Raw genomic sequence first — 248805 nt, forward strand, 5'->3', positions numbered from 1 at the left:
TGCAATCGAATTTCAAGGATATATTAAAAAACCAAGGCATGCAATATTTCAATTTCGTATCGAGTATAACTGATATTTGCTCATGTTTTTACCAGTTGTGTTGTAGAGGTGATTTATTCAGTCTTATTTCCTTTTTAAAGCCTTAGTCAAAGTTCACAAGAATAGGTCACAGAATGCCAAGCCCGGTTATGTATCTGTTTTGTATATTATTTTTGTATATTGTTTGTATCCAATTATTTATCACTTCATGAGACAACCTGGAATCACTTATTCTCAGCTCAGCTTCTATTGAAAATTCTATTCATGTTTATTTCCTTTTTCATGATGATTGTACTGGCCGGGTTGCTCTTATAAGCTTTGCAATTTCGGTTATACGATTTTAAAATATGTGTAGCAGACATGCTACAACAGTTTGCAGATAATCACACGCTGCGTAAATGGAGATTTAGAGTAACGAATGGTCGTTTGGAGTAATTCGCTTCGCTAAGATTTCAAACCAAGGCGTGATTCGTCAAATTTTAATATATTATTTCTCAACTAATTGAAATGCTAAGCAACACAAATTTAGCACTGAATTCAAAGAAAAATTTTCACATTCTTAAGCTACTTTTTTATTCATTGAATTGTTAACATTGCCTGTGCAGATGTCTATGATTTATTTTATTTTATTTTGGTTTTTAAAGTTCAATACAGTTAAGCACATTTCACAAATGGTGTTTAACTGTGCAGCATGATGTAATATGTTTGTGTTATGTTTGTCTGGCATCGGTTGTTAAAGATGACTCATGAGAATAATTGTACAAAACATGAGAATAATTCTTATATGGTTTGCCTAGCTGTTCGAGTGATTAATAAACATAGACGACAATTAAAAAGGTCAAATATTTATGTTTATGCTTACCTCGGTGAACCTCTTACACAATCGCAGAAGAAAAAAAAACTTGTTTGTCTGTGAAATGGAAGAAAATTAAAAATTTTATAAATTTTATTGTTTGGTGGTCTCAAAGATACTTCTCTTATTAAAATATCAATTCGCCAAATGACTCAAATCATTTCACTTTCCTTGCAGTACTGTTAAACATCCCGCCATCTAAACTTTCCACATTTATGTTCTTAGCTTTTCATATGATAGGCTGATGTACGTAGGTCATAATTTCTCAAAATAATTCCAGCTAGCTTATCTTTTGAACTAGAAGGTAATACACAATTTTAGTTTCATTTACTAAGAAACAGACAACTTTACGAACAAAATATTATACAAAAATAGTGTAGACAAAGTGAACTTGACTTCAAGAAAGACAAATAATCCAGCAGCAATCCAGCAGGCTACTACATAACGGTTTAATCCGTTTCAGTCACACTCGTTATGCCTTAGCCGCTTTTCCATATAATTTGTATAAAAAGTAAAATAATTGGTGTCACTTCTTCAGATGTGCTTGTGTAAAGGATAAATATGCATCTGTTGACCTGAAAAGTCTCATCTAATAACTGGAATGAAAGTTTTAGTGAACTGTTTTTTTTTTAAATAAACAAATTGAAGAATCATTGAATTTTTCAATGGCAATAAACACTCATCAACCACACCCTTGTGCAAAACGCATCGACATGACGCTTTTAATATATTTTTTTCCTTGTACAGATACTCTCATCTGTCTGAGCGATAAGCAAAAAAAACACTCTATTTTGTTATTCGAAATTGCCCATTTCACTATCCGTTTTCCCTACTTAAGTGCCTATGCAACAGCCATGATATCGCAACCACACTTCACATTGCATCATTTGATTAACACGCTCTTGGGCATGAAATTCATTTCATTTTCACTCCCAAAACTTGACGACAGCTTCATTGCAAGGCACTTTCGCCAACATCGTTTGACACAGTTCAGCTTTAACTCTACAGGACGTGTCGTTTACACGTGTGATGACATCGTGCACGCGTTCGCATACAGCAGCTTCCATAGCCTTTGCAAGCTTTATAGTCTCGTTTCAACCATCTCCCCCCCCTTCCCAAAAAAAACCAATTCGTGGGAAAATTGGATACGCTAAGCAGGTATTTTTCCATTGCATATTAGCTGTGTTCTAACGTCTTCTTTCTGGATTAGCTATCGCTCATTGCACAAGATAGTGCCCGCGGACGGAAGTTACTTTTTCCTTATCGTTAACCATAACCGTTAACATACAGATTTCACTACACAGTCAAACAAAAAGATAGGTAACCCAGCGCCGGAAGCAGGATGGTGGAGTGGTGCAAGTGTTGTGAGCCATGTTTGCGAGACACATGAGTTTACGTTGGTCTGGCGTCATGTAGTTCCAATTCAATCTAGTAGATAAAATCTCTACAGATTCTCACACTGATTCTAGCTGAAAGAGTAACGGTGAATGACGAAAACTATGTGAAGGGAGGGGGGAAGCGTCATTCGCGAACTGAAGGCGCCATACAATTTGCTGGAAGCCAGGGAGCAGCAGGAAACTCGCGGCCCAAAATGTCCTAACAAAACATGAGCTTTCCAATTCAATACCAAAAATACCACAGGGCACTCTAAAGAGTAGGTTTAAAACGCTGGCACAAGTGGTCTCGTGTATGGCCTCAGTATGTCTGTACTTATTCTTTATCAAGAACAGAAAGCATGACCAGCTACGCTTGCACGTTAAAACAAGGAAGTTGGGTCGGCCTACGACGATGAGTGGAGCGACGGTGTAACATTTTGCAGATTTGGCTACACAAAAGAGATCATTGAAATTCACTGACTCACTTCCCAAAAAGATGGAAGGCGAAAGCACAGCGGAAATATTTCTCTCTCTCTTTCTCTCTCTCTTTCTCTCTCTCTCTCTCTCTCTCTCTCTCTCTCTCTATCTCTCTCTCTGTCATTTTGCCTCCATTTTTCATGGATGATCCCAAAGACGGATGATCTGCCGCGAATAGGCATAGATCTGCCACAAATAGAAGAATAAGCGGAATGACACGCTACACGCCGTCTCTCAGCCGCTGGACTTTTATGCCGGTTTGTGCATTCTTCCGGACGACATAATTTGCTTCATCTGGTAATCATTCGTCATCGGAATAATCTTGGAAAGAAAAAATTAGCCACTCTTTTATTAATCGTGCTCCGACCGGTGCACTCGCGCTTCCGGTTGGCTTGCGACTTGCGTTTCCGGTACTGTGTGAAATGTGGATTAAGATCATGTGACTCGGATTGAGTGTTACAGTGGGTTGTAAAGAAATTTTTTTCCTGGTTTGTTACATTAGCCTTTTTCCCCAGAAATGATTTATTGGTATTTGCTGCTTTATTGAGTAGTTTCAATAGTTTTCAGGCTGTGCAATGAATGGTTTTAAATTTATCGTGAAATACTTGTTGTTTGTTCGTTTGTGACAAAAGCACAATTTGCGATAATCGTAAAATGTGTTTGCGACAGACGCAGATATTGGTTTTAGAAAACCATTCGCAGTTTTTTTGGCAATAATCGCAGAATATGTTTGCGATAATCGCTGATATGTTTTATGACAATCGCATAATATTGTTGCAAAAACTGCAGAATGCTTTACCAGAATCGTATAATATTTTTGCGACAATTGCAGTTATTGTGTGCGACAATCACTGATTGATTCTCAAAGCCTCATAAATTCATTGAGCCAGTCCATAGCAGCCATCAACGCGACAATCACTGGTTATGTTTCCAGTTATTTGCAGCATGCAAAAAAATGGAGGATGCAAGCAAAAAACCGAGCAATACATCAAACAAGCGACGACGATTTTGCCAGCGTCAGTTTTCAGTGGGAACACCACCGCCGTCATGGTGGCGATCAACATGACAAAACGAATACTTTTTAATAAAGTAATAAAAAATAGTCCCCATTCAACAACGGATCGCGAGGAAAGGTGCCAGTATAATGCGTTACCATTGCTCACCATATTAAATATTCATAATAACAACAGCAGCCTGCAGCACACCATTGCAAGGAGGGAGACTAAACTGACTGAGCACACGGAATCGATTGGCATGGATTACAGCATTGTAAAATGCAATTGGGATTTTTTCTTAATGGTTGAATAAATCAGCTCAATCGCCAGTCCATAAAAATCAATGGTAACCACTAAACCAAAACACACTTCGGTTATGGATGGCTTACGGTTGACTAGCCCAAGGTATACGTCTAGGCTCGATAACGTGACCAAATCCTGAGGAAGGAGGGCTCGGGCTTGTAAAAAATACCGTTTTTAAATCGTTGTCGTAGGTAAATGCTGAACTAGGCGAAGCTATACACTAGCGGGTTGGGTTGGAAGGTCATTAAATTTCCACATTCTTTATTGCATCTCGTACTGCAGACGGCTGCAGGCGGCCGATATCAACAACAGGTGTCGACCAAATCTATCAATCGGTTGGGTTGGTTTGTTGGTTGCGTATTTATATTTTTCCCACTCATTTGGGAAAGTTTAGTCTTGATAGTGCTTGTAGGAGTAGATTTTGCTTTGTTTTCTCTAAAAAACCATTGCATCGATTCCATCTTATTTTTAGTGCATGGGATGATGCCACCGCTTTAACAAGATTTTACTCTTGATGTTTCTGTACAACTTTGTGGTTATATCGTCCCACTAGTGACTTTTGAATTGCATTGTGTCATTGTTTAATTCCTATTTCTCAACGAATTCACTAACCACTCTTGGGATCCATTTTTTATATTCCGTAATAATTCAGTTTGTTCGTAATCGGCCCTACGTTGTTTTATTTTTTTTTTAGCCTAACGGACCTAATACTAATACATCGACAATTCAAACGCAACGCTAACGCTTCACCCAGTGAAAATACGCACACAATATGCTGGATGAACGTAGCCCTAGCCGTCAAGACGCAACAATAACAACAAACGTGAACACAGTTCATTCCACCGAAGTTCTGTTTCAAACACGACCAAATGATTTAAGATTACTATGAAGTTTCCTCAACTTGTCTCAATTTTCTTGATGTAGAGTGAGCCAGAGCTTTATTTTACTAGTTTTCTTTGCTGTATTTTTGAAGGATAGAAAATAAGCAGCGCTATCAACATCTTTTGATAGTGGACAAAGAAAAACCTGACAATATAATTTTAAAGCATGTTACTTTTATCTTCCTTTGCTTCGTTCTGCGCTCTCAGACTTCCTGTGGCCAAAGGTTGGGTTAATAAACCTGCAATAAAGCGTTGGTATGGTGCTTTAATAATGTATATTCTAAGGACCGAGTAACTACACAGATTTTCATAACAACGGGAAACCGTAAACGTGATTGAATGATCTGCTTGCAAAAATAAAGTGTCTCGCAAGGTTTCTGATTTGTTGTCATCCTTAATCGAGTAACGAGTGTTTTGAAAAGAGCTGTAACAACTGAAACAAATATTATCATTACGTCAATTACCTAGTACCAATTGTCAGACAGTCCTTCTCTTAAGGATGGATTTTTGTCTGAATTTACTGAGCAAGGAAGCTCACAGCAGGAAAATTACTTTGATGAGCGCCTGGCACCACAAGTTGAAATAGAAATGTACTCAAAACAGGACACCGGAATCAACTCAAACATAATGGTAGGTCCTGCAAAATCAAAATTAATGTTGGGTGGTAAAGCATTTCAAAATTCAATTTCTGTCAGACAGGTTTGGTCTCTCTTTCTCAGAATGATAGGATAGTTATGAAACGGGGAACACTGGCGGAACAGGAAAATGACAGAAGATAATGCATTCCATAAGAAAGATTTGCTCCTATTGCTTTACGATTGGATTTCAAGAAAAAGTGTGTTGAGTTTGAAGCATCGTTTATATACTTCAGTTTTATTTTACCAGTTTACCATATAAATGTCATGGTTGAGATTAGTTAAAAAGCTAGTAAGTTTATGAAATTTAAAATCATAATAGATAGGCAGCCACTTTCCCAGAATCGATCGAAGAGGAACGATAGTTTCAGTTGCATAGATATAACGGTTGCTTTACTAGATTTTATGAGTATTCTGCTTAGTTATAGGTACTATTTGACAAAATGGTCATGAAACATTCAAGAAAACCACCATTTAATGTCATTTTGACAATCGCTACGAACGCTCCCGAATTTGGTCAAGTATGAGAAAGTGGCTGACGGCTTATCTTTCTATATTCTTGCCAAAAATCATTTCCATACTTAGGTTATTGATTAATACTGACTCTAAATTATCCAGAATATTTTATTTAAGACTCTTTTTCGATGACTTTAACTTTTAACATAAGATTATCCTTATGATGTATAAGGCATTCTTGAAATCTCCCTATACAAAACGAAGTAAGAGGTGACGCTCACGTTACGCTCACGTCACGCTCATAGGTGACGCTTGCTCACTATAGGATCTTCCTGAACGAAAAAGTTACTCACTATAGAACGGTTTTGCTAACCAACTATGGGTGCTTGGATGATTTTTATTTCTTTGCGGTGTTTCCATTCTCCGAGACAACAAGCAATGGTAGAGTGATTGAATCATTGATATATTCAGATCAAAAGACATCATTGTTTTATTCAATACAAAACTTCTACACCAACGTTTTCAAAGTGTTTATGTGAAGTTCATCGTAGCATGGATTGATCGACTTAATTTTTTATGGAAATAAAAAAATAAAACAAAAGAGAGAAACAGTTATGAGCAATGTGTAAAAAGACGTGACATACTAATAAAAATAATATCTTTTGAAAAAAGAGTATGTCAATAGTAAAAAAAAGTTTTTTTAGAATTATTCCTCATTTATATGCATCGAAATTTTTGATGATAAATATGGTATTGAAATTGTAGAATTTTGAGATGCTTCTGTCAATCTTTCACTGATTACCGTCGAAAATAACATTTTCTTCTTGAAAACAAACAGTCTAATCACGTAGTCTATGGAATCAAGCTGATTGTCAAGAAAGTCTATGAAGTCTTGAAAAGAAACAGTCTAATCAAGTAGGCTATGGAATCAAGCTGATTGTCAAGAAAATATAATTCATGTAAATTGACGACATTCAAGCATATTGTGAAATAATTGTTACAAGATTTCTTAACAAGATTAATTTTTAACAACAATTAAGTGTTGGAAAAGTTTCTAAGCAGTGGACGGGTAAGCATATACATCACATTGAGAGATAAGGCCTCACAAGTAGTTCAACGTTACTGTTCGATTTTTAGAATATGAGTGCTGAGCCATGTCCACAGGACTGGAGGGTAAGATATGCAACACCTCCCGAAGAAACACCTGATGCAAAAAAGAAACGTCTACAACGCAAACGACAGGCCGAGTGCCGTCATCGTCGAGGAACAATTGATGATACTGCCGGCCCGGAACCATCGGAAACGAGGACAAACGATCGTGACGAGGAGCCGTGTCCTCAGGACTGGAGGGTAAGATATGCAACTCCTCCCGAAGAAACACCCGCTGCAAAACAGAAACGTCTTCAACGTAAACGGCAGGCCGAGTACCGTCATCGTCGACGGACAGTTGGTGATACTACAGGTCCGGAACCATCGGAAACGAGGACACATGATCGTGAAGAGAATCCTTCCTCACATGAATTGCAGGTTGCTCCATCAGAAGATACGCATGCTGCTCGATCACATCTTCAGATTTATAGAGAGATAGTAAGTAATTCATATGTCAATCTTTTGCAACAGCTAAAAATAAGAAAACTTATTAATCTTCACCATAAGCATCAGACAGAATTCGTTCTCCCGCTTCGCCAACGATGGGAAGCCTTTCGACGGAAACGAATCCAAAACAAATACGGAGCACGAACACTAAATACTGGGCTCGGTTATCATGATAACTACAACTACCCAATACGTCATAAACTGAACGCTCGCACACCGTGCCCATATTGTGCGGCAGAAAAATGGGCTGGAGAGACTGGAACATTGTGCTGTAATGGTGGTCAGGTCATTTTGCCACCATTTCAAGAGCCTCCAACTGAGCTATCTGAACTGTTTGACGATGCAGAATTCATGCGAAATATTCGTGTATACAATAACGCATTCGCCTTTACGTCCATGGGAGCATCAATACGTGCAAATGATCATGTGCGTCAAGATCGCTCCGTCGCCAACGGTAGAGGTGTTTATACGTTCCGTATCCAGGGTACTCTGTGCCATCGAATCGGTGCACTTGACCAAGTCCCAGGTCATGCGCCAGCTTATGCACAACTTTATTTCAACGACACGCGTATAGAAGAGAATCAGAACAATGTTATTGAAGCACGAGTTGCTTTGAGCAATAAGCTGGATCGAATGAAAGTGGCAATTCTACAGCGTATGTTTGATGCCAATAACTCCTTGGCTCACCTGTTTCGTCACGCATATGAACGTAAAACGCTACAACAAAATGTCCAGCTACACATTCACGCCCGCTTGCCGGGCCTCGATCAGCGTCGCTACAACAGACCAACCGCCGATGAGGTCGGTGGCATATTCCTTTATGGAGAACAAGGACAGTCACGTGACATCGTTTTACAATGTCGTGCTTCTGGCGACCTCAGCCGTGTTTTCGAATCACATCAACTATATGACCCACTAGCCTATCCGCTCCTGCATCCATACGCAGAAGTTGGGTGGACATATAATATTTTAAAGAGAATGCGGCGTGATCGGGCACAACGACACACACGAACAGGTAGCCGCAACGATGATGAACCAGCCGACGGTGAAGGACAAATGGCAGTTGGAGAAAATACCAGATCACGGCAGATTACGCCTCGAGAATATGCCGCTTATCGGATGTGTACAAGGGCCGGACAAACATCCCTAATCCATCGTGCAGGACGCCTTATGCAACAGTACGCCGTTGATCAATGCTGTAAGATCGAAGAACAGCGGCTCAAGTTCCAACGTGAACATCAAGCACAGCTGCGTGCCGATGCATACGCTGGCATAATGGATTTTGCTGGTCCAATCGTCAATCCGTTACCGGAAGATCCGCTCGAACACGACCGAACACTTGGGCAAGCGGGCACACGCATTATTCTTGCCCCATCTTTCCCAGGAGGCGAGCGCTATATGCGCGCCCAATATCAAGATTCGATGGCCATTGTGAGAGCTATTGGAAAGCCAGATTTATTTATCACTGTCACTTGCAACCCGAAATGGGTAGAGGTATCGGAAGCTTTACTTCCACGACAACATGCCGCAGATCGACCAGATCTGACGGCCCGTGTGTTTCGACTGAAACTAAAATCTATCTTGGATGACCTTTCGGCTGGAGTTCTTGGTTTAGAGATTGCACGCATTCATGTTATTGAATACCAGAAGCGTGGCCTTCCCCATGCTCACTGTTTGCTGATGCTTGCTGAAGCGGACAAGCCACGATCGGCGGATGATTATGACCGTTTAGTCTCTGCCGAAATCCCGGATCCAGAAAACGAACAACTTTATCAAACAGTACGCATGTGCATGATGCATGGACCATGCGGTAGATCGAATCCGGATGCACCGTGTATGAAAGATGGTGTATGTTCGAAAAGGTTCCCGAAAAATTTCACCAATGAAACAAAACAAGCCGATGACGGTTATCCAGTATATAGACGACGCAACGATGGACGTACTGTAACAGTAAAGGGTGTACACCTGGACAATCGTTATGTTGTACCCTTCAATCCGTGGTTGTGTCATAAATACGATTGTCACATAAACGTCGAGGTATGTTCGTCGGTGGCCAGTGTTAAGTACCTTTACAAGTACGTGTATAAGGGACACGACCGAGTAGTAATTTCGCCATCTACATCATTGAACGAGATACAAGAATATCTTGATGCTCGGTACATATCAGCATCTCAGGCCATGGCAATCATCTTCGGTTTCGAGATGCAGGAAAAAACAGTCACTGTCGTCGTACTACCGATACACCTCGAGAACCAACAGGGAATCGTCTTTAATTCGAACGAAAACATCGAATCTGTCATCGAACGAGGCCACCACACAATGCTAACGCGCTTCTTTCAGCTGATGGCAAATGATCCTTCCGCGCGAAATCTCACATATCAAGAGCTACCGACGTACTTCCGATATGCCAAGCCAACTCAGCGACTTCCATGGCATGAAGGCTCAGGATGCCAGTGGATTCAACGCATTCGTGACGCAAGCATCGTGATTGGTCGTATGGTATACTGTCCGATGTCGCAGATGGAACGGTACTGCTTGCGGTTGATGCTGTGCTATCGCAAGGGCCCAACTTCATTTGAAGACCTTCGGACGGTTGACGGTATCGTTTATGCGTCTTACCATGAAGCAGCTACTATGGCTGGGCTACTACAAGATGAGCATGAATGGGATCGGGCAATGCAGGAAGCCTTTTCGTTCCATATGCCATCTCAACTGCGCCATCTGTTCGCAATCATCCTGTCGCAACAGCCACAAAATCCTCGCCGCCTGTGGGAGTCGTACGTGTTACATTTATGTGAGGATTTCCATTGGCAGCATCGAGAGCGTTATACAACGCAGGACTCTGATCAAAACATGCTGCTACGTACACAGGAGCAATTTTGTGCTCTGCGCGTCATCGACAGATATTTGCGTCAAATGACACCATCAAAAACGCTGACCAACTTTCCAGACATGCCACAATTGGCTGATTTTCAACATCTTCCGATGCACCTTCAATCCGATCAGCATAACGATGTAAATTCGCACATCGATGCAGAACGTTCGTATAGCTTCAATGTACTAGACGAAACGCTTGCATCGATAAATCTACTGAATTCCGAGCAAAGAGTGGTGTACGATATTGTCACTGCCGCGGTAGATCGTATCGGACCAGAGATAGAAGATTTTCCAGAAGAGCATCACAACCTTTTCTTTCTGGATGGTCCTGGTGGTACCGGAAAATCTTTCCTCTTAGAGAAAATTCTGGCGTATACGAGGCGGAAGTCAAAGATAGCACTGGCTCCAGCTGCGAGCGGTATCGCCGCGTTACTTCTGACTGGTGGTAGAACAGTGCACACAACTTTTAAGCTGCCACTGGTGCTGGACGAGTATAGCACCTGCAACATACCAACCCAATCGTCGCTTGCGGACCTAATGCGGCAAACCTCTCTTATCGTCTGGGACGAAGCTTCGATGAGCAGTCGCTTTGCTCTGGAAGCAGTAGATCGTAGCTTAAAAGACATTGTAGGTGTACATCGGCCGTTTGGTGGTAAGGTGGTACTGCTTTGTGGTGACTTCCGGCAGATTTTACCAATAGTTCCGAAAGGTACCGATGCACAGGTGGTTCAGCAATGTATAAAGAAAAGTCCATTGTGGAGGCTGTTTCGGGTTTTGCGGTTAAAAACCAACATGCGCGTTCGAACTGCGCCAACCGTACAGAATGCCAATGATCTACAACAATTTGCTGATTTTCTACTCTGCATCGGTGAGGGTCGCCATTCCACATATCCGGGAATGCACGCCTCTGTAGCAAAGCTTCCACACGATATGGTGTTACCCAACTCTTCCAGCATTGATGCCGACGTGAGGAAGTTGGTAAAGCGAGTTTATCCGAACTTACGGTGGCATTATCGAAAAGCAGAATATTTCACAGATCGAGCAATACTCTCACCAAAAAATTCTGATGTGACAGCTATCAACAACAGTGTGTTGGAACAATTACCTGGCCAGGTGCAGGAGTATCTTTCGGTAGACACGTTGGTCAACCCGGAAGAGCAAGAGGCGCTTCAGTTGCCACCAGAGTTTCTGCACTCTATTAATGTGAGCGGAATTCCAGTTCATTGTCTGCGGTTGAAGAAAAACACACCAGTACTGCTTCTGCGAAATCTTAACACCGAGAGAGGGCTATGCAATGGGACGCGTTTACAGATCATCGATATGAAACCACATTGCTTACATGCACGGATTTTAACTGGCAAACGGCGGGGAGACGATGTGTTGTTGCCACGTATCTTTTGTGATAGCAACGATGTAAACCTTCCGTTTCAAATTCGTCGCAAGCAATTCCCGGTCCAGGTTTGCTTCGCAATGACTATAAACAAGGCGCAAGGTCAATCCCTACACCACCTTGGTTTGTACCTACCCTCAGATGTGTTCGCACACGGACAGCTTTACGTTGCACTGTCGCGAGTGACATCAAGGAAGAACGTGGCGGTGCTGATAGTGAATCCCGATTATGATCTTGAGGGTGTCACAGTGAGAAACATTGTTTACCACGAGGTGATTGACTAATTAAAAAAGATTGATACACGAAAATAATTAATCTTAGTGCCCGTTATGTTTAAGGAAAGCCTGCTTTTAAGTCCAACAGGAACAATACAAATACTGGCATACTGGTAACATACATAACATCTTTCTTGCTTATTCACTTATTCAGTTAATAATATATTTAGTCGGAAATGAACTGTAACAGTTTGCGTATTCAGGAATTGTTACTTATCAAAATAAAACAGATAACAGATTTGATAACTCTGCATTTGCTATGTAACCCACTAACCGGGCCAAATTAACTAGTTATGATCAAAACAGAAAAAAACATCTAACGAGGATCAAATGCCTTGTGATTTGAATAATATTATTATATTGTATCCTTTATTGAATAAGATCGGACTGTAGCAACCAAAGGGATATAGTGGAGTTTATTACTCCCAACAAAAACTGCTATCCCATACATCGTAGTCGGGTTGTCATACACCGGTAGTGGGAACCAACACTTTTCCCAAACGGAACATAAATTGCTGACAGACGTAAACCATGAGGCAGATCTTTGAAAAGATATCCGAATACTTACCACGCATGTTAATCTCTTCATAGGTTTGATACAAATTGTAGTCAGAGAAGGTCTATTTGATATTTTGATATGTATTTTTTAAATTCCATTGGTCTTATGCGGCCTTCTCATAGATGAATATAGAATACGCCACTTATCAAACCTTTTTTTTTCATTTGAACGCGTAAGAGAATAATTAATACTTTTCACTTCGTTAATGGATATTACAATTTATTCAAAATAAGTTTTCATAGAACAGGTGCGGCGAATGCGGCCTCATAAGCACTACCTTAGGTAGCACAAAACAAATAAAACGCCTGACCGACAATTATTGCACGCATAATTAAGGTCGAACAGTTTGACGATCATGATAATGATGACACCAAAGCTCGCAAATTAAATGGAATGCTCATAGCTATACCTTCTTCCGGTGCCGGAATGTTATTGTTGATTGATTACTGATGCAAACACTATTTACTCGTGCATAGCATCGGGTTCAAAGAACATTTCCGCACGTATTAAGACGCTTCCGAGTACGATTGGTCGAGCAAATACTATTTGCATCATTAGATTCCCGATTGTGCATATCACTACGGTACACAAGAGCTGCTGTTTGGAGCATGGCATGCATAAAATTGTGCATTCACACATCTGCTGCTATTGCTTCTGATGCATCGGAGCATCATGACCGGGCATGATTGTCATCATCATCATCGTCAACATCTGCGCTTGGCTCAAGGTGTAGGTTTTGTTTGAACAGGAATACAATAATTTCCCCATGAATCGCTCCATTAGGCAGAGAGGATAAAGGTGAGTAGGAGAGAGTGTGAAGGGGGAAAGCGATTGTCTCGTTTTGTGTCGTCTCGTTAAACTGTGATTCCTGAAACGCCGCTCCAGAATTTACTGACTTTCTTCTTATCCTTTCCTCTCCCGCTCCTCGGAGTTTAGTGGCATTGTCGACGCATTAGCAACATTGAACAGGTAGCAATTCACCGGCGCCAAGCTGTGTGTGAATATGTGTGAATATGTGTGTCTACCATAGTGTTCGCATGCCCGTAAACCGTGATTGCGTTAGGCAAAATTTCCCTTAGCAAACGGGGACTGCCATAGCTATGCAGCTTATTTTTTCACCGAGTGGCAAAGTGAATTTGATAAAACATTAGGCATTGTGGAAAGGGCTTGTGTTACTGTACACAATCACACACAAGCAAGCAGCCCTGTTAAGAATGCCGACGTCAAGAATGTTGTCACCAATCGGCCGATGTCTCTCCGTTGCGTGAAGTACCAGCTATCCTAGAGGACCGAAATAATCATTGTGGCTGAAACAGTTTAATTCGTGACGATATCGGTGAGCTCGCATTCTGGTTTTGCTGCACTTCATTTACTTCATAGCAATGCACCATTTGCTCTATGAGCTGAATAACTACCTCTGCTTCGGCTGCCTAGCTGGCTCTTATTTAATCCATCGATACTATCTACTTCCAGACGCCTGTCAAGACGTACCAGGAAATGCTCCAAAACTCTATGCTGGATGATGATCCAAATTCCAACACAACACTCGCCAGCAGTAAACTGAGCGAAGAGCTATGAACCTGGAGAAACTGGGACGATAGGGACCACGGAACAAAGATGTGCAGGAGCTAGCGAAGCTGTAGAGTAATTATGAATTGAGTGGGTACAATATCAAAAAATCAATTGGTAGTTTAACATGAGACGGATTTCCCGCCCGCGGAGCTGCTGTCTCGTGAGCATTATGGATTAATTATGCACTGTATGCAGTGATTCTGGAACGTGCTTGACATTTCACACTGATTTAGTTAGCAATAAGATGATCCGAGAGTGAAATGCATAAGCAAAAAAGCCAAAGGTGTGGTGTCCGTGTAGCTTCTTGTTGACAGTTGGCAGTCAGGGTATATATATTTTAATACCAGCTGCTAACGCAACTGTTATTTGTATCTACGTCAAAGGGGTTGTTGAGCTCGGACACGCCATTGAGGTGATTTAATCACCGTTCTCGAGCTGGGCTAGTAGTTTATAGTATGGACCGGTTAGTGCTGGTAATTAAAATGTTCAATCAGCAAGCTCATAGTCTACTTTTCAGTGTTAACTCAACGACAATTCAAGTGTATGTTTCATTTTTAGGACGCTCATTTGCATGGATGTTAAGAAAGGTTGCCTTCTTCCAATAGAGTTTATCAAGGTAAATTGTGAATCCTTTGGGAAACATAATTCAGTATGAATTTTTGAATTTCAAAATAGGAATGCAATTGGTTTTTTCCTGTCGAAAATGTGGTGATGATGTTTGTTTTTTTTTTAATTTTTGTTGTGAAATTCCGTACGTCGCTTGGACGGTGATAAGACCATTGAACCACAGTTATACTGTAGATTTTCTTCTACATCACTGGCATGTGCAGATGGATTTTGGTTGATTATTTGTCTTCACTATCAACGGGTTACTGTTTCTGAAAATTTTGCTCTTTCATCAATACAAAGTCAGCTTAAGCAGCTCGGGTTGATCATGCCTGTATGCCTAGTTCGGGTGATCATGCCTGTATGCCTGTGCTCGCCGGAAATTATGTTTCGCCGCAAATGGAGAATATGTCTCGTGGAGCATCGACGCATAGTAGAGTAAGTAAAAGGCGTGTTGTTTGAAATGTATAGCTCGTAGATCATTCGAGATTCTTGTTCCTCACAAAGCTATTGGTATGTGGAGTCCGTTCTGTTTTCCGTGTTCCTAGAACTGTCGGTTCATTTTATACTAGGAGCCAGTGGCAATTTTAACGGTAAGCAAAGACGATCTGCATATTGTTTTGATGTATTTTCCTTGATATTTGCTGGATGATAAGCGACAGAAAGAATACAAGTTGCTACTATTACGTACGTAAAAAAAATCTGAATTGTTGATTGCTGGTCTTATGCCAGTAAATTATGAAACTTACACTCAGGTGCGTTAGCTACAGTTATTTTAAGCGCTGAAACGTGTATCGACAACTTTTTCCCTAACCTTTTGTAGATCATGAAAAAGGGGTGCCAATTGTTTGCTCTCGCAATGAAATTCTTAAAGTAGATCTGACTACATAACCAGTGGCTAGAATTCGATACTACATTTGCAAACGAAATATATCGGCACATCGGTAATGAAATACGCCACACGCAGTAGTATCGTCCGCTGTCATTTTCCCAGCATAGTGGCAAATAGACTTTACGAAATTCGAAATTTTACAACGAACAAAGACAACAAAAACAAACTCGTTGTCCTGTGGAACCTCGATGCAATATTGTACCATATGAACGAAATGCACAAACTATGTGTTGTGTTACTAACAACATTAATTTCACGATATTAGTACAACAATGGTCAAAAGCTTTGAGGCATGCATGAAAAAACATGTAGAGCTTGTTCGTGTGATGGTCTAGGAAGGATAAGTGGTTCTTGAAAACTTCAAAAACATTTACTGTGTGCTAGTATGCACAAAGGTATCTGACTGCATACGTCAATGGTATTCTACACGCTGGATTAGGTTTGATGTTTCGTTCGATGGTTGATAGAGCGCTGCCCTAGGTCAAGGTCTATGAATTTGTTGCTCAAACAGTAGTTGCCAAAATATATAGACGGAATGTCAAAGTCAGGAAGATTTTAAGCCACATCGGCAAACTAAAACGGATGTAACATAATTTCGTTTTAACGTATTTTTTTGGGAAAACTTTAAGCACAGTTTATGAAACAAATATACAAATATGGTTCTGTTGCATTTTTGTAGATGCTGCTGCAACATTTTCATAGATTATTTAACGCCCTACATTGTAGAAGAAGGCATAAGCCAAAACTTCCACGCGCATACATCATTAATAAAGTAAACTCACTGTTGCATCACAATCTCAGCTAAAGCTAACTTCAACAATGCAATATACAGTTAGTTTTTATTTGAAAAGAGAATCAATAAGATCTGTTTTTTGTGATTAACTACATTTTCATCATAACCAAAACTATGGTGTACCAATTTGACATCGAGCTATCTTTTAGAACACCAATGACAGCCATTGAAGACTTTCGGCAGCTCCTAAAACCACTGATCTTCTACTCGAAGGCTACAGGAGTATAAATATGAACAGTCACGGGAGAGATTTTGCGATTGGAGTAACGATGTATTGTAAATACAAAACAATTTCGAAAACATTCATCATATTTTGACACGTCACAAAGGGCCTGAATTTCCCAATGGTTTGAAAATTTGTTGTGGTCCTTAAACTTACATTTTTCAAAGCTAGATACAGTATTTCCAACAGTATTAAGCAATTGAAGAATTAGTTCATACATCATTTGGTTTTCCGAAACCATTTTCAATCATACAATTTATCGCGCGGAAAATTTCAATTAATGTAGGATTGATAACATTGCACTTCTTGTTTTAGCTATTGAAACTAAAGATGCAAATAAGTTTCGCATTGGAGCTAGGCTCTACTTTATGCAGTGTGGATGTGTTTTGAGAATTATAGTTGTTGATTGATCCTCTAGGATTAGTAAGGAACAAGATTAAAATAACTTTAAAACATGAATAGACAAACCATGTACCGTTATGATTAAAATTACGGACAAGTTTAAATTTCGGACATTTGGCAAATATTCATTGAACATCTTTATACCCAATCCCTGGACATGCTGCTTTTTAATTTTATATAATTTTCGTGATTTATTTAATTAAATTAAAAATGTGTCAAACCCCCAATAGCCCCTGATGTCACAGTATTTTTCTGTCAGTCAATTCACTACCATATTCTATTGATATTCCATATTAATGAAAACATCGATATTAAACAACAACAGACAAAACTACACCATCAACAAAAAAAGCAATATAATTTAGGTTTTGTTTGATTGTTTTTATCATAACAGACTGATTGGTATCCAACATATTTCTACTTTTACGAAATGGTCGTCCAACCATCAGGGTTGTTTAATTGAAAAGTGACTCAACAGAATTTTATCAACAGAAGTAATAAGAGGGAATGCTTAAAGCGAAGGTCATTTATATTTATTGTTAATACTTCTATTTCTAAATGATTTTCATGACAGAGATGATGAAACATCGATTGTATTTAAAGCATCAGAGTTCAGCAAAACAACCAATGGAATACATAAAAATATCCTTAATAGTGTCATTTTGCCGCGCTTTCCCTTAACAATTATCGCCGTTCTCTACTTCCAAAGCATATGCCCGTGGTCGTGTGTGGTTCGTGGTAGTACTAATTGAATTATGGGCCACTGGGCGCTAGGCTGTACTTCAGTTTGCTAAAGTTGATCGGTATCGGTTAACGTTCGTCCTTTTGCTTCGATTTTAGTGTGGCTTTTATCGGTAACCGGTTTCGTGCTTACATTGTGCTCGATGATCACACCCGAGCACCAACAATTTTGTAGCATTGCTGAATTGAGAAGTGCTAATGGATCGTGAAATATCGAACGTCCCGAGCTGGAACCACCATTCGCTCCAGCACGACCATTCCGATTTGGTCTAACGAATGGGATCAGACCATTGACACAGGTACAGCACTTGAAGCAATGCCCAAGGGCAGTGGGAAATTGACTTTTAATCTAACCGCGTAGCAACTGGGTGTGCGCCACGCGATAGAGCGTGCGGGTCGCACTAGGCGATCCATTCCCACCGTCCAAAACCTACTCTTCTACCTACTGCGACGTAACTCAGCTTAGAGCAATTAATCGGAGATGCCCTCGAGCAGCATACGGAGCCACTTCCGGGAAGTCCAGCAGGCACACGGGCTGGTTCGCTGAAGATGATGATGATGATTCCGCCTCCACTTCACCACAGGAGGATGTCGATGGATCTCGTGGGTCGGTAAGCACGCAGGTATCGGTCAGCAGTCAGCTACTCCAAAGGGCACAATATAAATTTGACGAGATATCGTAAGTACATGGAAAGCGTGGATCGTAGTCGTCGTTTACTCCTGAAGCTCGCCTGTTTACTCACTCACCTGGTCGTGCCCAACTCCAACTTTTTTTTCGTTCTTGCTTCACTGCCGCTCAATAAACAACCCTGGTTGGTGCGGATATTACTAAACCTATTGGTAGCACAATCTACCACTTCCTGGCTGACTTTCTGCCCGACCGGTTCCTGTGGGGGCTGTGCCAGAAGCTGATACGCGAACCACGTGTGCTAGACTATCTGCACACGTTTTGTCGGACGTGCTTGGAGCAGGTTGCCGCGACGGTCACGCACGGTTCTGGCAGCGCGTCAATGAAAATGGCGGCTTCGGTTGGGACCGTAAGTTGTGAGCCTCATTGGTCAGTGAGTGTATGTGTGTGTATGTGTGGTTAAGTGTGTTCGGTTGTTGTACAACGCATATCAGTTTGCCGGCTGGTGTACGATAAGCAAAGATTTATTGAGGCCACATGTGGGGCACGTTTTGTGTTTGCTATGTATGCCTTCGGTCGCTCACTTGTCTGGTCGTGGAGAAGAGTGCAACGCTGATGTGTAGGTTTTTTGTTGTGCTGTTTGCAGCAACTAAACAAACACAATTGTGACTATTATTCTTTGAATTGAAGGATCGTTAGCTTTTTTGAACTAGTTACCTTAAAGTGTGCTGAACCCTCAACTCTTACATAAGGGTGTCGAAGTAGTAAAGCTGTATATTTGAAAACAAGTACAACTATAAGTATTGCTTGAGTTTTATTATAAATAAAGTTTTTAGTTTGTTCAAGTTGCACTTCGTATCAACAATAAAAGTCTCAGTTTTCTTCTCCCTCTTGTTCTTCTTCTTTGTCTCAACAACCGTTGCCGGTCAAGGCCTGCTTGTACCACGAAAGCGTTTGGATTTCAGTGACTAATTGTTATTCCCTATAGCTGGATAGTCAGTCCTACGTATGGCGGCACAATTCATTTGCGACTTGAACCCATGATAGCTGGTTTATCTACAGTGATGCGTAACTTATAAATTTGGATGTCTAAATATGTAAATATGATATTTATGCTTTATTTTAACTTTGGCATGTGTAGAATAAAATGCAAACACTTCAGTGAAATACAATTTTACGTTCATGAGTAAAGTATAAAACGTTCCGTCACGTTTGAACTAAGCTAATAAAACTGATTTTTTTTATTAAAACTACAAACAATACAACTATTTATCAAACAAGTTGGCGCTACAGATGTTTATGCCACTACTGATATGAAATGAAATATTAATCAATAAAAAAGAGAGAATTATATCTTTTAAACTATAACAACTGTTTGTGATCGCCAGTAAAGCCAGACAAGGTAAAGTATGCTCGTCATTGCCCTTGAACGGTAGCCCTTTTCTTTAATTGCATGCTGTTGCAGATGTTGTAAATCAAAAACACTTTTAAAGAAGTTAAGTATCAGAAAAAATCACTCCCTTCACTTTTACCTGCTACAAAATTGTAGTGAACAATGAAAAGAGAACGGAAAATATATCGTCATGTGCTTGGTTGAGTAACGATAGCCTTTTCATGTTTTTCAGTGGATTAGCACAAAATATGGAGAATAACTGCTCGTGTGAAACGCCACGATCTTCTTAAAGCCCATCCACGCAAAATGAAACGCTCACAATTTGCGTCACATTTAAAGCGACATCGTCTCGTTGTCATCGGGCAAAGATGACACACATTTCTGGTGAACATATTTCTAAGAGAAGCGCACCAAGCAGGTGTCATCGTTACCAGGCGCATCCTTCAAAAGTGTACGCATACATATAACACCACGGCAATGAATGGATGAACGATCGATGTGTGCTGCACGTCCCTCAATTTTGTGTCATCGGCAGCACTCAAAGACCTTCTCCATTTTTATGTTGGTTTTCTTTTCCTTTTTAAACAGTTCAGATACAAAGTTAAAGCTAGGGTAATACATGGTGACAGGGAAAAAGGCTGTCCCACCTGTAACCATCCAACGGAGCTGCCAGCGGAACCGGGCGGTATTGGCCAGCTACCGCAGCAATTTGTGGTGGTGAAGGAAATCGAGAACATCATTTCGCAGCGGGCTCTTCTCGGTATGGTTCGCACACAAATTTTGCACCATCATCAATCGCATTTGCTCGGTGCACGTTATGTTCTGACGAAGTTGCAGTAAGTCATACATGACGAGGAAGGACGAGAAGCGGGTATATCCCATGGTAAGATTGAAAGACAGCGACAGTGAAAGGGTGAGCGACTGAAGGGGTGGTTGAATATGGTAACCATACAGGCGGTGGAAACTCAACGGATTGGGTTCGAGAGTGGTGGGTTTAGTTTTAATTTAGCATGTGATGCATGATGTGGATTCCTACAAAATAAATTTATTATTCAATGCAGACTATGTGTTGTTGGAAAATAGTAATTTCTAGCGTTAAGGAACTTTTGGAGTTGTTGATCATCGTCGATCATTCTGTTAAAATGATGGTTGGAAAGCAAATTTTCTTCGGAATTTGATTTGTGAGTTCTACGTTCAAAGCAATATTTAGGTATGTGAGAACTGTTCCAAAAATGCACATAAATGTCCGAAAATAATCCCTGATCAATCGCGGAAAAGTTTTGGATATAATTTTGCGTGGGCTGAATATTTACCGATGTGTTCGAATTTCCAAAGTGTAAGAGAGAGTGTATTCGTTATGTTACCCTATTTTTTTTTTCTATGATTGCCACTCACGCGCTAATCATCATTTTCTACCGAACTCATTTCCACTTCATGAAACTCACTGTCATCAAGTTATCATTTGACATCCAAGCGTAAACATCAGCGCCAAGCGGCAAGCCTGTTTATTAATATTTAAGGAGTGTTTTCATGTTCATATCTAAAGGACGTTTGCATGGGTTTCACGTTGACCTTTGTTTGCTGATTTATAACTCTGGTAGATAACATTATCAACTTATTTAATTATCAGAGATTTCAACGAAAAATGCTTTGCCACTGGACGAAGAGATGGTCTGGATGAGAATCTAGTCCGTCCGGTATCAGAAAAATGGAGTGTGACGTAAAAATTATGTTCCCGCTTAGGTTGAGTATCACGTTTCTCGGAGAATGTTTATGATAGAAATGGATAATTTTTATTAAATATACACTTGAAACACACGTAATTAATGAAACATATGTTTTTTTTTTATCAGAAATAGTGAGTATTTATTTTTCGAACTGATTCAAAATTTTAGCAAAAAGGCAGTTTTGTTTCTATTCTTGGTAATTTTGAAAATTTTGTTTATTGCTTCTTTTCCGCGATTAAATAAGTTTTTTTACTTAAGCTATATTAATAGCCATAGATAAGGTTGATAAGTTTTGAATTTGTTCTTTCCTTTTTTGTAGATAACAATAATTTTTACCAATATTATTTATTCGAGATAAAGATGCTCACATAATCAATGGTACACGTGCATTTTTACATTTTGCACTAGTATCATCAAGGTTCAAGCAGCCAAAGGTGGATGGAGGAATGGATGCTAGAAAAAAAAAACATTTGTACTCGCCCTCTAAATATTGCGCAATATACTAAGCATATTGCGAATATTGCAATTGAGTTTCTTATTCTCAAAGTTTTCGTTCGATATGTTGATGCCGAGATCCGAGTAAAAGCAAAAGTCCTTAGAAACAACAATGCCTTCCACATTCACCGAATCAAATACGTTTGCCAAGATGGAATATGGTATGGATTTAACAGAAGCGTTCAATAAAAACACCTCTAATAATAACTAGCCACTTGAGCACCAAATGCATCTGAAAGTTATGTTTCCACTCTGATAAACTTCAGCTATTCGTTTATCGCACTGCCAATCACTTTATTCAAACAAGTTTTGATCAGCAAAAAAATAGTTATTTTAGCAAACAGTTTTCATACATTAATTTGGCCAAAGTTCGCCACCTATCGAATAAGCCACATATTTAATAAGTTACATCGAGGTTTTTCTGTTTCATTTTTATGGAAAAATGTACCACTTTAGTTTTGTTTTATTTTCTATACCACTAATCTTTCATCATCACTTCAATGTCAATCCAATTTGATTCAAACGGGGTCAGCGGTCAGCGAAACTAATCTCAACCGCAATACTGTCCCCTCAGGACCGCGCCTGCTTGTGCTCCACATGTCACTGTGCTTCCAGTCACGATGTTTGTCACCGTGTTTTTTGTGCGGCCAACTTCAGTTTTGTTCGCTAGCCGTCAGTTTGCATGTTATGAAACGTTATGGAATTAAGTTTCTCGCTGCTACAACACTCATCCGACCAAATCCCTTATGAAAATACTCGCATTTTAACACAGCGCCACCGAGCGCAACAGTGTTTTTACACGCCTTGCTCGAGTTAAAAACTAATTCTATTTCTCATGTTCATGTTCACGCCTCACTGGTTGGTACCCGTTAACTCCTCACCCCTGATGAAATTCAAAAACATCTACATTTCTGTTTCAATGTATGGCATTTGTTTTTAGCAACCGGCAACCGTATCCTGTCAAAGGTGTGCATTGAAGCTGTGCAACTTTTGCGAGGAAGCACACCGGCGGCAACCAAAGCTGATGAAAGTGCGGACCCGACGGACACCGCTCATCCCGAGGGAGGGCAACTCGGTGCTACGCTCGATTGCCACCAGGTGATCTGCGGTGAGTGTAGCAGGCTGCTGCACCGGGACTATTTGTGTGGATTGCCATCTGACAGACGCGTCCCGTTGAGGGCTATGTGCTTCAGTTGGTGAGTAGGTTGAACGGCTTGACCGTACGAATCAACAGCCGCTGTGAAACGCTGATCTACGCTAAATGAGCAGATTGATAACATTCGCCAGACAAAAATGGAGATGATCATGGCCCAGAAGTTGGATCTTGGAAAGTGCTGAAGAAAGAGAACAAGAAACCGGGGCTTCAGAAGTTAATTGCAAATTATTAATTAATTCAAGAGATCATTGTGGAAAAACCGGTTACACCGGACTTTCAACGACGTATTGGATTGCTGATACGATACACCAACCCGTATGGTGAAGCGGAGTAATGCAAAATGAAATTGTAATCTAACAATCCATTTCCTGAACCAGTTTAGTGGAGTTTTTCCGCTTTTAAATGTTTGTAGTAAGGAAAAAGCTGGGAAAATACTTTCAAATGTGCTTTTTTGTACAGAGATAATCCTGTGGTTTACTTCAAATTGTGAAAACCATTACGCGAAAGTTATTTTTCAGCATGATAAGGATACAATGGTGATGATGACAGCAAACGTTAATTTATGTTAGCTTAACTTGTATGTGGAATGAGATAAAAGTATAATTACAACTTCTTTACACTCATTATCAAGTTAGGTGCTGTTGATGAGCTTAATGATAATGGGAGTTATATTTGTGATTATTTGTTGCAACCATTTGAGAGCCATTTTTACAACGGATCTTACGATGTAACTTTGTATGGATTATTGGTGTTGTTTCCAGCTCAAATATAAGTATGTTTTCTGAAATATATTGTGTTTTCTTGTTTTTTATTAGTGAGAATGTTTAACATGTCTTTCCTGTAAAACCCAGGCATAAACAGGAAAACGTTCGCTGCAATGCACGGATAGTTGATAAAACACAGGCACGCTGGGTATAATTTAAGAAACCCCTGTAAAAAACCCAAACCCGGAAAACCAAACGAAAGCTCACATTTGACATACATCTGGTTGCCAAATGTGTCACAACTTTCACACCATATTTGTTATAAATAAAGCTCGAACTGATGGCAAACTCACCAATTTGCAGATTTCGCCGAAGGCTCTGCCCAATTTGATAACCACTTTTGGTTATCAGCTGTTCAGTCAGTTGACCGATCAGCATTACCCTTATCGAAGTAAAGTGCACGTTTGCACTAGTTCCACCCAACTTCTCCCACGGTGTCCGATTCCGCCTCGGTCATCAACTCGACGCGCAAGGTCGATCCAGTCCGCTATTCCGCTGACTTAGCAAGTGCTTCTTTCGAACTTTGCGTAAGTGTGAACGGGTTGACGTAACCGATACGCGACGAATGTGTATAAATTTTGATGTCGCGTTCCGTACGATTCCCTTCCTCGTTCCACACCCTTTCACTGCGCTCCGCGCATTGACTCACCGAAACGGTTTGAGAAGCGCGGCCGAACCTACCACACTATTTTAAGTTGATGAGCATTATATTGGCATTTTACTATCTGCGGTCGTAATGGTGTACAACCCTTATTATCATAACACTTCTGGGACAGACATGATTCATAATGGAAGTGGGTGTGTTATCATGCACTTTTATACAAATTTTCGAGTTTCTCCCTTTGCAAATATTGTGCATGCATTAGAATGAAAAAAAACACGCCTTTGTAACTTTATTTTCTACAATGTGGGATAAAAATGTGCACTTAATCTCAGACAATCGTTGAGAAGTGGATAAAAATGTGCACAAAAAAATGCACTGGAAAACTTAAAAACTGTTCTAGTTTGTGTCAAAACATTTGCCAAAGGTTTCTTAGGAATTGAAACTCCAAGCAAAATGGGAAATTGGGACATAATTGTTTTAAATTGTTTTTTTTTTTGCCGGCAGATTGACGTTCCGAAAACTCGAGAGCCGCAATCGAGTTCGTGAAATTTACTCTTCGTCAGCGTGCTGCTGAAGCGGTTCGAACAGAGCCAGAAGTCGTTTGGAACGCTCGATGGTACCATTACCGATACAATGCAATTCGTCGCCGACAAGGAAGCACCGAATGTGCGGGTGCCAACCAACGTCCCGATATTTGGCATCGTTATCACCCACAGAGTAGGCCCACAGAAGAGTGCCATCGAGCAATCGGCCGGTGATCTGGCTACCCTGGAGGCACACAAGCTGGTCTTGCAGGACTACGAAGGTCGTCGGTCGGGTCACGGTGGCATTACGGTGCAGACGGATCTCCGCTCTCGGGATGACGATGATCACTCGGTATCAATGACCATCGCTGACAATCGGGACGGGTCATATGGGCTGACGTTTGAACCGTCGCGTCCCGGTGTAATGCATTTGATGCTTTTCGTTGACGGAAAGTTGTTGGAGGTGTGTCTGATGTGTCGATTATGCTCGCCGGTGTTGCGTACAATTGATGTGACTTTCTTCGCTGCCCAGAACTGCCCAGTAGTGCTGTGAATCCACAAACTTCGACCACACTAGCAGCGGCACTGGTCGTGTTGCGGAAAAAAGCTACGAACACAACTCGGGAACGCTCACCAATGCTTATACCGCTTCACGCACACCAGGAGATTCATTTTTTTATAAACGCAACCGGCGGTTTGTAAACATTCATCATTTAGTGCTTGTTTATAATGCGACACTGGCTCGACTCATTCGTATGCAACACACTTGATGCAATAATTGTCTATCGTCAATTTTTCTTGTGTTGAAAGCTCGATATGTGGCAATTTAATATCGCAAAAGTTCGTGCCGCGAAATAGAAAGAATTATTGTAGAATAAATGTACCAATAGTGGTGTAATATGTGGGGGTACCCATGTGCTTGAATAGGTTTAAAGTATCAGGAAGTTAAATTCATGAATGATGTTTTATCTTCGCTATCTCCACCACTTTTGCCATAGAACACAAATTTACGCAATAATACATATTTTACTGACTTCGTTGTTCCTATAATGGTGGTATGGTTCCTATAGACACTGAAATGTTCCTATAGTGATGGTAAACAAGGATACCTAACACTGTAACTGGGTATAATATAAATGGAACTTTGTTTTGAAGCAGTTTCATATGAATAGCAAGGATTACTGGCATAATATTGATTTAATACATTTGATCGTACAAAATGCATAAATTTTAGTGTTGAATATATTGACTAAAGTACTGAATAACATCTGTCGTAAACCCATACCTGAAATAGTGTGCTTGATTCCAAGTCGATTTTTCACTCAACCAGATATGAGAATTTTGGATTTTTTGGTAAATTACTTACAGGAAACTCTTCTATGTTGCTCATTTTTTTGACAACAACACGATATGTTAAATATTTCGGAAAAAATCTCAAATGTCGAGTTTTTACTGATTGTATAACTATAACCACAATACGAAAATGGCTGTTTTGTCTACCTATAATGGCACTATGGTAAGAATCACTTAAAAATGTGAAAATATGGTCAAAGGCAATGAATTTCAGTTACTCAATAACATATAATAACAGGTATGTAATAATTGTGTGGTTATGTGGTTACAGCCTTTACAAAAATATGAGTTTCGTTACGAAATCCTTAGGTTTTGGAAAAATGTTGACACATCTAACAAAATTTTGGATATTTCTGTCACTATCACTAACGGAATAGTCCCTTTTTACATTTAAACCCTTTGTAAAAGACCAGAGAGCATTTCATACTCTCATAAATAACTTAATTAATTTTAAAATATCTTATGAAGCGCATTTTAGTGTAATACCACCACTATTGGTACTACCACCACTTTAGCTATGTTGACCTTACAAGTACTGTTTCCTAATCACTTTCGTTCAGTTTTTGAAATGCAATCCAATAGATTATTTGAACAAAGTCGAAAAAAAACATCCACTAACGGTCCTATCACGAATGGTTGCAGTGCTTCGAAAGTGCTATCAAGCGTGTTGCTTTGTTTATAGAGCTTAAAAATGGATTGAAAAATGAATACTGAGTAAATACGGTAAATCAATCGAGTGTATTGTACGGGTGAGGTGGGATCTTAATTGTTTGCATGGGGCGAGGATGTAGCAAATGATTATTGATTAAGTTGCTGTTGATATATTGACTGTGAACATTTTTAGTAGTTTTGTTTTACTCGAGTCATTGATTATCCACTGCAAATAAGTCTAACATGAAGTGCGCTAAATCATGAATTCAGACAACTGAACAGACGCATCTATAGTTGTCACACATAACTAGCAGAGTAAACAGACCATTTTAATATTTGTTTCTGAAAAATGAAGAAATTCAAAGAGAAAATTTGGATTGACAGGATGTAGGAAATTTACGAATGATTTGATTATGGTAGATTGAAACCATTTTAATTTTCACATTTTAAAACTTTTTTATCTGTAAAACCTGTTACTTTTCTTGGATTTTCGCCATTAAATGGTAAGACGCGAACAGTTTTTTTCAAAATGTATATGCCGTCCAAAGCAAAAAATGATTTCTCCAACCAGCTTAACACCACAAGTAAATAATTCAATTTGGTAAAATACATTTCATCAGTCTCTACGAAAAATCGAATAATTGATTGGTACACTAGGTATACTATACCTATAGAACTAGGTTGCTTGATATACGTTCGATAAATCGATCTGATAATGTTGTCAAATTGGTAATGGTAATGTTTGAAAAGCATTATGTCTAACATTTCCTGCATAGAATTTTATGTGATATTTTTATCCCCTTGGTCGATTTTTTCAATGCTAGGCAGTATCGCTAATGCAGAAAAGTATATTCTACCATCCAAAGAAACTGTCAGGATAAATAATAATTAGGATTCCACGGAACGACTAATTGATCACATATTTCATCCTCCCGCTTTTCCACCGATGGTAGCTGGTGAACTCGCCATAGTAGCTGGTGAAACTCATTTTAAGCGCTCCTTCACGTTGTTTTAATGTACCAAACATTATACATAGTGCGTAAAAGTGCAGGTATAACAGCGAGACACACAAGTTTACAGTATCCATAGGTAGGTTTAACTGTATACTGCCCATGCTGGTGCATTGTAAGCTGAATAATTCCAGCATGTAGGACAAGGTTCGTTTTCAGCACATGATTTGTGGCCCAATTAGAAAATGCAATTCGTCGAGATGGGACTGCAAAGATAGGCTTTTACCAGACCTACGAAAATAATGGAGCATGAACTTTAAAATAGTTTCCACGCTCATACCAGACCTTACATTCAGATGTGAAAAGTTACATGAATAGAGTGACCGTTATGTACCGAACTGACAGCCAAATAGAACGACCAGTATACTGAACTGCATAAAATCCAACTTCGATTGGGTGTTGAAGCTCGATGTAAGGCTTGTAAACCTCCTAAAAGCTTCCGGATGTAGAATGTTTTGCTCTGTTGTCAGCAATGCACGTCCGTAAGCGTTCCGATGACAGACGATGGTGTTGTGATTATGATATTGGCCCCATTGCACTCCTTGATTCCATCAACATCCTTGGTTCGTAGGGCAATCAGCAGAAGAGCTTTCGATGCAGTTGATTTATGTGCATCTGGATTCGGGCACGAAGAATGGATTACGGCAACACTATATCTGCTGCTGACGGGTCGGAAGTTGATTTCTGCAGATGCACTGCGGAATGCAATTTATTCGGCGGAAGTTGTCAATTGTCTGAACAGCCGTCTCTCCAGTAGGAAGTGGATTGGGAATGCATATTGAAAGAGTGCAGAAAACGGAAGACGTAGGTGAGGCTTGTATAATGATGAATGTCTTATTCAATTGTTGAACGTATTATGCTTCATAGGTGCATCAATTATTGACGAAGGAGATTGGAGGCAAATCACAGCTATAGCGGGCCTTGTGACAACCGTGCCAAAGAAGAAGGATAAGAAACGGACCATGAGATGATCATTGTTGATGCCGTCTTTGCTACATACAACTGTTGAGTCACAGCTACAGTACGATGCCAATGGCATAAATAGATCAAGCCTGCGCCAATGGCATAAACAGATGCTGAGTATGTAATATTCAAATCACCGATGATTGACCAGAGATAGATGGCCGTTGAGAAGGCGATAGATTACGCAATAGATCACGATTTCAAAAGCCAAGCCGATAAAGCCATTTTATCGCATGAGCAGGTGATTAATAAATACTTCACGTAAGGGGTTGGATTATCCACGCTGTATTGGGTTGGATTATGTATATGAACGGTAGCAATGCTGGAATCGCTGGTAGGAGAGTGTTTAAATATCGTTGTTTTTCTCATGTATAATTGTGTTATGTTATGTAAATAATTAATAAATAATTATCCTGGTCACGGCACCATATGGTCAGTCTAGAGTTGGATATTGCGGTATTTGTCTTCATATAAGTTTATTTTAACGATAAACTGAAAAACTAGACGGGTTGCGCGCGCGTCCAATCGCTGCCATTGCCGTTCGTGGAAGAAAGTTCTTGCTGTTCGGGCGATCACCTTTCACCTGTTGGCCTCTCACGCACACCAACCAAATTCTTCTTCTTCTTGTTTGGCTCAACAACCGATGCCGGTCAAGGCCTATTGAGGTGACTTATTGATTTCCCCCATAGCAGGATAGTTAGTCCTACGTATGGCGGCACGGTCTATTTGGGGCTTGAACCCATGCCGCCGCCAAATTATGGCACTCTTATTATAGCATTTCTCTGATTATTGCAGAACACTTTAATCACAGCATTTAGAATTTCCTCATCCGCAGATCCTAACTCTTATGTACAAATATCCTCCCCTTCTTATTTATTGTGTTAATATCTATGTCGCTAATGTTAAGAGCAGAGGATTTTTGTCATTAAGGATCCAACAAGAGCTTTGTTCAACAGAAATCTAATTTGGAAACTTGCAAAAGTTGGGCCGGACGGCTATTACAAAGAAAAACTCTTCGGTTGTGGAGTGTTCTTTAAGGGGGTGGGGTGTGCAGTTTAGGATGCTTGTTTATCTCTTGCGATACAAATTTTACATGAATGTCAGTTTTGTTTCATTCTAACTTGTTTGATTTCATTGTTTGTAACGAAGAGTGATTACATTGTTTTATAGATAAGAGCCGCTATACATTATGTACTTACTCATATGAGTTTTATTCTACTAAGAAAAAAAAAAGATATTGAAGAAAAAAATTAAATTTAACAACTTTCTTTGCAAAAAACATTACAACTTCTTCATTTGATTTGATTTGAAAAAAAAACTTATCATTTGATCTTTAAACCCTCAATCAATTAAACTATTTTTCCACACAGTCAATATCTTTCCTAAGGTTGTGCAAATTGATCAAGCTATACTTCCAGTTTAAATTCACGTTACTTTTAAGGACCATAATATATTTCTAATAGGATTGCATCATACCGATCAAACTTAAGATCGCTTTAGTCCTTGCGTGAAAGTAAACGTGAAATGTTGATTGTTTTACAGTATTGCATTAAATATCTATCCAAATTGAATTATCGTACTTCAAAAGGAAAGGAAATTCGATTCCCCAGCTATGAAGCTCGTAAAACACGTTGAAGTAATGAATTGAATACATTTCCTTATGATTCCTCGTTGAAAATTTTGTTTTTATCGTGATCAAAGCGGAGAATAACAAGCAAATGCATTTAATTTATTAAATTATTATTTTTTCTAATTTAGATAGTTGCGGAATTGAAGATCCTTTTTTTTGGCTTTCGATAAGCCATATTATGATAAAACTTCATTAAAATATTTCAAAACACCAAAATTTCACGTTCGATTTCACTGGGGCTCTAAAGCGGGCTTAACAAGGGCTTCAGCTGTAGCACACTGGTCATGATGCTTCATCGGTAGGCTTATAAAACAAAAAAAACGGTGCTCGCTGCAAGCACAAAGCATTAGCGACATGCGTTTTTAGGAAACGCGAATCATTTAGTACGCTCTTCGCCGAATTTGCAATTTCGTCTTCAATCACTTTTATGCGCCTCGTACACGCGTAGCGCACAGCGAATAGCAACCTTGTGCATGGGTGAGCTACGATCGTCAGAAATATGGTTTCCAAATATGGTGTGATTGGTTGGATTAGCAGCACCATAATGTTCTCGGGCTCACTGGGATAATTTTGTACCACCTTCTTCTACACACTCAGGCAGCCTCCCAGAGTGCTCTCCGATATAGTAGGTGGGATAGTGATGAAAAGCATGATAATGAAAATGTATTGATATTTAAAGATAAATATTTCACCCCGATGCCTAATGAATGCATAAACCAGCGGTCGGTTGGTTCGGTTTCGAAGGATTGATAGTACGCGAACCAAGCTATCAAATATGCTGCGCACCAAAGTGCTGAATTTGGCTGCTTCTATCGTGCTATAATTCCACGAATCGTACGATGAACGGTAATGTGGTCACGATGGTTCGATCCGCGTCGTATCCGGGAGTATGCGATGCCGCTAGGAGTTGGCTAATGAGTAAACCACGTTCGAGGGGCTTCCATGTGAAATAGGGGCCAAACTCGGTCAATAGCAGATGGTGCTATGATATGCATCTCGCTGAAAAGCACACCACAACAACGGATGAGTTTTATCATGAATAGAAACATTATCATTTTATAGCGGCAAATATTGCACCCTGCAACCGAGACAGGAGCGGTGTGTTCTAGTCCTCAAGCATTACCAGCAAAACTTGATCTCATTTATCGTGTATGCTAGAGTGTGCAGCTTGTGTGGAGGCTAACCTTATACGAAACAGGCGAATGCTTGCAACTATAGTGAGGAATCGTGAACGAGAGCAGATATGCCTGGAAGTACTGGACCTGGAAGTATTCGGGTTGGAAAGTAAGCCAGAACGAGAGGTCTTAAATAAGGATTTTTCAATTCTCTAACATTGCACCAGATATTGAATGCATGAGTATGTGTGCGTTCATGTGGTCATGGTTGTCTAAAACAAAACAAGAGATAAATATTGTCCATGGACTCGACGAAGTAGAGAGCGATCAACATAAAAAGAAGCAGAGAGTGTATGTTAGAGCGAGAGAGAGAGAGAGAGAGAGAGAGAGAGAGAGAGAGAGAGAGAGAGAGGGAGAGGGAGAGAGGGGATAATTGAACAAGCCAAATGTTAATCTATTGTGTGCTTGTTTGTTACTTATCCCAATACTCACTGGCCAATGTTTATGCTGCCGGATCAGTTTAAGCGATGAATGCAGCGTAAATTAGCAGGAAACGTACTCTCGACACTTCTCCTTGCTCCTGTTCCATTCACGAAAGCATCTTTTCGAATGCTAACAACCGTTGGTACAATTAGCCAGTTTTGGTGCGGGTTTGGTTGAGCAGGCCATAATTTGATATCCCAGCGCAGCATTCCTCCCGGTGGTCTGCTCTTCCCTTTATCCTTCTCGTAGTGCACTGCATGGTGGTATTCGATTTTACCGGATGCCGTTGTTTTCCAATATACAGAATAGCTTCTGGGTGTATGCTAGCGTGTGCTAATTATTTCCAGCGTTAGAAAATTCAGGGGGTGCGACCAAGCGTGCTTTGTTTGAAGTGATTGTTGGTTTATGAATGGTATTTGTTTGTGTTAAGTCTATGCTTGTTATGAGAAATCGATAACAGCTGCTGTTTATTTTATACCTTTGTAGTTGGTATGTTGTATTCTGTGTTTGTGAACATGAATGAGATGACATTGGTGCGAAAGGTGCGGTGCGAAAAAGTAAGAAAATTTCAATGGTTTGTCACGACGGCATAACACACCTTTTTTTCAGAGCGATGGGACAAAACAGTCCCACCGGCGGTTCTAGTGTTAAGTAGCCTACATTTTGAGTATTGAAGTCACTAATGAAAAAGCGAAGTGCAATAACTCATTTTAACTGTTTTTATGGTATGATTGATGCCTTGATCGAAAATGTGTGTACACACAAATCTTTGAAGAATAAAAGAAATTTGAGCACAATATGTAGTAAGGTAAATTTTTAAATATTTTGTCTAGCCTTGAGAAACTTGTACTAACTAGGGCTGCCTGGTGGTATAAACGACAAATACGTCGACTTCCTTGAGATTCTATCCGGCCGAAACCGATTTTAAGCCAGTAGCTTGTCCTTTTAGGCTGAGAAATGATTTTCTTTCTGCGAGGAACTTAGAAGTCTCCGAAGCCGTATGAATGTACAAGCATAAATGTACTGAAAGGTTGCTACCAAAAACAAAAACAAAAAAGTTACCAAACAACGCTTTTCTGCAAAACATGTTAAAACTCAATATTAAAAGGTAATATTTCGCTGCCGAACAAGATTCATAGTGTATACGCATAAACACACTTATGTTTTTCTTTTGTGTATGTGTAAATTCTCCATCAAAGACTGTTGCTGCTGAAATGTTATTATTGGTTGAAGTAAGCTCATTGCGTTATTAAATTCATTCTAAATAAACAGGGCCATAGTATCGTTAAAAAAAAGATTGTATGTAAAAAGTTAATCGTTTCCAAAGAATATTCGTTCCAAACACGATTTAATTTCACCGTTGTGCAGTTGACATTTTAAGATTGAAAAATATAATAAGGTAAAGCAACAACAAGCTAGCAAGCAATTCATCTGTTCACCGAGGTTTGGCTGCTTGGATGGACAAAATTGTAAGAAACACGCTTGAAAATGACCTGCAACATATGGCTTTCGTTTCACCATTTTCTCGAGACCTGAATACAATGAGCCGGTCGTCCGACACCGTTAACACCGACAGTGCTGAGGGCTTGTGACTAGATGAACCAGTGAACAACGGACAACCGGAACAACACTGCTCTCAATTCAATTGCTTGAATAACATAAACAAATAGCAAACACACAATCAACCATTTGTTTGTCTGTATGTGTTGAAGCCGGGAAGGATATTTTATCATTTCTACTGCGATCTGTACTGGCTTGGATGCATTTGGGAATTAAGGTTGCATCCACCATCCACAATAAAGCTCCCATCGTTATTTAACATTGCTTCCCGGAACCCGGCTCACCTTACCGGAACGGAAAGCAGACGGAAAATTATTTAAAAAGAGGGAAGGGAAGTTGAAGGAGAGTGGGTCTATGATCGTATTTCCATTGCAGCAAGCGCCCTGGGTGTTGCTGTTCTTTTGTTCGTATTTCAATTTGAATGGTGTTGTTGGTTCGCCATATCACCGTTATATTGATGTATTTGTTTGGCGGTGCAGTAAGCTGGAGATCTATCCAACCTATCTAATCCCAGTTTTGCTCGGAATCAGGAAATATTATGTTAAAATATTTAATCATCCGTAACAATTGCAATAAAAAGATAAATTTGTCAAATAAAATTCCTTTATAGGGAAGCTGAAGCTAGTTTGATAAGACATGCATCAAGAAAGTCTGCGGCACAATTGCATGAGGTGTAGTAAAAAAGCAGTACAGCTTCATGCCTTGTGGCAAACACTACGATGAAACAGTGGTAAACACTACGATGAAACGATGAAACAATTAATCCACTGCCACTTGGATTAAGCAATGCGAACGAGCAAGGGCGAAAGGTGAGATGTTGAAAGGTGCTCATAAAGTAGAAAAAAAAACAAGCTAAGCAAGTTATAAAGAATCAATTTGGACGATGAGGTAGGATAGAGGTGTGTAGTTTGGTGTGGAATGGTGCGATTGGGGAGAATAGTTTATTTTCCTGGCCGCTTTATCGTCATCGGGCATGGGTCGACCGATTCTAGCTTCATTAATGTCGGTTTGAAAGAACCACGAGATTCTCATTGTCGAAAGGGTAAGCAATTAGGTTTCATTCTGTGTTTTGCGAGAAATAAAACGATACCAGGACAAAAAGGCTAATGCGCATGCAAATTGAATACGTACCGTGGTTGGTGCTTTACGTTTGTTAATTTATTTTTCTTTTTTCGCCATAGTTTCAGTAAGTATTTTGTTTCACCGGTTTTACTGTGGATGGTGGTAGTAAGGAGTGCAGTGGAAAAGGGGTTTTGGTCGAGGGTATTTCATTTAACCGTGCCAGAACGGTATTACTGATGATGATTGGAAGGTGAAAATGTGCGGGAAGAGCGATCGGAATGTATTAAGTTTATTCAAATCAACAATTACGCAGTGGAATGCGGGATAGGTTACGGGTACGAGCCCAACCAAAGCCCAACGCTGATTATGCAATGTTTGCCATTCAATCAGATAATCATCGAACGATCCGGAGACTATCAATTTCGTTTGGAGCGTAATTATAAACCATCCTATGACCGTAGGTTTGCTTTTTGATTGGTGACAATGATCCAATCTGTAACCAAAGCTGTGCTAACAAGGATAGGAGGATGCGTCGTATTAACGAATGCCAGTTTTGCAAAACGTGATGCATCAAAAATTTCATGACGAATTATGTGAGCTAACCATAAACAAATTCCGCTTACTTTTTCAAACATAAAATGATTACAGACACTCAGAAAGTGTGGCTTTGAGTAAAGTAACTTTCTGTGCAAAACAGTATACCAGTATGCAACAGTGTACTTTAATAAAATTAGCCCTGAGAGGCTTTCTATTCAAGTTTATCTATTATCTAATATAAATTATTTCTTATTTTTTCTCCCTTTTTTCTCTCTCTTTCTTTTGCTCTCTTTCTCTCTTTCTCTCTCTCTATCTCTCTTTCTTTCTCTTTCTCTGTCTTTCTTTCTCTTTCTCTCTCTTTTTTTCTTTCTCTCTTGTTTTTTTCTCTCTCTTTCTTCCTCGTTCTTGCTTTCTGTCTCCCTGTCTCTTTTTTTCTCTCTCACTGTTGTTGTTAATTTTATGACCGAAATACAGCTCTTAAATGAATAAAAAAAGAAAAATATTAAATCAATAAAATAAAGCTTTCCCTGAAATAAAGAACCTGAAAATAAAGCTTTCTCTATCCTCTTAGTTTCGCAAGTTAAGCAAAAGCTTTTACAATATCCACGGTTACATTGTTTGTATTTTCTTGATTCAATGCAAGCCTTTATTAAATGTTTTGAGTTAAAAGTGCACCGCACCAAAAATATTTCAACAGTGAAGTGAGCCATACCTTACACATAGTTTTAGTCAAATTGTTTAGAACTATAGAAGATATAATTGAATTATACTATGATGGAGGTGAAGTACCATGCGTCTCCATATAAAGTAAAAATGTTTGTTAAGCAGTGTTGTATAATAAATTTTAAAGATCCCTGATCCTGATTTTTAGATACACGTAACAGTTACAAAAAACCCGAACTATATTTGTTTTTGATAAAATTGATAGAATAGATCTTTCGCATCAGATTGGTCAAGAAATGTTCGATTCGACGCAGCTGGGGGATGTTTGATCGTTTCGCTAACATGGGTGTAACATAAAAATTCTGCCACTACATCGCCTCAAAAAATCGTTTGAAGGCGGCATTGCCTCCCTCTGCAAAACAATTAAAATTGATTTCTCCTGTCTGATATGTACGTTCATGTACATGGTCACCGGACATTCATAAACGGGCCGTCTTTAGATGAACTTATTGGAATCTTATATTGCCAAGATATAATAAATGCCAAATCGGACTTATTCGACATTCACAAACTGTCACAAGTTTTAAATTTTTGACTTGAGGAGGTGTCATTGTTCGATCACCTACGGTTCTGAGCAAAGTTGCTACTTTATTTTTGTCATTCAGAATTACTATTATTGGAAATACAACTATCATTTCGTCAAAGCGGGTAAAACGTATTTTTTTACTTTTAACACCTGTATCGACTCTCTTTTGTTGACCACTCAGCTTTGAATACGACAGTGATGCAGTGATTCTGTTTAAAACGAATGAGAGAAGAAAGGAAAAACGAGAAGGACATTTGCTATGTCACTTCTTCTTCTTCTTCTTTTGGCTCAACAACCGTTGTCGGTCAAGGCCTGCCTGTACCACTTGTGGGGTTGGCTTTCAGTGACTTGATTACCCTCCCCCCCTCACCATAGCAGGATAGTCAGTACTACGTATGGCGGTACGGTCTAGTTGGGACTTGAACCAATGACGGGCATTTTGTGAATTCGTACGAGTTGACGACTGCAATGAGACCGGCTATGCCACTTATCGCAGTATAAAAAGAGGAAAAACAGTCACCAGAGAAATTGTCGCTCTCATTGCTCTCTTCCCTTGTGCTATGTGCTCATTTGAAAAATGTGACATCGGCCCAGCGGTCAAAGTGTTTAGAGTGGCTTGACCTATTGAGAAAATTGGTGTTTAGAAAAGGCGAAAGGTCCAAAATAGAGGAGAGTTGTTTTTTTTTTAAAGATTTTTGTTTTAGTAGCACATCTTCCAAACAATACAGTTCACTAGCGGAGACCGTACCATACCACATTGCACACAATTATATTGTGAAGGAGGTGAAGTACCATGCGTCTCCATTGCATTGGTTTTGGCAAGGCTCATCGGCTCATTCTTATTGAATTTGTCTATCATATCGAACTCTAAAAAACTATAATTCAGTTTATTGGTTAGCTTTAAATTTGATGCTGACATGAAACTCATTATGATCCTCGAACATTTTCACAAATTTTAAACTGTTTTGAACATGCGTTTATTAAAATAAAATAATAGTAATGTATTGTGTTTTGGATCTTATCCTTTCCGTAGAATAAGCTACGCACCGATTACAAACAGTCACAATGAACAGTTTTTGAAGGATTTTTAAACATTTTTAATGCAAAAGCAGTTGGATAGGTCCAATCAAATAATTTCATTTATTGGTAGTGACAATTGCATTTGCGACTGCAATCAAATTGACTCTTTAAAATGTTTGTGGAAAAAACTCAGGAACAAAGCTTTTCCAATTTTGTAGCTTGCAAGTCTTTACAAACAACTGCACTTTCCTTAAAAACTCAAGCTTTACTAAGTTAAATGCAGTTTAAAAAATGATGATTTACCATGCTAAAGCTAGCTTAAGAGATTAATTTGGTATACCAGATCCGATTTATGTTTTTACCTTTAAAAAAAAGGTCCAGTTTGACCAGTTGGTTTGATTTGACTTTGACCAGTTGGTTTGATTCATAGCTGACCAAAGTGACCAGTTGGTTTGATTCATATCTACACAACAAAGTGAAACGGAAATAAATAAATCCTAAAGGTAATAGTTTGCATTACTACTTATTCTCAAAGATTTGTTAAAACACAAAAATATTACCATGGGCTCCGTGGGGTATGATTGCAATTGACGCTTCTCTAATCAGCACGTACTTACAAACACAATTTGATTCACGCATACTCAGTGTTTGCTACCTTGGGAGAAGTTCGAATGCATCTATACTAGTGATGAGAATAGTTCCGAAAATCGAGGAACGGAACGAACCTGCCAATCTAGAGAGAAAGAACGGAACGCAACTCTTTTTTCAGTTGCTCAGTTTATATATGGTTAACTTCAAGGTATTCTTTGAATAATTTGTACTATATTTTTTGTGCAGTAATCACACAGTTTCAATTAAAACAAAGCTTAATAATAGTTTACTGAATGTGTAAAACTATTCTTCTACTAAAACATACCCGCTTAACTTAAGTAGCCTGCTATACAGTTCCTTTTCCATTAAAAGCTTAAGGAATTTTGTTTGTTTTTACTAAAATTAATCATTATTCCCTTTTTATATTTCTAAATAAAGAAGTAAATCAGAAATTTGTTGCAACGCGTATGATATTTTGATGCAAAATCATAAAGCTTACAAGTTTAATCGGCTTCTTAAATTTCGTCTGGATTAAACTACACTGATTCAGTTAATATTTCTTAATAGAAGCAGATAGCATCAAATAACATTCTTCTTCTTCTTCTTAGGCACAACAACCGATGTCGGTCAAGGCCTGCCTGTACCCACTTGTGGGCTTTTGCTTTCAGTGACTAATTGATTCCCCCCCATAGCAGGATAGTCAGTCCTACGTATGGCGGCGCGGTCTATTTGGGGATTGAACCCATGACGGGCATGTTGTTAACTTGTACGAGTTGACGACTGTACTACGAGACCGGCTCCAACATTGGTTTATTTAAAATACATAGACTGTTAAGTTGTTTCTGTTTCTGTTTCACGGGGCGATAAACGGCGTTAAAGAAATTATTGCGGTAGGATAAACATGTCATGCACCCTCAATATTTAGTTGCACAAAGAAGATCTAAAGTAAAAATTCAAACGAGTTCATTGGAGATGCATGCGCAATGAAGCAGCTTAGCACCAGACACATAGCAAGTCATTGACTACCACAATCCAGTCAAAATAACGCACCTATACTGATAACATCCATATGGCAGAAGAGAAACATTTCATTCATTGCGCTTACCGCTAGTGCAGGATTGTCTCTTTAAATTTTGGCGATTAGCTTCCCACCAATCACAAATCTCTGTCCTTTTTTGGCTTCATGGCTCAGGTGTTGTACCGTTATCTCTTTGACTGAGAGAGTATGGCTTGCGCTGTTATCACTCACATAGACAGAATGTGTGTGTGTGTGTCCATACTAGAAAGAAGCAAAAGAGAAGAGAACGCCGTTCTTTACCGGAACGAAAAGAACGCTGAGAGAAACAGGTTCAGATTTTACCTGCTTCCTTTGTACGTAGCAAATCGGCCCATCGTATGAAAGAGAGCAGATGATCGTGCGTTCCAGACTGGATCGAAAAGAACGCTGAGAGACAGGTTTAAATTGAACCGGCAAACCGGCTCATCAATACAAAGAGAGTAGAATGTCGTGCGTTCTAGGCCGGATCGCAATAAGCACTGAGAGCAACCGGCCCAGCACAGATCGACGAGAACGCTGAGAGCAGCCGGTTCAGATCGGATCGATAAGATCGTTGATAACAGTCGGTTCAGGTCGGATCGCAAAGAACGGTAGGAGCAACAGGTTCAGTTTGAACCTGCTTGGGTAAAAAATAAGGATCGCGGTCCGGATGCTCGCATGCTGGAACGGATCGCACCTGGCAGGTTCGGAACGCAACGCGCATCACTAATCTATACAATCCACAACAATGCAATTTGTGATACAACTTATGTTTTCTAATTCTTTTTTAATCTCATGCTTAAAGTGGGCTTTTCAAGCTACACTTATGAAACTATCAAAGAAAGGAAAGAAGGGAAATGACGTAGATAGAGGGAGCAACAGAGACGCAGAGAGAGTGAGAGAAAGAGATAGAGATAGATAGATAGAGAGAGAGAGAGAGAGAGAGAGATAGAAAGATAGGAAAGGAAAAAAGGGATTGTGGTGTGAATGTGGTATATTTTAAGTTTTCTCCTGCTCGGGCCACACTCATTTAAGCAGCAATTCTCATGAATTGTTTGTTGGTTTTATTGTCTGCATACGGTTGTGTCTGCATGTATTAACTGATATTAGAACGAGTGCATTTTCTTATTGCTGAACTGCCACAAACTAGACTGAAAAGCTCTCCGGGAAGTTAATTCCATATCTGTTCTTTGTCATTTTGGTTTTCCTTGGCATTTGCTTTTTTCACCTTCTGGGAGGTTGGTGTATGAATGGCAAAGTAAAGGGATTTAGCTGAAATATTGAAACATTGTCTTGGAAAAAGTGATGGCTTGCTCGGGCCCTCGTGATTCCGAAGATAAAGCACCTTTTGCCTTGGGGATTGCATTCAAAGTTTTTATATTCTCTGTCACTTTTAATGCTAAGGAATCCGGTGCATGACAGTGACAGCGATCGTTGATCACAAAACCAGATATAAATATGAACTGCAAATCTGTGCCCGCGAGCGTCGTACTAGTTTCACATTACGATTATTTCTCAACCGGGTAGGAATAATTCCCAAATGACAGTCCCTTCGCTTTGGGAAGGTATTGTTTCTTGCGCCTATTGTGCTGAAAGATGTAGCACAACGCGCACCGTGAGGATAGCAATTGTTCAATGGTATGGTTGTGTGCCTAAAATAACAAAAATATGCAGCGAAACAATACAAACTCCAGTCTTTGCTTTTGGATAGTGGCGCACGGTGATGGTGTGCGGAGACGCATAATGTACCTTCACAACCAGTTTCTTCCACAGGCAAAGTGATGCTTCAATAGTACCACATCTCATGCACAGGTTTGCGAAGGGCTCTATCATGTTGCTGCTTTTGCTACTTCTACTACTTTTTCCAGTGAAAAGGAGCAGAACCACTGTCCGGGAACGGAATCAGCAAAGCAATGTGAACTGCATTCCATTTATCTATGCTGGGGGCAGTTTTGTGCTGCATACAGTGTTCGTAAAAATATTAAAATATATGTACGTTATGCTCATCACGTTGCTGTGTCAAAGGACGAGTCACCTGGTTCCATTTACTATCCAGAAGGTACATAACAGCTTCCAGAGCAATAAGAAAGACGTCGTGTTATCCTTACCTTGAAATGTACACTCGTCATACTCGTCACACATCACCCCGGAGGTAAAACAACAGGTTGAGTATGATGAAGTTATTGCGCTTCCGTTTGTCCTCAACAATTTCGCAGTTCTATCATGCCGTACGGGTAAGTCAGAACAGTGTGAGGACAGTTTAGCATGCCGCTCGTGAATCATTCCCAAACATGAAAGTGGTGTACAGCATCACAATACTAACACATTCTCACAAACATTTTTGCCGATAAGATATAACCTATTTGTAACGGACACGTTATCCAGCGGACGCTCAGAAGATTGAATAGTCAGTTACTGAAAATCAACCCATAAACCCGAGAGACCAATGGGTGGGAAAAAAAGCACATCACTTTGCAGGGGGATATGTTCTTAAATTTCCAGTGCCACCGGTTCCCATGTGGCCATGAAACTCATATGTGGTTCTGATTTCTGGTACCCGTTTTCCCGATCAAAATGGAGCTGATCATCTTCCCGTTGAAACCTATAAACCGTTTTCCTGGAGTGCGTTATTCGTCTTGGGGCTTGAGTTTGCAAGTGGATTGAAGCTTTCACCCAGTAACCATCATGTACCGTGTGCTCTCACGAACAGGACTAGCTCTACTTACGAGCTGCTTAGAATGCAGCCGACATTCCAATCATGCCTCCCCTTTCTTGTTTGCAATCGGATGGGGTTAACTCATCCGTTCTATTTACCTGGAGCCTGAGGGAAGATGGTTCGGGAATCTCCCTCTATCCGTCATCAACAGCTAAGAGCTTTTCGTCAGTGGCTGGGTGTAGCAAACCCGCAGGCTTACGGAGGCGTGAGTGGCAGAAAACACTTCAAGTTTTACGGCTGGTGCGACTCACAATGCACAGTGTCACGATCCCGTTTGCTCGTCAATGGAGTCTCGTGTATTTTGCTGTCCGCGCTGTTGTGCCGGAGCCGGAGGAGCTGTGGCATGCCCGGAATGTCAGCTGATGCCATCTATATGGTAAAATATACAAATCGAACATGTGCTGTCTGGTCAGTCAGGTTTTTGCAATTGACTAAACATTACAGCCCGAGGTGAAACAATTCCTGTACAGGAAAGACTGTTATGGGAGGATTGGAACGCTGGTGCTGCTTCTGCTTCTAAACGAGAGCAAGCATAGCTGGGTAGGAACTATCGCAATCCATTCTTTTCTTTCGAGCAGCATTCGGGAGATAGGTAGTAAACATGATAAATATTAGACCATAGGCGTTCCGGCACAATTGCAAACACAAACAAAGTGGCATCAGTCACGCACAGAAACATCTGCAGCAACAGAGAGTTATGCCACATTCGGCTTGGGTTGAAAAGTGTTCTGGTTAGATAGTGCTCAAGTGGCTGAAAATCAAATTTCCAATAGACTGTTTTTTTCTATTTGAGAAAAACAAGTTGAAACACAAAATAAACCCTTAGCGAAGAGCAGTAAAAAGCAACATGCTCTAATATTTCCATTCTGATCCAAAATCGTACCAATTTTTGGGGTTTTTTTAGATTGCAACTGTGCAACAATGATCGTGTTTGGTGTAAAAAGCTGAGGTTACATCGCTCCAATAAGGCAGTTTGTTACTATTTCTAGCATTGGTTCCTATCTGGGTCTTTTTAATCCTTCTAGCGAGAAGCTAACTTGATCAAATGATATTTAGTAAATTTACTCTGCGAACGATACCCAGATGGTGGTTCGGTTGGTGTACAAGCTTGGAATATAATTCAAGGCTCCACCATAATGTGCTGTGTGCTGCGTGGCGATGAAACCGTTTGACACCCGTAGCGTTAGAGCACCCCTGACCATGAAAAAGTCACACAAGGCGAAAATGTGGAAAGCAAAAAAACACAACGAACCGGAGTAGAATGTTGTAGGGAAAAAAGCAATCCAACCAGCGAGGAGAAGAGACAAGCTGCGAAACCTACATATGTATTTGTTAAGCTTAAATTTCAAATATTAAATAAGAATAAGTATTATACAATTAAAATCTCTTTTTTATCGCTTCTGCTTCTAAATGATGATCTTAAGAGTGTTTTGTGTATTCGTCAAGCTAACAGAGCGCCTGATTGAGCAAAAGTTTACACCCATCGTGTCAAAAAAGACGTTCAAATTTGGTTATAAAAAACATGCTATGAGATCACTTGGACTACATACACTTTGATAATAGATTCCACTACTTGGTATCTATAATGCACCTTGGAATAAACGAAAACACTATCTTGTTTTGGAATGGATTGTCCCGGTGCTAGTTGGCACAAGACCGCCGGCAAATATGAGAATTGCCAATAAATTCAATATAATGAGCAAATATGTCAGTTGTAGTGATGAAACCCATTGCTGCATCAATCTCTGAAGGGACTGGGAGGAAAGGCAAACAAAAAAGAATACATGTATCTGTGTAACTGTTTTAGCATAAGCTTAAGGTTAGTTTCAGAAAAACAGTTAGAGTTTTCCTGAATTGTGAATGCAGCATGAAGGCGAGAGTGCTATAGCATGTACTGATATCGTACCATATAAAATGGCATAAAAAAGTGTATTAGTTTTTGCAACGATTTAGAAGATACCGCTGACTTAACGGAGTACTTTCCAAATTTTTTAGGTTCGCGGACCCCTTGGCTACATTTGCCGTTGCACACATCAATTCAGGGTATGCATTTTGTAGACTTAGTTCAACATTTTTGATCAAAAATATGTTTGTATCTTATTCTAGATATGCCTGTTTTATACTTAATCTTCATTGTGGGGAAAAAATGCACGATGTGTATAGAAATTAGCATTTCTTCTTCAAAATCAATTTCTTTCGCGGACCACATCTGGTAACACCACGGACCACAAGTGTTCCGCGGACCACAGGTTGGAGACCACTGATCTAATGAATGGCAGTAGTATATTATATATACATTCGCTAACGCAATTATGTATTGCTCGAACGAGTGCAAATGACTTTAGTGCAAGTGACGTGTGCTTGTTGGTAGGTATTCGCCTAAAAGACCTAGCTTTCCGCTCATTTTAATCATTAAGTGAAAAGTTTGGGGAATTTCTGTTGATATATTTATTGTTTGTGTCGGTCATCCGTACGCCTTGGTTGGAGTTATAATTATTTACATTTTCACTCCAGCGTGCGCTTTGCCAACAGTAAACTTTTTCCATATCGTTCCCAATTTCCGATGCGGGATTCATCCAAGAGTTTCACTGGAACCATTCATTTGGGCCCTTAAGCAGGGCGTTTTATTTTTTCACCGGACTGGTTCCATAGTCGGTACTTTCCAGGTTTTTACTTGGAAAAAATTGCATCGTGCTTCTTTACTGCTTTGGTCTGGCCTGAAAATTGGCGCTATGTCTGGTTGGTCATCTAAAAATGCAACAAAAGGGACGTGGGAAAATCATCGTGGGTTAGTTCATTCGCGTTCGAGCTCAAAGTAAATTTATGTTTGAAAGAATTGTTGCACGAACATTTTGGTTCCTTTCGGTGTAAGGAAATGAGTCAAGTCTACATTTCTAATTGTCCGTGTGTGTTTTGCTGTGCAGGTTTTGAACACAATTCTAATTATCGTCCTAGTTTGAGTTTGTGGTTGATCATAACTTGAATGAGTATTTTACTAGTTGTGTGTTTCAAGAGATTTGCAACATTAACTCTCATATTTTGTTTAACGTTTTCAGCACCAGGTCGGAACTAAATGGGTTGGCATGTTCGTTTGGAACAAATCTTGAGCTTTCCAAAAGAAGAGCATGTTTATGAAGATTTATGTTATTCAGGTAGGTGAAGAATATTGAATATTGAATATTTATTTTGCAGCTTGTTGAGCACTAACTGTTGATCATATAATACTACTTTGTTAACACAGTTTGGTTAAATGCGCGATGACGTTAAACCACTTTCAATAAGTTGCCATACTGTGATGATGCTTTGCTTCAGGATGATGTAAATGCAGCAATCCTTAACGGCCGTATCATCGGATTGCATAAATCAAATATACCACTAATGGTTTTGCAAAGCGTATTTAAACCAACACAACCCCGTTTCGTAATATACCGTCATAGGGTGGGTGTCGAGTGCCGACACTCGGTGAATATAGTTGCAGTTAAAGCGACGAACAGACCTGTTCCGAGCTGTCCCTTACTCGAAACGACGGTCACAATAATAAGAAACCTGGTCAGACCAAAACTATCTTTACAGTCGCACTGCATATAGCCTCTGGTAGTGTTCGGGTGTCCGGGTTTTTGGGAAAATATTGAAGCAAAACGATAGTGTCGGTTTGATAAACGTCGGAACAAAGGGTTTTTGTTGCTGCCTCCTCCCGTTGCCGCCGTCACAGCTTGAAGACTCTCCGGTGCTTTTCTTACTAAGGGAACGGCTCCAGTCAAAGGAAGAATTGTGTCGCCAATGCCATTTTACTGCCATTCTGTTCCACCTATTTTTCCTTAACCAAGACTCTTGGGCCTGTGTGAGGCCCATCCATAGTGGAGATGTGAATGATGAAAAGGGTAGGATGTTCAACCCACCGTGTCCCAGGGTGTTTCTAGGTTTCTAGGCATCATGCAGAGCAAAAAGAATAACAATTTTGATAACCTATTTTGCTAGGGTTGGATTTTATCATGGTGAAGGAAGTGATTGTACGGTGACGTATTTGTCCGGTTTTAGCTTGTGTATAGAGGTTGCATTCGGTGAAAGTTCAGTCCAAAAATCCTACTAGTTATATTGCTTATGGCAGTTTGTTCAAGCAATAGTGAGAGTGAGTGTGAATGAGATATACAGTGAATTCGTATGCAGGGTAAACTATAACACAGTGAAAGGTGTATTTGAACGAAAAGTCTCTAGAAATATAATTCCTCTTAGAAACAGCAACAATTATGTTCTTGGGAAGTTAATTGAGGATTTCAAATCAATTACAAAAACATGACAAAAACTGTATCCTTCTTCAAACGTCCAAACTAAACATTGCATAGCGCACATGAGAGCATTTGGAGTGGATCATGGAACTGCGCTTGGCGGTAGTATTAGAAAGTATGGATGTTAAAATACGCTTGGTACGGTAGATGAGAAACGCTTTCAGTTGCTTTGCCGTTTGCACGCTCACTGAATGGACGCAGCGAAAATTTTCCCGTTGTCGAAGAAACCAAATAACTCTCCAAATAACTTTCTCAAATTCATTAGAAAATTTATTTACCAGCACTGTAAATTGATGTTTGCAATGTTCAGGATTAATTGAAACAAGTTTCGGGCTGGTTTTCCGTAGCTGGATTTAGATTGTGTTTTCTCTGCAAATCTGCATTCCTGCAACAATGTGGGCGTTGAGGCCAGTTTTATTAAATTGTTTTTCGAACAGATGTTGTTTAGTTAACTCTGGCATTTGGTATTGGGGCCCTTTCCGTTGTAAGTTCGTGGGCTGAAATTTCAGCCTGTCAGCTGTTTTCATTGTATAGCAGTTTTCGAGCTGCTATCTAAGTGAGTATAATATACAAGTGGGCCTATCCCAAGGTGTATGAATTAAGAAGGCTGATTTTATCGGTTCTGTTTCTGAATGAAGATTTTAAGGGTGTTTTGAGTATTCGTCAAGTCTCAAGAAAGCTTGTTTGAACAAAAGTTTTCACCCAGTCTGTTAAAAAGTGATATTCAAATTTGGTTTTAAAAACATGCTATGAGTTCACCTGTACTACATACACTTTCATTCCAGATTCCACCACGTCATCTCTTTGATGCACCTTGGGGTAAATGTAAACAACACCGTGTTTTCGAGCAGGTACTCGAATCTAATTCTAGCTTTGAGGCTAGAATAATCTAGACTGAAAATTGCAGGCTAGTCTTTTGTGTGGTTTTGTATGAAGTGTTTACATGATTTCAGCCTCCAACTGTCAAACTCCATACAAAAAACTGACTAGAATCGTGAAGGGCCCTATTATTGGTACATTAGATGACCTGGTAGAACACTTTGCCTTGAAGAGACAAGAAATTTTGTTTGAAGTGAAGTTGTTCATCTGCTGCAACCTATAAGATATGCTTTCTGAAAAATTATTTTATAACATATTATTGCATACTATTTACTGTAAGCAATGCAAACTGTAATTCATAAAGTGAAATGGAACAGCTTGACCATGTTTCTGAACATTGTTCAATCGTCACTACAGTCGTCACCTTGTACGAATTAATAACATAATTTTCATAGGTTAAAGTTTTATAGCAAAGGTCCATTAAGAAAAGTCCCTAACAAGCAGCAAGACCGAACTATTAAGCTGCATGGTACCAAATCCCAAAGACCAAACTGATGGGGGCAAAATCAGCTGTCTTACCAATTAATAATCAGAATCTACGTACGAGTGACGTAAGTAGATAGGTGAACGCACTTTTGAAGTCGTCCCATAATTCACCTATCTTGAGTCAAAGGTCAGCAACGACAATAGCATGATAGCCTGACAATAGCCTGAGCTGCGCGCAAGGATGCCAACTGGTATTTATATAGCCTGAAAAATCAGTTCCCCTCAAAGAACCAGTCGCAACAGACTAAACTGGGACTTTATAGTACTTATATAGTGTCGGTACTCACATACGCCTCTGAGACATGGACACTGTCCAAATCTGACGAAAGCCTCTTAGCCGCGTTCGAGAGGAAGATGCTCCGAAAGATACATGGCCCCTTATGTATGAAAGGACAATGGAGGAGCCGCTATAATGACGAGATGTACGGCGACATCACTGTCGTGCAGCGTATCAAGCTCGCCAGGCTCCGGTGGGAAGGCCATGTTGTACGCATGGAAACGGACGACCCAACCCGTAAAGTCTTTCTAGGCCGTCCCGAAGGACAGAGGAGGCGTGGTAGGCCCATACTGAGGTGGCAGGCAATTTGAGTTTGGTTGAAGTATTTCAAAATGTAATCAATTTGAGTTATTTGACGTCTCTCTATTTGAAGTTCCAGTTTTGGTTAAAAAGCTCGTAGTTTTCAATTTGATTGTGGATCCTTATGATCCTTACTCATGTTTGGAAATGCTAGCATGTATCTCTTATCTCTCAAAAAGGCCACAAGAAATAAAGCTTCTTTTCCCGTATTATAAATCAATTTTTTGATTCAGCATTTTGTTCGGTTTTTATTTTTTCAAGTCTGCAATGTAAAAATATTGCCAAAAATCCTGTAATAACGTAAATCATCATTTTTATAATCACTTGTATCATTCAATTACATTCTCAAAATCTTGACTAACTGACTTTTTTTCAGATATTCTTCCAAACAAATAAATGTTTAAAAAAAACTTAAGACCTACATTTCGAGAGGGCGCTTTAATTTGAATAATTTTTGTTCGAGCGATATAATCAAGCATATAACCCTCAAGATGCAGTGCATAAAATCATTGCAATAAGTTGGCCACGTTGGCCACAAGCACCGACCAGGGGAAACAAAGGGGTGTTTCAAGAATGTTTCGCTGGCTGCAAGCACAGCGCACCACCCAATCAGCCAGTAGTGTATCATTTAATTCATTTAGCACCGGATGTAGCCTGAAATCGGCTACCGAAATAGTCTGTAATAACCAGGTGCGATGTGAAGAGCGAACTTTTGCACTGTTTTCGTTTGGTGGTGTGGTGCTTCAAATTTTCTCCAGCAATAGCGAGTGCATCCGGACAAGAAATTCGAAATGGTGTTGGCGCAGAAATTGGTTACCCAGTTTGCATTTGCAGTTTGATGCACGAGAAGATAAATAAAACCTAATACTCCAACCAACCAAAACGCATATTTTCCCGAGGAAGGAAGAGCATGATGGCCGTTATTAAAATACTGCTGAGCCAGCTTGAAATAGTGGCCGGTACTGCAAACGCCTTGAAGGAGTTAACAGTTCTTTTTCCGTCTGTTTGTTGTTGGGCAATCATTTGCACGGGCCGCGTTAGCAGATACAACGTGAATCGCAACAGTACACAGGTAATTGGTGTCAAAAGCCAAGAAGAAAGAATCCAACACACAAAAAAAAAACACACACCGTCGACAAACCGCCAGGAAACGAGGTGTAATTGGTTTTCCTACCGTAATTGCTCTACTTTATGAATGCTTTTTTTATGAATGCATTATGTACCATGAATCTGCCCCTGCAAAAGGACGTCATTTGCTAGCAGGAAAAAATAAGACAGGGTAGACGCATAGGTATCCTTGAAGCACAAACATTTCTACTCCGCTCCGTGTGCAAAGAGTCTTAAGCAGTTCATAATTTATTCATAAGCTTCAGTGAATTAGTCTCCCACGGACAGTAGATTCTGACAACGTCACGCCCGTCCCTTCCAACCGAATGCTCATCTAGTGTGTGAACTTTTTTGTCTCTGTCTTTGCTGCACTGTTTGTTTTTCTTACTATCTCTCGCCGAGGCAGCAGTGAGATGCAATGGCAGCTGGGACGCGAACTGTTCACGTGTTCTTTTGTTTACGAGTCATCAAACTATGCATCTACACAATTTAGCGAGGGGACTTGGGCCAAGACTTCAAGGTCCGAAGACTTTAAACAGATCGCTTCAGAAAAGTCGCTCTTGTTTTGAACTCTTCTTTGCTCTAGGCTGGAACACGTTGAAGTAGATGCAATTAAATTATTTTCCATTTTGGTTCATTGACGTCTATTTATTCATCTTTTTATTTCATTGTGCATAAATGAGAACATCTCAACAAACTTTTTCCCCACAATGCCTTCATCCGTTGTCTGACACTCTCACAAGGATGAAAATATTTCATCAAGAGCGTGCCCTTCGATCAATGTTCCAACAGGGAGCTCCAAGCTATGCTCAGCTCTTAGTAGCAAAGCAACACAACTGTCTCCCCTGGTGTACGATGTGTTCTATTCTCATGGGATATAAATTGTATGCTTCAAGTACAAGAACCAATTTATTTCAACGCTTTCAATTACACCCATTCTACCCAATTTACTCGCACTTTTCTTTTCCTGTTTCTGTTGTTACCCAGCGTTTCCCGGCAATTTTCTGTTTACGTCGTGGGAACAGATAACAACATTTTGTTTCGCAGAAGACACTGTTTAAGGTAATTATAGCCATTTCCGTTGGGAAATGAAATGAAATTCAACATTACAGATCTACAGAATAAATGTCACATGTTGGCTGCAACTATTTTGCTACGATGCTGAAAAGAGCGTTCAGTTCCACAAAATGAGGATCAGTTTGAGGGTTGATCAAGGGTACATGTATTATGGCGTTGGGTTTTCAATCGAGACTCATAAACTACATTGGCTGAAAAAATAATAGTCAATTTAGTGGAATTAATTTGAATCACAGCTGAGAATCAAAAATGAACGATCCGCGCTTTGTTTACACCTAGAACGAAAATATTTTTTTAATGCGTCGTGAACATTTACTACATAGCATATCCCGCTTAGCATATTTTGTGCAATACAAGGCAACTGCTCATCTACATTGAAAAATTCCTTCGAAAAGTTGTATTTTACTCTGTTTTTTTTTCTGGAGTTCAACCTAACCTAATAAGAAGTTGTAATTGACTTGGTTGAATGCACGGGTTAAGATTGTAACATAGCTTCAACGAAGAAAATATATGATGTATGAGGTAATTTTTAGAGAACAGTGTAAAAGAAAAAAAATCGACAGAAGTATGCATTTCTTGATATAATTTCATATGGTTTTGAATTTTCAATGTTCTGAAAATAGTGAGCGAGTATAAACAGCAATTTTAAGAATGAATCCTTTTAAACATATCCTCGATATTGCTCTAAGTCAAGACGGCAAAAACTTATCATTTAGAATCTTCAATATTTTTTTGAATATGTTCTATCTGGTGAACAAAACGGAAATAAAACCTCACTATTCTCAATTGGCCTCGTCTGGTGGTACAGTCGTCAACTTGAACGACTTAACAACATGCCCGTCATGGGTTCAAGCCCCGAATAGACCGCACCCTCATACGCAGGACTGACTATCCTGCTATGGTCACAATAAGTCACTGAAAGCCAAGCCTACTTCGCTAATGGGTACAGGCAGGCCTTGACCGGCAGCGGTTGTTGTGCCAAAAAGAAGAAGAAGAAGATTCTCAAAATACGATGAGTAAATCGATCCATTGTTTAATTTTCAAGACACAAGTGAATTCAAGCAGGAAACATGATCAGCGGGATTAAATTATACATTGAACGAGAAAATAACAATTGCATCATATCTGCTTAACAGAGCTTCTTGTAATACACATTATCAGCTATAGACAAATTGTAGCCATGGTAGGTCAGATTCGTTCGGACCGTCAGGATAGGGCGTCACACTTCCTACAAACCTCGTCTACAAATTTTCATTTCATGAGCATGGAAATGCTCCCCTGCCCAAGGTAAGGCCTCTAAGCTCCAACGTTTCCAGCAAGGGAAACCCGGTACGGGATTCCATGATCGCCTGAACGATCAATTGCCGGGCTCAATCAGTCCGCTTCGAACAGTTCGTTCCAGCTCGGTTCATGACAGTACAAACTACCCTTAAATCATGAAATCCTTGCAAATATTTCAAGTTGTGTCAGCTTACAACCATATCACGGTGATTAAGGCTATCGTTACTATGCCCTATTATCATTCTCTGTGCATAAGCTTCAAAAGGAATGTCTTGTGTATCCCTCTGCTGTTTCATATTACACTTCAAATGAACACTTTATGCAATTTGCTCTAGATTTCAGCTGTGTCGAAAAAATCAAAGAACCATTCCATATTTATCAGTGGTGTTAATGGACAGCCAAATGCTGTGGCTACAGCGGTGACTCATTATTGTCTAAATATTGTGAAATCATCATTTAAACCAATATTTATGAATGTGTCGCACTTGCGTGGACGATAATCATTCTTGTTTGGGCACATTTACAAACAGCAATGCACCGCAATCACAAATCATCGTATGTCAATTTTCCCTGTAAATTCAGTACCACACGCTGTATACAGAGGAATGGCAAGCACCTATCATGGCGGCATTTTCCATGGCAAACAGTCACCGAATCACCGAAAGCAACAGCATTTGGGAGCATACCGGTGTACGCTTAAATTTCGCGCTGCAGTGTACCGGGCGGCATAAATATGATCCCCTCCCCGGTGCCGATCGTCGTGATATATCGTGAGACGCGATGGAATGTAAAATCCGTCGTCTTTAAGTTAACGTACCGAGCAATGCACGTGCCCTGTCAGCTGCATCTTCAGGATCGCAGAGTTTCCGGATCCTTTGCAGCTGCCGGCTTTGGTAAGTATTACTGGTTTGATTCAATTCCTCTTGGACGTGGTAATACAAGCGCGGTAAAACACACCGTAAGGTGTGTGCGTGAGATGAAGCACTAACCCGCGATAAGATGTTGTTTTCTTTTGTGTCCTTGAGAGAGGACTTTCATTTAGCATTTTCTGCACCTCCCTGACTCTCATCGTGATTGTCATCTTGCATTTCATTGTAGGGGATTTCTCTCTACACCCAAACGTACACCCTTCGTCCCAAGGCTGAGGGCAAAGTTTTTCCTCTACAATGCTTAAGTCCCAGCTATTACTTTGCGCCGAAGAGTACACCGAAGACGAAGAGGCATTCCCCTTTTGCGAGCATACTTCTTGTAGAGAGCTTTACAAAGACGACCCTCAAGTCGATCTCGCACTTCACAAATATAAATACAATTCGCACAAAGGTACAACTGTGACGTTAACTTCGATATTACGACAACTTGGAGTGTTTGCAAGAGCTCACCTCCTGCTCTTGTGTGCAGGAAAACTTGTGCATAAAATCGGCGTCTTGAATTTCGGAATTTGCTTTGAAGAAGTAAAAAATATTAGCTAAGTTTAGTTTTTAGAAAGAAAAAATATTGTACCTAGGGTAAATGTACCAATAGTGGTGCAATTTGTAGAGGTAACGATGTGTTTTAATGGATTTAAAGTGTCAGGAAGGACAATTTATTAATATTTTAACACAAAGCAATTGAAATATGTTTTATCTTCGCAATCACAATCATTTTCATCAGGAAACACATCAAATTTACGAAAAAATACATATTTTTGTGACTGCTTCGTTGTACCTATAATGGTGGTATGGTTCCTATAGTCGTCGTATTGAGTTCCTATAGTGGTGGTAAACAAAGATGCCTTAAAAACAGTGTATAATATCCATTAAATTTAGTTTCGATGCTGTTTTCGTATGAATAGCAAGGACTACTGCCATAATATTGGTTTCTTGCGTAATTTGATCGTAAAACATGTATAAATTTGATCGGTGAAACTCTTGACTTAACTACTGCATAACACCTGTCCTCTACCCATACCCAGAAGAGTTTGCTTGATTGGAAGTCGATTTTTCACTCAGTAGAATAAGCGAATTTCGTACTTTGTTAGGTAAATTACTTACAGAAAACTCATCTTTGTTGCTTATTTTAGTGAAAACAGTACGAAATGTCAAAAATATTCTCGAAAAAATCTAAAACGACCTGTTTTTATTGATTTTATAACTATAACCACTATAGGAACATGCCTGTTTTGTGTACCTATAATGGCACTATGGTAAAAACACTTAAAAATGCACTTAAAAATATGGTCAAAAGCCAATAAATTTGAATAAAATAATATCATTTGATAACAATTATGTTAAAAAACTAATGATTGCGTTGTTATGTGGTCATTTATAACGTTAACAAAAATATAAGTATCGTGATGAAATCCTAAGGATTTTGGAAAAATGTTGACACATTTCACAAAATAATGGATTTTTCGGTCACTCAGTAACGGAATGGCCCCATTTAACTTTAAAACCCTTTGTAAAGGGCTAAAGAACATTTCACACTAACGTAAATAACTTAATTACTTTTAATTTGCCATATGAACCACATTTTAGTGCAATACCACCACTATTGGTACTAGCACCACTATAGGTACATTTACCCTAGTTGGTATCAAAAAACGGTGAAGGCAAAAGATACACATGGTAAGCAAAGGACACAATAAGCATCGATGGAATCTATGAAAAATTTCATCAACAAAGTTATTTGCGAGTCAAAAACAGCACATTACTACTGCGTCCTCGTAGTTCGAGTGCATTCTAGTAATTAGTCTGCTAAAGTCTACGCCGCATCGTAACTGCGTGACCGTAAAAGCTCATGTATGGAATAAGTTGACAAAATGGCTGCCAAAATCGACAAAAATTGATATAAACAAATTGCATGTGAAAAAATTATGAAGTAAAATGAGCTTGTGTCAGACAAAAAATCAAAAGGAACATTTGTATATTTTTAAAATAGAATATGTGTTACCAGTTCAAGAAAATTAGGCATAAGAATTCATAGCATTTATTTTTATAAGATATGCCTTTTTTAAATCAGGGACCAACAATATTTTTTTAAGTGAATAAAAATTAAGGTGGCTTAAAACAAGTCAACACACTAAGCAAAAGTTTATTATGATTAATACCATTAGTGCACTAAAGATTTTTTTAATTTTATTCCAATGCATATAACTGACCAAATATATCAGTATAATTTTTTTTATTTGGTAAAGCGACTGGCTCGTGGTACAGTCGTCAACTCGTACGACTTAACAACATGCCCATCATGCGATCAAGCCTTAAATGTATCGTACTGCCATATGTTGGAATGACTATCCTGCTATGGCAGTAAATAAGTCGCTGAAAACCGAGCACACTAGTTGTACAGTTAGGTGTTGACCAACGGTTGTTGAGCCAAAGAAGGAGAAGTGTGTGATCAAACACCACCATGCAATTATTTCCAAAGTACCCCTATTACTTAAATTACTTATTCTAAGCAGTTGAAAAAATCTCAATGGTGCATTGAAATTCAAATATAGTCAGTTATCAACAATCAACTCATGACCTTCTTTATCCTGGTATAATTTTCATTTTGAGATACAACTTGACCGACCACAGTTCGTGGTGGAGCCATATTGTCATACTGCATTCAATAAAAACGAACATCAGAAAACCATTCTCGAAGCTTTGTATCATCGTTTTAATATCGCAATGTTTCTATTGCCCTATAAATTCACCTCATTTCATAAATGAAGAGCTTTTTTGGTTCACTCAACCGCGAAAGAAATTTCTATCAAAATTTTCAGACTTATTTAAATTCTCAAAAATTGATTTTTGTTTCCTATTTTATTCCCTTAGTACTCTTATAGGATTGGCTATGAGCTTTAAACGTTTGATTGATTTTACCTTTCAAAGAAAATTCAATTTACCGAACAGTTGAGCAAAAAGGCCAGAACATGCTCCACCATAAAGAGAGTCTTAGTGGGTTTAAAATTGCGTGGTTTAAGATTCTACGAAACATGGCCAAACAACCGAATGATTAATGCACTACTTTTTGTCGTTCTTTTTTTAAATTTAAGAAATTTGTCCTTGAAATATGATTCAGAAATTATTTATTTATATTTTTCGTATTCAGAATGACAGTGTTGGTTCTATGTCAAACGACAGAAGAAAAAATACCTTTCACATATTATTATTAGAACAAATTGCTCAACGCCCTATCGTTTATGTTATTTGTTTTCTTTCTGTTTTTTTTTAACATTGATGTTCTTCGACTAATTGATTCAAAATGATTTTTCCTGGCCCAACTCTGGTCAACTGGCGTTGCACTTCGGTATGAAATGAAACTTCGATGGTGGCATGACAGCTGCCATTATGCAAATATTATGGCAATCATCGGAATTGGGAATGACAACATGGAACAATAGCAAAAACAGACAATCAACCAAATTGCTGATGCAACTGTTCAAATAATTTGAGAAAAGTGGTTTCGACTTTTGCCATCTCTGTTTTACCCAAACGCAATCAACCGGTACCGGTGGCCTTTTTCTATGCACCACCATCGTGGAACCCTTGTGATGATCGCTGATATGGGAACATACTCTCTTGCTAAGACAATGAAACAGGAAGAACAAGTTTTAGGTGAATAAAATATAATTTAAAAAATGAAACCACTACAAGACATGGAAAACATACCTCTATCTTAAAAGCTCTTCCCAAAAGAGCTCTTTCCAACAATAATAGCGCCCGGTAGGAGCCAATCGTGTGCAAAGGAGCGTTGAGTTTGTATGTGTGTGCGAGCATTTTTTTTCATCCTCTCCTTGCTGCTATTACCTTTTGAAGAGGAATGGATTTTGTGGCATCGTTTTGTATGCACTATGATTGCAAGATCTTGCACAAAGCCCATTCTGGTTTGGGAAGCGCGAGGGGAGCTTGGTGTAGAGGATTGCAAATCTATGGCGTAAAAGTTGCAGCCAGATTTTTTGCCTTTCACGCACAAAGTTAGCCGGCACCGCTAAAGAGAAAACGAGAAAGTGAACAATTCTTCGTGGTCGTTTTGTTCGTTGCTCATTTGCACTATTATTGAGGGACGGAAAAAGGCAAAAACTAACAAATGGGCAAACGTGCACAGTCGGCAAACATGGACCACGACCAGCCGTCCTGTCTCCATCGGTTGAAAGTTTGGTGACAAATATTTTCAAATAAAACAAACAATTAGCCGGGGCGAATGAAATTAGCGTACGACTTCTAAAAAAGTTAAATTAGCTCAACATTCATTAAACATGCTTGCGGATTGTTTGATAATTGTAGTTTGCTCCTCGTCGCAACCTAGAAACCTATTTTACCGTGTGGTGTATACCAGTAGAACGCACGTAGAGACACAGACGCCACCGTAACACAAAATCATATTGCACGAAAAGGAGAACACAGGCACTGACTTAAGTTTCCTCGTAGCAGGGACACATTTTCTTGAAGATTGCAGTTTCAGTACACATTATTACCTACCTACATACAAACGCACATACACAAATAACACCTGGCTTGCGATGTGCTGCACTGTGCAAGGACTAATATCATTTGCAGCCGGGACAGAGCTTACAGCTCTGCACACCTCCTTATGCTGTTCACGTTTTCGGTAAGGGAAATTGAATGCATTGGTGTACGAACAGCATAAGCTATTGCACCACTTCTCCACACATACTGAACAGCTGTACGTACCCGTGCGATAAATTGCTAGGGTTGCCCAAAAAGTGTGAGATGCATTAAGATTATATGAAAAGTCCTTTAATTCACACGAAACTACAAACTCAATAACAAGAAAGATTTTTGTTAAATTGTTTTATTAAAATTATAAAACTTTATATCACAACAAATGATTGTCTTGTTGTTGCAATCGCGACACCTTGATTTTATGAATTTCATTTGATTCAATTTCTCCTTACGAGCGATCGCTACGAGGATCATATTTCCAAACTTAACGGATAGTTTTTTCAAATTTAAAATGGGTTTGCTCTGTTATGTCGCGATGCTATGTTGCTATGATTACTGCATGCATGCATAACTATCTTCAACCAAGGATCAACTTTAAGAAGCGTAGGAAAATCTCGTATCCATGTTTCCCAGGATCATATAAATTCAAACCTAAAATACAGGCTCGTCACCAATATCAACCTAGTCATAAATTAAAAAAGCAGAAACCTTAGCCACTTGACAATGCAGGGCTATATTGTAAACATGCACCAGAAGATTCAAGTTTAAGGTACAGTTCTGCCCAAAAGAATATCCTTACGCCCGCAATCAATGCAACCAATTCGATCTCACCACGAGAAAGGCTATAAAAAAGGATCGCATTTCTATACATAGCACTTGACATTAAACAGGTCAGGCGTAGGCGCGTCAAAAATAAGGAATTGGGAAGAGCGTTAACAATATGGAGAAAAACGCATGAAAAGGAGGGAAAATATTCTTCCCACGTCAGAACGTTTAGCCAATAGTATAAAAAATCTAATTCTAAAAATGAATAAACACTTGCTATTTGGTACTCAAACTGAAATGTTGTGTGTGATCACTTATTTCTTCCTCGTCGTATTCAGTGGAAAGCCTGCACGTAGGCAACGGCCTTGTTCTATCTCTTGATCTGACCAAAAGGTATTGTAAAACGCCTTTAAATTTTTTTACAGCTATTGCGATTTAACAAGTACATAGAAACAAAAAAAATTAAAACAGAATACTTGAAGCATTTTGTGTTTCCTGTTCTACAATTTTCTGAATTTTAAAAACATCAAAATAGATTATAAAACAAGTATTTGTTAAGAAAAAAAAACATGCATAAATGCAATACGGCCGAAGCCGTTCTTACTGAATAAAAAACAATATGTATAAATCAAGAGGTTCGCCCAGTTATAATGTATTAGATTATGGCTTTTTTCAAGGATCTATGCTATTGGAATACATTATTGCTTAAGTTTTGAATATGTTATTATTTTATTTTATTTTAACGATTTGTTCACTTACTGTTAAGACTTTTTTAAATTTACTTCACAAAACTTTTAATTTATTGCTTGGAAAGCGCGTGTAATTACCTAGAAGCTGAACACAATTCACCTTTATGATAGCAATCATACTAAACAGCAACGCTGTAGGACCTCTCTGTCAAACCAACATGAATAAATCATCTTTTTTCAAATTGTTTGCGCATTAACGCAACGGTGAATATTATCTGATGGCGCAAAAACTCAGATGTAAAATCTGTTACGCTCACTAAGTTTATGATCATTTCACGTTTTTCTCAAAACTGTAAAAAAGTTTCATGAATCGTGTTCAAAGTTCCCTTTGGCGTAAACTGCAGTTGTAGTTGTAACCGCATAAATTAGTGATGCATTGATAACATGTCTCCCTTTCCCAGCCGTAACCACTAGAGTTAAGTGAAAAATTGCGCAAATGCTTGCCAGACAACAAATGAAACACGTGACAAAATCAGAGATTGAGCTCATGCACTGTACAGAGCTATCTCTGAGATATACCAATTAGTTACAGTTGGTGACTGCTAACTAAGAGGTTAAATTTGTGAGAAAAATGTACGTTTGCTATGTATTTGTCTTCGTTAGATACTGAATGTTTCATTTTTTGATATCTCTGTGTTTTTTTTAACCAAGAATCATTCCGGTAAGCGAACTTCCAGTAAAAAAAAACTCCAGTAAAACACATCCAGTTATCGGTTACCTATTGTACCTTTATTACTCATCTGCTAGGTGGTAACGCGTTGCATGATAATGTTTGAAATTTTAAAGTGCAAAACATAATAGCAGAATATTTAAAATATATAAATAAAAGCACTTCAAAAGAGATTTTTGTCGTTTCTAGCCGAACACACATTGATGTAAGTGAGTGAGAAAATGGTACTCCTCCAATCATCGATACATGGTTCCTGTGATTGTTCAGGAGGCACCTTGCCTAATCAATGAAGGGGCTGTAAGATGGCTGTAAGATGGCCTGCTATTTTGTTGGATGTTCGGTAAAAATGGTATACTGTCCGGAGATTACTATTCCGTGCACGTTTCACGATTTTGATAGCGGAAGCATGTCTAAACTGCGATGGCGTGGCGATGGCCTTCTCTAGACCCAGTGTAATAATGTGTTGAGCAAATGGGTAATCACGCGCTTTAGCATGCAATTGTTCATTTTACTTCACTTTTATTTCGATCGTTGGTGGTAGGCGTTATGAGTACTTTTGGAATTTTACAAATGCTTTGAATAACAATATAACTGCTTTAAAATAGATTAACCAATAAGCTTCCAAATTGTGAACTTTATCAATTGCAATTTTCCTCTACTAGATGCAAACGTTTATGCATTATCACTATGCTATTGGTTTAAATTTTTTGTCAGAAAAAAAAAGCATTAGAGGCAAAATCAACTAACAAACATATAACATATGATATACCATACCAAGTCATTGAAAGAAACTAATGAACTCGCTCGATCGATGTTTGAGAATATTGAACTTGACCGCTGATTTGTAAGACTTTGACAAAGCTCAGACCATATTCAGCAAACTTCTACGGCTATTTCATTTATGGGCCACGTAAAACAAGTCAATGATATTTTATGTATATACATGCACGCGTAAAATCAAACTGTTGCACCCGTTTTAATCGCTTAGATTAAAACGCATAAATTTTGAATAAATAATGAAATAAACAAATAAACTTGTACGTTGAATAAACGTTTAACTTTGTTCTGTACAACCTTAGAAGCTTTTTTAACACTCAACAAAATCAGGAAACCTGCAGGAAACGTTTCTTATAGCCAACGAAGAAGTAACACTTTCCGTTGAAGTTTAGCCGGTCGAGGATTTACCACTAACGAAGGATGATTGGTTGAATGAGAACACGGTTGCATGACCATCCAAGCGGACATGGTTGAGAAAGTTAAATCTGCCGAGCTGACGAACAAAAAAGTACCATGCCAGCGACTCCCGCCTCTTGATATCCCTATTTCTTTGGAGTTCTGAAGATTCTTTGAAAATTCTCTTAACCAAGTGTCCAGCAATGTCCGGTTTCGGGCACGAACAAAAACTTGTCGTTCCCGTTGTAGATTCTGGTCGGCGGTAAGTTGTCTGCAGTGCTTCACCGGAGTGCGGTATCTTTGGCATTAAAATGTATGCTAAGTTGTTGTTTATTGGTTTCTTGACTGGTTCTGCTATAGCTGCTTGAAGGCAAAAGATTACAATGATGCACCACAGAATATTGTAGACACAGTAATATGAATGATGCACAATTTCTTGGAACGTTCGTTCGACGTTCTTTGTGCTTACGGGCTAAAATTTACTTCCTTCAGGACAAAAATTCAACCCCACAAATTGAATGCTTCCTGTTTATTGAGTGAATTATAAAGTTAAAATAGTTGCAAGGTAGAGCTATTTTGTGAGGCATTTATAATCCATTGGTAGTTGATAAATGTTGTGTCAAACCGTATGAGGTTCAATTTAAGATTAACATTTATTAAAACTACAAAAAAAACTTTCAAAAATGTATGAAACAGCATCAAAAGTTAATGGTTTGCAAAAGGACTGTAAGCGTCATTTGATGAAATAATATATGAATTTGGAATTTGACTACCTGTTTTTAACGTACTCAATCAATGCACTTGTTTATTTTTTGTTCCAGGTAAATCCAGGTGAATTTCAATCATTTTTAAATTTCACATTTATACCACAGTACCTGCTACCTGTTATTTGTCGTAACATTTTTTTTTCATTCTTAGAAACATTAAAAAAATGCAACGTACCTGTGAGCAGATTTGTTTGTATTTATTAGTTTTTTTATTAAATCATTATTTTTACAACTTTCGTTATTCTCAAATGCAACTGTGACTTTTTCGATTGATCTTTGCTTTTTTGTCTACATGAGTTTTTGTTTCTTTTGTCTTTTCCTTTTTGTACCACAATATATATGAAAAACCTACAATCAAAACATGACTCACAAACCAATTATTAGTTGAGATTGCATCTTTTTCCTCCCAATAAAAACAATCGTGCAGTGTTTTAAATGCTTTGTTTAGTCGGTAAGTTTTAGTTGTCTACATGTCTTTCATTTTCTCTTTGTATTATTTTATGTTTCTTGTATAGTTCGTCTAAGACCTGTTGTCATGTTTGCTTTGTTTTGGACTCTGTTTTATCCACACGCCACGGCCAAAGCGGTCGTATGTACTACCGTGCTTTAGAACGTACTTGCTTGTTCATTTGTCTATCCATCATTCAAGCGCAAAGAAGGTATGGAAATAATCGATCAAAAATGCACCTATTTTCGTTTGTCAATTACCATTGGGGTATGTAAGTGTAGATGTCGTTTGATTTAATTTTGTGTTCTTTTTTTTTTGGTGAGAAAATAAACTTACCTGTTTTGGTATTTTATGTTAGAATTCTCTCCATCTCGTTTACATACATACACACACATACACAATTAAATGAGTCAGGTGTATTTGCGGTTCGATCAGGTATCGTACATATGGTTTGAAATTGTTGCTCTTGAAACGACTAACTACTTTCTTTTTAAAAATAAATATATTATTTTTATTTGATATAACGCCAAACCAACTAAAACTTTATTGCACGAGCCAAACCACCACCAAACTACTTGATAACCGTTACCAAAGTGCCGCGTCTTTTTTTCGCCATCGCGCCGCAAAACCGCTCGATCATCGTACTCCGCTTCGTCCGATCGCTCGCTCTCTCGGTTTTCGGTTCGCTCGTTCTCCTCTCGCAACTATCCGCAATATTTATTCTCACGGCCGCCCCTTTAGCCGCAGCTACACGTAGCCTTATCGAAAACGGATCGTAGCGGGCAAGGTCGCTACACTCTTTTTACCAACAAGAGGAGTCTTTCATGTTTCATTATTTCTCTTATTACAACGTATTGACGCCAAAAAAAAAACACACACACACACATAGAAATCATTGCTGGAAGAGTAATGCATAACAACTTGAAAATCAACAATGCGTTCATCTTTCAATAGCCAAAGTTGCCACACTCAAAAAGCACTATGAAAAAAGCTGTGTAAATCTGCCACTCCATCGAACCAACTCAACTGTATTGCAAATTAATCAAGTAAACACGATTGATTCTTGAAGCGTAGTGCGGAGGTCTCTTGTGAGTCCAATAATATTATAAAATTTAAAATAAAATGCATGCTCAAACGGAACATACATAATTAAAGAAAACTATATGGAAAAGAATTCTTTTATTCTTGTACCAAACATTATAAACCATCTTTTCGTTGTGTTATTTGTTCAACAAAACTCCACTGCAAAATTTGGATACATTTTCGCCTTCTACGCTCTTATGATTGCTAAGCGAAAGGAAAATGCTACAAACTGCACTCTACTAACGATAATTTATCACAACGATTGAAGTTGTGTCGAGCAGCACGTTCGTACAATAAACGCTTCTCAAATCCTGTCTTTCGATCAATTTTTAAAAAGCCCTGCTCCTCCTCCCGTCCCTTTCCCATCACTATCATCCTTATCGTTCATTTGATTTACCGCATCATCGTTTAAAGCGATAGAAATATTTGTCGTAAGTGATTGAAAACACAAGTTACTCATTGCCTTGCACAAGTGAGTTGCTTTATTTATCTTACCGTAAAATTGATCTATTTCCATGTATCCTCCCGATAAAAGATGGTTGTAATCAAGTTCCTGTGCAAAACACAATTGAATCCATAGTTGTAAAGTTTCTCAATAAACAGAGGAGGATGTTTGAAGAGACGTTGATTCGAAAACCAGCGCCGATATTAGTGAACGACCACATCGACCTCGCCAAGCGGTTAACTGAAGCATTATGCGACTAAACTTTTTTTGTCCATCCTTAAAACAAGGTCTTAAAATGGAAAGAACCAAAATCGACCCGTGTCCTATCGAAGTTTGAGCGAACTACGCTTTCGTGTTATAAGCGTGTGCAGTTGGTTTTGTCTTTGCTTTCATTCGTGCATTCGCAAAAGTTTTCATTCCGGTCAAACGAGCAAAATGTCTAGTAGTTTGGGGGGCTGGTGAGCACGTATTTGCTTTGTAACCCGTACCATTCCCCGGCTTTTGTTTCTTTCGTCGGAATTTTTGATTGAGATTCGAATTTTGTTCGTAAATTTTGTCACCTTACAGTCCACTTGCAGGTGAGGTTATTGTGCGCTTGTTGGTTTGTTTTATTATTTGTTTCTGAATTGTTTTTCTTGGGACTTTGTTTTGTGATTTTTTGGGTTACTGTTTTCCCATTAGTGACGAGTTCATCGTACGGATTAACAATAATGGAGAGTACGGTCTTTTACCTCGTCAAGGATTCTTGAGTCTTGTTCTATAGAGAAGAGTTTTCGTCGCTCACTATCGCATTGTTTGTTCGATTGCAATAAACTAAAAAAATCAAAGCAGCAAAACAATGGAAAGAACGTTAACGATTGGATGAGCTACATGGATGAGCTACATCGTACTATTACTGCGTAGGTTTCCTTTCACAGGATCATCGTCCATCTATCACGTTGGCGATGCGTTTATCAACAACGTAATATCGCTTCACATATTCTCTTTTTATATATAAAAAAATCGTTTAATCTTTTGACCCCATTAGCTGATAACCCCGTTCTTGAGTCATTTTCTGCCCTGGGACATTGTTTTTTTGCTAGTTTTTCCTTTGAAACAGAACTATCCAGAGTTTTTAAAGTGTCTCCCATCACACTAAACTGTTACGTGTCCAACACATCTTTATCCAACGCAACGTGTAGGTTGTAGATTCGATTTTTACATTTATTATTATAGTTTATTGGTTCATCATAACCAGAACAGTTACAGTGATGCCCCTTTCCTTACGCAATTATAGCGAGCATATGATGCTCTCGTTTTCTGAGCAATCCAACTCTACGTGTTGCACTGTTTGGCTGTTTGTAGCTTCACGGTACCATCTATTGGAAGCTAATAAAATCGATTTAAACTGCATCTGCCCCAAAACACTTCCATTTTCGTAACTTCTTCGCTTCTTGGGACCTGATGCAGTGCTGAAAAGTAGTGCTACAATCCCGCTTCGGGCACTTCAGAATTGTGTCCGCATCGATAAAAGGGTAAACGGGTATTTGAATGTGTGTATGGGTTTTAATGACTATTTTAAAAAGAATATCGGTTAGCTCACATACTGGCAAGAAACCCCTAAATCGGATTTCGTCAACGACGAATTTGTTTTATTTTATCTTCATGGGGGATTTACGGTTTTGAACTCATTTATGTATCTATAAGTCCGTGCGCATCATTCATCTTCGTCTGACGGTATGCCATTCTAAACTAAACGAGCGGGCAACAAACATTAACTTCAGGAACAAAAGACCTACACAACCTGATACACCTACAATGACTCTTAACTAACACCGTAATCTTCGATCTGCGCTTTGCTTGGTTCGTAAGTATTGAATAACTTATTGAAACGCGGACCACTTTGTGGTTAAAAAGCTATACTCATGGGGTTCATCATCCGACGTGTGGTGGAACGGTAGGGAACAGGGAAGACAGTTTAGGTGTTTGTCGTCGTGTGCTGTTCGTGGCAAGTTTGGAAGATTATTATCGGTTTTGGTGATTGTTTTTGCATTACCTGACTGCAAGGATCTTAGCGAGCCAGAGGTACTCCCATAACCTTTGTAGGCGTAGTTACGCAGATCGTCGAATGGCCCGCAGGCTGAGTCGATGTCGACGCGTCGCTTCGGGTCGTCCAGGAACACGTCACCTTGCCGACGACTGGACTGGTCGGACACGACGGCAATATCTGGACCTGTTGGTACGTTTGTGGAACGGACAGAACATAATAAAATCATTGTTAGCAAGCGTTGTTGGCCCACGTACATAAATGAGCTTCCCATTAGATTACAAACAAAAAATGATGCACATAAACAACACGTTACATTGAAGCAGCGAATAAAGATTGGGCGATACTGGAGAGGGCAATGCATGCTGGTGCTTGGCGCACAACCCCCAAAAAGGCACATGCAAACGAAACAAGCTACTTACGTACTGGCGATGCATTATGTTGAACGAGCTCTGGCAGCGGACCGATCGGGATCTTGAGTGTCTTCATGTCAAACGCGGTCATGTCGTTCTCGCCGCCACCTTCGTCGCAGTAGTTGATGATGTTCTCGCAGATGTCGTCCTTAGTGGCCGGCTTCTTGTTGAAGTTAGCCGAACGACGCTGGGAGTAGGAAAAATAAACAAACAGCAAAACTGTTGTGTGTGGAAAGGAAGAAGGGCGTGTCTTTAGAAAAGATCTCCAAAATAATGTTTAAAGCAAATCGGATCACGATTCCACTTACTAATGAGCAATAATAGGCAGGCTATTACGGCGGCCAAGGCACTGGTGCTGGATTTAAGCGCTTGTCGTTCCTTCAGGAACTCACAACTCTCGCCCCAGTACGAGTCCGGACAGATGCACTTGTACTTCAGGCGTGGCTCCTGGTTGATGCAAGTGCCCCCATTCAGACACGGATAGTCTAAACACTCGTTCCGATCGATGCAGGTTTCGCCTTCCGGTGAGATGATCATACCATCGCCACAGCTGTACCGAAAAATATTCAATTCAAACATAAGCTGTCAGTTATTTGACTAAAAAGGCCATGCTCTTTCACAGTAAACGGGGTCGAGGTACTAACGTGCACTCGTGCTTGTTCCACAGGTCGACACACTCGAACGGATCCGGACAGTACGCGTTCTGGCAAGGATTGTTGGAGGAACAGTAGTGGTCGATGTTCTTGGCCATCGTGGCCTGAGCCCACTGCGTACCGTTGGTGGCTGGCGGAAGTGGCAAGCTTTTACCGTCCAATCTGCAAAGGAAAGAGAAGAGATCATTATAAACCAGACATGTCAAATATACGGCCCGCGGGCCACATGCAGCCCACGAAGGCTCCTATTCCGGCTCGCAAAGAACTTTGGCAGTTATTTGAATGAAGCAGAAATAGATTGTAAATTATAAGATAAGAAAAACGGGTGTATAAATGTTGAATCACTGAAGAAGAAGGTTTCAATATATTTAAAAACCATGAAAAAAACCCTCAAAAAACCCCCCCGTTCAGGTAAGAACTGTATGAGGTCGAATGTATGCTGGTAGTCTCTTTTCCACAAAAAAATGGCCACATATCTAGCCAATATTGACTGATGAACTGATAAATTTTGATTTATCGTTATTAGTCATTAGCGTTGTCAAAATGCAGCATTTGTACTTCGTGTGTCATAGTGTCAAGGCAATATACGAGGTTTAAAGAACTGTCCAGGAAGTCTAAAAGCTAGCTGATATCCGAAGCAATTGAATATGAATTATTTAATTTCCGAGTACGCGCGACTGCCACCGAAATAAAGCATGAGTAAACTCATAAATTTCATGCACTGTTTAAGGGAGGCTACGAAAAAAACTATAAATAACATTCTAGGTGCAAAAATAAGTCCCAATTGATGTTTGCCGATTGGAAGCACTCTCATTCCACCGCCACCCAACAGCAGACCGCGAGAATATTTTGAACCGTAATCCGGCCCGCAACCCAAAACAACTTTGACATCACTGTTATAACCTAGTACCCAGAAAGCATTTGCTGTCATATCCGCTGGACTTACCTTATATCGTCGATGCAACTCTTCTGATAGTCCGATTTGACATCGTACGTCTTGACGCCGTTAAACTCTGGCTTTCCGCCCGCATACACACCCTCCTGCTTGTCCACTGACAGCCACTGATGTCCATCGAACGAGAAGCTTTGGTTGAAGTTGGCACCTTCACCCCCATCCAGTTCTACGATGGCCGCCGAACCGTACCGTTGAACCTTCACCACGTGCCACTGTCCGTCGTCCACCTCTACCGCCATCAACGCAACCTCCTGTTCCTCCACCTGGCCCGTGTTTAAGCTATACCGGAAGTGCACCTTGGCGCCCTTCAGCTCAATGATGCCGTACTCGCGCATATGCTGATCGCTGATGCGGAACAGCTCGCCGTACGTCTCGCGTGTACGGAACCGCAGCTGAATCTGCGTCGTGAACTTGTCTGGTTCGAAGCTGAGCGCGTATTTTACGTTGCTGTGCGTCTTGAACGTGGTTGGAGTGGTCGGCAAGCTGCAGGACGTGCCCGTCCAGCCGGGATTGCATTCACACTTGGCTTTGTTATAGCTACCGACACATTTGCCATGCTCGAGACACCGGGCGACCTGCGGATTCAGATCGCACACCTCCTGCGTGTACAAACAGCCGGGCGCACTACCCTTAGATAGTCCCGGGTGGGACAGGTCGTATAGAATTCCGTTGTGCTTAAACTCGCGAATGCACCCCTCGAAACCGACCCCAACCGGCATGTACTGCCAGCGGCTGTACGTGTAATCAAACTTGTCTCTAAACACACCGCCAATCTGGAGCGGCGTGTTGAGATTCAGATATTCGTTGAACTGCGGCACCTTGCCCAGCGCCTGGCAGGTGTGGTCGACAAAATCGACCAGGTTGCCTTCGTCGGCTTCGGTGATTTCGGCCGTCTTGCAGAAATCGACCACCATCTTCACTTTTTCCGTGTCCCAGAACAGATCGATCCGGTGCCATTCACCATCGCTGAGCGGATGTTTGGTCGCGATGCGTAACTCTAGCGTACCCGAGCCGAAGTCGATGAGAAACCGGGGATAGCCCTGCTCCAGCTCGAGTGCAATAAAGTCAGACAGCTGCTTCGAAGTGTCGTCCTCCTTGGGTGGTGTGATAGGCCCGTTGTAGAAAATTAAACCGTCCGGTTTCGTTGTGATGATCTCGACGCTAATGTGCGACTTGTCGAGGACGTGTCGAGCGGTGGGTACCAGGCCCAGCCACTGCCGCGGAAGCTACGTACGACCTGCTGACAGCGGGGCCCCGTGTAGCCTGGTGGACACGAGCATTTGATACCCGACTTGGAATTGGTGCAGCGACCACCGTTCAGACAGGGATGGGATTTGCAGGTCTGCTGCTGCTTGTACTCTCGCGAGCTGCATACACACTGCGCTGTGGAGTTGATCTGCACCCCAACCAAGGCAGTTTTGTTCGCATTCACTAGGCAGGGGTTCGTCTGGACCTCGATGATGCTGGTGCACGACCCGACACAATCCGCATTTTCCAGCAGACACTCGTCCACGTTTATCATCGTGATGTTGATTCCCACCTCCTGCTCGATTTCCTCTTTGTGCAGCAGTATTACGCCGTTCAGCTGCACCACCTTGTAGTAGTACGCCCCGTGCACGGCGAACTGCACATCGGTCAGCGGCACCGACCGGTCCTTCATCTGCACACTGAACACGTCCTCATTCTTCACGTCTACGTTCAGGAGCTCCGCCAGCTTGTCTCGAAACCGCTCCAGCTTGCTGCGGAAGATGTTCTGCGTGCGATAGTTCCAGATGCGTATAAAGTCCTCATCCGTAATGCCGGACAGCTGGATTGAGCCGGAGTTGACGATCGCCTCGTACGAGATGTGCTTCACCACTGACATGTTGGCGTACGATTCCTGAGCATGCTTGCGGTCGTAGATCTTGAAGCGCAGCTTGTAGCGTGTGCACCGCGCCGCATCGTCACCATGCCAGATGTGTCGTCTAGCTTGAAGCGTGGATTCTCGGCCTCATCCCTTTAGAACAACTTGTCCGAGGTGTCCCAATCGTCGAGATCGTTAACAAACACACACCCGATCGGTGTGTCCGGCGCCTGACCTTGGTAGTTGTACACGATCACCTCCTTGCAGCCGGGCTGCATGATGTTATCGTTCAGATCACCGATCGTGATCGTCAGCGTGCTGGTGCCGGTTTGCGGTGGTGTACCCGAGTCCTTGATAACGATCGGAATGGTATACTGCTTGCGGTACTCACGATCGAACGAGCCGAGCGATGAAATGATCGCCATACCGTCACCCTTGTTACTCTGTTCCACCTTGAAGGACGTCCGAATCACATCGTCTGCGTCCGGGTCCATGCGGAACTGGAACGGCGCCCCGTTGCCCTTCAGTCGGTCATCCTTGTCAACGGCGGAGATTTCGATAATCTTCGACGGCGGTGAGTTTTCGAGCAGAATGGGCCGATAATCTTCCGCAAATACCGGCGCATTATCGTTGATGTCCTTCACCAACACGGTCAAGATGGCGAAGGCCGTGCTCGGCGGTACACCGTCATCGGTAGCCAGAATCTCGAGCAAATGTTTCGCCATCTTCTCCCGATCCAGTTGACGCTGGATCGTCACCGTACCTTCCTGGTCGATGGCAAACTGGCGCTTCCGGTCCGTAGCACGGTTAATGATGTAGGTAATTTTGCTTTTACCTCCCTTGTCGATGTCAACTGCCTTGAAGGTGCCTAAGTTTTTGCCCACGTCCGCGTTCTCGTACACCGCCGCCTCAATGTGTGGCTTCTTGAAGCGAGGCGTATTATCGTTAATATCTTTCATCTTCACAATCACCCATGAATGGTCAACGTGGTACTTGTCGTTCTCGTCGATCCCATTGCTATCGATCACTTGTATTCGAAAGCGAAAGCCATTTATCTGCATCGGATCCTCGAAGTCTAGCGGCTGAACCACCTTCAAACTCTCCGTACCGTCCGCGTTCTTTACCATCGCGAACTTATCCGCCCCGTAACCGCTGCTTTCAATGATTTTATACTGGAAATTATTTATCTCATCACCATCATTTACCGTTACGGTCAATATCGGTGCCTGGGACAGCACACTACCGTCGGTTTCCTCCACCTCGACGAACCACTCGTCTTTGGTGAACCGAGGCGGCATATCATTCAGATCCTTTACCTTGATGGAAGCTGTCCCCGTACCCTTCAAACCTCCGCCATCGGTGGCCACAATCTGCAGCGAGTAGTCGAGCGTCTTCTCCCGGTCTGAGACAGTATACCGTGTAACTAGACAGTATAACTGAGACAGTATACCGCCGTCGTGATGAGTCCCGTGTCCGGATTGATGTCGAAGATCGGCAAACCAGTATCCTCTTCGATCGCGTTCTTCTCGATCGAGTAAATCACCTTCGCGTTAGTGCCTTCGTTGATATCGTCATAATACTCGGCCTTTATTGTGATCACGTACATACCGATGGTGCCATTTTCAGTCACGTTTCCATAAGCAATGCCGTTCGGGAACTGGGGCACATCGTCGTTGATGTCTTTCAGGTTGATCTGCACCTCCGTAAAGCCCACCAAACCTTCGCCTCCTTCGTCCTGCGCAAAGACGGTAAACTTCCAAGACGCTCGTCCGTGTGGTGGATCTCGGTTCAGGGGCTGAACATTCGGGAGGAAAGGTATGAAATGAGAACAATAGGCAAGAGAGGAAGAAAAAAGTTATTAGTTTCCATTATCACGGATCTGAACGCTTGGGTTGCATCATTTAATTGGTGGTTAAGGAATGAAATTCTGTTTGACTTTATAAAGTCTAACAAGACTCTGGACATTGCTGTCGGTTTTGTTTGTTGCGGCAAGAGAAAGTTTCCAATTTTTTTTGATTTAATTAAAATACTGTATTTACTTGAGGTTAAACTAGTGTCCGGTGTACCGAGCTCAATAGAGTGTACTTTTGGTCCCACACGAATTATTTCGAGACTCGGCCCATGGCACAAGTTGGAAGTTATTTTGAACTGTAGCAGACCACAATCTAGTTTTGCTATGGAAAAGTTTCTCCATTGCTCCAAGGCTTCATTGCACAGCAGAGGCACATTAAGTCTTGCATACTTTTGAGTTTCTGTACCGGAAATTACCGGTGATAGAAAACTGCTGCAAAGACGCTCAACGATCAAACAATTCCAAAACAAAACGGTCATCTTACCTCTGTCCAGGTTTTGGATGGCTAACGGGTTGTGCCGTGAACGTTTGCCCCGCTTCGGTCGAATCTTATGAACCGTGTGAACCTCAAATTCTTCTTCCCTTTTATTTAAATGTTGCAACAGTTTTAATTTTTTTTTCATTTTTTCAAGGTTAGCTGCAGTGATTTTGTTGTGTTTGTCAGTACAACGTGGTGGTGCTTCCAATATACACTTCCGAGTCCACAATGTTGACCTACCTCAAGCACAAATATTTCCCCCGTGGCCTTGTTGATGTCAAAGTTGCTGTCCGAAGGATTTTGGATGTCAATACCGGGCCCGGCAGAAAGTAGATGATGTTATTTGGCCGCTCCACATCGGCATCCGAGGCAGTAACCTGTTCCAGGCGAGGAAAAAGACATCAAATGAGAGGAAATAAGTGGCCAGTGGATGAAAAAAAAACACCAATATTAAGAAAAGTAAACAAAAGGGAACGCTTGTTTCTACGAACTACCGAAATCGCTCAACAAAGGAAGATTGACTCAAGGAAATTCAGGAATTGCAATGTAGCAAGGCGTGCGATAGCCTTTCTCGATAGGTTTGCTGTGTGCCCTGCCAAGCTCAGTCAGCACCGTAGCAAACGTGAACGGGAAATATGAAAGCTTCGTGACCGGATGATTGGCATGACCATTTGCTCGTTCATATCGGTGAGATCGGACGGAAAACATCAACGTACACCTGGTGTGTTTGGGAGGGTCGCTTGGGCTTGGCACGGCCCAGGACAGCTAATTCAATTCCATCGGCTGTCAGTTGGAAAATTAGCTTTTCATTTATTGCAGCAAATTGCACCTTTGGTTGGAGGTGAAATCGTTCAATATATTTTCCTCTAACACACCAGTCCAACGTGACGTTCAAGTCCAGCTCGAACCTGGAAGGTGTATAGTAGCTCGAGGCAGCTATGACTTCAGCTACTCCATGAATGTTGTTTCAGCCATTCTGATTGAATTGTTGCGATTACACCAAGTCTGACTTGGTCGTTGAAGTTCGTGATTGATTGCTGTTTGTTTTATTGCATTTAATACAAACAAGACGAAGATAGGCATAGGTAATGGAAAATAATGCTGTGTTGATCGTCCTGTAAACTTGACAAAGGCTAGACAATTATCATGGGCTTGGCTCATACGCAGTGTATTAAAATCAATTCTAAGAGTTGATGGTGAATGGTGAATAATATTATCGTTAAGGTAGGATTTCTCTTCAATCATTTGCAACGATCATAATTATTCTCCACGTGCTAGACCCAAGGAATGCTTGATTTATCGGGACTTACGAAACGTACCATCCGTTAATAACTTTAATGTGGCTCGTCAGGAGTGTTGAGCCGGCCTGGATTAAGGGGTCATTACATTATCCCGTGTTGGATTTTGGGTTAATATTAATATTTCGAATATGAATTCAAATAGGAAAACACGTAGGAATTAGAAGGAACTAAACTATAGGATATAGATAAAACTAATTTACTAATTAGGACTGCATGAAATGAACTGCTCGAACTACACGAATGAAATTTGTAATGAATTATGTAATGAACTATGGGACAAACGAATACACAGTTGCAAACAGACCGGCGATTAAGGAGCACACTTTTCATTTTCATCAAATTTACTCAAGTTAATATCACAATCCAGCACATTAGTGAATATGTTTCACACCCCGTTTACCTACGATGCACCGGAACACTGCATGTGCGAAGGTTGAGTGGTTGTACGTGGTGTATTTGCTTGTAAAACAAACCTCAATGCGTTTACCGATGCAACTACACCATTCCACTGACGGGGGCACAAGAGGACGCACGGAAGATAGTGACTAATCGGTTGGATGCATCGCGGTAGGATAAAACCTGCCGATCACTTAAAAGCAAAGTTCCATTACGCCGTCTGAGCAGCACATTGTGAATATCATCATCGCGTTAGTGCATTTGCACTGCAAAGAACTTTACATTGGACCAATCGCAAAAAAGTCTCATTTCAAAAAGCTACTTTAGCGTACTGTATGCATTGCACAAGCGGTTCAACAGCAACGAAAGCAAACCAAATTTCCCCCTCCGAACACGACAAGAAACGTGCTAATCGTTCTTTTTATGTTAATCCTCCGTTTGATTTCTGCTATGGGGCGAACAGGAAAGACATAAGACAGGGAAAGTTCAATGTTGTGCCGCTATATTCCGTTTTTGCTGTGTGTTGCTGCGACGAGAGGAACACAAGAGGGCCAAGCATTAAAGTGGCATACAATAGCCGAGAAAATTGGTGTCGAGTAAATAGAATAGAGTTTCCATCAGCAAGGAGCTGTACGCCTGTGTCCTCATGGCAAGTGCAAAGGAAACAAGAAAAAGCAACTGAAAAGCAGCCAGCACGACACAACCAGTTCGCCGGTGGTTATGTAAATTTTAATGAAATTTCATTCTCCTTGATAGCTGCTGTTGTGGGCAGCCGTACCGACCCCTGGACATGCCGTGGTAGTTGTGCTACCACTGGACAATGTCCAGGGGACGACAGTGTGTCACGCACACTGTCGTACGCACACTAAGCGCGGGCCGCTTAGTGTGTGTGGTGCGCTCGGACAAGCAAGTGTTGCGAGCAGCCGGTCGAGCAGGGCTCCCGGCAGGGCACGGTACGGCTGGCGCGCGGCCGAATATTTTAGTGTGCATTGTGCTTATGAATTTATATTTATTATGTGTACTGTTATATCAGTGTTTTTAATAAAGTACCTGATGCAAGCCAAAGACACAACAGCTGCAAAACTTTTTGTCTTCTCCTAGTTTCGGTTTCTGCGTGGCGATATTTTCCTTCCTCAATCTTCTTGTATTTTTCTTAGCCTTTGTGCCGGATTTTCCATTCCAAAAGTTATCCTGTGTTGTTATGTTGTCGGTGTCGGTGCAGCTTAGGGTGGACGAGCCGAAATAGGCCAAATTCATGCAAACAGCTACATCACCGTCATGTTCACTCGATCCTATTTCAGGTGCACAAATTGTGTGTGTGTGTTTGTGTGTATGATGTTCAGATTTGAAACGCTGGAAGTGCAGTTCTGGATACGCATCTGTGCCAAGGACACGAATGTGGAGGTCACATTAAATGAACTTTCGGACAAGGCGTGCGAGTAAGGGCAAAATACCGACGCTAACCGGAAGCAACGTGCTACTGTTATGTATTTATATTCATTAAAAAGTTTTCTTCTAGGATTTCACACTCATTTTAGACAGTATTAAAAGCGAACTGGCCTTGCGTATCCCCTACGCAAAGACAGATGGGGCAAACTCTCAATCAGAAGCCAGTTGGCGATGCGTAAATTTTCGATGATAGCCCGTTATTAGACGGAAAGCATTTCACAGGATTTAACCGACGCGGCAACTGGATGTAGCTGGCTGGCCAGATATGCAAAGCCCCTGCGGTATAAAATGGCGATCTGGTTTTGCGAAATCGCTTATTAACAACTGGCTTTGCTGCTTATTGGAGGAAGTGTTAAGTTTTGATTTGGAAGTGAGGCGCTTTAACACGTTGACTGCCACGTCATCTAGATTTGAGTGACAGCGATGCTTCACAGAGGGCCTCATCGTCCAGTTGCGGGTGACAACAAAAGCGAATTCCAATGTACGATACACACTAATACCATAGCGTGCATGCGAAGGACGGTACGCTCCGTACAATTAGTATTCAATTAGTTTTATTAACTCCTGATAATAATCGACTAGTTTTCCTTATGAGCGCAAAAGGAAATCGTTTTCTCTGTATATTTCTCTTGCTCTTAACATACATGTATGTTCTTCTCTTCTGATCGCAGAAATACTCTTCGATTGACACGTATCGCTAGAATCGAGCGAGGCGCTGGACAATAACACATTTAAGCAAGCGGCGTGCGCTCTAAAGCGATTCATGTGGCCCTACGGGACATTTTGCTCAAAACCGCTTGGCAGTCAACGTGTTAAATGTGTAACCAAAGTGAACCATCAATCATCACCAGACACGCTAGGATGTGTGAAGGATTGAGCTAACAGTGGCGTAGTGTAAAAATCCCCACTAAGTCACACACACTCACACAAACACAAGTGCAATCAGGTTGAAGGGAGTTACTAAAACAAGAGAGAGATAGAGAGAGAGAGAAATAGAGAGAGAAAGAGAGGGAGAGAGAAAATGAGAGAGAGAGAGAGTGAGAGAGATAGTGAGAGAGAGAGAGAGTGAGAGAGAGAGAGTGAGAGAGAGAGAGTGAGAGAGAGAGATAGAGAGAGAGAGAGAGAGAGAACAGTTACGGACAACAGGACAAACCAGACAGTAAGGTGGGGGATTCGGTCCCATGTTGACGTCATTACCATCGTCATCGTTTTCCCCGAGCGGGAAAGCTGCATACAATCCAAGTCACGTTGTAAAGGAATCATATGTGGCCACCAGCGACACGGCACGATGCTCGGTAACTAAGATTATGCTTTCGCCTCACTGAAAGTGCCTTTTCTTCAGTGCAGGGAAGCGAGAAAGAATTTTTCGAATCGAATTCGAAGACATAGTTAGTATGCTAAAGGAGAATAGTTGTTATTTGTTTGACATTCGGTATCGGTTCAGGCGGCCATTGTCTCTTGTTGCCTCCATTGAAGTGGAAAGAATAATTACGACAATAATTTCCAAGCAAAAGGTGCAATTTTAATAAAAGGTCAAATCAATGATCAAACTCTCGTTTCAGTACCATCTCTGTACCAAGCCAACACTGACGACGATTCGAAAACACGAAAGTGGAGATTAGTTTCTAAATGCCTCTTAACATAAATAAACTAAATTTTGTTTGCTTTAATCTTAAAAAAGCTACACCCATTGGCTTTGAGCGATACGAACTACCAACAGTATATTTATTTCCATCAGTCTCCTGATCAGTACCACCGTTTTTTTCACCGTCGCCACAAGGTCACCAGAAGCTTTGTAACCGCTCAGTAAACTATCTCATAAATTACATACATGTTTTTTTTTCAAAGACATGCTCTTCCAACGAGTGAGTGCGTCTCCGCACTGAGCTTGTGCAATGGCATACAACTTCATACGAGGTACATCCCTGTGTCCATCGGAAGCGTTTGCGTTTTGGCCCGGTGGATGTGTGAGGCTGGTGTCATAAAGCATGCCCCGTTTTAAGACCAAGTACCACCGACCAAGAGAAGCAATGTAACGGTCAGGGCCATAATTGAACGTTGGAAAGCAATAAAATTGATAAGTGTCTTCTATCGTACGGAGGTCATGTATTTAACTTAACCCCAGGAAAGTGCTTTAAAACGGTCACTACCATCACACATGCACGTCCGTGCGACTTTCAAGACATTCTAAACCTTTACGAAGCTAATGACAAATACAAATTATCTTCTGATGGTCTCCTGGTCTTTGGGCGGATGGGGATAGTATTAACTACCTACCGATGATCACCGGGCTCTACTCCCAGTGGGACACACTAGACCATGTACGCATCTTTGGTGAGCTTTTGGGCAAGACATGTGCCCTGTTTCTGCTAAGAGGACACCTTTTATTTTGATCATAGTGCACGTTTTGTCGAGAGATGCTTACGAGCGGGCGAGGAGGAAAAAAGACGAGATCTATCAGTATTTAGTGTAACATCGTTTCGTTTCGAGCACTTGGGAAGTAATTTCTAGAGTGACGACTACCAAGGTTATTAGCGAACTTTGGGCACGGGAATTTACTTTTTCTGTTTCCGCTTGCAAAACCATCCTGATTGCTCAACTTTCCTGGCACAAAGGTTACAGTGTTTGGCAACATGTTACATCGGTACGTATCTGTTTTCTAAAAAAATCATCATCCTCATGCTAGACTAGCTCGACGTTTGGTTTACTGATATTGAATATTATACTTCCCCCTTTTCGATTTTTTGTGTGGTAGTCTAACCGATCGAGGTGTACCTTGGGAAATAACTTGGTCTGAGAATCTCACTTATTTAATTCTCCACAAGCTATTCACGGTCAAATGTCAACCGAGGTAAGACGAAGCTGCATTTAGCTGCTGGTGCGAGACATCCACCGAGTAGTCATGTTACGCTTTTCTCTAATTTTGTGGCAACATTCCATGATTTTTTTATCGTTAGTAAGGGACAACCAAAACAATAGGAAATGAGCTGTAATAAAACTAATATAAGATACGGTTCATTTTATATTACACTTTATACGATTCCTCGGGATCTTTGAATGCTTCCTTTACTTCAAAAGGAGCCACGAACTTAACAATCGATTGGACATGTTTGCAGTTCATGTGTTGCGCTCCGCAAATGAGGGTGCCAAATGGAATTCACATGTGTGGCTTAGCTTTTTAGCTTTAGTGCGACATTTTACGTAACTGTACGGACATGATTTCCCCAGCAATGTCGGTGGCGTTCTTTCCCATTTTATGAGATAATTTGTTTTCTTGGATTCGATTTTTACTCCTTCTCGTTTTGGAGTTTCAAAAACGGTTATTGCCACCGTTCCTTTGGCGGCTTGATAAGTGAGCTAGGGTTAGTTTGGTGGCCATGTCTGTGGTCTATATAACGAAACGTTTGTGAAGTCTTGGATTCCGTTGAAGTTAAAATCATATACTTTTTTCTCGGAGTTAGCAGAACCACGGTGAAAGTGTGTTTGTGTGTCTGTGTGAGACGTGAGTAAATTTGTCTTAAAAGGATGGAATTGTTTTTTATGTTTCACACCATCCGCGCACGTCCCATGTGCGCGTATTTCCAACCTGCCCTTAACATTGTAGTTTAGCTGAAACACGTTGCCTTTCTCTCAAATACAAGACACTACAACTTGTGGATGGAATAATGAAACTAATAGCAGTGTGCTACGTGCACCACATGACCTAGGATAAAGCGAACCGGATGGCTTTAGCCCGATGACTTCACCGAACCAGTACATCGACTAAATATTGTACGAGAAAGTTTGAAATCTAACTTTAACCCACAAGTCGTGTAAGGGTGTGCATGTATGTTTTACGGAATGTTTAATGCCCAACCGTCGATTGCATGCTATGTTTCGTAAGATAGTACCACCTTTACGTCACCATTCGGTGCTTGGCTACGATCTCGACCGTCCAGTTTGGGTGGATAACAGTGAGTTAATATAAGTGAAGCTAAACATTATTCGCCACTTGATTGTTGCAAACATTTTCTATTGGGTTTTTGCGTGCCATAGGTGGATAAAATCATGAGAAAGGGAATGAAGGTGGGAATGGGAGGTAAGGAAACTGTTGGCATTGTTTCGGGTGTTTGATTACTAGGAGAGGATGCTTCATTCCGTTGATTTATTGATCAGTGGAATCGAAAAGCTCGTGGAACGCGCAGATAGCAAGGTTGCAAGTTTGTTCAAAGTGAAATTATTAACTGAATTGAGCTATTGAGTGCTCGAATGGAATGGAGTATGGACGGGTCGGTTAGTTAGGAAGATGGTATTTGAGTTGTTGTGAGGAAGAAAAGTCTTCAGATTAAGAGCCATAGCCAGGAAACTTTGTAAACTATGTGGAGTTTTGTGAGTGTTAGTCTATATAACAATCTCCATCTGATCATAATTAAATTATGTAAATCGTATGTTCCGTATGTACTGATGTGTAATTGTGCTTGTGTTTCTTTAAAAGAATTATAAAACTTTGGTAATATACTTATCATTTAGCTTTTTAATATAATTTCTTTTAGTGACATTTCATAATGATAATTTTTAGTTTTAAATTTTATGTAAATTAATAATTGTGTAAGACATTCCATTTGTCAGACAATTTTCTTTGCACTTGCATGCACTGCATTAAAGTGTAATATTTACTTAAGTATCGTTCGTGCTTACGGACAACGTTCGTGCTTACTTAATTTTTCGTGCAATGTTTTGTAGTGCGGTATCAATAAGATCATCGGACTTAAAATGACTGCATTTGACAATTTTACGGCAAAAACATCATGGTTTCAATTTTGTACACCATTTTCTACACCAACAAAGTGCTGAAGTGCATTGTAAGTAAACAAACAAACAAAGAAAATAAACACATAACAAGTTCACAGCAAAAATTCTACGAACCACTCACAAAGAGATGCTGCCTGCTCAAGAAAATATAAACAAATGATGAATCCTGTTGCGTTGCACTACATACCGGATCGAGCTTCCCCTAACCGTCCGCCCGAGGCAGTCTTCTATTTTACGTTTGCAGTGAAACTGCATTGGGGAATATATGTTACTGTTGTACCAGAATGTGTGCAATTGTTGTACTTGTTGGTAAATGGAAGTTTCGTACATTTTCCGCACGGCAAAACATTTCATTTCGACGAAAAATATTGTTTGTTTAGTATTTAAAGTTGTTTCTCGGTTTCTCTATCCAAAAGCGTTGTAGATAGATTTCTTTTAGCTTCGGTGTCGCCTCACTTGCTTGCCTTATATAGAATTGTGCACACATAGAAGCGTTTGCCCAACCAAATCAGCAAAACATTGGGAAGGTTGTGCTGTTTGTTTTACTGTGCCATTGGCAGACGATAAGCACGGTCAAACAAATAGTATAGTTCAGAGCTGGTGAATATTTTTCATTGGTGGAGAAGTGACGTTACTCGTGGTGAGGTAAGTGCTGTACGCCAAGTGCAGTTCCGAGATATAAATTGCACTTGTAGTTGGGATGGTAGCAGAATACAAAAAAAAAAACATACATAACTGGATAAACACCATTTCCTTCCTCGAGCTAGCTTCAAGCATGTAGGATGATGCAGAAATGTTTATAAAAAGAACAATATTTAAATGGTTCGCCGGTGTGGAAGGAAACTTTGAGGACAACGACAGTGAGCATGTAAGCGGTGATTTTGTATGTGTTTTTTTTCAGATGATTTAGCATGTTGTTCAGTGTAGCTGGATGTATGATCAGACGACAGCAACAATAGTGTCCCACTACGGAACATAATTCAATGTACAAATGTCATTCCCGTGTAGGCATGTCCAAGCTAAACGAAGCGTGCAATGCTGCGGAAGTGTGGCTTAAGGGTAAGAACAGCATGATGCACATTGATAATGCTGATGATATGAATGAAAATACATTTTTGCTGTTTAACAGTACCTGATTCCAGCAAAGCAAAAATACTTTTGTGTCATCGAGCTTTTGGTTTTTATCGATTTTGTACCCTTGCTAAACGAAACAATATCAATACTAACATTAATCACCTTGTTATCAAAGGTTGATAATTTCTTATGATGAATCATTATAATCAAATCTTTAGCAACTTTTTCTGTTCCAATGTAATGGGTTTGTATGTATTGTCCTAATGGTAACTTTACTTTCGGTGTCTCATTAGCAAACCATCCCAAGCGCCTTGATAACGATCATTGAAGCTGGTCATTTTCCATTAAATGTCAATAGCGTTTGGCATGGTTCACCTTTACTGGAGTGACAATAATCATTACTGTCATCGGACAGGTAAAAGTTTACTTTCTGCTCATATTGAAGTCGACATGCGAAAACAGGATAGTAGAATATTCCCTTTTTCCGCAAAGTTTCTCCCTATCCCGATATGCTGGGATCTTAGAGTCTCAGGGGACATTCGTTGCACGTGGACAATGGTTCACCACGTTTGCCCCTTTCTCGCTCATCTCGCATCGAAGCTAAGCCCCAGTGAATTCCTACAGGAAAGAGACAAAATAAGCATTACGAATCTTATCAAATTGCACATTTGCTTCGACCAAAACCACAGGCAGACCAAATAGGTTTCGGGCCTGGTTTGTGGTGGTGATTGAAGGTTCCTATTTTACTGAAATCGTCAGTAAAACCTCGTTCCTCTAAGCGAGTTATATGAGTTTTCATTTGGAGCTTCCGTCCCTGGTTGTCTGTACAAAACGAACCAAAAGTGGTGGTGCGATGGTTTCAGCGCTTTCCGACGATTTCTTGTGATGTTTCTTCGATTTTCTACAATGGCAAATGAAAGAGCCGGAAATTGCGTCACCGGTTTGTTTCGACCCGAGTCAGCGCGTCCAGGCTGGACGTTGATTCGAAATGGTATTTTTCCGGATGTTTCCTTTCCGTAGGTGACGGTAAGATTGAGCTTGCACCATGGGAGTGTCCTAGCTGGGGACGGGAGATGGTGGCTTAGTCGTCTTCCCAATTTTCAACGAAGGGAAAACGATATTGATACAATGTGGCCTTTGTAACAGTTTAATATCAACGCCCCGGTGGCGTGCAAAGGCGAACGTGACAGCATTTGTCGCTTTGCGATGAAAGATAAAACATCAACCGAACAGGCCGTACTTTTGTCACCATTGGCCACCGCCCGCTGAATGGAAGATGTCTTTCTTGGAGACCGTATCCGATTCTCTCCCCAACCGAACGCATTGTTTAGCTGGCTGGACATCCCCGACAGCTAGGCCCGAACGTTGAGTGTAAGTAAAACTTTCCTTTTCAAAATATTACGCTGTGGTCTTAAGGAGATGAACTTTTCACAGAACACTGTTCCTATCCCTATTCACTGTCCCGACAATAGCTGGCAAAGAGCAGTTGAACGGAAAATTTTAACGCTGATACAGCACGAGATGAGTAGTCTTTCGGTTGCACTTGTTAGTTCTTTTCCGAGATCCAGGCTCTGCATTCATGATGGCATAGAACATTCTTTACGTGCGGTAAGATTCATTGGTCAACCGTGTCCACGTGGTTGGTGGCAAGGGCCTTGAGAAGAAGAGTAGAGTTGAAATAAATTATTCATTGTTTTCCAAAGATCGATCCGAGAGGAATCCCGTCCACGTTGGGAATCGTGATGGCATAGAGAGGAGAGCTTAAGCGAAATTATGATTGTATACTAGTTAAGCAGTTCTAATGACTAGAGGCTCCTTCGGGTCACAATAAGTGGAATTAGTGTGTATTCAGTAAATATTCTACCAAAGTTTGCATGGGAAATGAAATAGTTTTGTTTAGACAGGGTTGACCAGCTTGAACGATTTATTGGATTTTAAAAACTGATGCTTTAATCCCATAAAACTACTACTAGCACAGGTTTTGTTGAATGCAATTAAGGTAAAAAGAGGAGCTGAACCTTCAATTCAAATTCCAACGCGAATCAAGCTACTGAGTCAGCTTTACACAACTTATTATAATTGCTGTGGTTTAGTTAATAGTCGTCCCACCGAGCTCTACACCGGACGCCAGCTACTGAAATTGTGCAACTAGCATTATTTACGACGTATACATTGAATAAAATTCAACCAGTACAGGTTACATAAAAATACTTCAACACATTAATCCCAGTCCAGCATTGCCCTTTTGAACAAAAACCGGGCCCAACGAGATAAACCGAACGAGGGCCAATTCCAATTTCCAAAGATTTTACGGGCACCGGCAAAATGAAAATCTCTTGCATACTGAATTTGCGGTTTAGGAGGGTGAACAGGATTTTTTCCACACAGTTTTTTTTCTCTCCATAGTGATCCCGACCTCGACCTAGATAGGGAGATTTATACCATCCAATGAATTATCGTCTTCTGCTGCCCAAAACGAAGCATATGTACCTCGAATTCTTCACACTATCTTGACCAATCGGTGAACAGCCCCAGCTTTGCAGCTTTAGGGAAGACAAGATGAGTGTGGAATAACACCAATATCAAAAACAGACCCTCAACCTTACGGAAGCTAATGAAACGAGTTGATAATTGGGTGGATTGGTGCCACGCTTTCAGCGCAAAATTCCAACAAACCCAGATTTATGGGGATATCGTTTTTCAACATTTGTTGCTTCGAACCGTTTGAGTGCTTCCATTTTCAAGAACTTTGTCCAGTCACTATGCAGAAAGTCACAGATGATAGCAAATAAATTAAAGCTCCAATTGCATGGAATTGCTTGTTTGCCAGGGAAACAATTGTGAACCGACCAACATCAATGTTTGGAGGAAGCGCATTGAGTGTAGCAATAGGACAGATAGTCAATCATTTGCTGAGTGCCGAAAATCGAACTAGTTTCGATTCAAGTGATTAATTATCGCAAACACTCTCTCCTCTTCGATTTCCCGTTGGCAACTGTAAATATAGGAACGCGAATGATGATGATGATGACTACTGCATAAACGCACAAATATTGACGAGAAAGAATAGATTTACTCGGTGTTTGACTCGCGCATTACCCAGATACACAGAAGTCATTCGAGGTTGCAATCGGCAGGGGCAAACACGGCAGATGTGCAAACTGCATTTGATTGTAATGGGAAATGAATGTCATTTGCTAAGCGCATTACTGGCAATTCTATTCGCGAGCCCATGTCCAATCCATTCGCGTGTTGAGTAGGTTTTACAATCGTGTAGAATGGCACTAATGTGCATAATGATGTGTCTATAAACGTACTCATTGCGACAGTTGCTGGGTGATTTTAATTTAAGTGAATTGGCTATTGATTGTTTTGGCAGGTTGTTTACAAACGGGTTCATCAATTATACGCCCTTTAAGCTCGGCTGACGAACGATATGGACTTTTTTGGCCGTTTTGCTATTATGTTATGTTTGTGTTGGAAAGCAAGTATGCCCCACGTTAATCAGAAGCTTCAAAACATGATGATTATTCATTGTATTCGCTTTGCCTGTGGGAATTTTTTTTCTATTTTATTTATAATGACGCTACGAAGGTGACGCTTTGATTAGCTCCAGGCTCATTTTTGTCACTCGAAAAAGGCAAAACTTGTGCTTCTAGATGACGGACATAACAAATCCGCATCAAATCATTAGCCACATCCATATTTCATAAGCGGACGACCGCAAAGTGTCCTGCTACGATGAAAGATAATTAACATTTATTAATTTAAAACTTTTATGCCGTACGACGTACCAAAGTCGCAACGCTTTTAATCCCACAAAAACAACTACAAAGTGAAAGTATTAGATTGCGCAAGCAAAACTCCCCTTGATGTCAGAAGTGAGAGGCAATTTTTAAATATTCCAGCACCTCCGACAAAGTTGAGAACAGCCTATCGAGAAAGCATGCGAGAAACTTTTCTTTTATTTATGTGTGTGCCGTCGTCCACCCGCCAATACGAAGTGCTGCCCTCACATGTTGTGTTGCTACAGATGTAGCTCTTTGTTTATTTTGAGAAACTTTGATCAAACTTTCTTAGATTTGGCTTTGTGTGTGTTTAATATTCATTGCACAGTCTGAAAATTAGTCTGTCTTCTGTCGGTTGACTTTTTCTACTAACTTTCTCAATGGCGTCTATTCTCGATCAGCTGATCAGTCTTGAGCTCACTTGACCCTGTTTCGCAAGTGTTGTCGAATTTTGTCCTGATTGGCCCAATTTTTGATAAGCTAGCTGTCACAATCGTATTGTTGAGCTGCTTACAATGATTGTGGGAGCTGGAGACAACGAGAATGGGAGCAATACAGGAAATCCGGCGCAAAGCTGCATGTGGGAAGGGATTTGAAATGTGTAAGTGTTTTTTGTAGTTTTTTTCTCTTTGGTTTTGGTAAGCGTCCCTTTGCTCCCGATGCGTGATGTGGGGCTAGCATTTCCAAATGAAAAGCAATTTTTCAGCGATTCAATGATTTCCACTTAGGAAGCATTATAATGGCCCAGTGATTTGGGAATTTGGCCTACTGGTGACTATTTTTTCTTCTTTTCTATAATCTTTCCTTTCTCTTTCTCCTTCTCTCATACTCTCAAAAATAAATTTCCTTCTGTATTGGATTGTATATTTTAATTTCGCTAACTAGCACTCTTGCTACCAGGCATGTTTTGTCCACATACCATGCTTGTGCCGTTGAACGAATTCCGTTTGCCACGGCCACAAAATCTTTCCCATGATTCATCCCTCACGTGCACGAGTCATTAATTTTAATGTTTATTGTTCTTACGCATACTTTACATTTATTGTGATTTTTCAGGATCTCTCTGTTTCCGTTCGGTCTGGCCGAAGCGTTTCCGGGAGTGCGTAAGCTTTTGCTTCGTGCTGACCATGCTGTTCCAATAAACCGATCTCTTCGTCGCCTGTCGGTTGCATATTTCTGCTTGCGGTGGTGCCAGTCCCAATGATCACAATAATAACAAAAAAGCATCGGAGGGAGTGCGTTTGGGGTCACAGTTTATGGTGCCTCGGGGCAGCTCGTTTCCAGCATATCTCTCATTCTCTCCATCCGCACAGCTATACGCTTCCAACACACCGTAACTTCCCAATCTCCCCGGACAAGCAGGTAATGGGTGGTCGCTTTTGGCTGAATTATTAATTGGTAAATGAGAGAGATAGTGACAGAATGGAAGTTGGAGGTACATGTAAAGTGTCGCACTGTGTTGGGGCCTGAATCGATGTCGATTGGAATGTTAAAAACATCGATAACCGGTCGAAAAATCGTACTGAATTCATAATTAGAGCCGCTCTCGTTCACGAACCTCCAAGTCAGCACACCTTCAGCACTCCCTGTGTCGGGTTTACCCTTTGCTAAAAGCTTTTTGCTTATTGTCTAAAATATAGGCTGTCCGATTCGTTACACCGATATGCCATCTAGAAGGGTCAGCCTATTGGAGCGGGTAAGTTATTGCAATTCGACCACACCACTATCTACTTCTAATGACTTTCAAAAATTACAGCCCGCAGGCTCAGCTCACAAACACGCTTTAAAACACTTTCATTAGGTCAGGTTTAAATTGCGTTTTTTCTCTCTTTATCATTTTGAGTATTCTCTTATGCAAAGTTGAACTGATTTTGTAGGCAAAGCACAGCAACATTTTGGGTGGTCTCAACAGAGGATGGTGCTTTTTAATGCAATGTGGAAATGGGTATCATGTTTCATTCGTTTCTCATTCACTGTCCCTCTCTAGCTATTGACACTCATGCAGCTGTAAATTGCAAAAAGTCGTTCTATCTGATATTGGAGAATCCACTTGGGGCGGTCCCTTATCACACGGAAAAAGCGTGAGTGTGCCCATTAGCCAAACAATTGGATGCACCATCATTGGATTTATTCGACATCGATGGTTTGAAGCTACACACGTTTCCAAGTGATTATAATTTGCATGCTTGGCTTAATCAGATACTGTGAACCTCGTTAAAAATTCCAAGAAGGACAAGCAAGTGCTCCGATGGGATTGTGTGGGATACACACACACGCACACTTTCTCAAAGCGAACCGGATGTTCGAAGGGAAATTAACGCAACAAAGGCTCGGTGAAAAATAGATCCAATTCGGTCACCACGAAGAACGGATAGTTTGAAATTTGTTCAGGCGAAAGACGCACACCCGTATTGTCCGCATTTGAGCAAAGGTGCTGGACCATTTCGAACGCCTTGGTAAACTGGCGAAAAGGCAGGAACAGCCCATTGCTATCCTCAAATCAGGAGTTTGTGTTGGGCGTTCTTGTTACCAGATACGGGATGATATTGAGAAAGATAAGCACGAAACCATATCCTACATTCGGAACGAATGGATGAACGATACTTGTCCCTGGATATCCCAACGAGGGTCTATTTTCCTACACTTACCCGCAGCACACGCTTCGGCAGTCCTCGATCGTCCTCCTCGGTGATTTGTGTGCGATATGACGATTTCTCAAACACCGGTGGATTGTCATTTACATCGCATACGTTGATCAGAACGGTGGTGTAGTTCTCCTTAAAATTATCCGATGCCGCCAACCGTAGTTCATACTGTTTGGGGTTACATGGTCAGAGGTAAAGGACCAACATGGAGTCGCTTTATTGAACGTGCACCGGGGGATGGCGAAGAAATGGGTCTAATTATAGGTGTCACGCATTCGTACCAGATGAACCGCAGAAGGTATTTCTTTGGTCTTACCTTTTTGATCTTCTCATAATCCAACGCCTTGGCTACGTACAGCGCACCGGTTGTGTTGCGTATGACAAACACATTGTCTATGTTACCGCTCGAAATCTTGTATCGTACACCGGACGCTGTAATGAAAAGGGAAAGAGAAGGTAAAAGGTTGATTGTTAGTCTGGATGTGTCGCTTGAAATGGGCTCTACTATTTCCCTCAAACGCACAAAGCTGCACGAGTCATGTTGGTGCGCTGAGGTGTTTCAAATTGTGTATGATAATTAGCAACTCCCACCACAATCATGTGGCACATGCTGGATTCCAGCATTCCTGCATACTCGAGTACGTGTAGAATCAGCGTTTAATTGCACTGGTGAGCTGAAAAGCCTCTCCCCTAGCATCCTGCTATTTGTTGGGACGCTTAGAAGATTAACTTTAGAGTCGGCTTTCGACCAGCAAATGGTACACAATATAATCTGATATTTCGAATCTAACCGGGCCAACTGGGTAGGCAGAAGCACAGATTTATGCTTATTTCTAAAAACCAAACCACAATTCCATTGGTTCAAGTCCAAACCATACAGTGAAATTGCGTTATAATGTTAAAGTAGGATTGAGTGTGCGTGCTGGTGCGTGTTGTGTGCGTTTCCGAACGGATACAAACCGTACACTTGCGTACTCCGAAGAATGAACATATTTTCTGTTTAATATATTTATACTTAAATAAGGTTTAGCTTCAAAAGTATATTATTCAAAATATGGATTGTTCTTGCCTTGAACAAAAAGTATGTGCCCAGAAACGATTGTGTGTGTGTGCATATGCTCCTTGTAGTGTTTCCATCGTCTATCTTGTAGCATACATTTTTGATTCGAACTTGTGCTGCGACCCAATGGCAATGTTCAACGAGCTCTCGCTACCACAATCGGCAGCTTTGTTGCATCGTTCCCAACTGTAGGAGGCTGCAACTGCTTTTCATGCAAAATATTGTTCATCCCAGTTGAGCTTCATGTTGGTGTTACCGGCGAAGTCGTTCGAAGTGTGTGGTTTGATTTATTATGTTCATTAACATATATTTACATATATTACTGCTCCAACGCCTCGCCCCTGTCTGCAGGTGAAGCATGGCCTAAGAGGGAAATGTACATACATACATGTCGCGGTACGTGGTGCAACTCACGCAAGCTTGCAATGCAATATTTTGTGTTCCATTTTTGTGCAGGCCCGATTTTCGTGGCGTCTAATGTGGTAGAGAAGAGGTTAAAAAATGGTATCATTGGACAGAGGCAGAAACGCCAGTGTGCAATGTTAGAATCGGAAAAACAGTGGGGGACGGTTTTTGGGATGGGATTCGTAGCTCTGAAGTGATTGTAACAAATGCCACCAAGCAGTCTCCTTTCCGTAGAACACTCTGTTTAGGGTGTTAAACTTTCACCTGTTGTTGCCTTGTAGCAATAGTTTAGTCTGAAAACAGAGTGTAGTAATGTTACATAGTGAACGCTTTGAGTTGATTAGAACCAGTCGTGTAAAATTAGATAATCCCTGCAGGAAAACATGCAGCCGGGGCGCACACTGAAAGCACTGTGGTGTACACTGTGGGGATAAATTTCCCTTCCCAAACTTTACAAACTCGATGGTACACTCGCTTGGGATGCTGACTGCCTTCACCTCTGTTGAGTTGTCAAATTAGACTACATTTATATTCCAGTCAGCGTCGCGGTAGCGAGTGAAAGCGTAACTTTGATTGAATTTCATCACACTGTGCCACTTTCTTTGCGCTGCACAATAGCTACTCTTTGGAGGTGACTGGTGTAGCGGAGGTCCATGCCGCGCACAATGAACGCAATTTTCGATGGTATGGAATTATAAATTTGTTTAAGGAGTAATGGTAGAGGAATGTTATAGCTCCAGCATGATGTTCATTAAAAGTTATTTGTTTCGCTAGCCTCGAAGGAAGACTCGTATGAAAATGAAATGATTAAAACAATAAGTTAATTGTTTTGCAGACCAGATCACGGATAGATGAAGCTTGATTAGACAAGGTTAGAGAACGCTGAGTTTAAGGTATGGTATGGAATTATAGCAAACATGGTGGAATGTTATGTACAGTATCGCTCTTGTTGCAGTTGTATAAAGAAATGTTTGAAATATCTCTTTTATGTTTCTTAAAGCTTTGTACATGTAAACGATCAATCAAAATGATTGTCATGTAATTCCGCAACACATAGCACGTTGCTACAAGGCATTCTTGAAAGTACACTTTAATTAAATTCATTGAATGCAAAGCATTGGTTTCATTCCACAATCCATTATTCTTTTTGAAGATAATTTTCCTGTTTTCTTGGGTGAAGTATGTGTTAAGGTATTTGTTTTACATTTTTCACTCAACTTTCACAATAACCTTTCCGTTAAAAACGTAGATAAAGCTAGGGTAATTGTTGTTTTAAATTTGTCTGCCATTTCCCCCAATTCCCTGAAGACATTTTGAGTGATGGTAACGGAGTTTCTTGACTGTGAAGAAATTCTTTAACCTTAGGTAGCACTAAAATAATAAATGGGGTCACCATGGGGTTGACGAAGTTTTTTCAACACAATTGAACCGTAACAGTTTATATGTATGACCGTCCCTCATTCGGGCTTAGCTTCACAAAACTGGTAAGTGTTTCCGGAATTCGTAAAGGAATCTTGATGTCATTTTTTGCAGACCCTATACAATTCGTTTCACTTCAAGCGAAGCCTCTTTTCATCAGAGTGCGTTACCGTCCTATCGAAATAATGGCAATGTGACCGTTATAAGCTGATTATCGGTGTTTCAGTGGTTCATTGTTGTCCATCCTGTATCTATCGTGTATGGAGCTTACAGATAAAATAAGCTTTAACGAAGAAAAAAATTGTATGGCAACTAGTGATGTGTTGGTATGTTGAGAGAAATCAATAACATTCTACAGAGGATTATTATTGTTCATGGCAACCTGCCACATGCCAACGAAATGAATTTGTTGTTGCTATCAACAGCTCGGTGATTTAATACCACTCGATGGTTAATGCTTCACCGCTCAATCACAAGGACGAGTGAATGTTTGGTGATTGAACTACGAGTTTGTTCTAGCAGGGCGGTGCATCGACAACTGGCATCATTGTAACTGTCAGCTCGAATCATCCGGTGATGGAGGTTGTAAAAAAATCTTAAAGGCGTTTTACAATACCTTTTAGACTGATCAAGAGATAGAACAAGGCCGATACCTACGCGCAGGCTTTTCCACTGAAAACGACGAGGGAGGAACAATTGATCATACGCAACCTTTCAGTTTGAGTACCAACTAGCTAGTGTTTTTTTCATTTGTACAACTAGAGTTTTTATAATATTGGCTAAACGTTATATCGTGGGAAGAATAATTTTCCTCATTTTCACGCATTTGTCTATATTGTTAACACTCTTCCTTTTGACGCGCTTTCGTTATCTCTTGAGGAGGTGTCTCGAATGATATGTTTAATATCAAGTGCTATAGATGGAAATGTGATCCTTTTTTTAAGTTGCCATTCTCGGATGAGAACGAATTGGTTGCATTGATTGCGGGCGTAAGGGGTTTTCTTTGGGCAGAACTGCACCTAACATCTTCTGTTGCATATTTAGAATATATAGAATATTGACAATGCAGGGGTCAAGTGCCTATAGTTACTGCTTTTTAAATTATATACCCGGATGATATTGGTGACGAGCCTGTATTTTAGGCTAAAATTTTCATAATTTCCTACGCTTCTCGAGTTGGTCCTTGATTGAAGATAGTTATGCATGCACGCAGTAATCATAGTTTAAATAACTTTCGTACTATTTTGCTAATTGCTAGAACGTACTTGTCAAGAAGAACCAGATGGACTTACTGGATGCGTAGCATATTACTAGACGTATGCTGTTTATCACGCCGGAGCACGTTTGTTTATCAGGGCTACTACTTGAAAAGGGTCAAACGCGTTTTGAGCGGTTTGCTCATTTTAAATTCGAAAATACTATCCGTTAAGCTTGACAAATATGATCGTCGCCGCGATCACTCACAAAGTGATATTAAATTATATCAAATTTATAAATTAAAGGAGTCGCGTCTGCACCAGTGCTTTAAAGTGACACGAAATTCCAATTCACCAATTTGGAGTAACAGTTGCCTCAAAGCAGCATGACCATAAGCGGTTACCTCAAAGAACGTGTTTACAGTTAAACAGTGAGGAGAAGAGAATCCTCAATGCATTTTCAAAAATTTCTTTGACAACAATTTTGTATAACTGATACAGTTTGTTGAACTTTGCCAAAATCTTTGCCGTGAACAATGTTAAGTCCTCAAAAATGTGTAAAAGTATAAAAACAAAATCAAACCATTGACACTCTCACAAAAAAAACCATCTTGCTACAAATACAGATCTCCTAGACACCCCGTTGTTGTTGACGAAATTATACATAAAATTACATGTCCACTGACATGTCGAGCGTCCTTTTATTCGGTGTGTTGGTACGATGGAATAAAACCAGACTCTTCAAAACGTTAGTTGATGCTTCTTTGAACTTTGTTGAAGTTTTGTTTTTTGTCAGTTTGACATGATGGATGAAAATTGCGGTAAAGATGAATCCTTTCCCGCGGCGAGGCTGAAACTTGTATCACCAAACCGACTGCTGGGCATAACGTTCGCCTTTTTTGGTTATTAATATTTTATGTTGTTGTTATGCATGTTTTGTTTTGTTGTAATTCTTGGAGAAGTTTATATAGGTCCACTTCTAGGAAGGTGCACAGGCTGTGGCTTTTCTTGTAATATGCAAACAAAGATGTACAAATGATTTATTTCAGGCAAAATAAAAACATGTAAACCCAGTTAAGTGCATGACATCACTGTTGGTTATTCAATTTATGGCACGTTATTGACAGGTAAATGATTAAGTGCTAGCTGTAAATTATGAAATCAAGGAAGGTTTACCAGCTTGAATAGTTTTGCACAGTTACCATTTTTTTTAAAGTATCACATAGACTACAACATAAGTATAAGTTTGATTGAACATATCGATGCACTAAACAACCGTATACTTCTGCAAAAAAAAGAGTGATTAGCGACTGAACAATACATTCATCTAATGAAATGCTTATGAATGCATTTGTTTGCGTTCAGATATTTGAAGGACTCATAAACCCCGAAAGGCAAAAAAAAACATTTCTTGACTCATTTTGAAATCTCTGGCTGAGATGAAGATGGTTTGATGCTCGAGTTTGTGTGTGTGTGTTTGCGTATAATCCGTTTTTCATCTTCTCTAGTTTCAAAAATTTCCATGTGATTTCTCTATTTTCAATTATTGGGTTTCTCCTGCTGCCGGTGCGCGGTATCGCTGGACAGCCACGAAGAAACCACAAAAGCTCTTACTCTCAAGATGATTAGAGAAGATTGTGTGGTTTGTTATTGCCGATTGTTTGAGGTCCGCAATAGTACATTAGAGTAGCGCTTCACTTAAAGCCCTTGGCCTTGGTTCACACTAGGCAGCGGCACTGTGGCGAGGCTGTTCAATCCAGCTTCGATGAGGTTTAAGAAAGCCGATATTGTCTCATCTGCTTGATGCATGAAAATCGGTTCTGACCACACGGGCAGATCATGTATCGGTTTCCCATGATACACATACATAGACATATAAGGCTTAGTTCTAGTACTCCTTTCCTGCTTCTTTCCTTCGAATCTCTCGGAGCAAGAACAACGATTTGGAAATCTGTCGATGCTTGAGCGGGGTGAATGGTAAAATCGGGTGAGTGGTTGGGACAGGAAACATACTTTTCCTTTATACCATTGTGTGGCATCGGTCGAGCAAGTTGTTCTGCAGGACACGTGTGTGTGTGCATGAGACTTGCGTAATTTGCGAGTGAGTGTGATAGTGTTTTCTTTTACTTTATTCCAGTCCATCTTACCGATATCGCAGTTGAGCTCAGATCTCTCCTCCATGGGAAGCGAATCCTGAATCATTGCATACTTATATTGTTCCATTTTCCACGTCTTTACTTGTCAAGTGTACTGATTTTTGATTTTTTTTATGCTTTGCAAAACGCTAACCAATCATTCAATGGATTCCCAAAATTTAGTGGGAAACAAACGATTTTTTATTAACGTACCATCCAAACGGCTGCTGTAGTAAGTCTTATTGGCCTCTTTCTCGTCCTTTCCTCTCTCGTCTGTATAGTTTATCAAAGCTTCATGGAAGGGTATGGCAGTCCAGACATTTGAAAAGAAAAAAAAACGGATTGCAACCACTATTTCATCTTCTTCGGCAAAGTAAAACGTGTCCCTAGGATAATAAACAGTGATAAAAATCCATGCCAAGGAACATGTAAAATTTGCACATAGAAAAAAAATGGTACAGTAATCTTGCAAATGAATAAAACTTTTCATCAACCAAGTTGGAGGGAGTTTTTCTATTCGATTGGAAATAAATTGCTGTATCCTTTTGAGTGTAATCAAATTTTTGTGATTTTTCGTTGTCGTATCTCGTGCTCTATTCAGCTGAACATATACCATATTCGATATAGTTGGGATTACAGATTTTGTTTTGCACTTTTTTCTAAACATTGTTCAAGAGGAGAAATTGAAACATCGGGATTATTTTCTAATGTGTAACAGGTACGTTAAGTGAATTGATTTGAGCATGTCAGGCAAAGTAAAATATTTATATCATACAAAAACGATCTATTTTTTATGAACCACAAAACTTATGCCACTATTATTAGTTAAATAAAGTATAGATCCGTTCTCAGGTTAAAAAGGAAATATCCTACAATGGTTACAATTTTTTTTCAGAAAATGTATTAGAATAATTTGTATGAAACATGAATACATGATGTTTAAATGTATGATTCTGTTTTTTATATATTCCTCACAACGTAGCACTTGACGATCGAAGCTACGATTTTAAATGAAACACTTATTCAGGAATGTTTTGGCATGATTACCGCCATAAATTGCTCAAAGAAGTACTAAGCCGAATTGTTTTTCTAAACTTCTCTAAAAAATGAAAAATCGATCACAATTGAAACCTTTAACAAATTCATCTTACAATGTTTTAACAATGATAACAACCGGAAATAAAAGTCAGACTTAATGTCTTTATTTTGAATGATGTGTCCATTGTGTCCAAATCATGAAGTTACATCGTTTGCAAAAGCACAACAACTGGCGTGCACAAGCATTACAACAAATAGACCAATATGTTGCAACCAGCGTCTCGGGACCCAGTAGATGTTTTGGCACTGCAGATTTACGTCCTTGGAATTGCAATCAGTGCCAAAACTTGCACTGCTTCACTATATAGGACAACCAAAACGGGCACAAAGCAAATTTTGTCAGTAACAGTTGCTTTGCTGTGTCCCATTGTCCCATCGATGGGTAGGCTTCAAAATAAGTCGTTGGGAATGTAGAACTGCATGGCAAGCAAAATGGCAAATGGTGGTGAAGAGATGATATTTCTTTGTTGAAAAGTTTTACAGATTTTTTTTCATTGCCGTTACACTGCCATTAATATTCCAGTTTTGCCTTTTGTGTTCTGGGTGCAGCGAGTAAGTGTGAAATTTGAGTCTTTTTTTTAAACTTTCCGTGTTGGTTTTGTGTAAGGTCAAACGAATAAATGTAAACCGATTTTTTTTCTTCTATTTGGTTGCTTGCTCTCCCCTGAGTAGAAGTTGTCTATGTGCATCGTTGCGAGCATTGCGCTGGTGTTGAATGGTGAGAGATCTTGACAGTTCTCACAGCATTTTTTGTGCCAACAGTACAATGGCTGTAATTTAGGATGTGGAAGTAAAATGGCTGACCAGAGGATTTTTGCAACAACAAGAACAAGTGCAAGTTTGCATAGGCAAATAGTGTTGTCTAAATTTGCGATAGAATTTTTTTACATGGAGAAATGGTTGAAGTTGAAGAAGAGAATTCACAATGAATTCATATGAAATTTAAACAAATCAGTTAAAAATAAATGCTTTATTTTTTATTTATGAATTTTAAACAAATCGGTGAAATAATGTATGCTTTGTTTTTTTATTTGAATGTTTCTCTGTTTGTTTAAGCTCTTTGCTACACTTTGCCAAATTAAAGCTTTACAATCAGCATGACGTGTCTTTTCCTTTTTTAACCTTCCGTCATGTTATATTTTCTTTCTTTCTAGGCATTACCTTAAAAGTATCATTCCTTCACAAATATCCAAGCCCTTCCCTTTGCGCTAGTCACATTTTGCTCGTTGTGAACGTGTTAGCATTAGTGCGAAGCGTGACAATGATGGTGTCATTTATTTTAATTGTCATACCTAGCTTCTGGATTCAAACCTACATTCGCTGTGCATAGAAGTTCTTTCTGCCACTGCCGTTTACTGCGAAGATAGGGTCAATATTAAACGAGACCACAATTAAGCTCATTTTTGAGGTAGTTAAAGCAATGAAACGAAACGAAAGCAACATCATCCTGCGTGGGACACATTTTCGCGCCAATGGTCGGGCCAACGTTAAACTCTTTTAGTAGCAAAACTTTGCCATACATAATGTGTTTAATGAACGGTATGTGCTATTTAATAAACGATTCAATGGATTCAAAGGATATGATGGCTATCCAGAAGCCCGTGACCTGGAACGAGGGTTGTAGTAAGGAAGAATATACTGTGGTGTGTTATTTTAAAAGTGTTTTAAAAGGCTACCCAAGGAGATTGGTCATGTATAAGTTGTGGACTGGTGACATGAATGTAGGTTATACTGTGATATGATCGCTAAGAAATTCAATAATCATTGTTTGAAAATTCACTTTTTAAAATCAAATAAAAGAATGAATGTGTTGTATCTTTTCGTACTTCCTTTGTCAACTCGTTGTGTTTCATCACTGAATAAATCGAAACGATGAATGGATTCTTTCCTTCAGATAATCGCTATTAGGCCACATGGTATTCGATCGGATTAATTAAGTGACGAGTTCTTCATCACCTGTGCTGTATCTGAAGCTTTGGGAATGTGTCAGGTGAGTTTTCAGAGGGAAGCTTTATGATACGCTGACGACAGGGACCTATTGACCGATCAGTGGAGTCATCATGACAATGAAATACACTTTATTCATCACCTCCATCATCGGGTGTGTAGACGTTTTCTCCAGTTTGGCATGACAGATAAGCTATGCAATAAATTAAATCTGTAAAAATTGTGTGCCAGATGGATTCTGCAAAGATGATTGGTCTGAGAAAAAAAAATGGGAAAGCTTTTAAGCTTTGTCCATATTTCAGACTAGTTGTAAGCTGCCATTGATCATCATCGCTCTTCCCAGTTGCGAGTAGGCCACAGGAATGGATCAGTGAATCGGCAAACAGCATTGTGGTTCTTCAGAAACAGTATGCATTCGAGCAATACATAGAAGGATATCAATTTAGTCCAATATCGGAATGTAACCGCACCGAATTGGAAATATTGATATAGGAATCCCCAAAAGCACACAAAGGTAGATTTTCCTGTGCATTAGACCAATAAATTTTCCTCTGACAAAGGTTGATTTGCAATTGATTTTACCCTCCCTGCATCTCTGCTACCACTCAGTCTACCCAACGGAGTCATGAATCCTCCATCACTGCCAAAGGCAAATCGTAAAGGCCCTGGGATTAAAAAAACTTGAATTATTTAAAACCCGGACCCATCCACCCATAAAACGTGAACGATGCATCCTAAAATATACTTTGATCCTACGACCTGGGCCTAGTGGGCTTTAAGCTTTAAAGTTTACCCATTCGGTGCCATGCCAGACAATGTATTTTCCTTTTTCTTTGCTCATTATAATGGATAGGGAAACATTTGCCAATATTTGCGTAACCACTTCGGTATGCCCTAATCCCTCGAACAGTAGGCGATGTTGTTTTGACCCGAGGTGAAAACATGTCAAAATAACTTTATCTTTCTTGGGAAAGTAGAGACGAATAAGTGAAAAGATCGCTGCACAACTTTTCGATCTTTTCAGTAGTTGGCGTGGTTGGTTGGTTTTGATGTTTTGATATTCCGTTTTTACCCCTGTTTGGTCACCACCATCCTTAGCCACGGCCATGTTTACACCTGCCCGTTTAGGTATAGAAGGACAGGGTAATAAAACACCCGAGGGTAGACAAGTCAGATGATAAAGGTGAGTTATCGATAAGTCGTCCGACTACTATCCAACACCAGTCCCTTACAAATGCTAAGTTTGAAAAATAAAATGATTAATGAGCGAACATAAGCTAAGAAGGCCTAGGGACCCCATTACCCTCTCTTTCAACAGTAGGTCTTCCTAGAAAAGGAGCCCAAATACCTTTCTCTTACAGTTTTCAACCATACTACAATCCAATTGACAGGACGGAAAATGGTAGTAAAATAAGGGAATTGATAAGAACCATCCCTTGAAAATAAAGTTTCACAAAAAAAAATTACCGGTACGTTGGGGGATGAAAAGCAAATCATTCAAAAAGACATAAAATTGATTTTATCATTATCACCAACAGCGGCAGGTTGAGGATTTGGATTTTTTTTGTGGTTACTGCAATGATTGGTGCGGTATCATAAAAAATAAACTTATGCTACCTTTTAACAAGAAAAGCTTTAAAGGAACCACTGGATACTTTTGTTTAATAAAAACCCTACTGGCGCTTTGCCCAGAGAGCAACTGTTCCGCATTATCGATAAAGAATGTCCCTTCAAATGTTGAGCATTGAGTGGAAGTGAAAAAATATGACGATGAAAAATTTATAATTCTCTGCAATGTGTTTTAACATATTCAGAGTCTTCCATTTTTCGCCTTCGGCAGCGTCGAAAATAATGAAGTTTCATAAAAAAAGCTAGATGATAGAGTCCTAAACCTTGAAGCGACAGTAGTGTCATACTTGATTTGCACCTGTACGTTTTAACGATTGGAGAGAGATGCCGTCGAGCTGGAAGAAGCTTTATTGAAATAGCACGACGGTAATAGCCGGTAATAATGAATGGTGATAATGAATGTAAATCATGATAAAAATTATCCCGTTAGAAACGTTGCCACCAGCACCAGTTGGGCTGATGAGTTATCCTATACATTGTATGTTAAATATGCTGGCTTAATAATTTCAAGCTTGTTCTGTTTTAAATATGTATCAAAATAAACAATACTATGTATTCAGTTTTGATAATATCCTTAAAAATTTAAACGATGCAATTTAAAGATTGTGGGAAGGATATTCCAAATCCTAAGCAAATAACCTTTATTTTCAAAATATTGTGAAAAGATGGGTCAAAAAGCAAATAAATACGTTTTTTGCGCTGTTTTCATGTATTGAAATGATTTTTTGCGTTTCTTCACTGATGATATGAAGAAAAGATATATTTCCATCATCCACAAAAAGCTTTGGGCAATAACGACGAGCAAATAAAAAAAAAAAACAGATTAATAAAAGGGTCCCAATATTCTGTGTTTAGACTGTCAAAAAAATTGTTTGTTTTTTGTTGATAACGTTTACGTTTTACTTTTTTTAGTCAGTTGGTTTGAATTGAAAGCAACTGTAATAAATATTCCCATAATTACTTTCAGCCGTGTGTGTTTTAGAATTTTCCATAAAAGATCTCTATTGATTTGCTAACTCTCCTGTTTTTTTTATTCTTTTAACCATCCTTAGCGAGTTAACGAAGGTTTGAAGAATTCATGAAAAGTTATTTGCGTGGAATTTGTTATAAATTAGTTAATGAATAATATAAATTTGTATCTTGGCTATTATTAAAATTGGATTTTTGTTCGACAATCAATCATTAAAGCACAACCCTTGCATGTCTCATCAACTGCAACAATTTCTCAGTTTCTTTTTTTAGTAAAATATAATAAATAATGTACTTTATCACTTGCAAGCTTTTGAAAATGTGTTAAGGAAAATCATAAATTTTCGTTGTTTAGACAGACTTAGCTTTTCAGATTTCTAGCTAATCACACGATTACAATGAATTTAATTAATAATTTAAATGAACTAGTCGATAATTTAGACTTAAACAATCACTCAAACCTTTGAATCGAATCAATTACTAAAGTGAACAAATAAATTTACAAGAAACTATTTCAGTCACCATCAAAAAATAAGTAAGAGCGCTGCATATCATGAGTTAATTAATTTTTATTTAATTTAAACCCCTCGAAAGTACATCGTCAACCAATAAATCAACCAATAATAGAGTTATATGCGCAGCAATGATAGTACCTCTTCAATTGAGTGTCATCACCGTCCAGTTCAGTTCGATTTAGTTTGTCACTGCGATCGACACCATAAATGTTCGACATCTAATGCAATTTATAGTTTCAACCCGCAACGTACTCAACATCAGTAATGTTTGTCATAATTTTTTTCCTCGCTTGTGTGGAAACTCTTTTAAAGCACGGATGAGCGATGTTACTAATGCATTTGGTAGGGTGAACTGCATATTTTTGATGCTCTCATATATTCATTGCCATAACAAGCGAGCAAAAGTTAACTGAATTAATTCCAATAAAATTTAATTAAAGCAAAGCATAAAAAGAGGATTGCTATTACAAACGATGGTGGGGTGGACCCAAATGTGAAATATAATAGCCATGCGATTGAACATACACACACATAACTACAGATCTGATTGGATGGTAGATTCTTTTAATCTGAGCCGAGCACTGCTGCCTGAATGGGTTGATAAACTGCGATTGAGTTCAATACGTTGGGTATGAAATTAAAAATTTGATTGCATGCAGCACATCATCCCAGAGTCCCAAGGACTCCGCCACTCTGGTTGAGATGGCTTTGATTTTCAATCGTTTTAATATATGGTAACGTGGAAAGCGAAAAGGTCAGTAATTGTCCATTTCCAGGATTAAACAGTTGAATGCTTTAATTGATAGGATTTCAGTTCTTAATTTTTATTTGTTATGTACTACTTGGGCCGGTCTGGTGGTACAGTCGTCAACTCGTACGACTTAACAACACGTTCGTCATGGGTTCAAGCCCCGAATAGATCGTGCCCCCGTACGTAGGATTGACTATCCTGCTATGGTAACAATAAGTCACTGAAAGCCAAGCTCACTTCACTAGTATTGCTTTGCTTCAAGCAGGCCTTGGCCGACAGCGGTTGTTGTGCCAAACAAGAAGTACCTCTATCATCTTTAAAACAGTAAATATAAATAAATAGAACAGACATTTGATAGATAATAAATAACCGTAACCGAACTTCTGAAGCCATCCAACGGACGAACTAGACGTCTAAAGAAGAGAATTTTATGTTTAAACGCTCAGCAATTTTTTGCACCAGCTAAAGCTTTTTTCACAGCCATCATTCACAGAACTAATTTTTCTTGCTCCGAAACCGTATAATAAAGCATGATGAATTATTTATACTTTGATCCCGATATGATGACTTGGTATAGCGTGTAGGTTATCGTTAGCTCATTGCAACCCTTTGCATCTAGAGCATTTTGCAAGAGGATAATTTGAACATGCATAAGAGAGAGAATGTATGATCGAGCATGGAATTTGAAAGAGAAGGATGAACCACGAGCTTGCTGTGTTGTAAGGCGAAATTATCATCCTGACGATAGCGAAGGCTGGCAGGATACGATGGCTAGGGCATGTAATGAGGATTTCGGACTCATAACCCACCAAGAAAGTGTTCGCCAGCGATCTCCAGATCGGCATTAGGAGCAGGGGAGCACTTCGATCTCAATGGTTGGATCATCTAAAGCGAAACCTGCCGGAGATCGGATCCTGGAGAATGATTGTTTACCTGGACATGGCTCTCACGTTAACGTGCTCTATCGTGAACAAGCCAACAAGGGAGAAATAGAAAGCGATACGAGAGAGAGTGTTTGTGTGTGTGTGTTGTCTGCTGGAACTGAATTTTTCTAACAGCAAACACCCTAGATCGGTATGTTCAGCAGTTAAACCACTGATGTGGTTTTACAAAGTTTTTAAATAACTAAAATCCGGAAATAATATTTTATGCCTGAACACACACAAAATGCATATGCAAGAATAGTGAGCGCGATAGTACAGAATAGTGTGTATGTGGGTGGGCAATATAGGAGAACGGATAATAGTCAAGGCATGTAGCATCGCTCTTAGCCGGTCTCATGGTACAGTCGTCAACTCGTACGACTTAACAACATGCCCGTCATGGGTTCAAGCCCCAAATAGACCGTGCCGCCATACGTAGGACTGACTATCCTGCTATGGGGGGAAATCAATAAGTCACTGAAAGCCAACCCCACAAGTGTGTTGGCAGGCCTTGACCGGCATCGGTTGTTGAGCCAAAGAAGAAGAAGATGTAGCATCGCTCTACGAGCAGACTCCGTCCGATGCTACGTTTGCATATTTTAACCACTAAGTTTTCCGCTTCTTCCTGCTCTTCCTCGTTTTGGGATTGTTTTCTTCACATCCTTTTCTACTTATTACATTTGACCAAGAATATTGTGTTAGCCATAGATTTATCCACTTCTTATAACCATTTGTTGAAAGGGGGTTTTTAAAATGTTGATCTGTCAAAAAAAAGTCAAAAGAATTGTGCGATTAGCGGTTTACTCAGTCATGGTTTGTCAGTTGCTTGTGCATAAAGTTTGTAAAACTCTTTCGCCATTAGGAAAACAATTGTGTGCATTTTTTATGGGTTTATTTGCAAGCAAGCTTATCCAAATATAATTGTTTTTTCTTCATATTTCACAATGTGCCATTAGGTGTCTGGATGGCCGGTCTGGTGGTACAGTCGTCAACTCGTACGACGTAACAACATGCCCGTCATGGGTTCAAGTCCCGAATAGACCGTGCCCCCATACGTAGGACTGACTATCCTGCTATGGTAACAATAAGTCACTGAAAGCCAAGCTCACTTCATTAGTGGGTACTAGCAGGCCTTGACCGACAACGGTTGTTGTGCCAAAGAAGAAGAAGAAGAAGCCATTAGGTGTTTGGAGTGGATGAAAAAAAAAACAATGTAGCTAACAAATGATTATGATACAAAATTGCTTTTTTTATATATATTCAGGGATCTCGGCTTCTTACTGTATATTAGAAAAAAATAAATAAATTTTCTTGCACGTGTATGTGATTAAATCATTATAATGGATTGAGAGGATTGATTGTCAATTTTTGATCTAACGATCGTTTTGATGTTACAAGGTTTTCCAAGACAGTTTCGAATGTCAACATTGTTATTCATCGCATTTTAAATGTATTACAACAGCTGTCAAATGGTTAGTTGTTTCTAAATGAAATTTCACTTTCAACAAATGATTTTCAACACATAACAAAGAAATGTCAAAATCAATCCAACTTGAGACGCTCATGGCGAAAATCATGCTGTAGAAATTATGATGGAAATGAAATGTTTGATCGATGTGGAACAACATTTTGCATGCGGTGAATGACAATGTTAACATTCAAAATTGACTTGTGTTTACGTTTTTTGTTATTGTTGCGTCTTGACAGCTAGGGCTACGTTCATCCAGCATATTGTGTGCGTATGTTCACTGGGTGAAGCGATAGCGTTGCGTTTTGAATTGTTGATGTATTAGTGTTAGGTCCGTTAGGCTAAGAACAAAATCGTCAACCATTGTCGTTAAAGGATTCGGAATACACTGACGCGTACGCCAAACGATCACCTTAAAACCTGAGCAATTTTCACTGCACTTTAAACTCAAAATATCAAAACGTAGGGCCGATCACGAACAACCTGGAAAACCTTTGGAAACTAATTTGAAAGCTAAAACATACTAACAGTCGTCAAAACAACCCCTGCTGTCGCCAAATTATTTCCCTAAAGTAAGATCAGAATGCGAACTTATCGTCAATTTCCATCCTTTTGTATTACTTCACTCTGATTAATGGGATTATTTACGCTTCAAAAAATTGTAAGCTCATGTTCGATTTACTTTAGAAAACTGCTAATAAATGTTTCCCTCATAAATCAGATCACAGGATGTACAGTCGAGGAAGTTATGTGCTATTTTCCAATGAGGTTCAATAGAAAGCAAAAACTAGCTAGCAAGTTCCTAGCGCTATGAAGCAAATCAAAACCAAGCGCCCCGTTGCTTGCTAGTGATTGCTAAATTTTGAGCAGCCAGTCCCAAACTCGTTAAGTATCGTATGCTCTTAACGATCCTAAATGAATGAATGAAAAATAACATCAGCGGATTGATTTAATCTGAAATGATTTGGTTCACTGACTGTTGAGTCTTCAGCAACACTACTTTAACTATTGTCGATTTCGTTTCCGACTTCTATAAGTTATGGCCATTTGATTAATTAGTATTATGTGAGTATTGCTTTAATCCAGTGTAGGTGAGCACGCAAAATTTTTTGCTAGGAATTTACCAAGGCTTTTGATTTTTTTTTAAGCTTGAATAAATCATTTTTTGCAAAGTTAAAATTGCATCTTCAACAAATTTTTGGACGCGATTCCATAAAAGCACTAGCTCAAACATGAATCATGCACCCATTTTGGTTTTTCCTATTTTAAATACGCACACGGCACACAATGTACGTTCGCTTTGTAGGCAAGCAACCTGGGTTTTGATTTTAGATTTTCGTTTACATTTCGACTTGCGAGAAAAGAAACGGTGCTAGAACTGTTTGAGTCAAGTTTGCTTGGGAAAAGGTTGGTCCTTTCTTGTTTCGGTAAATATTTGCATATGTTTGATATACTGCATGGTTGGAATCAGCGTATGGGAGAACAAAAGTGACCCGTTTGTCGGTGCTGCTACCGTTGCTACGTTCTCTTGAGGTTGTTGAACGGTCAACCTCTGTTGAACGTCAACGGAAATTGAGCGCATTGTAAACAAGGGGACATGATAGCAAATAGCATGGTTAAGTTATGAAGAGGAGGTAAAAATATCACTAGAAGGAAATGGTATTAACTTGATCAGATGCTTATCACACCGGTTGTATGGAAAGTGGAAGCGAGCATAAAGCTCCTTCCAGTATGTATTTTCTTCCATATGTGCTGGCTATCGTGTGCATTATTTTTTTGATTGAAGTGAAATATATCACACTAGCTCCCGTTATCACTACTCATCATCGAGACAGTAAGATGTATTGGCAGCCTCATTACTTTAGCAATTAATGAATCAATTTTCAAGCATACACATAAAAAAAACGCTGGTTAAACTTATCGATCCCCTGAAACTCGTTAACGGGATTTCAATGTTTGAAAAAGGAAACACAAAGGACATGATTACCTACAAATTGTCAGTCCGTCTGGAAACTGTTATGATTTCTCAAAGGGCCACAAACTGCTTGTGTTTCATCCGCTATACAGACATTTCTATGCAATGACATATGAATAGAAACGGAAAACCAATAACACTGCTCTGATTTTATGTATGCATACGAAATACGAGCAACTGAAATAAACTGTCAACATTGAGTTGTCTTTTAGCCTTTACCTTCAAACGAGCGTTGTATGCAATCAAGAGTGTTTTAATGGAATTTAATGATTATAAATAATTTTTTGGTACATAAATGATGATCCATGTAGCAATGTTTAAAATAATATTTTACAGTTTCAAATGTTTGGATGCTTTAAACAGCAATCAACTTCAATGTATTTTGTATTTTAGAAAGTAACAACAAAAGGACGATCGTGGTTTAAACCATCAGATAAACGAGGTATTGGCCTTAACGTTGATTGTTAATTCAAGGATTTAAGTTAAACATTCGGCCAATGTTGCATCAAGCTGGGACGATAGGATGCGGAATTGTGCAATAATTAAGGAGCGGCTTACGTCAAATTAAATCATCAAGAAGGTTTTTAAAGGTTTTTTTTCAAACAAATGCATTGTTGTGTACTAAAGTATGAACTTGATTATCGAAGATATTTCACATTTGTTCTAATGGGCCAATACCGAGCGGACAACACGCATTATAGGTCGGAAAATCGTTAAAATCGTCTGATTGAAGGATTGATTATCCTGCTCTAGGAACACCAATATATATAAAATACAAAAACATAGACACACAAATGCTCGCCAAACGATTTCGTTTGATAATTAACTCCCGACGACGATGTGTGTAGCTGAACTCCATACGGAATGAATGCTGCCATTGGGAATGGAACACGGTGGAAGTGACATAAAATCAGTTGCCCCATTATAAACGGTCTTTCCGGTTTGCTTAAAATCTATTTCCAGTCACTAGTAATTAGATACGTAAATCATGGTCACCAGAACTTCGGTGGTCTGGCGAAATTTCTTGCTTCCTGTGCGCAAAATCGCGTACTTCCTTCCGTGTAGCTTGGTAATAAATGCACTACACGTCTTGTAGCAGAACATGGCCTAGCAAAGGTTAAAATGAGAAATTATTACGAGCGTGTCTTTCGTGTCAGGAAGTATTGTCACGTTATGCGTTTGCAGGAAAATTCAAACAGGAAAAATAGCTCGTTTGTTTCAGCATTTCACTTACATGGTTCCTTTAGCTGAAAGTTTATTGTTTATTTACCAGAAATCGTTATTTGTGGTATGTGGCAATAATTCTTTTACTTTTTAGAAGCGTACTGACTTCTTTGATAACACACAACGGGAGGAATCGGTTTGGAAGTTTAACAAATAAAAAAACGGAGCAGTGCGATGAAAACGAGTGAAGGAATAAAGAATACAGCTGGAAAAATTCCAAAACTGACAAAAGACTATCTTTTTGCCCCTTGAAGCAAAGAAGAGTTCATCGTGTTACCTGAATTTTCATCAACAGTGTTTGTATTTGTTGATTACATTTGGTTATGAAAAAAAGTTCATGATCACTATACACATCTAGCCCATTCGTTTTCATTCAGTTGATTACTTTTTGCGTTTTTCAATATGCGGTGTAATAAATCAGAGCACAATTTCTTTTTTATGTTTTCGCGTGCTTACTTTCAGAAGGCTGTAAGCGTATCAGAAAATGGAAACCATAGCCAAAAAAGTGTCGTTATGGATGCTATATTTTGTCTTCACTTTCCCTCTCACTCTTTTTATTATTTCCCCTGCCTGTACATAATATCCTGTTGAAGTCACTTTCTCTCTTTCACAACAAATCTACGCTGAGTAATATTATCCCATACTTTATCTTCTTTTGTCGTGGTTTTGATGCGGCAACAAAGCAAGGAACCTGAACCTGAAACGCTCAAGCTGATAAGCCTCTTTCATCGGACTGTATATTTTCAGCCATTCATCTGAAAAATCATTTTTCTTTTCCCTTAACACCTGTTGCAATTTTGTGTTGGGACAAACGATCGATCTGTTCGGTATAGGCTACTCTAGCCATCTAAACAGTCTTGTTAGCAGTCGTTGACACTAAACAGCATTATTAAACGGGCTTTAATTAATAATAAATTATTTCATCTGTTTTTATTTGGCGTTTGGTGTCATTTCAATTTTTGTGATTAACAAAGCTGGAGGAAAACTAAAATCTCTCTATTTACTTATTTAACAGATCGGAAGGGAATAAAAGAATGCAGATTAAGAAACATTTAACAAGAGATGCAATATAAATAATCACAATCGTGCTGTATCTTATCTTCTTATTTTTCTTTTGGCTCAACAACCGTTGTCGGTCAAGGCCTGCCTGTACCACTTGTGGGTTTGGCTTTCAGTAACTTATGGATTACCCACCATAGCAGGATAGTCAGTCCTATGTATGGCGGTACGGTCCATTTGTGGCTTGAACCAATGACGGGCATGTTGTTAAGTGATACGAGTTGACGACTGTACTACGAGACCGGCTCTCTTATATCAATCCAAAAAGAAACTGCATTTAGTATAGTGCAACACGTTACCATTTGTGTTTTCCGCTATCGATAAATTAAAACGTGTAACAGTTTTCAGCGAAAATAATACTTGATTTGAAATTTAAGCGTGTTACTTGATACTATTTCTATGTGTAAGCCTTATCGATTCTCGAAATTTAAAATTCGTCCACCAAGCATTTAGATATTCATGCTTAACACATTTCCAGTGCCACCCCAACCATCACCAAAAGCTAATTTCGAAAGTGAGATTCAGGAACAACCGATAGCCACCTGACACAGACGGTTTCGTGGCCGTCCAATGTGGTGTGATAACCATAAAACCCGCGCACAAATAGCTCGTTCGCCTGCTTCGTATCAAACCTCAACGATTCAATCCTTTTTGTTGCGTCACGTTCATTCCTAAAAATTTTCCAGGAAAGTGACCTTTTTTTCGAATACCCACAGCATGTTCGGAATCAAATCGTTTCTAGCTATAGCCACAAACCCTCTGGGCCTTTTTTTATCAACGTAACGAATTTACGTTGAGACCGTGAAAAAGCGCAGAAAAACATACAGAAAAGCTCGTATTTGCACCTCAGCTATCATTTCACACAGAAGCACAGCCGGGAGATTGTTCCGTTAATTGATTATGTCGTCATCAGGAAGGATTAGCATCGCAGGCTGCTAATTTATGGAAAGAGGAAGCCACGTTTTACGAACCAACTGTATGCTACATCTACCACCGGTGCTGGTAACGTTCTGGGCGATGGCCTGTACAGTCATCCAGCAGAATAAAGCGAACCATCCATTTTCTGTGCTTCGTTCTAGCTGCTTTACTTGACAGCGAAGCGTTAAAACGCCATCCGGCCAGGAAGTTGTCCGAAACAACTGTTGGCTTTCCATGCAGGATTACGGGTAAATGAAGGAAAACGAATTCGATTTCGGTGCAACAGCAGGGCTTTTTCGGGGTGATAATGAAGGAATGCCTGTCCGGAAATGGTGGTATCAACGCTCAATTAGTTGCTAGTTTATCATTAGATCAGCGTTCTTCGTAGCACACTGGCTGGTAAATCCTGCACTGTTATTTTCAGGGCTCTCATTTCTCATTGACCTAGATATTAGTTGAATTGTTGACGCATATTCTTGTACGTGTAAAGCTGTTGCTGGATAAACCCTACACAGAAATGGTTATGGTTGATTGGTTAAAACAAATGGATAGTCTGCACTTTGTGTAAAGTAGCAAGTTGCTTGCTTAGAATGGGTCGAATTGATGTACAAAGCTTATGAGCTAATCAGTTTTCGGTTAAATGCCATCTTACGTGGGAAACATGCCAGGCATATTCGTGATTCCAAAAACAAAAACCTTCTCTGTAGTAGCTAAAGGTAACATGAAATCAAAGTTTTTGTATGTGTGGTTTTGCTTCATTCCCGAAGCATATTAAGCACCGATCAAAATGTCAATCAGCAAGCGACGTCAAAATATACTAGCCAAAATAAAGGAATAAATGTGGCAAACGTGCCACAGTTTTCCTGATGCCTTTAAGATTAGAAAGAAAAAAAAATCTTTAAAGCTACCCGCCCTTACCTAGAAGAAGTTAGTTTCTTCGGCATGGGCAAGTGATTTTTAATGGTACTGTGAAATGTAAGATCCACCTAGACCGTTATTCGCTACTTTTTCTTACGCTTCACCCACAGATTTTCTGATCCATTCGTTCCAAAGATGTAACCGGAAAACAAAAACCAAACAAAGCGATACATTTGAATCCGGCTGTATGCGAGACTGGATCTGGGCGAGTGCGCGCGTGAGAAAAAAACAAAATCAAATATAATAATCTTTTCTTGTCGTTCGGTGACGACGGATTATTTGCTCTCGCTTTGGTCGATCGTTCTATGTCACATTTTTGTTCACTTAAGCTTTACTCCACTCTCGGTGGTGTGGGTCATGTTCAAAAGGGCGAAGGAGTCAATCTGATAAGTAAGACAGCTTATAATGGAAAATGTCTCAGAACCTTTACCAAAACCGTTCTTCGCTAGCGTGTATGCCGTTCCACGGCCTATAATGTCACGCCCACGGTCTCTGAAACCGCTCAACGGGAGTGGATCTACTTAGTGGTGCTGAAAAATATTTGCAACAAAATGGCTGTCATAATCTGGCTCTTTTTTAACGAAAGAAACCTTTTTCAGACAAAAACAATTACGAAACAGAATTCTCAGTACGCTTCCTAGAAAAATGGTGCGTAATTTGTGGATTTGTTGCCATAGCAGCCGAAGAGCGATGTTTTAGTTGCTTTTGGCTATTGCCAAAAACGACTGTTTGAAACTGTTTCCAGTTTTTAAGTTAGTACTTAAAATTCCTTCCTATGAAAATTAAAGCTGTGATGAAAGCAAACTGTAACAAAAAAAAAGGCACTGGTACGGCGAAAGTTGCACAAAGGAAACATTATTATGGAACTTAAAACTTACGTGAATTGCATGACAACAGGCGTATCAATATATATTTTTCAACTTTGCAACTTAATTTTCTCCATACACCAAGCATACTCTCATCCACTTTCGAAAATTGAGCACACGCAATGATATTTATCTGTCGGGGGGCGAGCCAAAACTTACACCACAGCAAGTTTTGCGCTATCGATAAACTGTAGCGTTCATAAATGTTTTACGCTTTTCGCTTTGGGATGAAGAAATTCTTTCACATGACTTATTGTGCATTAATAATTAACAGCGTTGAACAAGTTTTGATATCCTTCCTGTATTTCTCTTTCAAGAATAAGCAGTGGGCTGAAAATGGAGCCGCAACTTAACGCTAAATCCTCTCCAGCAAACGATCTCCTATTTCGTGTGCAGTTAATCTTGTTCACTTCGCTACCTCGCCCTGACGAGCGGTGGTAGAACTTCCGATGACTATACTTTGCCACCGTCCATGGTGCCCAACGTCTGCCAAAGTGAGCGATGAGAAGGTAGACTCCAGTTGAATAACTTTGCTCGTGAACAAACGATAAAAGCTAAATAATCGCAAACATCATCATTCATTAGCTCGACGCCCAAGTGCCCTCGCAGGACCGATCATGGGAAGGCAATGAGCCTTTGGCGTTTCGCAGTAGAGACATGCGTTATGTGCCATAGTGTGAAAGATGTGATAATGTGCACAATATATACACAACGTACGGTGGTCGCTCGACCGCGCCTCGTTTTGTGTCACACGCGTCTTTCCCTGCTCTCTCCCGGGAGTGCAATAAATAATCGTAAATGTGTTTGGGCGTTCAATACACATCCTTGATGGCGTCAATAGTGTGCGATCAAATATGTTTCCCGTCAAACTTTCGCATCATCTCAAACCGTAAACCGGCACACGTGCAAGCATTTTTAGTGCAAAAAACAGGCGATAGCTCTCCCTGGTAAGGATTGGAGTATGTTTTTAGAGCCTTTTTTATGTCGCCTGTGTTGTCCTTCATATGCCGCCGTGAACTGATCGGTTCGATACTACTTTTGTAGGCGATAGAAAATCTACCCGGGGAGAAAACAAGAAAAAAACAAAATGAAAACATGAACGAAGCCTTCTCACTAACAGGAGATATCTCTGCGGCGATATTCCCCCCTCACCGACCGAGCAGCGGACAAGGGCTACGTAGAGAAGGTAATTGTTTAAGAACATATCCGTTTTGCGCTCGGTGAAACAACATTGGAATTTTTATTATATTCATTGCGGCCGAATGCACTTACAGCTAATAGTTTCCCGCACTGGTAGAACGAACTAGGGGGTAATGTGGGTGAAAAGATAGGTTGTAATATATGCGAATGGATAAAGTAGTATCAATGTGCGGGAGAAAATTTCTATTGCCGGAAGAAACTAGAAAAGCTGCACATTTTGCTCAAGCAAGTATAGAACGCATGAGATGAAATGCTGCGGTGGATGAGTGGTGAATAATTGGCTTGTTTGTGGAGGATAGGGAACAGTGATAAGCTATTTTTGAGTGCACAAACCACAATCTAGACAAACGGTGTCTTGGGTTTATCTGGTGCAGATAACTCATCGAAATATAAAGTATATCTTACAGAATTCTAATTGTTTTTTCTCCCACTGCTTCGACTCGAAAATTGTTCTCTAAGTGATCGTTTTTTCTCAAAATCCAACCAGAATCTGTTCGGGTGTGTATGGTTGTAGTACGGTGTTTAACAATCACAAGTTGATACTACAACAACAAAGTCACGCAAATGAGCTTGCTCTGGGATGAGGTACGTACGAAGAACAGAATGCCCTCATATAAGCAGGCATAAACTTTCCACCGGCAGTTTAAAAAGCAATTATTTTTGACTTTTTAAGTAGCGGTGCCATGTTGTGTTTCTATTAGAATACTTGTTAAAGATTATCCCTGAAAACATTGGGAGGGGCTGTCCAATTGTGAAACTCCTGCAACCAGAGCACCGGTCGCTGTAGAGAGTGTGATAGAAAATGATTTTATAATAAAGGCTATAATAATCTCAGAATGGGATGCTGCAAAGGTATACCAGTACACATGCTTTATAGGCAAGCTTTTCGTACCGGGATCGAGACATGACCGGGGCGTAGTGCTGCAACACGGCAAGGAAAAAGTTTCCGAATCCCTGGATGCCGGTGTCATTTGGCTTTTACCTCAATCTTTGTTTCCACAAGTTGCTACCTTCACCAAGTGGATCGTTGGCCATTAGAGTAAGAACAACTTCAAATCTAAACCGTACCGAGCATACAGCAGCAAATTGAGGGCTGTCAAAGTTTCTAACATAATCTGAAAGTGCCGGCACCATTGGGTAGGGAGTAAACATGAATATAAATATAAAACAGTCCCTTAAGTACAATAATGCTTTCCACAAGTGGGAAGCGAAAAAAATTTTCTCTATATTTTACACCTGAAATGGTACAAAATGGTAATTTTTACTTGTTTCGAACAGACTACTCTTCCATAAGCTGTTATACTTCAACGTTCTTGTAACCTTTTTATACTTCGTATAACTTCCATACATGTATACTATTTATTTTACCATTCAGGGTCAATATTATGGATTTTAATATAAATTGGCTCTTTCGGTCGTAAAGTTTGTACTCGACAATATTTACAGCCACAATTAACCGTGGTTGCTGAAATTTTGTGATGTCTGTGAGTGTTTTCTGAACTATCATATCTCGTAACATCATAGCACGGCAACAAACGATGTAAAAACTGTATCAAATAACACAAAACATTGATCAATATGAACTTAGGGACTGGCAATCTCCGCACATCAATAAAAAACTCAAATGGAGAGAAATATTTTGTCGTTTTTTAATAGCTACCAACTACTGAAAAATCTACCTCACTACCTACCCTCTTATCCGGCGCTACAACCGCTTTGCGATCTTGGCCTGCCTCAGGAGTGTCCGAAACCGCTCACGGTCTCGCGCCTTCGTCTGCCAGTCCGTTATCCCGGCCTTACTGGCGGACGCCTCCACGCCATCTTGCCACCTCAATTTGGGCCTACCACGCCTCCTCTGTCCTTGTGGACGGCCTAAAAAGACTTTACGGGCTGGGTCGTCCGTTTCCATGCGTACAACATGGCCAGCCCACCGTAGCCTGGCGAGCTTGATACGCTGCACGACAGTGAGATCGCCGTACATCTCGTATAGCTCGTCATTATAACGGATCCTCCAATGTCCTTCCACACATACAGGGCCAAGTATCTTTCTGAACATCTTCCTCTCGAACGCGGCTAAGAGGGTTTCGTCAGATTTGGACAGTGTCCATGTCTCAGAGGCGTATGTGACTACCGACACCATATAAGTACTATATAGTCCCAGTTTAGTCCGTCGCGATAGGGAACTGATTTTCAGACTGTAGAAATACCAGTTGGCATCCTTGCGCGCAACTCAGCTACCATGCTGTTGTCGTTGCTGGCCTTTGACCCAGGATAGGAGAATTCTGGGACGACTTCAAAAGTACGTTCAATCATCTGTACGTAACGCCTTTGGAAGATACATTGTAAATTATCCTGGATTTTTTGTTGGTAGGGTGGCGCTTCAATTGAATGATATGATTATAAAACTTTGTTTTATTATTATTATTGCATTCTTTATTAATGGCAGCCCGTTCTGCAACGGTTTGCAAAACGTGCTTTGTGTTTTACCAGAAGATGCCTTCAAGCGCCTGATGGATAACGTTGACAAGGATTGAGGTTGAGAACTAGGCTGTCTGAAGTGCTTAAACGTTAAATGTACGTCTAGCGGGGTCAAAATATTTACTTACATTATAGACAACCGAACAATAAAACAGGCTTTTGCTGAGATATTGTAAGCCCTAGCGACCTAGCAGGGAGATGAAGATAATTGTATAAAATTACGCCGGGTGTGAAAGTGGGATGAAAATTGTGATATTTGGGAACAGGGAGAAAGAACTTGTAGGCGTTTGAACTTTCACTTTGCTAATTTTTATTTATTTGTCCGTTTGAGTTCATTTGTTTAAATGTTATAATTAATTCTATAATTAATCTAACCTTTATTCAGTCTCCTTGGTTTTATTTTCGGCAGTTTCATTTGTTTAGAAGTATTTGTTAGATACAAGCATTATTTATACTTAAATACTTCACGATAGATAAGTTTTGTGTAATTTTAGTGGATTGCAGCTAATGATGTTGTTTAGACACAGGCACGGAAGCCCTGTCGTCGAATCGTGTTTAACGAAACACGAAGATTGTTTCGTTGAGCTTTGAGCTTTCGGCTCGGGCGATTAGTTTATAAGTATAATTGTGGTTCTAGAAATAAACCCTCTTCTAATTTTGCAACCGAACAAGCCACAACCGCCGGTAAATATCGAACGCTAGAAAAGTAACACCGAAACATGAAAGAAAAGATTATCCGGAATCGTAAGATCGACCAGATGTAACTATTTGAAGTTTTTTTTCAATTTAGCTTATATCTTGATTCTTATAATATTATGTAGCAAATTTTATTAAAAATTGTAAAAACAATTCGCTTTTACTACTTTGAATATATTAAATTGCAAAGCAAAACTTAACTCTCCTAAAAAAATCATTTTCAGTGACTGTAATCGCTTGTGCATGAGCCAACAAGTAGAATTGAAAGTTAAATATTTCATAAAATTAAACTGTGTATCAAATTGCTTCACTCCTGAATCTTTCCTTGAAATCCAATTACTACGCACAACCAATTCCAGCGTGAACGTCTTTGCCTGAAGCAAAAGAACGCCAATCATGTCCTCAAAGAAACGATCGCCCCAAGCATTTTACCCGACAGCTTCCTATTTAAGCCTCACTTGAAACTGCACCTCCAATTCCTGGTTTATTTTCTACCTTAGGTTTGGGTACCTTCTATTTTTATGCCTTTTTTGCTGTTACTCCACTCATTTCTGGATTTCGAAGGAAATTCGATTCGCAGCAATGGGAAATCGTTATTAAAATAATTAAATTAAAACATCGTTCCCGTCATTAACACCGTTCACCGGAACCGTGAGAATTTGGGCGACGGCTGTTGATTTATAATTTCAATTTAGCCATTCCTGGGCGTTACGGAGGAGCTAGCAGGTTGAGTTTGCGTCTGTGAAGAAAGAAATCTGTCAGGGAGATGGACAATGGATGGGGGGTGCTCGTCAACGACACGGACACAGATGCTTTTATTTCACGTCAGTTTGAAGCTAATGCAAGTGATGGAATGGATTCGTCCATTCCATTAAACGTCAGCGGCATTCCATTTTGTATTGCGTCTGTTGTTGTGTCCAGTCGCTTTTATCTTAATCCTTTGTTTTAGTATCAAACTCTGCATTTAAAGGATACTTTAAAAATCGATGAACCATGAACGAATTATCTAGCAGCTGATTGATGCTGTTTCCGTCCAAAGTGACTGCATTTAAACTAATTAGCATTTCTTTTAAAAGCACTAGCTACAACACACTCTGGAGCTACCGGTATAAGACCGGTATAAATATTAAAAATAGACGCTTGACATCCTGCATCGCGTGAAATTTCACGCCACCATACATCAACCGCAAAATCATAATCTTAAAAGCTCATTTGAAAGCATCCACATCCTTACTAAATCAGTAGAAAGCACTATCAGTTGGTTACTGTATTTGTGGAAGGTTAAATTTTCTTTTACCTAGCTTCCTTCATTTTTTTTCCGCCTTAGGATTTACTAATTAATTGTACGTACAAAGTAATAGTTTATGAAGTAATTATCATTTTAAATCAGTTTTCTAATTACCATTCGGTGAACCGCGCTCTTATTCTTTCACGTCTCTCGAATGTGCAACATAAACGGGAACTAAGCTAACGAAGGATTATGGACGCGTTTAAAATTAAACACGGTGGAGCGATCAGGTTTAAACGAACGATGGTGGAAATGCTCCTATGGTGAATCATTTGCGTTTTCATTACTGGTTTTGTGTGTGAGTAAGTGCTTGTCTTTTTTTAATTAATTTCCGCCTTCTGTTAAGTGAAAGCTTTTTTTCAGCTAACTGCTACCGAGGAAGTGGATGTGTATGTTTTTGCGTTAGTTTTCCTGATATATGCTTACGAACCATTGGTTGACAAAGGAATGTGTGCATCTTAGCTTATCCTCAACACGTCTCAATTCCCAAGTGGTAAGTAAGCGGCAAAGAACACGTGAAAGCTGATGAATAAGGAAAGTGTGTATCTGAGAATCTTGTTTCCCGCGATATGATGGGAATAGGTGAGAGATTCAATCCGTACTTTAAAGTGATAAAAACAAGCGTTATCGCAAAGAACTTAACCCATACAGCGTCGTTTACATTTTGTGTAATTCAATTATGTAAAATGCGTGTAGTACTTTGTTTCAGTGATTTTAAGCGAAATCCGCTTCGCATCTTTTCTCGCAACAGTACATCCACGTACGTACCTGTCACTCAGCAACGAATTCCGTTTTGTGGAATTTAATGAATATAAACTGATTTTTTCATAAATTTTCAATGTTTGCGTGTTGCAAGGTCACAACAGTGTCAACATTTGTTTGTGTTCGGTTCAGAATCATAGACAAATATGTCAAATGCCTTTTGAAATCTGGAGAATAGTGAGTCATTTATAGTATCACAAAACCGATCGAAGGTCGGAATAGGTTACGGTCCAATGCCTAGAAGGACAATCCAGAGACCATTCGGTAAATATTGTAGCAAAATGTTGCCTTTAAAAATATGAGACTTAGTCGACTTTATTCTGAAATACAAGACTTACAGAATTAATATTTTTGAACCCTTGGGTACGTGTATGTATGTTGTGGTTTTTTACCCTTGTCCTGCTGTTATCCACATTTTGCTTATAATTAATACTATGCAATCCTCAGCCATCAGTTCGTCTTTCTAGTTCAGGAAACAGTAAAAAGCTCAGCTCGGTAGCGAGACAGCATTATATGTTCCTCTTCTACCCGCAACCAGTTTAAGATCCTTTGTGCAAAGATGGCAGTTGTAATGAAAATAATGCCACTTGGGAAAAGAATAAAAACCAGGGTCTTTAGTATCCAACGGGAAAAATCAGCAACATACTTTCCCGGCCTTACTGCGATGGTTTCCTATGTTCTGTTGGAGTACAAACAGCTTTCGTAATTATAAACTCTTCCTAGTCCCGCAGGAAAAACAGGTCCCACTCAGACATATGGCAGGATGACGCTGATCCAAATGCGCTGCAAAGTCATCCATCGTCTGCTTTGGGCGGTGGTTTGAATGTCTTTGCCTGTTTTCTTCACCGACAGACGGTCTGACCCAAAAATATGCCGTACAGTAACAGTTTAATCTAATCAGCCGAGCTGAGATTTTGCCAAAGACAAGCAAGTCATTTCCCTTGATTTGAACATGTAATCGTCCGGACCGGTACTAGTTGCCAAGAGTGCGCGTTTTTGGCAAATTTAAATCCTCAAATTGAGTCCATGCTTGACCATGAAATCCACAAGCGTGTTCATTTGCTCGAAGCGGATGTTGCGGCGAAGCAGCCGGTTGCGTGTAATCGACACAGGAAGTGGTACAAGAGTTGGTAAGACGACTGCAATGACTTCAGAATTGCACAACTTTTGATGGCAATATTTTGTAGCGTAAGCGGATGTTACGCGTGTGCGAGGGAAAGTACATGAGACTGGTTGATAAGATGCTATTTTGTCTATTTTGATGATGACTCAAGGTTCTTCTCCCAACACATCGATATAACGCTTTGGTGATGTTCCGAGGTATGCTGTTTTTAATCCCGGTATAATGAAGATAGAAATGAAATTTTTGATACTAGATAAAGGACGATATAGTAACAATGCACGACCAGCGAATTGGAATTTGTGAAGTATGTACCTTGCAATAGCTATTTTTGAAGTTTCTAAATACCTGGTACTCGTCTATCCAAACGTTTTGTTTTGAACCGTTCCCCCAACCATTCCAAAAATATCAATATTCAACATTACTCTCGACAATGATTCGTTTGATTTCTTAACGGTAGATAGATTTGTAGCTAACGAGCAGAGTACGAATGAGGATATTTGCGCAGCACTCGATCTGTGTATACACTGAGATGGTGTACATATAGCACAACATAATCCACACAACATCGTTTCAGACAGGTTCACTGATCCAATGAAATATAACGGTGGCTATAGCGGTTTAGGTTTAGCGATTTACTTATAGCGGTAAAGATGAGAGGATGTAGCAAACTAATTATGAGATAAAATTGCAGCAAAGCAATCATTGGAGCAAGACACGACTTCCAGGAAGGTTATGTACGATGAGAGAGCCACCCCCCAAAAACGTCAAAATGACAGCGAGGTATCGAGGCCTTGACAGCAGGCAATGAGAGTATCAATCTTACCGCGAACGTCACCGTGAACAAAAGCAAAGCTGAACTGAATACACTGACTACACCTCTCGTTTCCTTATTCCTTACAGTTATTACATTCAATTTCATGTAAATATGCGTCCGTCTTCTGCATGCAAGGAGAAGTTTTTTTTACGTACCGTGAGATTCATTCCTCCGGAATCAAGCACCAACGGACTATGTTTCTAGCAATTCAAAAATCTAAAAGACATCGGTGACGCTACCCCTTACTAGACGCGGCACAGTATGTACTACAGCTAAAACTACAGCCACGAATACCATCATCGGATTTTGGCGTTGTATCGATGTAATCCTTTTTATTTAAGCGAATACTTTACACTTTTGTTGTTACTTTTCCCGTGCTTTGCTACCTAGCATAAGCTTCTTAACGGAATTGGAGAGTGCTTTTAAAAAATGGAGATTTGCAAACAGGAGCTTAAGAAAATGCTCTACAGCTCTACTCCAGCAACATTTCGATATTATAACGCTCAGGGATGTTGCTAGAACCAAATTAGGCGAGGATTGTGAGGGTGTGTAATTTTCTTTTAGCTTGAATACCTGGAACAATTTGAATCATGCCACTGTTGGACTGTATTGAGAACGCGACTATTTAAATTCAAATTTAATTTAAAATCCAAGAAAGCAGCAACTTTAGGCACTTGAAAATGTAGGGCTACATACGAAATATGCACCAGAATATGCATGTGTTATGTACAGATCTGCCCAAAACAAAATCCCCATGCCCACAATCAATGCGACCAATTCGTCTTTAGCCGAGAAAGGCAATAAAAAGAGGATTGAATTTCCATCCATAGTTTTGTCATTATACAGAACACTTGAAACACCTCATACAGAGATAGCGTAGGCACCTCAAAAGTAAAAGTGTTGACGCTAGGGAAAAAATCGTGAAAAGGTGGGAAACTATTATTCCACCGTTATAAGGTAAAGCCATTAGCATATATACTCTAATTGTAGATACGAATAAATACTTGCTATTAAGATCTCAAAATGTAAAAATCACTTGAAACAGAGTTGGAAACTTTTTCTTCCTCGTTTTTGAAAAGGTGATACTGCCAGCGCGTTGGCAACGGTCTCGTTTAGTCGTCAGATCGAGCTTAAAAGGTCTTGTAAACATCTCGAAAGTTTTACAGGCTAGTATATAATTAATACACTCAGCTGTGTGTACTTCCCTTCGAGCCAAATATGCTTTGTACGTTCTTTCGCTCCCCAAGAATGTTTACATTAGCTTCCGTGCTCTGCAAAGCGCTGCAGAATGGTCGGTGTATTAACGACCAGAGCAGTGTATCCGCGTGTAGCATATTCGAGCCGGTTTGTTGCGTTTGACGGTAATAACTTCTGGTAGGGTATATGTACCAATAGTGGTGCAATTTTTAGTGGTACAAATGAGTTTCAATGGACTTAAAGTATCATGAAGGTAAATTCATGAATTTTTTCACACATAGCAATTGGAATATGTTTTATCTTTGCAATCACAACACGTCAAATTTACGAAAAAATACATATTTTTGTGACTGCATCGTTGTACCTATAATGCTGGTATGGTTCCTATAATCGTCGTATTGTGTTTCTATAGTGGTGGTAAACAAAGATGCATAAAAACCGGTGTATAATGTCAATGAAACTTAGTTTCGAACCTGATTCCGTATGAATAGCAAGGATTACTGCCATAATTTCAATTTCTTACATAATTTGATCGAAACAAAATTATGAATTTGGTTGATGTAAATATTGACTAAAATACTGTATAACACCTGTCGGCAACCCATACCCGGAAGAGGAAGCTTGATTTAAAGTCGATTTTTCACTCAGCCAGATAATCAAAATTTGGCCTTTGTTTGGTAAATTACTGACAGAAAACTCATTTATGTTGATTTTTTCAAATGTCATATTCATCTCGATTTGAGAACTAAAACAACTATAGGAAACTATGCCTATTTTGCGTACATAAGGGAAAGCAGGGAAAAACGGACATATGGGGCAAAATGGGCACCCTCTATTTCAGCATTTTTTGACTACAAAGATATTTTCCAATCCTCAAAATGTATTCATTAGAGTGTTCTATGAACACCATGTAAGTTTCATAACCCTTACATAACAAATAACTAAGAAAAAATCAAAATAAGGTTTAGCAGCATATTGATTGAGTATAGAGTATAGAGCATATTGAGAAATTTTTACCACTTAGAAAATAAGCTTAAACGAATGTCACAGGGATGCGTTGAAGTTTTTCATGATATATTTTTAAAGATATGATATTTCTTTACAATTTGTCTGAAGAAAGCAAGGTGATTGAATGCGTATTTTTACTAATATAACAAAAAAACCAAAAATGCTTCACGTGGGGCAAAATAGGCAGTTACGCTTGGGGCAAAATGGGCAGTTGCTTTTGACATACGGTGCTTGGTGAGGCTATGGTGTTGTATTTGTCGCCTCAATAATGTTAACCGGCACAGCTTCAAAAGATTCGATTTTGTAGATTACAACGTTTAAAAAATGTTTTAATTTTGATCATATATTTTTGGAAGAATTTTAAGGGCTTTCCTGAACAGCAAAACAAAGGATAGAACGCAAATACATTTCACGAAACGTGTGCAAAAGCATAGACCTAAGCACAGTTGTTGTGGCCCATTTCGACTCAGTGTTTTGACGTTTCACAGTTTGTTTACATATGCCCATTTTGCCCCAGGGCTATGCCCATTTTACCCCGCGTGTCAAAAAAGCTTCTCGTTAAACATCAACTTTTATTTAATATTATTTTCATGTTTTTAAGATGTTTTCATTCTATGTGGCAATTTTAAATTCATAGATAAATGGTGGAGGCATACAATAATGGAATAAAAATTGTGTTTTGTTGCAGATCCAAAGGAATATTCAGTAAACTGCTTTACATGCCCATTTTGCCCCGCTTTCCCCTATGATAGCATCATCGTAAAAAACACTTTAAAATGCGTAAATATGGTCAAAAGCCAATAAATTTTAATAAAACAATATCATTTGATAACAATAATGTTAAAATACTAGTGATTGCGTTATTATGTGGTCATTTAGAAAATTAACAAAAATATGAGTTTCGTAATAAATTTTTTCTAAGGTTTTTGGAAAAATGTTGACACATTTAACATAATAATGAATTTTTCGGTCCCTACGTAACAGAATGGCCCCATTTAACTTTTAAACCCTTTGTAGAAGGTCAGAACTTGTCACACTATGATAAAGAATTTAACTACTGTTAATTTGTCGAATGAGACGCATTTAAGTGCAATACCACCACTATTGGTACTACCATCACTATAGGTACGTTTACCCTATCTAGGACCGTGTTGTATGTTGAAATTATTTCAATGTCAAATTTTTTAAATTGTGTCACAACCAACTTTTTTTTCTTGGTTCATTTTCTTTTTTTAATAAGAAAGAGCATTATAAAGTACAGAATTTAGGCTAGCAGAATTTGGTTCCAAAGATCCATTACACTTAATGATACATACGTACTCTTCTTTAATCAACATGACAATCAGAAGTTTTATGTTTTTTATAAATTCTTTTCTATATAGATTACTTTCTTTATATTAAAAAACAAAATAGTTTAATAGATTGGTACATAAATAATTAACTAAACACACACAACTACAAGCAGAAACGAATTCATCATTGATTACGTTAGATCCTTATAGATTCCAATTCATTAGGGTTAAATGTTTCATAAGTGCTTAGCAAAATAGACGAAATAATTATATCGTAACCATCAATAACGGTTAAAAGATCAGCTGCCTTCATCAAAACCTTCCCACCTCATGAAGTAACATGATTCTACACTTCCTAGAAGCTAATCCATCACAAACAAATCATATTAGCGTGTTTGACGGTTGAAGGGATAAGAAGGTTTAACTGGTTGTAAAGCTAAGTTATGACCTGGTTAATTTTACGGTTGTTGATTTGCGTCGCTTTACGCACGCACGCGAGCTCTATTATATTCGCCCGTCACAAACCCTGCACATTAAAGGACCTAATTTGTCTCAGCGCTAATCGACAACTTGTTTGGGTGCCCCAAAAAGACAAGAATTCTCACTGGTCGCATTTCACGGTACCGTGGAATGAGCACTGGTACAGAATTTTGTCTATTACCAGCGAGCAGCTCGTGCTATTATATTCCATTTTAGTCCTTTGCTTTTCCCAATTTACGCACGAGTACCAATGCGCTTTACAACCACCACCGGGGAAACGGGGCGATACTTGGCGTCCATTTTAGATTGTTCCTTTGCTCATATTTTTGAATCACCAACGCTATATTTATTAAGCCAGCCAAGCTTAACCGAAAGCCGGTGGCACATTAAATCACCGGCTCTGGAATAGCAGCGAAGTGGATTGAAAAGCCACACTGATTGAAAAATCAGCTAGTTTTCAACCTCGGGCACACCATGGTCATGGCCTTGACTGACTTTCGTAAAGGGATTAATTAATTGAATTAATACCCACCTTCCACCAAGCGTATTCCTTGCTAGTGGAAATGACAGCATTTTTTTAATATTCGTTCAACCTGCTTGATTCCATTTATAGATTTACGCTTATTTCGGATTTGCGAAAGGAAGCCAGACAGCAACGCTACGGTTACAGCCAGATGGTTTTGGTGATTGAGAAAACACGGTCGGACCGGCATTGGAAGAACTTGTATAGATGACTTGGTGGTGGTTCTGACGTTGGTGGTGCTTCCTGTTTAGAAGTTTTCCTACATTCCATCACTAAAATAAACCTTCCCATTCGTTTGCATTTGTAGTCGATCAAAAGTTATCATTGTTTAAGTATGTGGCCTAGTTTTGATATTGCTTTGCTCATTCAAAATTAGTTCAAACGTAACGAAACCGAAGCCTTAAAGCTTGAGATACCAGCTCTTACGCCAGCAAAAACTATACTTAAAAATAGCAAAAAAGAAATCCTCATCAAACATTCCACGCAACTGAATCGCGGCATGTTTGCGTGCGAAATGTTTCAGCGCGTTCCCTGCTTCTTGTTTGGAGTGAAGAGTGTTGCTTGTTACTTCAGTAATAAATAAATGCCTTTCTTGTTCGGCGATAGTGTAATGAATGCTTTTGCGAGAAAAGTTTCCGTTTTGTGGCATTTTTCTTTCAGTGGTCAACTCATTACCTTTGCTATTCCAGTTTAATGTATAAACACTAGATTCATTATTCATTTTAAAATCTTCAAACATTAATACAACGACTTTGATAACGTAGAGGGTATAAGATTTTCAACTATTGCGTACCGTTTATTCGGATGATGTTCGATGCTGAATGGAAAATGTGAACCAAACAAGGTATGTTTGCTGTTCACGCCACAACACGAAACTTCAAGTGGTCAAGTGATGACGGTTTGTGTTATTAAGTTAGAAAATGTTTTATTCGACATAGGTTTCAAAATGAATGCTTGTATAATTGCGCATTTGTATATGACGTGGAGATATAATGATCAACATTGAGCAGTGCAAACGGATATTTTAATGGTTTATCAATACAGTTTTTTTCCAAATCAGCTTTACGTTTATTTATTTATTTATTTATTTATTTATTTATTTAGTAAAATATTTGCATGGCCTTCACAGTGATAACTTAAACCAACGATCTGTGATGACACAACGTGTAACCGCTTCTTAAGACGCTTTACGTATAGAAAAAACACACATAACGCATCGCGCGTAATGTGTAGCACTCACTCACTTACACTAATAATAGCAAACGATTGCACTACTCCCTTAGATATTAGATTAGAATTATATTTTATGTTATAAATAAAATTATTATACGAGTGACCACCAAGCGAGCAACAAGCCAACTCATTACATACACCCAAAAGTAGTGAAATCAGCTAGAACAAGCCCATAGATCTAACATTAATAATTATTCAAGCATTCAAGTATTCAGTTTTATAGTATTCAAGAGTGTTAAACAAAACCAATAGGTTATTTTTATACGTATCAATCGAAATTTTATGAATTTTTATAAGATGAGTTAAAGCTGCCAGACATATACAACAAAGGTTCGTTATAGCTATAAAGTCGTCTTCTACTACGTATGTCGTTACTTAAATGTTCATAGTGTCTAAGCATCTTAGCTGGAGTATTTAAACTTAATCGTGCTAACAGATCTGGAGCGTCGATGTTGTGTGTTAGCATTTTTGCATCAAATACACTGTAGGCAACCATACTATTTGACAGATTGAATTCCCAGTATCCTTGCGCGATAAGGAGCGTCGTGCCGAGGTGCGTTGATTGGGATACGACGGGTGTAGTTTTTTTTACGGATTCTAGTTTCCTTATCCAGATCGACGAGTAGGAACACCATAAAACAGAAGAATACTCCAGTACTGATCAGACAAATGACAAGTAAAGTGACTAAAGGCAATGTGTATACAGTCTTAGAATGGCGATTAACAAAGCCTAACATTTTGTGCGCTTTACTTATAATAGTCTGGTAATTGACGTGTAAATAAAATTTAATGTCAAGCATAACCCCTAGATCACGGATAAATGATCGTTCCAGGTCAGCACCTAGTTGCTTATAATCATAAATCATGGGATTTTTTAAACGATTAAAGGAAAACATGGTACATTTGTCCACGGAAATAGACAGACTGTTAGTTTCACACCAATCACAAACCTATCTAATAGCTTTTGGAGCTCAATGCAGTGACATGGCACACGAATTACATTTAAAAAAATTATATCGTCAGCATACATCAAACAATTATGGCTAGGCAGTATGTACGTAACGTTATTAATATATAAAATAAATAGCAATGGTTTTAAATTGCTCCCTTGTTGAACTCCTGATGGGTTACTGAATGAATTTGAGGCGACATCATTGATTTGAACAGAGTATTTACAGTTTTTTTAAATAAGAGGTCAGCCAAACTAATAATAAGAGACTGAGAACTCCAAAAGTTCTAGCTTGGCAAGAAGCGTAGTGTGGTCTACGCGATCAAACGCCGTTTTCAGGTCTGTGTAGATAGTATCAACCTGACAACCTGCTGCAAAAGCCTCGTGACACACGGTGCAGAACTCTAGCAGATTTGTGGTCACAGATGGTTTAGAGACAAAGCCGTGCTGTCGAAAAGAGATGATAGAACGGCAATAAGCAATAAGTATCATAAACTAACATCTCCAGAACCTTGGCAGTAGCATCCAGTGATAATTGTTTGTAGAGAAATTTTCGCGTTTTTTTATGCACTGGAGTCGTCCAAGACAATTTCCAATGGGTAGGGAGTTTGCCAGAATGTAACGAAACATACAAGAGGTGGTGTAATGGATGCAAAAGTATGTTTATACATCTCTTCAATAAATTAGATGGAATACCATCAGGTCCAGGGTTGATTGCTGGTTTTAGTGTTTTTAGTGTTGCTGATATCTTCTCAAGTAATATATTCACGTTGGACACACAAATGGTAATAGCAACTCTAGGTAGAGTTTGAAGCGCAGTAGATACTTGTCGTTGATCACGATGTTCAGTGGAAAATTGATTATCTAACTTATTAGCAAAAGCGTTAGCAATTTCTGTTTGTTTGAAAATCATCTTGCAATTTTGTTGTATAACTGAATGTATGCTGTTATCTGAGCGTGTTATTATCAATTCGATGTGGCTCCAAAAACGCCAAGGGTATTTGCGCATTGACAGCTGAAAGCCTGTTACATAACGATGGTGCAGGACACGATTAACATATCGATATTTAGAATGTGCCATTCGATAGATTATTGTGGCATCATTTGATCTTGTGTTACAGAATGCACGATAATCTCTTTCTTCAATTTTCATTACTTTGGATAATTCAGATTTAATCTAAGGTGGACCTTTTCTAGTACCGGATTTGGGACAGCAGTCAGCAATAGCATCCCCTAGCAAATTATTAAAAACACCAACAGCAACATCATTATTATTAGCGTTAAACAACACTGACCAATCACACTTAAGGAGACATGTCGTCGTGCTTTACATGGACTGTTAGTTTGTCGTCAATCACATTAAAATGATCAACTGTGTTTCAAATTAAACCGGAGAGTATTTTTTTTCTTTTATCTCCATACAGTTGGTATGGTATGGTATGGTACCTTCGCACTCACATCAACAAACAACCACACATACTCACCCACACATATATCCACACAAACAGAGGAAAGCGTACAGTAAAGACGGACGAACTCGAATGCATTACAGCTGTAGGCTACCCAGGAAAACGGTGTCGAGAGGAGAAAAGTACACAAAAAATGGAAGTAAACATGACTTCTTGCTCAGGCCGACATCGTGCACTCCCACGTTGGCTTTCTACAGGAAAACCAACGACCTTTGGGATAACATGAGGTATGCTTTTTAATGGGGCTGAGGACTCACCGCCTTGTTCAAGAATTCATGCTTCGACGCCCTTATCAGAGTCCATAGAAAATTATCTGAATGAATTGGCAAATATTTGGTATAACATTATTTATGTGTTTTCCTGCTGACTCTCTTCAAGATAAAGGCATTTTTGAAAATGAGTCTAATTGTTTAACGTTTCTTACTAAGTGAAGTGAGGAAAAATATTGATAATTTTTTTTTATCACTTACTATCAACTTTTTTTGTATATTTTTTCAAGGAAATTTTTCAAACATTATGTATGGTGTATCAAAATACTTACCTTCACCGTGCGTTTTTGCGCTGACGTTGAGAAAGTTGTGATTAATTTCCACATTCTCGTCGATGTCCACCTCATAGATGACCTTCTCGAAATAAACTGGGTAGTCTTTCTTATCGGCAACCCCTGTTTTGATGAATTTAGTAACTAAAAGAAAATCAAAACACAAACACAATGATTTCGTCAATTGATTGTTTAATGCTATTTTATTATATTATACTATATTTACTCCAATTGTTTGCCACGAGGGCTTTACAACAAAAACATGCACCTTAACCTAATCTAGCTAAACTCTTATACTTAAGGCTATGAACTCAAACACTTCGCTAAAAATATTATTACGGCTGCATGCAAACAGGCCAGCGATTAAATAGCAAACAATATGAGGAATGGAAGAATATTTAAATTTTGCTGCTATTGTCGTGTTCCATCCAGTATCTTAACAGTTTCCAAATGTCTCCCACGCAACCGGTTCTGGAACGTACGGCTCCCGAACATCAGTGACCACTAATGGAGAACCGGTTACGATAAATTTCGATTTTCCTGCTTCCATTACGGTCTTCAACCACGGTAATTGCAATGCAAAGTTACACAACGTATAAAAAGTGGATAGACAAAGATGCCACACTAGAACCGGTAAAGAAAGAGAAAAATGCAACAGAAAAAATTGCACAAAGTTGGAATGGAAAACCCACAAACATTGTTTGCTTGTTACCAAAACCACCACCGACCCACCCTACCCACTTCCCAACCAATCCAATGGTACATTTCGGTGTTGGTGGGAATGGATCCATTATGTGTCCTCGGTTTTACATTTTCTCTTGGATTGATTTGGAGAGGCAGAAAGCCAATAGGATGTGTGTTTGTCTGTATGCGTGTAAGTGTGTTGACACTTTGAACAAATCCGAAATCCAAACATGGTTGTCCATCGAACCGTAAGCCAATGGTTTGTCGCGCGTTCCAGCTTAGCCTGTGATTCGGTGCAATTGCAATCGCCGCACGAATGTACCACGGTACCATGACACACAAGGTTGTGTTTGACCTCCCGCTGCCTTCTCATGGACAATGTGTGCCGAGAAGTGCAGCCACCAGCACCATTTGAAACAATTTAAAATCCATTTTCTACTAGCATGATTTCTGACTTCGATTCGTACGTTCGTTCGTACGCTGGCCATATACGCCATGCCATACCTCGAGACACGATACCATCAAGTGGAAAAATAGAACGAAGCAAAGGCCAGCAGTTAAAAACCGTCATCATCCGGGTTCAATTTGTAACATCTATTTATTGGTTTTGTTTTAATTTAGTGTTTTGCTGCAGTGCAGTTTTTAATTCTAAGGAAGACATGTTTCTTCCAACGACGCTTGTTTTCGCTTACATTTGGATTCAGATTTTTGCCACCGAATTGTTGTGTTCGGAGTGTCTTGAGGTCAATTTTATGCAAAAAAATATTAGTAAAGCGATCGTTTAAAAAACGATAAAAATATCTTAATGAATTAATTAATGTAAGGTTATTCATATTAGAATATTCCACTATTTTTCATTAAGTCTGTTATTGGTAATATTTTTATTTAAGAATAACGTAATTTCATTATTCATTATGTTAAGAATGGCCTTCTTTATAGCGATTTTTACATATATTGTTTTATGATGTATCGATTGCAAGTATCAAGTAGCTATTAAAAACAGCTTTCAACGATATTAAATTATTGAATTCCAGAACTGTGAAAATAGTTCGAAAAATAAGCAATACATACATGATAACATGAATAATGAAATAAAATAAAACAGGTTGTTTTAAAAACAAAGCTGGTTTTGATTTATTTTGTTTTTATTAGAGCAACATTATATGTGTTGATTGTCAATTAAGTGATTAAGAATTGCAAAGCATTTACCCAAAAGGGGCGAGGTGGCCATTAGACAAACAATATTCACACCTATCGCAAATGATTTTGTTAATCAGCAAAAAAAATTGGTTAATTGACACTTTATTCATAAAATAGAAATGCAATAAAAAAATCATTTCTAGCGAGAGAAAATTAAATGTGAGTCTGTTTGTTTGTTTAAACGCTTGCAACACATATTTTTATTCTTCTCTTGATCAAACGAAGTGATTTACTCTTTTTCAAACCGAACCTCTTTTATGGCATACATATATTTCAATAAATTCATTTTCTCTTCGTTCATAAAAAATCAATATTATTTAGCCCCGTGGTGACAACATGCCCATCAACAGTTCAAACCTTGTATGGACCTTCGCCTCATAACAAGGACTAATATTCTGGCTGTGTGTTACTAAAAATTGCTTTACTAATATCAAAACATATTCCGATTACTGTTGGATATTGTTTGGATGAAAATACAAGTAAGAATATTATCGTAAGGACCATGGAGATTTTGCCACTTCCATTGTTTTATATCTATAGCAAAAAATCAACATGAAATTCATTATAATGTTGATAGTTATGAGTGGAATGTTATTTTATAGAGTAACGCTGTTATTACATATTGTTGATATAAACAGGGTAACATTATTTTACCAAAAACTACCATTACTTCTCCAATCTCAAACTCTCCTGTAATGCTTTTCGGAATTTAATGCTATAACAAGATTCCATAACTAATAGGTGTTAGAGTTTCTTGCAGATGCCATCAACACGAGTGCAAAACGAAATAAACCGTTCTGTATGTTGTTCCTTTTTCGGTTTCTCTTTTTTTTCAGTCACATATTGAGCGATTGAACGGCGCTATGTCAACATCGAGGATTGGTAAAATAGTTGCATCAATGTGAACGTATAGTGTAAAATAAAATTTATTATTTAGTCAATTATGACTTAGTTTGCTGTATGTGTGTACTATTTTTCAATCCTTACTTGAACTCGAATCCAAATGGCAGGTATGCACTAGTGCATCGAGGGGAATGCTATATTCTCCAACTGTTCCAGAACAGACAACTTCCAGAAGGCCAGGTGAAACTGACAAAATTGAACTCCTCGCTTTTTTTCGTCAAAAGCGTGCGAGGCGTTTGAATGGTGTGACGTTTCGCTGATGCATGTTACGAAGAATGACAGCTTTTGAATAAATTGTTCACTAAAGTGTAGTCAAAACAAAAATTAGTTGCATGTTTTCTTTTTTGAAAGTTGAGAGTTTGCAGCATGAAATTGGTAGCTCAATGGCTGGGCAGTAATTTATAGTGATGAAGCAAATTTTTCCGATTGAATTGTTGTGCTGTTTAAATAGCTTTATCAATTTGAATGAATTTCTAATAAATTTTATAACCCTTCCAATTGTAATGCTTTGGTATTTATCAGGCACGTAACATTCAAGAACATTGTATTGCCAGTTGTTTAGATTGAATGCAGGGTTTTAACATTTATTTTCACATAGCTCATCCACTGTATTCAGCATTCGTTTCCTTTTGCATGTTGGCAGTCAGCGATCAAACCATCCGGTGGAACCAGTACACCATCACCCGTATGTACGAATGAAGCACCAGGCGCCTCCATTAATGACAGTCCATTGTTAACGGTATTTATCGCCATTTAATCGTTCGTGGAGCAAAAACTATGACAAAAAGGAACAAATTGCCATGTTCTGCGGGTTTCCAATCAATCTACCCATACTACCATTGATCTCCTTTATTTCCGTCGCATCCTCAGAAGGATAGCTGTGTGAATGGTAATAAAAAGCGTGATCTGGCAGATAAAGAACATAAAGTACAAGGCGAGTGGTCGCTGCACGTAAAATAAAATTAAAAAAAAAAACTCAACAAGCAGGGTGCAAGATTGCGGAGATGTGCACCGCGTCTCATGGCCACCCAAAACAAAGACTTTTTATTGACGCGGCATAAAATAGGCCTTGGGAACCTCCCCTGTATGATGCTGCTATTGAACGCCGTGCAGGAAAATTTCTCGCTCTTTTTATGTACATTCACTTGGTGGCATCCGCTATCACTCTCTTTCTCTTAAATTATCTTCATTTCTAATAATTGAATCTCCTAGCGGATTCAATTATTAGAAATGGTTCAATGAGTGTGTCACCGTCAAGCAGATAAAACCTGTTCCCTTGCCTTCATGCGATCAATGCAGAAAACAAAACGTCGAGTTCGAGGCTAATTGATTTTGGGATGGAATAATATTCTGCTTTACGACCATCCATTAAAACGAGCCCTCGGGGCTGTGTCTGTAACTCATGATGTGACAGTTGGAATAATACATTAGAAACTTTTCAGAAGGACAGGAGCTGCAAAAGCTGGTGGTCACGCATTAACGCCTCGGCGGGAATAGTTTGTTGATAGCATGCTTCAAGGGATGAAGATACAACATGTTTGTTTCTTTGTTCTTTGAAAGAGTGGCTGGAGACAGAGCAGTAGGCAGTTGGGCTTGTATATGTTATCAATAAATTCATTGACATCTTTATGAGGAAACTATAAACATTCAGATAAAAGTGTGGGTCTGTTGAATGAATACTTGGGAAATCAGAGGAAATATTTTATATTAGTTTAAAAGTACGCTCTCTGCAATCTTCCATATCCTTTGAACATTTGTTTTTATAAGCGCACAACTGTTCCTTACTAAACATCATTTTTATCTTGGAACTAGAATTAATAATCATCATATTATCTTATGTATGAACTTTGTCCTTGGCATCGCGTAGAAGTCCGCAAGGGTTCGCTGGTGATCCTTTTTTGTACCTCGTTTGCCCACTGTCCAAAAACCGCAAGCTTAAAAACAACAACCCAAAAGGAGCTGCCACACGACACCTCGGATTGAATCATGATTCTTTATTTATTCCGTTCCAAAAACATCACACAGCCACTGGCACAGAAACATGTATAGTTATATTCGCGTACCTACACTAAACAAAAGCTGCAGTCTCGTTTCCTAAGGCACAAACAGCTCAAAAAAGGGAAAATGAAAAGAATAACTTTCTTAAGTTTTCTTTCTACACCGTGGCACTCACGGCGCTTCCATCCCCGGGTGTCTGTATTCGCCACGGAACACCGGATGGTTGTTCAACGAGCGATGACATTTTTGTGCAATAAACAAATACTAAGTGAGAGCAAAATGGCCGAAGCCATTCTTTCTGAATAAAAAAAACTTAGTCGAAATAATTAATTAAAACATTTCATCAGTTTGTTGCAGTGGTACACACTTTTCAATTCTAATCTTGTGGAACATTAGGATGGAGTTTATTGTGCAGACTTCCTCCTAGTTGGCGAAACTCGGTCGTTGCGTTGTATTATTTTTCATTGAGCAAGGCGTCCCGGGCTTGGTGCTCAATGTGTGTTATTATAGTGTTTCCGTGTTTTTATTTGTTTATTACTATGATCCCAGTATGATGGAATGGGTTTCTGTTATCTTGTCCTAAAGAAATAATTAAACCCTTATGGGCGAAAGAAGATAAAACAAAATGCAGCTCCTGGGCCCTGGGGGTATATAGAAACCTTTATGTTGCCATTCTGGAAGTGATCATTAGCCATGAAATGGTACGATGATACAAAGAACAAAGCAATAAGGAACCCATCGATTTCCCTGGGTATGGGAGCTTTAGGATTTGTTTCTGATGCCTTATGCCACCCTTGGAAATATTTTTTTTTATATTCCAGAAACATTTTGTCAGCTTAGAGCGAAAGAAGAGGACATTTGCTTCTTCTGCTAATGAAATTGGGATTAAACTGCCAGCGAAAACCTAAAAATGGTTTGTAGAAAGATTGCTTTGCATTTTGATACCGTATTAAGACAACGACAGCATCAGTCTGCTTCACGGCATTTGTGTCAGAGTTTTTTGCTCAGACGTTTTTCTTCATGTCCCGTTAATGAGGTCAGGCTCGGGCGAGAAGAAACATAATCGGGCAGCTCATCTTCCGTTCCCGAAATGGGTGTTCTTTTTTGGGTTTACAGGATAAGCGTCTAATTGATGATGGTGATTGATCTTCTGATTTCAATTTGACTCTTGGTTTATTCCCCCTTTAGGAGAAACTGTTCTTGATTTGATGCAGTGAAGTGCATCTCTTTTGACAAGCGGTTATTAGTAATCGAGGCTTATGACTGTCGGGTTGAGGATGATTTTGGTTGACGGGTTCGTTGGATATCGAAATGTTTTACGCAAAATTTGGGATATGTGCTTTTATACTGTTTGATGATACCGGCACTGTTTGCAAAATTCAGCTTTCACGCTAAATTAACTATTGTTATTGTGACTGCCAATTTGGATGTATAATCGTCAACTCTCACGACTTCATAACATGTCCGTCATGGGTTCAAGCCCTGAATGTACCATGCCCCCATACGTAGGACTGAGTATCCTGCTATGGAAACAATAAATCACTGAAAGCCAAACTCACTCTACTACTGAGTACTGGCAGGCCTTGACCGAAAAACATGTGTTGTGACAAATAAGAAGAAGAAGAATAATAATAATAATAATAATAATAATAATAATAATAATAATAAGAAGAAGAAGAATAAGAAGAAGAAGAAGAATAAGAATAAGAAGAAGAAGAAGAAGAAGAAGAAGAAGAAGAAGAAGAAGAAGAAGAAGAAGTTTTTGTAACTATTGTAGACACTAGAATACAAAAACTTCTAGAACTACAAAAAAGGTAATTTTGTTTTCAATCATTTTTAAATATCTCTTAATTTGTGTACAGACTTTAAATATCTTTCAATAAATTTATTGCAAAATAAAGCTAAGTTTGACCATTGGATTGAAATTCCATCCTTAAGATCAATGAATTGCACAATATAGCGCCGTTTGACTATTTTATTGAAATTCCTTCCAAAAGATCATTGAACGAATGTAAAATTTGTTTTCAATCTTGTAAACAAGATTTAGTACCTTTGATAATGATAAATGATAAAGATAATGATCTTTGAAAAAATGTATCCGTAGAAAATATTGTACGGACAAACTTTCTCTTCCGCATCTAATTCTAGACTAGGCCATCAGCTTGAGTGAATTCCTTCAATCATATTAATTCAATTAATTAAGCACATACACACCTCTTCACTTCACTTAATCATCATTCACTCGGGACACTTCATAACTGATTCGCCCGCGCGTCGACTGCTACTCATCTACGTTGTTGTGTTACGGAGATCGGTTACGTACGCTTCCCGATTTGGGAAGTCCCCAGAGCGATCATACGTACGGTTGCCCTGCATAATGAATATTTTTACCCAGTCATATTACCGGAAAACACCAAACCTTGGTCGAACCGATACAAAGGAGGATTACTAATTAAAGCACCCGCATAATCTGGTTAAACTTTGTTCGAGACGGAGGAATTCGGGGGAAAAACGAGAAGAGCGAAGGCAATCATGTATCGGCCGATGCTAAACAGAATCCAGCAGATCGTCATCGAGGACACGGAACTGCGAGTGAGAAGATACCGGCAAAAGGTGCGCTTCGGGACTACGTGCTCATAGGGAGTAGGGATTTATTGGACGGCAATATCAACAATACTGGTTCGTGGTTGTGGCTTCATTTTTTCTCATCTCCTTCGTCCACTCTCATCAGAACATTGATAGCGGGTCGGTTGGTAGGCCGCTTCCGAAATGCCATTGACGTACATGCTCCGAAGAATGTGGCTTAAGCGGCTCGGCAATTTGCAATCGTGTAAGGTGTGGCCAAGAGTAGCAGGGGTGACTGGGTTTTTGAATACGATCCTGGGTCGGAATTTGCCCGAAAAGGTCGGCAAGGATCATTTGGGCTCTGATTTGCCACAACGGGTACGGTTGTTGGTTATGTATGATGAAACCATATATTTATCTTCTTATTTTCTGTATTAACTTGAAAGCAATTCCTTTTGTTTTGCTGTTGTTGGGGATAGGGTGGGCCTCAAAGCTGGATTATGCAAATAGATACATTTCTGGGGCGGTGTTTTCAGAGCATAACATGTTTGGCATAATAGTAACGGTCTGTGATCAGGCCAAACCTGGTCAGGGACGGGATATTAAGCTCTCCTGTGTACCTTTAGTGTGTACCTTTAATGCACTAACGACCTTTGCTCGTTATTCATTTTATTGCCGAGCCTACCGACATGTTATTAAAAAAATCATAAGTAGCTCCAATATGGTTGATGATATGTTCCTTCGAGAAACCACACACTCATTTTCACAGGTAAAAAAGGCATATCGTGTGGTGTACAAAGCGAGATAGGCTTTTTTAAGTTATATTTGATTGCATTTTTTTAAATGGTCATAAGGCTGTTCCATTAAAATTTGGCAAAACACCCGCTGCGCAAAGCGACGGAAGGCGTTATGGCGTTCTGAGAATTTTATCATGCCTTCCTTTTCTCTCCAACGGCAAATTTGTCAAGCAGCTCGTCGAGCTACCCGTCCCTGGCTCCACCTCATTCCCCTCGCCTGAGCGCGCTGCCGAAGATTTGGATGTGTTGGTGCATCAGACGGCCAATCGCTGTCAACCGTCGTCCGTACTTTTTCCCTCCATAGCGCCATCTCTTTCTCGCGTGTGGTCAATGCTCGCGAGCTGTTGTGGCGCCTAAAAATGCCGTTAACAAACATTGCGGCGATGAAGTTGCATTTTCACAAATCAAACCAAAAAATCGCAATGAGTTCAAACACTGCAATATAAAAATGACTAAGGAATCGCTAGTTTACGCAGGAGGGTTTGCTGTGCAACGCGCAGAATCCTAATCCGCATTAACACGTCCAGTCCGGCGCTGATTTTCATGAGCTTACCGTTCCGCCGGCATCTAGAACGTAAGCTGATTGTGGAACCGGTATACTGGAAAGTTCACTGGCAGTCCCTGGGGCCTGCCATCGTGCTGAACGTGTTAAGCAGTAAGCATAGCAATAAGATTTTGCTTTCGCCTGTTGTGGATTACATAGATATGCTAAGCATGCTGCGCATGGTTGTGAGTGAGCGTGTGTATGCAAAACTGTCGCCGAATGTATGCTCTTCCGGAATGTTATGATCCATAGGTCAAAGAAAGGAAGGTGTTCATGAAAGGCGGAAAGACGAATTGAGGCCCCTGTAAATGGTAACTGATGACCGCGAGGACTCGATTGAACATTATACTTAAATTGCAGGCGGATGGAGGGGGGGTGGCCATGGAACCCCAACTATCATCGGTCACAGGCCCTAAAATTGTTGCCGGCATGAGGGGTGGGGTGTGGGTGGGGGGTGGGTGAGTGCAGATGGTTCTCCAGCCACGGAGCCCCAATGACCATCTTTCCGGGGGCACTTGTCGCTAACACTCTGTCCACTTGTAGACATACGGCATACTACAGACTAGAGATCTTCGGTGACCGCCTAGTCCGCCCACCGTTAGGTCCACCGCTGGTTCATGACGGTGTTTTTTTTATCGTGGAGGTGCAACCTTCCCCCTGCCTGCAGCGTATGCATCGAACAGGAGACAGTGTGGCAGTATGCAAGTTACCCGCTGGATAGGAGCGGTCCCGCGGCACCGCCATCATTCCGCACATCTGCATGCCCGTCGTGGGTTCTAACCGCGTATGAACCGTCCGCCGTAGCAAGAGGTGACTATCCGGCTACGTGGTACTCAAGTCCTGAAAAGGCCGGCATGATCGCGTTGGCTATTACGCCAATAATAATAATAATAATAATAATAATAATAATAATAATAATAATAATAATAAAAAGAACTTAGCATAGCAGTCCACACTCGGGTAAGAGTTTGTCTTGACTTTGTTGCTGCCGGGCTATCGCTGTGTATTATTATTATTAATAATAATAATAATAATAATAATAATAATAATAATAATAATAATAATAATAAAAAGAACTTAGCATAGCAGTCCACACTCGGGTAAGAGTTTGTCTTGACTTTGTTGCTGCCGGGCTATCGCTGTGACGAGACAAATACACGGAATGCACTCGACCAAAACATGAACCTACCGATCCGAACCCATTCCAAGGCAATGCCGGTCAATCGGCGTCATGATAACTTCTCCAAACCAACAAGCCACCAGATTCTGGACGGACAGGTGCAGCACCATACGCGCACCGTAATAAACAAATCCAGAATCCTTTTTTGTATGGATTCAATTCAAAATGTTGTTTCCACTTGCGTGCGCTAGCTTAATTAGAAATAAATGTGCGACATATCACACGCACGTTTGCTTAGATGCTAGAGTGTGTCTTTTTAATACCCCCAACAGCAGAGCCGATCGCAAAGATGACAATGCCAATGGTTGTGTTGTCTCTCAGGTAGCGAGATCGAAAATGCATGGACCTTGTAGTCGCAGCGGATGAAAATGTACGCATCAGAATCAAATAGTTTTGGGGTTTCAAACGCACGCACACACACAAACACACAAACATGCGCGCGCAAACTCACACACACACACACACACACACACACACACACACACACACACACACACACACGCACACATGCATGAACGCGCGGACGCCAGCACGCACGCACTCACGCACGCACAAACACACGCACGCACGCACGCACGCACACATGCACGTACGCGCGCACGCCAGCACGCACCCACGAAAGCTCGCGCACGAGCACGCGCCCCCGAAGTCGCGCACGCGATCACGCACCCTCCACCAAACCCCCCCCCCCTCCCGCACGAGCGAGTACGGCTACCTTATCATTAGAACGGCTGGTTCAGCTATCTTGTAGCGCATCCTCATTCAAAGCGCCGGGCGGGGTGGGGGATCGCGACATGATAGAGTGAACGGTCACTTTCCCCGCGCTGTGTGCGTGTGTGTGTCAAGACCCGAAAACTCGTGACAAATTTCGGCACATTTAAAAAAATATTTTTTTGCCACTATATATTGTGCTACATGATGCTTACACGGTCGCTGAAGCATCAAACATGTTCAAATTAAAAATATATTAGATTAGTGTTAGACGTTCTCCTACGCTTGTTTTAAATAGGCTTCTTCACCCTCAATTGGCAGGGGCATCGAATGGTCTCATCAGCAGCGGCACGAAATAAAATAATCCATCAATACACCGATAACACTTTAAATCCCAATCCAGCTTCTCCCGCATCGTCCCAAGGTCACACACAAATTAATAAATGCTAACACACACCAATAACAATACACAACCGAAATGCACATATGAAAATCAACGCATACACCACAAACACCCAATCAGCTGGTGGCGGAAGGCACGGGCAGAAGCGCAAGTAAGGCAGGACAGGGCGAGGGAGGGAGAAGAAGCGGACGAAAAAATGGGCGCCAATATTTTTAAATTTTTTGACCGTTTTTTTTTGCTCCACCGCCATAAATAGTTCGTCCATTTCGCCAACAGATGGCGCTAACCCGGCGCAGGCCTGCGCAGGAATCGCTGAAGTTCAGCGCGGGAGACCAGGCCAAATCTGCGCTGGCCAGCGCAGATTTTGGTACATTTCCTGCGCTGGAAACTGCTTGAATTTGCGCAGCGGGTTGATTGACGACGGTAAAAAGTTTTGACCGTCACTGCCAAATGCCTCGAGATTTGAAAAGGTAAGTTCTGAGAATCATTTTAATTACTTTAAATTATTTTAAGCAGATTTCAAAAATGGAGAACAAGATTGTAGAAAATTTAAGAACATTTTTGCACATTTAAGATTTTTCTAAATTTTTTCACACTACAAATCGTGAAGAGAAAAGTAATTCATGCGAGACTGAAAATACTTTCTGACTCTTTGAGCAGTTTAAGTATGACGATGAATCTGTGCTTCGCAAGTGAAGGTTTGGTAAGGTCGTTGTTTACACCGGAAATTACTGAACAAAATTTCAAAGGCAAAAATCCAACCCTGTTGTGCGATACTGAGCATATTCTCTGGGAGCGTTTGTGCGCGACTGTATGCCATAGATTGCAGTACTTGAAACGGACCCGATGCTAATACGGAGAACTATTATATTGCAAATTATTTTGCTGCTTGGATACACTTCTCAGCATCATTTGAAACAACCTTCATGTTTGTGTACATCCTCGCACTAACTCACACAGATGTACATTCGATTGGCTACAGTACGCCGTGAACGGTCGAAATATTTTAGTCGATCCATGCAAAGGGCAGCGCACTAGGCTCGTAGCGTGCTCGGATTTTATTCATACGTGGCTTGTTGGGGAGCAATATTGAGCGTATTAACGGGTGGGTTGCGATTTGCAATAAACTACCTGGTTCCATTTTTCTCAATACTTTCCATTCAATCAACTATAAAATGAGAAACCAGTCTCGCTAGAAAAGATAGGCAGGGATAAACGAATTGTATCCGGCTGGTATGAGAAGCCGTCGATCGATCGGGAGGACATCGCTCCCTGGTTCAAGGTTTGATGGAAGATGACGGCAAGAGTGCTTGTAAGGAAGCCAAAGCAAAAAAAGCGCGTTTAAATCTTCCGAATGTACACACGGGAACATACATATACGCTAACTAACACGGACGCAGACACACATACTTGTATTCCGCTTGCCGAGGAAAGAATTCGTCATTCACTGGATCACCATTCAACCTCATTTGGCAGAATCGTCAATCACCCTCTTGTGGGTGTGAGAACCGAGCAGACACCTTCTCGCTCATCGATGGGGCTCAGTGGCAGTAATCCACGGTACTGTAATTGAATTATGTTCGCTATCGCTTTGGGTGCCGTGATTTCCACTCTCTGCACCGTGTGGGAAGTGGATGGGCGAAGGCATCGCTAGCTGCCCAAGTCAAAATCATAAATCATTTCCAGTTCATTTGTTATTTCACACCGGACCGCATTAGAGAGCAGAGTTGGCAAATCATTGCAGAGGGGGATCAAAATGTCGGACCGCTTGACCGTGACCAGAGGCCGCCACCGCATATCCGAGCTTCACCTGACTGGCGAATGACTTATGTGGCGACTAGACCTCCGGTGATCCATGGCATGAACGAGCAACACCCGGAAGACAATAATTTTGCAATGCCTGGTGGCAGCAAAACAATCATTTGATGTCTATTGGGTGGAATTATGGTTAAGATTCTTCTTCTTCTTTTTTTGGCTCTACAACCGTTGTCGGTCAAGGCCTGTCTGTATTACTTGTGAGGTTGGCTTTCATTGACTTTTGGATTATCCTCCATATCAGGATAGCCAGTACTACGTATGGCGACACGGGCCATTTGGGGCTTGAACCCATGACAGGCATGTTGCTAAGTCGTAGGAGTTGACGACTGTACCACGAGATTTTGTACCACGAGATTTTGTACCACGATATTGTATACTTCGCTCTAAAGTAAAGTACACTCATTGGTTTTACGTATAGGTTAATATTTGGACTTAAAAAGTAAAGACATAGTAAAGCTGCCAAGGCGACAGGCAAAGTTTGTCTTCGTTTGTTGCCATCTCCTGGAAACGGGATATTTTTTAGTTTGACATTTGCCATATCAGATCAGAAGCGCACATTCGTAGCGTGGGACTAGACAACGACATTCGAGGCACAATCCTCTACCGGTCTCTCCAATTTCTTGATTTCGCAAATGACGTCGTCATCATCGGCAGGATATTGGTAGGACATCGGCGAAGGTGTGTTAGCCATACACCCTACTCAATCCCGAAGCAGCAATAATTGGATTGAGAATCAATGCGACGAAGTACTTGCTTACCGGAGACTCAAACCATCTGGGAACAAGTGTTTTAGTTGAAGGCGACAATTTCGAGGAGGTTAAGGTGTTTTGCTATCTCGAGACGGTCGTTACTTCGGACAACGTTATCAGCAGTAATGCTGCTGGCGGATGTGTTGCTCCGTCGCAGCGCCCAACACCGGTGCTTTAAACCGAGTCGGGTATATTTTTCCTTCGTCGATTGGAGAGTGCCTCCGACTATAAATAAACGAGCGATTCTGAGGTTTGTGTTCGAATGCGCTTACTTAATTTAGGTTTTTATCTCTTATATGCTATTTAGTTGCTGACCGCATATAGGTCAGCTAACTATAACTAAGACTATTTTGATAAAAAGTTTTATTTATACTTAATGCGACATGTACCTATGGTTTATGAATTGCGTAAGTTACTTCTTCGTTTGAACCATGAGAACGATTGACTATATTTATGTTTGTTGCGTTTCTGAAGCGCGCGCTATTGCTTGAGCCGTCTTTTGCCTGAACTTTGTTTTAACTTGAAGTGTTTTACTTCGCTACATCCGCATATATGCTTTTACTTCATAATGAGGTCGTACGCAACAAGCAGCGAAATCCGGAGACGCATTGTGCAGGGGAATCGTGCATATTATGGGCTTCATCGACTGTTGAGATCTAGAAGACTTCAAGCGCGCACGAAATGTGAGATATATTGCACTTTTATTCGGCCTAGGTCTTCTACGCACACAAATCCTTTACCATTCGAGCGGAGGATCGTTTTGGGTGTGTTTGAGCGATGCATCCTCCGGACTGTCTTTGGCAGTGTGTTCGAGCGTGTGTTCGAGGAGGAGGATGAACCACGAGCTTGCTGAGCTGTATGGTAGACCGATCATCCTGACGGTGGCGAAGGCTGATAGGACACGATGGCTGAGGCATGTTATGAGAATGCCGAACGCATCTCTCACCAAGAAAGAGCTAGAAAAAGTTCACCAATTTAGCATGAGGAGCATGGGAGCAAAGCAAATTCGATGGCTGGATCAGGTGAAGCGAGACCTGTCGGAGATCGAGTGTCTGCATGGATGGATGCTAGGGACCGAGCATCCTGGTGAATGATTTGGATCCAATGATGGATAAGAGAATCAATACAATTTTTTGCCGAGTGCTGAACTTCTTTACAAAGACATTTACAATGACCCTTTTATAAAGTTTTGATTTTCGACCCAGAAAATGGTGTATTGCACCAACAGAGCGTGATGCAAACAGCAGACAAAATTTGAGTTCAAGCAGTTCTTCTGTGACAATTTAAAACAAATCATTACTTATGCAGATTGTAATGTTTGTTTCAATTGATGTTACGCTGTTCTTCTCCAGATTCACGAGACAGTACAAACCATATCCCTATAGTTGGCAGGCACCCTTTAACCCTTTGACAGTTGCACAATTTTTAGACAACGCACAACCCTTTTATGAAATAATGGCAAAAGTTAATAAAATAAAATAATGTTATCCCATTCTGCAAACCATTAATGATGTACAAAATGTGTCATTATCATTGTTTTATCTCCATCCCCTTCCCCTACGTAACGAATGCCAACCTCCCAACGCACCGTAATATAACTTATTTTGGCTGTGAAACGAAATATCAGATGATTGTTCTTAATATAATTGGCGTTATTCCTTGTAAAAATCCTAATACATCATCATCATCATCATTGCTATACCTCAGCATTAAAGTCTTTCAAGTATTTGACAGAATCAGTGGTCCATTCGTTATAGGTTTTTAGGAAAAAGCTGGAATTGAGCTACCACACAGTTGTATTGTTAAATGCTATATGTCAATTGATGTGCATTGCATTGCAGCCTTTGGTGAAAGCAGGATGTCTATGGTCTATAATTCATGGTAACAAATTATAACACGAGATGCTAAAGGAATAAGACCCTTTACAAAGCCTTTCCTATTGACGTATGCTAAGAGCATGGAAATTTTGAAACATTTTTTCAACATAATGATTTTTTTGTGATTCAATGAGCGCTGTTTTCACAAAAAAAAATCAAATCTGAAACAAGAACGTGTGACGTGAAAAATGATTCCGTCGAATATTATAGGAAACATAAACATAAAAAATGAAGTGTAGTCCAAGATGTTTCCACTAAATTCCATTTCGACGGGTGAATGATTAAGCATGGCTGACAGCCTTACATTCGTCACCAAATGTGTTGTCTTTTACTGAAAGCACAAATCGCAGACAGGGAGGAATGTTATGGATTAAGATGCTCATAATCTGGTCATTTAAAATTGGTAGTTTTTTCGTTTGCATCTCATTTTCACCAGTTGGCTCTTCTGCCGCTACTCGGCAGAATGATACACAAATTAAAACGATTGCATCACGCATCACTCCCTAGACCGTAGCTTATTTTCGAATCACTTTCACGGTGTAGCTGTAACCTGGGTGTTAATCCGGCAATCCCAAGAGCCTCACCATCGATACAGGCCGGCCGCAACGACGAGCGATTACGACGAAGCTTCTCGTTAACACTTTAAGCGCTGTGTCATATAAATTCGCATGACGATTTTGCTCACCGTTCAGCTTTGCATCTGACGCTCAGGTATTCTCTTGATAACGAATGAGGTAGGAAAGACAGAACGAGAACGACATGTGCTACACCGCTTATCGCAATGAAACTAAAGAGTGATAACGATGGCACGAGAAAGTGTCGCTCTCATCGCTCTCTTGCCATGCGCTACCTGCTCACTCAAAAACTGTGACGTCAGGCCGGCGGTCAAAGTGTTAAAGCTGTGTGTCCGAGTCGTGGACTACATAAATTTGCATAAAATCGATGAACTACCGTCGTCTAATTCAGTGCCTTTTCTCAGGTTGTTTGCGATCATCTCCCTTTTTTTACCGAATGGTGGAATAGAAACCAGTCCTAGACCCCATAAATAGCAATATGTCGAATTGTATTTGGGAAAGTAAACGATTCGGAAGAAAGATAGGGGATTGGAATCGAAGACAGAAAATAGATGATGGAACGGTAACGCAACATTTCGTTGCATAAGTGATGGGCGCTGATCGATATGGAGAAGCTGGTTCTATCCGTTTTAATGGAAATATGTTTCCGAAATTCCAGAATTCATGATTCGAGTAATAGTTATTCGGACAGGTCATGCAAGGTGGACAGCTCGGTTTGCGGGCCGCATTGCTTCACAATCAACCTTATTGAGGGCCATTTAGACGCTACCTTTAGAATGAGTGGAAGTTCAAATCTCGTTTTTATAAGAAAATACTATTGAAATATATCAAATTTCTGAAGCTTTCTTTTATTGAATCTTGGTTTTCATCTTTTAAAAGTGAAAAAAATAATCAAATAGAAAAGAAAGCTATTTAATTTAATCTTAACCCAGTCCTCACGGGCCGCATTAAAGGCTCTTGAGGGACGCATGCGGCCCGCGGGCCGTAGTTTGGAGACCCCTGCTCTACGACATGCCGAATGAGACCGGAAATCACTTCCGCGAGCTCAAGAGATAAATCGATTGCTTTAATATATGTTTTCGCTTTTTGAATAGATTACCTCCCAATAAGTTTTTTCGATGAACCATAAAAAAAATAGGCTTGAAAAACATTGTGTTAGATTTCACGCTTTCAACTCATTTACCAGCTTATTTTTTTGTACGTTTTTGTGCAAATCACGCTAGTGATTTTTTAATCAAGAGGAACGGTCCATGAAGGCCGTATTGCTTAAATCACGCTAGTGGTTATTACTGGAAAAATTACAAATGTAGATAGAAAGAGAAAACGGATATTGATGTTTTACCATAATGTTTGTCGCAATTGACATTTGATTGTATATGCTTCATATCAGTCAGGCAAGTAAGGTAGATTTCAAAAGAAATGGTTAAAGTTTCAATGAATTTAAATTTGACATATGCAGGAATAAGGAGGTTGAATGGGGATCAGCAACAATTGCAACTCTCAATAACGATTGAAGTTTAAATGGTAGAAATATAGTTGATTGGAGGTGTTTTACTACTCACTTGAAGAAACATAAAGAGATTTGTTTAAAATGGATTTTTATTCCTCAAAATAGATAATTTGATTCTAAGGAAGAGTGCCAGTAAAAGAGGTAATTTGATGAACTGCATTATCTGTAATTTATTTGTTAAAGAATGTTAGAATACTTGTTTTCACATAATTTAGGTTCTGAAAATCATTTTTATCGTCTATGACATGGCACGTGCTCGACCTTTGTAGAAATTTTGAAGATTAAATTATTTATTACCTTAAAATTTCATTACTGCAGTTAAAACTATCATGTTTTTCACGATGAAAATTCAATGCAGTTCATTTTATATGCCTCTTTCTGCATTCATGTGAATTAGCACTCAGAGCTTCGACTTACGAGCAGAAAAAGGGAAATTAAAAAAAAACTGGTGAAGTAAATCATTATTCCACTTATAAACACCATATATGCACAAGTTAGAAACATTGTAAATAAAAACATAAATTAGCCACCAAAACTGTAGCACAATTTCACGTTTTGAATCTGACAAAAGACCAGAACATGTATTTGCGATTAATCCAATGAAACACAATGCGTAAATTCACAAAATTTACTTTTGAATTTGTATGGAAGAGCTTAAACCTTACGTCAAAAGGTTATAAGGTTGAATGGCTGATCTCCAGTTCACACCAAAGTTCACGCTTCGTGTCACATTGTTATTAGTATTCAAAACTTCTTATTCAAATGGAATCCACGGAAGACGCATCTTAATGCCGTGGCAACAGCACAATTGCGCTACCGTTACCTTTTTTATATTGTTCTGTATGGTTACTAAATAAACCAGCTCCCTGCTGAGATGGTGCATGTTTTTGTGTGCCACATGCTTCTGTGCAAATCTGCCTTAAGCTCTGTTTCTGCCGCCCAAAATCTCCTCCACCTAAGAAATAATCTTCAACGGTAGTCATAAGGTGGTGGTTACAAAATATGCGCACCTTACAGAATCACTGCTACACACATGCATGCAAAAAAGCCCTCGTATGCTGCAAAGCCGTTCGATCTCTTTATCAATATCAAATCTATCGACCAGTATCTTAGAGCCTCCTGCAAATCCTGCTTGGCATGCCGCTCGCACCCGTACTGTAAGTAACATGACTTCTTTTGTAAAAGGTTCACCCACTGTTCCACCAGGCAGTCCTGCGATGGAATGTTGCTGCATTATTTTCACAGCGAAACAAAAAACGGCTTTCATTTGTTTTCCATAAAACCTGTTTCTTTGTGTACCTTTCTTTTGTTGCCTATATCATATGCCAGGTTGTGCGACAAGGATATGAAAGTTATGAAATAACAAGGCGCAAAATGGTGCATTTTTTTTCTCTGTATACCTCTGTGTGCGAATTTTGAGTATTAATACATTTGATCAAGGCGTTGCGTGAAACGTTTTTGGTGTTGATAAGATAAGAAATGGTGTTGATAAGATAAGAAAGTTTTTTTTTAAGTGAGGTCTGGTCCCAAAAACGCAGCTTTTAAGGAAAATTATTCCTTTCTATGACATTGTTTATTTCGGTTGGAGCCTCCTGGAGGAACACTTAAAGACATAAGAGTTTGCTGTTGTCATTCGGTTTGTTATTTTTATGCCGAAATCAGTTGCTGAGAAATTTTTAAGCTTTATTGACTTCCTAGTTGTGTGTGTTGTTGCTGTTTTTTCCCAGAATATCAGTGAGTAGATATCCAAGCTAGTTTTTCTCCTAATCGTGTTTACAGGACAATACGTAAGCTTCGTTTCCTTTCGACGGCGATAGTCCCTTTTACCCCTTCAACGCTACAGTGTGTTGGTCGGTTGTTTTCGAATAAATGTTCGATTCTTCTAAATGTTAATATCATCTGCTGCTCTATTTTTGTGTTTGTGGGTGCTCAAACGCGCCATCGTTCGTAACAACTGACACGCCTGACGGTGGTGGCTTTCAGAACTTTTGCAAAATGTTTGTCCGACTGGTTGGGGATCATAAGAAATAGTCAAGCACAATGTCACAAAAGAGGAAAAATTATACGAAACAACATAAATAAATTATAGCAAAAATAGGTTAAGTATTCATTGGTGTTCCAGAATGCGTGTTTTCACAAATTCCGTGGTTCTGTCACGCATTCACCTTCCCTGATAATGTTCCGGTGAGTGAATTCCAAATGCAAAAACCACCCAATCCTCCTTCACTCACTCACTCACTCGTATAATCAAATCAAACACAAACTTATCAACGTTGCTGTGTTCCGGATTAAAGTGTTTTTTTTTTTTTGTTCCTTATTTGCTACTCTGGCTTCACAATTGAATTTGTCATTCTGCGCACCACATTACCTGATTGTGCCAAATAAATTGACCACAAAATAGAAAACGAATATCGTTTTAACACCTACCGCATAACCGATTCTGAGAGACGGTGCGCTGCATTTGCTTTTGCGTTCTTTCAATTGTGTCCGAACAAAATATTCCGTGAAGCTCATAAATTATATGTTTTCATATGAGTTGGGCCAAACTATGTCGGTGTAGAATGATTATCAAAATTCAAACACACAAAACCTCAAACACACATAGCAGAAAAAGGAGAAATAAATGCCACAAACTAGCATAGGTTTATTCTTCTTCTTCTTCTTTGGCTCAACAACCGATGCCGGTCAAGGCCTGCCAACCCACTTGTGGGATTGGCTTTCAGTGACTTATTGATTTCCCCCCATAGCAGGATAGTCAGTCCTACGTATGGCGGCACGGTCTATTTGGGGCTTGAACCCATAGGTTTATTAGGTACTAAAATAAACACTCCTGAAGGAATGTTCCAATTTCTCGTGCAACTGTCATCCCTCTTTTGTGTCATTGCGATAAGCGGCGTTGCACTTAAAGTGTTAACAGTCTTTTTTTTAGAGTTGGCGTGTTTTTAAGCGGCAAAATGAAATTCACTAAACGTTTGCACAGGATCGTGTGAAACTGGTTACTTTGTGATAGCAGGAGCCCTGAAAGTAACGCCGTGCGTCTCGTTTCAAAAATAAATTCAAATTCCACTTCTCTAAAATTCTTTCACGAGTAGGTTTTAACGGATAAAAAGAAAAAAACATAACAATTGAGCTACATTATTGAACTGAACTTGCAGCAAACAAATTTGATGCCTCATTGGCAACAACATTTTATTCGATGCCATGCCGTGACAAACAGCTGAGAAGTCTGAAAAGTGTATCTGAAGAGGATAGCTGAACCACCTACTCTCTGAACTTGAACGTTCTTCCACTAAACTTTATTCTGCTTTGTATATAAACAACAAAGAAAACGTAAAATTAATGCTTAATGAAGTGGATTTAACAAGAAGCACGGATTCAGACGTACGTTTCAATGAAAACAAATCGGGCATGTCTGGTGCAGAAGAGAAAATGGTATCAGTGTGCAAACTTTTGAGTGTCAAGCTTCGTTGAACTAGCAACACAGAGGATGCATATAATGTCCCTTAACGTTTGCAGCTACAGATGGATTCGATCCATATTTATCGACAACGTTAGCTGGTTCTTTTAAACGAGAAAAGTATGATCTTTATTTTGTTTTTTGTTTTGTTTTTTTTTTTCGTTGATTCCACTAGTGTTTGCCGTTTTTGTTCGAGACTAGTAATAATTTGTAATATTGTAGTAATAATAATTTTTTTGGCCGTGATATTACGACCCTTTTTATGAAATCCGTTACGTTAAATTCCGTTCATTCCGTTCATACCGTTCCATTCCGTTCTGTTCCGTTCTGTTAATTCCGTGGGTTTCGTTACGTTATGTTCCATTCTATTCCATTAGTTCCGTTACGTTCTTTGCCACTTCAGTATTGTTAAGGTGCTATCGTTCGTGCATTCCTTTCTTCAAAAACCGGTTTGGTCCGGTTGTTGCTTGCTACATGATAACTGTTCAATCTTTATCGCACAAAGCCTGGGCTCTGCCACATGCTCACACGAATATGTATCACACTTCGTCGCGGTATCGGTATACAAATGACGGTTAGCGAATAAAAAAAAGTTTGTCATAATCTTACAATTTTTGCACATCTTTTAAACTTTGTGAAATTTTTTTTTTCTTTAAATAAGACGAATGATAATTATAAAATTTAAGTTTGTAGTCGCATTGCTGAAAGGATTGAAATAAATGTACGTGTAAAATGAGAATAATTGAAATTAAAATATATAGTCAATCACGTAATGCAGTAGTCAACTCGTGCGACTCTACAGCTTGTCCGTCATGGGCTCAAGCCCCGAATGAACCGCGCCCCCAAATGTCAGACTCATTTTCCTGCAAATGGTAGTCAATAAGTAACTGATAGCCAAGCTTATAAGTATTACCAAACAGGCTGTGACCGACACCGTATACCATGATAGTAGTAAAGGTATGATTGATACGGCGGATGTTTAATAAAATACACAAAAACCGAAATCTCTGGACCGTTGAGACCTGGTGCGCTCACTGGACGTAGGTTTTACCATCTAAATTTGGTACCAGAATGATTTCAAATTGAAGAAATATCTTTTGATATCCTCTGTACCCTAAACGACGTGGTATCGGTTGGACACGATGCCGATTGAGTTGTTTAAAAAACGATGTAACGAAAACAATACTACTTCAAGCACAACCAAGTTTGTCTTCTTAGGTTTTTTTTTGTTTATTTTGCACTCCAGGTTGATGTTCCGTTCCTTTTCAAAGCTAAACTTCTTCCGTAACGTTCCTTTGTGTGAAAGGATTTCCCATCGCTAGATTCCACCCATTCTGGATTGAAAAAATCACGCTGGAACCGCAATTTTATTGCACAAGACTCAACAGTTTCCCGTTTCGTAAATATATGCTTCGCACGTCTCTTTATACCATTTACTCGATTTAGGTGACGGGAAGAGAGCGACGAGGTTCAGTGGCCGTGGGCTCGAGTTCTAGAAAGCTGTCCTATATTGCACACTTTTTCCTTTGTCTTCTGGTTCGTTTTATTTGCTCCCCTTCTTTGCTGACACGTGTGAACACGAAGCTTTGTGGTGCCGTTGGCATAATAGATTACCTTCAATCCCGATCCACATCGCATACACGTTCTCGGTGCTTACTCGATTGTGAAAATTAGGAAGCTTGGTACGAGAGAGTACGAGATAAAATGTGCCTGATGGGCAAAAATCCGATACGGTCAACAAATATGGACTCTCCCAATACGCTTGACGTCCGCTTTGCCACCGTGCAGGCAACACTACGTTAGCTAACACATATCGAAACCCATTTCCCGAAGAACGATTAAGTCATGAAGCCGATTTCGAGTGATTTTGTGACTTACTTTTTTTTTGCAGAAGTGAAAGATAAAAATTACTTCTTGGTTTGCTGTTCTGCAAACTAGAGCCCTTTCCCTTCAACAGAAAAGACAACGAGAGAAGAATGAATAATGTATGGTCCGTGTTATACAGTGGCAACATCTTAATAACTGCAAAATGGAATGAATTCCTCGGAACAACTAGGTCGTGCATCGGTTGTTTTGGTACAAAATTTAAGCTAGTATCTATTTATATTTCACCCGCAACGAAACTCGACCCTTATTTTAGGAACGTGATAAATGACACAGTGTCAAAATGCAACTATCCAGCCGATAATGTTTCAAGGTTTTTAGAGCAGATGGCCTATATGGTCGTAGTTTTGCTAGGTTTTGATGGTTGAGTTTCGAAAGCACATTTTAATATGAACGATCGGTGAAAAAATGAGTTCATTAATAATGTTGTCAAACATGGCCCAAGCTTCCTATCGCAACTGTACAGTCGTAATGATTATTTTCCCAACATTTTACATTTTGTTTCAGCATGAAAAGAAATGTAAAAAAATTCATGCAATGAAAAATATTTCAATTAATTTTCTTCGTAAAGTAGGTGCAAACATTTAGACGCATAAATCACCAACATAGCAATTTATCACCACGCACAAAATATTTCAATTAACTCTCAAAGAAATTCTACAAATCATCACCTCATCAGCGTGATGAAGGATTACGTACTAGAAATAGACAGATAATTGCAGCTCCATTCTCGTAAAAACATACTGAACATACTATACTGATATGTACAGGAGTAAAGGTTGAAAAATGAACTATGGAATTTACCAGAATACATTGCTAAAGAAAACGCTAAAGAAAAATTCAAATAAACAAACAAAAAAGCAAACGAAATTTATACGTGTACAGTGCTACATAAACGAACGTACATTAACAAACGCTCGAGAAAGTGCGACTGCCGGTGTAAATCTATTGTTTGATTCCCCAGCATGGGACTCATTAGGAGAAGATAAAAATGCGCCTCAGTGTGAAACCTATGCTGCGGCGTCCAGCTGCTTACGACCGCAAAAGTGTCCGGGTTTTGTGAGATATAGGCAAATAGGGGTGGTCCCGTAGTGCAGTCCTAGATTCTAGGGTTCAAGCCGTCAAGAATGGACCGTCCCCCCGTAGCAAGGATTAACTATCCGGCTGCGCGGTAATGAATTAAGTCTCAAAAGCCTGTATAGGCCGGCTTGTCCACGTAGGATAGACTTCCACGTTAGCAAGTCAAATAGAAGAAGAAGAAGGCAAACAATGGGCATACACATTTTCCATTGATAGTTTGTCGATATTTGAGCGTTTCGTGTCGTTTTAGAACATAACGAAGATTTTTTTTATAAAGAGGCTATCAAAGCGACGTAAACAGTAAATTCGATAAAACGATGGGAAAACGAACAAAAATTAACAGCAATCTTATCCCTATCCAGGCTCACACACGGGCTACAAAAAAACTGACCCATTCTACAGCTGTTGGGCGTTGATAAACGCTTGTTGATGTATGTTAAAATAGACCAAACTCATGTCAAATACAACACAAAGTAGTTTGTATTGTGTTCGAGCGATTTGCGGCTGACAAACCGTGGGAGATTGCAGCTGTTTTCCGGTATTGAAGCTGTAAGTGGTCGATGGAATGCTTTTCCTGTACACACGCTAGGGGAACTGACCATATGTGTGTGTGTTACGGTGTTTGGTTCAGAATATTTATTCATACGGATATTATTATTGAGCTTGGGTATTTTCCTCTTCATCTGCCCTCACCATTTAATTCCTTATGAGCTCAGAAAACATTTGAATGCAATCCTTCCGCTTCTTGAGATAACTTCTTGGACAAATTGATTCAAAGTATTCTAAAATCTCAACGCTTTGCCAGTTGATTGTCAAAGTCAAAATACATAAAGGTGAAAAAAACGGGAAATTGGAAAGAACTTGAATGGAATGATTCTCAGTTTTCAGTCAAATTCAGTAAAAAAAATCGTTAATAGGGTTAATAATAATAGTTAATAGTAATAGGGAGATCCTACATCTTAGATAAAGAAAGAATTTAAACAAGCATATGCATTTGAACTGAGAATTTCTGAGGCTTAAGTCTTGAGAAGAAATTCAGTTATAATCATGTTTCTTTATGACATTTATTGAACAAAATCATTTCTTTACTTTATTCTGGTGTGTTTACAATTTTTTTAAAGCAACCAAAAAACAACAAAACCACAAAACTCATAATATTTTAAACAAAGAAAAGTTGTCAAATTCAGAAAGATTGTGATAATCGACACCATGAAAGACTTCAACCCAACGATGTACCAACGATTTCGGATCGAGTCGAGCTAAGGTAGGATCAGTCAGGGACCTGTGGGTCCAGCTAGTCAGGGTTGACCCAAATTATCAGTAGCTGCGAGAGGTTGGTTTTTGTTTTCCATTTTTGAAAAAGGGAAAACCAATACAGTTAGCAAAAACTCAACCAGTAAGCGGCCAAAATCTTAAATTCAAAAATCCCTGCTGTCAGACTTTATTTCCCTGAAAGATGACAATGTGTCCAAAAAGTGTGACGCAGTTTTGCTATACAAATCCGCAGATCCCGGTATCGTCAACGTTTGAACGTATCGTTCTGCGGTCTTGCGATTGCCGATTCATCAAATTGTCCTCTGCGGTCTTGTAATCTATCAGAAAATCCTGTATTAGATCCTATACAGGCTTTCGAGACTTAATTCATTACCACGCAGTCGGATAGTCAATCCTTGCTTCGGGGGGACGGTTAATTCTAGACTTTAACCCGTGACGGGCATGTTATAGTGTCGTTCGAGTTGACGACTGTACCAAGGGCCCCTACCTTCTTTTAGATTTAATTTGGAGGATGCCAAATGTACCGGGTAAAACGCTTTGATTAACCGCGTTTCAATTTATTGTTTTAAAAAAGTTCCCAATTCACAGAAATAGTATTTGCTCTTGTTGATTGAAGATGTTGAAAACTTTGTGAAATAAAAAGTCGTCCTTTTGAATGTTTTGATCGAACAAATCGTTTACAAATCAAGATCTGATTGCACAACATTTTTAATAAAAAATAGGTGTTGAATCATAGTCTCGTTAACAAAAGAACAACATTCATCCAATATGTAGGTAAAGAAACCTTGTATTAGCCCAAACTGCATACAAGAATATGGAAAAGTTAATTTTATGCAAACTTTGCAGAAATATTTCCAATATGAGTAATAAAAAGCATTAAAAATTCAATTCAATCGAAAATACCCAATATTTACCCGATTAGACGAAAAAGGTAAAAACCCGGTAAAAACCCAAAAATTAAATAACGAGTAAAAAAGTATTTACCCCATATCTATGCACCATCCCGAACACTTTGGTCTAGAGAAACTCTACGGCTCGCTCAAACCGGTTCCAGCGCTGGTCGGTCAGACCCTATGTTCTGCATGTCGACTGTCTTCAACACTGTCTCGGATTGCTTCGACTTCGACATCTCAACTCAGTGCTTCAAGGAACGTCTCCGTTTTTGCCGTGGCCGCAGTGAATTGCGATGCAAATCTTGTTTTTGTTATGTATATTTTTTAATGAACTGTTACATCTTAATTAGGCCATACGGCCCGTTGAAGATTAAATAAACAATAATAATGGGGGCCTTCACGATTCTAGTTAGTTTTTTGTATGGAGTTTGACAGTTGGAGGCTGAAATCATGTAAACACTCCATACAAAACCACACACAAAACTAGCCTGCAATTTTCAGTCTAGATTATTCTAGCCACAAAGCTAGAATTAGATTCGAGTACCTGCTCGAAAACACGGTTTTTTTACATTTATCGCAAGGTGCATTAAAGAAATCAGATGATCAAATCTGGAATCAAAGTGTATGTAGTCCAGGTGGTCTCAAAGCATTTTTTATAACCAAATTTGAACATCACTTTTTGACAGGATGGGTGAAAACTTTTGCTCCAATGAGCTTTTTGGAGGCTTGACGAATACTCAAAACACTCTTAAAATCTTCATTGAGAAGCAGAAGCGATAAAAATCAGTCTTCTAAATTCATACACCTTGGGATAAGCCCACCTGTATATTATACTCACTTAGATAGCTGCTCGAAAACTGCTATACAATGCAAACAGCTGACAGGCTGAAATTTCAGCCTACGAGCTTCAAACGGAAAGGGCCCCAATATTAACACTGGTTTTAGATGATTATTTTGCCATTTGCTTCCAATAGCGTGTCGTTTCTTCTGAATCGCATGCTACTATCATCAAATGCCTGCATGTACATTCAAGTGGCACGCACACTGTGGTCGTCGTAGTAACGGAATACAATGACGGACTATTCTGATGCATAGTTCATCAAAAGTAACGAAATATTTTGGAGACCGGCAAAACAAGGTTTTTAAGTAACGAAGAAGAATGTTCGTTAATTGCTAATTTGTTGTTAGAAATAAGTCCAACATTTTATTTTTCGTTACAAAACAAAAATACCCTCTCCCCAATGTAACAAGTCGTAGCGTTTAACGAACCCCCTCATCTCCCCTATCAACGTTACATAATTGAAGGATGAGGTCTATAGATACAAAACAACTTCTATCGGCATGAAATTGTATCTTATGGTATACCTTGCATAAATTTCTTCATCAGCAATTGTTTACGAATGTCCAGGTTCAAAGGATTCCTCATCGATTACATAACTCGATCCCATTTTCAATTTGCCAACGGCTTCAGAAAGTGCTCGCGATAAGCTTTGTCTCTTCTTTAATTTACATTCCTGCATACAGCATCACAGCCGATGGATTTAGTAAACTTTTCCGTAACTGAACACCGATACGACTCACTCGATCGTTGCACAGTTATGTCAGGCGTTTAGCGTGCGCCTTTGCTCACCTTTTCAAATAGTGTACAAAACAAACGGATTCACTTAAAGGTTTTAGTGCGAGTGCGGGACAGAGAAAGAGTAAGAGAGAGATAGAGAGAGAGAGGGAAGGAGAGAGTGAAAGAGAGAAATAGAGAGGAAAAGAGAGAAAGAGAGAGAAACAAAGAGCAAACATACAAATTACCTATTCAATTGTGTATGATCGTTTAAGATTTGTTCTGATAAATGGAATTAAAACGCACTGAACCGGATCCGCCCTCGAATCTGGCTTTCCGGTTCCAATCGTTTGCGTTGTTGTGCGACTTGCGTGGAGGAGGGGACAGCATGGAGACCCTACGGGTACCTTCTCAAAAAAAATAAATAAATACAAAAAAAAACAACGGAAGAGCGAGAGTCGTCACAGAGCACACAAATCAACCATTTGGTCGAACGACACTAAAGGACAAAAATAAAATAATAAAACAAATCAGACAGGACCAACTCACCCGTCAGCCCCGTGGTGTTCCCTTATATTGAATGCGAACAGAAAAGGCCATGACAAAAGCCATGTTTCTTCCTACCTTCTTTCTGGGTGTGTGTGCTGTTGAAGCTTTTCACGGCCTCAGTCGGGTTTGTAGGAGTCCAGCTCAAAAGACAATAAGAAGAGACCAGCGACGCTCACGAGAGAGAGATGATAATCGACATTTCCATGGCGCTGTCCTCGCCTGTCGCCTGTCTTCAGCGTACGGAATAGGCTGCGACATCACACAGAATATAGACCTTTATTTTGAAACAGTATTTGTTAATGTGCCTCCATATTTGGGTTTCCTTTTTCAAGTATAAAGGTGATTGTAGCAAAACCTGGAGCTGGCTAGCAACGACTAGCAGTAAGAGCAAAACCTAAGGCTCCGAGACGTACGTCATTTCCTACCCTTATAAGATATAAACAATAAAACATTTCTTACTTTTCGTACACATCGTGTACGAATGAGTTCGTTCGGTGAAAAAACATATTCAATGCGCTATATTGGTCTCTGTTTTATCGACATTGTGTGTGTGTATTTTTTTCTTTCACATATCCTTTTGGGCCCGGCACCTTCCACGGTGTGATTCTGAATTCTGGATTCTAATTTTCAAAAAACGCTACAAAAAGGCTTCTCATCTTCGGGTCGTCACGGGGCGTATCGTGTGTTGTGCCATCATTGTCTTTGTTCTAGATTTCTAAACCTGTTTTTTAACAAGACCCGTAGGGGTATACAAACGGGGTTCTCCTCCCAGTCGCGCACGTCCACCACCACCAATAATGGTCGAGGTTTTGTGAAATGAGAAATGGAACTTTGGTTCGGCGCAGCGCATTGGATACGACGCATCAACTAATGGATGATGTGCACATTAGTACTTGGTTCCGGTTGTCGCACTGCTACCCAAGAGCTGGAGAAATTAGTCCCTTAGCTCATTGTCCGTACAAATGTTTTTGTTTCCCGTCGCAAAGCCGTTAATGGTTTGCCCTGACGAGGCCGAGTTCGACCTTATGACGAGGCCGGATTCGACCAAGCTCCAAGCTTAACCAAGCTCAATGTAAAGTAGCCAGAGAAGCTTATTGCAACAATTCTACGAAAAATTGATAGGAAAAACAAATAAACACATCTCCTATGTAGCAATGTTTGTCTGCAAAGGAAAATCGAATGCTAGCACTTATTAGTTGAGGAAGCTGGTCCGGCAATGAAGCTCTTGTTTAGAGAGGAGCAGCCTTGAATTTTACGAATCGCCAGGTGCTCAGGCTGTACGATAAAGGGGAATTACAAAAGACAAGCCAACATACCTAGCAGTTAATGATTCCTGAAATTTATGCTGTGAAGATTATTTTGAAAGGGTTTATTTGCATCTGACCCGAAACGTTGAGCAATTTACACTGAAAGTACACGCAGTGCTTCGATATCTTGCGAGTAGACGTCAGCCAGCAGAGCAACTCAAAGTAACCTTCCCCTTTAGCTTTTCGCCCACGTGATACCTTTTTGTGGAGATGCAAAAGCATGGTTCAGAAGGATGAACAGTTTTATTTGCACTAATAGCACGACGTGTAGTTGTAGCCTTTTGGCTTTATGTGAAACCGAATCCCTTTTGTGTGCTGAAATGGAACATGTATACCAGTACTACGCTCCATAACTGGAGAAATGCATAGATAAAATACAAGGAGAGAATGTTTTGAACAGCGCTAGATTAACGTGCGGCTCGACCTTTTATATGTCCAGAACCTGTATGAGAAACAGTACGATGTAACCAATCGCTTGATGATCATAACACTCCCAACTGAGCCGATATTGATAACATTGCAGCTGAAGACTTTTGGGTACAAATCTTCCCTTCCTCTGAGTCCGCAGGTCCTTGTTACCCTCTTATTTTTCGATATTATGTATACTCATAACGCCGTGTTCCCCCCAGCCATTGATGGCAACACAATCGCACAAACATGCCCGCACTGAAGCATCGATTGCGTTATGAAAAATAAGCAGTATACATGATGTGGTTTATTTTCGTATCGGAACGGATATTGAAGCCCTAGCTTTACACCTGTCAAGTTCAGGGACTGATCCTTTGCCACCACCTTTGCCTTAAACCAACCCGATCGCATCCCGACGGTGTTGCATAATTAATGCTGTATATTTTGCCGATAACGGTCGTTTTTCGATCGGGACCGATTACTCGAAATTGTACACCCGCTGCCTTTGAATTACACTACGGATAATGCCTCTTGTTGTATGGGCGTACGGAGTCTGAACTTTTCTCTACACATGCCCCGATTACGAATTTGGTTTAGTGAAATTTCAGAATTTCAAAGACAGCTGTCAGTTGAATTAAGTGTCAGATAACGCAATACCACAAAGTTTTAGGCCCAACCTACTGCGTAACGTCGTGTTTCGAGTGGTCTGGTACTGATAATAGTACATTGAGACAGCGCCTCCAAGTCACCCGATGCATGGCATGGGATCGAATATTAACCACTGAATAATAATGATAATGAGAGATTAGGTTAATTTGTACTGTGTGCCTCACCACTTCAGATTACCGGAGCGCTTTTCAATGCGTTGCGTGGTCAATGGGTTTCTGTGGCCCGAATTTGTGTATGTGTGCGAGTGTATGAAGAGGATTTCTGGGTTTTACATTGTTGTTATCATCCTGCTGAGATGGGCTGTGTGGTGTGCATCGTCGTCAGTACTGTCAAGACAGGTGCGAAGAGTATTTTACCCACAATGGACAGCAGGTCCTCTGCTGGTGAGATACGATTCAACACAGAAGCCCACCCACCCAGAAAGCCTGCGGTACTCACAGCTGTACGTTCACAGATGCCAAATTAAGACATTTTGTAAAAGGGGCAGGAAGCAATTCAATGCCACAAAATGTACAGCCCGACCTTTCCGGAACTGCGTTTGCAACAACGTCTTCATCTGCTATCAAACGATCTTGTGATATTGGGAGTTGTTTTTCTGTAAATTTACTGTGAGAAGCAGAATATGCTTGGTGGCGCAATGAAACAGTAGATTAATTTGATGGCTTCACTTGTCCAATAATCCTGTTCCAAACTATGCCGTGAAACGTATTTTGGGAATTTTACCTTCCCCGTGCCGTTCTGGATAACATTCAGCTTCGGTAAATACGCAGAAAGCAATACGCCGCAAAGGGAAGAGCACATTATCATAAACAAAATAACCAACCTACCGCAAACGAGCGTCCCATTCTACGTCTCACTATAGCACCCTGCCTCCTTCCCCGAGGGGCCAAAATATGTACAAAGGTTCAATCGGATAGCAATGCATGGGCAGGAATAAATTACCGATTTACCCATGAAAAATATTTTGAATGAACCGGTTTCCTGCGAATTCTGAGAGAAATGTTGCACATACGGATAGCATGTTGAGAAAGGCACGAGAAAAAATAAACGGTAGTGCTATATGCGCTCTGTTAGTGTCAAAGAGGAGTTTTGTTCAATTCCCACGGCACGTACACACACCGTTTCTGAATAAACATGATGTAGGGAGATCTCGTAAAAACCATTCGGTTTTGTTTTTATGTTGCCCCCACGTGTGTTTTCACGAAATCATGAAAATTGCCAAAATTTTCATAAGTTTAATTTTAATTAGTGCCCCAACTTGGCACTGCTCCGGAGCGGAAAATCCCTCCTGCACACCCCGGAACGCGAAAAACGCTGGGAGTTGGTATGGAGGTATATATCAAATGATGCCTTGCTGCTTGAGTTTCATGCGGGTCAGGCACAAGTGACGTGAGAGCTTTAAATAAAGTTGAAAGCAAAACATTGCGCTCTCGATGGTTAGAGAGTGATGCAGGTAGCAAACGTCAATCTGTTTATTTTGTTGTGAGCGTACGTCATTTTCATTTGTAAGAGTAGGGTGTTCCCTATAAAATCGGTTACCGTATCAGTGGCATGGTATTTTCTGGTATTTTTTGGTACATGGTATGGATATTTTTGAATGTATATAAGTAATGAATAGTGACACGACTTACGAATAAGGCATCTGTATAATCAGTCATTTTGTAACTTCTGGATAATTTAAAATAACATGTTTTCCTGGTCATTTTATTAATAGTAGATGTTTCGTATTAGTAAAAAATCTAATAAAATGTACTTTAAAGTCATAAATAATTGAATTGAACGTAAGGTTTTTGTTTTATTCAGAAGGAATGGTCCGAAAAGGCCGTATTGTTTTGTGGGGTTACAGGGGTTACAAGTACTTTTTATTATCACCACTTACGATAACAGGATGGGTGTGTGTGTGTCGAACCGATCGCTTCGGCGTCGAGCAAAAGGGAGAGCTTCGTTACCACATTGCCACTACTTATAAAGCCTAACTGAGTGCCTCTCGCGGGCACTCCCTAACTTCGGGTTTGCTATAAACTAAAGCATGCGTTACACTACGCTAACCTTAGCATGCAGATCCCATAACACGCCCAATTTTTTTTTTTTTTTTTTTTTTTTTTTTTTTTTTTTTTTTTTTTTTTTTTAGTTATGCCATTTCTTGAGCCTATTCTTGTGTATTACTTCGCTTTTATTATGATCTTCGAGCCTAACGTTTTCTCCTTCATCTTTGATTACGGTGTACGGACCAGTGTATGGAGGTTCTAATTTTTTTTTGTTTTCTTCCCTGATTAGTACTTGATTGCCTGGTTGGAACATTTTCGTTTTTGTTTTTTTATCGTAGTGGATTTTGCTTTTTTGCTTATTTTTTATCAACCTTTCCCTGACTTCTGCATGGGCTATTCTCAATTTTATTTGTAATACATTCGCATAGTCGTCTAGATTGTATCGCACTTTCTTTGCGCTCTCATTTATTATGCTGGTTGGTACATTAGCCTGTCTTCCATGCATTAGGTAAAATGGTGTATATCCTGTAGCGGTATGCACGGTATTATTATAAGCAAACTCGTAAAAGTTTACCCATTGGAACCAATCTAGTGCTTTCTCTTCGCTATATATCCGTAAGAAATTTCCTAGCTGTTTATGTGAATTTTCCAGCGCTCCAACTGTTTCGTGATGGTAAGCGGTTGATTGTAATTTCTGAATTTGCAATACCTTACATATTTCGCTAAATAATCCTGATAAAAATTCAGTTCCCCTGTCAGTACAAATGGTTCTTGGCACTCCATACTTTAGGATGACTTTTTCTACGAAAGTTCGTGCTACTGTATCTGTTCGTTTATTTGTGATTGGCGTGGCTGTTATGAATTTAGTTAGATCGCATTGCGTAGTTAAGATATATTCAAATCCGTTAGAATTTACTAGGGGACCAACAAGGTCTATAAAAATCTTCTCCATTGCTTCATTGGCCGTATCTGTTATTTTGAGAGGAATTTGAAATGGTTTATTTGATTTATAAAGCTGACAGTGCTTACATTTTGCTATCATATCTCTAACGTCTTTATCGATTCCGGGCCAAGTGTATTTTTGCTTAATTGTATTAATCGTTCTTTGAATTCCTGCGTGCCCTGCGGTTGGTAGTGTATGATAATCATTCATAACAATCAATCTCTTTGCTTTTTCTCGTTCTCCAAGTACTTTTACGTCTTCGTTTAGTATGATTATTTTTGGCATCCCCTTCTCATTGAGGGTTTTTAAGTTTTCCATGAATTTGGTTGTATGTTCATCACGTTTTCTTATTACCAAATATATCTTACTTTTCAACGATTTGATGTAAGATTTTATCCTTACTATCATTCCTCGTAAGCGAACGATAGTGGTGGATTGAGGTAATATTATTTTGTGGTTAGAAACAATAAGATCTTTAGTATTAGGATTTAACTGAAGCTCAACATGGGTTACTTTAGATATTGCTGACTCATTAATGTCTTCGCAAGTATCGTTGCTTTCAGTTTTGGATCTCGTAGATATTAGCACTTCATCTCGCACACTCATGGCTCTCAATTCAGAAATTGGCAATCGGGATAAGGCGTCCGCTATTACATTTTCTGCTCCTTTTTTGTAACAGACGGTGAAGTTGTATTCTTCTAACGCTAAACGAAATTTAGTTAGGCGGCTTGAAGGATCGTTCATGGTAAATAGATACGTTAAAGGTTTATGATCTGTGAAGATGTTAAAATGTCTTCCAAATAAGTAGGGACGGTAATGTTTAATTGACCATACTATTGCTAATAGTTCTTTTTCAATTGTTGCATAATTTAATTCGGCTTTGTTTAATGCTCTACTAGCAAATGATATTGGTTTTCCATTTTGATTACTAAGGACTGCTCCTATGGCACTGTTGGAGGCATCAGTGTGCAAATTGAAAGTATTTGTTGAACTAAAATCTGGAAAATCTAAAATCGGTGGTTTAACAAATGATTCTTTCAATTTTTCAAACACAAATTGACAATCAGGAGTCCATTCAAAGGGAACACCTTTTCTTGTCAAACGATTTAGTGGCATGCATATTGCAGCAAAGTTTTTAATATGTTTTCTGTAATAGTTTGCAAAAGCTACAAATCTCTTAGTTTCATCAGCAGATGTTGGGGCTTTCCAATTTTGGATGCATTCCAATTTGCTCGGATCTGGTTTTATACCTTCCGCGGAAATATAGTGACCTAGGTAGATTAACTCTTCTTTAAGGAAGTGGCATTTTTCCGGATTCAGCTTTAGGTTTACCTTTCTTAATCTTTCAAATATATTCATTAAATGTTTGTTATGTTCCTCTATTGTTTTTCCAAATACTATAATGTCATCTAGATATATCAGACATTGTTCTGTATTTAATCCTGACATAGCTACCGTCATCATCCTTGAAAACGTAGATGGGCTTATTTTTAATCCCATCGGTAGCTTAGTCATTTGGTATTGACCGGTAGGGGTTGTAAAAGCTGTAATAGGCCTGTCTTTTTTTCGTAATGGACATTGATAGTATCCCTGGGATAAGTCTAAATGCGAAAAATATTTGCATCCAGACAACGTATCAATGACTTCATCGATGTTAGGTAGAGGAAATTTGTCGTTTTGCAATACCGTATTTACCTTTCGGTAGTCTATTACGAGTCTCCATTTCTTAGTATCATCAGCACTCTTTTTAGGGACCAATAAGATTGGACTATTCCACTCCGATTGTGTTTCTTCTATAGTTTTATTTTTCAACATTTTGTTAATTTGATTTTCTACTTCTGCCTTTTGGGAGTAGGGTAGTCTATAAGGTTTGGAATATATTGGCATAGTATTGTTGTTAACTTTCAAGGAAGCTTCGTAAATTGAAGTAGTGCTTAATTGATCGTTTTGTAGACAGAATACATCATTATATTTGATGCAAATTTTCCCAATAATAGATCTATCAGGTTCCGATAAATGAGTTAGTTTGAGTTCTTTTAATAGTTGATTTGCGTGATTACTATCGTGACGAGGAGTATTGAGTTCTAATATTTTATAATCTGTAGCAGGTTTTATGATTGGAAGTATCTTTGCTAAAGTTACAGTTTTGTTTTGGAAATTTGCTATCCGAATTGGAAGTTTACCATTTTTAGGATGGACTATAGAATTTGCTACATACACATTTGGTTGAAGCACTTGATTTAATACAACACAAGTATTGGTTTCTGCTGTTTCAAAAAATGTAACAATCTCTGTTCTAGGCGGAATTATTAGGTTTACTGCATTATTATTGGTAGTACAAATTAAATTCATATTTCCAAAGTTTAAGATAGCCTTATGTTTTTTAAGAAAATCAGCTCCTATTAATCCTACGATATGAGAAGGCAATGTATCCACAACATGAAACACTATATGAAAACTATTTGAATCCGTAGAAATGATGGTGTTAATACATCCTAGTGATTTTGCTGGACCGTTAATTCCATACATTTTTAACACAATTGTTTTATCGATAATTGCATTTTTAGGCAAGTAATTAAGATTTAATACACAACAGGTGGCTCCTGTATCAAGGACAAGATCATGATATTCACCAAATAAATAAAATTTTGCTTTAACACTGCTATTGAAATGTAACTTAGCGAAATAAATTAATTATTTCCTCATGTTCAATATCAGATTCTGGGATGTTACCGTTAACTGATTCTAATGGATTACTAGATGCCAATTGCACTCGAGTTGTTGTATTATTTCGTCTATTGTTATTATTGTTAGATGGTAACTGACTAAAGTGATTGTTGGAATAAGGTCTACCTCTATACGTTCCTCTGTTGTTATTATTGGTAAATCTTGATTGATTTTCACTTGAGGAATTGTTACCAAAACGTTGTGAATTGGATCCACGGTAAGGTTGATTATAAAATGATCTAGGATAATACGAGTGATGAGGGCGTCTGCTATATCGACGCATGTTCTGCGGATATGAACACCAAAGTGTCATTTCTCTATCCTCTCCAGCTGATTTAACTGGTTCGCACTCCAAAGCATCAGATATGGCTTTATTTAGAGTAGAGGGGTTGCGATCTTGAAGGAAGAATTTTGTATTGGCTTTGTTTAAACCTTGTATGAATGCACGAATATAGGGTTTACTATATTATGCGCGGCAAATTCAGTTTCAAACGTTCCAGTAGACACGTGAGCAGCAGCAAGTTTAGCAGCCATTTTCTCCAATTCTAGTCCAAATTCAGAAATCGATTTAGCACCTTGTCTTAGAGACAGGATTTCTTTTTCCACGGCTAATGGTGTTAGTTGCACACTAAAACGTGTTCGTAGAAGAACGAAAGCTTGTTTTAGCGTCTCTGCTGTATCGATAACTCCATGGGCAATACCAACTAAAGTAGTTCTCACAAACTTGAGGATTTCCTTTTCATCTACTTCTTGTGCGTAATCTTGCAACAATTCGATACTTTCAATGTATGCATTTAGTAATGTGGGTGTACCATCAAACGATTTAATCAACTTCAGAGCCAATTGAATATCAAGTTTGGGAGCCATTTTGTGCCTTACAATATTACCAACTGCAGTAATGATGCGCCGAGGTGTACGAGTAGCGCGAGTTGTTCTTTTCATGAAGGTTTAGGACGAGATCCTTTTGTTAAATGGTTAAGGTTTATTCAAATTGTTTTAAATTCAGGAATATGCCAATATTGTTAAAAAAGAAAACGATCAAAAGCAAGAAACCGGACTGAAACCAATGACGAACGATCACCTCACAAGCTTGTAGGACTTTATAGCATTCGTCGAACTTTCAACACAATCAAACACTTTGATAGCATAATTTACGTAGAATGGATTTAGTAATAAATGTACTTTCAGGTTGAGCTATAGGACGGATTTGAATGTATTGAATAACTATTTAAAATCAACAACGCGATAACTAATTATGAGAAAATATAGGGATCATAGTTTTAGCTTTTTTTTCACTTAGCACTGGTTTAACACTTTTTATTCGATTTGTTAGCGGTTTGAGTTTACGCAGTTTAAAATAAATATAATAAATATAAACGCAATTTGACGCAATTGAACAAAAAAAAAATAATTTAAATTATCTAGCTAGCTCTCTTTAAAAAAAATATGTGGCAATTTTGTGGTTACGTACCTTGCTCTCGAAGGGTTAAGTGTGTGCAGCTTAGTATGATGTCTTCAGACCGCATGGTTTTGAGCAGCGCGATGGCGGGATATAGATGTCTTCAGATCTCGTGGTTTTGCTCAGCGCGATGGCGGGATATAGATGTCTTCAGATAGACACTGCGATGGCGGCTTGGATTGTCTTCACGTGACGGCTTACGGTGTCTTTTTGCGGCGTTTTTTTTTTTTTTTTTTTTTTTTTTGTAACTGCAGCTTTCCTCTCGGTCAGTTTTTTCGGCCTGTCGTCTCACGATGCGTGCGATAGAACGGTCACACGTCGTCTCACGATGCGTGTGGTAGAACGGTGCACGAGTCGGCTCACGATGCGTGCGATGGAACGGTGCACGCGTCGGCTCACGCTGCGTGCGATGAAACGGTGTACGAGTCGGCTCACGATGTGTGCGATGGACGGTACGTTTGTGTAGCGCGTTCTGCAGTTAGGTGGCGTGTGCGCGTGGTTGTATGCGTGCGCATGGACTTCGATCGGGATGAGCGTCGCTCTGAGGGTTATTCGTCTCTCTTCGTCCTCGTTTTTGTTGGCTGTTGCGTCGATCCTCTTTTGTTAACACTGTCCAATACTTTGCGGCACTTACACTTTCACTTCACCACGTTGCACTGATTATTGTGTTATACGTAAACGGCTACCGGCACACGGTACTTTATTAACCATCCAAGCGAACAGCTCCTGGCAGGATCGCCATGTTTTGTGGGGTTACAGGGGTTACAAGTACTTTTTATTATCACCACTTACGATAACAGGATGGGTGTGTGTGTGTCGAACCGATCGCTTCGGCGTCGAGCAAAAGAGAGAGCTTCGTTACCACATTGCCACTACTTATAAAGCCTAACTGAGTGCCTCTCGCGGGCACTCCCTAACTTCGGGTTTGCTATAAACGTGCGAGGAAACGTGCATGCGTTACACTACGCTAACCTTAGCATGCAGATCCCATAACAGTATTGTGCTTTTGTCAAAGGGCACGACATTACAACGTCCCTTCGTTAATGCATGCTTATATGAACTGTATCCCTAACAAAACAAAACATTTCAAAAATGAAAGAACTTGCAAGAGTGAATGTGGATGAATTGCTCATTCGTTAACTGTTCTTAAAGTGATGGGCTGACAAATGGCCTTATCATTGACTTTAAAGTTAAACATAAATGACTATAGTTGCACTTATTTTCCTTCTTTTCTCTTTGGCACAACAACCGCTGACGGTCAAGGCCTGCCAGTACCCACTAGTGAAATGGCTTTCAGTGATTATGCCTCTTATTTTCTACTATAGCACGATATCCAGTCCTATGCATAAGGGCACGGTCTATTCGGGGCTTGAACCCATGACGGGCATGTTGATACGTCGTACGAGTTGACGACTACAGACCGGCACTTATTTTACAACAGGCAAAAAATGATTTAAATGATTTTAATAAGTAACCGAAACCGTAACCGTCTTTTGGTGTGTTAGTCACAATTTGAAGCATACAGTACATTAATATTAAACCTGTCTTAAATTAAACTTAACGCCTTGGCCAAACTTTTGCTTCCCTTATTCAGCGACGGCATTTTCCTCAGCGCAGCGTCAAACGTTGTTTTCAGAAGGACATATCGTTTTAAAGGAGACACTAAAAAGTTCCAAAAGTTGTCCAGCAAGGGCTCAACTGTAATGAGTACATATTATTGCTGCAGCTAGTAAAATTTGCTAATCCGCTTTTGTGTTTTATTTTTCTATAAAAAAGGCTACAAAAAAGGAACGCAGCAGAACATGTGAGTAAAGTGGAAACACCATCCAGCAGCTACTTGTTTGGTCACAAAACGAGTTTATTGCTGATTGATAAAATATTCATAACCCCCTCGGAGAAGGACCTGCGTTGCAGTAGCTGTTCCAGCAGTACCAGCCCTTCCTGGTGCATATTTAATTTTTGCGTCACTTGAAGGAACTATTTTGACACAGCGGTTTCGTTGTAATTTGACCACTCGATTTAAGCCACCCAAGCTAGCTCTCCGATCGCACCATCCGATGATCATTTTTCGGTGAAATGTTGTTTCCGGCCCAAAAGCCTGGGTGTAATTACTTTTATCAACTTCACTCAGTAAAATGACAAAAACGGTAACTCTCTCGATCATACTGCAAGGTGAAAGATAAATTAAAAATACTTGAAGCTATAAACAGGCCACTTTTGTAGCATTAACCAACTCAGCGCTGTTTATGACGCATTGCGGTACACTGCGGGTGTTGCTTTTGGTACAGTAAACTGAAATGCCACCATTACACTTTATTATTATGAAACTTATTTTTGCATTTGTTAAAAACGTCTGTTTCTTGGGTTATAAAGTAAATACAACCACTGCGCTTGTTTCGAACAACAAAGATTTAAAGCTTCAAGGGTAATTATGATACGGGTAATTTAATCACAATTTTATAATCATCTAATCAACTCACATCACGTTTTTAACAAAAAAAAAAACGCTAACTATGTACAATTTGAGCACTTCAAATAATAAATAATAAGGATGTGAATAAATTTATCAATTTCCAATTAGTTCTTTTAGCGTGTTTGCGCTATTGCTCGAACCATGGAATGAATTGCATTGTAATGAAAATGTTTTCCTCTATTTGTCTTCCCGAATCGAGGGAGATTCGGTCAGCAAATCATCTTCAAAACACAACTCAAACAGCTCCCTATCGAGGTCAAGTAGTCGCGCAAAGCGCTAGCTCGTTGGTTTGATTAATGAATTCATATCCTCTCCAGAATGTTTTGGTGATGAGAGGATACTTTGATCAATGTCTAGGAGTGAGGAAAAGCTACACCAGCGGAGGCCTATAACATACTATCGAGACGGGCGTACCGATAAGTCTCGTGGTCATATTATTCTGGAAGGCATGTTCCGCAAGTTACGTTGATCCTGGAACCGGCATGATTCATGATTCAGACAGAGGCATCCGTTTTCCGTCAGGTTTGAATCTCGTTGACCGCCAAGTTTTTGAGATGTTTTAACTTCTTACATTAGTGTCAGCCGAAGCATCGGAAGTGGCTTATTTAGGGCGTATTACCATTCAAAAAGTACCCGTACGTCCTCACCTCATCACTTACTCCGGGTACGGGACGCTGTTTTACGTTGAAATGATGGTAGTCGTGGTGAATGTTTATGTTTTGACCATTTTTTGTCCAATCTGCAAAGCAATGCGGATGGCCGATAGCAAAGATGGAAATACCGAAGTATACTTACGAGATCAGCTTTCAGATAAAGGATTAGGAGCGCCATTTTGTTTTCGTTCCAGCAAAGCCACAGAGAAAGTCGTAGGAAAAATAGTAAAACGTTTCCCATTCGATACATGAGGCGTGCTCGAATCTAGTTCCCGGACACGTTTTGTGTATCAGTGTTTTATTGTCTCCTTTCGGGTGAAGCAATTCCACAACCACCATTGGATAAAGCACCGTGACGGTGATTAGTAAAGTTTGCGAGTAGTGTTCCCTTACGCGAACAAATGTCAGCACGGCAATTTGGCGTGCTAGTCCACGTACCAGTTAGTCATAAATCGACACCGAGTTCAGTGCGAGTAGTTTTTGGCAGAGCATCTTACACGCTCTATTTGACGCCTCCTCGACTCCTCGGCAGTCGAAAGGCTAATGGTAACCACCGAAGCTTCTGTTAAACATCTTTATTGGTTAGAGTTCATTCACAGGGAGATAACAACATTTGTCATTTGTTTGGTGCGTAGTTTTGCCAGGTCTTGTGGTCACGATCGCGTCTTCGGTGTGCCATTTGTTCAAACCTTTAATGAATGGCTAACTTTTACCGCGATGGACTTTCATTGTGTGTGGCCACGGCAATAAAAGCCCTCTCATACCGACAATGTGAAGAGAAAATGAAGATGAAAAGGGAAAAAAGGTAGAGAAAAACAAAGAGTGAAAGAGAAAAGAAAAAGATTTCCCAGCGTCCTAAGCGCGAAAGCGAGTGATTTGAACCGTGCTTAAGTTGGAATGTGCTCGGTATTACATGTTAATGAAATGTACATCTTACACACCATTGCACACTCATCAGACATTTACGTGCATCTTGTGTAAAGGACCTATGACCAAGACGATGCATTAGATGTGATAGAAGAAGATCCGTGCTTCCACAAACCCGCAATCACAATCCGAAAGCTTGCTGAACTGTACATCGTGTACTGTTCCATTCCGATGGAACGAGCGAGATGTGCGGTCTGAGGAACGGGCGAGAAGGGCGGGCTGAGGAACGAGCGAGAGGCGTGGTGTGAGGAACGAACGGAAGGCTGTCCGAGTGGCATCTGGTTTGGCGACAATTGTTTGGAAAGGCGGCACCAGCAATCATTGTTCAACCACATCGACACCGGCCAGAATTCCGCGAAACCCACCGTTAAATGCAAGCGGGCGGCTTGTGTGGTCGGACGGACCAGAGAAGCGATGCAATGCGTGTTGCTGTTCGCCGGACCACGTTAAGGGGGAAAAGAGAGGGAATGAAGAGAAGGAGAGAGTGAGAGAGGGAATTATGAACTTATTTTGTGACCGAGTGGAGTGGGTCAGTCTGATGAAAAACGCGAAGGAGTTAAGTCGCAACCAATAAAGTTGTGCGTACAGGATTTTTACCGTGCAGTACATTGCGTTAGAATATCCACTGAGATATCACATTGGTCCTTCGAACTTCGGATATTGACCCTTTGTGCTCTGGATATCGGTAAAAATCGCGTCATCATGACTCGAACGCCTCGGACGCCTCGCACTCCAACCGTAAAGCCGGCGTCACAACCCGGTTGGGTGGATGTAATTGTTGCTGTAAGACCACACATACACATGCGTGACCTTGCGTATGGCGAATTGATTCGCATAAGGGACAACATTGTGCAGGCGAAGGAAGAGGGAAAGGCGCTGACCGCGGTACAGTGCAAAGTGTTCGGGAAGAAGGCAGATAGTGCTTTAGAAGAACACAACAAACATTATGGTGAAATCATAAAACATGACGAAAGTGAAGTGCATGACGCCAAGTTTAAGGAGACAGTGAAATTGCTTGAAGAGGTGATGTTGGAAATAGAAAGTGCATCTGAAGCCCTTGTGGCACAGTCCATTTCACCAAGGGCATTGATACCTGCTCCTAGCGTTTCGTCAGTGATTGTAAATGCTCCGCTTCCTCGGCCAATACCTTCGTTCAGTGGCAAGTATGAGGAGTGGGCGCGGTTTAAAACAATATTCAAAGATATTGTGGACAAAAGTAATGAAGATTCGCGTATCAAGTTGTATCATCTTGAAAAGGCCTTGAGTGGTGAGGCTGCCAAGGTAATAGATGAGAAAACGATTAACGACGGTAATTACGAACGTGCGTGGCAACTGTTATCCGAGCGTTATGATAACAAACGGCGTATGGTAGACTTACATATTAGTGGACTTTTCAATTTGAAAAAAGTGAATGAAGAAAGTTATGTAGGTTTGCGCGGTTTGGTTGAATCGGTTGAAAGTCACGTGGAAAATCTAAAATATTTAGGTGAAAGGTTTACCGGTTTGTCGTGTGCGATGGTGATACATTTGATAGCGAATGCGTTAGATATTGAAACGAAGAAGCTATGGGAAGCGAGTGTCCCTAGAAACGAACTTCCGTGTTATGAAAAAAACTTGTGCTTCCTAAAAGAAAGAGTGTCGGTTCTAGAAAGGTGCCAAGGAAATGTTGCAGCGGGGCAAAGGGGACGTTTTGTTTCGAAAGGGCCCAGCTCAAGTGGTGTTACGCCTATGAGATCGAATGCAGCTACAACCGTGTGCAGTGTAGTTGTGTGTGAATTGTGTAAGGGTGCCCATGAAACGTTCAAGTGCTCTGAATTGATGCGACTGCATGGAAAGGATCGGGAAAATTGTATTAGATCGAAGCGTCTTTGCTTAATTTGCCTAAAACCGGGACATTGGCGAAATCGTTGCAAATCGCATTTGAAGTGTAATACGTGCCACGGACCACACAACACGGTATTGCATTGGGACAACGGTCCAGAACCGGTTTCAAGGGAACCCGAACAAGTGAGTGCGAGCCAGCATGTGAACAATACGGATGCGGCGGGAAGTATTGTTCTCTTGCAAACCGTCTTGCTTTACGCGGAATTACCGAACAAAGAGGTGTTGTTGTGTCGTGCGATGTTGGACAGTGGATCGCAAATCAGTTGTGTGACTGAAGCGCTTGCAACGAAATTAGGCGTAAATTTGGTAAACGTGAACGTACCGGTTAAGGGGATTGGCAACGTTGAATCTTCGGTGAAGAAAAGGTGTACTTTTACAGTGAAATCTCGGTGTAGTGACTTTGCTATGGACGTCACATGTTTTGTGTATCGTGAAATAACGGGAAGAATACCCTCTGTGTATTTCGATACGTCGAAGTGGAATTTGCCGGATAAATCGATGTTGGCCGATCCATATTTCAACAATCCAAGTTGTGTGGACATTTTATTGGGAATGGATTGTCTTTCGGAAATAATGGTATCTGGTTAAGTGAAATTGGCAAAAACACTTCCCATGATGACAGACACTCAGTTCGGATGGGTGATAGGTGGACGTGTTGCGGAAATACACAAAGAGCGTGAGGTGTACACAAATGTGGTGACAAAGGAAAATTTGGAAACAATAGTGCAAAGGTTTTGGGAAGTTGAAGACGTGACAAGTGAGCGTTCTGTGAAAGTGGAAGACGAGATATGTGAAGAACATTTTGTGAAGACACATTATCGTGAATCCAGTGGCAGGTATGTTGTGCAGTTGCCTTTAAGGGAATCGAGAAGCCAATTGTGTTGTTCGCGAAGTGTAGCGCTGCGTAGGTTTTATTTGTTGGAAACAAAACTGTTGAAAAATCCATCGTTACGTGAACAATATCAAGCGTTTATGAGTGAATACGAGGAGTTAGGGCATTGTAGAGTGGTTGATGAAAGTGAGGACGATGGTTCCGTGAAAAGGTGGTATTTGCCGCATCATGCTGTATTGAACCCGGCCAAGAACACTACCAAGTGCCGTGTGGTGTTCGATGCTTCGGCGAAAGTAAACGGCTTGTCTCTGAACGACGTTATGATGACCGGCCCTAAGGTACAACCCGACTTACTTTCCATCAAGCTGCGTTTTAGAATGCCTCGATATGTGGTAAGTGCCGATATATCTAAAATGTTTCGACAGATAAAGGTGGATCCCTGCGACAGCCCGCTACAACGAGTATTTTGGAGAACTTCGCCGAATGAGCAACTGCGTGTGCTTGAGCTTACCACGGTGACCTACGGAACGGCAGCAGCACCTTTTCTAGCGACGCGAACGTTGTTGCAGCTAGCGAGAGATGAACGAGAAGGTTTTCCCTTAGCCAGTCGCATTATTGAAGAGAACTTTTATGTCGACGATGGATTGTTTGGAGCAAATGATATCGAGACTGTCCATGCTGCGCAAGCGCAACTCATTGAGGTGTTTAGAAAGGCAGGTATGACACTTCATAAATGGTCAGCGAATGATGAAAGGCTTTTGAAATCGATACCATTTGAAGATCGGGATGCTCTAACAAAAATCGGCGATTGTGAAGTTAACGAAATCATCAAAACGTTAGGTTTGATGTGGAATCCGATGAATGATGAATTTATATTTTTGACAAAGGTACCGTCTAAGGGCAGAATACCTACAAAACGAGAGGTCCTGTCAGCAATTGCAAAAATATTCGACCCATTGGGGCTTATTTCTCCAGTGGTTGTGTTGGCAAAAATTTTGATGCAAAAGCTGTGGTTAGCAAAGTTGGACTGGGATGATCAAATTTCTGAGCCGTTGATAGAGGAATGGGATACTTTTTTGGAAGCATTACCAACAGAAAATCAAGTTCGAATTCCTCGACATATAGTGAGTACAGATGCAGTTTGCTTAGAGATTCATGGATTTGCGGATGCTTCTTTGAAGGCATATGGAGCCTGCGTCTATATAAGAACAATAAAGAGGAATGGTGAAGCGCAATTGAGATTAGTGATCAGCAAATCTCGGGTTGCCCCTTTATCAAACGTGACAATTCCAAGAATGGAACTGCTTGCAGCGTTATTGCTTTGTCGTCTTGTGAAAAAGGTACTGGATGCATTAAAGGATTCTAATTTCGAAACGATAAACTTGTGGTCGGATAGCCAAGTAGTTCTGGCATGGTTGAAAAAACCGATGGATCGTCTGAATGTTTTTGTGCGAAATCGTGTAGCCGAGATCAACGAGAACCGAGCATTCATTTGGCGTTATGTTCGGACACATCAAAACCCTGCGGATGTTATATCAAGGGGTCAATCGGCGTCGCTACTGGTTTCAAATGAGATGTGGTGGAATGGTCCGGAGTTTTTACGTACTTGTGAGATACCAAATGTTTGCATCGATGAACTAAATGATGATGAAATTCCGGAATTGCGCAACGAGGTTATCTGCAATGTTATCGTACCGCTGAAAGTTATCCAATTTTGGAGAAATATGAATCCTTTAGAAAGACACAAAGAATACTTGCTTACATCGTGCGGTTCAAACAAAACACAAAGCGTCGTAAGGGCGAACGCATTAATGATCCAAATCCTACTATCCCCGAATTGCGAGAATCGATGCGTTGGATAGTTAGAGCAATTCAGCATCAAGAGTTACCGGAAGTAGTGTCGGCCGTAAAAAATAGCAAACCGTTGCCACGTTATCAAGACCTTAACCTTTTTTTGGACGGTGATTTACTGCGGGTAGGAGGTCGTATAAGAAACGCAAATCTAGCTTTTGGAAACAAGCACCAACTTCTTCTTCCAAATCGAAATGTAATTACACATCGTTTAATTGCAACAATTCACCGTGAAAATTTGCACGTCGGGCCATCTGGAGTGATTGCGATTCTTCGTCAGCAATTTTGGATTGTGAATGCGCGATCAACGGTTCGAATGGTTCTGCATAAATGCATTACCTGTTTCCGAAGCAAACCAACTACTTTGGAACAACAGATGGGTGATCTTCCTAGCTACCGCGTAACAGCTGCTCCTACCATTCAACGAGTTGGGCTTGACTTTGCTGGGCCAATTATGCTGAAATCCGGTATACGTCGTGTTACGGCAATAAAGGGATACATATGTGTATTCGTGTGTATGGTGACAAAAGCGATCCATTTGGAGGCAGTAGAAGACTTATCAACTGGTGCATTTCTCTCAGCTTTGAGACGATTTGTATCAAGAAGAGGAATACCTGAAGAAATCTTCAGTGATAATGCGACAAATTTTGTCGGAGCAAAAAATGAACTACGAGAGCTGTATGAGATGTTTAGGAAGGAGGCGACAGGCCAAGGCATTTTCCAGTTTTGCCAAGAAAGGGAGATCGTATGGAAAATGATACCACCTGCTGCCCCTCACTTTGGAGGAATCTGGGAGGCAGGGGTCAAGAGTGTTAAGAGTGTACTGAAGAAGATTTATAAATCTGCATCTCTAACAATAACTGATTTCAGCACGCTTCTATGTCAAATTGAAGCCATCTTAAACTCAAGGCCATTGTATGCTCACTCAAATGATCCTAACGATTTGGAATGCCTTACTCCAGCTCACTTTACAATTGATCGTCCCTTGATTGGAGTTGCAGAACCATCATATTTAGATATGCCTGAAGGTCGCTTGAATAAATGGCAGAGAATTCAACAACTGCGGCAGCAATTCTGGAATAGATGGCAAAGGGAGTATTTGTGCGAACTGCAAACCAGATACAAGTGGACCAAAATAAAGGACAACGTAAAGGAGGGAGCATTGGTTCTAATGAAGGAGGATAACACGCCCCCGCAATTGTGGAAGCTGGGACGCATTACAAGGGTGTTCCCGGGCGAGGACGGATTGATCCGAGTAGCGGATGTGAAGACAAGGGGTGGTGAGTTTAAACGACCTGTGCATAAATTAGCTCTTCTTCCAGTTATAGATTCGTAGCATCAACCTGGTCGGGAGAATGTTCCATTCCGATGGAACGAGCGAGATGTGCGGTCTGAGGAACGGGCGAGAAGGGCGGGCTGAGGAACGAGCGAGAGGCGTGGTGTGAGGAACGAACGGAAGGCTGTCCGAGTGGCATCTGGTTTGGCGACAATTGTTTGGAAAGGCGGCACCAGCAATCTCTGTTCAACCACATCGACACCGGCAAGAATTCCGCGAAACCCACCGTTAAATGCAAGCGGGCGGCTTGTGTGGTCGGACGGACCAGAGAAGCGATGCAATGCGTGTTGCTGTTCGCCGGACCACGTTAAGGGGGAAAAGAGAGGGAATGAAGAGAAGGAGAGAGTGAGAGAGGGAATTATGAACTTATTTTGTGACCGAGTGGAGTGGGTCAGTCTGATGAAAAACGCGAAGGAGTTAAGTCGCAACCAATAAAGTTGTGCGTACAGGATTTTTACCGTGCAGTACATTGCGTTAGAATATCCACTGAGATATCACATGTACCAAAAACGAATGTCCTCATGACGCTTTCGTTCTCGGAAGATGGTTAAATTTTCAAAAAAAAAAAAAGATAAATATCATAGGTGTATATTTTACATTGTGGCTGATTACAAGGTGTCATGGCAGGGCCGAGAATTCATTCATTGAGCCAACGGGAGAAATTCATTTCATTGTACTCAAACAAGGGCACAATTTGTCACATAAAATAATTAACATATTTCTCACTAGAAAGTGATGCTGCACCGCCATGCATATAAATAACGGTGTCGTTTCTTTGCCTACCAAACAGCCTCGTGGGGTGTACTTGTTCATTTTTATTCATTGTTCATTTTGAACTCAAACCCAGTCGAAAAAAGGTGCTTTATCATACTCCCTTCACGCTTGCGACTCACACTGTAAATATGCTGCCAAATAACAGAGCCGTGCTCCAGGCATATGCACGTGTTCGTGCAAAAGATTGGCATTTTTGTCGCTGTTTACCCAGTCGTGCAGGGTTTGGTGACCTCTACTTCCGTCTCTTCTCCAGAGCCAGATAGTCATCTCTAATGAGCGTCGGTGGGGTCGGCAGCGTTCCGTTATGCGATAAATGTGATGCCGCAAATTTCGACCCACGATCGATATTATTCTTTGCATTGTGTTGTATTGCTTGTTTTCTTAGACGCTGAAGGTTTGTTTCTTCCGTTTGAGCCACGATCGCCAAGAGTGTCTGCGTTTGGTGTGGTGGTTTCGTAATAAAAAAAACACGAACAACGTGTTAATTGAAACGCGCGAGGCGTACAATAAGCATCCAACCGTAGGGTGCTGGAGGGGCTTCACAAACAAACGGTTTTTGTGCTGCACGGTTCATAGGACTAGGCGTCGAACCGAACCCGAGACAGTGGTTCATGATACGCGTGAAGCTACATTAAAATTCATGCCTTTAAATCGCTAAACCACATCAAAAGCAGATGCACCAATTGTTGTTAAAATGCATGATCTGTAGCCGAGGCACTACCTTATCCTTATCCTTACCTCGCGGCACCTGCGAAATACATAATTCATGCCAATGTATACGCATTGCGCTGCTTGGTTGGTGTTTTTTGTTTTGGTGGGTAAAATATCTTAAGTATATATAAAAGTTAAATATCGGTATAGGAAATTGGTTGCCTCTGCCGATTAATTTGGCTTCTCACAGACATTCAACAAGTCGTATGTTCATGAATTCTCCCATCCATACCACGGCAAAACCACCCGGGAAAGCTCTATGTCAAATCCATTGTCGATGCAGGCAGCTGTGTGCTGAACCCTTGTATTCGTATTGTAAACTTAACCGAGTGAAAACAACTGCTCCCCAAAAAATGCCAGCAGCCAACGGTTCAACAAAACGCAAATATGTATGCACACTTGCTGGTTTCGATCGGATGCTGTTGGCTTAACATTATCCAATACCCAATATTAGGAAAGAACAGCGCAGAAACTGTACGTACACACCGTGCTACGGAATAACCCTTCAAAGTGGTGGTATGTTACCCAGACGCAACACAGAGCATTTGTGGCTGTATGTATATGTGTGTGAGTGCAATGAAAGTGGCGATGGTATTTGAATATGGCCTTCCAGCAATCATTCTTTCACCTCAGGTAGCAAACCACAGCTAGTGCAGCCACTGGAGAACAATTCACCGAAACCATAACTGTTGACATGATTATGCAACAACACCAAACATTGGAGCCAGGTTTGTTCCCATAGACCCGCAGTTACCGATGCCGTGCTTTGTGTTGCAGGAAGTGCAGAGATGGTCCATCGTTGAAAACATCAATTGCAGCAGTTATGCATCTCGTCGGTCGCGTGTGGTTTTTGTACGTACCATCAGCAACATGGTTCCCCGGCTTAATAACGAAAAAAGCTCTGACCTCGATGACTAATTTCCAGCAAGTATCCTTCGGTGGAAGAAAAAGGTAAAAAACGGGAAAGTAGTGAACAAAATATTTCATTAGATACATCCCACGGCTAGGCATGATCTGGTTGGAAGTGCTTTCGGCGCAAACGTTACAAGCTCGCATCATAAGCTAACTTACATACTTAGCTTTGGATACGACAGCCAACCTTTGATCACAATAGCTCAGGATCGGCTAGAAGTGACAAGGTCACGATTTTGACGCACAGTCTAGAATGGAAGGTATTATAAGCGATGCTCGTATACACCGTGTAGCATTTTTAAAGCAGATGGTGCCGAGGAACATGCGTGCGACGATAAAATACGACGGTGGCATTCGGATGGTAATGTTTAGATGTCTTTAACGATGACATGTTTACAGGAGTGTACATCGGCGGAAGCAATTGGCAAGGTTCAAATTTGGATAAGGTGTTGTTGTTAAATAAGGCCATATCGTTGCTCTATAATTGAGCAGGGAATTTAAATATTGAGCAAATTTATGCTTTAAAACTTGTTCATTCATATATTTGTGCTGTCACACTTTCCGTCGCTATATATGCTATCGTTGCTTGACAAGTAAAATATATTTGTGGAACTTTTGATGCCGTTCCTCAGCTTGAGTGTTGCTTTATCGTAGAGAGTCCAGTCCAAGCGTAAACTTGTTATTCCTGATTCCCATACACTATCGTGTCGAAAACGTCTCCATCTTGCAGGATGGAGATGCAAAACCACACCAAGTTTTCAACAACAGCACACTAGCTTGGTCTATTCTCCATTCGAGTGAAAGTATGCGCTTTCGATATCAACCATCGTGTCGCTCGGTTTAATGCAAAGTTGCAACGGTACCCAGTGGTCAGATTAGGGAGTGTCAGAATGCCAAGTGGCGACGGTAACCAGTGGTCAGATTAGGGAGTGTCATAAGTCATGATTTTTTGATACCAAATATCTCACCGACTATCTAATGACCGACTGGTGCACTGTATCAGAACTCCTGACCGTGCTGTATGATGATCAACTTTAACTGGTCAGCTGACTTTCATTTCAGTGAAGCTGCCTGTGTCCTTCAATGTGCTAGAAATAAAACCAAAAACGGGAAGAGTTGATACTCTTGCTTAACACTTATTTCGTAACGTAATCTGTTTTTACATATCGCCTCATTCTGAACGTGTCGGTCAACAAGCCACAACCCGATACGGACGACGTATTGATACAAATGAAGTCTTCCATTTGTAGGTTTTTTCTCCTTAATAGTCTCTTCGTAGAACGATTTAGAATAACGTAAATCAAATTGTAATGCGAAAACGGGTTCAAATCGTATGCAATTATAAGCGTCCAAACATTTCTTAAACGCTTTCACCTGACACATCCGTCTTTTCCAGCTCTCTCTGACATGGCTACGATTGTCGTAAGAGAAGAGAATGTAATTTTATTCTGAAGTTGCAGCTCTTGCCAGCATCTGTGCCATCACTTACCTGAAACGGAAAACAGACAAAAACACACAATTCATCAAATCTCAATCTCGCAATGATCAACGCTCGCCCTGTCCCTCACTACTGCTGATCCTGGTTCCACGTCCCTGAGCAATCAGTCAGTTGCATGTGAACACTTGATTCGTATTTCCAAATCAGAGATGTAAACTTCACCGGCCGCCCTAATATGCTTCACACTAGAGTCGAAAACCGTTTCCTCCGCAATTCAAGAAACTTTGACAACGGGGAAATCCTCGAGCCTCATTTCGCTTCCGTAGCATGCTTCAACACTATGTCAAGTGTCTGCAACGAGGAAAGAGCAGTGTTTCAATTGTAGTTTTCATTTTTCCAACGGGGAACTCGTTGAATTTCGTCCCTAGAATCGAATTAGTTCCGTTGTCGCACGGCGCGAAAGCACAGGACTGAAAATTCTAATTGCAACGTCCAGTGCCGATAGTCTAACGACGTTTTTTTTAGATCTTCGGCCGTTGGTGAGCAGCAAACGAAGCAGTGAAAAAAAAGCATAGGAGAAAAAACAAATAATCAATACCTCTTGAAGAAGACTCCCTTGCTCTATGTATCATGTGCGTGTGAGTATTCTGAAAGATTTTTATATTTTTTATATGCTTTACTCAGTTTTTTCTCAGGGCTGCTAGCTTTGGGAGCCCTGAACTTTTTAATTTGATTTCTATCTTTCTCTGAGCCATGCAACCAAACAAGTGGCTGTGGAAGACTCTTTAAACGATGAATAAATTGGACAGAAAACGGATGGCTTCGAAGCCAAACCGGAGCAACGGGAGGACAGGAGCCGTGGTTAGTTTACCGGTTTGTTTCATACTTAAAAGCTTTTGCCACTCGACGGCTTTTAATCGGTTGAAAAGTGAAAAGAGGAATGGATGTTGAGTGCAGCTCGACAAACGCCAACCATTTGCCAGCCGATTATCACTAGTCCAACCGTAACGAGACCAGAATCTGGTTATCTGTGGTTAGTTGGGAAAGATTTCCATCCCTAGTTCCTTAAGTAACCCCCTCATTACAGCTCGTTAGCCCTCAGCCTCTGGAATTGATGCAACTTTATCTCGTCCTAATCGTTGCTGCGATAAACAAGTTAAACGATCACTCACACTCATTTTTCAACACGTGTGAGCTTTAAAAACGATGGTCGAACAAAATACCTTCTCAATAAACCCACTTACCGTTCATTTCAGATTAATGTGGATGGTGACTGTTGAGTAAAATAGAGAAAATTAAATTAATGATCCTTCCCGGCAAACGAATTTCTTGCTACACAATTTGCCTCGGTATGGCAGATTGCCCGATTCGCTTTGGACTGGGGATTTTCAGGGGCTCCTGGCCACTGGCGGACTGAAAATAGAACGCCTCTCCTTCGTGACTGAAGTAGCGCGAACTTTTCTTGCTGCCAAAGATTATGTTTTCTTTTCCTTTGCGCTCCAGCTGTCAATGCTGGTGGCAGCAATTGAAAGGCAGCAGCGAGCAACAAGGATCTTGAGTGACAGATACAATCACTTGCCGTGGCTTTAAAGTCCGATCCATTCCTCCGCAACCGCAAAAGTGCGTGTGACACAACGATTACGCTGACGTTCAAATTTATGTCCGGGCGCTTTTCTTGAAAAAGCGCTTTAACAGTGCACACATTGAATGCTCAAAGCCCTTAACATAATGTGGGAATTTTATTGTTTAAACATTATCCGCATGACAAGGGAGGGGCGAAAGCGTTGGTCTGACACGCTGATGTTGACGGGTTGAGTGCGAGAACGTGTAGAAGGAACGACCGTTTCTCATTAGATGCCCGACGCACACAGACACATACATATTTCAAAACAATGATGGCAAATATCAAACTTCCTATGAAAGAATGTAAGTGTAGAAGTCGGTAAGGATATAACTTCCAAGGATCTCACACATCACACCATCATGCCATCACGCATAACTTCCGCGATGTAAGGTTTTCCACAATTCTGTAAAATCATTATGCAAGACGGGAACGATGAGGCTTTCTCGGAGCTCTCACGGGTTAACTGTGAAGATTACTTTGGCTTTGAGGAACGTCCTCACATAACTTCACGGCCAAGGCCAAATTGCGAAGAACCTTCATACACACACAATGCCGCATGCTCAGAACAGCACCTTTCGTCGGGAGGTATAAGCCATTGCTTTGGCACCACCTCAGCGCACATTTCGTATGTCCTAGGTCGCAAATCCGACACAATGCCATCAGATGACATGCGGTTTCGAGATTCAATTTCGAGACAGCTGATTTCCTTAATACCTGCTCGCACTAGGTGAATGTGTACACCATTCGGGTGCAGCAGGACGGCAAATGCCTCTTCCCGGATGTCGTAAACAATATTTTATTGTTTTACGAAACAATCACACCAATAGGAAAGGCGCACCCAACGTTCAACGCAAAATTTATCATGTCAGCATGGCTTTTAAAGTGAGGGAATGTGATTTGGTAACACTAGGTTTTGAACGCGTAAAATCTCAACTCGAATCTAGAAAATGTATAATGGGTGACAAGACAGCCATCATACATTTTCCAGATTCGAGTTGGGATTTTACGCGTTCAAAACCTAGTGTTACCAAATCGAAAAGAGTTTACGAATTCAAATTGTATGTTGACAATCGTTTAACGTGTTCGAAAAATAGTGTTACGATGTTGAGCTGGCTTGAGGAACCCTGTAATGAGATATTCAAGGTTAATTCAATGGAAATATAAAATCAGTTAAAATTAGTTCAAATCGAATGGTGGTTAAACATTATGCGGTTTGGGATGTGATATGATGAATGGTGCAGCATTTAAATATTCTTCACACTTCTTCAAGCAGGCGATATTGCAAGATGTTATGATAAACGAATACCATGAGAGCACTGACCTATAAAACACGTTACTGCTCGTGACATCTTTCGTCTCAGTCGAGCAGAGGATATGATACAAAAGCAGGCAAAGGCACGATTCCTAAAAGTGTTACCAGTCTGCCTTGTATCGATATGTTATCAATATCTTTAAGTCGAACATTGTGTAAACCTCATTGAACGATCTACTCATGACTGTTAAAGGATCACATGGTCCATAATTGGTGTGACGACGGGGGATCGTGAGCAGTGGTCGTGGGCGTAGTTGTACCGTTGGGGCATATAGGTCGTGTTGCTGAAGCAGTATAGGGCTGTGCATGTTACTAGTTTGCAGACCGGATACGAATAGTTGCTGATTAATTTGGCAATCTTCCATAGACTTAAATAAACTATCTTCAAATGGGTTCTCTTCTGAGGTTTGCAAGGGTTTACCTTCTGTCACCAGATAGAGTGTCAGTGTAATGATGAAATGACATCACAAAATCTCATTAACTTTAGGGCTGTTTTGTGGTTGGTTGAAGGATAAACTCCTAACCAGTTCTACTTGCTGACTGACATGCACGAGTACGTATTGCACAGTCGAAAAACTAATTCTCATGACTTCTAGAAATTGCGTCAGCCATTTTCCCAGCATCTGCTGGTGTTGCTCCTCTCTTGAATTGATACAAAGCCAGCAGTTAACACATTATCACGATTTGCGTGATTATTAAAAGAACTATTCAAACGATGGAAGGAACTGCTGGAAGTCTTGGTGAATCGATCGAGATGATAAATTTAACCTGCCTTCTGGAACGAGTACTTTGAGGGATCTTTGCATAAAAAAATTCTCATGTAAAACCGACATTGATTCATCCCCAGCTGAGATTTGTCAATATCCAGTACACACCATCATCAGCTACCAACAGCTGGCTCAGGCTCAGAAAAAATGATAGCTTTATGGATCTCAACACCTGGATATACAAAAACAGTAACGACGAATGGCTCTTGGGGTTGCTGTCGTCAAGCTGTCAACTTGTTTGCGGCCTGCTAGGTACATGTTTGTCGTTAGCGAAAGCGATGACAAATCGCTACTGGCGTGCAGAAGCGTTCGACTCCTGTTGCTTGTAGGAACGTTCGATTATGAACGAGCCAAAAAATAGAATTGCAAACACCCATATACACACTGACACAAGAAAAACGCGGTGAAGGTGGATATTATTTGATAAGGACTACCGATGAAAAACACGGAGCTGGTTTCAATGAGTGAAGATGAGCGACACATCACACCGTGTGCTAGCAGGTTGTTGGCCTACGTGACGATTGACACGAGATTGAAGCGCATGTCATCAAATTGATATTTGACAGTAGCCGGATTGTTTGTGCCACGAACAGTCTACACGGGTGTTTACTCTCAAGCCGTACTCAGAAGGTGTGTTTTGTGTGTGTAAGTATGATTTGTCATGCGTTCAAATTGAACTGTCTGTAGGTACTTCTGGTGGAATGTGTTATGTCACATTCTGCCAGTACGAATCGCTAGGTTCATGACATCAAGAAACGTTAATTAAGAAGCTTTATATCAAATATTTCAATAATAGTGCGTGAGAATATGTTGTGAATACGTGACCTTTTTTTTTGTAAAAAATTAGAGGGTTGGTAGATTGATTGTAATATATTGACGTAATTTGTGAAACTGGTAACAAATTTGATCGATGGAGACGCCTGGCATCTTAAATGAATTAAAACCGTACGATATGTATAGAACAATATAATATATTAAGCATTTGCAATATTGGAATGGTTACAATCAAATATTTTAAATATTTTTTTATTCAAAATGCAAACAAAAATGACAAAGCGTATTGCATTAATCGGTGCTCGGTTATATCAAATAGTAACAATATATTTCAAACCAATAAACTGAAAATATCCACTGTCAATGTCAATCGAACAGTTATACGCTTTAACAGGGTTTCAACATTAAAAATGACTCGCACAACATGGGTTTTTGTTCAACAAATAAAATAAAGCGTATCATTATTTAAAATAACAAATCATAACATAAAAACTTGAATTTTATATATTTTATCTTAAAATATTAACAGCAAAGCCGTTTAGCTTGCAAACGAATTATTTAAATATTTTGAAAACAAGTCAAGCTTTGGCAGAAACAGTTATTTATTGTGATTCCCATGAGGGCAACACAGACAGTGTTTAGTGTAGTCAATGTCTATCATTGATCGGGTTGAGCTTTTCCGAAGGATCCTGATCTAGGCTAAGTGAAAGATGCAATGTCACTCTTTCGTCAAAACCCATGACAAGTGACGGATATTTTAGTGTCTCTAAAGAAAAACTAAAGCTTAACGATGGTTGTTATTACTTAAATAATAATTACCAACTGGCGAAAGAAAGAGTCCTATTGTCCTGTGCAACACATACAATGCTTTGAAGGTAAATGTCGAACTTTTTTTATTTAGAAGAAGTATTTCAAACATTTTATGATATATAAAATGCTACAATACAAAAACTGTGTCCAAGCATTAACAATAAGTATGCAAAAAGAGAAAACTCATGAAACTATAACTCAAAAGCAAGAACATGAACAATAAAAACATCGATCGTGATAAGACGTAGCATATACGTCATTACAAAGCATGAGCACGTTCGTCCACCCGACAGACAGGAAAACGAGGTCACTCTCGAAAACTTTCCACCATACCGGCTGTAGCGACGCGATGTTCTATCTTCGTGCTCTCGTCGGGAAGGACAGTGGGTTGCCCCGACGCTTGTGCTTGATTATGACACTGGTGCTCGCTGGTAGGCGATGATTTATATTCGTCACGCGATGCAAAACCAAACATTATATTCACGGTCAGTTTGCAGCTATAAGTTTCCGACAAGCGACAGTTTCCGATCCATAAGTTTATCACTCTGGACGCTGGCATTTTGCATTAGCTTTCTGCGAAGAACACAGTACAAGCTGTGATTCCAAACCGAGCCACACAGAACCCAGAGTGTTAATCCTTCCGCACGTCTATGGCGTACGTACGTTATTCCTTAATCTAGAAATGGTAATGGGAAATCTACGGTAAATAAAATCTCGACACAAAACTTTTTAAAAGATATCCTTTGTCATGACTCGCTTGTACTCGGTTCGTACGAAGCAACCTACCAAAACGGTAAATAGGCCTGTAAATGTGCCTCATGCTTATGGATAGCCATTTTGAATGCAAGAGCAAGAATTATTTCTACCGGGCCTTGTTCGTGATCGTCTGCACAAATACATAGTGCCAACAAAATAATCCAACAGTAACTATACCCTTCCCAGAGCCTTTTCTGGATCATGCATGCAATTACTTCCAAAGCAATCCTTTGGCTCACCAACGGCTAACAGCACGCAGGGCGTTACGTCGTGCTCACGAAAGCTTGCAGTTCGTAACGATCTTTACAAAGGCAGCTAATCTGGACAAAATATGACCTGCTCCTCACGCCTAGTAAGTTCCTCTCCACAACTTCAATTTATAAGCCAATCGAAAGAAAAGAAACCATCAGTGGATAAATAGCTTCGATACACTATGATGCATCTTTGTCTGTGTGTCACGGATCTGCTCATAGCTTCTCTGTTTTTTGTAACGAGACAAGAACGTGTGCTGCCAATAAACTGAGTTTTTTTCTTTTTTTTCGTTTTCTTTCCCCACATAAATCGTTCGACTGGTGTGTGTATTAAATGAAAGTTGCGCAAATAGCCAACTATCATCGTTGTTGGCAGTCGGAGCCACCGAGGGAACACTAAAACGCAGACGTATGACTTAAGCCGAGTGAAAAAAGGTTGAAAGTATTTTCCTTTACGCTGGATAGTCTTGTTGCTGGCATAGCGATAGTCACTATAGTCGGAGCTTTGGAAGGCTTTTGGATAGCGAGGAAATTCCTTTCCACCTCGGCTGACTGTCTCCCGGAACAAAAATGTGTAAACTACAAAAGAATGCAGGGCCATACGCCAACACCGCAGCGTTACGTATGCAGCAGGAAGGCGAAAAGCAGCGTAAATGGCTATAAAAAAAAAAGATTCGGGGATTCGTGGTGATGGCAGATACGGTAAGCGAACGGATGGTGGCTTGTCATAAAATGCTCTTTATGCTGACATTCCAGATGCCCAGTTCAATTGATTGCGTCACTTAACGGGATGCATATAATTCATAGTAAATGAAGTTTTAATCAACTTAGGATAGTGATAATGGTTTGTCTGTTTTGTCCTTAAAAAAAAAAATAATAAAAGAGTTGCATGTGTACTGCACGCAACTCCCAAGTGTGGCAAGTATCAGCCATTGCCTTGTAGCCTGCAAAACCAATAAATTTAACATTCCATGGATAATGAAGTTCATTATGGAGGAATGAGGCTGCATACGCAAGCATACTACCGAAGATTGGCGAGGCAAAAGGAAGCCGACGGAAATCAACAGGCACATAAAGGTCTATCTAGCCATTATGTGATTTCAGCCATTAAACCCATTCTCCGTGTTTCTTTGCAGTGTACTGTGATGCGTGTTGATAAGAATTCACATGGTTCGCTAAGAACTGTCCAAGAGCAAAATTATAGTTATAATATTTTACCTTATGCCACCACTCATGCCTACTGTGTGCTCTTTGTCCTCAACGGTAGTCCATCACGATAAAATGTGAGACATTAATTTCATTAGAATAACTTTCCGGGAAACATATGATACGGTTTCTCCCATCACCATGTATGAAGATGAAAGTGTTTCCTGTTCTCAAACGCGAAGACATTGCAACAAGACGCTTGCAAAAAGAAAGATCAATCGAGAAATTGCGCTTCGACTCGGGTCTTCGAAAAGTGTTTTCTCTTCTATTTGTCTAGACTCTATAGAGTGTATGTTACGGGTAGACTGAGAGAAAAGAGCGTGAATGTACGGAGTCATTTAGGTAAGGTAACCTTCTAATCCGGTACGCATTCCTAAACAATTTTCCTTACCTTCCCGGGAGCCACGAAGAGGTACTACACATACTCATGCCACATGAATAACTAATGTCGTGTAGGATCCCAAGGAGCATTATAAATCTTATCATAGCCTTAACGTTGTTGTTGAGGTTATTATATTAAGTCTACATTTTTCATTTGAATGTTTTGTATGGCCTCATAAGACTTTTAATAAAACTTACTTAAGACTAGAAGGGCCAATCTACAGAACTCTGTTAAGACTACTTGTTAAACCTTTTCTAGACCTATACGATGTAATGCACAAATAAACTATCAAAATTACAGCTTATTGCTATGGACATGTTCTTGAGACGGCAATGGAGTATTGAATATGAAGTCGTATGAGCAGAAATCTATGTCAAGAAAATGTCATTGTTGAAATATAAATTGAAAATTTGAAAAATATCAAATCGCTTCTACAATAGGCATATTTGTAATTAAAAAAAACTATAAATATAGATTTGTTTGAAACTCCCTCAATTTGCTTCTAAGTCCATTTTAAGGATCACAAGTCATCCACAAACATGACGTGACATCTTTTTGAAAATTCCCCATTTTCTATTTGTCATGTAACCTATCAAGCACATGGCACACAGCACTTGTGGACAGCACTTTAGGAAGCACTTGTGCAGACTAATAACTTTAAAACTCTCTACATATAGGTAGTGTTCGAGATACCCGGAACCTGGTATACGCATATTTACACAATCGTGGTTTTCTGATTTGGTACAATCTTACTGCAAGCTAAAGGAAAAGAAATTTTAAATATATAATGGCTAAAATCCGCTTCTCAACGTTTTGCGTTAATAGCCTATCTGTGGTTCATTATATATAGTTTGTCCCATGATCCATTCATCCAAGACTTAATATGCATTTAATACGATCATATAATCATATATAAGCATAAGAATATGTTTACAGGTTGATTAAAGCCAGCCAGAGTTATAAGCGTCTTCAGAATGGTCTAAAGTCTCAACAAATTTAAAAACTGTAAAGCATCTTCCAAAGACATGTTAAAATTATGTGGCTCCAATTATAGTTTTAACAGGCAGTCTTACAGGGTTTTCAAATTGAGTTTAGACTAGCAGCATACTTTTTTAAATAGTCGCAATAGATTCTTGACTAGCATCCTCTATTTTTGATTACGAGCAATGGATTATTGACTAGGCGCACTTGATTTCAGCAGGTCCCTGCATGACAGCCTAAGAGCGTCGCGTTTATAACTCCTGGTGTGACAGATCGACATGAATAATAATCTGTGGATAATATTTAATTTCATCCGCTCATTAGTTTAAAGCGTTTGTTTTACTGCTATATATCATCCACAAAAAAAGACATATTTTATCAAACAGGTTTTTGGTGCTATTGTTTTGATTTTATGAATGCACAATACAACACAAAAGCACTTAACGGCTGAATTGAAATATGCAGTAGTGAACCCGTAGGCATAACCTAACCAAAAGCTAGATTACCCAAGTTTTTCAGAGTGACCATATGTAGTTCTACCGATTTTCGATCGAATATCGGTTTAGAAATGAGCACACTAAAATTCAGATTTTCTAACCAAAAATCAAAATTTTTTCTAAGTATTGACCGTTCAACCATAAAATTGGAATTTAATAAAATTTATGAGTGAATAAAAAGTTTTTTTACTGAAAATTACCGAATTTGCTTTAGATTTCCTACCGATAACCTCTAAAACAATCTGGTCACTCCGCGCCAGCAACCGGTCTGCTGAAATCAATTGCGCCTAGTCAATAATCCATTGCTCGTAATCAAAAATAGAGGATGCCAGTCAAGAATCTATTGCGACTATTCAAAAAAAGTATGCTGCTAGTCTATACTCAATTGGAAAACCCTGGGTATGCGTTTTCAGCATCATCAAAAGAAAAATTAAATCAATGTGACTTGGTACACTCATAATAAAGCATTATTCAGACATTTTCAACTATAAAAGGTATAGGAACTATTTCTTGGAATCTTACGCCGGTTCGGTTTCAGGATCGTGCACAGGATGGTTGTCACATAAAAACCATCCCTGGAATGCAGTCATTTCGGGATAAGAATTTCCCATCATAATTGAATCTAGAATTCATTTATTCATATCCTTTTCCGTACTGGTTATTGCATCTCTTACCACAAAAGATGTGTTTGTTGTAAACTCGTTTTTAACGCCATTATAGAACCAAAATTCAATGCGATGCATTTATCCAACACAAGTTCGGTAAAGTATATTAGCGTGTTTCTATGTTTTTTTCTCGTTTAAAATGCCTTCAATAAATTTCTTAAGGATTGAGAGCGCTAGCACACTGTAAGCCCGTGAGTTGTCAAACCTTAATGCGATTTACTTCATACTTTATGTGTCGCTTACATATAACAGTTGGAACGGTATATGCAGAAGCGTTTTTCATTTGTCCTTATTTACTAATAGAGACAACTATTAGTATTACAAAAAAAAGATTTCTATGTTCAGCAACTTGCACTGCGGTTTGTTCACTTCAAACCAGTGTTTCTAAAAAATAAAAAGTTTTCCTCGCTGAAGTGGAGGTAGAGTTTTGTTTTGCTTGCTACCACAAACTTGCACTAACAGCACCAGTCACAGTGGATGGATCTGGACCACAGTTGGCTTTCTATCTCGCTTTGCAGTGAAAGGTGCACAAGCTAAACGAAAACCATAAACCGTCGGACTGTTTGGCGTACCACCGTGGAGGTGTGTACTGTGTAAATGGTTGCCATTTGTTCAACCCATACCTCGTCAGCGGATGTTGCACACGAGATGAAATACTACAAACAAGCAAAACAACAAACAATCACTCTAACCTTAGCATAAACAACCCCCTAGCCAGCGTAGATCCTGAGAATTGCGGTATGTTGTGCCAAAACCTACAATAACCAAAGCTCCCATCGACTGAAAAGCACATACAACACACTAGACACCAGTTCAACAGGTGCCCAAAGCCGAGCACCGGTAGCCGGCATGTTGTGTAATATAATTCTGGGATCGCCACAGCCCACCCAAGCTTCTTTCAAGCGTCTGTTGTAGGCACGCATACTCGGCGCATACCACTGGCAACGCTCTCACGCTCAATTTCATTAGGAAAGTTTTACGCTAGATTTCTTTGCACCAAAAATGTTGCTGGGGAGGAGGTTGCAATCAACACCGGCAAATGAGCCTAGCTCATCCTAGTGATCGTTGGGTACGTACGCCAGTACGCTGCTGCCTAATCGCATTTATCATACACAGCGAGAAAGAACCAAGAAAAGCAATAAAAAAAACCAATTCTTTGCAAATTGAATTATTTTAATCTGTGAGCTTATTTGTGGAATGTTTGTGTGTTGTTCTTTTCCAACTTTTATGCGTACGAACGAAACCGGACCGGTACCGTGATCCATTTCGTATGCTCAATTCGCACTAGCAGCAAAAATCAAAGTTTACAAAACAACGAACACAACACCAACACGAGTGGCAGCATGGGTAGTATAGTTTTTCTTTTTCTAGCCATGAAGATTAATATGCAGACTGTGAGTTGAACAGAATTGTGCTAAGATATTTCAATTTTTATCCCACTTTCCACAGCTTCGAAGCCAAACGGAAAAAAGACAATTGAGTTTTTCGCCGCTCAGAAAACTCCGTCTGATGAATGGATTAGGGGTGTGCCCCAAGTACGAGAACCATACGAATCATCCAGTTTATTGTAAGGATAGAACGGCCTACATTCATCTAATCAACGCTCAGCGGTTCATTATAAATTACAATGCACTGAGTTGTTTCCTTGTCTTACCCGTCGCAATAAAGAACTTTCAGCACGCCAGGTTGTTTACTTCCTCTTATACAAATTTGACGTGAACCGTTATACCAGGAAGTTCTCGAAAAGAACGAACCCTTCGAAATTAAGAACGTTTTAGTACGCTAGATCGTTCATCTCTTTCAATACAAAATAAACGTGAACTGTAATACCAGGCCGTTCTTAAGAAGAACGTCCTTCTCATCATAATAAATATCAACCTGGTCGGCCCAACAATTTTAAAAATGGAATACACTCATTATGTTCTTCTTGCCAAATGAAGCAATTTTCCATATTTGCTTCAACTTAAATGAACGAACCAATTGTGGCTAGGATCTTAAGAAAAGAACTAGTACGTTCACGTTCACCGAAAAGACTCGAATTTTCAAAGCCTAGAATGGACCGAGGCAAAGCTTTGCGGGTTGATATAATTGTTTCAATTAGAACCTGTTTTTTTCCTTAACCCAGCTCATATCTAGCGATGGTGAATTTGTGGTGATCGTTTTTGCAACACTTTGTATCGGAAGATTCCCTTTTCTTATGACTGCGATGGTGTAAAGCGATGATCAATATTAGTTATGAACAACCTTCGAAACGATTGAAAAGAAAGAAAGCATTACTCATGATAAAAGAAAAGATACACAATTTTCTCTCTAGTATGCGATATTTTCATTTTGTTGAGGTTAAACATTTACGCCATACTCTTTATGTACCCTTAATGTTCCTTAAACACCGACCTTCACTTGTTTGCTTGACAAAGGTATCGAATGGGCTAGGTTATCCCAGTACCCTAACAGGAACCATGGAACCTCAAATACCTCAAAGTAAAGGACATTTGTACGGAACACGCAGTCCGCCTAATGGCTTCAAGACAGCGTGCTGATTTTCTCTGCATCGGCTTCGTTAGGTTGATGGGAATTCGGACTCGGAGTATTGTGATAAAATATGACGATAAAATATGAAGCGTACTCAAATGAAAAAATAAGCAGCTCCCCTGGCAATCAATCACACAGAAAATTGATTTTGAAGCAAAAGCAAAACTGTAGCGCAACTTCCACTTCCTCCTTTAATGAGTTCATGTGCTACATATGATTATCATGTTCTTTCTTTGCATTCTATTTTCTTAAGGAGGAAATCAGAAAGATGTAAAAAGCCGGCAATCGATCAGTTAACAGCCGCCTTTGCTCGACCCGTTACTCAGAACGTCTTGAGCGACCAGGCGTCTCCATCGTGGATGTGAAGCTTTAACCATTCTTTTATTTTTAAAGAGATTTTGAGACAATTGGCCTCATTCGCCTTAAGATTTAACCATGATTTGGTAACTTCGCTCGCATGTTAATGCTTATCGGCTTTGTATCGAAAACAGGGGCAACTTCTCAGTGAATATCGATGGATGAGAGAATGGGTGGTTTCGCTGGTTGGCTTCAACTGATTCAACGCTTGTGCTTTTTGGTGTGAATGAGAGACTGAGCCGCGTCGGAAACTGAGCAGTTTAGCATCCATTCAGATCCAGTTAATTTGTAGAAAACTTAAAGTGCTAAAAAGGATGAGAAAATTGAATTATTGAGGCTACTTCAACACAACGCCAAAAACTTAATATATTTTTTTTATTCTTTCTTATATATGCTTGTACATACGTTCATTTTTTATAGTTAAGGGCCCGAATCTATGATTTTTCTACCTTTGTATATGTTTTGAACCAGATAAAAACATCGTCTAGTCTGATAGACATTGGAACCTTACGAATGTTCTAACAAAACATTTTTAAGAAATACGACCGAAGCCGTTCTTTCTAAAAAAAACTAAACATGTATCTTGAAGTACTTTACTGTCGTTGTATAATATAAATTTAACACGAAAAGGCTTGGAATTTAGCAACGTGTTAGATGTTGATGTGATGATGATGATGACCCACCTCTGATCCCTACAGATGATTGAGATGTTCAAGGTATCTGGCGATATTCCGAATTTGATAAAGCTACAAATATTCAAACGAGTAGATGTTTGAAAGCTGAACACAGCATAAAGATATGACGAGTTATCAGTCCGATCAACATCAATCTACCAAGTTCCGAACCCGGAGTCTGATGTACGCGTGCGTGTCTCAATTCAATGTAGTCTCATTCCATTTATTAATTTTAGTTTTTTTTTCATGAAAGTTGTCATAATTATAAATGTATCTTCTTTATATCTTTATCTTTAAAATTTTGGTGAATTTTTTATGTAAATTTAAAAAAAAATTATGTCATTTTAAAGGACAAAAGACAAGAATGAAAAAAATATATAATCATCACCTAGAGTAGACAATTGACAATACATTTAAACTATATTAGTTCTAACAAAATCAGAGCACAATTTTCTGAACTCAGATAACGAACCAGCATTGACAATTTCCTTTGGTATTCTATTGTAATACTGGATACCTCTGTGAAACAAAGAATTTCTGGCTCCTGCAGTCATATAGTTTGGCACTCTTGGAGCATTAGCTCCCAGTGTGGGGTAATTGTGAATGTTTACTCCTCTCACGACTCTTTGCCTAAGATATGAAGGTAGGCGTCTTTTTATTAGATTATCAATGAATATCATTGTCTGATACATCGCTCTCTGTTTTATCTACATCCATTCATAACATAGTAAGACTAGTCGCATTGTGACAGAAGAGGTATTATGCCCACAATCAAGGATATCCCGATTTGCCTTATTCTGCAGCCTTTGAAGCCCCGAACTGTGTGAACTGTGTTTCAGTCGCCAGAAACAAAATCGAAACACAAAAATCTAGGTAAGGTCCAATAAGTAATAATTACAATTTTGGCAATTGTAGCATTGCTGTACCGTCAAAATCCTCCTTCCGTTTTGCCAGAACTAGGTTAAGAGCCGATTCACAAGAATGGCCAACCCTATAAACCGACTGTTCAGGTATAAATAAATGATTGCTGTTTATATATTCAACTAATTGTGCTTTAACAACTGTTTGTAATACTTTTTCAAAAATATTTAGTTTATTTATAGGCCTGAATTCATTTGCAAGAACAGTTCCCGATGCTTTTTGTATAGGTACAATAAAATACTCTTTCTATGAGGTTGGAAACACTCATCTCGTAATCGAGTAATTCATAATGTTTAGTAGTTCATGTCCTACAGTGTGAAAACAATTTAGTAGGATTTTTGAATTGACTTTATTGATTTATTGAAATATATTATCCGTTTCTCAAACACTGTCGTAAGCTTCATTTGTTTGACCAATACTATTATGAATGTCCAATACACTCTAATCATGATAAACAAATACTTTATGTAATAAGTTGACACATTATAAACTTTAGCCCGAATCATTCGGTCCTCATCTTTCTTTTTCTATGACTTACTACAAAACCCTCCATGTGCCATATGTATTGATAAAAGAGATAATTCACGCTTTTTGCTCCAGGCGCTTTTTGCTTCTGCTTTTATGGCACCCAAAACTGAATTGCCTCGGTTGCGATTCATTCAACATTACCACTGCTAACCGGAAGCTGGTTCTATGTTTGCTTGCTCGTTTCACTTCATCTCGAGGAACCAACACGCAGCAACAACAACAACTCACTCCTCAACTCATTGTACACAAGTGTATGCAGAAGACTTTGTATTAATTTGCCATTATTTCCCCATGTCTTGCCTTTGATGCATGCGTGAGTGAAGGTTATTAGAAGATTAGTTATTATTCCGGGGTTTTAACGATTTACCGGCCTACGAAGATGTGTATAAATTGGGTGGCTCTTTTACTGCGATAAATGGGGCCGAAATGATGAAAACCAAATTCTCGATAATGCTAAAGCTTCAATCATATACCTCATGAAACAAGCAAGAAAAAACAGCTTCTAAAAACAATGAATTTTATCATTCCTTGCTCCAGGTTTAAGGTATGAGCTTGCAGTGTCTGGTATTGAGCGTTAAGTTGATAAAGTGAGCAGTTATATTGCAACGACACGTTTTTACACGACATTGTTACATTTATATTTATTTTTTCTCATTCTCTGTCGTTTACAGCACTAATACCCGTTTGATCAATTATTGCAACTGGAAATTAAATTCTTCTAAAACGATAACCTTTACAGCTTTTTACACTTTTTTACAGCTTTAATGTTTTAACCTTCAAAATTCTCAAATATTTTGCTTGAAGTATCTTCTTTTTTGGGATCGAAAGCGGTTGACGCACACACGTCATGAATAAACCATGAAGCGTCACAAATGTATTTCCTCACTTGCACACAAAAGTACGCACTGTAAAAAGATACTCCGAGAAAGTGTTACCATTCAAGCGATCCATGTCCCCATCGAAAACCAACGAAAACCCCTTCGAAGTGATGAAGCAATAAAAAATTCGAAAACATCCATATTCCGAGAAGCAAACTTTCGACTTTCGTCTGATTGTGCGAGGAAGATGGAACCGATGAAAGCTTCAAAACCTTTACCGTCCTGTCCAGACGATGTGTCGCAAAAGAATCTTGAAAACTTCCTTGCCCTCATGCACGCCACCGTTTGGCCTACGTTGGATAAGGCTGCGAATGGATGCGTACCGGCTATGGTGGTCCATCGCTGGAGGAGGCTTGTGAGCTTTACTTTCATATTTCTGGGGAGTTCGTGGCTGGAAGCGGCAACTGGATGAATTACGTTTTTCTTCAAAACAATGTACAATCCCTTTTGTACCTCTCTATCACTATAGCCCTAAGCCCCGATCGATTAAATAGATCTTCTATGTGTGTGTGCCATAAGCATTGAGACAATCATGTGACGGATGGTGGATTTACAAATTCGTACGAATAATAATCATCCAGACGGAACAGAGCACACACAAAAAATAACAGCACACTTGTTCACCATTTAACTATATAACTCTTTTCTTGTAGTGAAGGTCAGAAAAAAAAAGATTCATACCAAGATTCAATGAAAATGGAAATGCATAAGCCCTGCGTCGAATGGCGAATGGCAGTGATACTTTAAAGGGAAATAGACGATCAAGATAACGGTAGGCTGGACCATCAAAACACATGTTTGCTTTTTAAGCTACGGAACAGTTAAAGATTTTCAATTCTATTGAGCTCGTTGGAAGACTTTTTCTATCCAATCGGGACATTGTTTTATGGTTCGTTCAGAAAATTTGACGATTTAGCCTACGCCGGGGAGTGTCTAATGCGATTTATTCATACAATCGAACGATAATGTGTGTTTTGAACGCATGAGAAAACGTGAGCAGTAGCGTGGCAAGATTATTTTAGCTTTTTTTTAATTAAATTTATAATAGACATTGATTTTACCCGATGATGAATAATCTTTATCGATGAAAAAGACCAACAGAAAAACCAACACAGCAAATTATCAACTAAAAACAAATTTATTTTCTTTTACGCCAACTAAAGTTCCATCAGACGAGAAAAATATATACTTAAAGTAGTTTATTTTTCTTGTAGTAGTCACACAACCATCAGCCATGCTGAACTGTCAATAAGAAAGTTGTATAAAGGACTCTAAACCAGAGAAGGATTAAGAAGCAAATTTTATCGTAAGTGGTAACGAGTTCCTTTTAATGGGGCTTAACGTGACCGTTTGGTTGTGTAATGCATAATCTGTTCGTACTTGTATATATCATGGGCTGGGCATGGACACAAATGACATATGTTTTTGAGTAAAATTATGATTTTGACAAAATAATTCCACAAAAAGGTACAATCATTTTCCTACATCTGATAAACTTACAACTGTTAAACTTGTTGCTTAGGGCGCTAGTGATTCCAATAACTACATTTGATGTATGATGTAAACAGTGAATGAAAAAATGATGTTATGGTTTCTCGGAGAGAATCATGGAAATTTCTTCGTTTTTCGGTAGGAAAAACGAATTATCATTAGTTGTGAGTCATTAGGGAATGGCAAAATCGGCAGAACTAAAGATCAATCGGATTTTCTGGTCGCTCTGCGCATGCGCCTCGTCTTTACCTAAATAGGTACTGTTCGTCAGTACCCAGAATATTTGTAGTGGATCCACGATTATGCCGATCAGTTGCAGTATCACTAGTCAAAACCACAACTCGTACTCACTGTACATGTTTTTTTTTTTTTTACGGCGCACTACACCCTCACTGTACGGGAGGATATTTCTCTCTTGCGCTTTCCACACTCGCTGAAAAAAGCATTTTATAGTTTTATTCTACTTTTTATTATTCACTTTTAGATACACTCCCACTGTCAACCGACACTATTTGACATTGGTAACACTTTAATACTCCTTTTTTAGAGCACGTACAATAATTTATTAAAGATAACAGGCAAGAGACCGTACCAAATTAAATAACTTCACGTTGATGGGAATCTGAAAAAACTGGAAGGAAATTAACATCATTCCACACCTTCACAAGCAAATGCACACTCTACAGAAACTGCACATTAGTATGGAGAACTTTGCAGTACAGAAACACACACACTTTTTGATTGTACTTTCCCGCCTGCAATGTAAAATTTTTCCGTTGTCCTAGAGACTTGTGAAAAAAATGTACTCCACCACCGTATTAATAATTCTTATTCGTCTATTTGAAGGCAAAGAATGGCTTTTCTTTCTTCCAGACACACAAACGATTAGCGAACTCTGATCACCATTGAGCATGTACTATTGGTACAAACAGTTTTCACCAGCGCTTCCATTCCACGAACATGCACAAACATGGAGCGTTGACGACGATGCACCGCGGTGCAATTATTTGCTGGATTTTGCGGTTTTCCAATAATCCTCTTTCCGGTGGCTGGTAGCTTTCTGTTCATTCACGGTGTACTTGTTTATCATGCCGCATAACACACCACTCTTTGAGCGCGCAGATCGTTGTTGAGCGCTTTTTGGTCGCGCCTTACTGTCGCGTTCCCATGATGCCACGTTCCTGTGTGTCCTCTCAATGATAAATCGTTCATTTTCCCTGCCCTATACTAGCACAGTATGGTCGTGCATGGCCGTCATGTAGACTTTGTATGTTGGGAGCGCTTTCAGTGATTGAGCATCCTTGCTCAGGAGGTAATTTCTTTCCTTACCTCAAATTTACGTTAGCAAACTGAGATTTATAATAAACTTTTACAATATCACGGGTTACAGCCGACTTTACACAGATGTTAATCGCAAATCACTTCATAAAAACTGCCATGGTAGGTGGAAACGAAGCACAAATACACAATAATTTACATAAAAAAACAAAAATAAGGATAATGTTAAACTTTGCTCCGCTTTTTTGCCTCGGCAGAAAATCATTCTACAATGAACGTCGCCTGCGCATCTTTACGGTGTTGCATTACATTATGGATTATATTTCGATGCATTCATCCAACACACGTTTCGTACCGGCAGAAAGACGAACTTGTAGTTAAGTGTTGTGCCCCACTTGTGCCACGAAACGCTGGCTGGTATGCAGCCGTAGCTCGGCACATTGGACTTTTGGTGCCTTTAGTATATAGGTGTGGACTGTATGTATATGTGTCACGAAGGCTTGAGTTTCCTTTCCAGTTCCGGGAAACGCTGAAGACTTTTTTGTTTTTTTGTTTTTTCTCTTTTTTCACGTTAGAGATAAATAAAGCAGTAGTACATACTTCTTCGACTTTTGCTTAATACATACAAACACATACTGAGACACACTCGCCAAGCGAAATGCGCCAAGCGAAGTTTTAAGGTTGTTCTCCTGCGCTTGTAATGATGTAATGATTTTACTAACTTGCATAAGCATGTTATCGTGCAAGGTTTAAAAACATATTATGTCAATTGATAAGAAACAGAAACTGTGGTTATCTTTACTCCGGTTCTCTTTTCAGATATCAACCTTTTCAAAAGCTGCTTTCAATAGCTCACTAGTTTATGCAAAAATAAAACTTCATCCCACGTTTCAAATGTAAACAACTCAATTGCAACCACACACTCACGGAATAAAGTTGCCCGTTATCGCCATCGGTGAGAACGTTGAAAAATGCCGCAATGAATGCTCTTTTATTTATACGACTCAGATAACAGACGAAAGCGTTCACCTTTAGACAAAGTGTCCAGCCTAGATCCAGTCTCAACTGCTGTCAAAGGTAAACTAACGGGTTGTAACGATTACCGGGCCACAATCCGAATCAAGAAGTTTATTTCATTCCGTTTTATTGTTAGAGGTAACGCAACGTTCAATCGTGTGAATGAACAAACCCGAATAAAAGCTCCGAACTGGGATGCTGTGAGAGCTTTTCGCACTTCATTCGCGAGTGTTCATTTTCGCTTCGGCAATTGGTCGGCAAATGTTCGGCCATTTTCAATGCCGCCGGAGAATCTTACATTTCCCCTATCGAGAGTTTTGGTGATTGCACTCGATTGTCTGTTTTCCTGCCACGCTGCCAATGCATTTTGTGTTGGGGTAGGGCGAGCTTTTCCAATTTCGAGTTTGCATCTTCGTACCGTAACGTGTCGGCAGGTGGTAATGAAACAGCAATACGTACTAACAGGAATAGCGATCCGGCGACAACGAAAAACAACATCAACAGCCTAATGCTTATTCAGTTATTGGGAAGAGGTGGATAAAATGGGGGATTAACAGCATCAAATAAAAACACAGCAAATGATTTTTTCTTCACTAAAGGTAAATATTGGCCAAATAAAGGACATTAGATGTTCAATTTTATTGATTTGATTGGCAATGAGGTATTTGAAAAACGGATTAGCATGACATAACGAGCGCCTGAGTGGTTATATTGATTAATTTATTTTTCATTTATTTCTTCATAAAGTATCTAATTTCGATGGCTTACGTACATCACTCACAAACCAAAAAAGGGAAATATAATTCTGATAAACGAACAAAATTTGTTATTTAATGTATCGAAATATTTGTTTAAATATAAAACAATTCATTTATAAATATAAAAACTTTAATTTTTAGCTTATTCCAAACCACAGCGAAAAAGAAGTGTAATTCATCAGCAAAAAGCGAAACATTCAAGCATATAATTATAGCTTTTTTTGTCGATGCAACCTACACCGCTCGATACCAACATTCCTTTTAGATAGCGCTGTAGTATTTTGGACATTTTCTAACCTTGGTTCCCGCTTCCCTTCGTTGATTAGTGTTTTGCGATGTATCTTTTTGCTTGTCTGACTGCAAAAATCAGATAATTTTCAGCTCAGTAGCCAGCAAAGCTCTACGGATCTGCCCTTGATGCCACACAGATAATGCGACGACAGGCCATGTCAGCTGATGAAGTTTATCTGATTTTAGTTCTATCGTGGTGTTGAACGATGGTAAAGCAGACAAAAAAAAATGTCGCTCTTTCGGAAGGTCAAACACGAAGGCTCAAATCTGATGACAACCTGTAAGCAAACTCAGAAGAACTGTCTCTCAGATGCATCAAAGACCCTGCTACAGATCAAGATAAAAGCAATCTTGCAGTGGTGGTAATGTGGTGGAAAAAGTTCAGATTTAAGAAGGAAATATATTTTCAGTTTAACCTGAATTTTTTGTTCTTATTTCATTTTTACTTCGTTGCAGTTTGATTGTTTATATTTTCCAATTGTTACAATTACTTAAGTCTTTTTGAAATGCAATAAATATATAAAAGTAAAATAACATATCATAGAAACCTTTGTTGCTCTACATGAGATACGATTCACACTACTGGCATGGAAATTGATTCATTTATTCAAATATCATTTGAAAGTTGTTCAAATACATTTCAATAGTCTTATAATTGTCGAAAGCCTTCCGTAAGCCAACACTGTTCCTCTTAGGAAATGCTAGTTTATTGTCTTCTATTCTACTTCGAAGCCGGTCTCATGGTACAGTCGTCAACTCGTACGACTTAACAACATGCCCGTTATGGGTTCGATCCCCAAATAGACCGTGCGGCCATACGTAGGATTGACTATCCTGCTATGGGGGGAAATCAATAAGTCACTGAAAGCCAAAGCCCACAAGTGGTACAGGCAGGCCTTGACCGACAACGGTTGTTGAGCCAAAGAAGAAGAAGAAGAATTCTACTTCGAAACATAAGGGATGACGCTGTGAAGGGTATGATTCCAAGAGGTTGTTAAATTTGGACAACCATAAGGTTTTCTGATGGCACACCTTCGACTTTGAACGAGGCAAGTTTTTGGGTGCAGTTAAACTTCATTGAACTATGGAGCAGGACTTTTGACTGGTACTCATAAACCGACTCGGGTCGTTCCCGTTTCGATGTAAGGCTTTTTGGGACGTCCAACAAACAGGATCAATTTTTCAATTTTACTAATTTCAACGTTCTAGAGCCTCTGGAGATAGAATGAGCACTTTAAATTCGAAATCCCACACTCGCTGGCCTTCTCTCCCTTACCTTTGTGGCCTTCGCTTATGCACCAGTATCGAATTCATGCGAATTTTTTAGGATTCGACATTGCGATCCTTTCTCGTTTTTTTTTTTGTTGGATGTCAGAAAAAAAAACATTCCGCTTCATCGTCCAAAACAAAAATACACCCACCAATGTTTCACAAGACCCAAGCTAGATGAGCAGTTAAAGCCGCCCGTACCGCATCGGGCTGGTCAATGTTTGAGGAAAAATCAAAAGCAAACATCTATCTTGAAATGAAATGAATTACGGTCGCACCACCACCGAACGACGGTGATGGTGAAGAATGGCTCAGGCGCACCATGACGAAAACACGACATTTTTGACAAATACCGATACCCGCAAAGCTTGCAGCCTATACCATCAAGGATTGTTGTGTTCAGAAAAGAAGGCGAATGTGTGAGAGCCACTGTGTGAAAGGCAATACTGAAAAGTACATAGGGTTGCGCGATAAACATGCCTACCGGGATTGCCGTAACCGGAGCAGTTTGGGCCAGCAACACACACTCCAGCTGTCGCCGGTGGGATCCTAGTCTAAAGTCACGTTGATCTTGCCAGTGCTATCAATCGGTAAGCTAGATTTGGTTGCATAGTGAAAACCTCGGCCCACCGTTTGCCCATTCATAGACAGGTGCGTATTGAGTAGCACAAACACGAAAAAGCTCATTCAAACCATTGTTAGGAATAGGGTTGAGAACATGGAGCGTTTGGAGAAAAAGAAAAATCGTGCAATCACACTTCCAAACATTTTTCCCGGCGTCCGGTGATTCAATCAAAATTCATATATGTTTGCTTTCAAAAATTCATCCATACTCTGGTACGTTCTTTCAAAAATGTTGGAATATAGGTTTCATATCATACATTCTACGCTACGCCTAGAATTCAGTACACATCCGTTCACAATCGGGACCTTGTATTGTGAGTTCAGGAACAATTTCATTGTGGCTTCGTTGTCCAACGGAGGGAAACAGGTTGCACCTGCATAAAATGATTGGTCAGCTGTATGTGCTTGATCACAAACAATAACACAAACGAAAATAAAATTGGGTCCTTATATAGCCCGAAGGTTCTGCAATCCACTCATCTCTTTGTAACAGAGTCATCAGGCCATTTTGAATTGCGATGAATTCCATTCATGGGGAACTAGTGTATGACTTACCAATATGGGAAAATAAAATATCCCAATTGAATCAGTACTAGTGTCATCAGTTCTGCCACAAGGGTACACACATCCAGCGTGAGAACCAGACATCGTTTATCTGTATTAGATTAGAAGTACAGGCCAGCGTTGCTTGGAACGAAGAATATCATGCCCATGGTGGGCTCTAGTGGATGTTGAGCTATTGGTGGTCCACTTGTAGTATTGGATAGTATCTAAAATCTGTCATAAATGCTCCATCTAGCATAAGCTAACGATCACGGTCAGGATTCAAAAGATTCTCTTTCACCAAACTTCATTAATACATAAGTACAACACCACGCGATTGTGTGAAATGGGATTAATAATGTTTTTTTTAAATCCTATTTAATAATTGCAAAGGCAGCAGAATAAAATTATCATATCATATTTTTGTCGAATAGTTTCCTAATCGGACTACCTGAGTGGTTTTCTTCCGATATTTACTTTTAAGGAGAGGGGGAGGACCATGAACATAAGGAATGAAATCCTATATGCACCCTAGATGGGGGGAAAGCTACAAAAAGACGAAAAGGTGAAACCCTTCTTACCGATCAGCTTCCAAAAAACATGTTGCGTGAAAAAAACATTCTGTATAGCTATAACCTCTCGTGTATCTAAAGGTAGGACGGTTTTCCACTAGAAAATACATACGAGTGAACCAAAAAAAAATTGCTTCAATCTTTGCGCACTGTATTGCAGACACTTACCCATGATCAAATAGGTTCAAGGATACAACGATGTGTCAAGCGTCAACGCGTCATCGCAATTCTTACATGTGAACGAGCACAAGAAAACAAATGTGTCAGTGGGTCGGTAGGTTGCGTACGTGTATGTGTGTGTGGATTAAAAATGATGGTGACAATATGCAAGATGGCATCAAGCAGTTTGACCTTAGCTAAAGCGTCCATGTGCCCTTTTCCAAGGTTTGAAATCATTTGCTTTAGCTTCCTTACCTTGATCAGTACTTGTGCTATAAAGCACAGCGAGATAAAGAAGTAAATAGGATTTTAGGTATTTCAGTGGCAACTGTTCATCGCAAAACTGTTCATCGCAAAACACAATCGCAAAACTTTTTGCGACAATCGCAGAACTGTTTGCGACAATCGCAGAACTATTTGCGACTATCGCAGAACTTTGTGTGACAATCGCAGAACTTTTTGTGACAATCGCAGAACTGTTTGCGACAATCGCAGAGCTTTGTGCGACAATTGCAGAGCTTGTTGTGATTATCACAGACTTTCTTTCGACATTTCTAGGCTTTTTAATTGTTATTGGGGTAGGGGAGCTATAACGCTTGAACGGATGTTGAAGGGATGATAGCAAAGAAAAAGGCTGCTATGTCCGTTTGCAGTGGCAGAACAGTTCTAAAGGTAAATGATTCATCCCAATGGTCGGTGCCATTTTACTGCTTCAAAAGATAATTGACATTCGACTATGTAAGGCATGCGTGAGGTTATAGTTTAAAAGAAATATGTATAATTATATGTGAGTTTTAATTGTAACTTGTATTTGTAATAAAGTATATCAGTCTAGTCCAGTCCGTCGATACGCATAGATGTCACAAATTGGCGACGATGATTAAGTCAAGCCTGTTTCAAACAAGCTCGTAATAAAAGTCAAAAAGTCAAAGATGAATACTGTTGGAAAAATTGAGCCCTACGTCTTGGGAGAATGTTTGAAGAAGTACACTAGTCGGCTTGAAATTATGTTCATGGTCGATGACGTGTCAGAAGAGAAGAAAGTGCCGATTATGGTGACAATGGCGGGAGCGTTGTATTCAGCCGCAGTAAAGATTTTTTCACCGGATGATCCACGAGCAAAGTCGTATAAGGATTTAGTGGATGATTTAAGTGAATATTTCAAACCTGTGGAGACTATCGTGTCGGAGCACTACCAGTTTCACAAGCTCATCATCGCAAACAGTCATCGGATCAGTCGATAAACAACTACATTATCAGCTTTTAAGCGAAAGCGGAATCGTGCGATTATTGATCTTTTTTTACCGGATGCGCTAAGGGAACAGTTTGTTGCTGGAATACGAGACCATGAGCTACAAACGCGGTTGCTGAGAGAATCGAGAGTGAAATTTGCGGATGCATGCGAAATAGCGAGTTCGTGGGGAGCGGCGCAGCAGCAAAACGCTTTAAAACGAAAATACTACACCTATTTCATAGAAACCACGTAGACGCATGTACAAAGTACATTGACGTGAGTGTACTTACTATGTCGAAAGCTACAGATAAAATCGAACAGTTAGAGTCAGTCTTTGCTTACTTCGGAAATCCAAAGGAGTTAGTGTCTGATAATTCCGTTTAATTCCGAAGCATTTAAAGTATTTCTAGAAAAAAAAAATAAAGTCAAAGTTACAAAATCACCACCATACCACCCACAGTCTAACGTTTTAGCAGAGAGAGGTGTGAGAACTGTCAAGGAAGTGCTGAGTAATTTTTTTATTGGATAAAAAAAGCAAACCATTGTCGTTAGTAAGGAAGATAAACAAATTCCTCATGAATTATAGAAATACGCCGCACACAGTAACGAAAGTAACACCATCTAGTAAGATGTGATCATATAGACCAAAAACGCAATACGATGTAACGCAGTCATTTATATCAGATTCCGTCACTAAACCGAACCAACAAAACTACCTAAGTGGTAATCAAGATAGAAAGGATCGAAAGGGGAAGTTCACATATAGAAACAATATTTTAATTACGTCTCAGTTTACACAAACCAAATGGAGAACGGCACGCGTCAGAATTAGATAAATTTGCAAGCAAAAGGATATTTGTTTTTCTGCCCACGATAACAATGTGGGCCAGTGAGAAGCGACGCAACCGATGCAAAGCCTGCCTTAAATAAATTCTGCTATCAGTCAAGAAACGGAACATATTTTTGCACGACGTTGGTTTTATGGCCTCTTCCGTGATAATAATGGCGCATTTTCCGAAGTGACAGAAATGTTGGGAGGTACAGTGTGAGGAATAAAAATCCATTTTGTCCCAGCGCTCAATTGATGCCGGTCATTGACAGCTTTTTGTAAATTTATCATGACACACTATGAGTTTAAAGCATAAGATATTTGTTCATAACTTTCATAGATTTTCAGATACACATTTGGTACTATCTCTACGGAACCGGTCAAATTGTTTAAAAAATCATGATAAATGATTTAAATAAAGTTGTTCAAATGAAATGCTGATCAATTTATTACTCGTATTTTTCTAAACTCCCGCGTACATCGGTCAAAATGTGACATCAAAAGTGTTCAAAAACCAGTTCATGTGTTCGGTGAAACAATAATGACTATTACATTAAATTAGCATTATGCAGACAACTTTTTATCGAAACCAAAAAAAAAATATATATATACGAGTCATATTTTTGATAAAATTTCTTTTTATTGTTATAACTAATCATAATACGTATCTTTATCTGTACGTCAATTTGACGAGTGTCCGAAGGGATAGCTATATGTGAAAGGCCTAGTGTTAAGCAACATTTAACTAATAACCTTAAAATGTGCTGAATCATCGATTTGTTGAAAAGTATGTCACAGTTGTATGAGATGTGTATTTAAGAACAGTTTAACAATAAATTTGGCTTGTCTTGTGTGTAAAATATAATTTTAAGTTTCTTTTAAAACTATTCAAAGAGAATCGTCTTCTTTAATTCGTTTATTATATATCTTAAACGTAGCTAAATTCTCACTTCACACTTTTCATACAGAAAACACGTTTGGCTTTTTCAGTTTTCAAGCGGCAATGAACCGGTTTATTTCTACCATTTGACATAACAACAGTCATCGGGTTGCATCACCTCGCTTCACTCTCAGCTGTCAGAGGATGACGGTTGGGCACTTAGTTAATAAATTTCTACAATATGGAATATTATATATTGATTTTTAATTTAAAAAAATCAAACAGATGTTTGAGATTTGTTCAAAATTAAAACTTTTGAGAGGTTGCTTCTCGTTTTCAATTTTGCGATGCAGCAGTCAATTAATTGGTTTTTTTTATACATGATTTCCTATGCAACTTAAACTATTAAGTAACTATTTTATATTATTCGTGCACTATAAGCTTAACCAAATATTGATGGTTTTGAATTAAAATTATAATTACAATGTTTTATATAATTTGGTTTTAGAAAGCTATATGGCAATAAACCTCTATTTTTCAAAAGAATAGCATAAAACAAATTTTACTTTTATAGGATTAGTAGCAAGTGCTTAAACACGAAGAGAATTTCTCTTAAAAATTACAAACAGTATTGATTTCTATGAAGCACGTTCACGCTAGAGATGTGCATGATGTTTTTGATAGGAAAATGTAATTGCTTAAAAAAATTAACTTGAGTTTTATTCCTTTCTCTGTCTCGTCAACAATCAGTTCAAGCAGGCGATCAGGATACAGGTAACGTAAAAGCAGTAAATGATCATATTTCTTCCACGTTGAACACCATCGGCGTGTCACGTTTCGATCAGCTGCGTGCCTCCGTTTAAAACTTTCGAGAGTAGAGCTGTTTGCAATCGCCGGTAAAGTCTGACAAGGTAGAGTATGCTCATTATTGTCAGGGAACGGTTAAAACCCCTTTTTCTATAACTGCATGCTATTGCAAATGTAGTAAACCAATAACACTTTAAAGTTTAGTACCAAACGTAATCGCAAACTCAACAGTACAAGGTACAAGGAAAATTGTGTTATTGAATTGGACAGAGTAGCTTACACCATCTGACGTGTGAGCAAGTGGTAGACAGCGGTGTCTATACAAAACGACTATTGTTATAAACAAGTGAACAGTTGTTTTATATGCTGGTAAACCCTGTATAAAAAGAATGCACCAAGCAGGTGTCACCGTTATCAGGCGCATCCTTCAAAATTGAACATAATCGTATGATATCAAAACAGAGGGTGAATACTGAAGAACGATCAGCGTGTGCATTTTCATTCCACATTTTCTTTTTATTAACAGTGCAGAGACAAAGTTAAGGATAGGGTAATATATGGTGACAAGGAAAAAGTTCTCGTGTGTCCCACCTGTAATCATCCAACGGAGCTACCGGCTGGACCGGGCGGTATTGGCCAGCTGCCGCAGCACTTTGTGCTGGCGAGGAAAATCGAGAACATCATTTCGCAGCATTCATCGTCGCCGGGCTCTTCGCGTAACGGTTCACCCACAAACTGTGCACCATCATCAATCGCCTTTGCAATGTGCGGGCTATGTTCTGACGAAGTTACGGTAAGACATACATGTGAAATGGGGAAGAGTAAGGAAGTGTGCGCGAGCGACGGAATGTGCGCGAGAAGGAAAGATTAAAGAGAACGTGCGAGAATGAGCTAGGAAGGAGAACGCGGTTACGGCGGGTAACGCAGAGCGAGAGGGAAGATTGACAGAAGCTATAAAAGCGGTACGCGCTCTGGGGACGGGGAGTTAGTTTGGGACAAGGCGAAAGAACTCCGCAGGAGCCAAAGCCTCTCTAAACAATACTAACAACAACATTAGTTTGGGACCGATACGCGAACTGTGAAATGTGAACTACTTAACGAGATGTGCGAATAAATCGTGTAGAACTTTACTTTCCGGTGTCCGTGTTTTCTTCCTATATCACAGCTAACTTCACATAGATGACACTGAATGGTGGCAAGTGGGCAGAGTGGGCGAGTCACATTTTTGGGTGGGAAAAAGGACATCAGGTTTACTCCTTGTTTGGTCCCATGGTGAGTGAATGAAAGGGCACGATATGGAAAGCAAACATGAGACGGAAAATCATCGGATGGGATTGGAGAGTGGCCCAAAGTTTTGACATTTATCATTCAATGCATAATGTGGATTACTGTAAAGTAGCAATCTTTGGTATTCGAGTGCTTTTGGTTTTGCTGATCATCGTAGATTTTTTCGTAAAAAGGATGTAGATGATTGAAAAGCACATGATGATTTGCGGTTCTACGTACGAAGCAGCATTCAGTATTCGAAAATGGTTTTATATAATGCATTCAAAAGTCGAGAAAATAAAAATGTAGAGAGTAACTGTGTAAATTTTGCTGGTTGGAATAAGACTTTATTTTTTAAGAACCTTACATTCTTAATCATAGGTTACTATTTTACTCAGAGCTTGCTCTTCAACTTTCCTCCTCAAGCCTCAGAGATACCCATTAACTTGCGACTAATTTCTAACTTAGTCCGTTGCAATGGTTTAGTAAGCCCCCCAACCTTACATTCTTAATCATAGGTTACTATTTTACTCTGGGCTTGCTCTTCAACTTTCCTCCTCAAGCCTCAGAGATACCCATTAACTTGCGACTAATTTCTAACTTAGTCCGTTGCAATGGTTTAGTAAGCCCATCTGCAATCTGGTCCTCCGTGCTGATATATTCTAGATTGACAATCTCCCGGCTGAGAGCATCTTTGATGAAATGGTGACGCATATAAATAAGTTTCGTACGTGTATGCATGTAATGCAGCTCTGGTTGTCACAACGAATTTCAATCACTTTATCCACATTCGTCAGTTTCGCAGAAAGTCCGTGCCACCATGAGGCTTCCCGTATCGCTGCCGATACAGACATGTATTCAGCCTCACACGTAGATAAGGCTACCGTCAGTACATTTATCCATATTGAATCTCTTAAAAATAGATTATATGTAGACTTCTTGATCCAACTTGATGATGTCTTTTGTCCGTTGAACCCTTTTACCTAGGCAGTGCTGTGCTGCTTCTAAATCCTTCTTACGAAAACAGCTACAAAGGTTTTTCTTCAGCTGCTTTTTTCATGCTACATCGTTGCTAAAAATCTTCATCTCTTCAACGTATATAGCAACGATAATGATCTTACCTCCTTTGCTGACTACATACACGAAAGGATCGTACTGCGTTGGTATCTGGCCGAACCGTTGTAATGCTGCATCCAGTTTATTGTTCCAAACTCGGCTCGCCTGCTTCAAGCCATAAATAGCTTTGTCAAGTTTACATACCAACGTTTTCCGCTGTCCATCAACGAAGCAAGGAGGTTGCTCCATGTAAATCTTTTCATCAAGATCTCCTTGCATAAATGCTGTTACTGCATCCATTTGATCTATCATCAGATCATGCTTGATAGCCAGGGCAAAAAATGTATCGCAGCGAACTATTCCCTACCACGGGAGCGTACGTTTCATCTTAATCATCCCCCTTTCGCAGTGAGAATCCTTTGACGATCAAACGAGTCTTGTAACGAGCTAAATTTTCAGATGAATCGCATTTGGTCCGATACACTACTTTGCATTTTATCGCTTGTCTTCCTTTCGGGAGCGATGTTATCGTGCAGGGTTTGTTTTCCAACAGAGCGTTATACTCCTCCTGCATGGCAGTCCACCATTCATTTTTATCGTAGCTAGCGAGTGCTTCTTGATGTGAAACAGCATCAGCACCTGCTCGACTGTACATACCAGATGCAACTGCTACAAAGCCATCGAAATCGCTACTGGAAAACCCAAGCAAATCACTCGAATCGCCTTAAGATTATACCATTGTTTCTGTATTAGTGTTGTTTTCGTCTTCTGTCGTACTTTCATCGAGTTCACCATCCGTTTTTGCATGGTTGTCTTCCAACGTGCTGTCTGATCCAGCATAAGGTGTAAAATTGGGAACCGGGATTGGCACAGGTTGGGTTGCAGCTTTTTCCTCGATGTCCGGCCTAACGAATGTTCTTCTTGACTCTTGCATCGCTGTAACTTTCACCTCCGATGAACAACCTTCATCTAGAATAAATACTTCACAGGTGATGATCGTTTGCTTCTTCTTAAAGTCATACAGACGATATCCTTTCGTTTCTTCACCAAAGCTAGTCAGAACGCACTCATGAGGTTTCGGATCCCATTTATGTCGCTTCTCCTTCGGAATCATCACCATCGCTTTCGTTCCGAACACACGCAAAGGTGAAAGGTCAGTTTTTCTTCCATTTCACGCTTTCTCAGGAGTTAAACTGTGGCCACGTGTAGTAGAACGATTGATAAGATAAACTGCTGTTGAAACCAACTCCGTCCAAAAACCTTTGGTCATGTTTTCTTGGAACAGTAAACACCGCGCCATTTACACGATAGTTCTGTTGGCGCATTCCGCCAGTCCATTTGGCTGTGGTGTATCCCTTTGAGGTTTCATGGCGGATGCCCTCTTTCTGCAAGAATGTTGTTAGGTATTTGTTCATGTATTCGTTACCGTTATCTATACGTAGTGATTTAAGCTTCCTTCCACTTTGACGCTCCGCCATCGCGTGGAATCTCTTGAAGACTTCGAAAACTTCTACTTCAGATATCGTCTTGAGGAAATAAACGAATATACGCCGTGTCTTGTCATCGATGAACGTGGCGTAGTATCGATTTCAACCAAGCGAGTTCGTTTCCATCCGCCCACTGATGTCCGAATGAACCAAATCCATAACATTATCAGCTCGAGGACATTTCTTCGGAAACGGTCATTTCGACTGTTTGATACCGCATACGGTGTGATGTGCTGGTGAGGAGAAGTGTGGAGGAATGGGAATTTTTGGCGTGAGTGTGTGCGTATGTTTGCACGCGCTGCTTGATGCTGGGTGCGCGGCGCTCAGCGATCAGTCGCAATTCAATACTCAATAAAAACACACGTGAACTGTACGATCAATTCTTTCCTTTTACGGCAAATGAATCAAAATCAATATCACAACGTAGGGTCAAGTTTGCTAAAGATCGCGGGAAAGAACATCGACTGTTTGCCTAACGAACAAACTCTTCAATCCGCAAAGTCCATATTTTTCAATGTGATGCCGGTTGCCAAACCACCAGCCAGCTTCTTGAGATTCGCAGCTCCCAGATGACCCATACGTTTATGCCACAGTTAGAAACTTTCTGCTGTGTTACACGACAGAGCCTTCTGCATGTTGTTCGTGACTTGTTCCACCTTGAACTGATTATTGTTGTGCATACCAGTTAGCACCAACTTGCCGCTAAGGTTTAATACTTTACTACCTTTCGTGTTGAATTAAACAGTACATCCCTTTTCTACCATCATGCAAACCAAAAGTAAATTGGAAGTTAAACCTGGAATCAACTTTACGTCGCTGATCTTCCATACGCTGCCGAATCCAAAATCCACTCGTTCGCTTCACTGTTTTCAAATTTCGATAGCACCGCACACGACGTTGTCCCTTCTTTTTGATCATCCTTGCAGAATTTCGCAACATTACCATACCGGCAACATTCTCTGCATTACAGACCTTTCTACGAAGAAAACTGCTGTTTTGGCTTGAAAACTGCGGGAAGTTTGTTAGTGGCTAACGCTTGAACATTTTCGTTACCTAACAACGGCCTCTCTTGAAGAAGTTTTGTCTTCGCATAGTCGCCTGTGATTGCAACACCAGAATTCTCCATAGTCAAGATCATCGGTCGATACTCTTCTGGTAAACCCGCCAAAATAATCTTTCCTACCCACAAGTCAATTTGAAACCAATGGCATTTAGTTGGTTTGCCGTAGATATTAGTGGATTCACGTAGGAATTCATTACGTCATAAGTATTCAAATCAGACTTTATAAGTTTGTGAAGCAAGCCGATTTGCCTGGAGTGCCCTTTATCCTCAAATGCCATTTCCAATTTGTCTCAAGTAGATCGAGCCGATTCCACGTCTTCAATATGGACATAGATTATTGGGTCGAGTAAAAGGAGAAGTTTCAACGTGGCTTCCAAATCCTTTTTTTTTTCATCCATCGTTTCGAAAGTCCCATCTTCTGTTTGCGCGAGTTTTACTACCTCCCAGAGTCCTTCGAGCTGTATAAACGTTTTGGTAGCAAACTTCCAGGATGTCCAATTTTCCCGACCTAGCAGACGTTCAATGGAGGGAATACTTGTCGAACCGACGAAACATGACGAGGAATTGCTTGAGCCAGGAAGTGCCATTTTCACTTAACTTTCTAGATTCAACTCTTTTCTATTCTGGATCTTTAATAAATTTTCCAATCTGGGCCCATAACCTGTAAAGAGTACCTTTGTAAATGTTGCTGGTTGGAACAAGACTATATTTTTTAAGAACCTCACGTTAATAATCCTAGCTTACTATTTTACTCAAGGCCTACTCTTCAACAATAAATGACATGTTATCCAACTACCCGGTACTTGGACTCTATTGTTTTGTAGGGATTCAGATGGGATCGGAATCAAGCTAATCGAAATCGATCTAAATTTCAGGTTATCTAGAGCTAACTTATCTAGAGCTAAGATAGATGTAATTATAGTTATGTTAGGAAGCAAGAAAGAATAAACTGTTTTTTGATCGACAAACCACCGAGTAGTAAGGTTGACTGTGTGAAGCTTCCATAGTTTTAACACAATACCATAGTATAGCACCATAAACTTATCAACTAATTAACCTAGCAGTGATTTTAAAAAAGTTTGCCTGCAACTCCATCGTAAAATGGTCTGGATGGATATTGAGTCCGTCTGATATTGTAAAAAGTAGTTTGTTGTTCATGTTATTTTCTAAGATACGCGATTTTTGTGATGCCAAGACAATCACTTAACACGGATATTCGCATATGTCGATTATTACGTTTTTTGGAGAGAATGCCGCTAATTGCATTATGTTTAATATGCTTAATTTCATTTACTTTTTCCAACTCATAATCATTTATCCGGGAATCGGCTGCAGAGTCTATTCCAGAATTGGCTCCAGAGTCAACTCCGGATTCGATAACGAAGTTAACTACGGATTCGGTAACGAAGTTAACTCCAGAATCGGCTCTGGAATTGACAGCTGAATCGGAATCAATTCCAGAATCAGAATCGGCTCCTGAATTGATTCCGAGCACGGAATCAAAACCGGGAGATTCAATTCCGAGCTCCTACCACTAGCTTCAATGGGTTATTAATAATAGTTTTTTTTAACCGTTTAAAATGTCTATTTGGTCCCAAATTTATCTCATGTGTTCACTGTTCATGTGTTCAACACTGAACGTACAAGTAAACACCTTAACATTCTAAACACGTCGTTTAATAAAACAGAAAGTCCAGGAGGATGTTAATACCACTTAACATATAAAGAAATACAATGACATCAAATTAGAATCGGATAAAGCTCGTGTTTATTAGTTTTCGCGGCACAGCATTATTGATCATCATAAGCCGAAAGCTCAATTTGCGATAAATAATTAAAAAAAAATCATTTCCTTCAAAATACGTTTCCTAAATGGAATTCTAAACTTATTCAACAACAGCAAGAAATTAGAACTTTCAATCAATAACTAGATTCACGAGCTCAAAAAACATCTGACGGGTACGGTAAATTAAGCAGCATGATGTAATTAATTTACACTCTTTGTATTCACACCATCAACTAATTCATTCAAGTCAGGTTTGCGCAGCAGATAATTTGAGCAATGAAAATATTTCAAGTTTTACGAAAAAAATCAAACATTAAATTGATCTATGTTACCAACATGATATACAACAAAAAATGGGATAAAAACCCAATCAACAACCGTTGTCGGTCAAGGCCTGCCTGTACTACTTGTGGGGTTGGCTTTCAGTGACTTATAGGTAGGTAACCCCCTATGACAGGATAGTCAGTCCTATGTATGACAGCATGGTCCATTTGGGGCCTGAACACATGACAGGTATGTTGTTAGGTCGTAGGAGTTGACGACTGTAGCACGAGCTTTGAATCGAATGAGCTGGATATGCCAATTTAAAAACGCCTCGACAGGTCTATGTCGAGGTTTTAACTGAAAAATGGACCGTTTAAGCTTTTTTTCATTTCTAAACCACTAATCTTTCATCACCATTTCATTGCAATCCAATTTGATCGAAAAAGGACCAGTGGTCAGTGAAACCATTCTCAACCGCAACACTGTCCCGGCACCGCACCCCTTTTTGCTGAATTTCGCTACATTTTTGGTCACGATGTTTGTCACCGTTTTTTTGTGTGTCCTTTTGTGTGTGAATAATTTTTTCGCTTCTTTTACCTTTATCCAACCAAATCCCACATGAAAATAGTCTCATTCAAACACATACCCACCGAGCGCAACAGTGTTTTTGTGCGCTTTGTTCGAGGTTAAAAACTAATTCTATTTCCCCATATTTACTGTCACGCCACAAACACTGTTTGGGATTCATCGACCACTCACCATTGAATCACCCTTTTTTTGAGGATAAAAACAACAACAACCACATTTCTGTTTTGCTATATGGCATTGATTCTCAGCAACCGGTAACCGTATCCTGTGATACGTGTGCAATGAAGTTGTTCATTTTTTGTAGGGAAGCACATCGACACCTCGCACGGGATTTGTGCGGAAATCCATCGAACAGACGCGTCCCCTGCAGAACTATGCATTGCAGTCGGCGACTTGATCACAAAATTAAACTTGATTGACTTGATTACAAAAATTGACTTAATTACAAGATTAAGCGAATAGGGCAAAAAAGGGCAACATACAGAGGGGCTTGAGAAGTAATTGTAAAATTTGAAAATAATTCAACTCCCCGCCGTATGACGACGAAAGGAATCATCGTGGGAAAACCAAAGTTACCGGTTTCCACGATTGCCTAAGTCATGTCGGATTGTTGATGCGATATAGTGAAGTATGCAATAATAGAGCGTAATGCAAAAGGAAATTGTAATTTAACAACCCATTTGCTGGACCGGGATAGCTAGAGTTTTTCTACAGGTTGCTAGAGAATGGTGGATAGAATGATAGTAATGACAGCTATCGTTAATTTATGTTAGCTTCATGGTGATGTTTTGTTCGTGTCATATTCTGCGTAACTGGTATAAGATCTAGCTATAATTACAAATTCTTTACTTTTACTGAAAGATTCGGTTCTCTTGTTAAAATAAATGATTATGAAAATAATCATTATATAAACATAGCTGTGACAATTTTAAAGCAATCGTTACGATGGATTTTGAATTGTGACTAATTGTTACCATAGCAGGATAGTCAGTCCTACGTATGTGGGCACGGTCTATTCGGGACTTAAACCCATGACAGGATGTTGTTACGTCGTACGAGTTGACGACTGCACCACCAGACCGGCCCAAATCTACTTTTTCACATCTATTTTTTCTAAAACCAGGCACATGCGTAACTAGGCTCAATAGGTTCCTAATGTAACGGATTTCGTGTATTTTTAAAACATATTTTCTATGTGCTTTTGATAACCTTTCATTTCCATTTAGTAAGCAATGTATCTTAATTTTAGTTAATGTACTTATTTAATGTGTAAATTTCTATTCTAACCTAATCTTTTTATTAAATATAATAAAGCAAACCTGAACCACATACCCGTTGGTCCTACACCAGGAAATAGACGTAAGTTATTCAAACAATTGTAAAATTATAGGAGTCTTCTATAACAGGAAAGCACTATGAATGCACCGGCATCCATTGGCGTTTTGGGAGGAGAAACCCCTTGCACTTCTAAAGTGTTCAGCTAGACTATGCCGGTCGCTGTTCGTTCTTAGGCCTCGAATCGCTAAACCAGCGACACTACAACGCCCAAAGGCTGTTTGTTGCGAGACTCTTTGACAATCGGGTCGACTCGCTGGCGCTTCTATCTAAGCTCATCATCTACGTCCCACCGAGATCGCTCCGAGCTAGATTGCTACTTGACGTGGAGGAGCACCGCACACGCTTCGGTTCTTCTGATCCTAAATAGCTACTGAATAATATCCGTGCCGTGTGTCTTTCTACGTTTTAATTTTACTGACTTACTGGCATACATGTATTTTATGAAAATGGTAATTTTTATGTATAGTATAAATGCTTCAAGAAGGTTATACGGTCCGTTGAATTTAATAAACAAATAACAAATGACACCACAATATAAATAGAAGGACAGAGAGTAGTATGCTAGAGAGAATATTTTGCTAGAAAGAAATTGCAACCAGAAAGACATTTTCTATATTGCGCGGTATTCCTCCGATTCATTATTAAGTTCAGTATCAGTAGCTAAACGTACTACAGCAAGTAAAGAGTTTAACTTTACAAATTATGTAAATACTTTGTTTGTAGCTATCGTTCAAAAAAATGCTGCTAGCTTTGATTTCTTAAGACAGTTGTAAAGCCAAGAACATCAGTATTATTGTTTTATTACCCGTTCTGAAAACAGCACAGGACTTGAAGTATTGGATGAATATTGTTTGATATCATTGCCTATTAAATCTGTAATTTCATTTTTTTAAACAACAGATTTAAAATAGTAGTCTTCAAGGACAAACAACGTGTGCTGCGTTTTGTTACATACTTTTAAAAATGTACCTGCTACATCTAATTATTTATATGCCTATATTCATGCCTTTAGAGATGAGAGCTAGATGTCATGACCCACCTAAGTTGTGTATGTAAATTTTTGATACTAGTACTACATGTGAGTAGAATTAGAAGTGGAGTAGAGAAAGTGGTGAGAATTAGCTACAGTATTCCTATACAAAGCAGAGAATATTGTCTTATTAAAAATTATAAGAATGTTTCCATATATTATGAAACATTATGAAACAAAGTATATTTTGAAATGGTATATACCATCAGAAACAACGAATAAAAGAAAAAACAAAAAAAATAATAAAAGCATTAAAAATTCCTTTAAACGATGTTTTTTGCAGTGCAACCTTGTACTATGGATGCGAACTACGTAGTAAATGTAATAAACTATCATAATACTTGACTAAAACCTAGAAAACTAACAATTTCTGCAAAAATAATTTTATCCAAAAATTCGTTCTAAACTGCCCATTGTGCTCCGGTCAACGTCCAGGAAGACAACAGTGTGTCACGAGTACGAGTGTATGTACGAGAATGTTTCAGGTAGTTAAAACTTAGGTTCTGTTTACGGATATACGGTGGATTAATATTAACTAGGTGTGGAATACCTGCAATTCCACTGGCATTCAATGAAGTACAATCTAAAGGGTGTATAATCACTAGCGCATCATCACTAAAGCGGAAAATAAGGCCAATTGACTCTAAGTCTCCATAAAAAAAAAAACCAGAAAAAAACTAACGCATCATAAAACTTCACCGACAGATTCCTCATTCCTCAATTTGCTATGGACCGTCCCAAAAATTCTGGTTTTAGACCACATCGAGTCATATGACAACCACTAAACTCCAGACAATCTTAAAGATGTGGAATAAAAAACTTGCAATATTTTATGAACGTTGAATTTCAATACACAATGGGAAGATGGGAGTTTATTGTTTTTAATTGATTTTGTTCCCAGCTGAGCGGCGTTCCCAGAACTCTTGAGCTGCGATCGAGCTCACCGAGGAGCAGATTACCGATTATAGCGAGGTGGAAAATATACTCTTCATCAGCATACTGCTGAAGTGGTTCGAGCAGTGCCTGAAATTGATCCGAGCGCTCGACAGCACCGTCACCGATACGGTATAATTCCTCGCAGACGAGGATGTATCGGATGTGCGGGGGCAGACCGACGTTCCGCTGTTTGGAATCGTTACCACCCAGAAACCGTACCCACAGCAGAGTGGCATCGAGCATTCCGCCGGCGACCTGGCTACCCTGAAGGCACACAAGCGCGTCCAGCTGACGCTTGTCGTGCGGGACTACGAAGGTCGTCGGCTGGGACACATTGGCTTTACGGTGCAGGCGGATCTCCACTTTCGGGACAACGATGATCACTCGGTACAGATGACCATTGCCGACAATCGGGAAAGGTCGTATGGGCTTACGTTTGTACCGTCGCGTCCCGGTGTAATGTACCTGATAGTTTTCGTTGTCGGAAAGTTGCTGGAGGTGTTCAATTGATGTGACTGTCTTCGCTGCCCAGGAATGTCCGGCTGTACCGCGAATCCACAAGCTACGACCACACTACGGCGTGTATCACTGGTTGAAACCTGTGCGTGCGGAAGTATCATGTTCGGTGGCTACCAGGGCTGTGGCCACGGGCACAAGGGCCATCCCGGGCAGCGTAAATGGTCGAGTTTCGCAGGAGTACTCCGACTCTACCGCATCGGATGGCAAGGAAAAGCAGCACAATGAATAAATTTTCGGAAAGTGATTTGAGTGTGATTGCATATTTCTTGTGCCATCTGACGGAAAATCGTATTATTAAGACCGATGAAGCGAGGCATAAGCTGGGAAAGTCAAATATTTGGACGTTTGCTTGGCGGCACATAAGAAGAATATAGCAAAGGAAAAAAGTTACGAACTCATCAGCACCATACCGCTTCATGCACACCAGTAGAGTAGTGGCGCGTATTCTTCACGGACGCGTTCGGCGGTTTGTAAACATTCATCAATTGTTGCTTTTACAGAATGCGACACTGGCTCGATATATTCGTATGCAACACGCTTGATGCAATAAATTGTCCATTGTCGATTGTGTTTGTTTTGGAAGCATGTTACAAACCATGACGATGCTATCATGCCTGTTGCTTTATGCGTAGGGCTCGAAATGGATTAAAGAATGAGTACCAAGTAAATAAGTTAAATGAAATTAGTATATCCTACGGTTGAGGTGGGCTCCTTATTGTTTGCAAGGCATGCGGGTGTATCAAAAGTTAATTGATTTAGTTGTTGTTCGTAAATGTTTGACTGCAAAGGTTTTAAGTTGTGCTTTTGACTGTAATCAATGATGACCTACTGCATAGAAGTGTGGGATGGCGTGCGATAAATAATGCATCTAAATAACTGTACAGCCACTGATGTAGACATCTATTCTGACAATTGTATAGTTCAAAGATAGGGTGTAGATGTTTAAAATGTTTAGCTTTTTTGTTTAATGGTAGATACCAAACCTACAGTATTTTTAAAATATTTCATGAACAAGTTAAATTAAAGAAATTTTCTGATGATTTCAGATAAGACATTTCAAAATAGATGTAATCGGTACAAAGCATTCTGCTAAAAATTTACTGCATGCATTTTCATTTATGATTTTGATCCCCTTGAACGTCTGCCCTACTGTCAGGTATTTTCGTTGATACAGAAGGATGCATTACACAATGTGAAGGGACCGTCACAATACAAAAATGATTGGGATTCCACGTAACGACTAATTGATCAAATATTTTATCCCCTCGTCTCTCCACCGATGGGAACTGCTGGCAATCGTAGCAGTAGGTGAAAAAGGGAACTTATTTTATACTTATTTTTTTTTATATCTGCGCACAAAGTAATACAATATATCATGTAAACTTCTAAGCTTGGTTCGGCTTGTTACACCTCAAAGGGTATTTTGTGTTGTGTTGCTTTTTTCCATATGCTTTGAATTTCTGAACTAATGTTTGTTTTTTACCTGTTATTTATGTTCCACTTTAAATGCTCCTTCGCGTTATTTTAATGACGCATTATTTATCGGACATTGTCTTCAAACCTTCTCACATTCCCAGCACATGGTGCGTAAATGCACAGGTATAAGAGCGAGTAACAAATTCACAGTGTCCTCTAGGGGGCTAAAAATGTATGCTGCTTTTACTGCTGTGGAAGTGAATTATAACCTAAATAATTCCAGCTTCGAGACAAGGGTCATTTTCAGCTCATGATTTAAGGCATACAGGGTTTTCGAGCATTATATAGACATGTTCAGCGAGTTGTAGATTCGTTCGAGCATATAATAGACTCTTTCAGCGAGATATAGAATTGTTCGGATATTGTCATAGACTTGTCTGACAGTGCTATAGAATTGTTCGGTTGTGTTGTAGAATGAAGGATCGCGGCCCGTTTATATGTACGTATTTTTTTCACTGGGTGGCAATGTCAAACGTTCATGTCAAAGATTGATGTATGTAAACAAACGAGTACATGCTCACGCAAGAGCGATTGGATTGTAAACCAATTTTAAGCAAATATTTTGCTAAATGTCCCACGTTTTGTACATTTTGTGCATTTGTAACTTTGTTTCCCATTAGTGCGCATAACATTTCACAGGTAATTTCATCGAATCAATCAATGGTATACGTAGGATTCGCTGATTAAAGTCAGGCCTCACGCTGTTTCTACACACATACCACCGTATTTACATACTATCATCGTACTTTTATTTTAGGGTACTGGTGCGTTTCGGTGATACCAAACGGATTTGAAGACTAACAAATCTAGCTCAAATCATTTTTTGGGTCTGTTGTATTGGAATAATAACACAATGAATACAAATAAACGACGCACAATATCTCACGAAGAGAAATTAAGAATCGTCCAAGCATATCACGACAAAATTCGGGTTACCGAAATTGCACGTGTAATGGGACACAAAGTTGGGACGATATCACAAATTATACAAAAGTACCTTAAAACCGGCGAGGTGGTAAGCAACACTCAGCGACGTGGAGGGACTAAACCCAAAAAGCTGAATAATGATCAGATTGCTGTATTGCAAGGTTGGATTGATGACGATTGCTCCATTTCGTTGAAAAAAATATCCGAAAAGTGTCTACGGGAGTTCGATATTCATGTAGCGCCATCCACACTCCACGCGTACATCAAAGAGTTCAACTATTCTCTAAAGCGAGTTCAAATCATACCCGAACGTCGTAATGCAGAGTCTAATTTAGAGGTGCGCCAGGAATATGCAAATAGATTTACAGAGTTGCAAATGGAGCTGGATCCAGATACTTTCATTTTTCTGGATGAAGTAGGCTTCAACGAGTCGTTGCGAGTGAATAGAGGCCGTTCAAAAATAGGTACCCCGGCAACCCAAACAGTGGCATCAATACGGTCACGCAACATTAGCATATGTTGTGCAATGTCACGCAATGGCATATTAGCCTATTCTTCCCGAAATGGAGCTTTCAACACTGCAGCGTTTTTGCAATTTTTGGAAGAGCTTAAAATCAAAATAGACGAGAAGGAAATCGACAGTCCAATAATTTTTATGGATAATGTTGCATTTCATAAGTCCCGTCAAGTGCATGAGTTTGCTGAAGCTAACAACATTCAGCTAAAATATATACCACCATATTCACCGTTCCTTAATCCCATCGAGAACATGTTCTCCAAATGGAAAAACACTGTCAGCAGAGCGCGTCCTACAAATGAAGATCAGCTAATGGAGGCTATCAGAGAAGACGCAACTCTTGTAACAATGGAGGATTGCAAAGGATATTATAAGAATATGTTAAAATATATTAGGAAGTGCAGCGCGGGGGAGGCAATTGTGGATTAGCGCATTTTGCATGTGATGTTATTTTCATATGTCATAGATGAAATTATGTAACGAATTCAAATGATTTATAATTTTGTTGAACTATTTTTATGTAAGTGAATGTTGTTTAAATGTTGAATTCTTGAACCATTTATATATTGATTTTCTTAATACCAGCATTCTGCAATGGATTTTTTTAACATCAGTGTCGGTTATACAGTGTGCTCTATGGGATGGTCTTGGATTGGATGAACGGTGCGTTAGAACATGGCGCAAGGATAAACAACGAGCTTGAGTGTGAAACACGAGCTTGCTGAACGGCGATTTGGGTTTCCTGTATGTTTTGAGAATAGAGAACTCACGGCTATTAAAGAAGGCACTTGTGTGCAAAATGCAGGTGGGTATTTGGCAAAAAGGTGTTCAGCATGTTCAGTGGCTGCCTCAAAAGGATGTTGCATATCCTTTGCGCTGTCAAGGGGTTGAGGCAGCGGCGGATCTAACGGTAGGCGGACTAGGCGGTCGCCTGGGGCCCCGCCGATTTAGGGGCCCCGTAGATCGCCATTGTATAGTATGCCGTATGGACAGAGTACTAGCGACAAGGGCCCCCGGAAGAATGGCCGATGGGGCCCCGAGGTTGGCGAATCATTTACACCCCCCCCCCTCCCCCCCGGCAGCAAAAATTGAAGAGTTTGCGAGTGATGATCGAAGGGGGCCCCGACGGCATTTCAAGTTTACTGTTCAATCTCCCAACAGCAACTTTTGTGCCGCTACCCCCCCCCCCCCCCCCCCCCCCTACAACATTTACCATTTACAGAGGACCTCAACTCGTCGTTCCACCTAGGGCCCCAGATACCCTTGATCCGCCACTGGGTTGAGGAGAGTATCATGAACCGAGTGACCTGTTGAACCAACGTACATCATCAGTGGTTCACTGTACAAGAAGTGTTAACTTTTTCGCAAACATTCGGCATTTTACTCGTTTTATTTTTTACTTTAAACACATTTTGAGGGGTTCACAACAACAGTACATATATTAAATATGGTTAACACGTTAGCCCAGCCCGTAAAGACTTTTTAGGCCGTTCGCAGAGGGCAGAGGAGGCGTGGAAGGCCCAAATTGAGGTGGCAAGATGGCGTGGAGGCGTCAGCCATTAAGGCCGGGATAACGGACTGGCAGAGGAAGGCGCGAGACCGTGAGCGGTTTCGGACACTCCTGAAGCAGGCCAAGACCGCAAAGTCTTCAAATCCGTTTGGTATCACCGAAACGCACCAGTACCCTAAAATAAAAGTACGATGATAGTATGTAAATACGGTGGTATGTGTGTAGAAACAGCGTGAGGCCTGACTTTAATCAGCGAATCCTACGTATACCATTGATTGATTCGATGAAATTACCTGTGAAATGTTATGCGCACTAATGGGAAACAAAGTTACAAATGCACAGAATGTACAAAACGTGGGACATTTAGCAAAATATTTGCTTAAAATTGGTTTACAATCCAATCGCTCTTGCGTGAGCATGTACTCGTTTGTTTACATACATCAATCTTTGACATGAACGTTTGACATTGCCACCCAGTGAAAAAAATACGTACATATAAACGGGCCGCGATTCTTCATTCTACAACACAACCGAACAATTCTATAGCACTGTCAGACAAGTCTATGACAATATCCGAACAATTCTATATCTCGCTGAAAGAGTCTATTATATGCTCGAACGAATCTACAACTCGCTGAACATGTCTATATAATGCTCGAAAACCCTGTAATGAGAAAATGCAATTCGTTTGGATGGATTTTTTGTTGACCGGATGGAGCTGGTTGGTATGATAAATGAAATATAGTCTTTGAATTTTACAGAACGTAATTGAGGGTGAACTTTTGTATAGCTTCCACATGTGCTCAAATGTGAGCTGTTTTGGGATATTACAGGAATGGGGAGGCTGATGTCTACAAAACTGACAGTCGAATAGAACGATCAATACACTGTATTGCATACAATCCAACTTCGATTGGGTTTTGTGGCTTGATGAAAGGCTTGTAAACTCCATAAAAGCATCCGGATGCAAAATGTGCGTCCGTAAGCATTCCGGTGACGATGATGGCGTTGTGATTATGAAGCTCACCCCCATATACTCCTTGCTGCCATCAACATCCCAGCCGTCACTCAGCACAATAAGCTAAAGGATGCAGAATATTTATGTGCGTCTGGATTCGGACACGAAGTTTGGTTAACGGCAGCACTACATCTGCTGATGACGGGACGGATGTTGATTTTTGCAGATGCACTGCGGACTGCAGTTTACTTGGCAGCAGTTGTCAATTTTGGGAGCATCTGAACAGCCTTCTCTCGAGCGGGAAAGAGCGTTGGTGCGGCTTAAATAATGATCGGTGTCTTGCTCACTGGTGAGTGTATCAATTATTAACGATGGCAATTGCAGACAAATCACAGCTATAAAGGAACTTGCTCAACCATGCCAAAGGAGAAGGGTAAGAAACGGACAAGAGATGATCATCGTTTCTACCGTGCACCCAGTGTATGCACAGTTGGGTCAAAACTACTACACGATGCCATTAGCATACACAGATTGAGATCAAGCCGGATATGTAATGTTCAATTCACCGATGATGGGCCTGCAACAGATAGTCCTCGAGAGGGCGACAGATTACACAATAAGTCTCGATGTCAAAAGCCAAGGCGATAAAGACATTTCATCGCATGAGCATGTAAATAACACTAGGCCTACGAGTGTCAGTAATATACCTTTTTGTACGAACACTCTTCAATTTTACGGGTCGGTACAAATATGTATTAAGATTGGTTAAAATCATTAAAAAGAAATTTTATTAAAATTTGAATCGTTTAACAAGTTTTTGTTTCGTTAGAAAGTTGGCTACATAATGGTTATAAATTATAATATTCGATATTGTTCAACCGAACATATGGGATGACATCTTTCGATGTCGCATTTTGACCGATGTTGGCAGGAGTTTTTACAATACGACTAATATGTGTACAGTCTTTCCTCGAGTTACGCGACACTCGAGTCACGCGAATTTTTATTTTTGACAGTTTAGAAGTAAAACCAGTTAAATTTTCTCCATCAATTGTGAAATGAAAAATTATTTCCTTTTTTTCAAATGTTATAAAGCATTAAAAAGACAGAAATAACCGAATATTCTACACCAATTGCATCAAATAAGTTATAAGTTACATAAATGAACTGTAAGTAAGTGAGTAATTTATTAATTTGTTTTGTAACAATATTCCACGAAAGTTTTTTTAATGTTTAAGCTATGCGTTAGCTCGATCTTAAAATAACGAACTTTACCTTTTCGGTATTACATACGGTAAGATTACATACCTGATTAAAATGTAATCTTGATTGTGGGAGAAAATAAACTATGTGTATTGTAATAAGCTTTTCTTTAAAAAAATCAAATCTTTTGTGGACCAAGTCTATTCACGTGACGTATCACAAATTGGAGACCACTGATTAAGAATCGCTTTTATGCGCATCGTGCACGCGTAGCCAACAGCGAGTAGCAACGGCCTGTATTATTGAAATGTGCGCTATGATCGTCAGAAAATATTTAGCCATTGGTTAAGAAAGCAGCAACATGGTCGGTAATGTTCTCGAGCCCACTGGGATAATTTTGTGCCACCATCTTCAACACACTCAGGCAACCTCCCAGAGTGTTCTCCGGTGTGGTTGATGTGATTGTGATGAAAATAATGATAATGAAAATTTATTGATTTTTAAAGATAAATATTTGACCTCGACGTCTAATGAATGCATGAACCACCGGTTGGTTCAGTTTCGAAGGAATGATAGTACGCGAGACAAGCTAACAAATATGCTAAGCACCAGAGCGCTAAATTTAACTGCTTCTATCCTGCTATAATGCCATGAACCAGTGCACGGTAATGTGGTTGCGGTAGTTCGATGCGCGTCGTACCCCCGCGTATGCGATGCCGCTAGGGGTTGGAAAATGAGTAAACAACGTTTGAGGGGTTTGAACGTGAAATAGGGGCAAAATTCGGTCAATGGCAGATGATGCTATGATATGCATCCCTCTAAAAAGCACACAACAACACCGGATGAGTTTTTTCATGAATATAGAAATTATCATTTTATAGCGACCAATATTGCTCCCGGGAATCAAGGCACGAGCAGGGTGTTTCAACTTTTACCAGCAAATCTTAGTCTCAAAAATGTCCGCACAATGCACAATGTAATACTCGTTATTGTTTCACCGAACATATCTTGACCGATATCCTCGGGAGTTTCTAAAAACACGAGGTATAAGTTGATCAGCAATCCCATTTGAGGTCAATTTATTTAAATTATTTATCAAGATTTGTTTAATGATAATGAGTGGTTTATAGTTCTCTTTCATTCCTACATTTACTTTTATTGAAAACTGTTACAACTGAACTTAATACCTTAGGGATATGTAAAAAATAAACAACATATGTATCTAAAACTCCGAGAAAGTTGGGAATATAATCCTTATGCTATAAACTTATTTTATGTTATAATAAATTTACGAAAAGTAAAAATCAAGATTACGCAAAAGGTATTTTTAGAATCTCACATCAAAGTTTAAATTCCGTCAAATTGACGGGGTTCGTTCAATTATTGATAAATAGAATATCTCTGTACTGTTCGAATTTATTGAAAATAAACAGGTCCATAATTGTTTATGGTAACAATAAACAATGAACTGCTGTATGATATTATTTATACCATACGTACATACCGTATGATCTGCTCATTTCAGGACAAAAAGAAATTGAAATGACATTCGCTGTATTGTTTCTCCAAACCTGAGAACAATGTGCCGGTTGTCCGACATTATTAACAACAACAGTGTTGAAGGCTCGCGAATAAATGAACCAGTGAACAAGGTACAACATAAACGACACTGCTTTCAATCCCATTGCTTAAATAATAGTAGCAAACACCAAAAACCCAATGTGTGTGTTGAAGCAGCTAAGGAGATACTGGCGTTTCTACGGTGATCTGTACTGGCTTGGTTGCATTTAGAGCTTGAGGTTGCATCATCCACAATAAAGCAGTCGTTGGAATTTGACACTGTCGCTATGCTAAGACATTCTATGTACAGTTTAACTCTGGTTCCGGTACTGGTCTCTTACTCATTTACGAAACTCTGTCTCTGGACTTGGAAGGTTTGCCCAAAATATTCCGCGGCTTTCTCTAAACACACATCAGGGAGTGTCAAAGTCACTAGAACACTGTGGCCAGGTACCGGGGGGCAGAACGTGCCACAGCACACTGCCAATCGTTTGCAGACTGTCTCTTACAATGTTAGAACCTGGGTTCCTGGGTATGCACTAAATGTTATGCTATACACTTGCTTTATGTGCGGAACATGAAATGCATTGGTATACAGCAGCCCGTTCCGACAGTAAGCCCCACAAATATAACACAAAAGGGGCACCGGACGCCTGGTTATTGTTTGGTGGTTGGCTTAAAAAAAGGGAGTGTCAGTGACCGGGTGGCCTGGGGATTGTGCTGGTGACGCAAAAGGGTACCAGTTGGCTCACGATGGCACTGAATTTATTATGCAGTACAGCATTTATTTCACTTTATTCTGCTAGCCCAGTAAGGAGGAAAGAAAACTGAAGAAATTTTATACTGGATCCTGCTGCTTTACTGCCTGTGTATCAACTTAAATGGTGTTGTTGGCTCATCCTTTTTTCGTTATATTGATCGCTTTGTTTGGTGGTGCAGTATGGTGCCAATCAATACAACCTATATTTTCCGAAAAAAATCAAGATAAAAGATTTCATAAAGCACAGTTATAAAATCCAAACCACTGCGGACTTGAACATTATGCATTACATTATATTTGATTGTTGATTAGTTTCGATAGCAGCTTTTGCTGTTCGATAAGAAAATTTCGCCTTCAAGAATGTGCACGTCCTAATTGCATGAGGTGCAATGACAAAGCAAAACAGGTTGCCTAGTGGTAACCTGGACACTGCGATTGACATAGCGGAGGACAATTTAACTCAACTGCCACTCTCAGCATGCAATGCGAAAGACCGAAAGCTCGAAATCAGTGTTATATCAACCATGATAGGCTAAAAAACAAACTCGAGAACCGCATGTAATTCGTGCAGGAAAGGGGACTATTCGACTGTTAGATCTAGTGCATAGTGCATACGCTCTGCGCGCAGTGTCCAGTTCGTTGATGGTTTGCATCAGAATGGACTATACCAGCTTAACTTCATCGGGGAGAATACTTGACCTAATTTATGCAAATTGGCCAGCTGCATCTACATTTTCTTCAATACGTGTCTGTGAATATCCCCTTACTACTATCGACGAACAGCCGGTCTCATGGTACAGTCGTCAACTCGTACGACTTAACAACATGCCCGTCATGGGTTCAAGCCCCAAATAGACCGTGCCGCCATACGTAGGACTGACTATCCTGCTATGGGGGGAAATCAATAAGTCACTGAAAGCCAACCCCACAAGTGTGTTGGCAGGCCTTGACCGGCATCGGTTGTTGAGCCAAAGAAAAAAAAAAACTATCGACGAACACCACCCTCCGCTTGACTTTGATTTGGACAACGTAGCCCCAGTTACGATCGCTACAGCCATTGATGCTGATAAAAGGCTGAATTATGCTCGTGTTGACCTTCCAAAATTGGAGCGATTGATTTTATCTTTTGACAATTCGTTTAACTGTTCGGACTATTCAACCATTGACGATGCCACAGAAGCTTTTTGTGAGTTCATGAGATCTGCTATATGTGAATGCACTCCTGTTAAAATTCCTCGTCGTGGGCCACCATGGGCTGATCGCACACTAAATGCATTAAAAAAAGAAAAAAAGAAAAGCCTATTCTGATCAACGAGCAGAACGAAACAGCACGTCACGTCTTTACTACAACAGAGTTCATTCTCTCTATCGCCGATATAATAGATCCTGTCACCGAAGTTATTTGAAACAAACTGCACGCTCCCTCTGCAAATACCATAGGCGTTTTTGGAGTTATATGGACAAAAAACGAAAATCTACAGAGCTACCAAGCATTTTACGTTATGACGGTGACAGTGCCTGTACCCTGCCAGAAATGTGTAAATTGTTTGCCTTGCGCTTCAAGGACAACTTCGCTTCGCAAACTACTGGTCCAGAAGATGTGGCTGATGCTCTCTCTAACACACCTGTTGGTGCACTGCTCCCTATGCTACCAGTCATCACCGTCGATACGATCACCTCTGCCATCAAACGTGTCAAATCCTCTTATACCCCTGGCCCAGATGGTATACCGGCCTTTATCCTAAAGTGGTGTGCTTGCTCCCTCGCTGATGAAGATTTTTAAGGAGTCCCTGAGATGTGCAACCTTTCCTGCCACTTGGAAATCTTCCTGGATGACACCCATCTACAAGAAGAGCTGTAAGAATGATGCTGTAAACTAGGCATGGGCAAAATGATTCTTTTCACCGAACGCGAACGAACTAGTTCGCTCACCAAAAAGAACCTAACGTGAACGACGATTCTTTCGTTCTTTTTTTCATGGGTTTTTTATTCACAAAACGCTCGTTATCTTTTTCATTTACCCACCATAGACGCATATTGTAGCCAAAGAAGTACTCATTCTGCGGTTGACACCAATAATTTAAAAACATTAAACACTCGGCCCATCTGCTGTCTGGTCAACACAAGCTATCGCAAAACCGACCAAAAACTAGCATGTAAAAAACTAATACGAGCAAAAATGTCTCCAGCATATATTGTACCCTATGCCTTATACACACTCAAGGATTCTATTAAAAAAAAAAACTACTTAAATATGGATCAATATGATGAGCGCAATCAATTCAATTCAGTTCATTCGCGAACAATGACTAATCCGTTTGAACGGGCTCGATACATTGAATTGTATTGGAACAGTATCGGACAAAATGATAGGGCCTTTTTTTCAACGCACAATGCACCCGTTGGGACAGGTTTTTGTGTGGTTTGTATGTTTTTATGTGTGTGTGTGTGTGTGTGTGTGTGTGTGTGTGTGTGTGTGTGTGTGTGTGTGTGTGTGTGTGTGTGTGTGTGTGTGTGTGTGTTTGAGTGTATGTTTGAGTGTGTTTGTGTCACAAGTATGTCGTTACGTATAGATTTGTTGGTATTTTTTTTTGGGTTAGGTTTTTGTTGTAATTAGTTGGACTACCGCCCTCGCGAGCAGTGATCCCTACTCAAAAACACAATAAGCTCAATTTTTTATCTTATACCGTCGCCCACGATGACATTGATCATGCGTTGACGCATCGACATCACCAGATTCTGGATCGTTTTCGGTGGAATTTTGCTCCACACCTCTTGCATGTGGTCGAAGAGTTGATCCAGATGTTCCGGTATGTTTTTACCCAGCCTTTTCTTGAAAATTGCCCAGAGGTTCTCAATGGGATTGAGATCCGGGCTAAGGGCAGGCCACTTCATTGTTTTGACATTGTTGTCAGCAAGCCAAGTTTGGACAGTCCCGGAAGTATGCTTCGAATCGTTGTCTTGAATAAATATCCAAGACGGAGGAAATTTTTCCGTAGCGTGTGATATTAAATGAGTGTCAAGAATATCTCGATACCCAAACCGATTTAAATTACCGTGGATTCGAACCAACGGACCCATCTCATGGTAGGAGAAGCATCCCCACACCATGAGACTACCACCACCATGCTGAAAAGTTTTGAAGCAGTATTTCGGATCAAGAGCACAATTAACAGGGCGCCGAACCAACCTGCGTCCGTCCGACCCCTGTCGATTGAATTTCGACTCGTCTGACCACAAAACACTGCGCCAATCTTCTTCATGGAAGAACATATGCTCAATTGCGAATAACACCCGTGCGTTTTTATGCGCAGGTGTTGCATTGGGCACTTTGCGTGGCACTCGCGCGAATAGCCCGGCACTGACCAATCTTCGCTTAACTGTTCTCGGCGTCACCGCCAATTTCAGTCTGCCTCGGATCTCTGGTGCCTAGCTAAACGAATGTTTTTTCGATATATTGACTATCTTTCTGTCTTCCTCCGCCGTGGTCTTCCGAGGACGTCCGGGTGACTTGCGCGATTCGGTTGTCCGAAGCGCGTGCGCCACAAAAGTGCGCGATCGTTCCATCACGAACTCGATCGTTCTGCGCTTAATGCCAGCAGCCGCCATTCGCTTAATGATATGGCGCTGATAATCGATACAATGTTTACCGCGACCCATTGTAATAAAAATTGCTTGCTTAGACCGTCAAGAACACACTGGTTAAAAACTTGGACACGACTGATGCCGTGCACTGCCTGCGTTCTGCTTTTATACGCGATGCATCACATCGTTGTCGAGCAGCAAAAAAGCGTATGGATAAAAACTATCTCTGAGTAAGCGAGTGAGCATCTACCCATTCAAAACCGAACAGAATACTGCCGCGCTCATGAAACAAAACGCCCATTGAAAAGAACACCTGCGCGCTTGCTCAATGCACACACAAAGTTTCCCATGCGCACACAACGTTTAACACAGAGATGCACGCAGACCTTTCACTGGCGTGCACTGGCGAAACACCTGTGAGGGAATGCCGAGTTCATTGCTATTGTGCGCGTTTCCATTTCCCACCGCTATCGCATTCGCATTCATCAAACAGTACACCTGCGTTTACGTCCGAGGAACAAGCGCTGCTGTCGATGCAAACTTTAGCTTTTATCCAAGTGTGAACGCACGCTGTTTCACAAGATAACAAACATTATCCGAATACTTTCAACGCATTATGACATCATGTCAAGCTATGTTTCTTCAGAAACAAACCCGCGCACCCAAAAAAAAAAAAACACACACACACATGCAAACACACACACACAAATGCAAACACACACACACAAATGCAAACACACACACACACAAATGCAAACACAAACACACACGCGCGTGCACGCACGCACACACGCACGTACGCGCGCACGCGTGAACGCACCCACGAAAGCGGGCACGCTAGCACGCACTCACGAAAGTGCGAACGCAAGATATCGCAGAAGTGTTTGCGAAAATCGCAGAACTGTTTGCGAAAATCGCAGAACTGTTTGCGAAAATCGCAGAAGTGTTTGCGAAAATCGCACAAGTTTTTGCGAAACTCGCAGAAGTTTTTGCGAAAATCGCAGAAGTGTTTGCGTAAATCGCTGAAGTGTTTGCGAAAATCGCAGAAGTTTTGGTGAAAATCGCAGAAGTTTTTGCGAAAATCGCATAACTTTTTGCGAAAATCGCAAAAGTTTGTGCGAAAATCTTAAAAGTTTTTGTGAAAATCGCAGAAGTTTTTGCGAAAAACGCAGAGGTTTTTGCGAAAATCGCAGAAGTTTTTGCGAAAATCGCAGAAGTGTTTGCTAAAATCGCAAAAGTTTTTGCGGAAATTCGCAAAAGTTTTTGCAAAAATCGCAGAAGGTTGTGCTAAAGTTGCATAATTTTTTTGGCAAAAATCGCAAAAGTGTTTGCAAAAATCGCAGAAGTGTTTGCGAAAATTGCACGAGTGTTTGCAAAAATCGCAGAAGTTTTTGCGAAAATCGCAGAAGTGTTTGCGAAAATCGCAGAAGTGTTTGCGAAAATCGCAGAAGTGTTTGCGAAAATCGCAGAAGTGTTTGCGAAAATCGCAGAAGTGTTTGCGAAAATCGCAGAGCTTTATGCGCAAATCGTAGAATTTTTGCGAAAATCGCAGAAGTGTTTGCGAAAATGCAACATCAGCGGGCCCGCCAACAAATAATCAGAATCTACGTAGGCGTGACGTGCAGATAGGTGAACGCACTTTTGAAGTCGTCCCACAATTCACCTATCTTGGGTTAAAGGTCAGCAACGACAACAGCATGGAAGCTGAGTTGCGCGCAAGGATGCTGGCTGCCAACCGGTCATTCTACAGCCTGAAAAAGCAGTTTACCTCAAAGAACCTGTCGCGACGGACGAAGCTGGGACTATATAGTACCTATATAGTACCAGTACTCACATACGCCTCTGAGACATGGACACTGTCCAAATCTGACGAAACCCTCTTAGCCGCGTTCGAGAGGAAGATGCTCAGAAGGATACTTGGCCCCGTATGTGTGGAAGGACAATGGAGGAGCCGCTATAATGACGAGCTATACGAGATGTACGGCGACCTCACTGTCGTACAGCGTATAAAGCTCGCCAGGCTCCGGTGGGCTGGCCATGTTATACGCATGGAAACGGACGACCCAGCCCGTAAAGTCTTTTTAGGCTGTCCACAAGGACAGAGGAGGCGTGGTAGGCCCAAATTAAGGTGGCAAGATGGCGTGGAGGCGTCCGCCATTAAGGCCGGGATAACGGACTAGCAGACGAAGGCGCGAGACCATGAGCGGTTTCGGACACTCCTGAGGCAGGCCAAGACCGCAAAGCGGTTGTAGCGCCGGATAAGTAAGTAAGTAAATTTGCGAAAATCGCAGAAGTGTTTGCGAAAATCGCAGAAATTTGTTTGAAAATCGCAGAAGTGTTTGCGAAAATCGCAGAAGTTTTGCGAAAATCGCAGAAGTGTTTGCGAAAATCGCAGAAGTTTTGGCCAAAATCGCAGAAATGTTTGCAAAAATCGCAGAAGTGTTTGCAAAAATTGCAGAAGAGTTTGCGAAAATCGCAGAAATGTTTGCGAAAATTGCAGGAATTTGTTTGAAAATCGCAGAAGTGTTTGCGAAAATCGCAAAAGTTTTTGCAAAAATCGCAGAAGTGTTTGCGAGAATCGCAGAAGTGTTTGCGAAAATCGCAGAAGTTTTGGCGAAAATCGCAGAAGTGTTTGTGAAAACGCCGAAGTGTTTGCAAAAATCGCAGAAGTCTTTGCGAAAATCGCAGAGGTTTATGTGAAAATCGCAGAAGTTGTTGCGAAAATCGTAAGAGCTTTTGCGAAAATCGCAAAGTATTTTGCGTAAATCGCACAAGTTCTTGTGAAAATCGCAGAAGTGTTTGCGAAAATCGCAGAATTTTTACGAATATCGCAAAAGTGTTTGCGAAAATCGCAGAAGTGTTTGCAAAAATCGCAGAAGTGTTTGCGAAAATCGCAGAAGTGTTTGTGAAAATCGCAGAAGCTTTTGCGAAAATCGCAGAATTTTTACGAATATCGCAGAAGTGTTTGCGAAAATCGCAGAAGTGTTTGCAAAAATCGCAGAAGTGTTTGCGAAAATCGCTAAAGTGTTTGCGAAAATCGCAGAAGTGTTTGTGAAAATCGCAGAAATTTTTGCGGAAATGGCAGAAGTGTTTGCGAAAATCGCAGAGCTTTATTTGAAAACCGCAGAAGTGTTTGCGAAAATCGCAGAATTGTTTGCGAAAATCGCAGAAGTGTTTGCGAAAATCGCAGAAGTGTTTGCGAAAATCGCAGAACTTTATGTGAAAATCGCACAAGTGTTTGCAAAAATCGCAAAAGTGTTTGCGAAAATCGCAGAAGTGTTTGCGAAAATCGCAGAAGTGTTTGTGAAAATCGCAGAAGTGTTTGCGAAAATCGCATAAGCTTTTGCGAAAATCGCAGATGTTTTTGGGAAAATTGCACAAGTGTTTGCGAAAATCGCAGAAGTGTTTGCGAAAATCGCAAAAGTGTTTGCGAAAATCGCAGAAGCTTTTGCGAAAATCGCAGAAGTGTTTTTCGAAAATCGCAGAAGTGTTTGCGAAAATCACAGAAGTGTTTGCGAAAATCGCAGAAGTGTTTGCGAAAATCGCAGAAGTGTTTGCGAAAATCGCAGAAGTGTTTGCGAAAATCGCAGAAGTGTTTGCGAAAATCGCAGAAGCTTTTGCGAAAATCGCAGAAGTGTTTGCGAAAATCGCAGAAGCTTTTGCGAAAATCGCAGAAGCTTTTGCGAAAATCGCAGAAGCTTTTGCGAAAATCGCAGAAGCTTTTGCGAAAGTCGCAGAAGCTTTTGCGAAAATCGCAGAAGTGTTTGCGAACATCGCAGAAGTGTTTGCGAAAATCGCAGAAGTTTTTGCGAAAATCGCAGAATTGTTTGCCAAAATTGCAGTACTTTTTGCGAAAATCGCAGAAGTGTTTGCGAAAATCGCAGAAGTGTTTGCGAAAATCGCAGAAGTGTTTGCGATAATCGCAGAAGTGTTTGCGAAAATCGCAGAAGTGTTTGCGAAAATCGCACAACTGTTTGCGAAAATCGCACAAGTGTTTGCGAAAATCGCAGAAGTGTTTGCGAAAATCGCAGAAGTGTTTGCGAAAATCGCAGAAGTGTTTGCGAAAATCGCAGAAGTGTTTGCGAAAATCCAAGAATTGTTTGCGAAAATCGCAGAAGTGTTTGCGAAAATCGCAGAAGTGTTTGCGAAAATCGCAGAAGTGTTTGCAAAAATCGCAGAAGTGTTTGCGAAAATCGCAAAAGTTTTTGCGAAAATCGCATAAGTTGTTGCGAAAATCGCAGAAGTGTTGGCGTAATCGCACAAGTTTTTGCGAAAATCGCAGAATTGTTTGCGAAAATCGCAGAAGTGTTGGCGAAATCGCACAAGTTTTTGCGAAAATCCCAAATTGTTTGCGAAAATCGCAGAAGTGTTTGCGAAAATCGCAGAAGTGTCTGCGAAAACCGCAGAAGTGTTTGCAAAAATCGCAGAAGCTTTTGCGAAAATCGCAGAAGCTTTTGCGAAAATCGCAGAAGCTTTTGCGAAAATCGCAGAAGTGGTTGCGAAAATCGCAGAAGTGTTTGCGAAAATCCCAGAATTGTTTGCGAAAATTGCACGAGTGTTTGCGAACATCGCAGAAGTGTTTGCGAAAATCGCAGAAGTGTTTGCGAAAATCGCAGAAGTGTTTGCGAAAATCCCAGAATTGTTGGCGAAAATCGCAGAAGTGTTTGCGAAAATCGCAGAAGTGTTTGTGAAAATCGCAGAAGTGTTTGCGAAAATCGCATAAGCTTTTGCGAAAATCGCAGATGTTTTTGGGAAAATTGCACAAATTTTTGCTAAAATCGCAGAAGTGTTTGCGAAAATCGCAAAAGTGTTTGCGAAAATCGCAGAAACTTTTGCGAAAATCGCAGAAGTGTTTTTCGAAAATCGCAGAAGTGTTTTTCGAAAATCGCAGAAGTGTTTGCGAAAATCGCAGAAGTGTTTGCGAAAATCGCAGAAGTGTTTGCGAAAATCGCAGAAGTGTTTGCGGAAATCACAGAAATGTTTGCGAAAATCGCAGAAGTGTTTGCGAAAATCGCAGAAGTGTTTGCGAAAATCGCAGAAGCTTTTGCGAAAATCGCAGAAGTGTTTGCGAAAATCGCACAAGTGTTTGCGAAAATCGCAGAAGCTTTTGCGAAAATCGCAGAAGTGTTTGCGAAAATCGCAGAAGTGTTTGTGACAATCGCAGAAATTTTTGCGGAAATGGCAGAAGTGTTTGCGAAAATCGCAGAGCTTTATTTGAAAACCGCAGAAGTGTTTGCGAAAATCGCAGAAGTGTTTGCGAAAATTGCACGAGTGTTTGCCAACATCGTAGAAGTGTTTGCGAAAATCGCAGAACTTTATGTGAAAATCGCACAAGTGTTTGCAAAAATCGCACAAGTGTTTGCGAAAATCGCAGAAGTGTTTGCGAAAATCGCAGAAGTGTTTGTGAAAATCGCAGAAGTTTTTGCGAAAATCGCAGAAGTGTTTGCGAAAATCGCAGAAGTGTTTGCGAACATCGCAGAAGTGTTTGCGAAAATCGCAGAAGTGTTTGCGAAAATCGCAGAAGTGTTTGCGAAAATCGCAGAAGTGTTTGCGAAAATCGCAGAAGTGTTTGCGAAAATCGCAGAAGTGTTTGCGAAAATCGCAGAAGTGTTTGCGAAAATCGCAGAGGCTTTTGCGAAAATCGCAGAAGTGTTTTTCGAAAATCGCAGAAGTGTTTGCGAAAATCGCAGAAGTGTTTGCGAAAATCGCAGAAGTGTTTGCGAAAATCGCAGAAGTGTTTGCGAAAATCGCAGAAGTGTTTGCGAAAATCGCAGAAGTGTTTGCGAAAATCGCAGAAGCTTTTGCGAAAATCGCAGAAGCTTTTGCGAAAATCGCAGAAGCTTTTGCGAAAATCGCAGAAGTGTTTGCGAAAATCGCAGAAGTGTTTGCGAAAATCGCAGAAGTGTTTGCGAATATCGCAGAAGTGTTTGCAAAAATCGCAGAAGTGTTTGCGAAAATCGCAGAAGCGTTTGTGAAAATCGCAGAAGTGTTTGCGAAAATCGCAGAAGTTTTTGCGGAAATCGCAGAAGTGTTTGCTAAAATCTCAGAGCATTATTTGAAAACCGCAGAAGTGTTTGCGAAAATCGCAGAAGTGTTTGCGAAAATCGCAAAAGTGTTTTTCGAAAATCGCAGAAGTGTTTGCGAAAATCGCACAAGTGTTTGCGAAAATCGCAGAAGTGTTTGCGATAATCGCAGAAGTGTTGGCGAAAATCGCAGAAGTGTTTGCGAAAATCGCAGAAGTGTTTGCGAAAATCGCAGAAGTGTTTGCGAAAATCGCACAAGCTTTTGCGAAAATCGCAGAAGTGTTTGCGAAAATCGCAGAAGCTTTTGCGAAAATCGCAGAAGCTTTTGCGAAAATCGCAGAAGTGTTTGCGAAAATCGCAGAAGTGTTTGCGAAAATCGCAGAAGTTGTTGCGAAAATCGCAGAAGTGTTTGTGAAAATCGCAGAAGAGTTGGCGAAAATCGCAGAAGCTTTTGCGAAATCGCAGATGTTTTTGCAAAAAGCGCAGAAGTGTTTGCGAAAATCGCAGAAGTGTTTGCGATAATCGCAGAAGTGTTTGCGAAAATCTCAGAAGTGTTTGCGAAAATCGCAGAAGTGTTTGCGAAAATCGCAGAAGTGTTTGCGAAAATCGCAGAAGTGTTTGCGAAAATCGCACAAGTTTTTGCGAAAATCGCAGAAGTGTTTGCAAAAATCGCAGAAGCTTTTGCGAAAATCGCAGAAGTGTTTGCGAAAGTCGCAGAAGTGTTTGCGAATATTGCAGAAGTGTTTGCGAAAATCGCAGAAGTGTTTGCTAAAATCGCAGAAGTGTTTGCGAAAATCGCAGAAGTGTTTGCGAAAATCGCAGAAGTGTTTGCGTAAATCGCAGAAGTGTTTGCGAAAATCGCAGAAGTTTTGGTGAAAATCGCAGAAGTGTTTGCGAAAATCGCAGAAGTGTTTGCGAAAATCGCAAAAGTTTGTGCGAAAATCTTAAAAGTTTTTGTGAAAGTCGCAGAAGTGTTTGCGAAAAACGCAGAGGTTTTTGCGAAAATCGCAGAAAATTTTGCGAAAATCGCAGAAGTGTTTGCTAAAATCGCAAAAGTTTTTGCAGAAATTCGCAAAAGTATTTGCGAAAATCGCAGAAGGTTGTGCGAAAATTGCATATTTTTTTTTTGCAAAAATCGCAGAAGTGTTTGCGAAAATCGCAGAAGTGTTTGCGAAAATTGCACGAGTGTTTGCGAAAATCGCAGAAGTGTTTGCGAAAATCGCAGAAGTGTTTGCGAAAATCGCAGAAGTGTTTGCGAAAATCGCAGAGCTTTATGTGCAAATCGTAGAATTTTTGCGAAAATCGCAGAAGTGTTTGCGAAAATCGCAGAAGTGTTTGCGAAAATCGCAGAAATTTGTTTGAAAATCGCAGAAGTGTTTGCGAAAATCGCAGAAAATTTGGCCAAAATCGCAGAAATGTTTGTGAAAACGCAGAAGTGTTTGCGAAAATCACAGAAGTGTTTGCGAAAATCGCAGAAGTTTTTGTGAAAATTGCAGAAGAGTTCGAAAAAATCGCAGAAATGTTTGCAAAATTGCAGGAATTTGTTTGAAAATCGCAGAAGTGTTTGCGAAAATTGCAGAAGCTTTTGCGAAAATTGCAGAAGTGTTTGCGAAAATCGCAGAAGTTTTGGCGAAAATCGCAGAAGTGTTTGTGAAAACGCAGAAGTGTTTGCGAAAATCGCAGAAGTGTTTGCGAAAATCGTAAGAGCTTTTGCGAAAATCGCAAAGTATTTTTCGTAAATCGCACAAGTGCTTGCAAAAATCGCAGAAGTTTTTGCGAAAATCGCAGAATTTTTACGAAAATCGCAGAAGTGTTTGCGAAAATCGCAGAAGTGTTTGCGAAAATCGCAGGAGTGTTTGCGAATATCGCAGAAGTGTTTGCAAAAATCGCAGAAGTGTTTGCGAAAATCGCAGAAGTGTTTGCGAAAATCGCAGAAGTGTTTGCGAAAATCGCAGAGGCTTTTGCGAAAATCGCAGAAGTGTTTGCGAAAATCGCAGAAGCTTTTGCGAAAATCGCAGAAGCTTTTGCGAAAGTCGCAGAAGTGTTTGCGAAAATCGCAGAAGTGTTTGCGAAAATCGCAGAAGTGTTTGCGAATATCGCAGAAGTGTTTGCAAAAATCGCAGAAGTGTTTGCGAAAATCGCAGAAGCGTTTGTGAAAATCGCAGAAGTGTTTGCGAAAATCGCAGAAGTTTTTGCGGAAATCGCAGAAGTGTTTGCTAAAATCTCAGAGCATTATTTGAAAACCGCAGAAGTGTTTGCGAAAATTGCAGAAGTGTTTGCGAAAATCGCAAAGTGTTTTTCGAAAATCGCAGAAGTGTTTGCGAAAATCGCACAAGTGTTTGCGAAAATCGCAGAAGTGTTTGCGATAATCGCAGAAGTGTTGGCGAAAATCGCAGAAGTGTTTGCGAAAATCGCAGAAGTGTTTGCGAAAATCGCAGAAGTGTTTGCGAAAATCGCACAAGCTTTTGCGAAAATCGCAGAAGTGTTTGCGAAAATTGCAGAAGCTTTTGCGAAAATCGCAGAAGCTTTTGCGAAAATCGCAGAAGTGTTTGCGAAAATCGCAGAAGTGTTTGCGAAAATCGCAGAAGTTGTTGCGAAAATCGCAGAAGTGTTTGTGAAAATCGCAGAAGAGTTGGCGAAAATCGCAGAAGCTTTTGCGAAATCGCAGATGTTTTTGCAAAAAGCGCAGAAGTGTTTGCGAAAATCGCAGAAGTGTTTGCGATAATCGCAGAAGTGTTTGCGAAAATCTCAGAAGTGTTTGCGAAAATCGCAGAAGTGTTTGCGAAAATCGCAGAAGTGTTTGCGAAAATCGCAGAAGTGTTTGCGAAAATCGCACAAGTTTTTGCGAAAATCGCAGAAGTGTTTGCAAAAATCGCAGAAGCTTTTGCGAAAATCGCAGAAGTGTTTGCGAAAGTCGCAGAAGTGTTTGCGAATATTGCAGAAGTGTTTGCGAAAATCGCAGAAGTGTTTGCTAAAATCGCAGAAGTGTTTGCGAAAATCGCAGAAGTGTTTGCGAAAATCGCAGAAGTGTTTGCGTAAATCGCAGAAGTGTTTGCGAAAATCGCAGAAGTTTTGGTGAAAATCGCAGAAGTGTTTGCGAAAATCGCAGAAGTGTTTGCGAAAATCGCAAAAGTTTGTGCGAAAATCTTAAAAGTTTTTGTGAAAGTCGCAGAAGTGTTTGCGAAAAACGCAGAGGTTTTTGCGAAAATCGCAGAAAATTTTGCGAAAATCGCAGAAGTGTTTGCTAAAATCGCAAAAGTTTTTGCAGAAATTCGCAAAAGGATTTGCGAAAATCGCAGAAGGTTGTGCGAAAATTGCATATTTTTTTTTTTGCAAAAATCGCAGAAGTGTTTGCGAAAATCGCAGAAGTGTTTGCGAAAATTGCACGAGTGTTTGCGAAAATCGCAGAAGTGTTTGCGAAAATCGCAGAAGTGTTTGCGAAAATCGCAGAAGTGTTTGCGAAAATCGCAGAAGTGTTTGCGAAAATCGCAGAGCTTTATGTGCAAATCGTAGAATTTTTGCGAAAATCGCAGAAGTGTTTGCGAAAATCGCAGAAGTGTTTGCGAAAATCGCAGAAATTTGTTTGAAAATCGCAGAAGTGTTTGCGAAAATCGCAGAAAATTTGGCCAAAATCGCAGAAATGTTTGTGAAAACGCAGAAGTGTTTGCGAAAATCACAGAAGTGTTTGCGAAAATCGCAGAAGTTTTTGTGAAAATTGCAGAAGAGTTCGAAAAAATCGCAGAAATGTTTGCAAAATTGCAGGAATTTGTTTGAAAATCGCAGAAGTGTTTGCGAAAATTGCAGAAGCTTTTGCGAAAATTGCAGAAGTGTTTGCGAAAATCGCAGAAGTTTTGGCGAAAATCGCAGAAGTGTTTGTGAAAACGCAGAAGTGTTTGCGAAAATCGCAGAAGTGTTTGCGAAAATCGTAAGAGCTTTTGCGAAAATCGCAAAGTATTTTTCGTAAATCGCACAAGTGCTTGCAAAAATCGCAGAAGTTTTTGCGAAAATCGCAGAATTTTTACGAATATCGCAGAAGTGTTTGCGAAAATCGCAGAAGTGTTTGCGAAAATCGCAGGAGTGTTTGCGAATATCGCAGAAGTGTTTGCAAAAATCGCAGAAGTGTTTGCGAAAATCGCAGAAGCGTTTGTGAAAATCGCAGAAGTGTTTGCGAAAATCGCAGAAGTTTTTGCGGAAATCGCAGAAGTGTTTGCTAAAATCTCAGAGCATTATTTGAAAACCGCAGAAGTGTTTGCGAAAATCGCAGAAGTGTTTGCGAAAATCGCAAAAGTGTTTTTCGAAAATCGCAGAAGTGTTTGCGAAAATCGCAGAAGTGTTTGCGAAAATCGCAGAAGTGTTTGCGATAATCGCAGAAGTGTTGGCGAAAATCGCAGAAGTGTTTGCGAAAATCGCAGAAGTGTTTGCGAAAATCGCAGAAGTGTTTGCGAAAATCGCACAAGCTTTTGCGAAAATCGCAGGAGTGTTTGCGAAAATCGCAGAAGCTTTTGCGAAAATCGCAGAAGCTTTTGCGAAAATCGCAGAAGTGTTTGCGAAAATCGCAGAAGTGTTTGCGAAAATCGCAGAAGTTGTTGCGAAATCGCAGAAGTGTTTGTGAAAATCGCAGAAGAGTTGGCGAAAATCGCAGAAGCTTTTGCGAAATCGCAGATGTTTTTGCAAAAAGCGCAGAAGTGTTTGCGAAAATCCCAGAATTGTTTGCGAAAATCGCAGAAGTGTTTGCGAAAATCGCAGAAGCTTTTGCGAAAATCGCAGAAGTGTTTGCGAAAATCGCAGAAGTGTTTGCGAAAATCGCACAAGTGTTTGCGAAAATCGCAGAAGCTTTTGCGAAAATCGCAGATTTGTTTGCGAAAATCGCAGAAGCATTTGCGAAAATCACAGAAGTGTTTGCGAAAATCGCAGAAGTGTTGGCGAAATCGCACAAGGTTTTGCGAAACTAGCAGAAGTGTTTGCGAAAATCGCAGAAGTGTTTGCACAAATTGCAGAAGCTTTTGCGAAAATCGCAGAAGTGTTTGCGAAAATCGCAGAAGTGTTTGTGAAAATCGCAGAAACTTTTGCGGAAATCACAGAAGTGTTTGCGAAAATCGCAGAAGTGTTTGCGAAAATCGCAGAAGTTGTTGCGAAAATCGCAGAAGTGTTTGTGAAAATCGCAGAAGAGTTGGCGAAAATCGCAGAAGTGTTTGCGAAAATCGCAGAAGTGTTTGCGAAAATCGCACAAGTGTTTGCGAAAATCCCAGAAGTGTTTGCGAAAATCGCAGAAGTGTTTGCGAAAATCGCAGAAGCTTTTGCGAAAATCGCAGAAGTGTTTGCGAAAATCGCAGAAGTGTTTGCGAAAATCGCACAAGTGTTTGCGAAAATCGCAGAAGCTTTTGCGAAAATCGCAGATTTGTTTGCGAAAATCGCAGAAGCATTTGCGAAAATCACAGAAGTGTTTGCGAAAATCGCAGAAGTGTTTGCACAAATTGCAGAAGCTTTTGCGAAAATCGCAGAAGTGTTTGCGAAAATCGCAGAAGTGTTTGTGAAAATTGCAGAAGCTTTTGCGGAAATCACAGAAGTGTTTGCGAAAATCGCAGAAGTGTTTGCGAAAATCGCAGAGCTTTCTTTGAAAATCGTAAATGTGTTTGCGAAAATCGCAGATGTTTTTGCGAAAATTGCACGAGTGTTTGCGAAAACCGCAGAAGTTTTTGCGAAAATCGCAGAAGTGTTTGCGAAAATCGCAGAATTGTTTGCGAAAATCGCAGAAGCTTTTGCGAAAATCGCATAAGTTTATGTGAAAATCGCAGAAGAGTTGGCGAAAATCGCACAAGCTTTTGCGAAAATCGCAGAAGTGTTTGCGAAAATCGCAGAAGTGTTTGCGAAAATCACAGAAGCATTTGCGAAAATCGCAGAAGTGTTTGCGAAAATCGCAGAAGTGTTTGCGAAAATTGCAGAAGCTTTTGCGAAAATCGCAGAAGTGTTTGCGAAAATCGCAGAAGTGTTTGCGAAAATCGCAGTACTTTTTGCGAAAATCGCAGAAGTGTTTGCGAAAATCGCAGAAGTGTTTGCGAAAATCGCAGAAGTTGTTGCGAAAATCGCAGAAGTGTTTGTGAAAATCGCAGAAGAGTTGGCGAAAATCGCATAAGTTTATGTGAAAATCGCAGAAGAGTTGGCGAAAATCACAGAAGCATTTGCAAAAAGCGCAGAAGTGTTTGCGAAAATCGCAGAAGTGTTTGCGATAATCGCAGAAGTGTTTGCGAAAATCTCAGAAGTGTTTGCGAAAATCGCAGAAGTGTTTGTGAAAATCGCAGAAGTGTTTGCGAAAATCGCATAAGCTTTTGCGAAAATCGCAGATGTTTTTGGGAAATTTGCACAAGTGTTTGCGAAAATCGCACAAGTGTTTGCGAAAATCGCAAAAGTATTTGCGAAAATCGCAGAAGCTTTTGCGAAAATCGCATAAGTGTTTTTCGAAAATCGCAGAAGTGTTTGCGAAAATCGCAGAAGTGTTTGCGAAAATCGCAGAAGTGTTTGCGATAATCGCAGAAGTGTTTGCGAAAATCTCAGAAGTGTTTGCGAAAATCGCAGAAGTGTTTGCGAAAATCGCAGAAGTGTTTGCGAAAATCGCAGAAGTGTTTGCGAAAATCGCAGAAGCTTTAGCGAAAATCGCAGAAGTGTTTGCAAAAATCGCACAAGCTTTTGCGAAAATCGCAGAAGTGTTTGCGAAAGTCGCAGAAGTGTTTGCGAAAATCGCAGAAGTGTTTGCGAAAATCGCAGAAGTGTTTGCTAAAATCGCAGAAGTGTTTGCGAAAATCGTAGAATTGTTTGCAAAATCGCAGAAGTGTTTGCGTAAATCGCAGAAGTGTTTGCGAAAATCGCAGAAGTTTTGGTGAAAATCGCAGAAGTGTTTGCGAAAATCGCAGAAGTGTTTGCGAAAATCGCAAAAGTTTGTGCGAAAATCACAGAAGTGTTTGCGAAAATCGCAGAAGTGTTTGCGAAAAACGCTGAGGTTTTTGTGAAAATCTCAGAAAATTTTGCGAAAATCGCAGAAGTGATTGCTAAAATCGCAAAAGTTTTTGCAGAAATTCGCAAAAGTATTTGCGAAAATCGCAGAAGGTTGTGCGAAAATTGCATGATTTTTTTTTTGCAAAAATCGCAGAAGTGTTTGCGAAAATCGCAGAAGTGTTTGCGAAAATTGCACGAGTGTTTGCGAAAATCGCAGAAGTGTTGCGAAAATCGCACAAGTTTTTGCGAAAATCGCAGAAGTGTTTGCGAAAATCGCAGAAGTGTTTGCGAAAATCGCAGAGCTTTATGTGCAAATCGGTAGAATTTTTGCGAAAATCGCACAAGTGTTTGCGAAAATCGCAGAAGTTTTGCAAAATCGCAGAAATTTTGTTGAAAATCGCAGAAGTGTTTGCGAAAATCGCAGAAAATTTGGCCCAATCGCAGAAATGTTTGTGAAAACGCAGAAGTGTTTGCGAAAATCACAGAAGTGTTTGCGAAAATCGCAGAAGTTTTTGTGAAAATTGCAGAAGAGTTCGAAAAACTCGCAGAAATGTTTGCAAAATTGCAGGAATTTGTTGAAAATCGCAGAAGTGTTGCGAAAATTGCAGAAGCTTTTGCGAAAATTGCAGAAGTGTTTGCAAAAACGCAGAAGTTTTGGCGAAAATCGCAGAAGTGTTTGTGAAAACGCAGAAGTGTTTGCGAAAATCGCAGAAGTGTTTGCGAAAATCGTAAGAGCTTTTGCGAAATCGCAAAGTATTTTTCGTAAATCGCACAAGTGCTTGCGAAAATCGCAGAAGTGTTTGCAAAAATCGCAGAATTTTACGAATACTCGCAGAAGTGTTTGCGAAAATCGCAGAAGTGTTTGCAAAAATCGCAGAAGTGTTTGCGAAAATCGCAGAAGTGTTTGTGAAAATCGCAGAAGTTTTTGCGAAAATCGCAGAAGTTTTTGCGGAAATCGCAGAAGTGTTTGCAAAAATCGCAGAGCATTATTTGAAAACCGCAGAAGTGTTTGCGAAAATCGCAGAATTGTTTGCGAAAAACGCAAAAGTGTTTTTTCGAAAATCGCAGAAGTGTTTGCGAAATTGCCGAAGTGTTTGCGAATCGCAGAAGTGTTTGCGATAATCGCAGAAGTGTTGGCGAAAATCGCAGAAGTGTTTGCGAAAATCGCAGAAGTGTTTGCGAAAATCGCACAAGTGTTTGCGAAAATCGCAGAAGTGTTTGCGAAAATCGCAGAAGTAATTAGCGAAAATCACAGAAATGTTTGCGAAAATCGCAGGAGCGTTTGCGAAAATCGCAGAAGTGTTTGCGAAAATCGCAGAAGTGTTTGCGAAAATCACAGAAGCTTTTGCGAAAAAAGAAAAAGTGTTTGCGAAAATCACAAAAATGTTTGCGAAAATCGCAGAGGTGTTTGCGAAAATCGCAGAAGTGTTTGCGAAAATCGCAGAAGTGTTTGCAAAAATCGCACAAGTGTTTGCGAAAATCGTAAAAGTGTATGCAAAAATTGCAGAAGTGTTTGCGAAAATCACAGAAGTGTTTGCGAAAATCGCAGAAGTGTTTGCGAAAATCGCACAAGTTTTTGCGAAAATCGCAGAAGTGTTTGCGAAAATCGCAGAGGTTTTTGCGAAAATCGCATAAGTTGTTGCGAAAATCGCAGAAGTGTTTGCGAAAATCGCAGAAGTGTTTGCGAAAATCGCAGAAGTGTTTGCGAACATCGCAGAAGTGTTTGCGAAAATCGCAGAGTGTTGCGAAAATCGCAGAAGTTGTTGCGAAAATCGCAGAAGTGTTTGTGAATATCGCAGAAGAGTTGGCGAAATCGCAGAAGTTTTTGCGAAAATCGCAGAATTGTTTGCGAAAATCGCAGAAGTGTTTGCGAAAATCCCAGAAGTGTTTGCGAAAATCGCAGAATGTTTGCGAAAATCGCAGAAGCTTTTGCGAAAATCGCAGAAGTGTTGCGAAAATCGCAGAAGTGTTTGCGAAAATCGCACAAGTGTTTGCGAAAATCGCAGAAGCTTTTGCGAAAATCGCAGATTTGTTTGCGAAAATCGCAGAAGCATTTGCGAAAATCACAGAAGTGTTTGCGAAAATCGCAGAAGTGTTTGCACAATTGCAGAAGCTTTTGCGAAATCGCAGAAGTGTTTGCGAAAATCGCAGAAGTGTTTGTGAAAATTGCAGAAGCTTTTGCGGACATCACAAAAAGTGTTTGCGAAAATCGCAGAAGTGTTTGCGAAAATCGCAGAGCTTTCTTTGAAAATCGTAAATGTGTTTGCGAAAATCGCAGATGTTTTTTGCGAAATTGCACGAGTGTTTGCGAAAACCGCAGAAAGTTTTTGCGAAAATCGCAGAAGTGTTTGCGAAAATCGCAGAATTGTTTGCGAAAATCGCAGAAGCTTTTGCGAAAATCGCATAAGTTTATGTGAAAATCGCAGAAGAGTTGGCGAAAATCGCACAAGCTTTTGCGAAAATCGCAGAAGTGTTTGCAAAAATCGCAGAATTGTTTGCGAAAATCGCAGAAGCTTTTGCGAACATCGCAGAAGTGTTTGCGAAAATCGCAGAGCTTTATTTGAAAATTGCACGAGTGTTTGTGAAAATCGCAGAATTGATTGCGAGAATCGCAGAAGTGTTTGCGAAAATCGCAGAAGTGTTTGCGAAAATCGCAGAAGATTTTGCGAAAATCGCAGAAATTGTTTGAAAATCGCAGAAGTGTTTGCGAAAATCGCAGAAGTGTTTGCAAAATCGCAGAAGTTTAGCGAAAATCGCAGAAGTGTTTGCGAAAATCGCAGAAGTGTTTGCAAAAATCGCAGAAGCTTTTGCGAAAATCGCAGAAGCTTTTGCGAAAATCGCAGAAGTGTTTGCGAAAATCGCAGAAGCTTTTGCGAAAATCGCAGAAGTGTTTGCGAAAGTCGTAGAAGTGTTTGCAAAAATCGCAGAAGTGTTTGCGAAAATCGCAGAAGTGTTTGCGAAAATCGCAGAAGTTTTGCGAAAATCGTAGAATTTTTTGCGAAAATCGCAGAAACTTTTGCGGTAACCGCAGAAGTGTTTGCGAAAATCGCAGAAGTGTTTGCGAAAATTGCACAAGTGTTTGCAAAAATCACAGAATTGTTTGCGAAAATCACAGAAGCTTTTGCGAAAATCGCAGAAGTGTTTGCGAAAATCGCAGAAGTGTTTGCGAAAATCGCACAAGTTTTTGCTAAAATCACAAAAATGTTTGCGCAAATCGCAAGAGCGTTTGCGAAAATCGCAGAAACTTCTGCGAAAATCGCAGAAACTTCTGCGAAAATCGCAGAAACTTCTGCGAAAATCGCAGAAGTGTTTGCGAAAATCAAGAAGTGTTTGCGAAAATTGCAGAAGTGTTTGCGAAAATCGCAGAAGTGTTTGCAAAAATCGCACAAGTTTTTGCGAAAATCGCAGAAGTGTTTGCGAAAATCGCAGTTGTTTTTGCGAAAATCGCAGAAGTGTTTGCGAAAATCGCAGAAGTGTTTGCGAAAATCGCAGAAGTTTTTGTGAAAATCGCAGAAGTGTTTGCGAAAACCGCATAAGCTTTTGCGAAAATCGAAAATCGCAGAGCTTTATTTGAATATCGCACGAGTGTTTGCGAAAATCGCAGATTTTTCTGCGAAAATTGCACGAGTGTTTGCGAAAATCGCAGAAGTGTTTGCGAAAATCGCAGAAGTGTTTGCGAAAATCGCAGAAGTGTTTGCGAAAATCGCAGAAGTGTTTGCGAAAATCGCAGAAATGTTTGCGAAAATCGCAGGAATTTGTTTGAAAATCGCAGAAGTGTTTGCGAAAATTGCAGAAGCTTTTGCGAAAATTGCAGAAGTGTTTGCAAAAATCGCAGAAGTGTTTGCGAAAATCGCAGAAGTGTTTGTGAAAACGCAGAAGTGTTTGCGAAAATCGCAGAAGTGTTTGCGAAAATCGTAAGAGCTTTTGCGAAAATCGCAAAGTATTTTTCGTAAATCGCACAAGTGCTTGCGAAAATCGCAGAAGTGTTTGCGAAAATCGCAGAATTTTTACGAATATCGCAGAAGTGTTTGCGAAAATCGCAGAAGTGTTTGCAAAAATCGCAGAAGTGTTTGCGAAAATCGCAGAAGCGTTTGTGAAAATCGCAGAAGTGTTTGCGAAAATCGCAGAAGTTTTTGCGAAATCGCAGAAGTGTTTGCAAAATCTCAGAGCATTATTTGAAAACCGCAGAAGTGTTTGCGAAAATCGCAGAAGTGTTTGCGAAAATCGCAAAAGTGTTTTTCGAAAATCGCAGAAAATTTGCGAAAATCGCAGAAGTGTTTGCGAAAATCGCAGAAGTGTTTGCGATAACCGCAGAAGTGTTGGCGAAAATCGCAGAAGTGTTTGCGAAAATCGCAGAAGTGTTTGCGAAAATCGCACAAGTGTTTGCGAAAATCGCAGAAGTGTTTGCGAAAATCGCAGAAGTGTTTGCGAAAATCGCAGAAGCTTTTGCGAAAATCGCACAACTGTTTGCGAAAATCGCAGAAGTGTTTGCGAAAATCGCACAAGTGTTTGCGAAAATCGCAGAAGTTGTTGCGAAAATCGCAGAAGTGTTTGTGAAAATCGCAGAAGAGTTGGCGAAAATCGCAGAAGTGTTTGCGATATCGCAGATGTTTTTGCAAAAAGCGCAGAAGTGTTTGCGAAAATCGCAGAAGTGTTTGCGAAAATCCCAGAATTGTTTGCGAAAATCGCAGAAGTGTTTGCGATAATCGCAGAAGTGTTTGCGAAAATCGCAGAAGTGTTTGCGAAAATCGCAGAAGTGTTTGCGAAAATCGCACAAGTGTTTGCGAAAATCGCAGAAGCTTTTGCGAAAATCGCACAAGTGTTTGCGAAAATCGCAGAAGCATTTGCGAAAATCACAGAAGTGTTTGCGAAAATCGCACAAGTTTTTGCGAAACTAGCAGAAGAGTTGGCGAAAATCGCAGAAGTGTTTGCGAAAATCGCAGAAGTGTTGGCGAAATCGCACAAGTTTTTGCGAAACTAGCAGAAGTGTTTGCGAAAATCGCAGAAGTGTTTGCACAAATTGCAAAAGCTTTTGCGAAAATCGCAGAAGTGTTTGCGAAAATCGCAGAAGTGTTTGTGAAATCGCAGAAGCTTTTTGCGGAAATCACAGAAGTGTTTGCGAAAATCGCAGAAGTGTTTGCGAAAATCGCAGAGCTTTCTTTGAAAATCGTAAATGTGTTTGCGAAAATCGCAGATATTTTTGCGAAAATTGCACGAGTGTTTGCGAAAATCGCAGAAGTGTTTGCGAAAATCGCAGAAGTGTTTGCGAAAATCGCAGAATTGTTTGCGAAAATCGCAGAAGCTTTTGCGAAAATCGCATAAGTTTATGTGAAAATCGCAGAAGAGTTGGCGAAAATCGCACAAGCTTTTGCGAAAATCGCAGAAGTGTTTGCGAAAATCGCAGAAGCGTTTGCAAAAATCGCAGAATTGTTTGCGAAAATCGCAGAAGCTTTTGCGAAAATCGCAGAAGTGTTTGCGAAAATCGCAGAGCTTTATTTGAAAATTGCACGAGTGTTTGTGAAAATCGCAGATTTTTATGCGAAAATTGCACGAGTGTTTGCGAAAATCGCAGAAGCTTTTGCAAAAATCGCAGAAGTGTTTGCAAAAATCGCAGAAGCGTTTGCGAAAATCGCAGAATTGATTGCGAGAATCGCAGAAGTGTTTGCGAAAATCGCAGAAGTGTTTGCGAAAATCGCAGAAGAGTTGGCGAAAATCGCAGAAATTTGTTTGAAAATCGCAGAAGTGTTTGCGAAAATCGCAGAAGTGTTTGCAAAAATCGCAGAAGCTTTTGCGAAAATCGCAGAAGTGTTTGCGAAAATCGCAGAAGTGTTTGCAAAAATCGCAGAAGCTTTTGCAAAAATCGCAGAAGCTTTTGCGAAAATCACAGAAGTGTTTGCGAAAATCGCAGAAGCTTTTGCGAAAATCGCAGAAGTGTTTGCGAAAATCGCAGAAGTGTTTGCGAAAATCGCAGAAGTGTTTGCGAAAATCGCAGAAGTGTTTGCGAAAATCGCAGAAACTTTTGCGAAAATCGCAGAAGTGTTTGCGAAAATCGCAGAAACTTTTGCGAAAATCGCAGAAGTGTTTGCGAAAATCGCAGAAGTGTTTGCGAAAATCGCACGAGTGTTTGCGAAAATCGCAGAATTGTTTGCGAAAATCGCAGAAGTTTTGCGAAAAT

General features: G+C 40.0%; 2 protein-coding genes and 1 pseudogene across 2 annotated transcripts in view; 2 read left to right on the plus strand and 1 right to left on the minus strand.

The window, feature by feature from the left end:
* Window positions 1–8781: 8781 nt before the first annotated feature.
* On the plus strand, window positions 8782–25785 carry LOC121595658. Its single transcript, XM_041919792.1, has 4 exons — window positions 8782–11224; window positions 11564–11691; window positions 20551–20798; window positions 25272–25785. The coding sequence occupies exons 1-4, from the start codon at window positions 8782–8784 to the stop codon at window positions 25783–25785; spliced, it is 3333 nt and encodes a 1110-aa protein (XP_041775726.1).
* Window positions 25786–61639: 35854 nt separating this feature from the next.
* Window positions 61640–202051, minus strand: LOC121595659 (annotated as a pseudogene).
* Window positions 202052–217136: 15085 nt separating this feature from the next.
* LOC121595661 (neural-cadherin-like) overlaps window positions 217137–248805 on the plus strand; it is a 171224-nt gene continuing 139555 nt past the window's right edge. Inside the window, exon 1 of the mRNA XM_041919795.1 lies at window positions 217137–217275. Within this exon, the coding sequence (XP_041775729.1) occupies window positions 217137–217275 (139 nt within the window). The remainder of the gene's footprint in view (window positions 217276–248805) is intronic.

The sequence above is a fragment of the Anopheles merus genome, chromosome 3R (genome assembly GCF_017562075.2).
Source record: "Anopheles merus strain MAF chromosome 3R, AmerM5.1, whole genome shotgun sequence".
Classification (NCBI taxonomy): domain Eukaryota; kingdom Metazoa; phylum Arthropoda; class Insecta; order Diptera; family Culicidae; genus Anopheles; species Anopheles merus.

Bases quoted from the DNA above. Each gene is read 5' to 3' on its own strand.
- LOC121595658 (XM_041919792.1), top strand. From the start codon at position 8,782: ATGCAACAGTACGCCGTTGATCAATGCTGTAAGATCGAAGAACAGCGG. The intron at 11,692-20,550 runs GTGAGCGGAATT...CTTTTTAAACAG, and splicing joins AGTTTCTGCACTCTATTAAT to TTCAGATACAAAGTTAAAGC. The intron at 20,799-25,271 runs GTAAGTCATACA...ACTCTTCGTCAG, and splicing joins TATGTTCTGACGAAGTTGCA to CGTGCTGCTGAAGCGGTTCG.